The sequence below is a fragment of the Parambassis ranga genome, chromosome 7 (assembly GCF_900634625.1).
Source record: "Parambassis ranga chromosome 7, fParRan2.1, whole genome shotgun sequence".
NCBI classification, from domain to species: Eukaryota; Metazoa; Chordata; class Actinopteri; family Ambassidae; genus Parambassis; species Parambassis ranga.
Window position 1 is genome coordinate 21,422,324 of NC_041028.1, and position 288,358 is coordinate 21,710,681.

Genomic DNA, 288,358 nt, shown 5'->3' on the forward strand with positions numbered 1-288,358 from the left:
TGCAGTTAAAAATATCCACCCAGGATCCCAGAAGTGTTGCTGTATAAAGGTAGAATAGCGCTATATGGTCGGCGTCTTCTCTCACTCCTTCCCTCCTCGGACTGAAGCTTCACACGGACAGAACTTCTGCTCTTTTGTTTCATCTGAAGTGTACAGGAAACCATGAAACTTGTGCTCATCCAGTCAACGGGACTCCAGCTTGTGGTGGTCACAGTTCAGCCAGCATGCTTGCACCTAAACACGAGGATGATGGAGATAAATATATAGTGTACGCGGTGACCTCAGATCAGCATCACTCACTGGTGCTCCTTCAGCAGTTGGGTCATCTGTGTATGTTAGGTTGATACTTGCCAATCATTGTATGTGAATGTACAAATGTTTTTTTTTTATTTGTTTGTATGTTTGTTTGTCTTTTTGCAACAGGAATTGGCTCAGTTGAACTGAGCTCCATAGATATTTGCAGTAGCTCGTCATGTGAAGAACTCCATTCTGTCCATCCAGCTGCTTCCCAAGCATTATTCAACCTTTTTTACCAGAGTGTGTGTGTGTGTGTGTGTGCGGCTGTCAGTGCTGTTACTCCGCAGTCTATAACATACAGCGTGTGCAGCTGCAGTTGTATATCCGTGTGTCTGTGGGAGGAGTGTGTGAACTCTGCATGCATGCTGTCACACATCAGAAGCGTTGAAGGGTCCATCTTTGATTTTAATCAAGTGCCAATGATTCATACCTGCTTTTAGTTTAGGCCAGTTAATGGGAGATCTTACCCAACCACCACCTATGTCTTCACACAGATAATAACAAGTCGAGCATGGAGCCTAGCTCGACTTAAGTGCCAAAAGATTCTGGTGTTTCCAATCCTCCAGTAATGTGTCGCAGTCGGTTTATGCTTTACGTGGGGGGAAGCAAAGAAAACAAAATGAAGCTCTGATTACTGGAATGGTGAGATTTGATGGTACGAGACATCACTGAGGATGTGAAGATGAAAACACATAAACATGAATGATGTTTTATGTTGTGAGGATGCATCTCCTGACTTAAACCAAACGGTCTCAAAGCTGTGAAGGCTGATATCCAGGCTTCAGCTGGATGACGACAAACTGTAGATTCCATCCTCTGGATTTTTCAGTTTCTTCCAAGATATATATACGTTTGCTTGTTGTTTACATCAAGTACTTGAAAATAGGTTGTATTAAAAGTTTGTACAGTAATACTGAAACGTGTGTTGAGAGCATGGTAAAGGTGGGTTAAAGGTGCTTCTTTTCTCTGTGGCCTTAGATACCCACCTGCTTAGTGTTCCTGATCTTATTAGTCCTCGACTAGCGCGCAGTCCTTTCAGTGCTGCAGAGCCCAGCGGTGTGTCGGTGATACCTGGCCCTGGCTTTCAGCTGAGATAAAGTAAAAAGGAAAAGGTGAAGAGGGTACGGCCTGGCTCAGGCACAGCGCTCGGCTCCACTGAGCTGTTTGAAGAGAAGTGTCGAGAAATGAGGAGCGATGGAGAGGTAGAAAGAGAGAGAACCCCCTTTAGCTCTAGTTTCCTGCTCCAGCTTTGAAGCTGCTCTTTGATCTGAGCCAGTTGTGTGCACAGTGTGATCAGGAGAAAAAAAAAACATCAAACTAACAGGCAAGGAAAAATGTTGAGTGAGCTGATGATTGACGGCCTATTACTGTGTCTGGCCAGTGGGGGCAGCAGTGGGAAGGAGGAGATGTAATTTGTTCCCTCATCTGGAACAGAAAGCACCTTGTAACAGAAGCAGATTGCACACATGAAAGAGAAGAGAGGAGGTTTTTATTATCGTTAGGTTTCATGGAATCCTCTCTCAAGTGTCATAAACTGCAGTTCCTGAAATGCCCCATAGACGTCCATGATAAAAGTCCAACAGCAGAATGAAGCCTGAAGCCCGGCACGTCTTTTGGGTTTTATAGCGACTTTCCCAGCAATGACAAAGTTCTGTGCAGGGGTGAACTTTTATACATGCTTAGCTTAGAGTGTGTTTACTCTGACGGTGACTGCTAGCTGTGTCTGGACACCACATGCCACCTCAGCTCTAGCTCTTTTCTTGTATTAGAAGGTGGTGATCTGCTCCAACCCAACCACTATTACTGCTGTAAAATAATGTAAAAACAAAAGAAAAAGTGACATTTAACTGTACCCACAGTGGTCTGCAGTTCCACTAAATTACCAACAAGGTCTCTATTGTTTGTCTTTTGTGGATGCAGTGTGCTTCTGTACCTTCTTGCTCTTTGAAACATCTGTAGGTACAACGGTGCACACACACAGTTCACAACATGAAGCTTCTTCCTTTTGATTAAGGTGTCTTCCCGATTTCAGCGAATAGAATTGTATCCTCCTCATACCTCACATTGCTTGTATGGAGTAATGCTTTTTATCATTTGAACAGGACCTTTAAATGCCTTTTCCTTCACCGAGGAATAACATGTATGTTTATTAGAGTCCTTCCAACTCTTCCATGAGCTCCACTCGTGATGAAATCAGGCAGACAAATTAGTTCAAAATGGCTTTGATTTTTTTTGTCTCTCAGAGACCTTTTATATCAGGATGTCTGTATTTTTTGTCTTGTGTGAGTTTTTTTGCATGCGTTTCTTCCATGCTTTGGTTCTGCCCGGTATTCAATATCGATCCGCACCATTATTAGGCTAACAGCATTCTTCCCATTGTAAATGTCTTAAATCACAGCTTAATGCACCTTTTTTGTGAAAGAGATTTTTGTTTCGTGAATATTTGCTTGTTTCCATGCTGTACGCTCATTTCTGGGAACCTTTTTAACTCAGTTTGAAGTAAGTTTGTTTGTTTCCCATTTGACTGCCAGTTGTGTGAGATACGGAGAGAAGCTCATAAACACAACCTCGTTTCAGATGAAGCTGATTACTAATTGAAGATGCTTTGTGCACTTTCTGTTTTTCCTCCTCATTGAAACGTGCTGCCGGAGAGATGGTGTTGTGGTTCTGACTGGCACGTCATTCCTTACAAAGCATTTCATTAGCTGCTTTTTTTGTGTTTGCTTTCTGGCATCAGAAAGAGGAACTGAAATTCAGATCAATGTATTTATTACTCTCAAGATTATCACCAAGTATAAAATGAGTATCCTTCCATTTTAAACACGTTGTAAACAAACCCTTTGTAGACACTGGAGTTCTGTAAAATAGTTATTTACTGGCGATGATGATGATGACGATGACGATGATGATAATAATAATGGCTGTCTGTTCTTCTTGTTTTATAAAAGTGTTGTGAAAATTGTAAGAAACTTAAAGTATTTAAAAAGGTTGTTCTCTTGTTTTTTATTTGCTTTGGTTTTGTTATGATAATATATTATTGTGTACCTATTGTAAATATGAAGCACACCTATTTTGCAAGCCAAGGATTCACTTTGTACTGTTGTTATATATAAATAAACTTTGCTGGTTAAAAATTGCATAGACCCAAAATCTGGATTTGTGTCTATTTCTTTGTTTTTAAATAGAAAAGCTTTAGATTAGATTAGATTAGTGATTTCTCCGAACTACATTGCCCACAATGCATTGAGACTGTAAACAGGAAGTGAAAGGTTGCCCTGAACGTTCCTGGATGTTTAAGTCGATTTATGGACCTTTTTTATTCGCAGTGGACATCAAAGAGAACAACAGCTTCATAAAGTGTAAGTCTCACATGAAAATATGTGCAATGTATATTTAATATTTACAGAAGAGTAATGTTTTATTGCCGTGTTTCAATGATGGGCTAATTGAAATCACCTCATCATCTCAAAGCAGTTTGGAGGTGTGTGTTTTTACTTTTTACATTTAATGCTGCTTTGTACCTTCATTCTCACTGTGTGACAGCTTTCCTTACATCTAACATGTTAAAATTAAGCTACACATTGAAACTTATAACAAGCTAAGCTAACGAGTTAAGCTAACTAGCGAACACTCGTGATTCCAAGATGGCAGCGGCCTTGACCTGAGATGTTTTGTCCTGACCTGTGCACATCCTCCATTAATGTTCATATACAGTGTGTGATTCCTAGCAGAATGTTGGTGTCCCTGAGCCACATGATGGTGAGATAAAGACACAGCAGTCACTAAACATCAGGTGTCCTGTGCTGTAGGATGTAGTTAGATGTGTTGTTCGGGAAGCAGACGTTGGAGAACAGGATGGATGGAGAGCTGGTTGGCTGTGGTTGGTTTCAACACCCGAGGAAAAGCCACACATTAAATATAGTGTGGCTAGAGGATGTGAACACCTGATGTTTGTAACATGGACCTGTGTCTTACTGTTTATTTGCTCACAGGAATTAGCGGGCTCCTGTTTCTCTCTCCCTCTGCAGACCTCCTCTTTGGTTGATCTACAAGTGATGCCAGTTCTCCACCTTTCCTAATGTAGCATCTTAGACCATGTGTGCTCATTTGCCTCTCTCCCATCCTGCCTGGCAGCTGACAGAATAACCCACTGCTATAACGTTCTGAATTGTGGCCGTTTGTCTCCATGTGAGTCTGTTTGTTCAGACGGGGCTCGGCTTCTCTGCAGGGCTGCAATCACATTAGGTTGCTATTGGAGGTGTGGGTCGAAGTGTTGAAACGGCCCTGAGGTCAGTGATTGCTCACCGGATGACTGTGTGGAGCACCACTGAAGAAACCGCTGAGAATCTGTTTTGTTCTTCTGTTAAAAGAAGTGGATAAGTGAGTAGAGAGTGGGGCATGAAGGAGGTGTCCATGTGTCATGACCATAGAGTAAAAAAAGATGCTTTATTGTGGTCATTTATTCTTTAAAAGAAACCTGCTGCTTAGTTTCCTGGTGTGTGCAGTCAGTCGGTGTATATCTAGCAATATGTATTCCATATCTTGAATCCCTTGACTGTCCCCTCTCCTGTTTTTTCTCCAGGGAAGGTCTAATCCCTGCTGCTTCTAATCCTGTACTGCTGAGACCAATTCAAATCCATGCAGGACTTAACGCCCTGTAATGCCTTTACAAGTAGTTGCATAAAGCTGACATCCCATTCGTTCTGGGTAGGATTCTCAGCCTGGATTACAAGGCAAATTCTGAAATAATTAATGTGAGTTGGCAATAGAGGATGCCAGGGATGATTTTCAACTCTGTTTTCAAAGAATGGCCGGGTATTAATTTCACAATGAAGCAATCTGACACTTTGTCAGACCTCTGAGCTTCTCGTTGGGATTCTTGTTTCTTCCTGGTTGTGTTATTTATCATTTAAGATTTTGTCACAAGATACAAACAGTGCTCACGTTGATGAGGAGCGTATGCTGTACTGAAGCTTTAATACAAGAAAAAGGTGGAAGAATTTGGTCTGAGGGGGAAAATTGCAAACGAATGTGAGTCTAGGTGTCATAAGTGCTCAGCACAGGCTCTATTTATAGTCTGGCTTCCCGCTGTCGGAGCTGTCATTCTCGGTGTGCTCTGCAGCCCGTCTCACCTGCCACTTGCTAGCTGCTCTCTCATTAGAACTCCACAGCAAAACACAGGCTGGCCACGTGTGTAGGCGCGCTGCATGTTTCACAGGTCATTCAGCAGCATGTTATCCTGTTTACTGTGTGATTTGTACCTGTGTGTACAGTTTGCGTGGAACTGTGTGAAAGCGTGCACACAGCTGCACATCCAGCATCGCGCATGTTCATATGAGAATGGGAAACAGTAAAGTTATTAATTAGGTGTCTCACTTGTGCAGGGGCGTATAGAAACTTTCCCAATGACATTTGCTGACAAGGAGTTCTTCCACTTTTCTGCGAGCGTCCCATTTAGCCAGCGAATCTGACGATCAGCGTCTTTCTCTGGACGCCACTCGTCCCTGCTCCCTGATGGTAATGAGGCTCTCCCAGCAGGCCTGCTGACAGCCTCCTGTTGTGTGGCCTCTTCTCTTTTTAGCACTGCACAGCAAAAAACAAAGAGGTGGGTGTTCTGCGTCCATGCGACCCAATGCCCCCACCTCAGCCTGGTCCATCCTACTAACTGTGTTTCTAAAAAGTGCAGGTGTCAGTATTTTTCAAGTACGCAAATACATGGGGACATTAAAATAAAAGTGCACCCAGGAACAGGGTTGCGTTGTGAATATAAAGTCACGGAACATACATAATTTGATTTTGCCAGTGTGTGTCTGTGCAGCCCACGCACACACCTATGCATACGCACTGTGATGCTAACTGCTGCCCTGCTGATTCCAGGCTCAGGGTGCAGCTTGCCAAATCTCCCTAGCTGGAGCACTCGTTCGCATATGCAGATGTTAATTACCACTGGAGCTTGTATGGGCCAATCGGCAGGCTGCTGGAACAGCTTGTGCATTTCTCTTTCTCTCTCTCTCACCCCCCCTCACAGGTTGCCGTTTCCACGGTTACTCCCCTGGCTGATAATAAAGATAATCACCTCCGATTTCCTTCATGGCTCATTTTCTCCTGCTCGCTTCTGAAAGGCCAGAGCGCCGCTGTCTGATTTTCCACGCTGGGCTCTTATCAGCGTGCCAGGGCCGAGCATTGGGGCGGGGGGCCAAGTCGATGAACCACCTGCCACACACTCACCAGAGGGGACAGATTCGTTCAGTCAGGGTCTCAGATATGGTGGGGTAATGAGTGCGCGATCATCCATCCGGTATGGTGTAATTGTGGTTGGGATAGAAGCCTGGAAGAGAGCGGGGTCAGATCAGATGAGATCTGGTGACGGCTGTTATCACACAGGCTGACGGGGCCGATCACGGCCTGTGCTGTAAGAACGAAAGAAGGATTTCAAAAACCTTGTCCATTAACTCAATAGATGATATCCATCAGAGTGCTGTATTCTGAGCCTAAATGTGCTTAATCAGCATGTTTAACCTGACTTCTGTGATCTCAAGCAACATGTTTAAATTTTTAAAGTACTCCTAATCTCCTTTAGCCACCCTGTGTTGACAGTAAATGTGGCCTGCTGTTGGACTCCTGTATTGATGCCTCTCAAAGCGAGCCATCTGTTACACGACCATACAATACAAGCAATTCCCCGTCACTGTCTCTCCTTCTTTGGCACACCCCCTTTCTTTTCTTCTGTCTTTCTGTCTCCCTCTCCTCGTGCTCCCCTGAATCCATTGTCCGGATAGAAACGTGCCTGGGATAGCAAGGCCTTGCTTTCGGCGCACTTCTTTGAGAATTATTTAAGGCTTAGGAGTTTCTGTGAAATGAATATTTGATGTGGAGGACCTGAGCGTCTCCCGACGAGCCCAGAGCAACACTTCAGAGAACGACTAGGGTGAGGTGTATAGCTCCCTGCTTCAAAACACGCACACACACACACACACACCTCATCCATACCCCAAAAATACACCAGACAGTGTTTTGGTGAGGTATTGAAGGAAAAGATCTGGAGGACCTCTCATGCCTGCTCTCCTTTTTTGGCCATTTTGTTTCAGTTGTATTGAAGGTGCTTCACTGTTTGACTTATTTCCACATCCATGACTCAGTTTCTTATATTTTCCATGTATAAAACTTTTTCCCCTCTTTTTATGACATGATGTGTACTTGGAATGGAAACATGGCGTAAAATTGGGAAATGTAGTTTTTCTTTTTGCCACAAGAGTGCACAGTTGAGTTCATCAGAAGCACTGTCTGTGGTAGGGATGTGGTGCTTTTTAAAGCCTGGTCTTACAGTGCCATCTTGTGGTGTAAAATGTAAAATAAAGGACGAATATTTGCACACCTCTATTCAGTAATTCACTAACACTCTGTTCTATTTAAAAATACTGGGGCAAATCAGATCATTAATAAACGTTTCAAACAGCTGTTTCAGCACAGTTGTATTTAAACTTCATGTAGATTTTATAATGGAGCCCTCAGAGACCATAATATCAGTCAATATAACATTTTGGCACAAATGTTACAACTGGCTGAAATGAAGTTTTACTTTGACCATTACTGCCGACAGTTTGACTGATGTGAATGCACTCTTGAGATGAGTTGAACAGATACGTGTAATGAGAGCCATCTGGGCAGCCGGGGCTCTAATGAATTAATCCCGCAGACCTTATCTGGCCCCGTGCTCCCAGAACACACACGTCGTCTATTACATGCTTGCAGGATGCCATGCAAACATCAAGAGACGTACGGTAAAACTGAATAAGGGTGAAACCTGACATGGTTCTGTTCTGCATCTCTTTTCTGCTATATGACTGATAAATGATTGCTCAATAGAATTGCACAAACTGGAGTTATGGCTCTAAAGTGAAATATAGCCCGTGAAAAGCTTTTTGAAGTGTTAAATTCTTCCAGTGTCCTGTTTCTCTGCATCAATATGCTCAAAGAAATGGGATTTAGGGCTCCTGGGGTTATGATTTAGAATCTCTGAGACCCGAAGCACTCCCAACCTTCACAACCCTCTCAACCTTGAGCATAAATCACTTCAAGATGTCTACCGAGCCACCCAATCAGAGCCAATTAGGGCTAGTTACAGGCCTGTAGAGTTTGCCCTTTTTCGGAAAAAAAGAAGGAAAGAAAGGACATGAGGAAGCTAGGGACAGAAAGGAGACTGTAGAGAGACAGAAACAGAGTGTACAAGAGAGTGTACGAAGCAGTCGCTGAGAGGACAATGAGTTGCGTTATTAATCCTGTCCTCTGAGCTGGAGGCTTCCAAAAAAAGTGTTGCAACTGTTTCTATATTGTGGTTATGTGCGTCCAAGGATGCATGCTTGTCATGCTCATGAAGTATTTGTACATGCATGCTTCGCGCTTGGGGTTGGGTCAGCAGGGACCATGGGACTGATTTTATGAACAATAGGAGCCGGCTGCTTCCAGAGTGCTTTACAGAACATCTGTATGGGATCAAGGCTGCAGACAGAATGAAGGAGAGTTAAAGGTGGGAGGAGAAAGAAAGGCGTTGGACTCCAAACTGTGTTTTGGAAAGTACAACATACACAGACCTCTCAGTCAAAGTGAAGAGGTCATGTATATTCCAGTTCAATGAGTTAGAACTCTGCACGGTATTATCAAGCCTCACACATTCTCCACAATGTGTTCACAAGTTTTTTGTTTGTTTCCTAGAGCGTGATGTAATAACACAGAGAGGCGACGGCTCTGTTTCCTGTTTGTATCTCTGCCTCCAGCTGTCTGTTTTCCTCATGTCTCTGCTGTGAACATGACACAGTGACATCATGTTTTGTCCAGAGGACACTTAGATTTCATGTCTGTATGGTGAAGAAGGAAATTTATTTTGCATATAATGTGAGATTTAAGCAGCCTGATTATGCAGAACGCTCAGAAGTCAGTGATTTTGGTATTTATGTCTAGGATTGAGAAACCTCATCCAGTCATCTGTGATGCAGCTTTTAGGAAGACATGGTGTCCCCCGGCTGTCAGCATGTTGGTTCTTCGTCTTTTGAGGAGGATCCTGCAAGATTTCTGCAGCAGTGTGAACCCATCGAAGTGATTGCCTGATGTTGTTTTCTGCTGCTGGTGGAGGAGAAGGGTCCGACTGTTACAGGGGCCAAATACACTGATCTCTGATGCAGCTTCAGGAGAAAAGAAATGCTCTCCTCTAGCAGGACATTTAGCCAACACCCGCCCTGTTTAACTGATTTGTTATGGTCAGTTGTGGTTCTGACATCATTGTTGCTGTGGATCACTTTCTGGAAGGTTCAAGGATGCTTCAACAAAAAAGGCAGGATCTGAATACACCACAGCAGTCGTAAAATAAACGTGTTTCTGAATACATCCAGACGTTTCTTTCTGAATGTTCAGACCTTCATTGTTACTGAAGTGTTGGTTATTGTCTACCTATCGATCTACTCTCCAGAGGCCAAACGTTTGTGTCTGACCATATAACTGCCTTCATTATGTCTTCCTGTGTTGCTGTTTTCGCACAGCTCGCTCGGTGAGAACCTGCATTCTCTAGCTGCGCTGCCACTGCAATGAGGAAACACTTGGCCAGGTCTGTGTTGTTTCACACACCCTTATGAAAGGGACCATGGAAGGCCAAGCATCAAGACGGCACGGGTCACCCAGTTAAAGGTGAATATAAATATACTGTCATGTTTGTCTTCACGAGTTGGGGTTCATTGCTGGGTCTGGGTGCAAGCGACTGGCTGTTAGGATGTGAGTAGAATGGCAGGAAACAGAGGAGGAATTTATGGTGATAGATGGATCAGTGGTAGTATCGCACTGAGGACAGACTCTCCAGCAGAGAGTCCTAAACCACACCCCGGGTCTACAAGTGAAATGGAAAGCAGGAAAAGCCCCCCCCCCCGGCTCCCAGGAATGTTTGTTGACAGTTTAGCCTCCATCACAGATCCTATCTGATGCTTCCCTCTGAACGACCTCCTCATGACCTCTTCTAATAGCATAGATTAATCACACGATGTCCTCATTACATACACATTGTTTAAATAGCAGCATCCAAAACAAAGACCGACGTCAAAGAAATTCCACTGCCATTAACAGAGAAGGCAGCAAAACAAAGTCAAATCAAATAAGATTAGTGAGCCATCATGTTCATGATGTAAGCAAACATTTGAAGCAGATTGAAAACCACACTTAAGGATAGATGGGATTTAATTTATTCACCCACTTTTGTTTGGTTTTGTATTTGTAATTGAAGGCTGCAGAATACTGCAGACAAACAGGTCCCTGAGGACTCAAATGCTGTGCTAACATGTGATCCTCGTGATCACACACACACACACACACACACACACACACTCACAACACAAACATTCTTTGTAAACCAAAATAAGTCAAACAGAAAAGTCAAGGTTGTAGAAACATCAGGTTTAAACAATAAACATAATTAGTTCACACCAAGTTAAATACATGAATTACAAAGAAACTATGTGTTTAGTAAATGTAGGTGGTGCTGATGGAGCGGATCATCATCATATTTGTGCTTCATCATCAGGCATCATTCAGTCGATTGTTTTGAAACACTGTTGTTATAGAAGTCAGAATTACAGGCTGTATAAAAGCTTTGCAGCAGCTTCCTTTATATATTGGACCGAGTGAATCCTCCATGGACCATCCCATCTTTAGTACCAAGTCAGTTTTTGCAGCTGGTTAATGTCAGTGAACGTCCCTGCAGCACAAGACACAAAGGTGCACATTGTGGTGAAAAGTGTTGTTATTGTTTTCAGTGTGCATTGAGGATGTGATTTAAGCAGAGGGGTGCCTGTTCTCAGACCCCAGCCTGCTCTTGGCTGCATTCATGCCCATATGGTTGCATTGTTTGACAAGTGAAGTCTCCAGGCAGTCCTCAGAAAGCCAGCAGTGGGACTGCAGTGCTTCCAGATGTGGAACTCTCTGGAACCAACACATCTCAGTTTGTGTGTGAACATGCACTGCTAACAACACACCACACATTCGTATAGCAGTTTGACATTTTCTGCTGATGTGGTGTGATTACGAAACATGTGTGTGTATGTGTGTGTCTATGATGTCAGTGCATGTGTGTGTGTGTAACGGTACTGGAGCACAGGGCTTGCGAGCATGCACATGTGTATGTGCGGTTCAAGCGGTGACTCACCATTGGCTGTTAGTCATTTGTCCAGGGACACACAAAAGCTGCGGCCAAACGCCGTGTGTGACGCCATGTGCTTTTACAGGCCTCTCATCGACGCACTGTGTGTACACAGCATGTGGAAGGGAGGAGCGACACATCCTTGTTTACCAGGTGCATCTCCAGCAAACTACTTGAGCACAACTAACTTCCTTTCTCAACGGCTGCTCCAGATCTGTAGTCGCACAAACTTTGCGTTCACGTTGGAATTAACTATGAAGCTTTTGATAGGAGTTGACTGGATACAGTGTATATTTGTCCTTTGTTTACTAGATCACCTGAAATCTCTCACTGTTGTGCAAAACTTTTGTGAAAAAGTTTTACTCTTGTCACCATGAAATAAAGCTTAGGCTGATTGTGGTGCCTGCAACACATGTGCACACACAGGGACAAGGGAGGAAGCAGGCACTGGTGCCTTGGGGGAAATGGGTTAACAGGAGGCAGTTAGGAAAGGGGTGTGGAAAGAGCGAGAGGGAGTGAGGCCATATAAAGAGAAACAGAACACAAGCCAGACTTTATCCTTTCCGTCTGCCCTGTTCATTCAGACCTCACAGGAAAGCTCCGACTCCCCCGACCCTCACCCGCGCTTTCCACAGTTTCACACACACACGGTCCACGCTGAGCCTGAGCAGAAAGGATGGCTGCTTCCATGTGGAGAATGAATGGGCTCTGTAGGAGCATGGCTGGACTTCTGCTGATCTGCACTCTGCTGCTGAGCAGTGAGTACTCTTATTCTAATGAGTGATTATAGTGTTGGATCGCATCATGCATCCCCCGCTCCTTGTGTAGGTTTTTATTTTGTGTGTGTGTAATTGAAGAGTTTTGTGTTTGGAGTAGGGGGAGATTTAGTTCAGCTTACACACCAGTTGTAGGATTTGCTCTAATGTGACGTGGTTAGCAGCTGCAGACACAACGGTCTGCTCACTCGAGGGTCTCAACACCCATCTGGTTGCAGTGCATCTGGGTGGAGGCACTGTGTGTTTGAATGTGTGTGTACTGATTAACACTACACATATATTCTCCATGATATATCTTGATTATATTTAAAATACATCATGTACATGTGTGTCTGTGAGCTGCATGTGTGCCACATATGACCAAAGTGACCACATGTGAACACTTGTGAATTCAGCCCAGAGCAAAAAGACTTCACTCGGCTGTATTCCTCACAGATCTGGGAATGCTGTGCATGCCTGTGTGTGTGTGTGTGTGTGTGTGTGTGTGTGTGTGTGTGTGTGTGTGTGTGGACTCGCTGGACAGCGCACGCCAAATCAGTCTGAGGCCTGATGCTAATTGCTGGGTGATGTATGGCTTGGATGGTGTTGCTGCCTCGCCGGTTGTAAACCAGGACTAGTTGTAGTTTGGCGCAGAGTAACGACTTCTGCAGAGCCCCGTCTGTGGGCACAGAGGGCAGCGCGAATGTTCAGAGTGACCTTGAGAAGGCGAGGAGGAATATTCCAGTCTGATGGAAAGGGTTTGCTTTAGGCGGGGAAAAGATCATGTGATGGCAGAACATGTTCGTCGTCTGTGCAATAAAAGGGAATAGCTCGGCGCACAGTGCATCAGCAGCTTCACAGATGGTGATTAGATTTACATGGAAATCTAATTGCTCTGGACGCTCCCTGTCAGGTCATTTTTTTATTGATATTGCCCAACATCGGATCACTAATCACAAATTTTACCTTAAGTGACCCACATACAACTCCTTCAGTATCTCCCTGATAATCTAACACATCTTCATATTTGTAGTTTGTGCTGATACTTAAAGCCATTTAGTCTCATTATAGCTGGTGAAATTTAATTTAATTTGTTTTGTTTTAAGCTACTCCTAATTATGATAACAACTGTGGCCATCTTGCCCTTTTTTCCTCCTATTTGCATATTGCCTGCCGGCCACAGTTGATTTGTGCTTTACAAATAATACAGCCCTAATCTTCATTATGTCTCACCTCTGTTGTAGGTTTTAGCTTCTGAGTTCTACTTTAAGACTATCACAGGGGTGTTGTCTCAGCGCTTCACCACATCCAACAGCAGTCCTGCCATCACACAAAGCTGATACATTGTTGGCACTGTGGTCCAACTGGCGTAGCGGTGTGAGTTTGCAGAGGCAGGAACGGTCCTGTATGGCTCAGAAAAACAAAAATGGAAAATCTCCCACCCAAGGTTTCCATGAAAAGGCTATCAGAGGGCTACATCTTCCTGCACGCTTATGTGCTTACTGTTAAAAATATTTATTAAAAGAACACAGAGGCCACACCCATCCAACAGTATGCTGAGCAGGCTCCGCCCACCACGCTGTAGCCAGGGATGCTATACTAGCTCAACGCACAAATTAGCCACAGCTGCCAGCTAAACTCAGTTGTCCTGTGCAGCAGAATTCCAACACAATTTTAGGACGTATTTCATCAAAGACAAAGATGGTGCACGCCTCCAGCTGCAGAATTGATCCACATTTTTACTATTTCAAACTTTTATTTAGTTTTACAGTACTCCATAGGAGCAGCGGTGACACAGAATAACAACAACAACAACAACAACAACAACAACAACCCTCCCAGGGGCCAGATTTGTCAATAACTGACACTGTATAGTTGAAACATTTGGAAAGTAATTGCAGCTATAATTAACAACTGTATGGTCTTTAATTTCCACACATAGAAGCTGCAACTGTTCTGACCTGTTATCCCTGGAGGTTGAGTAATTATGGGCAAATCCTTCTGTATCGATTAACTCTCTGTGGCTATTTCAGTTTTTGTTCTTTATAGTTCGTGCTGCCTCCTCACCACCTCCAGCAGCCAAGTCACAAGAGACAATCTGTCGCCTCATTGACTTCTGTTCACAATAAAAGCCTATGTGGTTGCAGCGGTATATGGGTCAGAGGTCTGGCCCGGGATGACGTCAGCACTTCACTCAAAGACACAGACGGTTTTAATGGTTCACGCTTCATTATGGTCGTCGTGATCCACATAAAGGAGCGTCTTTGTCTAGCCGCTCTTTCCTGATAGACGCAGATTGTGCTCTGCTGCTCATCTCCTGCCTTGTTGTTCCAGAGGTTTAATCAATGCTTCATCAGATTTAGTGGTAGTGATATGGTGAGCCAGACGAAGGCAGATGAGTGTGGTGGCTGATCTGGAAACAGTGCAGAATGTGGCATGTGGTCATGATTTACAGCAGCTCCAACTTACAACTTCCTGACCGTTGAGGGTCTGCTGTTAACGGAACACATGATATGTTGGTTGTGGTGAAGGGTTTTTTCAGTCATAATGTTTTATGCTGGCATATGGTAAGCTGGAGCTACATTTGCTAAAAAGAACAAATAATATCTTGTAATGCTGCTTTTAGCCACAGCTAATGGATGAGGACATTCTTTTCTATCTGCCTGTTGTTGGGAAGCTATGTTGGAAGATCCAGGCACAGACATGACTTAATAGACTTTAGTTGACTTCCCATGTGGCACAATTATTTTTTGGATTTCTCTAAAGTCCTTTCCACTCCCTGTTTAGTTTTGCGTTGGTTATGTTGCGATGTATTGCTTGTATTGTAAAACTATTCAATGGTGTCAGGGGGAAAGGTATGTCACATTTTCCTTGGACTGCAGACGTTCTGAGGCAAACAACAGAAAACGTCGGGGTAAGTGGAGCAGAGACGGGATGCGAGCCTTTGAAGCAGTTGATTAATGAATGTTTTTGACTATGTTTATCAGAGCAAACATCCTCACCACATATAAGGAGGCCAATCATCTCAACCCTCTGGCAGATTTAGTTTATACCCCCGCTTCCCATGGCTGTCATTCAGTAAGTTATGCAGGCGTGCAAATATGTAGTGCTGAAATGGGCATGGACTGCAATGTTGGATGATGTCATTCAACGCCTCTTGGAGTATGCTATAAGCTGTCTCTCTCTCTCCCTCTCTCTCTCTCTCCCTCTCAAGATTTTGGGGGAAAACCCGAGCTTCGAATCTGGCCTGGACAGGAGGGAGTGGGGTGGAGGGGGACATCTTGTCTCGCTTATTTCAGCTTGTCATCTACAATGACTGTTTCTGTTTCAGGGCCTCTGGCAGAACAGAAAAACTGTTCGATTGTACCACATGAAACCAAGATGTTCACTCATGGTTGGGAGGTTCCAGATTTGGTGTGTGTGTGTGTGTGTGTGTGTGTGCGTGCAGGTGCCAAAGCCATCAGCAGGTATTTTTTTTGTCTATCACACATGTAAGTGACCACGACAACTCACACAGTCCTGAAGTCTGACTGAGAAAATGAGCTAAAATGGCAGACGAGCTCCTCTGCACACAAATAGTTTGTGTCTCGGACACCATGCCAATGTAAACATGGCAGAATATTGCCACTCTCTTTCTCATGGCCTTCAGCTATTGACCAGCATTCTTTCAGTCCCAAGTTGTGATGGTGAAGTTTGAGTCACGTCATCTGCTGGAGGGCGTGGGTCTTTTTATATAAGCCTTGGCAGATAGCGGTCTTATGTCAGGCAAGGGTGTGTGTGTGTGTGTGTGTGTGTGTGTGTCCACTTGTCATGGCGGAGCAGCCACGTGAGCTCGCAGAGTAATTAAACCTGGAGCCTGCGCTCTGTCGAGCTTCCAATTTACTTCCAGCCAAATCAGACTAAATCATTAAAACACTGTAGCAAACGCCGCCTGTCGTCGGCGCCCGCTCTGTTACCTCGTCTGTGAGCCCCCATCAGCACCATCACCATAATGATGTGTTTTCTCTTCATGAATTATCTTCATTTGAAGCCAGCTCTGTTCCAAAGAAAACATTTAAATGATAAGAAAACAAAACCTCCGTCGCCACGAACTGAATGATCATCCAGGAAAAAAAAAATCGTCTAGCAACAATATTTACCTTGTGAAACAGTCTTAATGAAAAGCAGAAGCTGTGCTAGCATTCAAATCTTCCTTTTCCAATTACTGCTGTTCTGCTGAGCTTATTGTTCCTTGTTCCCCTGGCACCCTGCTGCAATTTTACAGCTGTTGGGTTTTACCGGCACAAAAAAGAGGAAAAAAAAAATCACCTTCTGTTTCTCCTTCAGAAAAATGAGCGCAACAAACTCCTCGTGTCTCTGCTCAGATCAAGAAATAATTCCTCCAAAACTAAATCTGGGAAACACCCTTTGCTTCTTATGTCAGCGCCGTGAGTCTCCTCACACTGATGATGATGATGATGATGATGTCATGCCAAACACCAGTAGAAGGCAATAAAGCACATAATCCATGTTGGATAACCAGGTGGGGCTGGTCTTTAAGGAGGGGCGTGTAGTGTTCAGGGGAATAAAAGCTTTTAATGAGGCCTTTTCACTGCAGAGTAATGGCTCCTGGTAATTAACGTTCAGTAAACGGCATGTTAAAGGCAAACTTTATACATCCTGAACACCAGATTGTGCCTGTGTCTCAGTTTGGACTTTGGGTTCATATGTTTCTCTTCTGGTATAAGAAAACGTACAGTTCAGCAATATGTGGAATTATTTCTGTTATTTCCTGCTCTGGCTGCTTAACCTCCATCAATCAGACCCAGATTGCTTTTAACAGCCTCGCTGTCCACACGGTGCTTTAACACAGCAGCTGGAATCAGTCCATGGACATGTGCCGGTGCTGATTCTGTCAGAGAGAGGGGAGCAGCTCTCCTGAAGCAGCTGCTGCTCCCTCTGTCTAATCACCAAGAAAAGGGGCTGTTTGGGAAACACAGGTTTGAGTTTCACTGCCTCACTGAAGCTATTTTAATGAGAAAATTAGAGGGCGAATGAAAACACTGGTCGGGAGCTGCTGTCTGTCACGATGCTACCTTTTGTTTCTGGGGTTTCTTCCCTGAGATTTTTCTCAGGCTTGCTGTAAGAAAATAACTTTTCATCTGCCCCCCTTGGTGCAAAGGACAGATGCTAACACTTAGCACCGAGGTGATTGTAGCCCCACTCCTGGAGTGTGTTATCTGCAGTCCCCAGCATGTTTGCCTCTGCAGGTCCAAGAGGTCACTGCGTGCTGTGACAGCCACATCCTGTCATATGGGATGTATATTGATAACATTCCATGCTGGTTGTTCAACTATCTCATGTTTTGTTTAAAAGCAGCTGGGGCGTGGGCTCAATGGAAAAAGTCAACATTTGCCACTCGCCTGTGCAGAAACAAAAATAGTTCTCCCATTCACACGAGACCCGAGCTTTAGTATTTTCATTACAGCACAGCCACACTTCAGATGAACTGTTTTTAATTGGACAATATGCTCCTTAATCACACTATTGCCACTTGGCCAAGCGTGTGTGATAGTAAAAGCTTTTGCTTGCCATGTAGCAGGTGGGTTTCTTGTGAGATCAACTGCTCAAAGGCACAGTGTGCATGTTGTCGGTTGTTTTGTTGTCTTTAGAATGGGCTCTCTGTATGTTTGTCATAAAATACTTTTTGTGTGTGGGATGACATTTTGAAAGACAGCTTTTACTTGTACATTCTTTCTGAATTGTCAAACAGCTTGGAAGGCCTTTGGTTGAAACATGTGTTGCTGTGCAAAAACACTTCATGACTTTAAGCTGAAGTAGCATTTTCCTTATGGGGAAAGAGTGAGGGAAGACTTTGGGGTCTTCTGTGGACATCTGGATAAGTAATGGAAGGAGGGCGTGGCTCATTATGACATCCAAGGTGTTGTCTCTACGGTCTGGGTGGAGGTCAAATACAAGTCCCAAGCTCTAGGGCCGAGGCTTGTCTCCTTCTGCGTGATGTTACTGATTTCACAGTACAGCACATATGCAGGGAGGGGAAAGGCCCCCCAAGGAGACTTACTGCAGCTGCACCACTTGCTCTTCCCCCTCCTTTCTCTCGTCAGGCCTCCACCCTAGTCTCCCCAGGGAGGAAACAGGCCTCATCCTTAAATACCATAAGTAAAGGACTGCTGTCCTCTGCTCATACTCTCAGACTGCAGCCATTTAATCAGGTGTGACGGTGTTTGTTTTTTCTGCAATTTCCTCCTTCTTTAATAAAGTCTCAAATCACAGTGGCAGCACAGAGACAGTCATGGGAGATGAGTGAGTCGCACACATGACCAAATGGAGTAGATAGGGCCAAAATATATCATATCACACAGACATGCAGTCGGTTTACTGCATCTGCTGAAACACCAGGTACGATATGAAGACTAATAAATACAGACGAGCAAAAGAGCTGCAAAAATGTGAAGTCGATGTACAAAGAAGAATATAAAGATATATAAAGATATAAAGACGAACATTCAGAAATTCATACAGACAACTCTTCTCCTCCAACCCCTCCCTGTAATACAGCACTGCTACATGATGCTGAAGTCCATGTGTGTGCACCACCAGGCGTGGACATTAATGTTGCATTACATATGAACAGTTAACAACATATTGGCTAAAATGTGTGTGTCCTCTCTTGCTTTACCTTCAGTATTTTAGAGCTCCAGAGAAAGCTCCACTGTCTACCTTCTCTAGCTGAGCTGTGTTGATGGAATTATGTTGTTGTATCTGTTAGTTAGGAGGAGGAGGAGGAGGAGAGGGTTTAAAGGTAGGAGAACCAAATGTAAAAACACAGCTTCAGTATGTAAATTGATGATAAGACCTGGTCTCCTCCATCCACCTTATCATCTGGCTTCCCTGCTCCCTCCTGTGCTCTGTAGTCCCCGCTGCTAATCCTTTTCTCTATATAATCCAATACAGTCAGTTGTGAGATTCTTGACAGTCTTCCAGGGGATTATGGCTGCTTTATTTTTGGACCTGATAGCTAATAATTTTGCACAGTAGTTTATTTTAGAAGTTGCTTCACAGTTGGACCTGTTAGTAACACAATAACTGGTGGTCTTGTAAATCTTCAGAAATAAAACAAAGCACTTGCCAGGGGCTGCTAAATATGTCAGTGGGCATGGTGCTGTAAGGCATTCAAAGCATCTGCCAAACTGCATTTGTCATTTGTAGATAAAGTTTTTGCCTGGCCAACAAAAATATCCAGCCTCCCTGAAATGTCAGTCACCCTCATGGGCCCACAATGTGTCCGCTCTTTAACCTGTGATTTAGTTCGTCAAACACTGGAACACCCAACGCTTTAAGGAGGACAGCCTGGACAGGATATCCACTTGAAGGTAGCCCCGTCAGTAGGGAAGAGCAAGATTTTCTTTAACGGAGACGTTACGCAATCTGCAGCCTCAGCATTGTGCTCCATGCTCCATGAACCTAGCTCTGGAGGTTGAGTTTATGGAAGCAGAAGTGTTATGCTGTATGCCGGTGGGGGGTGAAGGCGAGGCCTGGATGGAAATACAGTGAGATTTTTCACACAGCTGTCCAAGATGTCTGCATCCACAGTGGTGGAGCGCTAATATATATAAATATAAGTACACACTGGCTGCTGTCAGTCAACACCTCCAGCTTAACTGCTTAGACAGTATAAATTCTGTATAAATATATATGATGCACTATACAGCTCGTTGTTATAATCAACAGTTAAAGGCTCCGTGTGCATGACCAAACTTTAGGATTTATGCTGCAATTTCAGACCATGTTCTGCCAGGAACACACTGCAGGAGGTGTGTACACACAGCCCTGGTTACAGGGTTGGGTAGATCAGAGGTGGGCCTGTGCCAGCTGGAAAAATGATGTAACACTACACTTTTTGTTTGAGCTGATAACGTTCCAAAAAATGAGTTTGGCACGTATTCCAGAGTGTGTTAAAAGTGGAGCATGTTTACAGGATCGCAAAAAAAACACACACTTAAACCTCTGAATCCAGTTTTCCTCTGATTGCAGCATGGTTTTGGTGAGATGTTGAAGTGTTTGTTCCATCTGAAGGAGTGTTTGTAAGTGATGGTGCAGGAGGAGTTGGATTGCTGTGCCAAAAGGGGATGATCACTGATACTGATGCACTTATATCTTCCATGGCTGTAGCAAGGTTAAAAGCTGTACTAGAAAGGAGTTCTCTGTGTTGAATGTAATAGAACTGAATAGGGCAGTGTAATAACATCCTTTCAGATAGGTCAGTACATGGATCTGTGTATTATCAAGGCTACGTGTGCAGTGGGAGGCCACAACCTTCTGACTGAGCTGCTGCAGACGGTGAGAATTAACCCATGTGTGGTTACTAATTAGTCAATGTCATCATTAGTCATCTTTGGGTTTTGCATGAGGTTTCAATCACCAGGACAAAGCTGTTCAACCTGACCTGACCTCATTCCCACAAAGAGCATGTGTTTTAAATTTCCTTCATTTTTACATAATGACAGTGGCATGAGGGGAATTTAATAACTAGAAAACTAATAGCAATTTTATCTTTCCGACACATACAGTGCATTCACCACAACAGATGTTGGGAGGGCCAGGTGCCCCTCCTTTGGGGTCACGCAGGCTGCATTCGAACAATGTCAGCAGATGGGAAGGAACAAGAAAAAACCTTTTATTTTAGCATGTTTACATATTATTTCAAGATGTTTATCCCCGGTGCAAAGCCAAGAATGTATGTATTGCATTCTAGATACAAAGATCAAGGTTTATTTCTTCCTGAATTGTTTATATTCGTGTTTAGGTTGGATTTTATTCATATTAATTGGTAGTACATTAGGGATGCCCTAAATTTGAGTTTTGCTGACACCATATGTCAACTTGATTGCCAATATAAATATGTGCACATATTCTTTCCATGATTACATATTTGGCTCAAAAAGTCTCAAGCTGCTGGTAACAAACTTCAGAAATGGTAACATTTCCTCCAAAAGACCCCAAATCATATATTTTTTCCCTCTTTGCAGGTGAGGTTATGTGTCAGGATGATGATGCAGCAGCAGCAGATCCCACAAGTGCACCAGCTGATGCAGGAGCTGATGCAGGAGCTGATGCAGGAGCTGATGCAGGAGCTGATGCAGGAGCTGATGCAGGAGCTGATGCTGCTGCTGCTGCTGATGCTGGCAGCCAAGATGGCACGGACGCAGCTGCATCTTCGGGTGCCACTGCTGCCCCAGATGCAAGTCTGGCTTCCACTGTCGGAGGCGGTGGTGACTCCGGTGATGCTTCTGTTGCTGCTGCAGACTCAGTCCCAGCCACCATCATAACTTTTGTGATGGGCCTCACCACAGTTGCCCCTGCTGTTGTAGTCGATAGCGGAAGTGCTGCAGTCACTGAGGCTCCTGCTGACCCCAAGAATCTTGTTGTGGTTAGTATCTGACTTTGCCATCTTCAAATGACATTGAACCATGTTTCTGCAGAGTATATGCCGTTATACTTATAATGGATTTTTCTAATTTGTCTTTCTGCTGGCTCACTATCGCCACAGCCTGAGGTGAAGTGTGTTGGAAAGGAGGACATCCCAGAAGATTCAGCTGTCAGAGCTGTTGTAGACACAAATGACTGTGTGAGTACCAGTTCATCCATCCTTTACAATGTGTGGATCCAGTGTTCGACGTCTTTAAATCATTCTGCATGTAACCACAGCCCTGCGTTACTCCCTGCTAACCACAGCCAGTATCAAGCTACAGACCGCTGAAGTATTTGTCATGTAACATTAAAGACCACAGCAAAATGAGAGGAGTTACCTTCTGGTGACACGTTCCTTTTAACAGAACCCTTATCTGGCCCCCTGTGCTTTCTGCCTGAAGGGAAGTGGCTGTGTGCCTCTTAGAGGAAGCAGATGAATGTGTTTTTAAGGGCTACAGTTGGAAATATGGCTCTGATAAAGGCAGATCTTTCTCAGACATTCCTCAGCCGCTGTAAATCTTTAGTCTGCATCCCTGGCGGGAGACAAATGAGGAGGAGGCCTGATGCTTCCTCTCCAGCTCAGGGGTCCTTAAGACAAACTGATGTGGGTTTTTTCAACAGAAACGAGGGAGACGACTGTTTGAGCCGCAACACTGAACTTAGTTTCAGTTGAGGACACTTAATAAAAAATACATTATATTTGGTAGAAGGGGGTGTGTTTGGTGACCCCCTGGCAAGCTGGGCTGCGGCAGTGTATGTAAACATCCTCCTTTGTACTCGCTTAATAAAATATCACCTAATTCAGAGAGTGCATGGGGGAAGGTTGCAAATTATTCGCCTCACAGCGAATGAAACATGTGACGTTCAAATGGAACTCATTGTACAGTATGTCCGTCCAGGTGCAGAGATGAAGCCACAGATCATATCCCAGTACCATACTTTCATTATTTGGGTCATTACTGTAACATCCACAGAGCCAAGACCATCTGCAGAAGTCATCAGTCCAACCCAACCTGAAACCAAACATGGAATCTGGTGCCAGAAGCCTCAGCCAGCTGATAATTAGCTCGGAATCCACACAGCAAAGGCGGTGAATGGCATGAAAGGCACACATAGAGGAACCGCTTGTATCAGTAGAGCAGACTTAATAACATAACGTTCTCAGGAACAATGGGAAATAGGAAATAGTGATCCCATTGCTTATGTTGTTCTTGCATTATTTCAAATCAAATTGTTTCTACAACCTTAAGCCTTCAGCTGTGGTTGCAGGAGTTCACATAAGGTGGAGCGAACCAGGAGCCAGGTCAATGTGTTCGTCCACAAGTGACAGATGAAGAACAGAATAAATTCCCTGGGACTGGTTTTCCTGTTTGGTTCAGCCCTCCTGAGCTGCTTGTGTCTTGCGTCAAAGATCTGAGTGTTACAGCGGAGCGTCCAGCTGCGGGGCCCACTCCCAGCTAACGGGAGGATTTAAGGTTTGCTCACAGTGATCCTCTGGGAATACTCAGATCTGTCTGGATCACATTACAGGAGAATGAAGAGTGTTCCCAAAGCCTATAGTTGTGCAAGAAGCTGATATCATAATTCATAGCTGAGGTGGGAAGCAGAAGGTGTGGTCAGTGCGTTTCCCACTCAGCTGTCTTTAAGGCACACAAAGGTCTTTGTGGAAAATTCACAAATACACATTAAGTTGTTGCTGTTGGCCCATTGGTTGTAAACAGGAAATGTCTTCAGGTTTCGTCCAGGTTTCAGGTCGTCCTTTATTTACCAGTCAGAAAATGTGTTTTCTAAAGTCTTAAAATGACCCTTGAAGTAGTTAAAGGTTTAAATATTCTGTCCATGAATCTTTCTTCTGCGCAGGAGGCAACAAAGCGCATCATTCAGGAGAACGCTGCGCCCTGGTGCGACAAGGAGAACTGTAATCTGGAAATCTTCCAAGATGGCAAAACAGTGTCTGTGGTCAGCAGCGATGGTGGGTACAGATGGTATTCAGTATAATATAACATGCACAGTTTAATATTTGTGATCCATAAATCTACAGTTTATTTAAAGCAGCGTGCAAGAAAGCAGAAGAGGCGCATGCTAGGCTGCTCTCCTGCCAACCCTGCTCTGCAACGCAGCTGCAAGGATTGTTGTGTTGGCCATTTAGTTCACTTACTACCTGTGACTGACAAGAAGTTAAAAATGACACATCTAACCTCAGTTAATATCTTCATAGCACAATACAAGACATCTCTTATTTTATATATATATATATATATATATTAACCTTATATGTCAGTAGTGCTGTGTGATAGTTCTAATACAGAACTTTGTTGTTTCTGCAGCATCCCACCATACTTTGGCTAATGCACTCAAGAGTGAGCACCTAAAAGACAAGGTAAGAGGTCCTCCAGAAGCTTTGAAACCCAGGAATGACCATTTATTCTGATTGTAATGCTGAACTGTTGCCACTGATGCTTCTTAGTATCTTAGTACAAAATAACTGCCTTGACCTACCCTTGGCTGTCCACATGCAGAATGACTGAGACGCCGCTCTTCATTTTTCCTCTGATTGAATTAACCAGCGGATTATCTTTTTGCATGGTTTCAAATACCCACACCCTTGATTTGACCTTTTCTCCTTCTAAACTTGTTTGTAGCTGGGTTTGACGAAGGTTGAGACGCCATCATCATCAGGTTCCTCTGTGTTTGTGGGAATACTGGTCACCGGTCTGCTGGCTGCCATTGCAATCGCTGTTGGTTACTTCAAATGTCAGCGCAAGCCTGGTGCCAAGGGAGTGAAGCTGGTGAGCAGAGTGTTAATGGATCTACATTATATTGAGTTTGGTAAATCCTTGATCTGGGCCACTTCCTGTAGGACCTGTAGGTCACGCTTCATCCTGACGGTCTTCTTCTTTTCCTGTGTTTCTCCTGTGTTTCTGCAGTCACAGCCGTCATTGTGGCTTCAATATCCATTTGAATAGATTTTCTTGGGTTCATGCTGTACAGCATTTAAAATCAAAAACAGCACTATTTGCTTTGGAATTGGCGTCTGCCAGTGTTTTAATTAGGGAATGTTGCTGGCCAGCCATCAGAGAGAATGCACAGAGAGAGAGTGCCTTATCCAGGGACCCACGCCCTGCTGCCTTTTTCATCCACTACCCAGACACAGCTGTTTCCCTCTGTGTAGCACTCACAGTATCACATGATAGACACCAAATAACAGGGTGTGTTTGTGTATGTGTGTAAATAAGTAACCCTTGAAAGGCTAGTGGATCTTAGCAACCAGGATACCTATTGCTTTATTGCTTTATTGGTTTATGAAAGAGCCCCATTAGTCACTGCCTCAGCGGCGACTACTCCTCCTGGGGTCCACCTACTATCCTAATAGTGTGTCTATAATGAGCAAGCGGCAGCCTTCGGGGCTCAAAGTGGAAGCCCATGCGGAAGTGTCAAAACTTGTAATTCACGCTGCAACAGCTGGGGGCTGGCTCCAAAAGCGAGTCATTTCCCATAGACTCCCATGTTAAAATGGCCGACTTCACAGCAGAAAAGAACATGTTTACAGCCTGGTACAAAAAACCACTCTGGTCTCAGATGATAGGTTCTCTTCTGGTGTCAATTGTAGGGGGGTGAATTTTTTTACAACTCACTCGTTTCAATTGTATTCGGACTTAAAATTACGCATAATTATGGGCGTTGCCGCTTGAGTGACAGACAGTTGACGTATCACAGCGTGAGTTTCCTGCTTCCACGATCGCCCGCCCCCCTAAACCCCGCTCGTGCCCCCCCTCTTTGTCCATATTCGGAGTTTTAGTTGACGTGACGCTGTCAACATGGCGGCGGTCATCAACGTCCTGGAACCTCCCACTGAGACTCAAAACGGCTCTTCAGAAACAAACGGGTGACGTCACGGAGGCTCTGTCCATAGTTTTTACTGTCAATGATAATGAGCTGTCTGTTTGTGTGTTTGCAGGCAGAGGAGGCAGTAGTAGATCAGGAGAATCAGGGGAACACTCTTGTGTCTGTGGCCCCTCTCAACCCCCCTCCTGAAACCACCGAGAAGCCCAGCGTCAATGGAGAGTCTCCTGAGGCGGTGAAGACAGAGTCTCCTCCTCCCACCAACGGCCACTCCACCACCAAGACAGCGGACACCGAGCTGTGAAACAGTCCAACAATAATTGCAGCCCAGGAAACCCCACAAACATACTCATCCACACACACAGACACACACACGCCTATGCAAACACACCTCCTTTTCTGAATCCACTCCTGCCCAGAGACCACTGCAAAAGTGGACATCAGGGACTAAAACCATCTCCTACATCCCCACTCCTGCTGTTACAGCCTCCATGCCTCCTCCTTCGGCTCTGTGCCTCAACAAACTTCAGGAAAACTGGTCTGACGATGACAGTAATGGCAAAGACGAATGACGCTGATGACGAAGGCTCAGTCCCTGGGTTGTTGACGGCAGCCAGGCTGGAGACGAAAGACAGGAGATGGGCAGTACTGGGTGTGAAGAGAGTGTATTTTAGCATTAATCATCACTGGCTCCCACCATGACTGCAGCCTCTGGAGTCACAGCCAGAGGACTCTCTGCTGTCATCTGGGTTAAACCCTCTGCTAGTAAATTAAACAAAGTAGTTCCTTAATGTAAAGCCATCTCAGACAGAGGAGCAATAAATCACACTGCCTTGAAATCTGTTTACAAAGTTCTCAGAGAGAAAATACATGGGGCTCTTATTTTGTACAACTGATTGAGTTATTGATTGTGTGTGGATGTGTGTGTGTGTTGCTATCAAATCTTGCATGTGTGTGTTAACAAACACTTGCATTTGTACTGTGCATGGACTGTATATATTCATACAGTGTTGGGAGGGAGAATGGGTTTTTACAGAACAAACAGAATATGCGCCCTTAAGTGTCATTTTCCATAGGGCTGGGCGATATTACTTAAAATCAATATCACGATTAATTGAAGCTTTTTTCTCGATTAATGAAGTATGAAAAGTTGGTTTTCGTTCTTGCCACCTCTGGAACACGAACAGCTTCCTCTGTTCTCTGGATATGTAACAAGCTCTACGAAGCACTTTTATTTGATTTTTACAGTAAGGGGACATCACAGAAAAGTACTAACCGGATTAATCGTCACGAGTAAAATTACGTCGGTTAGAGAGTCCAAATGCCGGTTTCGATATATTTTCGGTTAATTGCCCAGCCCTAATTTTCAATGTATTTTCATAAAAGTAATTTGAAGTGCCTTCAAGCTTTAGTGCTACCTAAATTGACTGAATAGTGATATTGTGTCTAGCAATAAGTATGTTAGCTAGACCAGCTTAGCTAACAATGCTAACAACTTTATCTGCAGTCTGCTAACCTTTAAATAAGCTGCATGAGAGAATAATAAAAAGTAATCCCTTTATTTAATCTATACGTTTTAAGAATATAAGTGTATTCTGATTACCGCCTACTTAAAATGTAACCATATACAAGTGAAATATATTCTGTTACTCCCCAACACTGTTCATGCATCTGCTTCTGCTTACTGTGTGTGTGTGTGTGTGATGGGTGAAAAGGTGACTGTCGCATGTAACATTAGCCATGAAAAAAAAATGAGTTGACAAAACGATGGTTCACAGAGTTGCAGTCGGTCCCTGCAGAGGGCGCTAACCACGAGGAATTCTCCAATCTGTGACCGATCACCATCCATTTGTGTTATTCATGTATACTGTATATGCTTGTTTTTATTCTGTGTACCAACACTTGCTTTGTTTATACTGTGTGCCAAAGGTTTTCAGCCGTTAGCTCATGTTAAATATATTCTTGTGGCAACTTTCATAATGTTTGATCTTGGCTGTATACCAAAAAAAAGAAATGTATTCAAGGCTGTCACATCCAGAGTGTTTCTTGTTTTTGTAAATAATTCAGACTCTTAATACCAAAGCAAAAAAAACCATAGAAATGTTTGATGTTGATTGTTCTTATGATCCATTACGTGTCTTACATTTCTAACATTCCAATGTGACTTCTACTAGCACCCGGTACATCGATTGGATTTAACATTTAAAATTTAATGCCAGGAATAAATACCTTTCTAAGAACCTCCATGTTTTCTGCATCATTTGTTTTTTTAAATGGAAAGAACCAGATGTTTAACTACAGACACATACCGCACGTACGTACGCACATACATCTGCTCTATTACACTGTAAATCCCATAAGGTCGCACAGCTGGTTTACATAAGCAGTAGTAATGACATCACTTCACTTCACACTGTTTTGTCTTTCGCAGGCTGGGTGTGGCGGCGAAAACATCCCCCAGCTGTCTCTGTCTAAATGACCGAAGACATGTCCATGAGTCAAAAGTCGGCCTCAAGTCCCCTCGTTATCCATCATCGTCTCCATATATATATGTATATATATAAATTCCCATCTGTTCCTCTCCACCGTGTGTGACAGTGTGACTTGTTTATTTCTCGTCCATTCACGCCCTGCTTTCATCACAAGATCAGGCCCCAGGAGAATTTCTATACCCCGCCTGTCCCTCTCTGTCCCTCTCCACACCCCACAAGGAAAACATTTCCTCAAGGCCATTAAGCAGCCGTGATGTCACAAAAGGCCACATAACGTACACAGAAGTATATACTGGGTCAGACGTGGTTGTCTACGAGAGCCTGGCCAACTGCTGCACACAGTGCACATTTCAAAGGTGTGAATCCCACAGGATGGCGATGTCGCTGTATGAATATGCACTCACAAACACATGCCACCCCTGTTATGTGCAACCTATCTGACCTGCTGAGGTCATGGCATTTTACACACAGTATCCAGTTTAAAGGACTCGACGAGGCTTCTACTCATATACTTATTCAACAGCTTCATCTGCTACAATAAATAATAAAAAACGTCGTTCTTCTTCTACTGCTAGAAAAACACCACAACTTAATTTAACTCCATAGCTCGAGGCCTGGACAAATCTGAATAAACACAAGTAACAGGTTAATAGAAACGTTTTGTTTGCTTACACCCATCAGCCCTGCACCCCTGCAGCATGGCTGCCTCAAATCAAGCTCTGTCACAGACGTCCCCAGGCTGCAGGCTGCTCCCCTCCCATCCTTCCATCTCCTCCACCGAGCCAAGAGTAGTGTATGTGCAGAAGAATCTGGGATTACGAACAAAACTCAGCTGGTTGTTTTTATTGTGGGGAGGCTCCCCCCTCTGCGTGGTTCCAGCTGCCAAATACGTCATGTTTTTTCCACTCTGTGCCAAAGCACACCCCTTCAAAACTCATTGATGGTAAGATAATATTGGGAGGAATGGAAGGGCGGAAGTAAAGGAGAACACACCAGGGACCGAGCAGAGCCCCTGAGGTCAAAAGGTGTGGTCTGCTTATTGAGCATGTAATGAAAACTGAAGACTGACAAATGTTGAGGTTCATGAAACGGTCACAACCGTAAACCTGCAACAGGCTTTTATTTCTCCTAAGGTTCCTCGATGAAAAGGCGATAAAGAATGTGGAATTCCTTCATCGTAGGAACATTGTGTGTGAAGGATCCTGGCTGAAACATCTTAGTCTCTGTTAGGAGGAATTCTTCACTTCAAGGAGGATGAACTAGAGATAACTGAAGCAGAAACCATTATTCTCCAGGCATCTCACTTAGTAATGGATTAGAACTGTAGTGAATTACTGCAGTTTCTTGGCCACGGTGAATAAATGTTTTTCTCTCTGTTTTAACATTCAGTACAGAAATAAAGAACAATACTGACTCCTTGTTTTAGTCTTTACTATTTCACAACGCAGAATAGGTTCCGACAGAATTTTCTGAGTCTTTAAAATGTTTTCGCAACTAAAAAAATGGTTTGCTCAAACCATAGAAGAAGAAAACAAAGATGGCGGCCGCCACACGTAGCATCGCACTTTGGAAAGCGGAGTAAACGTTTGTTTTCCGTGCTTACAACGTTCAGTCGGGTGATTTTAAGGAATCTACAAATGTTGTCTGAACACCAAGTGAAGGTAGGAGTTTTTAAATAACCTTTTGAGAAATTAATCGTGTTAAACCAGTACACGAAAAGCACAAACGGAGGCTAGCTGCTAGCTTGCTGCGCACCTGTACTAACCTTTAGCTGCTACACCTGCACCAAACATGCTAGCAGCTAGCATGTTTGGTGCAGGTGTAGCAGAGGCTCGTACCTGCTTATTGTTTTTGTTTATAATATATTGTTGCTTTAAATGTTGAATCCCAATAGATCCTCAGATTAAGGATATTGATTGGAAAACTGAACCAGAGGAAATTTGCTTCAAACTTGTAAATAGTCTGTTCCTTTTTAGGAGAACAGATGCATCATGGGAAATGTAGTACAGTATGTAGTTTTAGAGCTGGGGCTCATATTAGGGTCCTCTGTAAGACAAATATGGGGCCTCAGTGAATAATGTTCGCCGCTGAGGGAGCGACCAGACACGTGTAGCTGTCCTCCTAATCACATCTTCTTTACAGTGTTTTATTAAGCTGCATGTTCTTCTCATGTGGGTGGGTTGTACTTGTATTTAAACTAATTTTTGAATTCAAATCGAGTATTTCTATTAGGTTGTAAATGGACTAGAAGCAGAAAACTAAAATGTAGTCTCCATAGACACTTAGAAAACAAACAACAGTGGAAACTTGAATTGATATCCAGTCTGTTTCCTGCACATTTCTCCGTGCTGTCATTGTCTATTACCAACATCTGCTGTAGGAAACAATCTGGAAAGCATTGTCTCCTATTTCCAGTGATGCAACAGTCTACAGAAGGCACATTGCACGCTGTAATTGTAAATGTGCTAGCAGTGTAATTCACAAAATGTTGCATCAAACAAATGCAGGCATTCCAGCCATGCTTCATTCTGTCGTTTATCAGGTAATAAAAGGTCTGATGATATTCTCAGACTGAATTTGAACAAACATGTTTCCCAAACATGTTTCCCACCTAATGTTGTTTAACACATAAACGACAAGCCTCAGGTGACTTGCTGTACACCAGCTCCCACTACAAACTGTAGTGAAGCATGCAGAAGGAGGATCTGTGACTGTGCTATTGTTGGGTTAGGATGCCCCCTGCTGTGGCCTCAGGGTCCAGCTACAGAGTCAGTGTGAGAAAAAATAATTCAACTAAAGGCAAACAACTCATATCATTTCAGACATATCATGTGTTTTGACTAAATTTAAGTCTGTAAATTATTTTTCACAACTGCAACTAAACTCTTCACATAACTAGAGCTCGGTAGTTTAGCTCCACTGCTGAATGACAAACGTTATTTAATTCATTTCTGCAGAAACACCAAATATATAAATATAATATAAAGCCCGTCTGTCTTTGCTGTTATTTCTGGTGTGAAGTGGGCTAGAAAAGGCAGAGATGTGTTCCCCAAACTGTAAAATGTAGCTTTCTAATGGATGTAATATCTTAACTATATTATTATATAAGATAAAATAAGATCAGATCAGATAAGATAATCCTTTATTAGTCCCCCGCAGGGGGAATTCACAGTGTTACAGCAGCAACAGCACACGTAAGGAGACGAACAATATATAGAAAATAGATAAATAGAATGAACACAAGGTGAATGAATGCTTGATTAAATACCAGAATAAAGTACTAAACTGTTATTGCACATGATGATCTGGTATAGTAAAGACGACAGTTTACATTGTATACATAAGAGCTGTAAAAAATGAAGTTATTATTTCAAATTAGCCTGATATAATAGATGCAAATGTGCTTGTTTCCTTCAGGGTTTCCTGCTCTTTATTGCGTCATGAGCTCAGGACTACATGTCTACAGCCTTGCTGATGAGAATCCAGTTATTAAAGCTAATTGTGAGCCGTCACAGATCAAATCATTCACTGATAGAAACATTTACATGTTCAACATCAGGCTCAATGTGTGCTAATGTTACTTCTGCTATGAGCCCTGGGATTACCTGTAGACTGTGAACTGATTTAGGCTTCGTATGTTTCCCTAACGTAACATCAGCGCTCTCTTGAAACGAACCCGGAAGTTCCTCGAAGTGAACCTTCTCGCTGGGCTCGCGGCTCCTTCCGCTTTGCTCCTGTTTGTAAACATGCGTCAAAAGCACGTGATCCCCTCCACGTATTTAAGAGCGACGTCCAATCGGGAAACGGGGGTGTGCGCGAGTGGGCGTGGCCGGATCGTGTTGCTGTGAAAATGTCGATGGACCTGGGCTTTCATTAGGGCGGGGTGGGGGTGGGGGGACCACACCACCCTGTGTGGAACCATAACCTGGAGGTGGAGGAGCGGCCGTGACGGAGGTGTGATGGTGAAGTGACTGAAGAAGTGTTAGGTAAGAATAGAAGTCAGGTCTTCCAGGGGGGATGGTTTATTTACATCCACAGGCTGCTCCTGTGTGGATGTAGGTAAGAGTGCGCGCGCGTGTGTGTGTGTGTGTGTGTGTGTACGGACGCTGGGTTGTTGTGTTGATGTATAGCAACATGCTTTGTTTGTGTTTGTTCAGGTCCTCTTACAAATATCGTGTCTAATAAGTATTTAAAAATGCGTGAAAACAAAAGGCATCACCATTACGCACGGCTGTGATTTGAATGTTATCACGCAGTGCTCCGCTTCCAGCGTTGTTTCCCGGAAATAAGCGAAGTATTTGCTCGCAGCTGTTTCCTTACACAACGTGTCTGAGCGAGTTTTCTCCGGAGACAGTGAGAGGGCAGAGCGGAGCTGGGTGGGATGGAGAGGTGCTGCAGGAGGAGAGGATGTTGCGCACTTGAATTTACCTCAGGAGTGAGTGGTCCGTGCATCCATGCGGCACTGCGTAATGATTGGATTTATGAGCTAGATGCTTTTGTCTGTATGTATTTTAGAAGTTAGCACTGGGAAAGGAACGAGTTTATTTATATGCACACTGTGATAACAGATGTATGAGTTGGAACTTTAAATTAAAGTTGTAGAGTAAGGTAACATACTAAATGTTATGATTAGAAAACTACTCTTGTTTCCTTTTACTATTTTATTTTTTGGGATTTTGTTACAATTCTACTGGTAAGAAAGTCTCATGTTTGTCCATTTCTAACTGGACAGATTGTGTTTAAGCTGTGACGTGACTAAAAAAAAATATAAAATGATCCATTTTAATGGGACGTATGTAAGCTGAATTTATGTAACATTGTTTTTCTCTTGTTCTTTTCAAGAAGAATCGGTTGATTTCCAGAGATTTGGGCATTTCTGTTTCTTCTCAGAGGCTCATTTTTATTTTCTTTCTAAGTCTAAAATGTGTTTTGCCAGCGCAGCGACTGGGCTCCATCCATCCAGAGGTTTCTATGTCATACGCACTTTTTATTCCTGATGTAAACAAACCTCTCAGAAAGCAATTCTTCTCTTTAACACAGGATGGCGTATTTGTGCAGGCACACAGCAGAGCTTCTACTGAAGACAGAAAGTTGACCAGAGCAGAGAATGAGTCAGGTGTCCTGTTGGAAGTGTTTCTCACTACAAAGTCAGGATGAAACAGCAGTTTACATGTGAGAGGAGGAGCTGGCCAATGTGTGTTTTCATTGATTTCTGGTCCCTGCAAAATGTTCTGATATGAAGAATTATAATAATATTGATGTTGCTCTTTTCTTTCAGAGACAAATCCAGGCATTGACTTCAACTGTACATAAAAGGTAAGACCCAGTTCTTTTTTTGCTGCAGACACCATCAGGACGAGAAGTGCAGCAGTCCACTGTTGTTGCCTTCAGTTTTGGGTGTGGCCACTTGTTGGCAATTATTATACATACAAAGAAGTGATTATAAAGTATAGAATTCTTATTTAGTCTGTACAGATGTGAGGAGCTGCTGATGACATTTTAATTAATTCATTTTATTTAAAAAACACGTAAAGTGTTTTTTTTTTTTTTTTTTTTTGCACAAGCTGAAATGTATGTGTGGATCCTTTAGGATCTTCGGCCATTGTTCCCATTCCAGCCACACACAATATCAATGGAGCTGACTGGGAACCTTTCCAAGGGAGAGATTAAGGTTTAGGAAGTGGAACAGGGCATGGCTGATAGATGACATGGCTAAAATTAACACACTGCCCACTGGATGAGGAACATAAATAGCAGAAAGGAAGCACTTGGATGTGTCTCTAAAGCTGCAGCGTGCCTCTCTCAGCATAAACACAAACCACTCTCTCACTGTATGGATGAAGGATGACTGGTGCAATATGTTGCCACCATTAAAGATTTATAAAACACATGGCAACTTCGGTGGCAGAAATATTAAGCAAAGTATGCCAAAAACCTGCAGTCCCTCTAATGGCCACTGTGAGGAGTCAAACCCTTTAGCTCCCCATGTTGAATGCCCATTTTTACAGTAGAAATAAAGACGTTTACACAACCCTATGCACACTTTAAGTGACAGCATGTGTCAGTACTGCAGCTCGAAGGTTTCCTGTAGGTTGATATCATTCTGTCAGATACACACTGGCACCAGCATTCTTTTAGATTTCACCTGAAGTTTTACTTTTACCTGCACAATTCAAGACCAGCATTCACATAAAGACGTATATACAAAAATCCCTTGTAGCTTGTGGATGTTTTCACGACCACTAATCAGATCCAGATGGAAGAATTTGATACCATGTACAGAACTGCATTCTGATCTTCTTAGAAACTGTGTAGCACTCAGTACATGCTCATCTTCCCTAAGATGCACATGTTGTCTGAGGACGAGTTTATCCTAGAGAGGCAGACAGACCTCACTCCTCAGATCGATACCTGCAGCATCCAGTGTTCCGCAGAGCAAACAGGCTTCGACCCCTCAGACCTCTTACATTTCCCATACAGTTCCAGAGTGAAACTGATTCTTCTGCCATGCTCTCCTCTCTCGGTCCTGTAAGGTAAGAGCTGAGAGCTCCGTGTTGTTAGAGCCCCAGCTGGGAAGTGGGACGATGTACAGCCACATGAAATACTCCGTAAAAATCTAGACTTGTAACAGGAGGACAACTTAATATTTAAAAAATAAAAGAGCCTGAGGACCTAAGCTCTGTAAAGCTGTAAGGTTTAACAAGGTTGCATAAGGAATTTTCTGCAAACAAAGCCTAGATTTCTGATGTTAGGACGTGTGTGTTATCATATATCTTCCTAATAAATAGGTGTGGTGGTGCACTGACATACATAGAACGTTGTTTACCTTCTGTTAACTTGGACAAAGCTTTGGTTTTAGCTCAGACATAAAGGCGACTTTATGCTTGGGAAATGTAGACAGACCTAATAGACGCAGCCTTGTTGAGCACAGACAAGCTCATAAAAGAGACAAAACCAAGCTTGTTCCTCTTTTTGCCTGCAGGACGCTTTGTACAGTATGTTTGCATAGATTCAAACGTTACTTTCCCTGGGCGAATTACTGAGAAACTATTCAAACCTTGCATGTAAATTTAAGTACTTCTGTTTTTGCCTCAAATGTAATCATTCCAACTCATTTTCTTCTTTGTTCTGTCCTCTTTATCTTCCCACAGCCTCACGTGTCTTATTTACATTTCCGGTAAAGAGTCGTCTGATCAAGGTACGTGACCATTTAGATAAACTGTAACCCGAGTTCCTAAAATACACTCAGCTAATGTTTGACTGAACCAAAACAGACTATTTATAAGGCAGGAACACGGCTCTGTTAAAGATACAGCGACATCCCTGGATAGAATTGTTTCTGAATAGAAATGCTGCATCAGACTTGGTGTTTCCTTTAGGCCAGGGCAGTGAAACAGGAAGTTAGCGTCGTAGGCCTATTCATATTCTTCGATGGGGCTCGTATGGCCAATCACAGGACGCTTTTGTTTCTCGCTTTGCTTACATTCTGCAGCCTAAGTCACGTCATTAACGATGTAAAGCAGGCTATCACAGCAGTATTCCTTTGGTTTCATGTCCAGAGTTAAGTATTCAAAAGCCATCTGAGTGCTTATGCAACTGATACACATGCTGGTGATGTGCCTTTAAAACCAGTGGGTTGTCAGGTGATCGAGGAGGCTCAGTCAGCTCAGCCTCACAGACACAGGAGCCGGAGTGTGTGTCTAGCCGAGAGCAGAGAGGAAGAGCACCAGAGAGGAGGGCAGCCGAGAGGGAGAGACCCAATTATAAGGGGACATAGGGGAGAAATGGGGACACTGCAGCGTCAGAGTGGGAGACAGGGAGCCATGGTGGTAGGGTCCCTTTAACTGCAGCCTGCTCACGCTCACTCTCCTTCCGTGGCAGCTAGTGTGTGTCTGCTCTGGGCTCGATCAAGAAGCTGCGTTGTGTGTGGCCATAACAGTGGTATTAAAAAGCACAGAGAATTAAGTGCTGCGTCACACTCAGGAAGAGGAATAGCGTGATCATGCGCGCGTGTGCACAGCTGTGCGTGTGTGTGCGTGAGCGCGCACGTACATATGCATCTGTGTGTGGGGTCTCGCTCTGTTCCTGTGTGTATGTGTTAGTTTGAAGTAATAGCAGCAATAGGAGTGGTGCTGTTGCAACAAGATGAAAATAAAAGAGTGTTTGAGAGGCAAGCAGAAAGGAAAGAGAGACACAGAGAGGGAGGCAGAGCAAGTCAAAGAGAGAGGAGAGAGATTTTGGATTAGTTGCTACGTCACTTTTTCATGTCGGGAGAAACAGAAGCTGAGATAACAGAAGCCCAGAGTCATCGTCAGGCGTTTTCCACCTGGAGTGGACACAGTGGTTTCGGACAACCTTTGGTTTTCTCCTCCTCTTCCTCTTCCTCCTTGGTAGTTTTGATGTGCTCTGCCTGTCGCTGCTATATATATGTGTGTGTGTGTGTGTGCTGTGTAGTTCCTGTGAGCTGGTAGCGGAGTTTCAACATGGATGCTGAAGATGTGACACAGTTTCACTAGGTCCTGTTTTGATAGCATGGTAAGGGGGTGTGTTGGGCGGGCAAAGGAGCGTCAAAGGGGTTAACAGAAGAATGTTCTGGAGGGTTCTTAATAATACAGCGAAGCTCAGTCGGGCATGCTTTGCCAAGAATTACCGAGGTTTTGGAACATTGCTTTACCTGAAGGAAGATGGGTGCTGATAGATACATACCATCATGCATGGTGTCGAGATGAAATGTTAAAAGCATACCGGTGACCGCATGGATGTGTGCACAGGTGCAGCAAATCAGATGAAATCAGAGAATAAGCTGATGCGACATATGTGCGTGTGTTCAAACTGTTGACTGTTGGCCTACTTTTGTACATAAAGTTGGAAGGAAAGCATCCGGGAGACGCAGACATGTGTGTGAAGGCAGAGGCCGCTGGAGATCCACATGTATGTTGTTATCAGATAACAATCTGTGGCACCTTGTCATGTGATTTGTTTTCACCCTCCGGGGCCGCTGAGACTTGGCAAAACCCTTCCCAAGACACATTTGTCTCTGCGTAGTTAGGAGAGACAGAGATGGTGACGCAGTCATTTCTGGGCTGGACTTCTTTACTTAGCTTGTATCTCTCTCTGTTTATCTGTCGATCTTTGGAGGAGAAAGGGAACAACCGAAGGGGCTAAATGTCATGGCTCTGGATCAGAGAGAGAGAGAGAGGCAGTGGGAGGGGAGAGGCAGTGAGATTAAGGAAGGAGAAGTTGTTTACCTTGTTCTCTTGGTGACTCTGCTTTGGCTTCTGTCCAGTTCACATGCACTCGACTTCCTAAAGCTGCTGCATCACAGGCCATCGTGCCAAAAGCAGGATTCTCATTGGATGGGAGGAGCTCTGCCGGCTGCTACAGCAGTACTTTAGTACTAAAACAAGCAAGCAGCTGGAGTTCAACATCTGATCGGTTAAAGACACATTCAGAAACATTCTTCATATATGCACAAGCTGCGTGTGTGCATATATGGATCCACTGGATGTGAAAAGGCTGATGTGTGATTCAAACGCAGGCCCAAATGTTGGATCACAGTGTCATTGTGTAGCCCAGCTGCCGCTCATAATGCAGTGACGCAGGTATACATCTGATAATGTCCGTGGAGGTTTCCTCAGGCTGCAGTCAGGGCAGTTTCAGTGCTTTAATGGCAATATTACTAATTGTTCCTTGTTTCTGTACTTTTGATCAGACTGATGCTGAATCCGTGGTGCAAATGCTGACACACAATTTTAGAGACCAAAACAAAAATGCTGCTATTGATAGCTGTCGATGTAACATTCTATTTGAGCAAGCTAATTAAGATCTGCTCAGCAGCAGTAACACACACAGCAGCAGTAACACACACAGCAGTAACACACACAGCAGTAACACACACAGCAGTAACACACACAGCAGTAACACACACAGCAGTAACACACACAGCAGTAACACACACAGCAGTGCTCAGAACATTGCACATTTCTGTTAGACGTTTGCGTCTGACAACACGTTGTATTGGATGATAAAATATGTGTTTTTTAAGTCACTTCTAGGATCTTCCTACTCAGTTTTTTGGAAACTACTGTTTGCATTGTGTGTGTTCCCGTTCAGCCCTGAGTCAGTACAGACTGCTTTGCATCTCGTGCCTCACTGTGAGGGCGGCAAACCTCAGATGGGATGCATCTCTGGACCAGAGCAGTTTTCTCTTGTCTTTGTGGCTTGAAAACTTATAAAGGAAAAAAAAATACTACATTTGTGAGATGATGCAAGAGCATGTGTGGCTGCCCGTGGTCTGCATTGCAGCTCCTGCTTCCACAGTCAGCGTCTCTGGCTCTCCGGCTGTCTTCTAAATGTGCTGACGGTATAACACACTTTACACCATCGCTGCTTTTTTATTTCCCCTTTGTAGCTTTAAACGATAACGCCAGTGCTGTCTTGGTCACCTCGCCTCTATGGAGGTGGGTCAAACCTTGTGTATAATACATAGTTATTCAAACAGTACAGGAGAAGGCACAATGTTACACAACAAGAGACTGACACATGCTTTAGTAACGGGCAGGATCATGATACGAGCTGGTGTTTGCTCGGTGGATTTCCCTGCGGTGCTCCCCAGTGTGAATCTGTCGCTGACCACTCTGTAAAGGCCTCCTGTCCCTTTAAATCTTTTATAAGCATTACACAACAGGTCCAGTGGCACACAAGCAACAAACAACCCGAAAAAGAAAACTGACAGGGCTGGGTTGAGCCAGGCGAAGGAACCAGACACCTGCGGACAGACAGGGCCTCTGATCAGAGCGTCACTGTGGCTACCATGCAAACACACACACACAGACATGGCCTGACACTCCAAACAACACAAAAGTGAATAGAAAAGTGCTTGACTTGGTCCATGTGAAGCCTGATGAGGGACTCGTAAACGCTGTGGGGATTTTGTCCTTCCTGTGATTGTGAAAATCAAAGTAAATCACAGCTGATGTTATGAGGCAGGGCCCCGATGCGGCTTTAATCAGTCTGAAGGCAAGTTACATTTGTGGGAGTTGTCACTATAAACATGGAGGGAGGAATTACGGCAGACTGTGAGTGGGTGTGTGTTCTCGAAGCAGGACAAAGAATTGTCAGTGGTCCTTTCACCTGCATGCAAGGAGTAAAAGCAGCAGGGATATTAGGAATGCTTGGGTAGTTTTGTACTTTGTTGAAGCACTTGGCAACAAATCAGTGAACTGGCCAATACCTGTCCTCGCCCCACCCTCCCAGTGTGTTGTAGCTGTGTGTCTGCGTCATGACTCTTACTGCCAGCTATTGACTGCTGCTTTCCTTCTTTTCCCTTGTAGTGACTGGAGAGCGTCTCTGTCGTCCTCCTAATTCTACTGAGCAACGTGGAGAAGAGAAGTCATCGAGGTGAGCCTGTACGTTACAGACATGCAGACACCACGTATCTGTTCTCGTTTGGCCCCGCATACATCCACGGAGTACAGATCCAGTATCGGATCATTTGTGTGGGCGTGTTGGAAATAGACTGACAGAGAGGTGTCTGCTGCTTGCTCTGTGCTTTCTGAACCGGGCCTGTTAATCAAACTTTACTTTACGAAACCCTCCCAGAGTGCATCAGACGTACGGGTTCCTGGAGTCTCCAAGATGCTGGTGTGGACCCTCATCCTAGTCCAGACAAGGCATTTTCAAACTTACTATGACTTCCTATCTCTGAGTGTAAAGGAGAGATGAGACGTTGCTAAAAAAACATTAACTGATACTCAGTGCTCTCTTGAGTTAACTTTACCAAATTAAACCCATCGCAGACTTGTTGTGATTGAATTCCATGCATGTCAGTGTCAGGTCAGTGTCAGGTCAGTGTCATGTCAGTGTCATGTCAGTGTGGTTAATACACAACTCACATCAATGACTTTGATGAGCATTGCTGTATTCCTACCCTCTGATTTTAGTTGATCAGCTGTAGCTCCATATGAGAAGTGTGGCTGATACACTTGATTGCCCCCTGGTGGCTGGCAGCAGTATTAGTCATAAACACCATGTTAGAGCATACGTACCCAAATAAAAACTAAAAAAATGTTCAGATTTTTCGCAAAGATAGTTAACTCGTTAGCTATAGATAGGTAGTTCTTTCTGTTCCATGACATTTTGTATGTCATGTTTGAACTGTGGCTATGAAGAGTATGGAGAGCAAAATATTTTGGCTTCACTTTTTTCAACAGTGTGCAGAGCAGACTGTATTCACAGTCTATGGTGCTGATGGTGACTGTGCGTCATCTTCTAGGGCAGACCTGGGCAAAGTACGGCCCCTGGGGCCAGACTCGGCCCGCTTGCGCCTTCAATGCGGCCCGCATATTACATATTAACCAAAGGCAGCAAAAGTCAGGTGTTGAGCACGACATTACCAGTGACGTCTTCCCAACCCTCCATGTCTCCTCCACGCTGCTGTACAATCATCCCATCTACTTTCTAATGGGTTTCTTCTGTAAAAGTATCTTCACATCATCTGTGCTGCTGTGCGGGAGTGTGTTTCAACATACAACCAGCACACAGTCAGAGTAGACATGGACACACACAGTGAGGACAGAGGAGCGAGTGAGGTAGACACTGTGCCAGTGATCTCCAATTTATATCACTGTATGATTTATAAAAGAAAATGTGGCCCTTTGCTTTTCTTATGGAAGTCTATGTGGCCGTTTCAGGGTGTTTCTGCCACATTACAAAGAAGGAAATCATGAAGAATCATTTCTTGTTATAATCTAATGTGAACTGTTTTGTTTTATTTTGGACTATTAGACTAATATACATTTTTCTCTTTCCTGGTCCCTTCCAGATTTACTGCTTTTGACTCCACCCAAGGATGCTTCACTGGCTTTAAAGTGCCCCCCTTGGAAGCTGGTTTCAGATGGTGGCTTAGAGTATTGTCATCTATCTAGCACCATTTGAAATCAGTGTTCTTGGGGCGGGAACGTTTCACTGACCGGCACCAGGCCGCTATGAGAGGCGTCCACTAATAAGGAAGAAATGAGCTCCCTGATGCATCGCGCTGCAGCTTCGACACCTAAAGCCCTTTCCAAGGTTGACTGATTTCTTCTGGTGTTCAGAGTCTGCTTCTTTTTCTAGCACCATTTGAAATCGGTTACAGTGAAGGACAGTTCTCTGCTCGCCTTGAGGAGGAGTTTATCAGGTGAGACAAAGTGATTCATGTCGTTATGTTAGAGAGGATGTTCTTTAGAGGGTGGGGAAGCGGTTAGCACCGTCGCCTTACACCAAGAAGGTTCCAGATGGGGTTTGCACGTTCCTCCTGTGCCTGTGTCCTCTCCCCCCACTTGTTAGGTTAATTAGTGACTGTGTATCTTGCCTGTTTAGAAGCTGTAAGTTCTTTAGAACGTTAACAAATGTTTCGATGATGTCCACAAGGTGGCACTGTAACATGTTTGTAGTTGGTATTTCAATCATGTAGCTGTGGGCATCTTCAAAAAAAAAAAACTAAAAAACTTTAGGGCTAACTCCTGTACACCTGTGGCCACGACTACTTTCTTAGGCAGTCACATCTGCACACACACAATACAATGGTAAGTCTCCAATTGTCTGTCCCACAAACCTGTTTCCTGGAGAGAAGTTGGACATAAAACTGTGCCCCCTTTGAAACCCAGTACAGACATAAGTAAGCTGTCGAGCTTTAAACACTGTAGACACACGTTTGTGTTCCGTTATTTTATTTCTTTCATTAATTACAAAATGTAGCAATTCAAACACTTTTATGCCTCAAACTAAGAAGACACTTGGACAATTTCTTTCTCAAATAAATAAAAAAGCAAGACAGTTTATACACCTTTTATCTTTAAAGACACACAAAACCTCTGCGTGTCTACATCTTAAATCCTTTGTCCTGTTTGGCTCAATTTTGATTTACCAACGCTGAAACAGACGAAGTGTGACATGTCTACAGAACACGTTTGAGGTTATTATGCTATGAATTGTGGTGGTGCAGCTGTTTATCTAGTGAAAGTGTACAACAAAAAGTGGTTATTAAAAAGTTGATTATGTAAAGCAGGCTCACTTCATTTACAAACTCACTCAACAAACCAAACTAAAAAGTATTTAGCTTTCTGCATTAAGGCATTACATTTGTTTCATGTTTAGCTACTGAAATAGGAAACGTTGCACAGTTCTGGGCGTTTCCTCTACAGTGGTGTAAATGTCATGGCAACTGCAAATCAGTCCGTCATCGGCACATACAAAACTTTTTTCTGGTGACTGTTTCTGAAAAGGTAAAGCCTTTTTGCGTTACCTCCTAATTTACATTCCTTTGGATCTATTAGCAGTGTATAGCCAATGTTACAATACAAGGCAGAGGGACAGATCCTAAACTGTTTGACTTGTCATGATTAAATCATCGGGCTGAATAAAGGAGGTTTACTAACGAGCTTCCTGTTGTGTATTCTTTTTGGAGCCTGTCCTTCTCAAATGTATAAATCCGGGTGTGGTTATTTACGTTTCATTCTACAATGGTAAAAATACGTCCTGGTATCGTCACTCAATGAGCACAGTGCTCACACACCAAGCCAAGTCAAAGTAATTTGCAGTGACCTTTGTAGATTCACCAACAATAAAGGGTCCACTTTGTCATTAATCACAAACAAGGCTAACGAACAAAACTCTCCAATCAATTAAAAGAAAACTCGCCCACACACTCTTTAAGAGCTCTCTGTGCTACAGTGCAAAGTAAATGTGGAATTTGATAAACATAAGTCGTTCCTTCACAATTACCAGAATACAAACATTCATGGAATTATGGTAGGTTAGGAGTGCCAATCAAAGCTGTATATCATAATTAATTATCTGCCACTTCAAGCATTAAGCATTGAGATACATCTGCAGAAGTTCCTCAGTGCCAGACTGGCACCCGGAAACTTACTTCAGCCGTATATGTGGATGGCACATACATTCGAAGTCTGGTCCGAGGACAATCCTCTTCTCAAGCGGCCGGCTTTGCAGCTAGTAATGCTGGAGACACAGGACAGCTACGCTTGCTAATGGAAAAAAGAAGACATGATTAGCATTTGTTTAGACAAGGTGCAAAACCCACTGTTGACCTGTAAGAAAAGCTCTGGAGAAAAGTATCGCAGGAAGTCGTCCCAGCTGAAAGACAAGCAGCCAAACAAAGGGGGACGAGAAACCAGGCAGAAATGTTACATCATGGACCTGCAACACTATTTATCTCTCTATATATTTAAATAAAAACTAAAAGACAACAGGGACACTGACTTGTACGAATTGCTTCAAGGTGTTTTGTGGCAGGTTTCAATCCCAGACTCTGGTAAATTTGGGCTGTTAATGAGCCATTAGTGAGGTGAAGAAAGGAAGAAGCAAGGACCCACAGAAGGAACCCACATAAAAATCTGAGCTCTCCGCCTGTTGAACCCCAAACAAGTCCAGCATATTTTAGCTCTTTGATACCATGACATAGATTAAAAAAACAACCCACTGACACAGTCCAACATAATCTTAACAGCGTGCCTGCAGTTCCACACACTGTCGCTCATCGTTATCTGTTCACTTGACATATATGAGTTCACATGTTTGTCAGTCCATTTTCTTACTTACTCATCTAGGGGTAAATCCTCTTCAGGTTCTGTAGCATCAGTTTTGCCACCCTGAGAGCTGTAATCCAGTAATGACTAGTCAACATTGCTGCTTACGTATAGCAAGGCACACATAAAACTAAAGGGAAGGCCAGAAAGAAACCCAATCACACAGACCCACTCTGCATGCAGCACGCCGCAACACCCAGGATCTAAAGTGTGTGGTGGTGTGTGTGTGTTTGATAACTGAGAAAGTCACTGTTTTAATAAATATATGGCCTTTTTTATTATTTAAGCTGATAAAGTTTTATGGGTTTTGTCACCCAAATGGTGTAGTGTCATCATTTATGTCAACACTTATTTCCCAAACATGTCAGCCCTACTTCCTACTTTAAGACCTCATGATTTAGAAAAGTTTCAACCAAGGACTACAAAAAACAGAAGTACATCAGGGGTGTGACGGCCCAACAATGCTACGATCTGGTCTGTGTTCTAGTATTGGAGCCACAATTTAGTCCACTGTGGGGCTGAAGAACACATCCTCAGTCCCTCCAGGATTCCGCGGGTCTTTTCTGAGATCGTTACGGTTGCTGTGATCGTTAACGTTGCTGTGTTTTTAGATGCTTGTTGTGGTGAAGTTGTGGGGACGAGAGAAATGTTGCTAAAAATAGTCGTGATTTTAACTTCTAATTTATGATGCAAGCAAGAAAACAGCTGTTACTAACACCGTGATGTTTTGATCCACTTCCATACAGAGTGCTTCTCACGGCCTACTGCTGTTATTTTTGGGAGCAAATGACACATAACATGTCTGCTGCATCTTCTAAACGTAACAAAGGAAGCAAGGAGCTGTTGAGAGACTGGGCAGTGAGTGCGTGTGCACACGTACCTGCGATGGTGTTAGTGTGTGAGAGAGTGTGTGTGTGTGTGTGTATGAGACCAAGACTTCTAGTGTGTGTAACGAGGGTTGCGAAAACCTGGAGGGTCTGCATTATGATTATTTAAATAATATTATTAATAATAAATAACATTAAATGTTACCATTGAATTCACATTTGTCCGTCCGCTGACCAGAGTAAACTTAAAATACCCCAAACTGGCTGAACATCGACTGAAGCCAATCATCTTCAAAAAGAAGTTTAAACACTTGAACCAAAAACTTTTCTGTAAGACGGATCTCATTTAGATAATTTGCCCAAATTATGACCCCAATCTAATTATTGGCACTTAAAGCGATTAGTATTACACTGTATTATCCATAAGTTGCATCTGGATGGCCTCCATTGATGTTCATTTAAATAAGTGTGCCTCTGATGTACAGGACCTTAGAGGCTGTAGAAGAAGCCTCTACAGTCCTGTGTGGGAGAGTGCTTCAGGTGCTTACTGTTGCACTTATGACAACATTGGCACTGTAGCAAGGCTGCACGATTCCAGCTTAAATATAATCACACACAGATCTCCATGTGAAGATGAGATCAAGATTGAAAGAATCTGCCTCTAGACTGCTGGACCCAAAAGTAACACTGCAGATGATGACTCCTTGTACATTGTTGCCAGGGATGAAACCCCCCAAAATGGAGGAATGTGTGTTTTTTGTACCAGATTTCACACATTGTCGCTTTCAAGCAAGCGGGTTGCATGACTATCATTTTTTTTTAATTCCTGGTCCAATTGGTGAATTAATAATGTTTTGTTTTATGCTCGTGAGTCACAAGTGTAACTGATACAGCACGTGTGAGCATGTGACATAATCTGCAGGGAAACACATGAACATACATAAAAATCAATGTATGAATCGAAGTTTGTTTTGTTTTAATTAATCGTGCAGCCTTACATTGCACTGGAGAAAAATATTAACAAAGTCTTACAAGCACACAAAACGCCAGAAGAGAACAGTCACTGGATAGAAAGCTTGGAAAAAAACAAGTTAACACTGAGAATGTTACTAAGAAGAAAAGTCAGATCAAAACGTTCTGCGAACATAAGATGATAAGCCATGACAGGGACAAAGCTTTTTCAAGGGTTAGTTTGCAGAGCTCAATAAAACAACATATTACCCCTTCATTTTCTTGATGATTACAGCGACAGCAACAAGTCCCAATATTACTGCCACAGGTGCTTCAACAAGAAAAAATAAAGGTGTGAACACATGTAGTCCCATTAACTGCCTGAGACCCTGCACATTTACAAACGTTAGCATGGTAAGTGCAACAAAAACTAAATTATTATTTACACACAATAAGAGGGCAGTAAGGAGTGTTTGACTTCCACCTATCTGTTGAACAAAACGAGAACAACCCCCCCCTCTCTTTATATGTCTTATCTACACAAAGAATGAAAAGTTTAAACTTACCCAGAATGACTTTAAGCAAGAAACCTGTGCTGGAATCACCTGCACCACCTGTGAGTTGAAATAAAACACAATAAAGTAAAATCCATTCTTTTATCTAAGAACAGAAATGTGTGTGTCCGTTATGGTAGAACTTACTTTCTTTGTCATCTGTGCCGGAACCTGAAGCAGAGACGCACAGTTAAAAACAAACCTACACAAACCTACACACAAACCTACAAACCTACAAACCTACACACACACAAACAAACCTACAAACCTACACACACACACACAAACACACCTACACACACCTTCCACCTTCATGAGCAAGAATAGACAATGTAGTAATGTCCATGTCAGATCACTCCAGCACATTAAATACCATGCAGGTCAAGGTACTTCCCAGAAACAGACTAGGACTTTAAGGCTAACATTACATTACACCAAACATCAGCTGATAAAACTGCATGAACGCTGTGTTGTTTAAACAATGGACTGTGCATACATACAAACACAATAACTGAGCTCTGCCTTTATCAAAACACCTCTGATAGAACATCACAGCAACATGCTCTGTGTTAAGTGTGTGACGCACAGGCAGCAGACTTCATGTGAACAGATCAAGGCTGCAGATCGCCGATTGTATGAATCCCTATTTTATCTATACACTCTGGGGGGGGGGGGGGGGGGGGGGGGTTATATTGTTTGTAATAATTAACATGGACTGTACCTGTTGGTCTCTTTGAAGTACGAGGAGTGGTAGTAGTAGTAGTAGTAGTAGTAGTGGTAGGAGCAGCAGTAGGTGGTGGTGGCATTTCTGTAACAGCCCGAATGTTAATCGCTCAAGATGTGTAATTAAACTAATGTATCAATCATTTCTATTCAATAAAGTGCAGTTTTAATTATGATCGCATGTCATGCACGTGTATTTATTATGGTTTTCTATGAAATATTTTAGAATTTCAGGTAAACATAGCAAGAGTAAGAATATATTAGAGAAACGTAGAAAGGAGAGATGTAAAGACTCAAAGGCAAAGTTGTAAATTGTTACATGAAGCTGGCCAGCCAGCCGGTCACTACTCAAACAGTTCCATCTTAAGAGAGGACTGTTTGACTTCCAGTTCCACCCAGTACAGTCCTTTTCCTCTTTTTATATCTAAAACGTGGGGGGCCTAATGTGATGACTCATTTCAAATATTTGCAAAAAAAAATTGCCAATTGCTAATAACACCATGGATTTGCAGGTTTTTATAACAAAACTGACAACTGTCATTCACCACTACGGAGACACTGGATGTCTTCTGTTGATGCTAGTCTTGTTGTGGCTCTGCCTGCAAAGCGCTTTGTTTTTGTGACCGGCTGTATGTCAGTCCAATCAGCCGTCTGCACTCATTGATACTGCCCCATGAAAAAGCACCTCCAACCCACAGACTGACCCCCAGACTCATTCTTTGTGTACAATAGAAAAAACATCAGGATGGCTGATCTCCAGGCTTATCTTCACCCAACGTTTTTAGAACAGTTGATTTTCTCTTATGACTTACTTTCACATTTCGGAACTGCAGGTTCCCACGAGCTGTTTGCGCCGCAGGTAATAGTGGCCGATCCTTTCATAACATAATCACGTCTGCACTTGAACGTCATTGTAGCCTTGTAACCATGCGGAGGTCGAGATCCACTCAGCCAGTCAGCATTTTCAACTTCAACATCTGGACAGTTAACCTCTGCAGACAAAAAAATGGAAAATGCAAAATGCATCTGTCCAACCCTTAAAAGTATCTGAGCCTCTTAGTTACAACTGAGATGAGACTGGAAATTGGAAAGTAAATTACTTACTGACACATTTTGGAGGAGCAGGTTTGAATGTTCCATCTTCAGAACATGATATTGTTTTTAATCCAGAGAGGATATAATCCGGCATACAGGTGTATGAAACAGCTTCTGCATATCTATACACCTCATTGTCAGGCCTGAAGGAGCCATTTTCAATCTGAGGTGGTGGCTCACAACTGACCTCTGTGAAATAATAAAGACATCTGTTTAGAATCGTAGAATACTATTGAGTTTTAGATGTGTGGAAATGTGGACAAAGACAACAGACCTTCACATGTAGGTAACCTGCCCATCCATCCTTGGGCTCCACAGCGAATTTCTTTGTTACCAACCAGAGTGTGACTGATGTTTGGGGAAACATAATGGGTGACATTACTGTTAAAAGGCCTTAAATCTCTAAATATTGAGCAGTACTAACCCAGGATCACAAACGACCACAGCTTTTGCTCCAAAGTCAGATCCATCAGGGTATTCAATATGGCCATTGGAAATTTCTCCAGCAGGGCCACAGGGCCGCTCTGAAATAGGAAAAAAATGCCCTTAAAAATAATAACTGCCAAATGTGATCAGCTAACAGAGCGGTCATCAGATCTCTCTACAGTCTGTGTTAACATGTTTAATCTGTCATCATTCTAAATTAATAAATGAGCAGTTTAAAACACAATCTAAAGTTTGAATGGGTTCCTCCTCTATAGCTCTACCTTGGGTAGGAACTGACAGGTTTTTTCCCACAAAACGTCACTGCATCACTTTAAAGGTAGAATTCAGTGAATATACTCACTCTCGCATATCAGCTGCACAGGACTCCATGTGCCAGCGGTGCAAGTGATGTATATTGAGCCTGCTGCAGGCTGGTAGCCAACAACACAGGACAAAGAAACTCGGAGCCCGTCAGGGAATGTTTGTGAAAGAATGTAATCGTTATGCAAGTTCATGTTCGGCCCTAGAGCAGGTTTAGAACAGCTTTGAGCTATGAAAAAAAAATAGGAGAGAAAGTTAAGGTGAGCCACAGTGAGTATAGTAAATACATGTTAACCACAGGCCTACCATCAGCCTGTCTACTTACACAGTGACATGACACAGGATTAGCCACACTCACCTTTAGCTGTTACGACAAGGCCAAGAATGCCCAGGAGAAGGAAAACTGGGACCCCCATGGCAAAATCAGCTCAGCCCGACTGCAGCACTCTCTGCTGTAGACAAAAGCGACAAGGTATTAAAACTTTGCCAAGACGCTTGACACTACAGAGATCAACCTAATCCACCAATGTCCGTAAATCTAATGACGTAACCGTTTCCAAATTTATCTTCTAAAATAACCTAAGTGTGAAAAATGTTGTGTTAAAACCTGTTTACGGACTAATGTTTATATATAAACAGGCTTAAGTCATACGTCACGTACACCAAACATCACTTATCAATCTCTCTATATTAATAAGTAAAAGAGCGTGACACTTGCTAATGGAACTAGTCCCACGTGGTTGTTCTAAAACTTAACCCTCGGGCGTCATTGGGGACTTTGTTGTCCATTTGGGTCATTTTTGCCACCATTTTATCTGTGTTGGTGCATATGGCACAATTTTTTGTAACAAAGACTCTCTCTAGACACATTTTAGAATTCCAAATTAAACTTTTCAAATAGATCACCAGAACATGGTGAAAGAAATTTACTACCCTTTGTATCATTCGTGGACAAAAACGACAAAAGTTTGATTACTTGATGTCACAGTAATTTTTTTATGAAGAAAACTAAAAAAAGTGAGTTATATTCCACTAAACAAAAGTTAGGTTATTTTTAAATCTGTCATGGATAGGTCAAAGATTAGCCAAAACATTGAGTTTGATGCATTATTAGCTTTTGTGTAGCAGCAGTTTTAAAATTTACTACCCTTTTGTGTCATTCGGGGACAAAACGTCCACTTCCAAAAAACTGCTATAAAAACTTAACAGATTAATATTTTTTCTGCATAAATATGTTAAACAACTTCAGCCCTGAGTGACGCCTGAGGTTAATCAGCTGTGACATATGTTTGTTTGTTAAACTTCCGCCCTTGACATGAGCAGGCCCTCAGTCTTCCCTCTTCAAACACCAAACCGTAACAACGGGCAGAATCCCAATATTAACGTCTATTCAAAGCAGGACTAAGCCTAATGTAACGCTAGAATACCAAATGCGTTGAAGTGAGTTCACCTGACTGCTCGACTTCGGTGAAAATCTAAATATTTTGAAGATTTTTTTAAAGACGCCAAGCGTGGAAGTCGAAAGCTAGCTAACGATACGTTAGCCATTAGCAGCGAGTGTGTTTATGGCCCCGTCTCGTTAGAGGGGACGTTCATCGGGCCGTTTTGTTTAGAATTTGGTTGGTTTTAAAAGATAAGGTCGTTTAACTCACCGAACTTCTCAAATAAACGCGAAGAGCCGTTTCCGTAACGCTAAGCCAAGTTCCGTTCCTTCCGCCTGAGGACCGTGACTCCATCTGCGGGGAAGTGGGTGTGGTCACACGATGACGCATCATGGTGCCTTCCGGGGCGTCGTAAAGCCAAACTTTCCGCAACGTAACACCGGGGTTCTTATTACAAATCAGCAAAGTGCAGTGTATCTCATGAAGCTGAGTCACACGGTCCACCATTATTTAACGTCATAAACATATGTTAGTCCTAACAGTGAGGATAACTACATACGACGCAGAGCACATTGGGTTGAAGATGGAAAATCCGAGTTTTGTCTGTATGTAAAACTCAGCATAGAGCCGAGACCACAGGTCCAAAATCAGCCATGTGATTGATTGATTGATTGTTTGATTGATTGATCACAGACAGACAGATAGATTTGAGTAGTCTCAGACGCAGATCTGAACATTTTAAAGCTTTTCTTTCCCAGACAGGCTTGGCCCGTGCTCTGTAAACCATTCATGCTTTAACTACACAACTTCCTTTCATTTTATCGGTAACAATGCAATGAGCAAAGTTTATGTTAGACCCAACCCAGGCTTACTCAATGAGGAAATGAAGTAACAAATAAAAGGCCTTTGTAAGATCCCCCCCCCCCCCCAACCACCCACACACACACACACACACACGCACACACACACACACACACACACACACACACACACACACACATAATCAGATGTGAAAAGGAATTTTCATATTTCTAAAAAGCTGTAATAGCCATGGAAGTTAATTTAGTACAGTGTGAGGCATAAATGATTCAACATATTATACAACAAATACAGAATATAATAGAACATTAATTACAGGATAAACACTGTGTGCTAGCAGGCGAACTCTATTACTTGAAATGAAGTTATGCGTTTATACATGTATGAGACGTCTTGGTAAACACGCAGATCAAAGAAGCTTGGGTACAATAAAACAATACAGTCATTGTCACATGATGCTGATTATGAACTTCCAAAGAACTGGCACTGTAGGATACAGGTCACCGAGCCCGATGAGTCTTAAAAGCTTCATCTTCGCCTTCTTGACATATTTTTGTGTCTTTGTTTTGTACATTTAACAACTATGCATAAAAACATTGTCAAAAATATAAGAGCCCCCCAGCGGAGCAGCATATACCAGAACGGCACCCCGGTCCACGACCTGAAACACAAAGAGGTCGCAGGTTTTCAATAAAGTCCAATCTAACGTTAGTCTGTCAGGTTGGTGAGCAAACAACAAGCAGTCAAACCTGCTGAAGATCAGATGTGTTTGTGTGTCATTCGTTAGTAAAGACTGGTTGTGCGATTCAGGGTGGAATTCTGTGGGAGCTTGGCAGGAAGTCACAGGTGGAGCTGTGACTGTGGTGGTGCTCATTCTGTCCATGCAGTCGTAAAAGGGTTGGCCTGATGATTCACAGAGGTGACATTACAATGGCACTATTGTCAGATTAGGATTTCACCACAGCATAAAACAAAGCAGAGTCAACAGAAGCCCATGTTTATAATATTTATCTACTGTAAGGTTATACTGGAATATGGAATGTGGCCACTAGACGGCGCCAAAGTCAAGTTAAGTAGTAAAAGCTACATGCTGAATATATCCATTAAAATTATATCATTTTATATCATAATTTGAAGATAACAGAATAATAATGTTTTTTCTACTAAAATATAACAGTCTAACCCACTAATTCTAAAACACACTGCACAGTTTACCTCAATGGCAGAACCTGTGGGCATTATTATGCTAAGCTTGTGTAAGTTTCCACAGGCTGCACCACAGCCACACTTACAGGCTATTTCTATCAGAACATTTCTGAAAACCACACGTAATAAACCATGCGTCATAAAGGCACCATGTCCTACCCAAACCACACTCACCATCCACGGTGGGGACAGAAAGCACCCTAAAGCTCCCATGACACATGGAAGACACTGTTCATCACTACACGCCCAACCAGGATCAATGCATGTATTCCTGAAGGCATTTCAGAAGATATTCTACACTGGGTGATGAAAAAATTGCAACAATTATGGTGTTTTTTCAGTCCCTTACTGTGACTGTAAATTCTTCCATTCATCCCCATCCAACTGATGTATAGCTGGTTACAAACACACTCACAGAGCTGATGTACAATAGTGAATGTGCCTCTACAGGCCACTGGAGATGACTGCTCAGAGGTTTTTCTTCTGTTTTGTCTACCTGCTGAGGAGACTGTGGTCTTTTGGAGTGAAAGGGGCACTCCTGAAGACCTTCTATGACTCTGTGGTGGCATCAGTCATCCTGTACGGTGTGGTCTGCTGGAACAGCAGCGTCACTGAGAGGGAGAGGAAGAAGCTGGAGTCATCAGGAGGTCCAGCTCTGTCCTGGGCTGCTCTCTGGACTCAGTGCAGGAGGTGGGTGACAGGAGGGTCCTGACAAAACTGACCTCCATGCTGGACAATGAGTCCCACCCCCTGCAGGACGCCCTGTCAGCACTGCAGAGCAGCTTCAGTGGCAGACTGCTCCACCCTCGGTGTGTGGAGGAGAGATACAGAAGGTCTTTCCTTCAGACTGTAAAATAAACACTTATGTATACTGTTTCTTGTTTGATTCTATTCTATATTTTATTGGTAGTTTATTTTATCATGTATATATCTTTTCTAACCTATCTTTTGCTGTCTGTATCTGTTGTTGCAAAAACACAATTTCCCCATTGTGGGACTAATAAAGGTTTTCTTAATTCTTAATTCTTAATTTCACACAGGAAAAAAGATGGATGAACACTCTCTGATATCATAAACAGTGGAAGTGTGGCACCATCTTGGCAGCACCTGACTCTTAACTCATGGCCAGCCTCACAGTCGGCAAAGAGACGGAGCTGAGGAGAAGGTGGCCAGGTTAAATGTGCAGAACTTTAGGCTTTAATACAAATTCAACAAAAAAACGCTGCCACCCTCAAGCAGTTATTGTCATAAAATCCTTCAATTTAACATAAATGATACTTTTGGCCCCTGGTCACTGGACTAGTGACCTGTCCAGGGTGTACCCTGATAGCTGGGATAGGCTCCAGCCCCGTGACCCTGCACTGCAGGACAAAGCAGGTTCGGATGATGGATGGATGGATGGATATTTTTGGTTTTTGTGCTTTAGAGTCCCTTTAAACATTATAAACACAGGCTTCTTGCAGTGATGGTTCTAGAACACGTGTTCTTACCTTGAATATTAACAACATAGATGCAGCTGTCGCCTGCAGACAACAGAACCTGCACAGACAGGACGTCACTCTCCAGACTGCTCATGTCGTTACTGGCAACGCAGTAGTAATCACTCTTCTTTTCGACAGTGCGACAGTGCAGGTACAGGTCTGACGAGCTGTGAAGCAGGAAGGGCTCGCGGTGAGTGTGAGCCTGATACCAGGCGTACTGAACGCCTGTGCCCTTAGCACAACCACAGCGCACAGTCACTGGTTTCCCATCACATGTTGGTCGGTCCTCTAAAGAGCTCAGGGGCCAAAGTGCGGGTTTGGATACTGGAACTGGCAGAGAAGCAAATGTTTTTATTTAGCCACTTACTTGTGTTACTGATGTTGTGAGAAGAGAACCTTACCTTCAGTGATAACCACTTTGACTGATGTCATGATGTCGGCATAAATTTTGTCAATCCCAACCCAGTACACATCAGCATCATCAAGTCTTAGATTTGTCACTCTCACAAACAGCGCTCTTCTTCCGATCCTTTCGATGATGTGAGACCTTTGTGTGTTTCTCTTTATTTCTTCTGAATGCACCAAAATCTGACAAGTGTTTCTGGAGTCTCCTCTGCACCAGTACTTTTTACTGTAAAGGTAGCGGCTTGAGTCGTACTGGCAGGCGAGAATGAATTCACCTCCGACGTGTGCTGTGATCTCTGTCTTATCACACTGAAGCTGAAGGCTCACTGAAAGATAAATCAGAATGAAAGTGCATAGCTGCAGTAACCAGAACCCCCCAAGTTAAACTCTGGATAATAGAATTCATTGTTTGTATGTATCTAAGTTGCAAACACGTAACACAAACATTCAGATTTCCTTGAATTTGACCAAATTCTCGACAACAATATTTCAATTTTAGGTAAATTAATGTCAAAATTTTTCGCTGTTCTTGAATTTAACAAAAACGACACATGTCCAAAACAACAGGTTCCATTTTTACATATAGCTTAATGGTTAGTAACAAAGCATTACTGACTGATTAGCAGAGAAATCACAGATGTGCCCTGAAGCAGACAAAAGAAATGAAAGGAAACAAAATATTCAGCCAACTCACTGCGAAAAAGCAAAATCAGAAGCAGCACCTCCATTTTCATCTTAAAGGTAAAGATCTTAACACCCGTCAGCTCTCAGGAAGCTGCAGAGATGGACTGTGGTGGTGAAAGCTTCCTGCTGCCGCACTGCTGGTGAAATGAAAGCTATCGTTTGTTGCTATGAATGTCACCACTGACATATTCACAGTCCACAAAAAAAGCTATATTTATCCTATGTTTGTTGCCATGTAAGTGAAGAGGTTTCACATCACTAGGAATTTACCTTAGTGATTAGTGCGTACATAACAATTAACATGTAATAAGAAGCATGCATGGGTTAGAAATAATATAAGGTAAAAATAAAACAAGGTAAAAGTAAAACAATGTAGCCTGAGAATAAGGCTATGAAGGGACACATGTCATTTCAATCATGAGAGACTCAGCGAACTCAATGAGAAAGATTTAAGTACAAACGTTTTTGAATGTGCGTCCTAGACCCCGTCGTAAAAACCACATCCGAAAAAGGGGGGGGGGGTCGCTGATCAGAAAACCCCTCGGGGCCTAGACCTGGTGGTGGTGGAGAGCTAAAGGGCAGCAGATCGGAGGCCTGAACTGGCGTGGATCTGGTGGTGCTTGGGGTGGAGGAGGGTTGCCGGGGTCGATCAGAAGAAAGCTGAAGGAGAGATGAAGACTTTTAAATTTCTTGCTAAGCTGTGATTGGTCAGGAGCGGGACAGAAAGTGACAGCTGACTGGTGAGGCAGGTGCTCTCTATTACACATCCGGCTTAGTGAGCAGAAGAGAGAGGGAGAGCAGTGGAGTGAGGGATAGAAGGAGAGAGATTAGGGAAGCGGATAGGGATAAATCGTAATTGATGTGAAGCAGACACTTCCTGATTGAACTACATTACAGACATGCAATGAACAGAACACAACATGCCTGATGGTTGTAATGCACAACACAGACCCTGATACAACAGTGTTACAGGTACCACATGGATCGGGGAGGTGGTACAATTACATCCAGTGGGGACAACAGTGGTGCAGTGGTATAGCAGGGTTGTCTAGTAACCGGAAGGTTGGTGGTTCAATCCCAACTCCTCCCTAGTCACTGTTGTGTGTTCTTCACCCTAGCCTGTGGCGCGCCTTGCTAGTCATTGTATGACACTGCTTGGCAGCAGCCGTAATGAATCCCGTTTTAGCCCAGTAGTTGGTATCAAAACCACCCCTGCTGGTTAACCAATGCTATCGTCAGATTTCTGCGACATGGAGGCTGTTACGACTGCTTAGTTTGTGTAAATTAGGAATGAAATCAATGAAACAGAGTAAATAAATAAACATAGCATTAAATAAAAAAGTACAGCTCTATGAAATATATAAATGCTTATTTATGTACTTATTGCCACATCTATTTACGTCTGTATTTATTTATTAATTCATGTTTTTATACCAACTAAGCATGTTAGGTCTACTGAGGACTTTAATCAGGCTGTAGGTTTGCTACACAGCCACTAGATGTCACCACACTCCTGTTGTGTGTAGTGTGACCGAGATAATCACATGAAAGTTGATTTTCTCTTATGACTTACTTTCACATTTTGGAAGTGCAGGTTCCCACGAGCTGTTTGCGCCGCAGGTAATAGTGGGCGATCCTTTCATAACGAATCCATGTCTGCACTTGAACGTCATTGTAGCCTTGTAACCATGCGGAGGTGGAGATCCCCTCAGCCAGTCAGCATTTTCAACTTCAACATCAGGACATAAAAAAATGGAAAATGCATCTGTCCAACCCTTCTTAAAAGTATCTAAGCCTCTTAGTTACAACTGAGATGAGACTGGAAATTGGAAAGTAAATTACTTACTGACACATTTTGGAGGAGCAGGTTTGAATGTTCCATCTTCAGAACATGATATTGTTTTAATCCAGTGAGGATATAATCCGGCATACAGGTGTATGAAACAGCTTCTGCATATCTATACACCTCATTGTCAGGCCTGAGGTGGCTGCTGACAACTGACCTCTGTGAAATAATAAAGACATCTATTAGAAGTAGGGATGCACTGAATTTTCGGCCACTGAAAATTTTCGGCCACTGAAAATGACCCAATTTTCACACATGTACACGAATGATGGATGGATATTTTTGGCTTTTGTGCTTTAGAGTCCCTTTAAACATTATAAACACAGGCTTCTTGCAGTGATGGTTCTAGAACATGTGTTCTTACCTTGAATATTAACAGCATAGATGCAGCTGTCGCCTGCAGACAACAGAACCTGCACAGACAGGACGTCACTCTCCAGACTGCTCATGTCGTTACTGGCAAGATTCAAGATTCATGAAGTTTACAGTCAAATACACAGCAGAGGTTACACTGAGCAATGAAACTTACTTTGCGAGATCCCTTCACATGACTTTGTAAATAACTACACTAAGATAAAAGACAGCATAGTAAGAATAAATAAAAATAAGAATAAGCAATAAAAAAATAAGCAAAAAATTCTAATATGCAGTTCTATGTACAGAGGGTAACGTGCTATCAGTGTTTAAGGTGCATTGATTATATATTATTGTCAGAGGTAGGACATTTAGAATGTGCATTGTGGCAATGATGTTTACATGATAAATGTTCAGTGTTCAGCAGCCTGCGGATAGAAGCTGTTGTTTAGTCTGGTTGTCCTTGCTTTCACGCTCCTGAAGCGTCTGCTTCAGGAGCGTGGTTTCCCATCACATGTTGGTCTGTCCTCTAAAGCAGCGGTCCCCAACCTTTTTTGCACCACGGACCGGTATCATGTAAAACAACACTTTCACGGACCGGCACAGAAAATAAAATAAAATAAAAACAAAGTGCATAAAGAGACAACTTACTCTTATGCTTAATTAGTGGGAGCCTTTGAGCTTTCTCAGCAATGAGGGGGTCCCATCTGGGGATAATGGGAGACATGACACCCGAAGTGTGTTTCTTATGTCCAGTCCACTCCGTCATTTTGTTTTGGCCGTCATTAATTGCTTCAGTCGTTCTTGTTCATGTTTTCTTCCATGGCTTGTCTTTTAATGCAGGGTGCTCGGTCTCGCAGTTTTGAAGGCTTCGTTTCATTTGCGAGTCTGTCGCCACATATCACTCAGAGCGGACTTGGTGTGTGAGAATCACCTGTTGCAATAAATCCGTATTTTAAATAGGACTCCTGATATAGTCTTTTAAATGCGGGTTTCTTTTTCTTTGAAGGGGTAGGCTCCTCTTCTTCTGTCTCCTCGTTAGGCCTTTTCCCCTTTCCGAAGAAGCTCTCCAAAGACGTTTGTTTTTTATTTATTTTTGCTGCTTGTGGGCTTAATTTTGGGGTTCCGTATCCCGTGACCGAGACAAGCGTCTGGGCAGGTGCTTAAAGGCACAGGCGGATGGATCTGATCGATTTATAAATGAAACAGCTTTCAGACTCAGATAATGAATAATATATGTTTTGCTCAGTCTTTCTGTGCGGCATGGTACCAAATGACCCACGGACCGGTACCGGTCCCCGGCCCGGTGGTTGGGGACCACTGCTCTAAAGAGCTCAGGGGCCAAAGTGTGGGTTTGGATACCAGAACTGACAGAGAAGCAAATGTTTTTATTTAGCTACTTACTTGTGTTACTGTCACACCGAAGCTGAAGGCTCCCTGAAAGTTAATCAGAATGAAAGCGCATAGCTGCAGTAACCAGAAAAACCACAAGTTACACTCTGAATAATACAATTCATTGTTTCCATTGTATGTATCTAACTTGCAAAGATGTAACACAAACAGATCTAATGAGGTCAACAACTGTGTTCAGTAGCTTGGAGCCAGATGTTTTAAAGGTCGGGTAGCAGACTTCATTCTGATGCACTTTTTGTTAAATCAGTGTAACTTCTCTTTACAATCCGATAGCAACCGATTAGTTCGGCAGTTTCACATTAAAATGAAGAATATGAATCATCTGAAGCTATAAAACATAAAAACATCATCAATCCTCCGGGTGGACCCTGTAGGAGTATTGGCTGGTTGTCACTCTCTTCCTGCTCTGTGCACCAGAGAGGTACGTGCATGATGGCCGAAGTCACAGACCGCAGCTCGGCTTCAGGTGATGCGCATCCATGTGATTGGGAGGCGTGGCTTCAGGGTGAGCTCCGAGAGAAAGGGGCGTGTGTTTTCAAAATCTCCTACCCTACCTTTAAAACTGAAAGTCAAAGAGTGAACCACTGGATGGAAAAAGATGTAACAGCATGCCTTAAACCTGGTAAGAAGATTAGCATATCCATGCCTTAAGACAATAAATAGTAATCCCATCACCATGTCTGCTACACAGCCACTAGATGTCGCCACAGTCCTGTTGTGTGTAGTGTGACACCTGTTGAATGCAGCAGAGCATTGTAACTTTGTCAAAGTACACAGACAAGTGTGTGAGGCAGAATTGGCCACCACATGAACTACATTTCAGCTTTAATGATTAGTGGTTTATGTGTTTCTTGTTTCGTACTTTTATTAATATGACATGCAATGCATATAATAATAAAAAAGGGAAGTCTTGTGACTCACTGCCTATAGTTCCTTGAAAAGCAGGTCGTCCCTCTGCTCTTTAAACTGCTGTAAAAAAAAAACAGAAACACGGCTTGTTACTTATTAAATGATTAGTATGGACATAAAAGAAGAACTTCTAAGGAGCTGGGTGGTTTTCTGCAAACTGTCTACATCAGGATTTTCTAGAATTACAGCCAAAATCTCTCACATTTTTGTAACTCCTCCACTCTACTCGTGTGTGCCCTGAATGTCGTCCAACCGGCTCGACAGCCAGCGCTCTCACTTCAGCTGGGATCAGCTGTTTCTGCCTGTTTTTTTATGCTCAGATATGTGGCCCACTCTTTCTCTATGTGGGTGTTTCCCCTTGCAACACTTTAACTTTGCATTCAAACACCCGAGTGACTTTAGGACCCAGTGAGAGACACTTGAAGAGGCGCGGCAATATTTTTATTCTGACCACAGAACCTGTTAGCTCACTCTGCTTCCTCTAAGACAGTTCATATGTTCCCTCACTGTATAGTTCCTTCATGTGACAGTTGCAAAAGAGAAGTGCTCTGCGCAGCAGTGACAGGAGTGACAGGAGTGCCCCAGCCCCGAAGCCAAACTTTGGGTACTCCATGACCTGTGGACAAGGACCTTTGGGTCCTGACATGCCTGTGAAAGGTGTTCTGTCCCAGGCAGTATACAGCCAGCCATGGAGCAACAGGCATGGATACTAAGGAGCTTCTTGGAGCAGCTGGAGAGACAGGAGGCTGTGGACGATCAAGCAACAAATGGCATCGCTGGGGAGTTTGCGGTGAGTCCAAACTAATTCTCCCTTTGTGAGACTTTTAGGTGGTATACTAGGCAAAGTCTCAAATGGATCCGTAAAAATGACAGCAGGCACAACAAAAGCGAAAGTTACAAACTGTCACTTAAGTCATCATGTTGGGAGAACCACCAGCCTGGTGCAGTACTGACAGCCCCGATGCTTCCTCTTTGCACAGATGCTTGTCACCGACTGTGCATTTGACAAGGAAGACATGTAGGCAAATGCATTAAAATGTCTACTGACAAGCACATGGGCAGACACACACACACACACACACACACACACACACACACACACACACACTAAAGTCGATGTGATGACATCATTTGTGGGCTGCTGCCATAGTGACGAGTGACATGCCAGAGGCTGAAGACAGCACTGTGTATCTCGCACTGCCCCAACCTGCTAACACCCAAGCCACTGCAGAGGAAGGGGCTGTTGCATCACTTCCTTTCTTCCTTTGAGAACAAACTGCACTCTGTGGTGTCAGAGATGCAGATGGTCTGCATGGCTCTTGGACAGAGTCTTAAGAGCAGCCTCCGGAACAAACAGACCAGTGTCTTGACTAAAAGTCCAGTAAGCACTGACAGGGGCCATGAGCAAAACTAGAGTGTCAGACCTTCCGTCGGGTCAGCTCAGGATGGAAATCCTCTCAGTCTGAGTCACTTTCAAGTGAAATGAGTCATTAACATTATACTCAGTGTTGAAAGAGTGGATTAAAGATGCACTGCACTACAATCAGAATGCATAGAATACATGCATGTAACACATTTTCTTCTCCTAACCAGGAAAACAAAACTATGATTTACCAGTTCCACACAACTTTATGCTACATCTTTGTTGCCTTGAAACAATAATGACGGCAAAAAAATGCTGTTTTCTCACAGCTGGTTTATTGATCCCGGGGGAAACTCAAGCCTCCAGTAGCTCATACATTACAGTACATTTTACGTGTCAGTACTGAAGAGAATGAACTAAAATTAAAACGGACACATATGCAATGCAACCATTGTGAATAAAATACTAGCTTAACTTGCTAAACAAGCTAGCTTTGGTGTGAAGTGTGCTGACATGCTGATCTGCACTCATTTATTAGTATGGTGTGAAATTTCTCACATGTACTCTGTCACTACTAAACACTGAATAATTGCAATAAAACAGAACTCCAACTGTAAAATGAACAAATATGCATATGCATTACAAAGTTTGTTAATGTGTGTGACACAAACACCGCCTGACATTTAAAAGACTTGAAGGCAGTCGAGTCCTCTGTAGCAGGTCAACATTTTTGTCGTGTTTTTCAGAGGTTGAAAAGTCAGTCGACAAGATATCGCACGGACAAAACCTTTCCCGCCAAGACAGCAGAAAAGCAGGAAAACATCAAGAGGAACCGATACAAGGACATCGTCCCCTGTAAGCTTTGCTGTCGTTTGCTGCTTCGGCACCAGTTAACGATGATCTCTGAGTTTAGACAGAAACTAAACATCTCTGCATCACAAAGCTGAGGGTCTTACATGACTTTATTAATTATTATTCATTCTGGCTATGTTTTTTTTCCCTGTTCCAACTCATTATGGAGTCCTGTGTTGTCCTTTCTGTCCTTTCAGTTGACCACAGCAGAGTCAAGCTCTCTCTAACCACAGCCAAAACTGACACCGACTACATTAATGCCAGTTTCATTAAGGTGAACTAACATTTATATATCATATATATATCAATTAACCAACGTGGCTTTGTGCAAATGTTGCTAACCTCCTGATTATAACTGCTGTTGCCGCTGTTTACAGGGAGTGTCAGGCTCCAGAGCCTACATTGCTACCCAGGGGCCTCTGCCTTGCACAGTATTGGACTTTTTAAGGATGCTTTGGGAATACAACATAAAGGTAGGGCTACAAAAACAAGGAGTTTGGGCTAACTGCTTGGATCAGTGGCAAAAAAAAATGATAAAAGGAGCTCCTGCTGTCTTGTTTGACTCTAGGTTGTTGTGATGGCCTGTCGAGAATTTGAGATGGGAAAGGTAAAGCAGCCTCCATCGCTTGTATATGATCTATACATTTGTATTTTTATGTTAATCCAGTTCTTTAAATCTTTTCTTCTTGCTCTGTAGAAAAAGTGTGAGGTCTACTGGCCACAACAACAAACAAAGCCCTTTGTCTGCGAGCCTTTCAAAGTTTACTGTGTGAGTACTTTTTTTAATCGTACACCCACTTACACACTTTCTACTATCTATACAAAACACATGTCTTGCAACACTTGTAAAAAAAGGAACATCACCTTTTTTTATAGCAAGAATTAAGAATAAGAACCCGTGTTAATGATAAACTGTTGATACTTTTTCCATCAGGATTCAGAGGAAAATAAAGGAGACTATCTGTCAAGGACGTTAAGGGTGACTTATCGCAACGTAAGCAGTGTTTATACCAAGACTGTGAGAATAACTGTCAGAGCCATTCTCCTGAGATAAGGGAGAGATTATCAGCAGATGTTTTGTGGACCGCTTGGCATCTTTCAGAAAGGCTCCACTGTTTTAATGACAATGCCCTCACACACTTTAAATGGCAATGACACATTTGTAAACATTTGCAGGGTGTCCGGACTTTGAAGCAGCTGCACTATATGAACTGGCCAGACCACGGTGTACCAGATTCCATCCCTCCCATTCTGGAGATGCTGCAAGAGATGCGCTCCTATCAGGATCATGATGACATCCCCATCTGCATCCACTGCAGGTAAGTTATTTAAATGCAGTCTACACGCAGATGTAACAAATGTCAAATCAAATCAGCAGCAGGCTTACTTGTTTGGTTTCAACATCAGGCCGCAGAAAAAATGCTGATGTGGCTTTTATTGCTGTTACAGTCACACATGATTTGACACAGATTAATGTTTTGCAATCACACTGCTGTATAGTACAATTTTGCCCTGATGCCTTCCCCCTTTGTTAAGGCAGATACACACAGGATGCAAAGTGTGACCATTTGTTCATTTGTTCATGGATGTTCATTTGTAGTCTTTGTCTTAATGTGTAGTTCCAATGTTGTTGAACGGGAAGGCAGATTTTTTTTAAATACATTTCTTATGGAGTTCCACAGGGCTCTGTACTTGGTCCCTTTCTATTTTTACCTGTATATGCCTTAACTTTCCTGCATTATGATCGCAGAATGGTGGGCAGGAGAATTGAATGCAACTTTACAAGATAGATGACTAAAGACTTTCTGGAATGAACATAAAAAAACATGGTTATGGGGAAAATGAATGATGGATAAAGAGTGGTGTTTTTAAAGAGCCGTATGACTCTGACAAAACTGGGTTTAGTCACACTGACTGTAGACAAGGCAGCATTTTTTTTTGTTTGCAGAAGTTAGCATATAGCTTCCACTTTAGCATGCAGAGAAACCAGAATTATGATTTGGTCATTGTGAATCATTGTGAATTGCATTTTTATGTAAAGAGATTTTACCTATTTAAAGTAAAATCATCGTAACATCATTGTATTGTTTTATAGAATTAAAGTTTAAGTTTACTTTTTAGGGCATTTAAAGCATTTCCAAGCATGACAATCACCCTAACTATGGAGGGCTTTACACAGAATATTGTTATTATCGGTGTTATTAGAGGGATGTGGCTTCTTTTGTTACACTATCTGCAACAAAGCATCTGAATGTCTAACAGAAAAAAAGCAATTGTGGGAGCTTGTTGTTTGTGGGCAGCGTGTGCGTGCCCCCCTATCAGTCAGACCTTAAATGTTAGGCACCTCCCCTCCTTCTATTATACAGGAAATGTGTGTAGGCGGTTAGCCAACGACCAACTGAGTTGTGAAGTCTCTGTGGGCACTTCCCCTCTGTTTTTTCCTAATTGAAAACCCACTCTGAGCTTTTACTGAAAATCAACTGACAAAACACCAAAGCACACACTAGTCCAGGCTGCATGTCTGTGTTCTATGAAAGGAGGATGTGAGACGTGTGAATCGTAACGATAAAGACGACGCTTTCATTTGGTTCCCTGTTCTTGTTTGTATCGGAAACTACACAATACTTTGTTCATATATGGTAAGATTATAAAAACAAAACCCTAGGCACATATGACATTATACTGTAGTTATGTAAATGAATTGACTGTCAGTCAGCATTCCTACAGTGTTTTTGTTGAGACATATCTCTCTCTCTCTCTCTCTCTCTCTCTATATATATATATATATATATATATATATATATATATATATATCATTCACTTGACCTATATATTATTTATACTAACTGAAATGAAAGCAAGTATTAAAAAATGAACCGTGTGCCTACACCTGTCTGGTGTCTGAGGATGACGCCTCAGAAGTGGAATGTTGAGTCAGCGGCAGACTCGGCCTACAGTCACCGTTCACTGTGGGAAAGGTTCATACGATTATGTGACTTCTTGTCAAGAGCTACAGTGATTATGATTTTCCAAGTTGCTCTGACTATATTTAGACAATTGCATTGAGTCTTTTTTGTGATGGCATAAGCTTTGTTTGATACAGGTTGAAGCTTAGCTTAGTAATAATAATAATTATTTGTAATGCAAGTCTCAAAGTGCAACATAGTGAGGTTTACAGACAACATACAATATGTATGCACTTAAATTAGAATAAAAAGACGTTAACTGTAATAGATGGTAGATAAAATAAAAATAAAAAAATAAAAAACAGCGTTAAAAAAAGGCACAAAAACTACTCGGTTATGATTAGATAAAGATGATCTGTGAATTTTGGTTGCCGTGGTAACAAAGCCCCACCCCATTTACGATATAAATCCAAGGTAAAAACACAAAGCTGACAAACATTAGTGGCAAAGTGCTGCTAACTGTCCTTGTTAGGAGGAGGTAGGGTGGTGGTGGTGGTGGTGGTACAAACAGTGCAGGAGTCCGGGGTACATGTACCCCTGATACCACCGCTCTAAACACTGCAAGCTGTTTTTGGTTTAGTTGCTGTGAAGTTTCATTTTATTTGCAGTTGGCATTAGGAGTTAAAAACTACTGGTGAAGGTCAGGCATTAAAACCAGGTGAGGGGTTAGATGATACATGTTCCGTTTTTAAAAACTGAAATATCGACCATCATGTTGTTTTCCTGCTGAGGATAGGATGGATTTAAATAATTGAGAGGATGACAAATTACTATACTGCTCAATCTCTGGTTAAATGCAAGGCATTTAAAAACATTACTTGAATCTGATGCCATTTGGATTTGCCAGACGTCTGCATGGTGACATAAGCGTCATCTGCCTTTTGTTTCTCAGTGCTGGTTGTGGCAGAACTGGAGCCCTGTGTGTCATCGATTACACATGGAACCTTCTGAGGAAACAGGTACAATATCTGGTCCTAGCTTTTCCTGCACATCATTTTTCACATTGATTTAATAGCCTGTATTTGTGTGCTTATTTATAGATGATCACTCCAGACTTCAGTATCTATGATTTAGTTCAAGACATGAGAACCCAAAGACCATCTGTCGTTCAAACGAAGGTACACGAAGCATCACAACAAGCAGAGCCACATTTCAAGCGATTGTTGACGTCAGGTGCTTTCTGCTATCAAAGATCTTTTGATAATTTATGACACCTAACAGAGCAGGTGTGTGTGTGTGTGTGTGTGTGTTGCTCAATCTCAGGAACAATACGAGCTGGTGTACAGAACCATCAGGTTACTGTTTCTGAGATATCTGCAGTCCATGGAGGCACAGACCTGTGGAAATGAGGTGAGCTACTACACGCATGTGAAACGAAAAGCACAGCCATCAGCAGCACAAACAGCAGCTGTGGCAGAGTTTCATGTGGTTTCACCAACATTAATATAGAATGCAGTGACAAGATCACAGTGGAAAATCACAGAGAGCAGACTGGGTGGTTTGAAAGTGAGCTGAGAGCTGTGTGTGTGTGATGCTTTGTTGAGTCCTGTGCTCAACATGAATTCACTGTGATACATAAAATACAGCTGAAGCATAAAGTATTTACATGCAAATTGCACTCATAATGAAACCATGTTGCGACTCACACTCTTTTTTTATAATGGCCAGGTGACTGTAGATCAGGCTGCTATCTCACCTGCTAGCACTGAAAGTGAGCTGTCTTACCTGAATGAGGAGCTTGATCTGATGCCACACCTCCAGCACCTGCTTGATGAGGAGAGGGTGGCTCCATCACAGTACCACATCCCATTACCATCTGCTGCTGCAGAGCCTCTAATCGCCTTAAAGGCCTGGGAGGTGCAGTGGGACCAGCAACAATGGGATGCACTCCGGACTCCTCCTGATGCTCTGCTCACCGCCAGCGACCAGAACACGGGACGCGACACGCCACCTAATTTGGTGCTCAGCAGCCAGGAAGCCCCTGCAGCACAGGAGAGGATACAGGATGACACAGTGCTGCAGAACCCTCCACCAGCTATGGCAGAGGCCATTTGTCACATGGTGGAAGACCCCTATTTTGACTCTCCAGTTCATTCTCCTTCATCAGAGGAGGCACCCATAGATCCTCCTGAGGACACCGAACAATGGACACTGAGCCCCATCTTCAGCTCTCCCTCACTGTGTCTAAATGGACAGACTCTAGAAGCGAACTCTACTGTCTCAGGTAAACAATCATGTTTGTCCAGACTAACAGCACGGACATGAGTTTATTTGTATTGTTATTGTTATTGTTGCAGGTTGTAATGAAGTGCCTCCTCCACTACCTGAACGCACCCCTGAATCCTATGAGCTGGCGGAGGACGAAGGTCGGTGTAGATTAATATGAGCTATTCTAACATATTTAGTCCTCTTACGCCTGCTTGTATCCTTAAATGTTTTGTTTCTTAGAGCTTACAAACACCTGTGACATGTTAGCTGTTATCATCCAACCCAATGCTGCCGCTGAGGCTGTCATGGAGCTGGGAGGTAAGAATCACTGGATAATATACATATAATAATAATGTAAACATGGTGCTCTTAATACATGCTAAATGTCGATGTGCAGTATCTTTAGTAAACTATGATTCTTATTTTCATATTCCAAGGCGGCCCCCCTTCACCTGTCCCCCCACTTCCTGTGAGAACCCCAGAATCATTTGAGTTGGCTATTGATCAAGGTAACAACACATTTAAACAATTAAACAACAATAACTTGACTTGAACGATTAATCACAATCCTGATAACTCTTTAAGCTCCTGTTGAGGTCTCGCCGGCAGTGAACCTGAGTGTAATAGGAATGTCTTCAGAATGTAACTCAAAGCCAGCCGCTGCACCTCAGAGTGAGGCCAAACCTTTCATGAGGAGTAAGGTAACAATCACACCTCCTGACCGGCACATGTGTGACCTCCTGCAGGCCTAAGTTAGTGCCACGTTTCAAAGAAGCACAGCATGTGTATTAGCATAATACACACACAGCAGGTGCACAGTAGGCGAGTTAGTCTTGATAATGCGCACAACAAGGTCAAAATCTGGGTCAGTAGGTTCTAACTTGCCCTGTGGCCAATGAAAGCACAACACCAGAGCGTAGAGCAGCCATATTGTGTAAACCTGAACTGATTAACACCAAAACAGTACCTTAAATTTGACCAAGCCAAATTTGACCAACATTGAGTTTGTTTTAATCCAGGTTTATCATTGTGTGGCTTCAGTTAAAGATGGCGAACCTAAACACATGCTATTAGCATCCTAGCTAGCATCGATTCTGCTACAAACTCTACACACATATTGACATCATTTACATTCTAGAGAAAAAACAACACATATATCTACATTTATATTAATGTTTCAATGTGTTTATGCTGGTTTTTACCTGGTTGAGGGTCCAAACTGTCAAACAGGAAGTGGAGGGTTCCAAAACTCTGTAGTGGGGGGGGGGGGGGGGGGGGGGGGTGTTATCCGACCGTACCATGTTAGATGGAGAGCAGGGGGGAGATTCTGCACAACTGTCACATTAAAGCATTTTTTTTCTGTCTCTTAAGAGTCTGAAAGTCAAAACGACCTTTTCAGGTAAGATTATTTACAGTGTATATCATCATATTTTCACTAATTTGTAATGTTGAGCCAGTTATAATAATGTGCCATTTTATTAATAATAATAATGTTATTTTTGGTGATATTTTTTAGCACCAGTGACTGTTAATCCATCTTTAAATCGGATGTCAAACTTCTACCCGTACTGTCCTCTGGACCCGCCGATGCCTTCACAGCTTCCTCAAAGTACGATCACCAGGCTGTGTTGATGTTGTGGGAAATGTAAAGATGATCAAAATAACGTTAGATGTTTCAGATGTTCATCTATTAACTATTGTTTCTGATCATATTTGATTCCACAGCTGATGGCCATGTGACACCTCCCATTCCAGACAGAACCCCAGAATCCTTCGTCCTCCCCACAGAACAACGTGAGCTATTCATGGCCCATCATAGCCTATGAAACAGAAGTCGTCTGAACAAATTTCTATTTTGTGTGATTTGTTTTTTTTTTTTAGCTCATGAGAAAAACACGCTCGGCCCGCAGCCATCAGAAACAACACAACCCTCACTCAGGGTGGGGGTGTCATCTGAGTGGGCCGGCGCCACTCAGCCCAAGAAGTTCCTTGATGTAGTCATGAGCAGGAGCAAGGTAATGACCAATCTGAATCAAGCATGTTGTCCTGAAAACACACTCACAAATTCACTTTCTAAAGTTCAATCATCTTGAATTTTCCTCAGAGTGTTAAAGCTAAAAGTTCAAAACAAGGTAAGCCTTACTCTCCTGAATTATGATGCATAGACGTACAGTAGATGTATTGATTGTGATCAAATACTTTGTAAAGTTGTGTATTTGTTGAGCATAACGGTTACAGTAAAAAGGAAAGTACCTATTTTGACCACAGGGAGGCATCGTTGGCCAAAGCAGGAGTAGTTTGTATAGTGGATAAAATACTGTGTTGTGTTGACAGTTAATAATGGAAATGATTGTGTTAATGTTGAATCATTGTGTCTCTGCTGCAGAGCCCCTCACTGCGTTTCACCCGCTCACTCCCCCTTCTGTGGTCGGAGCTGAAGGAGGAAGTGGTGAGTTTGTTCAAAGGGCACATCACACCTCACAGTAGCCTCTCTCACTTGCACGGTTATTAATAAACACGTGTCATTGTTAGTGAGTCTACAACATTCTATCACATGAAAACTAATTAAATGTGACAGCCCAAGTTTCAAGTGTTATGAAATGATGTTTTTCTCTGTTTCTCTGATAAAACGGCACGAGTAGAGCAGACGGTGCCTTCAGTGAACGCGGAGCGAAATAAAGGAACTAAAGACAAAAGCAACGAGAAGGGGATGTCCAGAACCAAGGTAACCAAACACACACACTATGATGTAATACTGAACATTTGGAAGTATGGCTTGTTAAAATTCTTCTTTCTTTCCTTCTAGAGCCTGAAATTTTTTAATAAACGCAAGCAAAAACGTACGTAATGCTCCTTTAAGATAAATAAATCACAAACAAACATTTGCTGAAATCTCCAATAATGTGTTTTTTCAGCTAAAACTCCTCCTCCACCTCCTCCGTCTCAGCCCGGAGCCCCCCCCCTATCACGTAGCGCGCCATCTGTGTTCAAATTTGGTAAGCCGACCTATTAAAACGACCATTCTGATTCTACATGCAACTTTTATGACACCGTTTTGTTTTTATCTTCCACAGGATTTGGGAACCGCTTTGGAAAGCCAAAGGGCCCCAGAGCTCACCCAGAGACCTGGTTCTGAAGCACTCAGCCCTCCGTCTACACTTTATAAAGTGAAGCTATCCTTACTGCAGAGGCACGCTGCATTACAGAAGAGCTCGGACTGATGCATGACAAGTTTTTCCAGTAGACTTGAAGAAGCAGTGACGGCCGCCTCGCTGCCTCAGGGCCAATCAAAGGGAACAAGCAGGAAGTGGCTTGATTTAGACAGCCGCTCACAGCACAGACTTTGTGTCTGTAGTGAAAAGTTTGATGCTTCTTGTTTCAATGCTTGAAGCAGTGCTGTTAAACTTAGTGTACGACTGTAACCATCAGCGCGTGGCTTTCCACATAAAACAGGAGAACGGGTATATTGATATTATCGTTAGCAGTCAGTGTGTTTCAGTTATCCAGCTGCAGTTTGTAATGATTTCAGAGCATCGACAGTGGGCCTCTTCATGTACAATGAATGTAATGCATATGATGTAATCATAGTTCAGTGGTGTTACAGCACATACACTGGTTGCACACAAACTTATTTATTAAAACTACTGAAAGTGTCTGCATCTAACTGTTGGTTTTTTCTTGCTTGTGCAGAGCAGTGGCAGATGTTCTACTGCTGCTCTCAGTCTCAGTACAAACACGAGTGCTGCTGGAACACAGAGTGACATGACAGAACAAAAAGTGCTGCACCTGTCCGTTTATTTCTACTTTAGTAAGACAAAAAAAACAAAATCAACAGCCACTCGCTTCTGAACAGGATCTATTATGTATGAAAGGCATCGTGATGCAATACTCCAGGTGACATGCAAGTTTGTTTTTGTTTCATATAAATAAATAATTAAATAACACCATGGCTGCAAGCCCCCCCCCCCTTTTCCTTTTTTACTATTCTACTACTTCAACAAACGAACCTTGCAGCTTGCTTTCAATGAGGCTAACAATATACAGTACAAGGCACTAAGAAGTAGTCAGTGGTGGAGCATCACTTCCTTTACAGAGGACTACTTATAGAAGACAGACAAGATGAAGGCCTCTTCCGCTAACATCAACTGCAAAAGTAACAAAATGATCATGAAGGAGATCCCAGTCTGATAATACACAATGTCTCACAAGCTGAGAACCCACAGGCCTCCGCAACAGGCGTTTTTCCACTGCATGCGAACTTGTCACGGCAGGTGATTTAGTTTTGATATTGAAACCAAAGCCCCTCTATATAGAGCCTGATTCGTCCTGAGACTTTCCTGTTTCATAGGGACTTATAGAGTCTGGTTAAAGAATATTTGTTTGCAATATAGGTATTAAGTTCAAGTCACAATAAGAAAGATGTCGGTGGATATGGTGGAAAACATGGAGCAGATCAATAGCTGCATATTGATATCGTGCTTCAATAATTACGACTGATTACAACAGAAGAGTCCTCAGATCAGGCTGCAGATGGAGAATTTCTGCTCCTTTCCTATGAAACAGGGACGTCTGAGAGCTGCTGCTGTGACAAGGCAACGCTGTGAGAACAGACTATAACACTCAAAGACCTGAAACCAGAGTGACCTCCTACAGCGGTGCCTTCATTAACCGCCTGACGTTACCAGGTAAAATGAAAGGTGTGAATAACGAAATGAAGAACAGCTTTCACATTTCCCAACACAATCATATTTACAAACCAACTAATCCCACATGTGGAGCAAAGAACTTCCCTTGTCATTAATGAGGTTCTGCTGGAATTACACAATGATTTTAAATCATTGTGTTCATATGACGAGCTCAGTCATAAGAAAATAAATTAAAATATCAAAAACAGTCTCAACAGTAAGAACAGGGTGTCGTATAAAAATGACATTTCAATAACCAACTGCAACTTATAAAGCTGAAAGAAGGTGTTTGCAGTTCATTAAATTTCTAAATGTTGCCAAGTTTCAAAAGAAAAATGTTTCCTCTTTAAAGGAGCAGTTCGTGAAACGGTTGTAGGATGATGGACATTATGGAGACGTCTATCCACTACTGTGAACACACAGAGCAGCGTTCCTTAGACTGAAACGAGGTGACTCCACAGAGGGACGGTGTTAACTACACCTCTGCAGCTGTGCTCCCAATCTGTATAAACAGAGATGCAGCAGATCCTTTATCATCACGTCCATTTATTGTGCAGAAATCATTAGAGCGGGGTTAATGCAACAACTCTGATAGCAGAGCACATAACCCCAGTGTCTTCATATGCTTCTGCCTGCTGCAGTGTTGCTTCTCTTGGCCAGAGTATCAGGTGATGTTAAGGCCCTGGTCCCTGCAGCGTGCTGAGATCACAGAGCTTATCCATCACATCATTGCACAGCCTGAGGGCTGCATGATTTCTATATTATATGCTTGGATGTACACCTGAATGTGTATCAGAACGTTACACTGACTCATTAGCCCCTCTAGTGGTGTTACGCAATAGTACAGGTTAAGGAAAGACCCCACAATGTTTGGAGGGGGTGGTGGCCAGATTCACAACTGTGTGTGCATGATTATTTTACTGCTCCTGCTCTTAATCCAGTTGGAGCCAATGTGAGCAAGCAGACAGGAGAAGCTCTGTCCAGCTTACAAACATGGCAGCAGCCAGGCAACACAACTGGGGGCCAAACTGAATCCAGCAAAAGAAGACCAACTCCAGGTATTGTGGCATCAACGCAAGTGTCTTTATAATTATAACAGTCATACAAACTGCTCCTTTAAATTCAAAGAAACATTTAAATATAAAGTAATATTGTGGTGTAGAAATTCCAATAAGTGCTAAGCTCTTGATTTGAGTTGGTCGCAGAGTAATCGTGTTTTGTGTAAAGAATCCGTCCACCGTGCACTGGTGACAACTTTGTCAAAGACAAAACCTTCAGTGTAAATTAAAAAACTTACAGCAAACATGGCAACTTATAAAGTCAGTCTAAAAATAACAGCTTCTTTGCATCATACACACCTTTTCAATCAGATAGTGGAGAGTTCCAGTTTAGGTGCAGCTAGTATAAAATAACTAAATCTACTATACAGTCCCATTAAACAATATACTTTGGCTGAAAATAAAAACATCTGGGAACATTTGAATCAACATTTAAATATTAAAAAAGTGGAGAATAATTTAAGTTGAAGGCTTCCTGATTGACACTGATGTCAGCTTTAGTCTAAAATTCCTTTACATACCGCCTCCTGGTGGAGAGAACGAAAAGTTTCATTTGTGGAACTCTGTGGTGTGGCTGTGAGCTTTTGGCAGCGTGGACGCTTTTGACGGTGTACATGCCGAGTGGACCGGTTCTAAGAAAAGATGGGGATCGTCATATGCTGGGGGGATGTGAGCAGACTTGGTGGGCTGTGGAGGCGCAGGCTGTGGCTCCTGAGAAGGCGTTGCTGGCCTCTGGAACTCTGGCTCTGCAGTTTTGGCCACCCCTCCTTGGATGTTGTCCCCTGGCGGTCTTGCACAGGGGGTTATAGTGGCATCGGCCCTGGCAGGGGAGGAGAAGGAGACTCTGCCTGAGGTGGGGCTGAGGTCGCTGGGTCGCTGCTCCTCCTGGTACTGTTTGAGACGGATGTGCCAAGCGAGGCTGCAGACTGCGGACACCGTCTTGAATTGGTGGATGACGTTTCTTGGGATGAAGTAGATGTCGTCGTCACAGAGCTGGACACGGATGTAGCGAATGCCCTCCCTCCTCAGCTGGTTGAGCTTGGCATCATCCACCCACTGAACACACTGTACAGAGATACACAGATTATTAGTTTGATTGCCGTTGCTAGGCAATCAAAACTCTTGTTCTTCACCCTCTTTCTTCTTCTTTCTTATTCTTCTGTACGTTTTTTGGTGCAGCGTATCTTCAGCATACATTGACCGATTTCAGCCATTCAACTATCAACATGTTCATCTCACAGAGGACATTCTGGGTCAACTTCAAGTTGTTTTCAAAAAAATGATAGTTTTTCAAATATTAAGCAATTTCTGTGTCATTTTTAACATGGGAGTCTATGAGAGAGCCCTTCAACGAGGGTCATCTGCCAAATGTATCTCCTCCTACAAATTTCCATCTTAGTCTTAAAACGCTCATTAACTGCTGCTCTATCAAACATGTATTCAGAATTTTCTAATTCCTAATCGTTTCTGCACGCCAGGCTCTCAAAGTTGGAGTGGTTTTTGAGGTCTCCTCTGCTGTTACCATGGTGACAGGCTGACACACAGAGGCACACAAAGCTCTGAATTGCTCTGATTCTCCAGCAATTCAGAGCAATCCTTCACATCAGCGTTCAAAGCAACGCTTCAGCTGCAGCAATCAAACCTGTATTTTCTTCGGGAAATGCTTTTTTCTAGTTGTATCTTGTAGTTCAGTAATTGACATTTTTTCACAGCAGGACTCGGAGTGCGGAACATCAACCACAGGAACTAATGTGCTGCTGGTAGGCAGATCTTAACAGCCACGTAAAACATGTTAGGTTAGAAAAGACTGACAAGGGGGAAAGGTGTGCAGAATGAGTCTTCACCTTGGGAATCCTAAAGTACAATGGGAACATAAACACTGAACAGGCTGTAAACAATAGCATCACCTTGTTCTGGCCCTATAGTTCCTAGAAGAACACACCTCTAATAAGGTCTTGCAGGGTGGTTCCTCAACAAACTGCCTAGAAAACATCATATTTTTATATAAATACCTGAGACACTGGGGGCTCATACAGATCCAGCTGCAGCCTCTGGACAACTTCATTGAAATCCCCGGCATCGAAACACACCACATCTTTGGTTATACGTGGCCGGTTATTCCTGGTAATAACAAAAAAAACAAACAGAGTAAGCAGGTATCTCCAAACATTTCTCTGAGGTGATACCACCACAACATTAACATTAAAGCCATGCCAAAGCACACTCACCATTCTCCAAACTGCACTGCTTTTAGTACACCCACAGCCGCAGTGCTCTGCCAGTCAAAACTCTGGCCTACATGATCAGCATGGGCCTTTGTCCGGTCCTCAAATAACACCTCTCTGGGCTCACTGGCCCTCGGCAGGTAGTGTAGATTTTTTATCTCATTCATAGACCTTAGAAGGACAATAAGACAACACGTATAGTGATTATGTAATTCTTTGGTGTCATTGATTCCTTCACAGATGAGGTTGTACCTGCGTCGTTTGAAAGGAGACTTGGGCATGTCAGCAGTGGGTACCATTTGCTCTCCTGGTCGCACCCACATGATTGGCCCATCATCACTCTGAGAACGACACTCCATCTTCAGACTGGAGAGACTTCCCCACGGCAGGGTCATCTGATGACAGAGGTTCACAGTGAGTTTGTATCATTCTGTCACAGCCAAGCCATCAACTTCTGCAAGAACCTGTGATGCTGCACTTATTGTGTATAAAGTCATACAACATTCCTCTGACCTTAAGGAATGGTGACTCCTCGAGCATGTCCAAGAACTCTGGGAAATAGTCTCCAACTTCCTCATCCACAGCTCCCACCAGGCTGATCTGCCTCATGGGTCCAGCTCGATAAGTTCCTGAACAGTAAGTGCGACTCACCTGGCGAGAGGAGGAAGAGACAAGATGGTCAGTGTGAACAGTGAATAAGTCACACTAAGGAATGTCTCATGTGTGTCAGACACAAAACAGCGTGTGAGTCATTATTGTGTAGCTTTATTTATTCACATGAACTTACAGCTTCCAATGTGTGAGTAACAGCATGGAAATACACCAAGACTGTGATCATTGAACCCAAAAGGAGGAACAACGATGAATCTGCATCATAATCCTGGTACGTAAAAACTGCTCCAAGTAGAATTTGTTTTTAATCTGAAGCATCGTTTCTGCACAGCACCAGGACAAAAAAGTCGACCCCGCCGTGCTCCATTTAGAGGCTGAAGCAGGCTTCTGTCCTGATCCAGTAAAAGTGCAGCTGAGTCAACATGGTAAATTCAGCCCAAAACCTCAAAGCATTGCTTTGAGCTCTCCACAATGGAATGATCAAACAGAAAACTGCTTAGCTCTCCAGGCCTTCTACAACCTACCATCACACACCCCCCTCTGAAAAGGTGTGAGCTTGCATCGTCCCTTAAATCCCACTACGACCGAGAACAACAACAATTTCCCACTGAACAACAACACCTCCTTTTCCCAGCACTTACAGTGACTCCACACTACTGCCACACAGTTAAACAGTATGTTGTTGTCTGGACTCTCCCTATGATAATATATTGTCACCTACATCCGCTGGACCTTCAGAGCTCTACCAAACTGCAGTTGCATGTTGGTGCATGTTGCCAAACTCTTTCTAATGGGTTATGAAACCCAGACCTGTTTCCGGGACAAGGGTCTGATCTCAGAAGAGAAGATGAAGTAGGTTGGACATCTGAGACCGATGTCCATAGGATGCCTAACTTTGAGGTTTGCTTCCATTAAAACAAAATGTAGTGTTCCTGCCCTGTTATTGCATTCAGTTTGGACAAATGGTATTGCTGCCATTTGGTGCCAAATGGGTTAATGGCTGATTTTAGTGGTGAACAGTAGAAAATGTCAAATTTAACTATTTGTCTCAAAAATGAAACCCTTACATCAAGAAATGCATGGTTATATGTTGTTATAGCAATGATATTAAACAATGTAGTATTATAATAGGAGTAAATGGGAAGTGGAAAATACCATTTTAAACTGCTGCTACACAAAAACTAATAATGCATCAAACTCAATATTTTGGCTAATCTTTGACCTGTCCATGACAGATTTAAAAATAATGCCTCAGCCACCTAACTTTTGTTTTGTGGAAAATAACTCACTTTTTGAGTTTTCTTCATAAGAAAATACTGTGACATCAGGTAATCAAACTGGCATTTTTAAATTCCTCAAAATGATTTAATGTTTGGTAGTTTTGAGCAGGGCTGAAGTTGTTTAACATATTTATGCAGAAGAAAGCAGAAAAAAACATTAATCTGTTTTTATAGCAGTTTTTTGGAAGTGGACGTTTTTGTCCCTGAATGACACAAAAGGATAGTAAATTTCTTTCACCATGTTCTGGTGATGTATTTGAAAAATTTAAATTGGAATTCTAAAATGTGTCTAGAGAGAGTCTTTGTTACAAAAAATTGTGCCATATGCACCAACACAGATAAAATGGTGGCCAGGTAAAGAGGCAAAAATGACCCAAATGGACAAAAAAAGTCCCCAATGACGCCCGAGGGTTAAAACAAAATTTAGTGTTCCTGCCCTGTTATTGCATTCAGTTTGGACAAATGGTATTGCTCCCATGTGAACCACTGTGTGTGGACACTGGGCAAATGGACTGTTTGTAAAAGTATGGTACATCCCCTAGACGCTGGCCCAACATGGAAGAAGTGCAGTTGCAGAATAAACGTCAAAAGAATGCACAAGTCCGGTGGTGACTAGTTGTCTCTAAGCCCTTGTTGCTACCCTGACTCTAAAGGTCAACGTGGAGTGAAGAAGGGATCAATAATTACAAATGACTTCAAAATGAATCAGTAATAATCACCACAAGTCAAAGACAGATGTTTAGTTTAGGTGTTAATACTGTTTCCACATACCTGAGAGTGAAAGTTGGCAATAGTGGTAGTCTCGATGTCCTTCTTGCCCAGTATCTCCATTTTGACCGGTGTATTGGGGAAGTTAAAAGCAAAGTAGTCCAGAAAGTCTGGTAGGTACGTGGCTGCACCGTGCACCACTGTCAGGGCGTAAGTGGCCGCGCTGCTAGGCTTCTCAGCAAATGCCAACTCCAGGAACTCCTGGGCAAAGCACTCCATCTCAGCCGGACTAAGACAGGCTAACTCATCAGCGTAGGCGTGCAGAACTAACCCCCCGCCGTTGGCTTGCTTTTCCTCATGCATGAAGCGTCCGCACCAGGAGCCCGTCTGGAGGAAGGAGCTGCGGATGTAGTGGTCTTGATGGGAAATGAAGGGGACGTGCCCCAGTTTGAGAGCATGGAGGTAGGACGGGCGGCTGTCGACAGCAAGGTGGCGACCGCTTTCGTGCTTAACGCTGCCAAGCTCAGAGCGGACTGATGTTTTAAGATCCACGCCAAGTCCTGCACACACAGTCTGAACCGCTTTGCTGTGCATGTGTCGGACCTTCTTGACACTGTGCTCGTCCTCATGATGCTTCTTCTTCTTCTTCTTCTTTTTCAGCAGATACTCCTCCAGTGTGAGAGACTTGTTCTCATTGTGGGGCTCTACAAACACACAGATAAGTGTCAGAAAATCAATGAAGCCAGTGGGGAATGCTGTGGAAACACATTATTTACAACCTATATTTAATTGTAAACAGACGGCACCACAACAAATGAGCTAAACTGGCAACAGGTGACTGGAAACAGTACAGGAAAAAAAATCAGAATCTGTGTGGATTTCATCGTCTATAAAACTTTACATTAATAAAAGACTCAAGACAAATGTCTGTATGTTGGCATTTGAGGGACAAGGCTGTGACTAAACCCTGAACACATCATTTATGTGTATTTTTAATTTATGTTGGACTTAGGAAGCCCTTGTGCTCAAATGTCAGCCTCAATATCTATAATATCAGCACCTGACATCAGTGAAACATTAACGGAGAGATACACTGTGTGATCAAAAGTAAATGGACAGCTCGTGTAACTGGACAACGCTGCTATTAAATCTATAAATGACTGGTTGCATTATAGACTCATCAGTCAGTGGTTGATTAAGAAGACCCTGCCTGTCTTGACCTCATCAGCCTTCATCAGACTTCTTTACTTGGACTGCACAGGAAACAGTGTGGTGCCTGAGTGTCCACACCTTGTCCATGTGTTTTAGTGACATGTGATGCCATCTGGCCATGTCTTCTCAGGAGAGGCCTAATTTCAATAAGACATATTATTATTATTATTATTTATTTTAAGTATGGCTCAGCAGTATAAATGTCAGAGCGGCGGCCAATGTATTTATTTATTTAGGATTTTAACGTTTGTTTTCCTGATCTGTGAATCCATACAGTTTTACATGTGATGATGCATTCAAGGCCCGCACAGGATGCTCCTCATGCAGCTTTTAATGATGAAGACCATGATCACACCGCCGAGATGAGTGAAATTAGAACACGGTGCAGGTCCCTGCAGCTACACCCAGCTCCACCTTTGTATGAGCAGTAATATAAACATGAGCTCACCCTTCTTTTTCTTCAGCTCTCCGTGTTTGACGTTGGCCTCTGTGTTTTCCTTCTTCAGCCTCAGCTCCTTCTCCCTGTGCTTGTCCTTACATTCCTGGGGTTTGGCCTTGACCACTTTGAGAGGCGTGAAAGTGAAAAGCGCAGGTTGCTGTGAGGAAGAGGAGGAGGAACAAGAAGAAGATGATGATGATGAAGAGGATGGCACCGTTCGCTTCTGCTGCAGCTGCTCTGGTCCCTTCCTCGCTGGAGGAGGTGGAGGAGGAGGAGGAGGAGGAAAAGTCGGCTGTAAGTTCTTCGTGCCGTTGCTGAGGCCGTGGCTGTGGTGGCGGCTGTGCAGCACATGTTTGTCCGCGCTGAAGTTCTGCGTGTTTTGCTGCAGCTGGTGCGGCTGGTGGGTCCGGTGGTGGTGGTGGTGGTGCACGGCGTGTTGTTGTTGGTGGTGATGGTGGTGGTGGTGATGATGGAGCTTCACTTTCTTCGCGTCTTTCTCAGACCTCTCCCGTTTGTCAGTTAACGGCGAAAGCTCCCGCTTCTTCTTCTTCTTCTTCTCTTTCATGAACCTGTCGAGACGCTCTCTCACCTTTTCCTCTTCTACTTTCTCTCGGAACAAGTCCACTTGAGCTGCCATCTTTGCACGTACAGTTCATTTAAAGGGCTCTGGGCTCCCACTGCGCAGGTGCCCGACAATTTGTAGTCCTCTGACGGTTATTTTGGAGTCCGCTTGAATATTTTGAGCCTATTGCGCCTGCGTATCCTGCTGTACTGTGGGTATTGTAGTTTTTGGTGTCGCAAGGCTGCATGGGAGTTAGTGTTTGTACTGTACTGAATGCGTGCGGCTCTGCACGCACTCACCTCTGCTCAGCTGACGTAATGGTTGAATTTAAAAGCAGCCACTAGAGGGCAGTGCTGCAACTGTTTAGTACATTGTGAGCAGGGAAAATAAAGTTTTCCTGTGAAGAAAGGAATAATAGTAACAACAACAACATCATATATATTAAATAATAATAATTCTATTTTTAAAAATATTTCATTTCCCACTTGATTCATAAGAGAATAACCTCACCGCTGAAATACACTCCTGGTTACCGCAGCGCTACAATAACGTTACTATAGTAACGGACCTAACAAAGCCAGTGGCTGGAGAAGGTGACGTCAGTGCCATCCCACAAAGTCCAGCTCATGCTAAAGCCTTACCGTTCTGTCACATGGCCCCAGGAGATTAAATCAATTTAGAAAAGGAGGAAGCTGCTGTTTACCTTCAGTACAGTAGACGGTTTTATTTGCCTGACGACATGTTGTTGCCTTTTCTGCTCCCTCCCCACACACAGTGGACATGAGGAGATTCCAACAAAGACACGGAGAGGTAGAGTTGTTTTCAGCATTAACCCATATTGTAATGAGGCCAGGTTAGCGTAGAGTAAAATACATGTGATGCACCGTCAGGACACAGTGGCCATAAACACATCCACAAGGTTTGTTGTGAATTAAGCAGTTTTATAAGCAAGTAAAAATAAAGACATGCTTTTTTTGTAAGTTAGTATTTTTAGTGTTTCGGTGTCATCTGCGTTAAGCAGTGTGGTTCATGGCCCAACAGCTTTTTGAAACTCAGATGATGAGAACTGTGTTCAAACAAAATACGCTGATGTTATTTCAGTGACAATATAAATATTTTAAAGCTCATTTATATTAGTTAAAAAGTAATCTCTCTATCTCCATCTCTTGATATTTGAGGTTGGTACTGAGAGTGAGTCAGAGGCAGGGCCGTCATGTCGGGCCAGTGGAGGAAGTTCTATTGAGCTATTGAAACTCTATCCGGTGGGCATGAGGGAGATTTGCCAGTTTTTTGTCTCTGTAAATGAGAGAAGGCCTCAGACATGGAGGCTTTGTATCATCTGTTAGTGTAGTGCCACCGACAGACCTGTTGTTTCACTTTTAGTTTCTGTTTGTCACCGTGTTCTAAAATCAATGAGAGTTTGTTGAATCTGTCTCTGAATGGTCATTAAGTGTTTACATCTGTAGGTAAAATACTTTAACAACCTGCTAAAATCTACAGGAAATTACAACTACTTCATAGTATTATATTTCATAATATACTGATGTACCCACAGAAGGTGGCTGGGAGGGTCAACCTGCAGGCCCAGGAAATGGAGGGATGAATATCCAGACATTTAATCTGTCTTTCTGCAGCTTTCTCTGCATCATAAGTAGAAAAACTAATATTAGGTAATGATTTAATTATTTATCAGGGATGTAGAGCGTTCTTTGTCCGATTCAAGCTGACAGAAATGTTCAGAATCGATGAGATGTAACGGTCCATTCATATGTCACAGTCGTCCATTATGTACTCAGATCTTTTATTTGTTCCTCTCAGTCAATGTTAGACTCAGAGGTGAAACGACACAAGCTCTATTGACACAGCCGAACATTTGCAGTCCAGTGCTTCACACTTTTATTGTCATGATGTAACTTTTTTTTGAATTTCACACTGACCTTGAACAGGCTGCGAGTCAAAGGGAGATAAAACATAAAAGAAAATGTTCATTTTAAGCTTAAGCTCGTGCCAGGACTAAAAATGAACAAACCCGCAGCAGTCTTTGTTTGGGGGTTTCACAGGTGGGTGATAATATGATGACTTTAGGGGCCTAAACTGGAAGGAGGAGAGTTACATGCAGGTCAGCTCCATCTTGTGTGGTACTGTCAGGTTGTTGAACAGTGCAGGGCAGCAGCACACAGGCTGTGGTCAGCAGTGTGTTAGAGGAAGAAAAGCCTCGGCCTGCCTGCAGTCAGGCTTTGGTCTCAAGGTCTCATCGCTCAAGGATGTCCATGAGGACATGATCACAACATCACACTGTGGCCGTCAGGCCAGCTGAATTCAAATATGACAGAGAAAGCATGGAAGCCAATCACCGTCCGTCGACACACAGGAGGCCACAGACAAGGTCTAGGTGGCAGACTGGAAACTGTCCACGCACAAGAAACTTCAAATGAGCAAAGAGTCAGCATGCTGGATTCTGAAACTGGTTGGGCCAAGGTCTATGAGGAGTTTGTCCTTTAATAGGAGAACTCAACAGCCAACAAAGCCAAACAGGTGAGGGGTGCAGGTGACGACGCAGACTGAAGGCTGCTGGGAAGATCACACAGAGACAGGCGTCTGATACACTGACCTCTGAGACAACCAGGGGACAAATCAACAATATTATTGGGCAGCAGTGGCTCAGTGGTAGAGCAGGGTCGTCCAAATATCGGAAGGTTGGCGGTTCGATCCCAGCGCTGCCCTAGTCATTGTTGTGTGTCCTTGGGCAAGGCACACTGTGCACTCACTGGTGTATGAATGTGTATGAATGAATCAGCAGTGGTTGTCTCCGTCAGTCTCCCCCTGTGGCTACATCTGTAGTTTACCACTGCTCTGTGTGAATGAATAATGCGTCTTTGAGTGTTATTAAGCACAAGACATCCCACCAATGATTCAGCTACAGTCTCCTACTGTACACTCTCTTCTTTAGGATGATGCTCGCCACCTTCTACCAAGATGTTTACTTCACAACACCTGAATAATGTGTGTAAGTGCAGGGGTGGACTGTAGTGAAGAACAAAGTTCTAGCTTTTCCAAACACATGACTCGTACAGTTAGCACACTTCTCCATGAACGGATCCTCCCTCTCTGCCCCTTGACAAATCAACCCTGAATCACTCTGTTCTCCGTCTTATCACAGAAACGACGCCTCAGCCTACAACAGTCATATTTATGAGATATGGGACAGAATGGATGAAGCTCTTCACGGTACAATAGTTACAAAATCCCGTTGTCATGATTCACCTGCTGCTGTGACATTTTATGAGTATAGGATATGTGAATGTGATGAACTGAAGTGTTCACATTCAGGGAAAGATGCAGCAGAATGGATAAAAAAAATCTGTCCCTCAATGTGCTGTACCTGGAAAGCTCCACAGGGGGGCACTGCTGCACCACATTAGACCTAATATGCAGTAGAGTTGGCAGTATTTCTGTGATGTCTCAGTGTAGCTTGTATGACCTGGGTTTCATATCCTTTAATCACCATGTGTTCCAGGCTGACAATTAAAGAAATGTGGCATATTAATAACAAACTTTAGTTTCTAAGGGCAGAACTGCTGCAAAATGATTTGAATGCAAGTACTGCTGCTTGGAAGAATCTTTATACACACACACACACACACACAGATGGACATCTCCGCTGGATCACACCAAAGCACTTCCTTGTATTCTTTCAGATTTGCTGGATTTGAGGCTTAGAACGTTGTTTGTTCTCTTCCCTCTGCAGACAAGGTATGTCATGCCTGAAGTTGCCCAAACCATTGTCTTGGTTGTCTCCATATCCGGGCATAGGCAGACTTCTAAGTCTTCTCCAATATGAGTTGTCAGGCTATATTTGCTTATGTTACTCTGGGACACCAAACTCAATTCCACCGCCGTGTTTGATTTTGCATAATGAGAGGCTGCTGGCTGCTCACAGGATAATGTCTTTGACTGACAGCTATGAAGATGGGTGAATATATTTCACATCTTTTGATATATTCAAGAAGTGCAGGATATATTCTTAAAAGAAAAAACATGGCGAGCGAGGCGAGCCTTTGTGCTCCACTTGCACAGTCCTGCATGTGGTTTAAATATAGCAGACACCTGTCCTGGGCGATTACACACCACGTTCATTAAAAAATGCACTTTGAAACTTCTGCAAGAGTTGTGATGGCTCACGAGCTACGTCACGCACAGTGAAATGCTAGCACGCTCATGGTTAGCAGATGTAACTTTTAGCATGTAGCATGTTTGCATCAGTAGGTATTTGATCATAAACTGGAGCATCTGACCCGATGAAGGCACCAGATGAGGGGGTCAACAGAGTCAAAACTACACTGCTCAAGAAAATAAAGGGAAAATAAAATAACACCTCCCAGGTCTCAGTGAATGAAAGTTGAAAATCTTCATTCATTATATATAATGGAATATGTTGAGGACAAAATAACATAAAGATGATCAATGTAAATCAAACTTATTAACCCATGGCTGATCCACGTCTCCTGGTGTCCTGGCCTGTCTCCTGGTATCTCCTCCATGCTCTGGACACTGTGCTGACAGACACAGCTCTCATTGATGCTCATGCTACCTCTAGGGGTGAGAGCACTGACAAAATGCAAAAGTGATCAAACATCAGGCAGAAAGGATGAGAGCAGGTCTGTGGTCAGCAGCTGCAGAACCTCTGCTTTATAGGGCTGTCTTGATCACTGCCTCTCATTTCCACCTGTTGTCTGTTCCATTTGACCAACAGCAGCTGAACCTGATCCACAGTCAGTGTTGATCCAAACTGGACAGGCTGACTTCACAGGAGTGTGACTGACTTGGAGCTACACTGTGTTGTTTAAGTGTTCCCTTTATTTTTTTGAGCAGTGTACAATGTTGAATATTTGTCTCCCCCTTCTGGCAGCAACAGCAGTTTACACACAGTAACACAGAATAAATGCTAAGCTAAACTAGCTTTGGTCAAAAAAGAAAAAAATGAATATGTACCAGCAGCCTAATCTGATCCCATTAGATCTAGCTCTAGCTGGCTACACTGACATCAATTGTCCATGTTTTTTGTGTGAAATTGTCTTTTTAAAAAAAAAAATACGCACACACACACAACATTGTATAAGTCAGCATCAGGACACAGCACACAGTGCTACGGCCCTGTCACTGCCTCCTTTAAGTCAAGTGCTTCATGACATCACAAACGTCACCTCCATCCTGTTTTAACTTAGACACTGAAAAACAGTGTCATCCACATTCAACAATATTCTAATTAAATTCCAATTAAAAGCCATCATGAAACAAATTACTATCAATGTGCCTGTCATGGGAAAAAAAAGAAAAATGTGTCATGGTGCACAAACTAATACTTCACTACATGACGCGGTTACTAGCTGTAATGGGACGAGGCCTTAGTGGAATTTTTGAGAATGAAGAATGAAATAAAATGCTAGCTTGCTAACACAGCTTAGCATTAATGAGGCCTTTTTTGTTGGAGAGTGCTGAAAGAGGAGATCTTACATGAGCTTACAGGTCTAGGACAATAAGTTGATTTTCTCCTGCTTTGTTTGCAATTTACTAATTTGAACACTGAAGCCAGGACTTTCCAGAGCGGGCAGCGTAGTGTCTGATTCAGGGGAGTTTATCTGCAGATGCACTGACTGTGGGAACACACTGGGTTCCACAGATATTTATTAATGCTTCTTTTTTAATAAATACACAACACGAACTCATCCCAGTGTGTGTGGGAAAAGCGCTCGCCGTCAGACCTCCAGTTATACACTGTTTTCCTTTCTTGCTCTGAACAATGTATTCACAGAACATAAGTGTGACGAGCTGCTTCTCTAACACACACAGCACAAGATTAAAAGAGGTCGATGCCAGAGTTGGTTTTTGTTTCTGACATTTTTCTCTCTGTCAGCATACAGAAGGTTTCTTTTTAACAATGGCGTCTGTATCAGAGGAAGAAGATGGATGTTCTGATGGAGGAGGGCCCTAAAAATGTCAAGATAACTAATCAAAGCCAAGTATCAATATGCTGACCAAATGAAAACCGATGAGTATTATTTTAGAGGGATTAAAGTCATCATAGGTAACTGGATGGACTTTAAGGACGCTGCTCATCATCAGAGCTGAAAGATGAAGGAAGAAATCTCAAAACCATGTTTTTCCCATCATACACCCTGGTTCTTGCTACACTCTATTTCTGTTTTTTATGTATGTATTATGTACGTAATACTGAATTATCTAAGACTGAATTTGCACATTGAATTTATACAGAGATTACATGTAATCTAACAGAATCAGAAATGTCAGTCTCATTTCTGTATTCATGTTTAAGTCGGTAAAAAAGAATCCATTCTGTCTCGATGTTCCCTGGCTGTCAGCGCTGAAAGGTTTGGTTTAGGATTACAGTCAGAAACATTTTTAAATACTCGCTCTGCTGCTGCGTTCTTGCTGTGTGTGTGTGTGTGTGTGTGTGTATACGTCTGCGTGGAGAACATAGTGTGCTTGTAGGAAGCAAATTTATTTCTAAATTTCGCTTCTATCTCAAAGTGATCTTGGAAAGCAGAGATTTTCAAAGAGGTGAACTGAACTACAGGCGTAATTATCAGCTCTAATTAGTGTTGTATCTACCAGCACTAAATTATCTGCTGCACACTTCAACAGATTGTTAGAGAAAACAACACAAAGACAGTTCACGGCTGCGCTCCCCTTCTGATTTTCTAACAAAAAGAAAAAGGCATTTCAGATTACACTGAGGCTTTTTGAGGTCATGCTACCTCCAACCAACTGGTTCTTCCAGCTGATGATTGACTGGTTGGAGTGGTTCCACTGGGTGGACTGACAACAGAACAGTATCTTGGCGGCTATGTGCTGTCAGGGAAACTTCATGGCATTAAAGGTAGGGGAGGAGGTTTAGAAACCTCAGTGAGAGTCAGCCAGATTTAAAAAGTAAACACACGCCCCTTTCTCTCGGAGCTCACCCTGAAGCCACGCCTCCAACCACATGGACGAGCTGCGGTCTGTGACTTCGGCGATCATGCACGTACCTCTCTGGTGCACAGAGCAGGAAGAGAGTGACAACCAGCCAATACTCCTACAGGGTCCACCCGGAGGATTGGCTGATGTTTTTATGTTTTATAGCTTCAGATGATTCATATTCTTCGTTTTAATGAGAAACTGCCGAACTAATCGGTTGCTATCGGATTGTAAAGAGAAGTTACACTAATTTAACAAAAAGTGCATTAGAAGGAAACCTCCTACCCGACCTTTAAAACGATCAAAACTTAACCAAGCTGTCATTGGTAACAACAACATCATAACTCACCATCATCCCATAATGCATCGTTCATGTGTACTGGACAGCATGACCTCTTGGTGAGGTAGAGGCATGGTTTAAAACGCTCCAATCACTCTGAATGATAATTATGTGAGCACAGAATGTGTCCTCTGTGAAGTGAAAGGAACCTCAGAGCCGTGTGTTCGGGCCTGTTTTTTTCTGCTGGATATGGATTTCCATTACTCAGCATGCTCTGGAAGCAAAGGCGGGAGAGGAGAGAGGAGGTCCCTCAGGGCAGCGAATCAACCTCCGCCTACATTCCCTGCGCATAATTGAACAAATTAGCTATGAACAGCTGTTACCTGTTAAAATGACCCGCGTTCGTTTTATCACCGTGGACAAGAGGTCTGATAGCATCTGCATGCTACAGCTGTCAGCCGTTCTGATTAGGCTGCCGATTCCTCCTTTCAGTATATCATGACAAACATAATTACCTCAACATCTTTTTTTTATGGATTCTACAAATCGCCAGGCGCACACACGGAGCATGCCAAGCGTCCATCCATTACAGCCACGCTCGGCCGGTATAGCCGGTCCACTTGGCTGCTTGGACTTCGTGAAGCACAGGGAGCTCTTTAATGTTAAGTGAAAGCCTGGTGCTGTTTCACCTTTAAAAAAATAAGATCATAGATTATAATCCTTGTAGAAGAACCTCGTAGCCTGACCTTACAGCCTCACACCATTGACTCATCAGCGGTTCTACCTCTTACAAACTGGTGAAGCAGAGAGAGAGAGAGAGAGAACACTTCCTGTGACATGGTCCCTATTTCTAATCAAGCAGAGTGAGCCCAGGGTTAGAAACCTGGACAGTAATGGCCATATATAAAGTTTTGCCATTCATAAGGCTGCAGTTAAGTGGCTGTAAAAGAACAGTTAGAATCAGAAGAGTACAGGTTAATTGCCTTAAAGTGACTGAAAAAAAACCACCTGACCCGGTGGTGGATTTTAAACACAAGTGTGATGTTAGGTTGGAAAATGTTCATTCATTATCTCAATGGATTCAGAGAAAAAAAAGCAATATAATAGCAGAAGTCTTTTAGTTATTACATTGATAGCAACGGTCAAAGTTGTGTTCAAGTTCTGAGGGAATAAAGAAGAGAGAATTACCAAGGTAAAAGCTGCGCTGCTTTCAGCGTTTCTATCAGGTGGAAGGATTTGCTCGGTTGTTTGGATTTTATCGCCTCTGCTGTCTGTGAACGCTCTGGCAACTTTAAGCTTGTTGTTTTGGTGTTTACGGCCAGCAGGCATCAGCGGTTTGGTTCGCCCGCTGTTCACATCAGTGCTGCATCCAGGAGGCGGCTGCATGCTTAGCACCACACGGCAAGCCAGAAAAACATACTGACGTGCTCAGATGCAAATGGGGTTGAAGGTGTTTCAGCCTAAATATGCTTTAAGCAGGTGAGCTATGGGGACCAGTATTCATTGTACTCAGTGTTGGGAAGAATACTTTTAAAAAGTCTTCAGTTACAGAATACAGATTACATGCCCTCAAACCTAATGTAATGTGTTACATTCCTCAGTCTGAGTATCGTATTCTGAATACTTGGATTACTCACTGAGTGCAACAATCAGCCCCTGCTGACTACAGAGGACGCTATAAAACATTCAATAGAAAATGTCCAGACTGTTCCAGCTGACTGCATTCAGTGTTATTGGTTATTCTAGAGAAACAGAAACAGAACGTGAGGTTTTAAACAACGTAACCCAAAGTCATTTTACACACACAAAAAAAATAGTTGAATACGACCATGAAACACACTCATTTTACCAAAACCAGCTGACTGCAAGGGACACGTTCGTACTTAAATGTTTTGGACGGAGTTAGCTAGCAGCTAACAGCTAACTAGTTCACTCCTTCAAGTGACGCTCACAGTGTACCGGCATCATGACTGAGGAGCATTGAGCACGCAGCGCTCCATCCTCAGACTCTGACCCCCATCAGTCCGGCTGCTCTGTCCTCTCTGTCCTCTCTGTCCCCCGCTTCATGCAGCTTTCTGTCCAGTTTGCCGACATGAACCAAAAACTTTAGCTTTGATCAAAGATGTTGTATTGACGGTAAGAGCTCTCACTGACTATTCACCGTCATACACTCGTATATGCTCACACAGTGAGACCAGCGATAAGGAGTCAGACATCTGCCGTAAACAGGATCTTTGTTGTAAGAAGACGATGATTTTTATGTGACTCGTTTCATCTAGTAGAGTGAAAAAACACACCGTTGTGTAACCCACTGATTTTAGAAATGTAACTGTATTCAGATTACCACGTCTTTACACTGTAACTGTAATGGAATACAGTTACTATTTTTTTGTATTCTAATAACAACGGTACATGTAATCTGTTACTCCCCAACACTGACTGTACCATATGTCAAGATGCTTATTCCTGCTGTAGAGTTGAGCATTTGGACATGAAGGTCTGCGGGGACTGACTGGCTTTTAACGGGGGCTTTAAGGAGCTACTCAGAAGAAGAAGAAGAAGAAGAAGTGTGGCTGGAGTTTAAGAGACTGCTGCGTTATTTTTTAAAAGAAAAAAAAAATCTCAACTTTCTAATCAGAATCCCCAAGGAGCAGAACAACAGCAGCAGCATCACACACACCAGTGATTCGCTCTTTAAAATTAAACTTTCTCACAGCTGGATGAGCATTATAGTGCATATATTTGCACTAATGCTTATATCATTACAGGTTCCCCTGAGCTGGTTAAACTTTGCAGTAAATGAGGAAACGCATCCTGAATAAAGAAAAATTAAACTCCTCCTTCTTGATTATGTGACCCCCCCCCATCCATAAACACAACGGGAGCCATGTGTGAGGGTGATCTGTAGGCTCATAGAGAGAGGACTGGGAGCAGAGCCGGGTCTCATTTATACAGAATTTGGATTGAATATCTTTTGGACGATCGCTGACTTGGAAGCTTAGAGTGATTTCACAAACCACCACGAAGTTTTCTTAGAAGAGCTCAGTGGATACATGAAACAAGCCAAAGGAAGATCGAGACTCGATCAGTCAGGTCCCCCGTAAGGAAGACGGTAACCTCTCGAGACTCCTGGTTTGTGTGGAAATGTAGAAAATATGAAGACTGTAGGGGATTCGATCACAGAGCATTTCACACCAAGAAAACGTCAGGGGGTTTTTTCTCAGCCTGCCTACCGCACAATCCCTAATTCCCAATCCGGTATCTTCAGATTAATATTTCAGATTCCACTCATGGAAGCAAAGTGTTTATTGTTGCGCTCATAAATCAAACATGTCAGTCCACTTTTTGGTGAGGGTTTAATGGGAAATAAATTGCCTGGACATGGACTGTTTGTTCCCTTCCACATGAAGAAGTTTAAAGATTTGATCAGGGGGCTGCTGACCAGGCTGGTTAGAAGAGTTTAATGTGTTGTTTTCTACGATGATATCCAGGCTAATGCAGCCGCTCCATCGCGGCCATATTATGTGAAGCTCTGTGCAGGTGTAAGTAGGGACAGAGGGCCGGAGGGTGTTGACAGTGCGTGTGTGTGAGTGATAGAAAGCCACTCCGTGAATAGCTGTGGAGCGTAATGTGATTTGAATGTAAGAATGGAATCTCAATCTGATTTCAGGCAGTAGTATGGGCCCAGAGCTTCTCTCCGTTATCTCTGTCCCTGGCCAGCCGTAATGCGGTCAGCTGCAGCTGCTGTCTCCGGGGTGTGGTCTCACTGACACAGGAGGACACATTATCGCCTCCCAGCTCAGCATTCAGGACCCCTCTTTGAAATGACGCTCATCATATCAAAACTCCATACCTGCCAAGTTGTGGTGTAAATTCTATGGAAAGTTTCCTGATGGTGTGTGTGTGTGTGTGTGTGTGTGTTTTGTGGTTCTCTTGACTGTTTGAACTCACTCTCATTTCTCCTGAGATCCCACTCCTCCCCTAGAGCGCAGTTACTCTCCGAGAGGATTAGATGTGGAGTTCACTGCAGGGGCATCAGGCAATCTGCATACAATGCCCACCGTGGCTGTGAATAAATCAACATCGATGTAAGACAATAAAGCCAATGCGCTGTGGCTATTTGTTTATTCTTATTACGCAAAGCAGAGCACTTTGGCTCGTTCTGAGTAAACGCATTACTCGAAGAGGCTTCAGGACTCCAGCCTGCACACCCCGTGCCATCTCCCCGCGTGCTTCCCTGTCTGTGTCCAGAGGTGGTCCAATAGTCCACTAAAGCAGCCATTAGATGGATATCCAATCAGACTTAGGGCCATTCCCTTCCTGCTGCATTTTCTGAGAACGTCTGCTGCTGCGTCCTCAGGCCATCACAGAGGAAATGAAAGTCACTGATGGAGCATAGGAAGAAATGGTACGGATAGATAGATGACTGGTCTGACTGTGTCCACAGAGCCCCCCCAGAGAGAGGCAATAAGCACTGCTGCGTATACTCAATTTCTACTGAGGACATCAGGACTATAAAATAACACGTTTGGTTTCATGAAGTAAGCAAAAAAGTGTAAATAAAAGAAAGTTTGCCTTCTTTTTTTGGTAGAGCTATAGCAGCTTTACATAGTTTTTATTACAGCATTCACTCAGCTGTCATCACTTGTTTAACTCCAATGCATGATGATCAGTAGGTCCTTTAATGAGCATCGCTAGACAACAAAAAACAGAAATATTAGTTTGGGTAGAAAAACTTCAGAGCAAATTCTAAAATTTAAGGGCCACTAATGCAAGGTAAAAAAAAAGTTAATAGTACCAAAACTGGCATTTGATTTGACATCACCTGCCACTGGGCATCAGTAGGACGTGGGATAACCCTCCTAGAAACACCTGTGCAGATGGAGGACTTATGTACAATGATTACTGTTTGTGTTGCTATCAGTACTACATAACCCAGCAGCAACCTCCGGCTGACATCACAGAGGGTCCACCTATAGCTTTATTTACTAAGAAAATTTCCACTGGTCAATCACAAATCACGCTTGTTTTCAGTGCTTCTTCCACAGCACTGATTTCTTCACAGTAATTTGATAATGCACAGTCGATGCTGACATGTGGCTCTGAAGCACTGATGTGGGCTCTAACCTGAGGGGCTGGTAATCAGTGATTTCTGAGGCTGGTACCTCTGACGAACAGAGGAGACTCCAGGTCTTTTTCAGCCCCTGGTGGGGGTGGTCTTCAAGAGGTCCAGCTTTTACAGATCTCCGTATCTTTATGTAATGATGGACTGTTTCCTGATGGCCCCTCTCATGGATCTCTAACATAATAAAACACTTGATACAAGACTCTTCTACTCTACTTCGTGTTTACTTTTTTTTTTTGGTAAATGATGTATAGACTTTAAATTATGATGTCTAGAAAAGTAGAAGCCAAGTGTTTTCTGAAGATAAGTAGGGATGCTAAATCATCCATTATTATAATTAATGATGTCATTAGTGTAACTTTATGCTAGTGTACCTTATGGGTGATTTATGTCTGTTTTGATGAATGGTTGCAGAGTTCTTAACATGCACCACTTGCACCTGCATTGTTTCTTATGGCCAGAAGAGGGCGACTCCAGGGTCAGCATGGGAGTCTATGAAAAAAACGACTTCAATTGAATTTTATGGTGTAAAACACTAGTTCAGAGCCTTCTGTAATTCTGCGTGATGCTTTTATTTTGTAAATTCTGGACGCATTTTGAGCAATAAAGTAGGCTATGCATAGGCTGTGGACGTAGCATAATGTCTGTGAAGACCCTCCTTCACGGTCAAGTTATATCTAAGAGTTTCAATCAGACGGCACAGCACAGGAAAGCCAGTTCCTGAGACCAGGACTCAGCCATCCATCTAGACCTTGAAGACAGTGGACACTCCTATGAGGACAAAAATGTGCCACCAGTCCCGAGCTAGAGACAAAGACTTTGGGATGAGATGTCACCTCTCATCCTTTTACAACGCAGTCCCGTTCATGGGCCATGTGGGCCAGTGGGGGAAGTCACAGTGGCTGTGTCGTTTTTTCAGTCCAAACATTCATGCTTTCTGTGAAATCTCTCTGAAAAATAAAAGCCCCTTTCTAGACAATAAATGAGTCATATAACGAATTTTCAGCAGTGGCCTTGCATTTCTGTCCACAATGTGACAAAAACATCTCATCCTAGTACACGTTCATGTTAAGAAATACATTTGTTTTTCCTCCCTCAATACTTAGTGCCATTTAGCAAAAAAAAGGAAATATGCAGACTAATTTGTGAGTCTGGGAATGGTTCATTGTAACTTTCAGGGGACATTTACTGTTAATGCCAGTCACATAATAGGAGAGCATACAGCCGCCTCTCCTACATCTCCTCCCAAGGACAGGACTGTGACCAAAGGTGTTGCCAGATAGATTTTCAACATTTCTTCCATAGCCTTTTCAAATGTATCTTTTGATTTGATTATTAAATATATCTAACATAATGTGAAGTGGTACTTCATCTCTTCAAAAATGTTTTTTTTCATAGATTCCAGATAATATCCTGTTCTTATCCATGGGGTCTCCACTGCAGCTGCGCACGGTTCAAAGGTACTTAGCAGTGTGCATTAAAAACAACAAACAAACAAAATACATTATCCACAAACACAAGTTCAATATGCAGACACAATAAAAACCAATTACAAGCAATGTAGAAAAATGGCGGCTCCCTACCTCTAATGCTGTACTGAACTCTGATTAGAAATCCATTCTTCCATTATTGATGCCTTTTAGTCCACAAGTGTCCGCTGATCGAAATGTAGCAAACATATAAAAGTATTCCAAGTTGTAAAAGCTCTTACATGGCTTCTAATTCCACTGTCGGCCATCTTAGTGTTGATGTGTTTGGGTACGCTTGTTTTCTTTAGCTTCCTGCCTTCATGTGGTGGAGTCCCCACCATGGTTCTGTTTAGTTTCTACACCTGGACAGCCCTCGCAGTAGATCAAGCGCTCCCACCTGAAAGACCACTAGGCAATAACAAGAGCTCTCATTGGCTGTAAACCTGTCAATCATTCATGGTTGTAGCCAATCAGCTTTTCTTTTCAATGATGGTGACCTGGGCCATATTTGCATATTTAAGATGCAGCAGAGTGGTGTGGGTCCATCTCCTGGCAAGGATACACATGGAGTTTTCAGCCAAATCTGACATCATTAATATTTAATCTCTTTTTTTTCCCACATAGAATCCACAAGGAAAGCGTTGACCTGCTCAGCCTCACTAGTAAAGATGTTACAATAAGTTGCAGCGCAGATCGATACCAGCTGTGAACCACCCACACGTGTAAAATCCGCACAGGGTCAAACATTCTGCATGGGGCAATCCTGATAATTATGTGACTGTTACCTGAACTAATCTATTCTGACTCACCTGTCAGGATGTCAGATAAATCAGCCTGTGAACCCTGCAGCCGGGCCGGCGGGAGGTCAGGAGCAGCTTCTCCTGTTTGTCTTGTAGTATGAGGAGGAAGATTTGTGTGTCCTTGTGTTGGTGTGCAGCAGCGGGGCTTAGTCTGTCTGCGGGTGTGTGTTTGACGTGCTCTGACAGGTCAATCAATGAGGAGGCGATGCAGTCTGCTGTTGGTTCGTTGACCTGCTGCGCTAACAGAGAATAAAGAGGGGTCATCTCATCCCGCTCCTCGCTCCGCCATGACAGTCTCTACTGATTGTTGAATTCCTTTCATATTGTAAGTTACTGTTTTCACTGCAGGCGTGAATTAGATTAAAAGTTGAAATGTCAAAAGAGGGTGTTTCACTTAAAGGTACGATTTTTTTTGCTGAAGGAACTCGTGTTTTTGGCAATAAAATACAAACCATACATTTCCCTTATTTATGACATTCTCAATGCTTAAAAAGACTCAATCAAAAGCCCAGATTATTATCTTTTCATCTACAGAATATACTGAGCAGTATGCTCATTGTAGACATAAGCTTACCAAATTTATTTCTCGTTCTTGTTTCCTAGCAACACTGATCCAATAAACAGCTCATGAAACTTATTAAAAAATATTACATTTTTGGAACAAGTTTTTTTTCTTACTTCTCTTGTGCACTGAGGAACAGAGTTCATTGAAAGTTAAAGCAAAGACAAGTGTAACATGGACTTCTTAGCAAGTATCTTTTCTCTTTCAGATTTCCATGGTGACCACATTTGCAACACAAAAGTGAATTAAAGCTGCAGAGCACGAAAATGAAAGAAAGAAATGCACCTCTGCTTCAGCTGGGAAAGGCTTCTTCATTTCACCTTGGGACGACGTCTCTGTCTGGCACAGCTGACAAATGAACAGCCTTGATTGTGTTGATCATTTTAGGCGATGTTTGTTCATTGCTGGCACAAAAATCTAATTTAGAATATGAAACTCAATCATCAGCATATTAAAGCGGTGCAGACAGAAACACATCCTGATTTCTAATTCTCTTTGATTTCTGTTCAAACATGAGTTCCTGTAACAGAAAAAAACCCTTACCTTGTTACAGCACACCGCCAACATGACATGCATCTGTTCATGTCAAAGTATTGGAAATATTGAAATATTATTACAATTACCCAGCAAAATATATACTCGAGTAAAAGTAACAATCCAACTTAAGTAAAAGTCTTGAGTACTTACTTTTAAATGTACTTAAAGTAGTACAAGTAAAAGTACTCATGCACCAAATATATATGATTGATTTCCATTGCAAAGGATCTGATCAGGTTAAAATAATCAAAGAAATCATCTTAAAATTAAAACTGACAATGTGTAGTTAATGAACAATTTCAGTCCAGAAGCAGCTGTGGACAGGTCTGTGTGTCATGAGGCAGGCTGTGGGCATCAAGTGACCAGAGAGGCTGCTGATAACAAACAGGCATTCAGCATGTTTACTGTGTCAGTGTTCCTGCTTCAGATTAAAGGCAGGGTAGGAGATTTTGAAAACTCAGTGAGAGTCGGCCAGATTTGGAAAGTAAACACACGCCCCTTTCTCTCAGAGCTCAGCCCGAAGCCACGCCTCCCAATCACATGGATGAGCTGCGGTCTGTGACTTCGGCCATCATGCACGTACCTCTCTGGTGCGCAGAGCAGGAAGAGAGTGACAACCAGCCAATACTCCTACAGGGTCCACCCGGAGGATTGGCTGATGTTTTTATGTTTTATAGCTTCAGTTGATTCATATTCTTCGTTTTAATGCGGAACTGCTGAACTAATCGGTTGCTATCGGATTGTAAAGAGAAGTTAACACTAATTTAACAAAAAGTGCATCAGAATGAAATCTCCTACCCGACCTTTAATGTTATGATTCATGTTCATCAGACATTCATGGATAGACCTGTGTTAGCAGACAGCAGCTAACTAGTTAGCTCACTGAGCCAGAGCACCGGCATCATGACTGAGGCTCATTATAGAAACACAGCTGCAGCGTGACACCACCTCCATGCAGAGTCTGACCTCACATCAGTCCAGCACAGTGTTCATCACATGGAACAAGTAACTTTAAACACTGTAGAGTAGAAAGTACAGGTAACAGCTGCAGCATGTAATGGAGTAAAAGTATAAAGAATGCACTATTACCTTTACTTACGTACAGTAACAAAGTACAAATACTTTCCACCACTGGTAATAAAAAGCTACGTTATAACAATAATATTTTTAAAAGTTGCCTGACTGCCAGAAACACTTAAGTTAACAGTTTTAAAGTATTCCAGCACATTAGCACTAAGCAAAAATAACAGAAGTGTGAGGAAAGGCAGCGCTCGCAGGAATCAGCGGGTGACAAAGAACAGACAGGAGCCAGTGTTCTTACAAGGAGGGGAAGTTTTTATTTATAACACATGGTGCTGACAGGGAATCTCCAGCTCAGCGTCTATATTACAAGGTTGATCTGCAAGGCTGCGCATGTACTGTACGGTATTTAGAAACCAAGATTGCAGTGGCACTATAAACACACGCTTGAAACAACAGACTCTTTCCTTTTTTTTGTTTTTTTTTCATTGTTTTCTTACAAAATGGTACAAACAACAATACAAAATATTTGTGCTGTTGACAATTTACAAAAAAAGTCCTTTGACTCGATAACTGTGCAATTCTTTTTTCTGCATTTTTATTTTTTCCTCTCTCTCCTCCTCTTAGTACGTGAGTATGGTACACCAGAATCCCTCCTGGACCGGCAGCCTCTGTCATGCGGGCTGCAACACTTGTTGAACTGTTGTATGGTTACCGTAATAGAACTCATCTGTCCATTATTATAAAAAGACACATGCAAAAAAAGCTCCAATTGTACAGTTACACTTCGCCTAACTTGGTCTGTTTAGCTTCAAGCAAATTCTACATTATGTACACTTGGACTTGAATAGCAGTAGGAGAACTGGTATGAAGCACTGCTGCCACAACCTCCTTGTGTCACATGTGTGTGTGTGTGTGTCCAGGCAGTGTGTCCTGTAACTGACACCAGAGAAGCAGAGACAGAAGTTAGAGTCGGACTAGAGCAGTGCAATAGTTCTCATTTGCTAATTCTCCCCTCGTTTAAACGAGGGATGATCAATAAGACTTCGTTCCCCCTCTCGAGCTGCATTCTTGGGATAAGGTTTGACTGCTGATGATGTTGCTGCCATGTGTGATTGTGAGTCATTGTTAACATTCAGTTCCATATAATGGCATTGTGTTATGTATGACACAGTTGTACAGGTCGGATATCTTGTCTGAAGTGTGTGTATGTTGGCGGGTGGATCCTTGTTCTGATATAAAGTGAATGTTTGACTGCTGCTGAACTGGCTCGTATAATATTGAACACTCACGTATATACAGTAAGGCCTAGAGGAGTGAGTGTGTGCGCGAGTGCACGCTGTACAAGTTGAAGCGGAACGTTTGCGCCACGATGAAGCGAAAACTTCGGGAACAGCGACACGGTATGGCTGTAAGGTCGTCCGGAACCGTGCAGATTCTCTTAAAATGCACATGGCTTTCTGTGAAATATAATCTGCCAGGTATTTGTTTGTTTTTTTTAACAAAAAATAATAATTGTAAGCAACCAAATGTATAAAAAATGTTCTGTATATACAACAGTTATATGTCAGAAAGAATCCACAGATAGCAGAAAAGTTACAGCTGTGTTTATTCTGTGAGGATGTTCCGTCCTGAACCGTCTCTACAATCCAAGGTGCTGTTTACACCCGTCCAGCTATGGCGGTGCTATTTACACCTATGTGATCCACCATGCTGCTACCCTGTTGAGCCTTTTTTTTTAATTACACTTGATGTTCACTACCACATTCTCATCTCTTCAAAATTTGCAGCTAAAAATATCCATTTATCTCATCACAAGTCAATTTCCTCCCGCCCACTCTGAAAGTACTTTTTTTTTTTAAATTAAAGATTTTTTTAAATCTAGCCAGCAGGTGAGGAACAGTGAAAAAGCAGCAGGGAGAAAAGGGGAAGTACATATGGCAGATCCTTTTCATCACATATTCTGAAGAAGTTTTCATAATTAATCGAAGAACTGGTCAATCCACGCCGTGGAGCCACTGAATGGGGCACTCAGAAGATAAGGAATGATTAAACCTTTCTATCATCCACCAGCATCTCTCAGGCCCCTCTGTGTTTTGCATATTTAAATAATTTAATACATAGACTCTGTTTTCCTCCCCCTCCTCCTCCTCCACAGTTTTCTGCAGTTATAGTTTCCGTGGGCCTTGGAATATGATCACAAAAGCCCATGGGTAAGTGCTGCTTTTTCATTAAGTCACAACAAAACTGTCTTTCAGAGAAGTCTGTCTGGTAGAAAAGCGTCGTTACTGAGGCTTTAGTTTTACTTTTCTGCTTTGATAAAGTGCAGAACTTCACACAGACTTTTTTTTTCGTCTTTTTTTGGGAACCTCTTGAACTTGAAGCCAGAAAAATTTCAGGAAAAATTTTCAAATGGATGAAACTCTGCCTGAAGACACGACAGTCCCTGGCTGAGGTTCAATTCCCCCCTAGTTTCTAGTCACAGAGACCAAAGTTTGCATGTAAAAAGTTTGTGGAGAAACAACAGCGAAGCAACAAAAAGACACAAAAAGAGCTCAGATGTCTGCACTAACAGAGCTGTCTAGTGATTTCTGTTCCTTCATGTTTGTACAGTTTATAGTTCTCAATTACCTTTGGGTGCAGGAATACACATGCAAACCTTAAATGGTGGTGAAGGCAGAGTCTCCTTAAATAACCCTCATACACAGTAACATTACCTCAAACTGAGGTGCAAACACACACACGGCTCAAAACAAACACAGCTGCTTACCGAAGCCACGACAAATAAAGACACACAACGCATTTCATGTCCCATTATGTATGCTTGTGATTTCAGCAATCACATTCAAGTTGGCTGTGACCTATAGGAGCACAGATATGCCTGACTTGAAGAGTTAATGATTTGTCATAACTTACAGACACACTGTAGGCCTATGTACAGTACGTCTACATAAAGCGCCCTCGTGAGCCAGGCGCCGAACCTCCGAAACAAGCGCTGGCTGACTGATCTCCCGCAGCTACCGCGGCCCTGCAGGACGGGAGAAATGACAAAGGAGGTCTGAATTAAAGGGTCTTGGGAGGGGTGTGTGTGTGTGTGGGTGGGGGGAGGTGGGTGTGGGCATGTAAGCCCAGAAAATGGCAACCAATCCTGAGTTAACGGGAGTCTGCTAAAATACGCACCACTGAAGGCACTTTTTTAAACAACAGTGCTTCTGTTCTAAGTAATTCAAGTTCAAGAAAGAATAACCAGGGCCCTCCGTGCAGGGAGGACTTTCATATCTCTGTTCTCCTGTTTTTTTTCCCTTTTGTTTGCCTCAGACAAAGCAAGCAGCTCAACCTAAAGCTTCTTCAGAGAGGCAGGCAGGGGCTGACAGCGAGGGAAAAGTAAAAACCCTCAGGATCAGAGACCGGTGTGGAGCCGCATGGGTGGGGGGGGGGGGGGGGTCCTTACAAAATAATGATAACAAACAACACAAAGCTACACAAACTAAAGTGTAAACGAAATCTGACAAAGTAACTGAAACCTACAGCTGGTGAAAAATCTTGAATGAAACACAAACAGAAGGAAACACACACTAGAAGAAGCCTGGACACCAGAGCTTCCTGTTCAGTCTTAGACGGGCTTAGAGCAGGAGCCGGTTGAGAAGAGCACCCGGAACGGACTCGTGGCGCTGGTCCTCTGTGGTGGGTAATTTGATTGGTTGGTCGGTCAGTGTGAGCATGTCATTGTGTGTAGTAGACTCGTTTGTTTACGGGACAGAGCGTGGCAGGCCAGCTGACGGGGGAAGAAGTCGGGGATTGGAGGGACGAGGGTGTGTGTGTCTGTGTGTAGGTGTGTTTGTGTGTGTAACTGGACAAAATTTATTCTTCATCTCCTCCTCCGTACATGTCGGCAAGCTTCTTGAATCGGGGGCCCCAGTCGTTGAGGTAGTCATAGTCCTGGTCCCCCGTGCTGGAGGAGTTGAGGGAGCTGACAGAGCCGGCGGTGGAGCCGCTGCCTTCGTAGTCAAACACCAGCAAGGAGTCGTAGGGAGGGGCTGTGGGGTCATTGTCTGCCGCTCGGAGGCCCTGAGGAGGAAGAGAAGGGATCTGATGAAACAGTTCCTAGAAGGCAAATGCACTGGAGCCTACTCTCCTTAATTTAATCTGACCTACCCCCTTACAAGCTTAAAGTGGACATGTGTAGCATAAACGGCCATTTAAAAGGTCACTACAGGCTTCATAGTAAACTGATCAGTCAAAACTAAATAAACAAATATGGACAAACATTAACATTCATTTATTGCATGTCCCTTTGATTTCACAATGCTTCATTTATTTCTATTGCTAATATGCAAATGATGGGGGTGGGGTTATTTTTGATCAAAGCAGCTGTTAGGGCCATCTTGTCCTTGAAGTCTGACAGTAGCATTAAGCTAACCAGCAGTGACAGCTTGGACAATACCGAGCTAAAAGTGATACAAGGGAGGTCATGTTTGAACTGCTACCAGGGACTTGTGATTGTGATTGTCCAGTGTCATGTTTTGTCTCTTAAGTGTCCGTAGGCTAGCTTAGCTGAACAGAAAACCTTCCCCTGGAGGGGATGGATGCTGAGGTGCACTGTTGATTTGCCGCACCAACAAGTCCGACACGGCTCTCTCTGTTTGACTTTCCAGCCGACAAGATTGGATGTAGCAGCCAACCGACCTTCTGATCATCCTGACTGCTGCTATAGATACTTGCTACTGGTAATGTTGTTTTTAAGCAGCATTATCAACAAAGCATTGGTGCACTGCTGCGAAGTTGCTATCAGCGGCCTGTCCATCGTGGCTCTGTCCATGTTTGACCTTCCCTGGTTCCTTGCCTGTTGGGCAGATACGGTAACAGGTAAGTAGTGTGCTATTTTGTTCTGTTCTCAGCCAGGATGATGTCCTGATATCACAATATGGAAACCCTGTCTAGCACAAGAGGGAAGTCAAACATGGAGGGAGCCACGGCAGACTTGGTGAGCTTTAAAAACCTTTCATGCTTGTTTACATTTTGGTCGCTACAAATGCCAGCATTGCGGCAAAGAAGAGGGTTGTCTCGTTATAGACACTCACCACTTAAGAGACAAAGCACGAAAGTGGACAATCCTGACTAACTATAAACTTTATTACTGCATCCAGCAGCAGTACAAACATGACTTCCCCTGTATCGCTTTAAGCTTGGTAATCACTGTTGAACTGAAAGGACATGTTTTTCTGAAGATAGCCCCGCCCTCTCCATTTGTATATTAGGAACAAGCGGCAACCTTTGGGGCTCAAACTTGAAGTCCATGCGGAAGTGTAGTTCATGCCGCAACCACTGGGGGCTGGCTCTAAAAGCGAGTCATTTCCCATAGACTCCCATGTTAAAATGGCCGACTTCACAGCAGAAATGAACATGTTTACAGCCTGGTACAAAAAACCACTGTGGTCTCAGATGATAGGTTCTCTTCTAGTGTCATTTGTAGGGGGGGTGAATTTTTTTACAACTCACTCGTTTCAATTATATTCGGACTTAAAATTATGCATAATTATGGGCGTTGCCGCTTGAGTGACAGACGGTTGATGTATCACAGCGTGAGTTTCCTGCTTCCACGATCACCCGCCCCCCTAAACCCCGCTGGTGCCCCCCCTCTTTGTCCATATTTGGAGTTTTGGCGGACGTGACGCTACCAACATGGTGGCGGTCAGCACGTCCCGGAACCTCCCACCGAGCCTCAGAACGGCTCTTCAGATGTCACGGAAGCTCTGTCCATAGTTGTTACTGTCAATGATTAGGAATGGACACAAATGGAATGCAATAGATGGATATTTATTTCATAACCATGCATTTTGTGATTCACACACAGTCACTGTGCCTGCATAAATTAGAATGTATTGTATAAAAATAAAGACACATCTGTGCAATCAGACCTTATTCATTTGTATTTATAGTTTGATGTAGTCTGCTCACACCTACACACCTGTTTCAAAGAATGAGAAAGTGAGGTGCCATTGACCTTAATCTGAGGCAGGTGAAGAGAACGGACTGCATCCACTCCATGGAAATAACAAGAGACGCTACGTATAAAAACCTAAAAAGCCTCAACCCCTGTGGGTACAGTGCGTGGCAGAAACACCATGTGTTTGCCGTGTTTGTGTTTAACCAGACTGCTGGAGCGAGATCAGGTGAGTACATGATAGAGTAGAGTGTGTGTGTGTGTGTGTGTGTGTGTGAGAGAGAGAGTGAGAGAGTCAAGGCTGGATGGATCAAAGCTGAACAGCTGCCAGCACCTCTCGAGTGTGAACGTGCTGTCACGAGTCTGTCAATCAGCATTTTCTCGCATCAGTGTGCCAACGCCGGGGTTGTGTGCGTGACAATGTGTGTGTTTGTGTGTGTGTGAGTGAAGCTGGCAAAGTGATGGAAGCTGTAAAGTAAAACAAAACGTACAGTTTCCATCAGCGTGCTGGACTTTACATATTGAACAGCATCCAGAAATGACTAATCACATTAAATGTCAGATCGATGCAAAGTGGAAGTGAGAGGCCGGCCCACTGTGGGAGAAACAATCTAATGACTGTTGAGCCTCTGTGCGTGCAATATGTAATGTATGTATGTGTGTCTGCTGTAGGTGTGTGTTTGGTAAATTCACCTCATGGATGAAGTCCCCAATGTCTCCAGGGTGGGGCACCACAGGTCTGATGGGATACTGGGACTCGGGGATGATGGGGCGTTCGTCCACCCTGCGGACGCCGGGCGGCTTGCTGATGATGTGCTCCAAGGAGTCAGGCTGCTGCAGCTGGCTCAGGTCGTAGTCCTGCACAGTCACAGAGGTACGGATGTGTCAGAGAGGGACAAATGACAACAACACACGAGTGTATGTATGTGTGCATTTCTGGGGGGGGTTTCTCACTTGGTCTTCTTCTCCTCCTCCCTCTTCATCATACTTGAGGATGTTGTCTCTGACGTCATCCTCTGGGTCAATAAGCAGCTGCTTTGTCTGCCTCTCCTTCTCTCTGCGCTTGATCCACACCACAAACAACAGCACCATGCCTGCAATGACACACATAAGGCGCACCACGATCACAACAAAGAAAACAGGAAGTAAACAAGTCAAGGCCTGTGTCTCCCATCATGGCATGTTGGAGGAATAGATGTAAGTGTGGCCGATAATCCTTCACTTTGCGTGTCACTATTCACCATCCTACATCAGCGTGGGAGCACAAGCCAGCCTTGGAGGGTGTGTTTTCTGAACCACCATTCACACAACCTGTGACCTGCACCTTTATTCCACCTCACTGTGCTGTGTGAAACACACAGAGGTGCAGTTTGTTGTGCCTCTTTTGTGTCTCTGAGCCCACATCAGAGGTAACAGTAACAGAGGCGGGTTGTCCACTGTGTGAACTGATCCAATGAGGCACCGCTCTTATTACTCATACAGTGTCTTCGCTTTAAATCTGTGTGAACGAGCAAAAGAAGAGCAACAGTGGAATAAACAGAGTTGGTTCAGTGGGTCCTCTGTCTCAGAGCAGTTAATAACACACTAATCACACCAAGAGTCCAGTTCAAGTGCAGGTAATTCACCGGAGGTCTTTGTGTTAATGTGCTGCATCATCTTAATTATTTGGATTCGAACAAACAAACAAGTATTTACTCTGAGTCACTCCAAGTTTTCAGTTGTAAGATCATCTATACAACTTTTGAACAACGTTCTTACAGCTGCAGGTGAATTGATCTGCTTCACCGGGCTTTATGTCTGTATGGCGCAGCAGAGCAACAGACAGGCACTGACAAGGCTGATACCAGCAGATATTTACCCCACCAAGAAAAAGAAGATAAAAACCCTCCCTGTCCAGAGTTGTTGGGAGAGGATTCCAGCAGTGGAGACATTCATCTATAATGCAAACCGGTGTCCATGTTGGTGTATTACAGCCTGGTGAATGTTTAATGACTGTGCCCTGAACTGTGCTGTTTTTGAAAAAGAGGCAAATCCAAGCCAATCACAAGCAACTTTAACCTCTCGCACTCTAAACGTGTGGGTGTGTTCAGCTCCGACTCACTGAGCAGTATGATGATGCAGATGAGGATGGAGATGATGGCTCCCGTCCCCAGGCCAGCGGCTGCCACGGCGCCCAGAGTGGTGCAGTCTCCGTTTTCATCACAGGGGCACACTTTCACTTTGATGACCGACCTGTTGGACAATGGAGGATTCCCCGAGTCGGACACAATAATGGGGACTTCGTACACTCCAGGCTCCAAGTACACCTGGTACCGAAGACCCAGGCGTGCATAATCACCTGTGTAGAATGAGAAGAAAAGAGGTTATTCCTCAGGCCTGAATAAAGCTGTTACACACACCTTGTCTTTTGTGTGATATAATTCACAGTTAGAAGTTTGTACCTCATCTTTTAATTCTGTTTTTTGGGTAAAAATCGCTGTGCCATCATTTATTTAGCACAAATTAGGCCAACAAAATATTTAAAAAAACTGTACAATACCCCATTACTGCTCATCATCAGCCCTCGGTGAACTGATAAATCTTCCCTGGAGTGGACATCATGGCAAATTCTCCCAAAGGTCAATGTGCAATGCACAGAGACACAAAAAACCCAACTACATCTCAAAAGCCTACAGGCCTCACTGAGGAGGCCTCACTTGAGAGCACAATTAAAAGACAGAGACACGACTGAGGTTCACAAAACTGCACCTGAACAAACCACAACACTTGTGGAACAATGTCCCATGAACACACGAGACCAAAGTGGAGTTGTTTGGCCTTAACAAGTCTGAGGAAAACTAAAGCAGTCTACTGAGTCGACCATGAACTCCTCTGTATTCCAGAGTATTTTAGACGCCAATAAGAGAGACCATCTGTCTGAACGTTAAAGTTTAGTGGAAACTGGGTCATGCAATAGGACAGCAGCTAATCTACATCAGAAGGGCTGGAAAATAAAGGAATCAAGGTTTTGGAAAGTCCAGACCTCAACCCGACTGAAAAGTTGTGGCAGGACCTTAAGAGGTCTGTGCATGAGAAGATTTCCAAAAACCTGAACTAAAGCATCTTCAGGTTATCGCTGCTAAAGCTGGAGCGACAAGCTGTTGAATCATGGGGGGTACTTCGATTGTCCACATGAGTTTTCTTTGCTTCATTTTTTTGCTAAATAAATAATGGCACAGAAAAAGTTATGTATTGTTGCTTGTTTAACAGAGAAAAGAACAGCGAGGAAGACAACAACAATGTAAATGGTACATTACTTTATCCAGCTGTTTAATTCCACTTTTAACCTGAACCCCTCCTCACCGCTGAGCCGGGAAATCGTCCAGTTGCGTCGGATGCTGCTGGGGAAGTTGGGCAGCTCAAAGACAAAAGGTCCAGCGTTGGGGTCCGTGTCAGCGTCAGCGGCAGTGATGTTGACACCGTTTACGTTCTTGTTCATCCTTTCACAGATCTGAGACTCCCTGGGTATGAGCGCCGGGGGGTTGTCATTAATATCTATCAGATAGATCTGCAGTGTGCCTGTGCCGCTGGCTGGAGGAGAGCCTGGGAAGAGCAGGGAAGAGGGAAAATAATAATATTATGACGAGGGGAGAAGATGTGTACAGAGAATGGGACGATTGAGAGGGAAGAGAGAGGAGTTGGAGGCAGACAGAAGAGAGGGAAATAATAAGGAGGGTTTAAAAAGAGACAAAACATAAGAAAGACAAGAGGTGAAAGCAGCATTGTTCATTTACGATGAGGATAGTTGTGGTATAGATACAGTAGACCCGGGGGAGAATCTCCACTCTTTGACAGAAATACTTCTGACAGTTGTGCTTTCCAGTTCGTCTTTTAGCCTCACAGCCAAATCAAACCCATCACAGTTGATCCAGAGGCAGGCGCAGCACATCCAATCGCCTAGAGAGGGCTTAGGTACAATAATGATGACTCTAACACAATCAAACAAGTCCTTGTCTGTGTGTATTTACACAATATTACCAGAGTCATCTATGATTCTGGACATAACAGGACTTCTGCTCGCAGCATTAAGAAGGCATTTCTGAGAAAACAAAACATTATTATCACTGCACACAGTTCTCCAATGTTGCAGCTCACAAAAGCACATACAGTGTGTATTTATGTGTTAAGAGGAAATGTCCCAGTTTATACAGCATAATCAAGCATGTTTGACTCAGTCTCCCTGAAGCAGCTAAGGGCCTAAGCAGCGCCTATAATGCCAACATCTCACATGTATGTTATGTGAGTGTAAGTGGGTGTAAGTGTGTTATCTGTGGCTAAACCTCCACACCGTGAGTGTGCAGAAATCTGGTTTGATTCTTCTGTAGGTGGCCATTGCAAGCCACTACACTGTCAGCCCTGGACTGCAATAACATGCACTGGTGCGCACAGACTCACACTCACCTATCTGTGGACACAATACTAAAGGCACTGCATTGATTGAGCATTTATAGAGAATTGGGAATAAAAATAGACACTTTAAACACTCATGGAGTGAGACAACCCAAGAAGGCATGAATGTGTGTGTGCAGTATGACAATGAAACAGAAACAAATAAAAAAAGGTCTGCTTAGCTGTATAAAGCTCAGAGCTGTTTATTGAGTGAGTGTCAGGGGGTGACGACCCTTAGCTGCCTCCAATTACGAGCCATTTCCCTGCCATGCCCCACTGGCTGAGCCATCGCGTGGAATCAAGCGACCCTGGGGCCCATCTCTGGGATGAGATAAGGGCGGTGTAATTTACAGAGATTTATGCAAAGCTTACAGATCTGTCAATTAAAAGTGGCAACAGAGCAAGACATTTGCCACAAGAAGACAGGCACCAGACGTAAGCCCGCTGACAGTCTGAGCTGTGTCTGCCTGGTAATGCTATGATTAATAGTGTAGCTCACTCCATAATTCCACCCATTGATAAAGATGTTTCACAAGTTTACTGATGGATCTGGTGCTGGATATTTAGTGGCTGTCAAAAGTTACAGAAGGCTCTATAGACAACTTAAGGTATCAACCTCCCCCCAACCAGCTAGAGTAGGACTGAATCTGTATAGCCTTTAAGCTGGATATGTCCAGACCTATTTTCAAATCTGGCTATCACACACGTGTCCAGCACTCAATCCGGCTTAATCCAGCTTGTTAGTTGTCCTCCAAACCACTAGGTGGCGGCTTGTAATATCCAGATACGGCCCGAATCCCGCCCTAGCTGAATTAATTTCCCCAGTGTGAACGGGGTCCAAGATAAGATACCATAAAAATAGGCTAACCAACAAACTTATTTTTCCATTTCAGTGACATGTATTGCAATCTGTATCATACAAAGAGTGAATTTTATTTCAATGAAACATCCAATAAACAGTACATTAGAGTGCACTGGTGTTGTAAAGGATCAAAATAACAAGCCGTAATGCAGTGCTTTAACTTTAACAAAGCAACTAAACGAGCCTACCTACAAAGGAAATATAAAATTACAGGGTTGCTGTTGAACTAACTGCAGCTTTTAACTCTTGAAAATGTGCATGGCCTTGCCTCTAGTTTTAACACTTACTGGCAGAATGTAATAAACACATCCCACTCTCTACTTTAACGTGACTTTTCCTGGCATTTCATCATGCACCAAAGCATCAAACATAAACATCATCCAGCAGCTGTAACATCTGTGGCCTCCACTAAATGCTACAATCAAACACACACACACACACACACACATTGCCATTAAATGCATGTGTGCTTAACATTATGTACATACTTAACTATAAACACACACTTCCAAGCACAAGTACTTGCACACTCTCAGGCTTTTCCATTCTGCTGGTTTGTTAATCCCAGCCATGTATGGGGGACATGTGGAAGCAGCTTGCCACAGCTGATAGGAGAATTATGTGGGTTTTAACCAGCTAAATAAATAATTATGTTTGTGTAAATTCCTCAAAAGGATTTGTATTAACTCATCTTTTTTTTTCTTCTTTCTTTTTTGATGGCGGATGAGAGATGCGAGGCGTGGTGAAAAAGACTACCATATGCTCTTTGAAGAGCACATAAATATAAACAATACCACAGGTGTTTGAGTGGAAAATGTGTCGCAAGGGTCTGAAGCAGACTCAGATTTTGTTGAGGAGGGAGGATGATTTAAAAAAAAAGTACTTCTCAACATGCTGTCAGCACCTCTCCATGTCCCGTCCCACTATCCAAACTGTCTCATAGCACTTCTTACAATAATCCCTCTCATGTTGTGACGGCTGGCACTCCAGAAACACCCACGTAGTCTGACTGATGTACACACACACACACGTAACCTGGATGGCTGGAACCTCGTCCCAACTATCAGACAAACCTACAGTAGTGGTAACATGCCCGACTAACCGGGCGAGCTCAGGTGATGTGAAAATAAAAATAACAGGTTATTGAAGGGAATAAGCACCGTATAGGCCGGGAAATAACAGGGAAGTCCAAACAACGGGAGCGTGTCAGCCTCTAATCCAGCTGCCTCATCCACTCAGCAGGCTACACATGCCTGACAGTGTCAATCACTGCAATGTGGAAATGTGGAAAAACACACAGGCTCACATAAACACGCTGGGAATGAGTGCATTCATACATGCTAACACCTATAAATACACCAGTGTTTCAAAGCCAGCTCAACTTAAGGTAAACACACCAGAGCTCTGCACGTCACTGATAAGGCAAATTTGGGGGAAAAAAAAACATTCCCTTCTTTTTTTAACTTCACTTCCACTCAAGAAGGAAAGCAACTTATTTGTTTGCTGTGATTGGGCTCGGTTAAGCTAGAGTTTCAACTTCAGGCAGAACAAATAATATATGTCACAGAAATTGTGAGACGAGAGGATCCACAGTGTGACCAGTTGTGTGAATCCAGGATTTTTCTCTAACTCTTACCCAGCTGCCCTGCACTTGAAAGCTGTACGCCCTTATATCCCTCCAAATCCTCACAAATGTATCCATTTCTACTTACTATTTACTCTATTTTCTATTTATATAGAGATATACAGTATATATATGAGCAGCATATTTAAGAATCCAGGCACACTCGCAGCTCCAGACACTGTTAAATTACTTTAAAATTAGTGAGAGCAGGAATCGAGGCACCTTTAAGGATGCTTGAGATAAACGACTGGAAGTAAGGAAATTGTGCAAAGGTTTGATACACACAGAGAAATCTGCTAGAACAGCACCTTTTGATCAAACCTGCATCCGCCTTCCTGCTGTTGAAGACCAGCCAACATTCTGTTATAAATCATAACGAGTGTGAAGACGATAGGTTGGAAACACATTCACGGCAGAGGAGGTGGAATGATAAAATCTTAATAATCAAAAGCTTTCACGGCCAAACTGTGAAACACCTCCATTATTATTCAACGTGTCTTTGAGCAAATTCATTTCTATTTGTGCAGTCCTGAGGCCGTAAACATCAAAGAAAAGGACAGCGCACGATGAACTCTCACCGTTGTCCGTTGCCAGAAACGTGGCTTCATATATGTTGTTTTTGACGTAAACAGACTCGCGGTCAAGCATCGCCGTGGTAACGATCTGCCCGTTGGTTCTGTTGATGGACAGCCAGTCTGCAGGGTCGTTCAGCTTTGAATACCTAAAGACACACAAGGACAGATCGATGGAGAAGTTAGCGTTGGCGTTTCCATGTTTACAAGCAATTATACATTTCTTCTTGTGCCTGTGCATACATAGATTGTCTCCACGTACACACACAGGCAAAACCACAACAGCCTGACCTTCACACAGTTTAATTCTTCATTGACTTCTTCTCTGGAGCCTGCAGCCTACAGTCAATTTCACCTCATTTTTCACTTCTGTGTACCAGGCATTGAAGTCAATTACCTCCCTAGTTAAGCGCTGCTGCAACTGCTTGTGTATGAGTGAGTGTGTGTGTGTGTGTGTGCATTTTGTTTGCCTAAGCCAGAGAAGCTACACCGCCTGAGAGTGATACACATGCATGTTTTTAGTGCATGTATCTGTGTGTGGAGAGACAGAGAGGAGATAGGACCAGGAGGAACTGATCATCAAAGAGGAAAGTGGTAGCAGGTGGCCACACTCCCTCTGGGATTAAAGGGCAGGGAAGGAACAGGGGATCAGCTCCTGGATTGAATCCCAATCTCGTTCTGATCTAACTCTTCTTGTTCTGCAGGCTTTTGTCGCTTTCGGCTTGTTCCACACTTTCAGGTCTATCTGATCTCTCTGTCTTCTCGTGTTGTTTCACCTCATATCGCCGTGCTATCTGTATTCATGCATTTTCTGATTCCTCTCTGTATCTTCTCATCCTCGTCTCATTCTCTCTGTGATACAGAGTTCATCAACCGCCACCTCCCTCGGCTGCAATCGCGCTTTCGCATGAGGAACGTAATCCACGGGCATGTGACACTTTGGCCTTATACAACAAGGATTCTCTATCAATTTGATTTCATTTGCTGCATGTCGGTTTGGGCAAAAAGGCTGTGTTGTTGTGTGACTTACACTTCCAGCTTTTAAATCCCTCTAAACAGAAATGGATTTGACCCTAACCTTTCTTTTTATGTTTACTGAATGGCGGTTTTACTGTCAGCGCACAGCTCACTTGTGCTGCATGTATGTTTTTTTCTTGGAGGGATGGGTGGCAGTGAGTGAGGTGGGGAGTGTGATGTGTGGAGGGGGTGACTGTATAATCTCTCTCCTGCAGTGACGGAGGTGGGATTTTCCCAGCAGGCAGTGGGCATGATCCCAGGCGCAGTGCAGTGCAGGGAAGGGGGATCACAGAGATGACATTCCCACACTGAAGACAGTTTCACACAGGCTAGCCAAGCCCGTAGCTGCTAACTGGCGGACTGTGAAATCACCAGCAGGACTACAGCGAGTCCATCACAGTGGGAGGATGGGATGAAAGGCTGAGTGGGGGAAATGATCAGGAATGGGGAGGGGAGGGTAAGAAGCGGTGACATTTGGAAGTAGCAGCACGGCTGTATGATCTGATTTTAACATCCTCATTAAGACTTGATATTTACTGCTGTTCTGTGTCCAACAGCATTTCTCTTGGCTTTGTCCTACACAACTGATAAACGCTCTCTGGCTGTCTGGGGCGGGTAAACAAACCGATGCGAGAGAGAAAATCAAAGGCTCGGTTCTCCCCCAAAAAAAACTGGTGATATTGATCATAGTAAAGTTTTAGGAATAGCTGGTAATATTGGGAAACATTTTTATTTATACTTTCTTGCCAAGATCGATACCACATTACAGTGTGTCAGAGCGAAGCTAAAGTCAGCAGAGGCAGAACAAACCAGACTTTAAAGTTTAAAACTTCAGCCTAATAATACCTCAAAGGGTCGCTAATTACCAAGACGCATTGCTTTTTGGGTGTGAATGTGTGCCCTCTGATGATAAAAGTCATAACATAAAGGTTTCCACACAAAGCCCCGTGCTCACCGCCACACTTTAATTAAGTCTCTTTAACAGCCCTCACTGCAGATGTAATAAACCCTCGTATGAAGCAAATTAAATCTTGTTCATTTCCAACACAACGTACGGACATTCCACTGCGCCATTACTCCTGTTCTGCAGGACTAAAGTTAAGTTGGGAATGTGGTCGGCCTCACAAAGTCATTTCGCTTCAGTTTACCTGACAGCACTGAGCAAACAGTGGGCTGCTAGCCATTAGAATGATGCCTGCGAATGCACAGGCTGTGTTTTTGTTTACAAGTCCCAACAGTAAACAACATTACTGTGGGCAGCTGGCAGTCCCCATCACTAACTTTTTAATGAAGTGTTGTGCTGATTCTCGGTCTTCTTGGGAAGGTAAACAGCTCTTGTTTTCTGTGGTGCAATTTGGAAACATAAAATTGGATTTTAATGTTATACGGTGTGTTAATCTTCCATCCCGCGCCTTATTTCCAATCTTTTTTCTTTTTTTTTTCTGAGCTGTTCTCGACCAGAAGGGCTTCTCTCATTTGGGAGTATGGTCAGTGTGTGTGTGAGTACAGCTGGATGTGTGATTAGGGCTGGCAGGTTAGTGATCTTAGCAAGCAGCAGGGAGAGGTATGACATTTATTTTTCAAACCCCCAACCATGAGAATGAAAAATGCATGTCTCAAGCTTAGCCAAGGCGGTTTGGGTAATCATTTATGCCAGTGTGTCCAGTCCCGTGTCTCGACCTCACTGGTTGGGTGTCTGACAAGTGATGCATGATGCCTCACTCTCCTTCCCCTGCTGCTGCCCCCCCACCCACGCTCCTGTACACAATGCCTCGTTCCCAGCCCCCAACAGGACACTGTCAGTCCTCACCAGCTTTGATAAGCACCTGTCAGGTTCAAACCTTGACCCGGAGTCAGCTCACCATCCTTGCGCTCCTTTGCCTCTCTCTGTAGTCTCTCAGGTCTTTTCTTTTTTCACTTTACTTCTGACTTTTAAAGCTCCCTCTAAATCTCCTCCTTGTCTGTCTTTCCTTTATGTACCTCCACCACCACCATTTTTATGAAGACATACAGCTCTTTGTCATATGCAAAGACGTGCCATAAATTACATGCAGCACAAACCGTTGTGTCATATCCAGATCTCTCCCCCATGCATACAGACAGACGTGTCATGTGACAGGTTGACTGATAGGATCTGGAGGGACAGTATGTGCATTGAGATGAGAACAGGTGTACCAACTTCTAGGGTTTCAGTTCCTCAGCTGGCCACTAGAGGCTGGATCTGTTAATCCATGGGATCCCACTAATCCCTGCAACAAGTTCTGCATCTACACCACCTGCTCTACCCCGAGCTTATTTCGGTGGCTTGTATCACAGTCTTTTGGTCCTCCCTCAATGGGCAGAGTGAAGGCACCTTTTTATAGAAACGGTGTAAGGCAGTGGGATTTACACTGATCCTATCCAGATGGATCCAAATGAATGAAGTGTTGGGTTTGCCATCTCTACAGACTTCATTTCTCATGTGGTGAGAACAGAGATTTGTGTTTATATTGAGAAGATGGTGCCAGGCCGGGCCAAATAAATAAATAAATAAATAAAATCAATTCTAAGATGTACAGCACTGCAGGCTTGGCCAGGTCAAGAAAAAACAGAGAGGAAACCGATGATTTCAAAGGTAATTCAGCAGTGTGTGTGTGTGAGTGAGAGAGAGAGAGAGCCCAGCTGGTGACTTTGGCGTCTTCCTAAATTATAATGTACACCCAATTTACTCTCATTTGCTGTGAAATTAGCTGGGAAATTTGTTTAGATCTTGTCCCCAGAGAACATGGGAAGGAAGGAGGAGTAGGAGTGTGAGGTGGTAGGAAGGAGGTGGTATTAATGTCACACCGAACACACGTGGTATCAACTCAATTGTGCACTCCTCTGTGCCAGCTTAAGTAAAATATCACACTCATTCTGTGTGTAGTGGGCTCTGTGATGGTGTGATCATAATCTAAGGCATTTCACTGGCATCCTCAATACAGAGGAAGCTGTTCCTAATAGATAGACCTGCAGGTTTTTAAAAGGCCATAATGCAGCTGCTGCTGCTGTCAGGCCGACAGCAGGACTGAGGAAAGAAGGTCTGCTGGTCATTCAAAGGTTGGTTTACATTTTTTTAAATCCAGAGAGGCTTTGGGCAGAGAAAGAACACTGCAGGTGGACAGAGTGCTGTGTCAGGTGTTTGGACTCCAGCCAGCTGTTCTCCTCGCCTCCCCCCACCTCGCTCTGCTTCTTTGGTTCTCTCTCTCTCTCTCTCTCTCTCTCTGCTGTGTATATGTGTGTGTGTGCATGCTATGCATCCTACAGAATGCACACACTTCTGATTACCCCAGAAGCGATTGCTCCCTATTAACCTTCTTACCCTCCTTACTCAAGAGTTCTCTGCTGGCTCATAAACTTCACACTGTAAGACTTTGAGAGATGGGTGATGCCAAAATCCAGTCCACTTGTTGAACTTTGACCCCTAACTACTGAGGTGGAACCCATCCAAGAGGCTTTTTTAGTCCAGTGCTGATGTACATAGAGAGGTTTTCCTTCAGGCTTGTACTGTACTTACAGGACAGCTAGCTTTATAGCTAGCTTTATATATATATATATATATATATATATATATATATATATATATATATATATATATACACACTATACACACTGCCTGTCCAACCATAGACAAATGTTCCTATCTAAAGGTTTATGCACAAAACTCTCTCAGTACCTGATTATTTGCTGCATCTGAAGTCGGTCAGGATCAGAGGCTGAGAAGGTCGTCAGGCTGGTGCCAGCGGGGACGCCCTCCTCAAAGCGGATGTGTTTTGGGTTTGTGGGAAAGTAAGGAGGCTCGTTGACGTCCTGGACCGATATGGTGACCCCAGCTGTGGACTGGAGAGAGGACTGGATCCCACTGGCCAAGTGGGCCTGGTTGGACACCACCACCGTCAGCATGAAGGCACGGTTCATCTCAAAGTCTACTGGCTGGAGGGAGAAGGACAGAAGTGAACTGAGATTAGCCAGCTGTTGGCCTTTAGTCACACTCCTTGGACATAATTCTGGAGGCCATCGAATGCATTAACTGCAAACAAAAACATCTGAATGGTTGCTTACGATTATTAGAATTACTGCTATTATTATTGGTGCCATCATTACTTTTTATGGGCAAAACAAGCGATCAAAATATTGTAAAGACACTAATTAGAGTGTAAAACCCCCTTTTTTCTCCTTTCTAATATGTCAGGGGACCTTGCTGATGATAGAGGACTTGATAAATGAACAGATGTCATGTCAAGTGGTCCCTTGATGAGCACACACACACACACACACACACACAGATCAGGGCTGCGATTTCGACAGATGTTGTCATGGCGCTGCCTTTTGAGGGGGAATATACATGAAGATAAACACAATCAGGTTAAAGTGACAACAACAAGCGAGGAAATAATGCAGGAACAAATGCTGCCTGTAGATCCTGCTGGCATGTTTCTAAATAGTGAATGGTAATTACTGCTGCAAAGGGTGTGCCTCTGCTGTTTGATGGTGACGCTAACAGCTTTGAGCACATCTGTATGTTGCATAGCTTTGCCGTGATCAGTGGGCAGTCTGCGAGCAGAGCTCCGATATAAAAAAAACATAGTTAATCAGTGAGATTGGTTGACAAGGGCACGGGAGAGGAGGTGTTTGTGTGCACGCTGGTTGGAGTTTCAGTTTCGATGTACATGCATGTTTGTATAAGTAAATGTAAGCACGGTGGTGTGTGTTGGTGTGTGACCCCGTGGCGCACTTGGAAAGCATTTATAGGCTAAACACGCTCAAGGCTCTTTGATCTACAGCCTGTGGTATTCAGAGCACAGGGAGGTCTGGAGTATTGCTGTAGGCTAACTAAAACACATATACACAACCAGACACACACACCCTGAGGGAAGCCAGAGGGGTGAGAGGTCAATAACACGGCTTCCATCTTTTGCCCACGAGCCATTGCATTTTACCTCTTCTCTGTATCGCTTCACTCATTCCTCCCTTTTCCTTTTACCTAATTTGTTCCCCTGGACTCTGGCTTCACACCCCTTCATCTTCTCACCTCTGCCCTACCCCCGGTTTTTTTATGTGATCCGTGCTCTCATGGGTTTGCATTTCTCAATCCTCTGTCTTCGCCTGACTTCTCTCTCCTCCCCTCCTCTTCCCCTGTCATCTTCCCTGTTTATCATAAGCTGCGATTTACATATCTTAATGACTCATTCAACCCAAGCGGCTCTTATTTGAGTGTTTTTATGTGTGTTTGTTTGTCTGTCGGCTCTATTACCGTGCGGCAAAATGAGAACATGTCTCTCTAAACTCCCCAGAGAGGAGTGTGAATGTGTGACATGTTCTGGTTAGGACCTCACCCTCTGTTTACAGAGGAGCCTCGTGTCCCTTGTGGGAGAGTGACGCATACCTGGGTGTCAATGTGATTCGATGTGTCTGTCTACTTGCGGCCGCAGACGCCTCAGTAAAAAATAGGAACAACAAGGTGGCACCTTCTTATGGCTTCGTGACTTTACCTATCACGAGTTGCCTGATGTGTCTGCTCCCTTTTCCCAAAGCAAGCCGAAACCCCCTCTGTTTACTTGTTGAGACAGCCTATTGCTTGTTTCTTCCCAGGGGGTGTCCTGTCTCTTATTTTATGATTTCCTGATAACCTCCCATGGGTCTCTCTAGGCAAGTTTATGGCTACCCAGCTGCCTACTGAATTTTACATCAGGGAGAGAGAGAGGAATGGATTATAAAAAGCAGTCATCTAGAGATAATGAAGAGAAGCAAAATGCCAATGCTCATTGCTCAGGGTGCTGTGGGAATTATAGGAAGATGTTATTGATACATATTTTTTAATATTGTATGATGTGATATGCAAGAGTCGAAACACCCTTGAGTCCTTAAGGTCATACAGATAAACTAGTTATTTCTATTGAAGCAGGCACTCCCACTAATGCAAATCCAGAAGGCCGACAGCAGGACACACATTCAGTTCATATATACACACACTGAGGATATAAATCTTTCATTTTTTCCTGTTTTTTTTCCTATTTTTTCTCCTAAATGAGGAAAAAAAACTCTAGTGGACGACTTCCATGTGAGAGGTCGATCACTAACATAGCGAGCTGTTACAAGACACGGTTTTGTTGTTGGTGTCATTTACCACAGCAGCAGGAACATTATGAGTGTATAAAAAGCGTTGCCTTTGTAATTGAGAAATCAATACCTCATTTGCTACAGTGGTCTCACCAGCCATTGTGTTTAAGTCTGTGTGCAAGTGTATGAGCTGTTTCTGAAGGGCGCAGCAGCCTCCAATCCCTCATTTGGACGTAAAGGGGCATATGAAAGGCAAAGACCCCAGCATGTTCCCATTTAACTCTGTAGTCTATTATTACTTGCTCGCGCCTAAAACCCAGAGGGGACCTGACATATTCAACACAGAGGAAGAAATGACACCGTTCCTTCTACAGCGACCTCTGTAAAGTTAAGCATGTTGATGAAAAGCTGGTGTCTTACCTTCACCACAGTGACCATGCCGTCATTGCTGACGGGGTCAGTGCGGATGGTGAAGTGCCCCGATGGGTCTCCGCTGATGATTCTGTAGATGGCGTTCCAGTTAGGCGAGTGCGGCTGGTCGGCGTCTATAACTGTCAGGTTAGCCACCACAATGTCCACTCGGTTCTCCGGGACCTCACCTGAAAACTGCAAAGAAATGAAGTACCCTGTTAAACATTGCTTCGGACTTTCGGATACTTTGTCATTTTTTTTGCATTTGTTGCTATGGTAACTATGAAAAAAGATTTTATCTAGTAGAATGTTCCGTTCTGATCTTTTCCTACACCTAACCATGTACTTTAAGCGCCTTAAACATGCCTGCATTTGAGGATCATGAGCCATCCTCATTAGGAAAAACAAAAGTTCCTCAGGGGACACAAGTCTCCAAGGTAGGAGCATGGCCGCTAAGACATGTCAACGACTGCTGTTAAATCTGCCTGCATTTCTCTGCAGCGTGAGCTCAAGGCCACCGGCAGATCCTTCTTTCAGGCTTTCATGACATCTTTAATGAGCTTGCTTTTATTAACATTAAGCAGTAAACAAGCTGTTGCACACACATGCACACAAGGGTGGCGTTCCAGTTTCAAGGTTTTCTGCATTCGAAGCACCGTCCTAGATGAGCTGTAATATTTCATTCTTTTGAAAACTGAAGTGACAAAGAAGGAAGAGTGATGAACAGAAAGTGTGTGAGGGGGGGGGGGCAGTGGGGAGAGCTAAAACAGCTGCTTGAGTATATATATAAGTGGTTTTCAGTTGTCCCCGTGCTACACAGACACATGTGCTTTGTCCTGATAAGCCTGATGAAGAGTGAACTGCTGTCTGTCATGTGTCTGTTATGGTGGGGATTGATCAAAGCTGTACAGGCTCAGAGGATAAAGCCCACAAAGACTAACAGCTAACTACAGTGCTGATTCCATGGCAGCCCCATAAAACACAAGCTGACCCACAAGCTCCACCTACCAAAAAAATAACAACCCATCAGCTCTTCAGCAATCAACATGAGGTCACGCTCATGTCGGCTTGTCTTCACCTCATCTGGAGGCAACAGGCACGTAGGGCGGTACAGTCACTGTGTCACCATGGGTAATAGGCGTGGAAGAGCCGCTGAGCTGCTTATGTGAGTGTAGGATATCAAAGAGCAAAGCCACAGACCAAACACTCCAACAGACCATAATACCCTGCCTGGCAACCCTCGCATCACCCAGCAAACAGCCGACAGCAGCGGGGCAGATTAGGGAGCTGCGTCAGGAGAGCTGTTCAGAGACTCAATGACATTCTTAAGACAACAGACAAGTCCGGGTGGTCCTGATGCACTGCCTGCATTGGATAAGCAGGCAGGCTGTCGTATGTTAGTCTCAAAGTGAGTACGTCTGGGCTTGTGTGGGTTATTACTCGTGGTTTAGGGACTCCCCAATGACAATTCAATCAAATAAAGCGTCAGAAGTGGCTCTTAGGGTCGCAGAGCATCTTCTTTTTTCAGCACACAGTAACAACTGAGGGCAAATGTTAACCAGACCTGACGGTGAAGAGTCCACAGGAGTTCTGATGAGTTGAGATGTCTTGTTTCATTATCTCTTTATAGAGAAGAGGAATAGGAGGATCTATAACTGCCATCCAGGGCGCTCCATCTCACACTCAAAAGCAGTTTTTAAAACATCACAAAAGAAACTCTGTCGATATAATTAACAGAGCAAAAGGATTTTTATTGCTAAAGCTGTTAAGTGCACTCAAGTCTCAACCTCTGGGCCGTGGATAGTGTTCAGAAGTTTGACTCCACTTGGAAGTAGATCAATCACATCATCATCATTGACAAAATGGTGCACACTATGCTCCTTCTTTAACAGTACTGATGACAAAGAAACACAAGAAATTACTAATGTAGAACTTTCTGGATAATTAGAGAGTTCAGCTGCACCTAGATGCAACAAATGAGCCGTGTGACTCTGCCTCAGGCCACAAACTTATCAATTATTATAAATACTGCAGTCTTAGGTGCCTTAACTGCCAGAAAATACCTTTATGTGTATTTAAAGTCAAAAAACAAAAAAAAGCTGCTGATGTGGACATTTTCAAGGAGACAACAGTTTTTCTATGCGTCCTGTTACATCGAACTGTAAACTTTTCCCCTCTAAGCAGCAGATTCTCCCAGTTATCCACTGGATTCAGTGCAACTTAACGATTGTTCTGTCACTCCAAGACTTGCATTTTCAGTGATCTTTGACGTTTGTTGGAGAGAGATCACTTCAGTCTTTCTTGAAAAAAAAGACTCTTTATTTCACTTCATGATTTATTAGATGAATGCATCTTTGGCTGCTGATGGTTCCGTGCTGTGCTCTGCAGCTGGTGATTGTTTCAGCACTAAATTGTTGCATTTAGCAGAAGCACAGACTCTCTCTGATGAGGCACTTTTTCTCTCTGCGGTGCTGTATCCTGTCCTGAACTGCTGGACTAAAAGGGACGGAGGGGAAAGCTGTTTGATTGTGATTGGCACGGAGTGCAAGTTGGCTTTCTCACAACACTTGACAAAACACCTCTTGCCAACACTTCCCTTCCGTCACTATTTTCACAGTGGGGGGAGGAGAGAGAGGAGAAGTGACGGGGAACTTCATCATATGAACTCTGAAGGGAGGCAGGCCAAACAAGCTCTGCAGTGGATCATGCACACAGATGCCCTGATTGTAGGTATTTACATAAAACTAAGCCCATGCTATATGAGACCCCTGCAGTGATGTATGCATGAACAAACAAAACATATGAATATTTCCTATAATTGCACCTCATGTGTCTGTATCAGACACAATGAGTGTGCACGGCTCTGAATAAGCACCCAAAGCCTTCACATCTGTGCACATGCACCACCCCTTTGCCGCTTGAAAAATAGGCCAGCCTCTGATAGGCATGATGAAATATTAATCTTCAACATTAAAGACAAATTCCCCAAACTTTATATATCTGGGACGCATTGAAAGATCTATGGGTTTTATTGCAAACACTAAATATTTGCATAATGGCCTGCATTCTCCACAAAATGGCTTTTATGTTATCCCCCCCACCACTAAAACGGATGATTTATGGAGGGAGTGGGTAAAAGTGCGCTGCTCATCGCGGCTCCGAACCCTCCACTAAACTTTATCATCAATATCCATGATAGTATTAACTTCCCTCTGTGACGGTGATGGAAATGCACTTAAACACGGTGGAATACAGTTTGACAATATCAATCTGTTATTTCCCACTATCATCAATATGCTGCCATCAATAGAATCTTAATGCAGGAAGTGGGTGCCGACTCAGGAAAAGGCCCCTGATTTACAGCGGGGGTATGTCTACGCTTTATCACTGCTGCTGTGGAAAAAAGCGCCGGTGACTAAATAATCCTTCATCCTTTTTTCCTCTCCTCATCATTCTCTCATCACTTTTTCTTCTCTCCATTTTTCACCTCAGAGTCTACACGCACGCTCATCAGCCCCGGTACCTGTTACCTTTGTTTGCCTCCCTCTGCCCTCTGTCTGCATGTTTCCTGCTGTGTGTGTGATGTAGCGGCTCTTTGATGAGCTCTGTGCCCAACACATGCTTACTGCCAATGCTAACTCATCATCATAAGGGTCTTAATAGCCCCCAGGGCAAATGCTAATACTAACTCCTCTGCTACCACCTCAAAGAGCTGAGCGTACTGTACTGTACTGCTGATACCGCCTCAGCTGCTATTCCAGCAGTTGCAGAGCTAAGCACCTTATCTACCCAACAGGGCCGTGCTCTCATCACTACTGATACATTATTATCCCAATAGAACACTTGGCTCTCAGAATGCAGGCTTACTTGTTGTTCCTAGAGTATCCAAGAGTAAAATGGGAAGCAGAGCTTTTATCTGTTAGGCTCCATTCCAGTGGAACCAGCACTCAGGAGGCAGACACAGATTAGGTCTAAAAACTTTCCTTTTTGATAAAGCTTAGAGTCAGCACAAGCTCCGGTGACCCTGAAGCCTCTCTCACAGTAAAACCATGAACTAAGGCTGCTGTAACTTTGACTTGCTGCTGATTTTACTTCATTTTAAAAGCCTGGAGTTGTCTAGAAATGACAGAAACGATAATGCGGCCATCTTTGTTTACTTCCTGACAGGGTCTTATCAGCCACTAGATGTCCTTCTGTCCTATTTCAGACAAAAAGGGTGTTATAAGTTCAAAAATCTAAAAAATGCATGTTGTTTACCAACTATCTGCTACCTCACTTTAAAACAGCTTTATTATCCAAGGATACCCAGGAGAGGGTGGGTGGCAACAGGAAAGCAGCCCACAATGTGGATCTGACCTCACCTGACACGAAGGAGGAGGACGAAAAATACATTTAACAAAATTACTTCCTGCTGTCTTAGACCACAGACCGATCAATCTGCTGTATTTACCATGACCTGAAGTGACGTGTGTTCTGATCTGGTGCCTTATAAATGAAACTGAATTACCCTGACTTTCTTTTAATAAACTCCGCTCTTGACCATCTTGAGTTCTTTAAACAAATGCTCCTGTCTCTGCCACATCAAATGAAACTCAATTCCAAGCATGCAAATAATAACTCTACTCTTTTTCCTGCTTGCCAGCTCTCAGTGACTCTGCTGCCACCTCAGCTGTTCCAGCCAGACATCCGAACATTTAGCTGCACTGACAGAAACACTCAGACTGAGAGTGAGAAGAAGATCTTCCTGCATTTCATAATTCATTTAGTGATGATGTTGCACCAGTAGAGGTGCAATACATTACACACAGTGTGTTATTTTGGACTTTTAATATCTACCTCACTCGCTGTAATGACCTTGTGTAATGTTATCATCATTCTAAATATCTTGACAATCATTAACTATTTACTGGCTTCAGATTTCTTGCTGAAGAAAGTCAATGATCTGGATTTGTTATTCCTTGTGCGTGTGTGTTTGTGTGTGTGGTCATGCATTATTTCCCTTCCTTCTTTTTCTACCTCTCTACCAACTCACCGTTCTGGAGGTCAGCATGGGAGGGTTGTCGTTGATATCCTTGACAGTGATGATGGCAGTGGCTGTGTTGGAAAGGCCAAAGTTCAGGTTGCCCTCCATGTCGGTGGCCTGCACGATGATGGTATACTGAGACACTTTCTGTATGAAGAACGGAAGAAAAAGCTGGGTTACTCATCTAAAAAACAAACAAACAAACTTTTTTCTGAGTCTGTGACCCTGTGTTATGTTATGTTGCTGTCGGTGGTTCTCATTTGAAACACAGGATCAACAAAGGCTGCAGCCTCCTCACGGCGACTGTATGTCAGCCACAGAGGTAAAGACAGAGAACAATATATAGCACTAATACGAGAGGATGAGAAATGCAATTGCATCTTTTGAAATGACACAGAGTGGCTTCACTTATGCTGAAATATGCTTCTCTCGTTTGTGTTTTTTAACTCGGGGGCGTTTGTGTTCTTTTCGCCATGCAGCTCCCTTCCCGCCCTTTTCCTTTCCTCTCCCTCTCTCTTTGCGGCTTCCTCGAGTCTCTTCTTCTTCTGTCCCACGGTGCAGTTAATAGGCTGCAGGAAGGATGGAGCCCGGGAGCTGACTGTCTGGATAATGTCTCCCGTCACTGAGATTCCCAATTACATTCCCAGTGTCTCTCTCACCTGCTAATTACCGAGTAAATATCCCAATTAGGCCAGGACGCCACATCAGGAGGATTAGACAGCTCCTCTCAGTTCCTCTCATCTTGATGCTAGATGAGATGCTGAACTCCAACCTTGTACACACACTCTCATTAACACCCACACACACACACAAACACAAATGAACACGCACCTCTCTTTCTCCATATCTTGTGCTTGCTTGACTGTCCCATCAGCCTGTGTACAGCATGTACACAACACTCTCACTAATTAGACAAGGGAGTAATTATGTAGAGCCCCTCTGAACCTCTCAGCACTGCAACAACACCGCAGCATACCCAGCTTCCTCTGGAGGACTGAGGTCTGTTACTGTCAACAAGCTCTTAAAAGTCCACTGCAGACCAGTGGAAATCTTTAGAAGAGAATCGGTGTGGGAGTTTACAAAGAAGAGGAAGACGGCATTTCAAAAGTAAAGAACAGAGGAGAGGATAAGAGACAGCGGGGGATGCAACTGAGGTGTGCTAAAAATAGATGGTGTGGTTTTTTTTTTTTGTGGTACCTAACACCTTCAACACCCCAGTCCACGAACGGAAGGAGACGCAAAAACTTTCAAAGTTTCAAAGGCCCAAACTGCTGACTTAAAGTAGACCAGGGAGACACTGCAGGGAGAACTTTCTCTACAGAACAGAAGACTGTTTGTGCAAGGTTTGTGACTTGCTACTGTATCTGCTGTCTATGAATTCTATGATATGCTGCAGAAAGTGTGTGCAAACAGAATCCTGTGTGTGTGTGTGTGATGCACACGTGCGTGTTTTGTGTGCACAGACAGCATGTTTCAGTTTTAGACCTGGACTGAAGACATGCTGGGTGTTGAATTTTGTTAGCTGGCTGCAGTCTTCATGTGCAACTTTTTAAACCTGCAGAGACAGGCTGCGCCCGAAGTCCCCCACCTGCTCACTGCTCACTATAGGAGGAGTTGGTTGTAGGGGACTATGAAGTAAATTATAGACAGAATGAAAACAAACTCACACACACACTCACACACACACACACACACTGTGCGACACTACTCACATTATTTTCTCAGTGCCACAATTAAAACATGCTGCATTGCCACTGGCTTATTTCATTATGAGTGCATCTATATGTTAACCTCTGAAGCCTCCCCTCAGTCCTGTGGAGCCGGGGAACCAGAAGGGAGGCTCCCTCACTACTCAAAACATAAGCAGAATCAGACCTCGTCTTTTCTGAAGAACCTGCACAGGGAACATTACATTGACTCCTGTGATAACACGCAGGACAAACACATGTTATAATATTTAAGTGTTGAGTGGTGGGAGCTTCTTCCTACACTCAGGAGCTTGGATGAGCAGCGTGCTGACAAAGCATAGCAAAAAGAAGCAGTAGACGTTCAGCTGAGACGTTTTGGTCTGTGTTACCCCTCGTACCTCTCGCTGCCTCTGGCACCTCATGTCTCATCCTGCTATCCTGTCTCCATCATCACATCTTCTTCGCCAAATTCACACTCACTTCTTCCCTCCTTATTGTAACCCACCGTCTACCCGGCTCTGTTTTTGTGCAATCACTCCCTTCAGTTTCCTTTTTGTTCCCTCCATTGCCTGCATTTTATCGAGTGTAGATGTGATTATATGGGCTTTTGTGTTTGTCTGACAGGTGTCAAGGGCATTCTATCTCAGATATTCCCACTCTATCTTTATCACACACACACACACACACACACACACACACAGCACAACGTGAGGAGCCCACTGCAGCATGATGTGTTGTTAATAGGTCTGTCACTGGTGACACTTTGAGAGGATGATCTGTCTCTGAGATTTCTTTGCCGAGTTGTTACTGGCACGTCCGTGTCGCGAGAATAAACACATTTGGATCTTGTGACAACTTTTAGGGCTCCATAAACAAGGTGACCGCAGACAATTTACTGTAAAAAAAAAAAAAAGACGAGCTGGTGTGTCTGTGTGTGTCTGTGTGTGAAGGATGCAAATGGCTGTAGAACATTTGAAAGTCACATCTCAGTGTCATCAGAGTAAACAATGCTGTAAGAATGTGCTCTATAAGCAAAGATAAAGGTGTATCTTCAGGTCATCAGTAGTTTATTCAGACAGTGCGCACACCATGCAATCATAATGACGGAGCGCCATTGGTATTTATATGCTATATTTGGGATTATTTCAGTGAAACAAAAAAGAAATTAAACAAAGACCCACCTCACGGTCGAGACCAGGAGCCACTGTGACGATGTCCCCAGTCTCACTGTTGATGGTGAACATGTTAGGGATTGGGCTGTGGGGCGTCTGGGACAGGATTCGATAACGCACCATCCCATTAGCCGTGGTGTTGTCGTCTGCATCGAACGCAGACACGTGCATCACGAATGTTCCTAAAGGATAAAAAACAGTTTATTTTATTATAGCACCAAAACTGTGCAACTATTATCTATCTATTGATATTATGTAACTGATAACTACCACATGGAAATGGATTTCCTGATATCTAACACCGCTCATCGATGTTTTAGTGCTGCTAATTTTATTTCATTACATTGTTTGAAGACATTGTAGCTTCAGAGGTGAGAACAGCATTAAAAATGAAAGACTCCATTTACATTGTAATAGTTTTGCTGTTTGCAAACAAAGCATGCGAACATCTGACTGGTCATTGGGCAACAGCTGGAAAACAGATTCTTGTATGCAGCATGCAGATATCTGGTCGTAGCCTTCATGACTGAAGAATACTGAAAAGTGGATTCAAATAAAATAGAAAAGAACTTCTCGATTTTTTCCTCCCAGAGATGATTAATGGCTTGTTAGTGATCATTTTTTTTATAAATAAAGGTTGAAAAGGAGGAAGTAGCATCACTCTCAGCCGTCAATGATGTTGTGCAAAAAAGAGTGTGTGTGTGCTCAACATGGTGATGAAGACGCTCAGTCGTCAAGGTCATTTTCATTCAAAGAGCGAACCCTTTGAACTCCATGTGGAAGAGAGGATGTGGCTTCATCTCTTGACCCTTACTGTGCCGACTCTGTTTTCAAGGTGGCATATTTTTCCAACATGGAGGCCTCTATGGGCGGAGGCAGAGCTGCATGTCTATCTCTTTATACACTGCCTGTGGACATGACAATAATATATGTGCAATATTTATACGTCTTGTTGTAACTTTGAATGTGCTGTTGTGAACGAAGTGGGCTTTGTTTCAATAGTGATACAACGAGAGACTGTAGACACTTGTAGCTGTAGTTTGTAACACACTGTTTCAGAACATCAACTTGCCACGATAATTAGTGATGGCTACAGGTTTATGCCAACAGAAAATTGTTGAGCACCTGCTCTGTAAATACCAGCAGCAAAACCTAAGTGCAAACATATGGCTTATGCAAACATAATTATAATGAGTTTACATTTACAGGATGCTTTCAAACCTGTTCTATTAATAATCGCCGTGGCAACAAGCACAAGTAAGCACAAGCATAAAGTATGCAGGCACAGCCCTGTTGCAGAGAATAAGCCACTATCCTCCCATGAATGCACCACTTGTTTGCTTCCCCCGCCTCCACACTCTCATATAACTCTGTGGGATCACTGCCTGTCACCCAATCTCTCTATCTCCTTCCCCCCCTTGTTCTCCCTCTCCCGTAGCCGATTCTAATTGCCAGAGATAGTGATATCATGCCAGTGACAGCCCCTGTCCGAGGATAATTGTAACCGCAGCTCCCATTTCAAACTTCATTACGTTTCAAAGCAACATTTGTCAATGACTCGGCCAGAGGGAGCACTCTAAAGGCTTCGCAGTGAGACGAAGGGGGAAAAAAATCTGTTAGGATCAGAGGGAAGGAGCGGAAAAGAGAGAAATAGAGGACAGACTCATATTTGGGTTGAATCCAAGTGGAGTGAGTATCAGTTCTCCACCCATCGCGTTTTTTTTCAGGGGAGATGAAGGGATAGAGTGGAGATGAAGAATCACAATGTGTCACACTTCACCAGGGTAATTTCATTAAGCTGCACTCTTAGGGGGTTTAATGTGGACCCTTTGTACAGGCGTCCTAAGCTGTGCCTGACAGGATTAGGTCCCCATAATGACTCTTTAATTTGCAAACTAATTCAAGTCTGTAATTGGCCTTCCATTGAAACCACTGGAGCTCTAAATTCTAAAACTCTCTTTTTTTTACGATTATTGTTCAGCTGAATGTCATGAGTGCCACAGAGACTTGTGTGTGCTGTGTGGGGCAGGGCTGAGGGACAGAGGGGACAGCAGCATGGAGGAAATACAGAAATGGAAGAAAAGGAAGGGGACAAAAAGAAAAGGAGATGAGCATCTGGACGCCTCTTTAGATCACCTTTGGTGCGATAAACTCAGGCTCATCGGGCTCAAACTCACACAGGCGTGCACACAGAGAGCTCATCTCTGTGATTCTTCAGCTCTGAGGTTAGACATAAAATGACCCAGTGGTACTACAGTGGGGTACATTTAATCCTCAATCTCCTCTCCAGCCTGAGCACCCTCTTTGGTTTATGACCACTGCTGAACCAGGCTAAATGAAAAGCCACTGTCTGCTAAATCAAGGGGAATGGAAAATTCTCAGTGGCGTCAAAGATTGACTGGTGTAGTCATACTTTTAACGACACCAATCTCTCCTGATATATAGCGGCCGCTCTTCCTCCGTCCACACTTTCTCTAAATATGTCACCCCCCCCCCCCCCCCCCCCCCCGCCACAAATTTCTTGACTCTTTTTCATTGTTTCTTCCAGCTGCGATCCATCACCTGGTTTGGAGCCTTCATCCACGGAGCCGTTGTAGACCTGGTTTTTGAACTCGGGTCTGTTGTCGTTCATGTCGATGACGAAGATGTACAGATCGATGGGGTTCTCCACCTGGTTGCCGTTCATGTCCACGGCGTGGGCTCGCAGCTGGGAGACACAGAAACGGAAGAAAAGGAGTTCAGATTAGATTTCAGCACTGTCGTTATGGGAGTAAAGTGAACAAGCATCCGTGTGTTTATTAAGGATGAGTTTTGACTCTCCCCTCCCTTTTAAAATCTCCCTGCCCGGCAACCGATAATTCAGATGACAGATGATAAAAGCCGACAGAGCACAGAAGACATCAACACATCCAAATGACTCATCTTTAATGACTTCAGTGAGCTCACTCTTTTCAGGCGTTTTGCCTGTCAGGCCGCATCAAAACTGCCCGAGAAGAAAAAGCTAAGATGGAAACACAATCTAAAGCAACATTAAGTATGATAAGTATTGATTTTTGGTGACTTAATTATTTCTTAATTACTCATTAATCGTTTTGCAAGTTTCATTATAATGTGTTGGTTCAGGTTAATCAGCTTTTCCCTGCAAATGCTTAATAAGTTTGTTTAAGAGAATTGATCGTGTTTCCCCCGACTTCTTAACTCCTCCACACTTGTGCCCCAGAAGTTTTATCTCAAGAGAAACCAAACCAAACAAAAAACAAACATCTTCTTTGACTCTGAGCCAGCTCTGCTGTAAAAACAAATATTATAAAATCCAATATATCCAATCCATTTTCCGTGTGATGACCCATTGCCTTTGAACGAGCTCAGAGGAGGGATTCTACAGTCAACTGTAGAAAACATAGCGTGCGTATTTTTCAGCATTTGCACATATGAAACAGTACCGGGGACGTCAAAATGGCGACAAGCCTCCATTTTAGGGAAGAAGACGTAGTCTGAGTATACAGTGAAGTGGGTGGCTGTTGGACGGGTTTAAACCCTCATGCTTTGGAAGCTAAAGCTGTCAAAAAAAATGTGTTAAAATTTGCAGTTCCCCTCTCAGCCTCCAGGTGCTATGTCTACAAGTGAGCCAGTCCTAACAGACTCCTAAAATGTCCACCTTAGCAGAAAGACATGTTTACAGCCTGGTACAGAAACAGTTGTGGTCTCTATTGATAAGTTCCTTTTGTCCAGTGGTGTATATATGCGCTTGTTTCACTTATATTAGGACATAAAATTACACTAATTATGGGCGTGACCGCCGTGAGGGTGTTGACTCAGTCTTTGCTTCCTGCTTTGCGAGTGCCTGCTGGCCTCAGCTCCACCTCTTTGCCTGTATTTGGAGTGACGGTTGGAGCCTAGAGGCTCAAAACAGTCCTCAGAAATCTATGGATCCTGTCTCTGAGTGTTTCGTGTATGTAGCGAGAGCTGCGTCTCCTTGTACCTACAATCCTATGAAAGGCCACTTTTGTATACCTGTGGTGAGCTTTAAGATATCTGGAAAACCTGCTACAGCCTTTCTCTGGTTTTTGGCTTGTGCTTTATGTAATCCTGGATGGGCTGCACAGTGTTCAGATCAGGACCCTGTTTCTTCCTCTCCTTCCATCTGAAGACAGTTGTTCTGCAGCTCTGGCTGCATGTTTGGGATTATTGTTTTCCCTGCATGTTGTATCTGGGATAGAGACACCTCCCTGATGGTATTGTGTGATTGATAACAATCTACACATCTAAGAAGCCTATAAATAGCATCGGTTTTCTGTCAGGCTGCAGACCCTCAGGGTCCCCTCTTGGACAAAACAAAGGAAGAAAGAAAATAAATAAAAGATCTGACAGGAAGTGTGCACACCTCTAAAGCCAAGCTGAAAAAGAATCACTGATAAAGTCTGTTTTAGTTAAATCTTAACAACATATTCTTGCAGAGAAAGTGTCTTTTCGAATCATGTTCTTGCCTCTGACGTCTTATCTCTTCGCTTATTCCCCAGAAGTTTTTATCTCAACAAAAAAACAAAACAACAAACATCTCATTTTATTGGAAGCCGGCTCTGTTCTTAAAGCAAGGTGTCTGTTTCAGAATCACTGTGTCGGATCCTCGGCCAACATTCTGTCGGGTTTGGTTTGAAATAAAAAAATCTCCTCACTTCCCTCTGATACCACAAACACAGTCAGCCCCATCTGAAATTCGACTCAGCCGCGCTCGGATCAATGCCTTCACCAACTAGGATTTTGCACAAAGTTTGGACATGAAGTTATTGCTGGAATCAATACAGGCTGTCGTTACTGCTTTCAGTCTTATAAAGTCTGGAGGAAAGGAAAAAGCCCAGCGAATGAATGGAAATGAGAGCAGAGAGAGGAGCTGGATTATCAGGGAAATGTGGAGTTTAAATAAACCTTTGTGGTTTGTTTTCTCACTCGGAACATGAAGGTCAAACACAGAGAGGTGGCATTTTAAAATCAACTCCTCGGCTTCCTCCAAAGCTGTTTTGATTCACTTCACCTTACTTGGAAATGTTTATATCCCTGAACATGACTTATTCAGTGATATTCCTGTCAGCTGAAAGCACGGGGGATGTTTAGTTTATAACACAGTACAAAAAAAAAACTGAAACAATCTATATCCTCCTCATACAGACATAGGCTGCTAAATATTTATGATGCTAACGTCAGCAATCAATTCCAGGCAAAGGGCCGTCCACTTTATTTGACGGTGTAGATATGCATCAAAAGCAGAGCTGAAGGAAGTGTGACAAAGGTGAAAGGGTCAGGGAGAAAAATGAAAACACCCGAAGAACAGATAGGGAGGAAAGATGAAGTATTATAAGAGGAGCAGTTTTTTTCCATCATGTATGGAGAATTGAGGGAATGATGGTCTTTCCGTCTCAGCACGGCTGATAGGAAAACGCTACCTGGCCCACTGCAGGAGCACGAGAGCCAGATAAATGAAATAGCCTCCAGGCTCGTTGTGGCAGGAAATAGAATAAGTAGCATTCTCCATCGACTTCTCCTCCTCGGAGAGGTGAAGATCCTCTCCACTGCTCTCCTCTCCACCGTCTGCACCTTCACCGAAATTGCATCTTCAGGTCTCCGTGAGGTTAATTTGACTTTACTTTTTCCACTGCATTGTCTGATCTGTCCTGCACCCAATATCCGCGTGCTGCCATCGCACATCCCATCTCACTGTGCTGTAACAGGCCTAGGAGCCAGCACCCCCCCCCTTATCTTTACCCACACAACCACCCATCCCCTCCCCCCTTATCCCTCCATCCCACGTGAACCCACACCCTAATTCAATAACAGCAGGAGTCAGAGATTACCGCCATGTTTAAAGAAGGCAAAATGTAATTCTGGGCCCACATTAAAGTTATTATCTTGAAAGGCAGGAGGGAGAAAACAGACCATACCAGCGCTCTGCATTTGGCAAGAGGCAGCAGATAAGATAACAGCAGACCTAGAAGCTTCAAGGTTTTTTCCCCCTCATAAGAATGCATCTTGTTGCATGGCTGGTTTTGAATTTCAGAGTGCTCATTCTTTTGAAATAAAGAAAAGAACTAGAGCGTAACTTTGTTCTGTCCTTGCATGAAATATGAAGTAAACAAAAGAGAGACCACAAAGTCAAACGCTAACTTTGCATCTGCTGTCGATGCTCAATAACACGAAATCGCTCGGCTTTAAGAGCCAAAGTCTGTCGAAGGGGTTGCCATTGTTTTTGCGATTAGCCTCGAGATAGTGAAGCGGTCTTGTTGACCTGTGTTGTTTACATACAGTGCTGCTTCAAAGCTGCTCCAAAGTTTGTGAAGCAGTTAGAATTTGCACTTAAATATGACCCAAAACTTCAACAGCTGATATTTAAGTCCTGATGGTAAACAAATAAAACTGATATGTGGATATGTAGATATGTGTGTAAACCTCCAGGATCCAGGTCAAATCAGAATCCATGTGGTCAGAGGTGTTTTCAATCAATGGAAAATGTCAGTGAGTGCCCGGTGATATATAAAACTTCTTCTTCACAACATGTGTTTGTGGCAGTGTATAAACATCAAAGGACATTTCTGAGGACATCATACCAACAGCTGTTGCAGCTGGAAAAAGTTTGTGTACAAATGAAGAAATTCAAGTCCATTGTTGTCCTCTGCAGGAGTGATCTATCCACAAAGATTACTCCAAACACAGGGCGTGTGATAGGCTGCAAGGTTACGAAGGAAACCTGGGGTAACCTTAACAAAGCTGAAGGCCTCTCTCACACTGGCTAACGTTAGTGCTCATGAAACCACCATCAGGAGAATGGAGAACAACCATCAACAACCACGGTGCCAAAAACGAAGACGAAATGTACTGACACTTCCGTCAGCGAATAAAAACAGGACGAAATTATTGATGGAGACGAGATCCAGTCAGAGGAAATTTTTTTTGTGGAAGGGAGGGACGAATCAGAAAACGGCAGCAGAGAGCCAATCAGAAGTGATCTCTCTGCGTCGTAAGGACATTACGCACACATTTGACGTAACCCCGCGATGCTGGAAGAAGCCGTACTCATGAACGGTAACAGAAATGGGAGAAGAACAGACACACGGACACGTGTCAAGACAAACATGACGGTTTGCAAACCTGTGGAGCGGTAAGAACACCACAAACTTAAAGCGACATTTGCAGACGAGTCATCTTAACATCCGTTCAAAGGTGACAAAATCGATAAATTAATACGCTGCTGCTGACTGAATCCACGGCAGAAAAACTAGACTAAAAGTTAAAAAATGTTGATGACTAAAACGTGACTAAAATTAAATGACATTTTAGTCACAAGACTAAAATAAAAACTAAATCAAAAACTGCTGCCAAAATGAACACTGGGCTCGTGCATGGACAGCGTTACTTCCATGCTGGAGTGAGGGCAGATGCGACACCGTCTTGCCTACCCTTCAAAATCCAGCTTACAACACCTTACTTCATCCATTTGCTCACATACATCTTCACCTTGTCCCATCTGGTTCCCCACTGCACTTTGTATTCCACACTTTTCCTCTACAACAAACATGCACTTAACTTAGGAAGCCTTTAGTAAGCATCCCCCCGTCCCTTAACAAATCACCTCATTGATCGGAGCTCCTCTTGGGTATAAATCTTGCTCACCCCCCACGGAAGCGTTAGACTCACTTGGAGAGTAACTCAGAGTAGGTGCCCGTATAAATACAAAGACAGTGGCAGGTGCAGAGACAGAAAAAGCCAAAGACTGAAACTTAAATTGATGAACCCGGCGTTGCTGCTCACTACATCAGAGAGTTGTGGGTGTCTTTCCTGAGCAGCAGGAAGAGAAGTGGGGGAGACTAGCTCAAGCAGCGGTGCGACACGTTAGGACTGTTTTTAAATTTAAATGCACTTGCCAGATTTCTTGGTATGTTCACGTCTAGAACAGCAAACACTGCATAAAAGGTGACAGCAGAGGAGATGGAAGTTTCATTCAAATGAGAGATGATGGTATTTTGTCTGAAAGAGCACAAAAATATGGCTCACAAAAAAAAGTCATACTCGTATATGCACTGGTTAAACAGAAGGCATAGCAGGGCGGTATGCTCTGCTTTAGATACAGTGGTGGATATTTATATATACTTTTAATTTAAAAATATTTAAAACTGCAAACTGCTTGTGGCATCAGCTGCCTTGCTTAAGGGAACATTTAGCAGTGATGAAGATATCCGATGTTAAATTCCGCTTTCTGTCTCAGGACTGGAGGGCGCTCAGCTGCTCCAAAAACCAGCAGCGCCTCTTTCCTGAGGACCACATGTCCTCAGGAAATCCACATACCTTGTTGTAATCAGTTTGATGGAGGAAATATTTCTTACTAAACAACAAAGAAGCTCTAATATGATCAGCATTTAACAATTATCTAAAAAATGTCTGTATTCCATGAGACTTCATGTTGGGTTTTATCTTTCTTCGTGCGGTGCAGACACTCACATGGTAGGACGAGCGGTGTTCTCGGTCTAGAGGTTTGGTGACGAACATCTTTCCGAGCACGGGGTCTATATTGAAGACCTCGTTGGGTGGTTGATCCGCTCCCACCCCGGTGATGCTGTACCGGATCGAGATGTCCTGATCCTGGTCGGAACGAATCTGCAACACAGAGAGGAACACACTTTGAGTCTCACCCTGCATTTCAGTAGCTTCATGTCTGTATTTCTCTTTAGATAACTCGAGTCAAATGAAAGTTTCCACAGGCAGCCAAAGCCTCTCGGTGCAATATAGACTGCAAGGTGTTATGTATTATTTAAGGACCAGTTTGTGATATGCAGCCTTGGAGTTACATAATTTGTCTTCAAAAACTTGATATTGAATATTACTCACTGGAAACACACACACACACACACACACACACACAGAGTGGAGTTTTCATCACTTCAGAAGGACATTACATTGGCTCGTATTCATTTCCTGGAGGCTTAGTCCAACTATTCGCAATAGTTGCCCAACTCTAATCCTTCCTCAAACCACGCCATGATTGTTTTTACATCATGGAAACTAGCTCTGAAACTTGACTTATTTATTACAGATTTTTACGTCCACACAATGTGAGTAACACACACACACACACACACTTATGACAGTTGTAGCCTCTACATACTCAAGGATTCCATTAGTGCCCCCACTGGGAGCATGGCGCATGCTGTTGGGCTGTTGTAGGACAGCTTCAAAAGAAAAATGTGAATTCAGAGCAGGGAGAGAGAGGAAATCAACATCTATTTAGTGTTCCCTCTGACAGGCAGGTTAGCGATAAAGACTCGCAGCAGCCTCACCGGGACTTGTTGTGAACAAATAATGACAATTAGATAGGAGAGTGAAAATACGAGGCTGTAATCGTTGTGTAATTAGGGAATAGGCAACACAACAATAAACAAATTTTGCAGAGGCTAGGAGGGAAATATATCTCAAATCTAGTGTTGCACACAAAAAGAAAATGATTTTAATAACCAGGGGGCATGGGAGCAGGATGTTCTCCAAAAAAAAAAAAGAAATAGGCCTGGGTTTTTTGGTTCAGCTTTCCATGCCAGATAGGCAACTAATAGGTGCATTAAGTGCACTGCTAGCCCTGTGATTTGGACTGAAGTGCTGTGTAATTGGGACTCATTTGGAGGACTTATTCAATATAGTGCCCAAATAGAGTCCAAACCTCCAAGCATCCCATTTCTGTCCATTAACTACATGACAACCCATGAAATAAGCTGGTGTATCAAAATGACTCAATCATACACTTACTCTAGTATGCAGGCACATACTGTACACACACACACACACACACACACACACACCGGAATGGCCAACCTTTTTCTTCTAATCAATGACTATTTCAGTGGAGAGCCTGAGTGCACCACCAGAGTAAGACTGTCCAAAGTTGTCTCCATCTTTCACCACTCGAGGAACCAATTTAGCCACACTTTTGACACACCAGGAATTCAGGCCTGCTGAGAAAATAGCTGGAGAAACTAACAAGGACAAGGGAAGGACGCAGAGTGTTGAGCAGGTGTCAGCCTGACTTTTCCCACTGGTAAAAAAAAAAACCGTCACCATTAACGAATCTGCTATTAACATAATGTTCCTTTTCTCCTCCTCTTCATCAGGAATAACATCATCATCATCAGCAGCAGGTGGAGGTGTATCTTTCCAGTGTGATCAGGTATAGAAGGCAGGAGGAGCTGTCACAACACTAGTTCTGTTTGTGCATGTGTGCATGTTTGTGTGTTTTCTCTGTGGGGATTGGGGGGGGAGGAGAACGTCAGATTGCGTTACACATTTTTCAGTGAATTACTGCTGACAGCTGTGATAATTAATGAGCTGCAGGCATCGACTGACATTACTTCAAAGAAACTCCACCCCGGCTAAACGCCGACAAGCTAACAAATATCCAGCTAGCAGCTTAGCTGAACTCCTAATGTACAGTCAGGCCCGTTCTGTATAATGCAAAGCATAGAGGAGCTGCAGCACAGCAGCTCACCTGCACCTCTCCTGACGACTTAGAGAACACCAGCAATTATTACACATCTGACTCCTCACCCCATCCATCCCCCCTTTCTCCTCCCCTCTCCTCGTCCCTCTTCCTATGCCCTGCCTCTCTCTCTCTCTCTCTCATCGACACTCCTCCCTCTTTCCTCTCATCACACACTCACTCCCTCTCGCTTTGCTTCAGGTCTCTGTGGGGACAGAAGCCATGCATGAAAAATGAAATTACTTCAATCCGTTGGCTGTGGCGGTGGCGAATAAATCCTCACCAGTTAGGAAGTGATAGCTCTCAGTAATTCCATTTGGGTTTTCTCCGCCCCCCCTAATTTCCCACCCGTTTTCCAGCTCGCCCTGCTTTGTGGTGGATATGTGTGTGTTTTCACAGTCATTCCAGCCAATTAGCGCTCCCTCCCACAACGATCATGTAGGCGCTTTTTAAGACTCATGAGTGATGGCGCCAGAATCTTTGTCCTCCTCTGTTTCTACCAAAATATTTGTGCATGGTTGCATATGTACTTTCAAGCGTGCACACAGAAAGATGTTGTTTATGCCAACGAATGGAAATGTTTACATTCAAAGGTTGCAGTTTCTCCTGCGACCTCTCACACCGAACAAGTTAGACAACAAGCACAGTGACGATGAAGCGCTGCCGCCGCCATCGTTTCTGCTCCATGATTAATTATGAATGCAATAAATCCAATGTACATTAAGGGATGCAGTAATGGATGTGAAGAAAATGAATCAGCTAGCTGTTCTTGCATGTTATCAGTCTCCTCCTTTCATCACAGAATATTGTGACAGGCGGGATGTCGTTTCAATACCGAGCAGCACCCACTGTCATTCTGCCATTTTAACTTCAGAGAGGGAGGGAATGTGTTGAAAAAACCCCAGCGTGAGATGAACACGAAGAGCTTCTCATAACTGCATAAGTAATTTTTCTTCCTTTAATGAAGAGAGGGGAAACTCTCACTCTCTTTCTGTTGCTCCTTTTTTTTCCCCTCTTCTTGTGCTTCACACACATAAACACAATGTCTCTATTGGATAATAAATAACAAAGGATTCCATTTTCCAAAGTGCCAATAATAATCAAAAAACATGTTTCAGATTTGTCTCTTTCATTCTATCCTTTATTGTTAGTGTGAATCTATAGGAGAGAAAAAAAGGACTAAAGCCGCTCAGCTAAGAAAGATTGATAGCGACAGAGAGAGAGAGAGAGAGAGAGAGGGAGAGAGAGAGAGAGAGAGAGAGAGAGAGAGAGAGTCATGACTGTATCATCCGGTATCTGAAACCAGACACTGTCTAAATGACCTATTTGTCGACGGATCAAAGCAATTCCCTTCATTACTGACAACTTGTCTGCTTCTTAAGGAGATCTTATCAGTGAGCTTAGCTCCCTTCTGCCAGGCAAAAACTGAATCAAATGAGAAATTATCGTGCCACCGGGTCTTGGGGGAAAACGGGGAAGTGAAGATGAAGAGAGGGGGAATGAACTGCCATTCTACAGTCACAGTCACTGGGGTGCAAAGGAATTAACTCTCACTTAAAAATTTATGTTAACTAACAATTTAAAAAGTACCCAACTACTGCTGCGTAGTGAAGGCCTGTACATCGTTCTGACATACAGTATATAACAATAAAAGGAGTCTGAACAGACTCAAACATGGCGTCTTGTAACAGAGTGGCAGTGAGTTTCTTTTTGTGGTCAAGGTCTAATAGACCAGCTCCACAAATAAAACTACATGTTAGACGGACTACTTTATCCCACTCTCACTCACTTGTTGGTTAAACTGGGCCTCTTAACATGCAATAAGACTATGTGAGTTTTGTGAACCCGCTTGTCCTGTACAGGGTCACAGGAGGGCTGGAACCTGTCCCAGCTATCGACGGGCAAGAGGTGAGGAGCATAATAACATATGTTATCACTATTTTCAACAAGCATCCCTACATTCTTTTTTAGTTACCATGGTGACGAGTCTCATCCTGGGTGGGAGATTTGACCTGAGCTTGAGAAGAGTACGTAAATGTAAACCACATAAACACATCCTCAAACAACAAATTTGGTTAATAACAACATCCCCCAATGGCACATGGTTACATATATGGAAAAATATTCCCTTCTTCCGTCGCCATTTTTAAGCTGCTATGGTGATAGCCCTGCCCACAACAACAACAACATATATACATATATATATATATATATATATTATTGGCCTCTTGTTGCCTCTTCCTGGTGATAATAACATATGTTATCATTATTTTCAACAAGTATTCCCCCAATTCTTTTTTGATTACCATGGTGACGAGTCTCATCCTGGTGGGAGATTTGACCTGAGCTTGAGAAGAGTATTTATACTGTACATACATGTAATGCAACCACATAAACAACAAACAACACATTTGGTTGATAAGTACATCCCCCCAGATACGGCACATTTCACACTTTTTCCATCTTCTTCTTCTTCCTATTTTCAGCTGCTATGCTGATGAACCCTGCCCGAAACAACAACAGATATGAATATCGACCTCTTGTTGCCTGGTGATAATATCAACACTACAAAGATGTACAGGGTATTCCAGCATGTGTGATGACCTATTCAGTGGTATTGATTTCTATTTTTCTGATCAGTAAAGTTTTGTCTGTTACTTTAAGGTTTAAATTATTTGTATTTCTGTGTGAAAGTTTGGTGAAAATACCTGAAAGCGTCCTGAACTCAGCCTGGGTAAACTCACCCAGAGTTCAGACTCAGGTAATGGTGGATTTCAGTGGCCTATACAAAGGAGGAATACTGCTGAGCACTGCACTGTTGCATTTGTTTGCCTCAGCGTTCAAAACACACAACTCTCACTGTGGTAGTTCAGGAGAAGAGGCAGCATAAATAACGGAATGGGAGAGCCTTTGGGCTCCAGTATACAAAGTTGAAAATACTAATTCTCCACGTTAAGACGCTGATGATGATGATCTTCTGGTGGGTGGAGTAGCTTCACCCACCACCCAATTCAGCGATGCTCTTCCAAAATGATCAATACTACCGAATGCAGAATTGATGAGACAAGTTTAAACATTCATTTACCATCCACGATTTAAAATAAAAACTTTTAGGCAACTCTTCATTTTAGAAATCTGATGGAAGAGAAGTATTCGGTGCACTGTGCATGCAGCACTTCAGCAGTTTTATAATTAATAGTAACAGTAATGATACAAGTAGAGGAACTCAATTATTTAAATGGGTTGTTTTTGTTAGCTTCTACAGCTACCATGTTCATTAGCGGTGTCACAGAGGACTACATGCCCGATGGTAGTTTTGATTAGTGTCAGTGAAGAGAACCTAATAATGTGCTTCTTCTTCACCAACACACGACAAAAACATCCAAATATTGGGTAAGAGATTCACATAGACTGTACTGTAAACAGTTGTACACTGCACAATTAATGAGGTATAGATTCCAAAAAGCAATTTTTTATATATATTCTACATGCAGCTGGTCTCCACATGCCACCAGAAACATATAACTTCAACCAACATGGCACTTTCTGATTATATCCTTCAGAAAGTTGTGAGGAACCTGGGCATTATAGGTACTATAACCATTATAAGCCATGGCAATATATATTAAAATTGATCTTGTGCACATTTGAAATACAAATTAAGAGTGGAGATAATCCACAGGTTAGCATGTGCAAAGAGCTGGAATTACCATATGCACTGCTATAATGCTCGCGGGGCTACAGGAATAAAACTGAAGCAATTACCATAGATATTACACAAGAGTCTTTGTACTGTGGGTCCTTCAGGGAAAAACGGCTGTTCTGCTGTTCGATCACACAATCATCTGACATGTAACCTTGACGACACCCCGCTTTTTGTGAGGTGCTAGAAGCCACGAACAGAGGCTGTAAAGTCGGGATGCACTGAATTTTCGGCCACCGAAAATTTTTGGCCGAAAAGTTTTTTTGATGACGCTCCAGCATGTCTGAGGTGTTAAAGAGATCCGCTCCTCTAACACATCTGCAGCTGACGTTATTCTTTTAAACACAGCACTAAAGCGTCTTATAAGCAAAGAGGCGGACCATGGAGTGAAAATGTTAAAAAGTACACTCGTAGTCCGTCAGCACGCGTTCCTTGGATTCTCTGCACTTCCTCACGACGGTATTGATCCGCGTTATAAAGATCATACTTGGATGTGGGAATAAAGCAGCGCGCACGAGAAATGGTCCAGGCCGCGTGGATGGGTAGAAACGCTTGGAGAGGCCCTTGCTGTCTGATGTGTTCAGTCAGATCCTGCCTCAAAAAATCCTAGACAGGCTATACTGTTCTGATTTACTATATATGTGACATCAGATTTTTCTGCTGGACATTTTTTTAATTTGACAAAAGTTTATTTATGTACTGGCCCTATTTAAATACAATGTACATGAGTGGGGTCAAGCTAAGTTATTTTATTTTATATTGTGCATTGTTTGAATGTGCTAAATAAGTATTTATTCTTTGAAACATTAATATAATAATAAGTTGTGCATTTTCAATATCTTGATTTTAGTGAGGTTAGTACACAGTTATAGCCATAAATGCAAAGGTTCTAACTATTGACATAATAGGTTTTGTTTCTCTGTGTTTTCGGCCAAGAATTTTCACTTCGGTGCATCCCTTACTTTAAAGCCACTGGTTTAATCTTTAACAAAGCTGTTATAATACATAAAGTGTAAAAAAGTAACTGCAGCTGAAGGAACATGACATACAGCAGCAGATGCTCCATCAGATGTGGCTGACGGTGGTTTCAACGTGGGAACAGGGAGCGCCGATGTTTCCGTTCTGGGGATGGTGCAGACATAAACCACATTAACCACGATAATGCCTGTCTCAAAAACAATGCGAGTGAGACATTTCTCAAAATCCCTTTGCATTCAAGTTGAATAAAACCTTCCACTTCAAACACACTGAAAGAATAAAAAAAAGCTTGAATCGTCTCGCAGCTTTGTGCATTATATCGTCCAGACAGCTTCAAACGTCCAGACACTTCATGTGTTCAGATTAGAAAAAAGTCATTTTACTGAAGTTTTAAAAATAAGAAAAGTTGTACTAATTATATAAACATACTGATTAATTAACATGAAAAGCTAATTTGTTGTGTTTATGAAATGCTGCTTTTCTTCTGCTACTTCAAATAAAAAGGCATCCGAATCTACAGCCTGGGCATATCACACAAACATGAAGAGACACACACCAGAAGAAAAACAACACGCACAGGCCTGTCATCAGGTGTGCTGGAATGACACTGGTTCAGTGAGCAGTAGGACAGTAGGAACAGTCTGTCTCCTGCAGACAGCAAAGTCCCAGCAAAACCCCCGAAGAGCTGAAAGCCACAGCTCTAAATCCCGACAGAGACAGCTACTCCAAACACAAATGCTGATAGGAACAAAGAGGACTTCAACAGCAGGTCCATCAACAGGACAGCAAAGCCTAACAAGCACACAAGAAATACCGGTATTGGTCAACAGGTCACAAATGGACTGGTTAACTCTGAAGAAAAAGGAGCCTTTTGGACAGGGAGGTGGCAATGAATTTCACATATACACTCCATCTGTCAAATGCACTCGGGTGCAGGCTCAGAGATGAAAAGACACCTTGTGTGTTTTGCTGCGAGTCGGAAAAGTGTCTGAGCTTTCCTGTGGCCTTTTTAAAACACAGACTTTTGTTCACACTTTGATGTACAGCATTGTATGTCTTCAAAAGCCAGGGCAGGATTGATGTTGAGCATCTGAGTCTGAAGTCGGGATTTACAAAAATGTACTCACTGCCTTCAACATGAAACACAAACTGTTTATCATTTTGTAGTTATTAGTTGGCGAAGACTGACTGGAGTCTACCAGATGTTACTTTTAGACGGAGAGTCGGACGACTAATTAGTCCAGTTACGACTGGAAATGCTGTTTGTGTGTGAGATGGTCAGTCTTTCAGTTGGTCAACCACACAGAGCTGAGTGGTCTTATTTGATCAATTCTCCACACATGGATAAACAAGCCGAGGCTGGACTAATGCTGCCGTCAAGCCATAGTAACAAAAAACGGCACCACATCCTCATAAACTGACATCCACCAGCCAAAAGATGGCCGCATGGGCTGATATGATGGCTGAAGGATAACGAAGGACGTATACCTTGACTGGGATTTATGTCCCAAGTAATTCTGACTGTTTTTCTAAAAATACAAGATGATTTGGGCTGAACAAGTCCAGCATTAAACCCATTTTCTGAGACCAAACTAACACTTTTTGTCTACCATCGCTTTCAAAACACTTGATATGCACAATATCTGCAGCACGTCCTCATGACAAAACGCCACATTTAGACGACAATACATTCCTCAGATACACAGTGGCAATAATGCTGAATGGCCCAATTAGAACAAATATACACATTCCTTGATTTCATCCAATCATGGGGCTAATATAACAGTAAAAGTACATGTTAGCACAACACAGCTCTATTACCACCACTGCTTCATTTTCACCCGCTGTATGGTTTCCTCTTCACTTGTGGTTTAAGTTAGGAATTAAAAACTACTGGTTAAGACTAGCCATTAAAATGGGGTCGAGATTTATGACATTTAACACATTTCACGAGGGAACCGGCTCCTTTCTGCTGTTTCTAACCATTCTTGGTCACCATGCTAAGGGATCCTCTCCACATAAACACACAGAGATGAGGTACGTCGGCTTGGTGCCACCCTGGCCAAAGTATGCTAACCTTCTTATAATTATTATACTATCTTTTATTTTAGAGGCACCCACCCAGGTAAGTGCCACCACTTACCTGGGTGGGTGCCTCTAAATAAAAGATAGTATAATAATAAGCTACTAAAAAGCTAAATATATGACTGGTTAGGTATAAATCAACCAATCGTAAATTGTGGCCATGAGATGTCGATTAAATCACAGTTTTATTGTGTGTGACTATATTGATTCATTTAAAAATGAATGATTAGAGATAGAGCTGACATAGAAAGTTGTCTTTTTAACTTTACTGCCACACGGCGACCGGCGGCTGTGTACGGACAGGTTTATGTCATGCAATTCTCAGATTTATGGAGGGAGCAGAGAGGACGCAGGACCAAAAAGATGCAATTTCTGATTTATCTGGCTTAGCGGTCTATTCCAGTGTGTGAGAGAATGAAAGGCAGAGACAGTGTGTGCTTTTTGTGTCATCTGAATGATAGCTAGAAGTGACGCAGGTGAGATTATATAAAAAAACCTTCCTCCACATTAGTGAAAATAACATGCAGTAATAGAAGTTAAGCAGTGAATGACTTTTCCAATTATTGCAGTGTGACAGGAGTCTGGTCTTTAATAGTGTAGGCTTATGGCAAATTAGAGGTGCTATTCTCCCTGGAGGTAACAATGGAACGACTCGCCCTCCGCACTCCCTTCTTCCAGAGGGGGAGAATAAAAATAAGACAGGCATTGTGGTGGCAGACAAAGAGCGGCCGCACCCTTTAGCTTGGGCTTAGTGGGGTTAGAGAGTGAGAGCTGCCATCTTACTTTTACCCCTCCTCTTCTCTCTCTCTCTCTCTGTCACTCTTTTTCATTAGGAGATTGATTAAATTGTGAAATTGGGAGTATGATGGATGCATGAATGACTCCTCCAGTCACTCCCATAGGCTTTGACAAGGACAATATCAAGGACCTCCTGTTACTCCCTTTTCCCCCCTCGTCCCTTTATCCCCAGGAAACCCAATATGGGTAATTAGAGTAAAGAGTGTCGGAGACTTGCAGGAGAGAGAGAGGGAGAGAGAGAGACAGTGGATAACAGTGGCGCAAAATCTGCTGTGACTGCACTTTCTGCGGCCATCTCTGCCCCTCTTCAAACCCCCTAAAACATACACACTTTTGCTGTGTCCACTTTTCATATCCCTCATCTCCCTCCCACCCCTTCTTCTCCTTCTTCTTCTTACTTTCTAAATCCATCAGGCAGCAGTGGAGAGGAGAAATGCAGACTAGAGGAAAAAGAGGAGGGAAGAAAGAGTGAGAATAAGGGAGGGAAAATGGAAGTGGCTGTGAAGTCTCTGCATCAGCAGAACTGGAAGCAGAACGTGACCCCCCTTCTTGGCTGGAAACCTGGGGAGAGGACGAGCAGAGAAGCAACCAGGACTTGTATGATTGGAAGTCACGTCTGGCGGGATGGATCCATATCGAGAGGAGAACGGATTGAGTTTTCCCACCCTTGACCAGACATGTGACCTTTGTGGGATCAGGGGATCAGCTAGAGTAAATCTGCCGTGCATTGTGAGAAACGTTGCTCCGGAGATATCATGAAGTAAACAGTGGTCTATGGACACAGCTGTGGGTAGAAAGGTGTTCAGGTACAGGCGGGAGCAGTATGCACGTTTGATGCCGACTGGACGCCTGACAAAATGGGCTGCTCCCTGCCAAGCCGGCCCCTGCCAAGCACAGGCAGGAACTGAAGAGGGGGCTGGACCTCGCCATGCTGCTGCTGCTGCTGCTGCTGCTGCTGCTGCTGCTGCTGGGTGTTTGGAAAAGTTGCACATTCACATATTTGAACGCACGCAGACACAAAGACACAACCGGCCAGGCAAGCCACGCACACACATTACGGCGCAGCCTCTAAGTGTGTGTCAGAATGTTTCCTAGGATGTTCTGGCTCCCACTAACCAAGTGAGGGATTCTGCTTGGCAAACTCCACCACAGCAAGAGTCCAGCTGTCATTTTGACAAATGAACCTTGGAAGAGTGAGGAGGTGTGTGTGTGTCTGTGTGAGCCAGGTCTGTGTATTATTGCTGGAGCAGAAGGGCGTGTGTCACACGGATGACATACAGATGGCTGGTGTAGACTTTTTCAGAAGCAGCTGGCTTGTCAACTTTTTTGATTGATACAAATCAGAAAACGGATCAGATCCAGAAAAGGTCAGATTCTCCAAACTTTCTTTTGTTTCCTGCAGTTTAAACTTTGGAAAAAGCACCAACCACCGGAGCCACTTCACTTGACGCTGATCCCCTTTTTAAAGTGAAGCTGGCTGCACAGCTACTAGTACAAACATCCTTACATACAGCAGCGTTTTTGCTGCACGGCCTCGGATGAACCGTAGCACCGTCTCCCTGTATGCGGCGACGTGAGGTGCTGTGCATACAGCCCTGCATGGCTCACATCACGGCTTCATGAACAATGTGGGATGTTAAATCTTTTATAGAGTCTAAGGAGTAAATGTTCTTTTCTTTTTCGGAAATAAAAAGCAAATAAAAACGTATAAAGCACCATCAGGGAGCGCCGGCCAGAAAGACTCATAAGTGAGAAGCAATGAGAAACCTGCAAACTTTTTATCTGGTGCTAAACTGTTTATCTTAGGAGCCGTTTCATCTCCAGATGCTATAAAGCATTTCATTGCCACAGTGAGAAATTTTATTACAAACAGCGCTGATGTATGCCGGCTCGTAGCAGACCGTCGCATGTGTATGCAGTCGTCTTTTTTTTTTTCTTTTTGTAACCCAGCGAACAAAAACATGATCACCCCATGACAGTATCTATTATACTTCCCTGAAAAGATCCTGACTGAAGCCTTTCATTGTAAATGACAAAGTAAATAGGATCAGATTATTCTGGTGTAGGCCTCAATTTGGATTTCCCTCACATTTTACCTCCAGGAAAGAAAGAGCCAAAGAGGGAGAAATGGAAAAATACAAGCACATTAAGTGAGATTAGAATTTTACATAACATGACTTGCATCCAAAAGCACTTTACTTCAATTCGATATCATGCCCTAAGGTCTCCCCTCCTCACACAATTATTCTTTTCTTCCATTCCCTGTAAAAGCGGTTGCTTTGAGATGAATCCCATCTTATTTTGCTACATTAGTCTCTGAGGTGAACATGCAAATATTGCAGAGCACAGGTGAGGGAAGCAGCCCGGCCTCAGTAGGAAGACAACACTGGAAACGACACTGAAAAGTTGGGAATCTAACAGTGAAGTCCTGAGTAGTGTAATATTCTGCATCCACCCCTTTGACCTCACTGGTGGACTGTGTGAGGACTGTCATAAACACCTTATCAGGTTGCCTATCCGTCACATTACAGCAACGTTGGCACCATTTTAGCATCCAAGCTGCCGCAAGAAGTCTCACAACGTTCGTAAACTGTCTGCATTTATGAATCACTTTTCAACTAACCCAAGGTACTCAAAGCAATTTTCATGCACACAAGCACACACACAAATACAGCAGTGGTACAGGTTCAGGTTGTCTGGCATTGATTCATTTTAAAGATGGACACCTTAATGGCTTTTTAAAAGTGAGGCCAAATATCTTGATCGCCCCCGGTGGCTGGCTGCAGTATAAACCCTACCTATTGGGGGATGGAACGTAGACCCAACTAAAGAAATACTCTTAAATTAAAACGTATCCCTGCAAAGGCTCTGCTGAACCCTGTGTTGGACCCAGCTCTGTGTTACACTGTGCTGCTCAGGAACCCTGTGCATGTGATCCTTAAGTACGTCAAGTCAGCCTGACTTTCTGTATCTTCTAACCTGCCAGCCCGTCCTCTCTATATGACCGACCTTGCCTCTTATCACCTACAATTACCCCCCCACCCCCTCCTTCCCCCCAACACTTCATTACTGCTCCCTACCTCCCAGTGCCTCCTTCCGAATATCTTTCTTCCAATTTCACTGCACATTATTTTTTCATGTCTTTAGAGAAATGGAGATTCTTGGCTCTCCTTCATCCTCCTGATCCACAGGGTCGCTGAGGCCAACCTCCAGGGGACCAGACAGAGGCTGTTTGTTAAGCTGTTATTTATCTCCTTCATAAAGTCCTCCTCATCTCCTATTAAAGAGCCCAGAACTGTTGCCCTTGACTCACACATAACTCTTGTGTCTTTTGGTGAAATGATTTACTGTTTAATTTAACACCAACCGAACCCAGGAGGGAGCCCGCCTGGTGCTGCCTGATGTCATATCAGAGAGGGATTTGTGAACATGTGTGTGTTTATCTCTATGCCTGTGTGTGTGTGCCTCAGCTGTCTGTGCATGTATGATTGAGTGGGTGGCTGAGATGGGGCTTTTTTGTTGTTTGTTTTTTCACTGTAAAGCCTCAGTAGTAGCAGCTCTGTGTCCTGTTTTTTTTTTTTTGTGAAACGAGGCCACACCACCCTCGCTGAATATCCCTGATGAACATGTTTTCTGTGACTTCACACCACTAATTTGAAAATAATGAGATAATAAAGAGTGAAAATTACATTTCAGTCTCACTTCCCTGAACACAAGAGGAAACAAAGGCCAAACGCTGCTGACAAATGTATGAATGTAGTAACAATTTGTTATTCTAGTCAATAGCAGGAGATTGCAGAAGACTTCATTTCCTGGGGCTGATAAGTGTAATTACATTGATCTCACTAATTTGACTAGAGGAAAGGAAATGAAGTTCAAAAGGTGCATGCCAAAACAAGGCTACTGTACAAACGTATGTGTGTGGGAGAGGGGTTGTTAAGCAGAAACATGACTCAGAACTGAGTGTACAGAAAGAATCCAGCTTCTTATTTCATGATTGCCTTTGACCACCTCCTTGCATGAGACATTAGCGTACCCTCGGGGGCTCACCTCTCCTCTTAAATACCAAAGTCTCATGCTCTTCAGAAAAATGGTCAAATTGCTTTTATGGTCAAATGTTTCATTAATGATCTGACCTGTCAAAAAAGACAGGGGTGAAGCATGTTCTCCCATCACAAAGACTCCATTAGCAAAAGGAACAATGTAAAGCACTTTCAGCTTTCACTGGTTTTACTCACTGCCATCATAACTCAGGGCTGGTGATCCAGTTTCATCCCAGCTGTCAGAAGAACAGACTTTTTAAATAAATGAAGAGGCTTTTTATCTAAATTCCTCTATTTTACATTTGCATGTCCTGACTACAGACAGTCTATAGGGACAAAGCGTCCATGGTGTCTCCCTAAGGATTCTCAAGGGCTGTTCTGAGTCTCTGTGGGAGGCTCCGACTGTCGCCACGATGGCCCAACACAGATAGAGAGGTGGGTGTGAGTTGTCAGTCAAGGTGGCCCCACCCATTATACAAAGTGAGTTATCAATAGAAGCTACTTGTACTAGGCTGTAAACATGTTTATTTCTGCTGTAAATTGATCAACAGATATATTACTACTGATATTTAAGAACGGGGGGGGGGGTCAGAAATCAGGCATAATTTTGCTCATCGTGGAAAAAATGTTACATTTCTAAGTCACATTTGAAGAGGACGTGGAAATGGGACAGCCCTGTTATGTAGTCTTTAGATGAAGCATTCCAATGATGCAGACATAAATGCTAACATTTGCTAATTAGCAATAAAAACAACCAAAGAGGAGGAGGAGGTTATAAGCTAAATGTACTGGACTATGGGTTAGAGCAGGGGTGGGCAATTATTTTTTTGCGAGGGCCACATAGACTTCCATAAGAAAAGCAAAGGGCCACTTTTTTTTCATAAATCATAATATAAACTGGAGACCACTGGCACAGTATCCACCTTTATATATTATTATATTATATATAGTATCTTCCTTTATAAATATGCTCCTGTTACATTTTCATCATTGTCAGAATCTTTTGCTGTCATGTACTGGTCCCTCCTCTGTCCTCTCTGTGTGTGTCCATGTCTACTTCCTACTTTGCCGTAGAGTTTCTGTGTGCTTTACCGTACATTCAGCATTTTCACAGCATTTTTAAAGTGTACACAGCGCGACCGTGTCTCTACAAAAAGTAGATGGGATTATGCAGTACAGCAGCGTGGAAGAGACAAGGAGGGTTGGGAAGATGTTACTGGTTATGCCGTGCTCAACAGCTGACTTCTGCTGCCTTTGGTTAATATTGTGTGCAGAGTCCGCAGGCCGGGTGTGGCTCGCGGGCCTTGCTAACCCAGGTCTGGGTTAGAGGAATACAGCAGAAACATCCAGCCAATAACAGTGCACACAGAGCTTACTAAAGTCAACAAGCAAAACAAAAATCTATTCTAATATAACAAGTAGCTGATATAAGAGATATTTCAGTCTGAACCAAGGCAGTAGACAAATCAATAAACTGACTGTCAGACAGGGCGACCAGCAGACTGACATTTCCATCCAGCAGCATTTCTCCAGCGCCGTTAAAAGAAAACATCAAGCTGCATTTTCAGCCAAATGATCTGCAGTGTCACCAGAACGGTGGATGTTTGTACTGCGGGGAGAAAAAAAATCACAGATGGAGTTTGGAAAGGAAATACCTTGTGTGAATACTTCAAGAGGTGAAATCACACAGCAAGTTTTAAACAAACTGAAATGTGTTCCGGAGTGAATGAAACGCTGACATGGCTGTTTGCACTTTCCCCCAGAGTGAAGTGAGGTCTCTCCCTCTTCCTCCCACTTAAAACTCTGCAGGAGGTCCTCCCTTATCTAAAAGATGTTTATTGTTTCTTTCATTTCTTTCCTGCTTGATGGAGTTGATGGAGTTTATGCAGTGTGTGTGTGTGTCTGTGTTAGTGCAGCGCACAAGTCGATGTGTTGTTCAAGTTGTACACCCGCCAAGGACAAGGACCTCAGACAAAACACTGCACTCAAAGTGGGCTTAGATACATATACAGCCGTGCACACCGTGTACAGTACGACTGAATTCATCTGGCCACGTATTTGAATGTTTTCACAGGCTCCATTTATTCAGCCTGGTGTTTTCAACATTCACATAAAGCGTTCCATATGGGCGCCAATGCTGTTTCCTAGTGACCGAGCTCAGGATGGAACTGTGATCCTTAAATACTCACATCCTTGTGTTTCTTCATCCTGCGGTTTCTCTGGTGGACTAGGTACAAAAAAAAACAAAACATAAAAAATAAAAAGATGGAGTCCTGTTTTTTCTGGCTTTGCTTATTCTTCTCTTTGTTTGGGGATAAAGCAGAAATGCGACCAAACAAAACCCCAAACAATGAGCATATACAAAGGCAACAATGAGGCACATGCGCTTTACTGATCCTTTGTTTGCCGTCTGTGTAGGACAAGTCATTTCTTTTTGTGGCTGGGAATGTGTATGTTTGTGATTGAGAGAGAGTGTGTGTGTGTTTGTGAGAGAGCATATGTTTTAGCAGGAGGGGAGGGAGGAGAAGGATGAAGAGGGGCAAACTGGAGCGGTGCAGTGCTGGTGTTGGCCGGGTGGTGGGGTGGCAGACGCCAAGAAGGCGTCATTAGACTCAAGGGAAGAGGCCGCGAACAGCGCTTCTCCAGGAAATCTATCAGACCTAAACACAAACACAGACACAGACGTGCCTCTGATCCCGGTCTAGCCCCCCATCCCCTTCTCCTGCTCCCTTTTCCTCTTTCTTAATCATACCATCTTAGTCCCCCCACTGAAATCTGCTCTAGCTCGCTTGTTGCCTTTTGTTCCTCCTTTTCTCTCAGATTCTTTCCATTTTTGTTTTCGTCAGTCTTCCTGATGTTTTTGTTGTTGCCGTGTCTGTCAGTGAAGCGGAGCAGTCATTAATCACTGGTAAATGTACGCAGAGAAAGCAGACACCTCGGGGGGGAAGTTCTCTCATTCTGCTCGAAAAACGCTTCTCTCAACGCACTCCGCGGAGAGAGATGTGGAAAATGGAGCACAGGTGCTGCAGCGAGCACAATAAACACAACCAGATGCACAGCGACGCACACAGAACAAAAATCAGATACAAATGTTCTGTGCACTATTTAACATGCAGGCTCTGAAGCTGCTACCAGGAAATAAATGCCTACAACAAATTACTGACACAAATGACTTGTTGAAAAAACTGTGGAGCATAAAAGAAAATACTTTCCCGTCATATCAGTCACTGAAAGGTTTTAGACAAGTACCCATTTATTTGGCATATTGCTGCTGTTTCTCTCCATGGTGTCCCTGTCAATATAATGCCCTGTGATTATTGAGGGATGTAACCACAGTTTTATCGGAATATCTGGCTTCTTTGTCTCCAGGACAGCCGGCAGACAGAAAAAAAATTCTTCCAAAGAAATATTATCCAATAAAACAACAGTTCAGCTGAAATTGCAGTCCTCTTCACATCCCCGAGTCCTGCTCGCAAAACAAATGCTTTCCCTCTCAAAATAATATCCCTGCTAAACAAAACACCCCAAAACTTCCCTGGGCCAGAGGAGGTTCAGGAGGACAGACTGAGAGACAGAAAAAGACTGAAGACAAAGATGTCAATGAGGCAAAGGGTGACAGAGTCCTAATGCCACTCACACACTGCCTATGACATGCCTTCTCTTCTCTTATGCCTCTTCTCTTATTTTGGGCTGTCGCAGACGAAAGACGACCACCGTAGGAGAATCGTGGAGATATCTTTGGTCGTGGCTCTCAATCGGTGGTCATGTCGCACTGTGAGACAGGTTCCATGACGGCCGTTGTCAGCGTCTTGCGACCATAGATAAGCTGAGATAAAATTCTAGCGGTGTCAGAAATTTAGGATGATGAGTTGAAGGCCTGGTAACCACAGCATGCCGAGATGATTTCTACACCTATGACTTAATATTCAATCTGGCAACAAGGAGAAATAAGGGAGGCAGCTAACATGGTCTCCTAACAGATCTGTGTATATAGAGACACTGGATTAAAATCATCATTTCAACCAACTACTACGGTCAAAAAATCATGTTTCTTATCTAAATTGTTTCATCAGGTTTTTTTTTTTTTCATGGATGTTTGTTCCATTGAAAGGGGGGGGTTAAGGGATAGGGTGGGAGAATGGTGGGGTGGTAGGTGGCTACGTCGAGTCTTTATTTACCCGAGCAAAAGAAATCAATGCCTTTCTGCCGTAGGAGAAGTGTATGGATCAATGGAAGGTTTCAAAAAGCTCCAGTGAAAAATCAATGTCCCTTACATGTTATTGATGGCTGTTTGGCCACAGAAGAAAGAGAATGACAAAGAACACCTGTTTATTGTGAAAAATGACGCCGCTCACTCTTTGTTATGGTCTTTCTGGATGTCTTCCTCCCTGTGTTTTCACTGGAACAGCTTTCAGTTCCATTGCTCTCTTTGCCAGTCTACTGTTTTGTGTAAAAAGTTATGCGGCGCTCACGCCCATCTGTTGTACGGAAGCCCAGAAATGCTGTCTATTATCAGCAAAGACAGCATATCCAGTGACATTCCGTTTCACAAATGGGTGACACTACAGGCTGATAAGGTGTAATACTGAGCCACAGAGTCAGAACTTGCACACAACATATTGATGTACAGTGCAGAGTGTGGTGTTCTGAAGCAATTATTTCTGCACTGCTATTAATAAAATGCAGTCAATAACATCCCGCTGAGCTCTGACACTCTTGCTTTCAATGGGAGTACAGTTCTGCCAAGACTTTGCCTAAGCAGTCAACATTTCCCTCGAGCCATGTCAGGCTGCGAGCTCAGAGGCCAGTCAGCAGGGCCTCCGTCCTGACACCTGCCCGCTCCTGTGTCGCCCTGATCAAAGTGACAGTGCTGCACACCTGCGGAGATGCAGGTGAGGGCCGCTGTCACCCCACCTGTCCAACTGATGGCAACTTGGTCAGGGCAGGGAGAAAAGCGGTGGGGGATGGCGGGGGAAGGCCGCTGTCTGCGTGTCACTCAGGGCTGTGCTGGATGACAGAACAGCCCATTAGGAAAGGGACAGACTTCACAGGCCATTAGGGGAAGCATCACACACAGACACAGCACACAGAGCTGCACAAGTGAAGGAATGATTGGAATGGGAGTGCCATCTCTGCTTTTAAAACAATTCATTCAAAATGATCATTCAGATTAGGGGTGAGCATGAAACCATGTCCTGTCTTTGTGTGGATCTGGAAACTGGAGCGTGTTCTGACTGAAGTTAAGTAAACACATGCACAAAAAGCCTCAATCCTCAACACACGAAAAAAACAGGTTATTAAAAGTGGTCCAAACACATAAACAATAACTATAACAAAATCCTCCCCATGACATCCACCCCCGTCTCCTTGTTAAAATCACTAGTTCTCAGTATGGCCCCGTCTGCCCTGCAGTCATCATTAAAGAGAAAGACGGGAGCCACAGAGCCCAACAGAGGCATCAACACGCATCGCTTCTCCTCTGCTCCGAACGCTCAACCCTCAGCAATCCACCAGCCCCTGACGGACCTATTTACTGCACAAAGTGGATTGTGTTTGGCTGCACACCACACTTCCAAATGTTCCTTTGATACCCTCTCCATTCCTCCCTGCTTCAAACCCCCCCTCTCTTTCTCCCTCACTCTGACCAGCTTGTGGAAACAGCAGAACTGCCTGGCCAGTTTTATTGCATGTGCAGCACTACTGAGGGGCTCAGCAGGATCAGATGAGAATGCCACACTCTGCCAGGCTGATGGGACACACTCCAGCTGCAGAAGCACTCCAACTCCAAAACACAGGCTTACAAACTCTCTTCTCTTTGACTTGATGTTTTTTTCCCACTATATAAAAAAAAAAAAAGAAGAAGAAAAAAGTTTGCTTCAAGTAGCTCCCCAGGCTTTTCCCTGGGGACTGGATGAAACATGGTCCAAAAACAAAGAACAGAAACAAAAGGCAAAAAAAAAAATGCTTCTTTTGCACAATTTAAAACCCAAAAGAGATAAACTGTGAGAGTTTTGTAAACAGCGAGGAAAAGCTGATGGCTAGATATTCCAGATAAAGAGAGGAGGAAAGAAAGAGCACAGAATGAAGCAGCGCTCTCCTGGAATGTGTTTTTTTGATGAATGCACACAGCGAGCTTGGAATCTAGAGCGTTGCCATAAGAGAGACAAACCATGCGGTGTGTTGTGACAGAATCTCTGAATCTTAAGCACCCTGCTACTCGAGCCTTTGCACAACAGAAAACACAAACTTTTATTTATTCATGATTTCTGTCCTTCGACAAGCGTGAGGGCTCGACCTCCAACGTTCAGCATGCCCTGCTTATATATTAGCCTTATCAAAGCTCAATGCTAGGCAGAAATGTAATTTGATGTCAGTTGTTGTTGCAACATTTCAATTTCGAAGGCTCAGGGACACATATGAAAGATGATTTAATTAAACCAACATGTCCTCATTAGGATAGAATTTCTTCTTATATCTCACAGGAAGCCCGGAGTGAAGTTTGTGTTGTTATAAAGGAGTTATAAAGTAGTAATAAACCTCCAGCAAGCTCTCTGAAATGGTCTGATGAAGGAAAGAAAGGGTGCATGAAGGGAAAAAAATAATCATTAGTTTCACTGTGAACCCAACGGACGTCACACTGTGGGGGAGTTTAGCTGCTTAGCCGTTCTTGAGCTTGCTCTGTGTCTGAGGGGAAACCTTGTCAGGGTCAGCAGGCCTGTTTAAATACCTTAAGACTATAATTGCATCAAGGGAACACAGCACAATCATCTGCAAGGAGAACACACCGGCTATGCTAATGTATTTCTGTTCTTTATCACTACATTACCATTACACATGTCCCCAATCAGCGTTAGCTGAAGTGTCCTCAAGAAATCCCAGCTGCAACTTCAGGACAAATCATTGATGCGGCCAATCAAATCTGTCACTTACGCTGACGAGCATCTGAGGGAACGGTCCTCGAGAATTCTCAGCCACGTTGATTGGTGGGATCACCCAGTCCCTCTTCTGCCTCCGTAGACCCTTGGTGCTGTTGCGAGCGGATCCTGGAAACACGATGACGGGAGGTGGCGCCTCCTTCTTCTCTTTTCGCTCGGCCGCTTTCCCCTCTTCCTCTGTGACCTTTAAGAAGACACAAGGCTTTATTTAGACAGCCGTTATTAATTACAGTAACTGATGTTATGTCTGAGTGTTCTCAGCCTTAAAGCAGAAACTCACACAATAACATTTTTTCATATTTTTTCATTGTTCTAGTGAGGCATCAACATCATTTCCAGCAGCTCTGTGTAAGCCAGTCTGGAGATTGTCAGATGGTATATGTTCTATATAGGGTGGCAGGGTGCCTTGTTATTTCGTTTTTGGTGCGGTTACCAAGGTCAGTGGTCGGTAAAACTTAAACCTCAGATAGGAAGGCAGGGGAACAAATATGAATACTGACAACACTGCTCCCAATCCCTCTGCATGTACATGTGTATGTGCAACACTTGTAATTGTAGTGCTTTGTGTGACATGCTTATATTATTATTTTTTTTTTACCTACAGCATCTCTGCAGGAAATTGCAGTGTGTTGCTATGGAAACAAAGTGCACACAATGCATATCCTAGGGTATGCATTTGAGGCACCTAATGGATCTCGTGAACACGTATTCATTAGGTTAGTAGTCGTGGAGTCACTCATTCACTCACAGCAATCAAAGACAGCCTGCAGAAAAGAAGGATCATACTCAATACTTCATATTCAGTGAATGTTATAGGAAATGGTCAAATTCTTTTTTCTCTATTTTTTAATAACTTATTCTTTTGAAAAATTTTAGTTTGAAAAAAATTACTAATAATATGCAATAACGTGGACTCTGACCTGTCACTCAAAGCAGCCACGCCTTTCATTATATAGAAGTTTAGTGATTGAGATCACACACATGTAGCTATCTACAGACTAAAAACACGGTTGGTATCAGGCTGTAGCATGTGGTATGTCTGTTGCGCAGCAGGGTGGTTTCTAACAGCGGTGGCTCGTTTCTTGCTGCTTGGTTGCCAGATATGCACCAAATGAAGCAGGCATCTTAGCTGAGAAGCTTCTCTCTGATGAGCACCTCACACGTCCACATCACAAAAGCCTGGAGGACAAAATTAAGATTTTTAAAACCTATAATGTAAATCAACCATTTTTCGTATCCTCCGTTTTGCCTGAGAAAACCTGCTGGATATAAGCTCTGTAACTAATCCACACAAAGGCTAAAATTACCATAATATATAGTAAATAATGTATAATTTGTACCATCATGTGTCTGACCTAAGCAGGAGCAGCTTTGAATATAGACTTCCTGTATGTGTGCATATATGTGAGAGAGAACATAAATGTCAGACTCTGTCATTTACACAGTGTATAAAAAGCCTATTAACAGAGAGCGTGTCTGAGGTGGGATTTACAGCGTCTTTGGGCAGACTATGACAGCTGAGTCACAGACACACGTTTCAATCATGCAGCATGCCCCCATCGCACACTTCCTTCACACACACACACTCTCCCTGCAGCCCTGCAGGCAGAGAGAAATGGCCACCACAAACCTGTCTTTTTGAAAGATGCTCAATAAGGAAGTTGAAAGGAGCGCGTTTTCAATCTCCTCTAGAACATTAACTCAGTCAGGAGAGCTAAGTGCTAAGGCTATATGAAGCATATCACACCTTCTTTTTTTAAATTAACATGGACACACAGCAGTCTGAAGTGAATGTGCTAGAAAATACAGTATATGAGCTTTGATTGTGTGGCCCTGGGCTGCGGTACAGTTCAGTGTCAAGGTTACACAACTACCCCCATCTACAGGCTCCACTACTGCATGTGTAGTGTTCCTGTAAACATGCTTTATATCCTCATACAATGGTTCCATCACTGGAACAATCTGGACTTACTTACTACAGTAAGTTCACCAACAGATCTCAGGGTTACAAGCCAGTAAAACATGTCAAGAATTCAGTCACGAACATCATTGCTGAAGCCATGCATCAGCTGCACTCTGTCTCAATCACGTTCCCCTGAGCTATCCTGAGCTACCGCGGTTTCCCCCGCCACCTCCCTGCCCTCTTCTCACAGTGTTATTGTTTTTCCTCTGTCTCTCCTTCCAGTCAGTAGGTACTGACAGCTTGTCTCGGTAACTGTGATTCTTAAAGCACTGGGCTGTGTTAAGGTGATGGAGTACATAAAGCTTCACCTACCAAACTCTCCTACCAGGCTCCAATATAAAATCCCACTTCATGTCTTTGCTCCGAGCCCCAGAAGTTTTAGAAACAGGGCTCCCAACAACAATATTTTAGTTGAAAATACTTAAAAAAAGCTTAAAAAATAACTAAACATAATGTAATATTTGACCATCATCATTATGTAGATTCTGTAATGAGGAAGTGGAAGACTAGATAAATGTGTTTTTCTGTCATGTTTTAAATTTCTAGGCCAATATTCAGAATTGGTAAAGGCCATTTAATATTTATTTGACATCTTTGAAACATCATGTTCGGGTTTTCTGGTTGAAACTAGTCCCCAGATAATAAATGCAGTCACTTCAAAGTCAATTTATTTTGGGAAGAAGTAATTGCCACAAAACATTACAAAAGGCACAATACGAAATGAAATGAGAAAACATGGTACTGGTCTAACTATTTAATTATTTGACCAACTGAAAGGAAGCCATTAACATATTTGTCCATCAATTTATCCATTTTCTAAACCTGCTTTGTCCTATCGGTGTGCAAATGGGGCGGCACACCCCTGGATATATTAACATATTTGCCCACATCGTCCTTTGCTTCATCCATCCAATTGATTTTTGATTGTGTTTTTATCTTGTATGACATTTTTATTCACCGGGATTTAAAAAAAATATATATATAAGTTACATTTGCTATTACCAAGAGCCAAAATTGTCTGACTTTCAGTGTCAATCAATGTTGAGAAGGTGATCGGCTACAGCCTGCCATCTCTCCAAGACCTGTACATGTCCAGGTCTCTGAGGTGTGCAGGTCGGATCGCAGCTGACCCTTCTCACCCTGGACATGGACTCTTTGAGACACTCCCTTCAGGCAGGAGGTTACAGTCCATTCGGACCAGAACCTCACGCCGCAAGAACAGCTACTTCCCCTCTGCTGCTGGACTGCTGAACTGCAATTAATACACTGCTCTGCACTGTCACTTTAGCATAGTCACTGCACAATGATGACTATTTGCACTGTTTACTCCATCTTGCACTACTATGCACACCAGTACCACCTTACCGATCCATGTGGTACCTGTTACACTGTTTCATATCAGGGTCTATGTTTGCCATTACAACCACCATTCATGTCCTGCTCTGTTCATTGTATGTCTGTTTAGTATACGTTTGGTTTACATTGTTTACTTAACCTTATTTCATCGTCGTTTTATCTTATTTCATGTTAATTACTATAGGTTTTTATGTATGCACCAATCACTAAGGCAAATTCCTAGTAATGTGAATCCTCTTCACTTACATGGCAATAAACATGATTCTGATTCTGATTCTGATTCTGATGCAGTTCACCCCTCTGCCTCTAGGGGCTGGATCCAAAAGTGAGTCAATCCCCATAGACTCCCATGTTAAAATGGGCAACTTTCCAGCCTGGTTCAAAAGACAGTTTTGTCTCTTTTGATAAATGGCCTTTGTGTACAGAGGTGACTGCTTGGAGTACTTGCAGTTTGGCCAGACTGTGATGCGTCCAACATGGCGACTATAGGAGACTAAAAACTGCTTTTCAGAAACCTATGGGTGTCACAGACACTGTCCATAGATATATACTGATGCTTCCTCACATTCTGTGGATGACATTAATTCATTTTTAAACTAGATTTACTGTTGTTACTTATTCCTGCTGCTACTTTGAGACCTGAGCACAGCCCCTCGGAGAGCGGGTGGTGATGCAAGACAGAGCATGAGGATGAAAAGAATAAAAAAAAAACTACACTGAAAACCACTCACCAGGGATGACAGACAAAACGGCTTCATTACAGTTTGGGAAACTATGCAGGCAGAGAGTGGAGGATATGTGTCCATACAAAGAGTCTAAATGCATGCACATGTGTGTCTATCCGTGTGTGGATGCAGGGGTGTTGTGAAAGCCTTGTGAATTCAAAAGCATAAATATGTAAAGGTTCAATCATCATACATTTACATACAAAGAGGTTGGTGTAGTAAACACCTCTTTCAGGTTTCATTTCACATTATACTTCTGTGCAACGCGTAGCCTCACAGTTCCTCCTCAGCAGTTGACATTTGAGAATAAAAATAAAATACAACACAGGAGCAGGCTACAGTGTTGGAAGATGGCAATGGCTTCTGGCACATATTGAAAGTTGAAGGTCCTGTTCGATGCAGTCTATAAAAAGTGTTTTCTCTTTGTCTCACAATCTGTTTGTTCTTGCCTGGTCAAGGTCCCTCAGAGGGTTGGCTTGTTATCTGCCAGCAGAAACAATGCTTTCAAGGCTGACTTCATTAGATCGACGCGCAGGAAGAAGAAGAAGAAGAAGAAGAAGAAGAAGGAAAAAAAGCTTTTAAGGTTGCTTAAAAGAAAATGTGTCAAACAACCCTTTCATTTGGAGCCTACATGTGTTTTTGTGGGCGTGTCCAGGTGTGGAAGGACATGGGCTAAAGTGTCAACATGCAAGGGTTATGGTTCATACATTTTTTCTGCTGGTAAGAAAGAAAAGGAGCACAGGTCGTATCGTATTCTGTCACGAAATTAAAAGAAAGATCTGCTGCTCCAAAGGGCAGATCTTTAATCGACAACATGTCTGCAGTCAAAGAGGCTTAAATACATGTAAGATATCTCACTAAAATCTTAGTAAAAGGTCTTTTGTAAGGAGAAATGTTTAAGAAGAAAAAACATAGATGAGACTTAGTGCAGGTTAAAATCAACAAGTAGCTAACATGCATCTAAAAATCATCAAATCAAACAGTGGATGGGTAGAAAACTACACTAAGATAGAACTATGAGCCTAGAGCCAACATTTCTGGAATACTAAACAAATATAGTACATGTCTATTCATTCTGTCCTCTTATTACTTGAGTATGTCCCATTGTGAACACTAGGGGCAGTATATCCTGCAATGGGCAAAAAAGCACCAACACTCCTTCACTTGTAAGCAGCTTGTAGACGAAAGAGACCTGGCATCCAAACACATGTTGCCGTATTCTGTGTTTGCTGTTCTGTGTGACAAGTTCCCTGAAACATCGCACACCGTGCTTCTGTACTGAGTCCATATTCAAGAGACTCACCTCTGCCAAGTACAACATGCCTGTGTGCGCAAACAGGGTCTGTCAGCAAAGGGGAGGGGGGGGGGGGGGTGAGACAGATGTGAGCCCAGTCTGGACAAATGTATTCTTTTTCTTCAGAGAGAGGAAGGCTTAGTGGGGCTGACTGCAGGGGATGGTTGCCCCACATCCCACCAGTGTGGTGAGGGGAGAGGCAGAGGTGGAGCGAGACATGTTTGGGATGGATTGAGGGGGATGAGGAGAGGGGTTGTCAGAAGCAGATGTGACCCCCCCTCACCTCCCCCCTGCCTAAATAAGTCATGCTCCACATCCTTTTATCTACACATGCTAACAGGTACTAGTGAGTTCCCCCGAGGAGGAATGAAGAGAAAGATGGAGAGAAAAGAAGCAGAAGGCAGGATCGAGAAAGAACTGGGCCCATCACTGCTGCAAAAAGCTTAAGTGGGCTTTACTCTAGCCGTGGTGTAAGTCTGATCAAACCCTGCAGCTCCAGTTCACTCTTTCCTATTCACACTCTCTCTCTCTCTCACACACACACAGGAGGAAAGTACAGGAAGGTGATGAAATTGATGAAAAAAACAGGTTAAGCAGTAGATGTCTCTGCACTTATTGTAACTATTATGAAAGACGGAGGATAAGCAGCAGAAGCAAGCAGGAGTCAGATATCAGAATTCCTAACGACAGCTTCATAGATTCTAGAGATTTTAAGATTCTGCTTAATCCAACACAGAGAGAGGGCACGGATTCTCTGGCATGCAACTCAGCACGGATTAAACAGCTAGGCTCCAAACATAAGACACTTTACGCCCTGAACAAAGACACAACCACACATAGACCATACACAGCAAAAGAAAATTTAACGCAAAATTAGCATAATTCACACTTGATCCAACATAATCTCTCACAATAAAATAACATTCTCGCACACATGCCAGACCCACACGCTTACGCACACTAACGCTATGTGAGCAGGAGTCACTGAGTGTGAAATGGATGCGGCCCCCCGGCCCCCCCACCCCCAGCCCTGGTGCCATCAGCCTTAGCCAGCTGGCGGTGGTCCCAGCTCTTCCCCTCCACGCCCCTGCACGCTTTGATATCAGCCAGCCCCTGGCTACCCAGACATCTGGAAGTTATTATTCAACAGAGCACACCACAAAGCACCATTTCCATAATGAAACATCACATTTTTCTTTCAGCGCCCTGCTTTCTTCTGCCTCTGTCATACATGTGTGTTACAACTTGTAGCATATTCCTGACCTCTGACCACATCCAGCTCTTTGTTTGTCTGTCTGTCTGTCTACTCACGGCTCCTCTGGATCTCCATATTAGTCAACTCGCTGGACAATGAAGCAGAACAGTCATCTGGCTTTTACCATGCTGCACTTTTAGTACCGTGGCTCATTCCCTACCACACTGTGGAGTTAATCATTTGACTGAGTTACAGTGAAAATAGGGGCCGACCTTATACAGAGTCAGAACATTATATTTAATCTTTACACCCACTCCCATACATCCTCCACTGGCTGATGTTCCTCTCTCGACGTGTCTATATGAGCCCACAGCTGACTTTGTGCCATCTCTTCTGCTTTCTGGCCAACGACAGACAAAGCACAGCTATTTTTTTACAGGGATAAATGATATTAAATACTAGTCCAAAAAATTTAAATACTGAAAAACTAAATGTCAGCCAAACGTATGGGCTGACAAACAAGTGAGGGATGATGGCAACTTGCAGAAATCTATACAATGTTGGCTCTCCATCACATCCTGACTGATGCTCAGTGTTGCCTCCTCTTCATCCTGATGCCATGTTTTTGTTGTAGTTTCCAGTTTCCTGTTGTTGTGTCCTGTTTGTACTTCACTTCCTGTCCCCACGTATCCTGCTTTGATGTGATTTACCTGCATCTTGTTGTCTCTGCTTAATGTATTTAGCTTTTGTGTTCTCTCTCAGTTCTTTCCAGGTTATAGCATTAATTGTCTCACATTCCCATAAGTCCTGGTAGTTTATGTTCTGACTTCTTCATTGTGTTTATTGTGATTTATTATTATATGCTCTTTGGATACCTCTACTCTTGTTGTGTTTTTTTTTGACATTTTTACTTCAAATAAAACTTTAAAGGATTCCCTAGTATGTGCTAAGCTGTGTGTTTGGGTCCTGCTAACAACATAGCCTTACAGCTAACACTTCACCATGTTAATCAGCTTGCCGCTAACTGTATTTATCTGTTTGTATTGGGCAGACAGCATGAGTGTTAAGAGCTTTTTTTCACACAGACAGAAACATCAAATTATGAGCTGCAAAAAAAGAAAAACAAACAAAACAAAACAAGGAGCTGAAAGATGCTAATAATCAGTTAGTGAGTGTGTTCACACTTACAATCCTTCAGCCTAAATTATAGTTGGTTTCATCGGCCAGGAAGTGACAACTGGTCCCTATGTGAAACTAAATTTGCCAGCGAGTGTCACGGCGGATCTTTGTCATTACATCTTGTAAGTGACATGTTTGTCTCAGATTTAATCTAATCAGGAATTTGCTGGCCAAAAACCTGCCTGAGCTGTTGCAGTGAGTCAGTGTGCACAGGATCCTCATCATTGTGTGTTGTCATTGCCTAATCAGATTAACACTGGTGTTGATACTGACTATCAGATCTGGCCTTGTGCTTCTGCAGGCATGGGGACAGTTAAGCTGAGGCTGCTCAGTCCTCGCCTGACCTCTGACAGCTTTTAAATAGAGAAGGAAGAGCCAAAGACCCCCAGGGCATCCAAGGCACAGGATGTTTTCCAATAACAGCTTACGGCTGAGGGGAATCATACTCTCCCCCTGTGGCAGTGTGATTCTATCACTTTTAACTGTGTGCTACTGCTACTTCTTCTGCTCCAATCCCCACCGCCCTCCTCTCTCTCTCTCTGTCTCTAAAACCCTGAGGAGTTTTGACCTGATTCTAGACTCTTACTATCACCAGACCGCTGGAGAAAAATTTGATAGGAAGGAGAAACTCAACTGTGGCATCATAATTGAAAATTGAAGCATGATATTTCTGTATGACTGTGTTCATGTTTCACTAAATGTGAAACTCACCTCGTTTTCGTTTTGTTGAGGCGATGGTAGGTCAATCAGTGCCAGCTGGACCACGGTCTCCCAGACATTTGTGTGCGGACCGCTTGCTGTCAGTTTAAACTGGACCGGCTCATCCAGGCTGGCTCCCTCTCTCTGGGCAAAGATGAACCCATCTGTCCGTACGCTGAAGATGGGGTCGCTGCTGTGGAAAACCACAGCTTCATTCCCCATGCAGTCATCAAACTTCACTGCAGACAAAAGAATGGAAAAAGATATGAATATATTATTCATCAAAGCAACTGGGAGATGAAATCAGCACAAATGACGGCAGGTAGGAATGCAGCTGAAACTGCTGTTGTCACAGACATGCAAACACACAGTACACCTGCAGTGCACACATCTCAGTGGGAGGTAAATAGCAGAGTGACTACTCTTAAGAAAAATTGTATTGGTGTGCAGAGGTTGAAACTGGTGCGTCTCACTGTTTAGCCTCCATTAGCTATAAGGTTAAAGTGTCACAAAGTTTGGACTCCTGAGGATTGTCGTCTGCAGCTGCATGTGTGAAGAACTGCCAAGTGATGTTGTCTGCTGTTATTAAAGGAGCTTGAAAGTGGATTTTCTCACTGGGGCTGACAAAGACGAACATTAGGACATAGGCACAGTGATCTCATAGGTGCAATCTGAAGAGAAGTGAAGTGGCAGCATTTCTACATATATAGTATAGTAACATCCATAAATGCTTAAACTGTAGCCTTCTCGAATATTGGTTCCACTTGTTGCTGTGGCACTTAACGGTGCTACGCCTTTCTCCCGAGTGACAAATTCCATGCTTTTAGCTTTTAATCTGAAGGCCAAATCGCCGTGTTTTTTTTTGTCTTCCTCCAGTTATCTCTGGCAGCTGTACTCAGCTCTCAGCCACGAGGTCATCTGCCTTCAACATGAGTGCCACACAGGTCAGCTTGTGCTCCTCTTTCTCCACTTTACTTTGCATTTACACTGAAATAAACATTACAATCCGTCTGTTACATTTACTTTGAGGGGGATTTGAATGGATGCTTCGCTCCAGGTTTGTTACATTTTCACACAGTTTTTCAAAGGATGTCCTGACTCAGTGTCTGCCAATCCTGCTCCTATATTTGTACATTTTCTAGTGTACTCTTCAAATGCATTAAAATAAATATAGTGCATAAATGTGACGGGTGAACAGCTCTGCAGTGCATTCACACAAAAACCGGGCACCTCAGCTCCACCTCGCACAATGAAACCATAAGAAAACATATTCTAGGACTCTGATTCGCTGCTTTATCTGCTGCGATGCCCTTCTCTCTCTCACTTACTGAGCAGGGAAAGGAAGGACAGACATTTTATGTGTCATAAACTTCCCTCTTTATCAGCTGCATGATGGCTTAAGTAAAGCTGATCCTGATCAGTTTATATAGGTGCATCTAGTAGCGACCACTGCACTCTGTTCTGTCATTACATCTTGTGATTCGCCCATTGATTCCATTTGAGGAAGCTAAGAAAGTACATTACACAGTTTTACTATCTACATAAAAAAACTACTTTGACACATATCTTCTGTGATTCACTACACCAAAGTATTAAGCAGAGGTACCAAGCAGCGTGCACAAATTACTTAAGTGTTGCTAGAAACAGGAAGTCCTCCAGAGAGTTGCGTTGTCTTACTTTACGATGGCACCATATGCTTTCAGTATTGTCAGAGCACTCTCATGTTTGATCGCCAACAGTTGATAAGAAAATGAGTCATAGAAGACTGTCGCCCATGCTGCCTTCATCCCTGCCTCACAGCAGCTGCAGCCTGCCCTATGTGGGATTACAATGTCTAGACGACATATAGGAAACCCTCAGCTGTAAAGGCCTTTTGTATCCTCTCTCTCTGTCTCTCTCCACCACAGGATTCCATTACATAAAGTAAGCTGTGAGTAAATCTGCTCCTTCTTCTGTCTGGTTTTAAATACACCTGTGATCACATCAGTGCCCTCCTCACTTAAGGCCAGATGTCCAGACAGCCACTCAGATTTGAGTCAGAAGACAGCTCTTCAACAGCACTCTGTCCACTGAGTGAAGCAGGTGCTGCACAAGTGTCTTAGTCTAGACAGACGAAGACAGGACACGAGAGTTGGATTACATCCACACAAGAGGCAGAGAAGCCTCTCGCTGTTTATCAGATTGTTTTTGCAATGCTGAACATTTCTACCTCAAACAAACCCCCTAAAAAAAACTGCATTTTCTGTTTGTGTGATTCGCTTCTCTTTTTTGTTTAATCCAATCTCATTTCTTCTCTACCATTATTATTTTTTTTTTCAAGATTAGATTTGGAAGCTGGGGTGACAATAACAAACACACCACTTGGCAAACATGTGCCTGTGCAAATAGAATTTTGGAAGGCTGCCTGAATATATTAACAAGGACAAGTCAAAACTCAAACTCAAAACTGGCTTTATTGTATTTCTAAGTGCTTGACCCCCCCTCCCATACCCCCCCCCCACACACACACACAAAGAAAACAGAAAATAAAAAAGCAGCAGGTGGTCCGTTGCCCCTTCTCTGCCTGTCCTCCAATTATTGTCTGTTGTCTGTGAGTCAGGCACACAGCCAACGGTGCAGCAGTGCTGCAGTTGGTAGAAGCCTGGGAGAAAAAGTGATGGAGGATGGGTATCTTAACCAAAGAGCAAAAATAATAAAGTGCCTTTATTTTAATAATAAAAAAGAAAAAAATATATATGAAAGGATAATAAAGGAATCTAGGTAAAAATCTGATCATATCTGTGCTGGAACTACAGACATTCTGCAGTACTCGGGTGGCAACAAGATCCAAAAAAAAAAAAAAAGACGGTTCCCCGGCCCATCGTATCAGATATAGATAACAAACAGAAAGATGAATTATTAAAGGTGGATTATTAAAACTGGAGGATTATTAAAGCTATGTGTAAACCAGGAAATAAGGTTAGCTAAAGCTGTGATATCTCTTTCGGTGGTTTCATAGGCTCCATAGCAGACTATAAGAAATCTAAGACTTAATTCAGTTGTGTTCCTCATATTTAAACCAAAATGGCTCTCGCATAGCAAAATGGCACCAGAATTAACTTAAATTATTTTATATATATATTTTTTGATCTTTTGTTTAAACAAGAAGCCAACAAACACACACATATATGATTTAAATGCTCAATACATACTGCAGAGCTGCAACAATTAGTCAGTGAATGGAGGCTTTGAAGAAGTGTTTCTTCTGGTGTGTCCATAAAATGGCAGAATATATAATTTGATTAATCATGGACAATCGATCAGTAATGGGAACAGCTGCAGATCTAGTAGCCTGCAGCATTAAGACTTTTCCACCTTCAGCCCTGGAATCAGGCCAGCGACGTGCTACAGCTGCACATGGCGTCCATTTACTATTGCTAACAATGTGTATTTATGGGAACTATATGCACACAAACATAATGTGGTCATTTAAATATAAATGCTCCATGTTCTTGCCCCAAAGGGAGGGATGAAATGGCGAGTGTTTCTTTAGCTATGCTCATTAAGTTCATATTTTAATCTCCTGGTCACTACTGTAGTGAAGAAAGCGGCAGTGATGCAGATACATTCTTTCCTAACTCTTTGCCTGGCTGCTCACACATCACTTTGACAATCACTGGTAATTGACCTTTTTCTGATGTTTATGTGTGTGCCGGCACGTCTGGTCCAAAGTTACAATTTTTCACAATCCCTCTGTGGAAATCAGCAAAAGCCTAAACTGATAAGTCAATAAAAATGAGGCAGGAAGTTGTGTATATACAGTACTGTGGTTGTAAAACCAAGCCTGGTGTGTGTACAGGCATTTGTTTTTTTATGATTGTCTGCTTGTCTTTAGACTGACAAGCTAAACTGCACATAATAGTTGCACATAAAACAGAATGACAGGTTGCACTTAAGAGTACCCACAGGGTCTTGTTTTTGCACCAATTAAAGAAAAAGACAGTGTCAATTCCACTCCTCCATCAACTCACACACAAACAGCCCTTTTGTAGCTCCTCTTTCACACAGTCGGGTCGATACTACTATAAGAGAGATCATAAAAATCGGCCAACAACAAAGCAATAGAGCCCAACGGCACAGCGCAGCACATTAACAAGTGGTCTAAAGCAGCGGGCCCGCATTGTGCATTGATCTGGCAAATAAGACAGACACCCCAGTGTGCCAAACAGCCAGGCCAGCACTTCTACACTTTCTAGTCAATGTAAACAGTTGCCCCATTGACGTGTTACAAAATCTACCTTGCTGAGCGCCTTCCCACACAGAAAAACAACTTCCTAATCATGAATGTCCGGAAGACAGTAAAATTGTGCTTTGTGTGTGTGATGGGTGCTTGGATGACATCATCACAACCCCATCTTCATTTTTTTCCCCTCTCTCCACTTTTCTAATTAAAGTTCCCGTCTTCCTCTAACAAGACAAGGACAAGGAGGAGAGGAATGCTGCGAAGAGATGTGACCTTCTTGTGGTGTTCTCTGGACAGCCTGACAGGAAGTAGCTGACAAGTGTTGAAAGGGAAGTGAGAAAGGGATGGAGTCAGGGGAGAGAGAGGAAAGTGGAGGAGTATCAGAAAAAAGGTGTGAGGAGAGGGGGTGTGTGGGAGGGGCAGGGAGGGAGATGCATGAGAGGATGGAGAGCGTGTGGAGGTGGCAATCACAGAGAGAGTGAAGTGAATGAAAGAGGAAAAAAAAAAGGAAAAGCTCGTAGGCAGATTGCGGTTGCGGAAAGTGGATATCTCCTGAGGACTTTATAGCTGTATTCCTTTGAATTGTTCGGGGTGAATGCATCAGATGTCTCTCTGCTATGAAAAACGGTAAACAAACCACCGGATCGCTGCTACAATCAGGCTCATTGTGGACAGGAGAGGCCGAGGAATATGATGATGAGGAAGAGGAGGAGGAGGAGGTGAAGTGAGGACTGGGAGGTGAGGTGGTGGATGAGGCTTTCAGCTCGGTGAACTGGCTCTCTCGCACACATTCACATTGGAATGGATGGGATGCTCAGATGGCTGTTTAAACAGGTTAATTGGGCTGGCCTCCCGAGAGATCAGGACAGATGGATAGATGGATAGAACGAGAGAGGAGGGAAGGAGAGAGCAGAGGAGCGACAAAGGGAGAGCAACGGAGCTCAGAGGGATGGAAAGAGAGGGTGGGATGAAGAGATGGATGGTGAGAGACAAGTATGGCTGCTGATCACAGGCACCGTGGGGAGTATGCGGTCTAATCAGAGTGGAGTGGAGCTCTACAGTGGGCTGGGCCCTCAGTGACTGACTAAACAGAGCCAGGTCCACTGTCCACCACTGATAGACTGTGAAGACAGAACAAACTTGTGATAGAAGGCTGTGAAAAGCAGTGTTAGAAGCCCATCAGGGACGCTGGTTCATTGAAGCCAATCATGGAGAGTGGCTCAGCTCTTTATCCTTCCCAGAAACCTTCAAAAGGACGACAGCAGCAACTAACTCAGTGTACAAGCAAAAAGCTGCGAGGGAACACAAACTAAAACACAGAGTCATTTTAAACCTTGAATTGCCATCCAGAAATCATGCACACACATACATCAAGCCAAAATTTCCAACCTTCTCTTTATGAAAAGAAATGGAAGACGCACACGTAGCACAACAGAATCACAACACTAAGAGCTTCCTATCAGACAGAAAGGGATCAAAGCTAACCTGTATTAGTACAACTTTTCAAACCTGCCTCTGTTTGTCCATATGCACTTGGGACTGCACAGAATGAAGAGCACTTTGCCAACTACAAAGGCACACATTCAAAACACATTTTAACAGGGTGAGAATGTTTAACTCTTTAAAGATCCCGCAGGCAAAACAAAGGCTTTATTTGTTTGGGACGAGCAGGAAACCTCTTCCTTTCTTTACCCATTAGTAGGCGAATGTTGCCTGTGTATAGGAATGAGGATATTTTTGTATTAGCCCTTAAAAATATTGTCTATATGCCGGGCACTTCTTTAAAATGTCTGTTTTCCTAAGCCAGCTTCCCAGCTTTGCTTGCAGTGTACACCGCAGCAGACTGTGTACCATAAAATGAATGTGTTGTGTGTGTGTGTGTGTCCTGGATACGGATGGCCTGTGGTGTCTTATGTAAAATTAAGCGGCTTTACTCTGTGTTTTGTTTGGCTGAGCAGCGATACACTTTACTTCACCACTCCACTTTCTCGGAGTGAAAACCCAAACTGTCAGCATGAGATATTAGGCTGTAGATAGAGCTTGGCAACTTTTACGCCTCTGTTGGTTTGCTATTTGTTATTGCTGTTGTTTAACATTAAATTTTAACCTGATGAATGAAAGAAGGCTGATAGAAGGATGACATATACACTGATGTGTAAATCTGGGGGCATGCCTACATGCGCGGAGGTCGAGCGCCTCCTCGAAATAACTCATAATATTCATAAATAATCAATTAAGCACCAACTAAAAGCTGCAGGCTAATACAGAATGTGAAACATATCTTTGAATTAGAGTACAAAGTCAATTTTGTCATTTAAAAATCTGCTGTTGGGTCGGACATAACATGAAATGAATTCACTAGCCTACCTGCCCTATCTAGAATGGCCCTTACCAGAGCTGAGGCACTGCTGGATGGCTAACGAAGGGTCTGCTGCTGGTTGGTCTGACTGGTGCTAACAGGCTGGGCGATCTCAAAGCTGGAGGAGAAATGAAACTAGGTACACACTGCTGGCTGCCTGGTACGCAGTGAACTACTGAATAATTCTCTAAAGGAGTTTCTCCAATGCAGATTTTCTCTACACTACTGTTAGGACCAAAAAGCGTTTAGATAATGAATACAACCACACTGTCCCAAAAGATTAAGCTAACACATAAAGCTGTTATTTAGCAGCCTAACGTCCAGATTAATATATTAATTAATTTAAATATTGGCAAAGCAGAGGAGACTGAATGAAGCTGAGGTGAGTGGACAGCTGCACAGGCAATTTAAAATGGTGCCCTTTACCTTGCACGTACTTCAGTGCAGTGCAAGCTGAACATGATGTTGTGGTTGAGTCATCATTGCTACAGTAAATAAAAGGGGACTGTGGTGGTTGTAACACTATGATGTAGAGTTTAAGGCCAATATAATCCATAATTGTGCAATAGTTTGATGGTACATGTGCAGGACCTGAGAGCGCCTGCTCTGCTGTTTGCTGCCTAAGTAATGGTAGAATGTGTGCGTGCATCCATTCATTAATCAATGATGCACAAGGACAAATTCACATATTCATTGGGAGATCCAAAAGCAGCATAGACCACAAAGATATTGTTTTTTGACTAATCAACATCTCTCTAATGAATGATTAGTATTCATCCAAACAAGCACAGAAGGGCCTGATTGGCCTTCATCAATTCTCAGGCATCTCTCCCAGCAAGAAGAACTGAACTCATGCTCGAGCTGCTATCAGGACTCCAAACAATCACAGTGTGTAACTAAAAAATAAGAAAAAAATGAAGATGAAAAAACTACTGATACTGCTTTACATAAACATGACCATATCCTGTAGCTATAAAGATGTAGCCACATATCCCTATGATGAAAACCAAAGACTCCTGTTTGCTTCGTTCTGTAGTGTTTTCATTATCAAACATCCAATTCTCATTTTGTCTCATCTGCATTGTGTGCTTGTGGTGAGATATGAAAAGTGGAAGGCAGGTAGAGAGCGAGTGAGACGGCGAGGGAGGGAAACAGAGGAAAATCGAGTCTTTTGGCAATTAGGGCTAGCTTCAGTGGCGATAAGGAGAGAAGGCAGTGAGAGAGAGAGAGAGAGAGAGAGAGAGAGATCAGGCAGAATAAAGCCTCTCCCAGGAAGAGAAAAGCCCCTTTGTGTAAGAAAAACAGCATAAACTTATTCAACTTTCTTTGCAGCAGTGGATCTGTGGGTTTGGTTGTTGTGGACCACACATACACACACAGTCAAAAGGTATTTACACAGCAAACCGCAGATCATATCCCTACGCCGCTCTCGCTCGCCCGCTCACAGCAAGTCATTTGGCCTTTTACCCAGACTTTCTGTGGTTGTGGTTCAGAGCGTTCTAGGGATCGATTGCCTACAAATTCAATGATGGATCTGATACGTACAGTATAGGTTCACGTTCCCAGGAGCCTTGGCCTAGATTCTGTAGCACTATGTACTACCACTGCAGCACCTTAAGCCCTGCAGTGAAGAGATCTGATACAGTCTGACCGGCAGGACTTGACAAAGAAAGAGTGCAGCAGACTGAGTGGAGCATGTCTGTGGTGTCAGTCTCCAAGACTGCTCCTGAGATAGGGAGAGATGGTGGTGGTGCTACTGTAAGTTTGGATAAAGAATAAGGAGACAGGGGGGCGCTGTTGTCTGTGAACGTGTACAGCTTACCCTGGGAGTGACTGCTGCTGTCAGCAGTTTGCATCAAGTCAGGCTTTGTAAGGATTTGCTTTCATGCATTTTAATTGTGCAAACCTTGTCTGTTCAGTCCATGATCACCAAGATTCAGGCGCCATTTTTCTAGGACAACTATCTGAAGGTCATGTTGGTGTGTGTCCTTCCATATCTATCCCCAGGAGAAGCTCCCAATCCGCCACCAAAAGCTGCATCTCTTTATATTTTCAGTCACACAGGAAACAAGAGGACAAAATGCAGATACACCAGAATGAAAAAGGCAGCTTAGTACATAAAAAAAAGGGCTTCAAACTTTGCTTTTATTTCGCTGTTTGCCTGCAAGCATCAAATATACTTGTTGTAAAGGAAAAGAAATCATTTTCATATTGTTTTCTCAAGCTTCCCCAAGGAAGCAAACAGCACGAAATTGCTTTTCTCGACTGCTGGAAGAAATACAGGCTGTATTTCTTAAATCTAATCAACATCTCTCCATCAAAACTTTAAGAAAAGATTCTGTTTTCCAATTTTAGGGGTCAGAGCACAAAGCAAAGAACTCCCTCTAGCCTTTAAACCGTGGAAAAACACACATGTAATTACACAATTGGTATGGAGGATAAGGGACATGTTTTTTCAGTGCAGGAGTCTAGATCACTTCTTGTTGTGTTTTTTTTTCCCTTGAAAGATAGCCATCGGGCTGTGATCCCTGAAATCCAGGGGCTGATGGTGGACTGCGATGGCTGCACCATGCAATTAGTGGTTGTGAAGTTTCACTGAGATAGGAACTGAGCTGAAAGTTCAACAAATGGCCAAAGCTGAAACAGAACTCTAACAACAATTCTAATGCTGTCTGCAGAAACACAGACAGACGACAGCATTATGAGTCTGACTGTAACATTAGTAAAATGATGCAAAGCCTTATTCACACATTGACGACTGTTTATTTAATACGGCATCACTCTGAATCCATTTCAGGTTTTTAGGTTAGAGTTGGAACCAATTTTACTTTTTTGAAAAAGTCCAAAAAAAACCCCACATTTGGTCAGATCAGAAGAGATATGACACATGGTTATGCTAACAGAACAAATGATCGCATTGTTTGGCAAAAAAAACAACAAAAAAAAACAAAAAAAAACTACTGGTTAAGATTAGGCATTAAAAATCAGGTTATAGCTTAGTTAATGGTCATCTTACATAAAGGTAGGGTAGGAGATTTTGAAAACTCAGTGAGTCAGCCAGATTTCAAGTTTCTCGAGTTTCTCTCGGAGCTCACCCCGAAGCCACGCCTCCCAATCACATGGACGCGCATCACCTGAAGACGAGGGACTTCGGCCATCATGCACGTAGCTCTCTGGTGCGCAGAGCAGGAAGAGAGTGACAACCAGCCAATACTCTGCGCAGGGTCCACCCGGAGGATTGGCTGATGTTTTTAGTGTTTTATAGCTTCAGATGATTCGTATTTTTCGTTTTAATGAGAAACTGATCGGTTGCTATCGGATTGTAAAGAGAAGTTACACTAATTTAACAAAAAGTAGGGATGTCCCGATCAGGTTTTTTTGCCCTCGAGTCCGAGTCTGAGTCATTTGATTTTGAGTATCTGCCGATACCGAGTCCCGATCCGATACTTTCTATAAAGGCACTCATTGCGGCAAGACCTGTGTGTGTGTGTGTGTAGGCCTGTCACGATTTCTAAAGAACATTTAACACTGGAAAGGCCCCCAATCATCAACACTATTATTATTATTGTTATTATTAATGATATTAATATTATTATTATGAGTAGTGGTAGGCCTATTACCATGGCTTATCTGAGCATAGTCAATGGAGTTAAGTCAAACCAACCAGCACGTCATGAGCAACAGAGCAAAACAACACGCACTCTACCTGCTGCTGGGAGTGGGCTCACCTGTGCGCACATGTGTTTGTGTGCGCACGCGTTTGCGTGTGTGTATGCGCATCAGCGAATTTTAAAAACGCCACCATGTAGACAGAAACACATAAAATAGCAGAGATGGCACCAGAGGACTGGGCAAGAGGACTAGACTGGGTGGCGCTGCCGCGAGTGCCGCCAGTAAGAAGGCAGAGAACTTCACTCGTACAACGCGGACTCTCTCTGATGGCACGTTATTCATAAGCATGTTTAGTCTTGTGGTGAATTGTGTCGAAGTGTTGAACCAGTGTTGTGCAGCTTCACAGCTCTCTGTGTTGCTGTAACGTCCAAGCCCTGCAGCGCTGTGACGCACCGTGGCGACGCAGACAGCGAGCTGACCGTGGTCTGCTCAGAACATCCCGTAAACGTCACACAATGAGTTAAAAAAATAAGAACTACCTGTTGATTTGACACATTTTAAGACAGAAGCCGCGGGACATATTAAATCTGACGGCATATTAAATCCGACGACTTTGCACACTTTACGCTACGACGCACCGAGTGACGCCTTTTGTCATCCAGCCTCTTTGGTAGCGAGAGGGAGAGAGAGAGAGAGAGAGAGAGGAAAACAAACAAGCGTGCAAATGTAATTTATCACGGCCGAAAAACTTAGAGCCCATTTAAAGTTATCGTGCAATTAATTGATTTATTGTTTAGCGACAGGCCTGTGTGTGCGTGTGCCGCCACACTGGGAGATTTCACACACGCAGCACATCGAGGTCTCGAACCAGGACCTGTCGCACCAAAAGCAGCTGTCATACCCCTGCACAGAAGGTGTTAACTTTGACAGCCCTAAAAAATATCAGAGTCCTGATCGGGAGGTAATGTCCGATTCCGATCGAGTCTGAAATCACGTAATCGGGCCCGATTTCCGATCATGTGATCGGATCGGGACATCCCTAACAAAAAGTGCATCAGAATGATCAGAATCTCCTACCCTACCTTTAAACACATTTTACAAGGGAAACCTTTCCTCTTTGCAGGCGCCATTTTCAGCTAAATCTCCGCCCTCACGAACATGCTGCCAGAAAATGTGCACACATGTTCCGTTTTTCCGAAATATCAACCTCATGTTAACATTTACTGGTGAAGGACAGGCTGAAACAGTTGGTACTGTTGTGGATGGAAAGGATGCTTTCTGGAATTATTGGTAATGCAGATGCTGCTTTTAGGTAATATACAAAAAATCTGACTGATATTGAATTTTATTGATCATAACCAGGATTGTTCCTGTTCCGACACTGTTGTCTTGCTTAGCCCTCTTTGCAGAGGTGCCCAGCATCAGTGTTTGTGTCTCTCTACATGGCTGAATTAAAAGAGCTCTCCAATGATTTAGCATTAAGTTCTTCACACATTCTCAGACTCACAATGCAGTCTTTTGTAGAATCAAAGTATTTTCTCCTTTTTTCTGTTCGTTCTCCAACTAAAAGCCTACTACACACTCTTCAATTTAAAGACCAGCATTTAGTGATATCACTAAAGGTCATTGTTTTTTTCAGAATCTGGACAGAAACTGTCCTTTTTAAGGGGTTGGGATGACCTTTCTATACAACTTTATTTCAATTGAAAACTAAACAGTTCTATTTACATTAACCACGTTTTGTTGTTGCTTACTGTAAATCCATGCACAGAAACAGAAGTTGGATGTAAGCCTGTTCTGTATGCACAGCATCCACTGTAGCTACCTCCTGCTGACTTTGATGCAGGACATTAATATGAAAATAACAGAGCCAATGATTACATTGCACTGAGAGTAGTTAGGAAAAAATCTACATATATACTTGAAGGAATGTAATTCCTAGGACACAGTGTTGGTGCATGTGTGAGTGCATACAGGTCTGCATAAATGTGTGTTCAAACCTGTAAGCCCGAGTGTCATAAACGCTAAAGGAGACAGAGATAATTACTAACAACATCATCCTGAGGGCATCTGAGTTATTATGTGTGTGCGTACACCATGTTTTTCTATTATGCGGCGGCACTGAACCTTCTTGCGGCTTGAATGAACGGCCCGTTGGGTCTTAAAACTGTCAGCTAAATGTGTTTTAAAGCTGCTACACAATAACAAGGCAGAGCACAAAGGATGACCAAGCCAGGTGGTTTAGGTGTCTTTTTCTGTCGACTCTGTACAGACACACACACAGAGACACACACACACAGAGACACGCACAGACAGACACACACAGAGACACACACAGGTTGAACAGTCCAAATCTCTTCTGTGGGTGAAAGTGTGAAATACAGCACCGCTTTACTGCAGCTGTTGATAAGGTGTACAATGATATGCCGAGCCTGTCAGGTAACACCTATACACTGGAAAACACCCTTAAACTCTCCCTCCAACACACACACACACATACACCATGGAGAAAATCACAGAAGCTGAGGGCTGAAGGAGGCTGGCAGAGAAGGGCTCCCTGAGGTACAAACACAGACAGCAGTGTACCAGCCCACCCTCTTCCCCCCTCGCAAAAAACAAATGTTCCAGCATACACAAACAAACACATATGCTTTGGAAACAAATGCACATATATCATCTGTGTCAGAGATGTGGCGCTAACCTTCGTTGCAGCTGTCTGTTGTGCGATCGAGCAGGTTAAGAGCCTGGAGCATCTTTTTGGAGCAGCCATGTGCAGCATGTAGTGCGCTTCTGTGAGATGAAGCCAGTGTGTGTGTGTGTGTGTGTGTGTGTGTGTGTGTGTGTGTGTGTGTGTGTGTGTGTGTGTGTGTCTGAGCGCATTTCTATGAGAGATAAACAGGTATATATGCGCTCGTGCATCAGTGTGTGAGTTGAATGCGTATGTTTGTGCATGCATGTGTGGTCGGCTCCTGGTAAGTTTGGTGTGTGTGTGTGTGTGTGTGTGTGTGTGTGTGTGTGTGTGTGTACAGGGGACATAAATTAGCAGTGCTAGCAGGTTGCTCTGACAAGTCCTGTTAATGAGAACATCCTCCAGAGCCTTTTGGGCCGGGGAGAGAAACCAGAGGCCGTAATCATCTGTTCAGCCTGGAAGATGGCATGGAGAGACCTGCACAATTAGACCACCATCTGCAGGAGAGGTGCTAATGTATAGCTGAAACTATGAACAGTAGCAGGAAGAGGAAAATCACTCAGACTCCTGACCTTTGCTGCATCCCTGAGTAACGTTGTGTGCTCATTGCGGACATCTATGCACTCCTAATACTAAGAAAGCAAATGGCTCTCAGAAGTCAGAAAGCCTTGAGGCAAACATGCTTCAGTGATGTAAAGCATTGTTACAAAGTCAAAACTTGCCAGCGGCATGTTGTCCCCATAGGGCTGTGACAGCTCCATCTGAATTAAACATGTTATGACAAAGCTGTAATGTTCCATTGTAAGTCTATACTGCGCTCCAATTACAGTCCAACAATAGAGCATACATTACAGGCATTATAGGTCTCTCTGTTTGTCTTTATTTCTGTGTGTCTGTGCTCACAAACACACATTTGTGATAAATTGCCAATTTGGCTGCAGTGGACTCACCTGCACCTGGCTGCCGAATGAGGCAAAGCCAACTGGCTCCTCATGAGTTTGGAAAATCACAAACCAACACAAAGTATGGGAGTGGGTGTGGGGGGTTGGGTGTAGGGGGTTTAGAAATGCATGAGCTGCTTCACTGTGTAGCATTACCATGATTCATCTTCACAAAACTGCAAAAGCTTGTGATAATCGCTTTAGCTAATCCTTGCACGCTCTGGGCAAACAAGCATGGTGAGAGTGAAGGGGTGGTTCTTTAACCCTGGGGGAGGAAAGGAGGAAATGGGTGCTGGTGTTATAGTGGGTGAAACATGGTCAGGGTGAAGATGCATGTTTCTGTAACTGCACCTGTGTGTGAAGCACACCACCTGTATATGTCCAATTCATGTTTGAAGCAAAGCATGGACACTGGCCAGCGTCACTGATGTTTGGAGGATATGGGGGTCTGGCTGCTTTCTGTGTGTGTTTGTTTGTGTGTGGGTGAAAAGCATACTGCTGATTTTTATTTTATTTTTATTTTTTTGGTGATTTTGCCTTTGACAGTGCACAATAGAGATATACAGCAAATGTAGGGAGAGAGAAAGAGAGCAGGAGGAATGAAATGCATGAAAAGGCTGGGAGTCAAATCAGAGACATGCCTGTGTGTGTTTGCAAAGCTTCAGGATCTCAGTCTGTGCATCTCTAGCATCCTGGTCCAGGTATATCCATCATTATCCATCATTTCTTTGACACAGACATCGCTTCTCAATTCTCAACTCTCTCAGGTTGCAAAGCCTCACCTCTGCTGCTTCTATTCCTAGACGGAGGATGCCTTCAGTAGAGCGAAGGCACAAAGGTTTCTACCCAGACTGACACCTTCCTGGGATATGGCCTATAGACATGGCCACAGGATCACCTCATTAGCATCAGAAGGTGCTCTTCTAGCTGACAAGTGAGACTTCACTGCAGTGCTCTCACAAAATAATGAGCAAATATAACCTCTAATGGCTAAATATAGGTAACTGTGGTCCTGAGAGACCATGATGCAGAAACCGTACGCTGCGGCGGAAGGTGTCTGGGGCCTTTCAAACTTTTGTGTTGCGGTGTGGGCAAGAGGAGAGCACAAAGTAAACAAAAGACTTTAAGAGGAGGAAATGATGGTTGAACAGTGTTTGATGAGAGCTCTTAGCCTGTAGCTATAGTGCATTAGGCACAGATGAACCACAGCCAGCTCCCTCACTGTTAATGCGGAACACATTACAACTGCACAATGAGTTATGATTGCCATTAAAAAGCAAATGATTCAGACTTCACAGCTGGATTTAAAGGGCTGCGAACTGCTGCACCCTGTCCTCTCTCATTCCTGTCCACACGTATTCCCCTGACCCTATGGTGACAATCGCTCTACTAGATCTGCCTCTCTGAGTGTATCCACTTACATTTTAACAAGCATTTACACCTGTTTCTGTATTTGAATGGCTCTGTATGGAGGCATTGTGCTGTGAAGTGCATCATTACAGCAACTGTTCGAAATATAATTAATAGCTAACACTTCATATTAACTTTCAAAAACTTGTGCCCCTCTAACAACCCTTGTTTTTATTTAGCTACTTGATGAGCGTCCTTTCTCCTTGGAAACATCCCATGTCTTCTTCCCTTTCTGCCTCTTTCAGAGCTAGCATGAGATCTACAGTAATAATGGTAGCATGCATTTTGGTGCACCACAAGGGAGTACTAGATGAGGACTAGTGGGGAGGGGGAAGGGGAAGAAGTGGGAATGGGCAGAATCACAAATGAAGAGACCTCTCTTCCCATCGCTCTCTGTTTCTCGCCCACATGATCCATCTCTCCCTCTGGGGCCAGGAGGCTAGCTGTGAAATGAATGAGAGGCAAAGCGTGGGCAGGCGCTAACGCTAAGATAATGACGCCGTTTTGTCAGTCCTGGCCTGAAGCTCCATCTCTTGGCACATGAAAGAGGAGAGACGGCAGGACAGTATGACGGAAGGATATGCTCTGCGGTTTTAGCCTAACAGTAGCTACGGAGCGTGTGTTGCTCAAATCTGCAGGCGTCTCCCGTAGACAGGACAAAAACATTTGATCCGTGCAAACACGGCTAACAGGCTAAGAGAGCTTCACACTGTGTCAGGAGTGTCAGTGGTCAGAGACCTCAGCCGCTTCCCTCCAACTACACCACAGTCAGAGAAAGCTGTGAGCAATTACAGCAAAGAGGAAAACACCCCCCCTCCCAAAACATGTAATGAGAAGACGACGTGAGGCAGGAGATGATTTTTAATATGTGGACCCCAGCGGGCTGACTTTGACCGCCGTGGAGGAAAGAAAAAAAAACAAAAAAAACTGCATTTTGTTATTAGGCTGCGATTTGAACTGTGAAAAGTTAACCAAATGAAACCATCAAAGCAACGATTGGTACTAATTATCACTGCTGTTTAACATCAGACAAACAAACAAACAAACACTGCAAATATTAAATGTGTTCTCCACGGGTTAGATTGAGCCTCATTTATTTTAAGTCCTGCTGAAACGTGATTTGTGGCTGTGAACACCCATGCTGTGCATCAGATACCCAGCAGATGCTTAGTTACGACTACACCAGTAAAGAGAAGGCTTAATGGTACAGTCACGCAACCACCAGGAGGGGGGAGGGTCCAAAAACGATAAGCTGGAGAGAAAAATCATGAAGTACAAAGCTTTGAAAACAGATAATTAGATCTGTGACAACAGAGCACAATAACAGTGTCAGCGGGGTTGGAAATTGCCTGCATTGCATGAGATAATAGCACAATGCGTCTGGCTGATCGACATATATCATAACGACTGACTCACTCTTCATATCACATGAGCTGCTAATGTGAATGACAAAGTCGAGGCGAAGACAAAAGAAGTTTGTTTGTTTAATAAATCCCAGTTTGTGTTTTGGTGAATCTCCCTCAGTCACAAATGATCACTGGCTGAACAACAGCGCAGCGGAAGACAAAAGTCCTGTCAGTGCTTCATTAGGCTGCTCATTAGGAATCTGGCTCGTATATTCAAAGATTCACCACGGCCGACCATTTGAGTCAAAACCCAGTCATCTCTCTATCTCCTGCTTGCGAGGCTGAGGGCTCGGGGTCAGTAGGATCCATCATTATTAGTGCCGTTACATTTTCTCTCACTGGTTCGGATCTAATGACCTGATCCTGGGGTCAGACAGCCTCAGGCCCTGTCTGCACATCTACCGTCTCTTAACTAAGATACAACTCTGTCTTCATGCTGTAGACCACTTCTTTTCATTTTGTTACATGACCCCTTGCCTGCTGGCTCCTGACACTATCATTGGAACAGAACCATGTACTTGGACCATGACACTGTCAGCACTTCTTGTTGTCTGTTTTTTGTGATATGGCTCCATCATTTATTGAGGTGAAGTACCCAAATGACCTAAAAAAAATCTGAAAATGATTAAGAAGAATCCTACAATACTGTTGCCAGCATTGCTCAGAAGAGATCACAAAAAGGTGTCATTTACAAATGTCAGTGTGAGGCATTGTTAACGTGCTTGCATGCTGCATAGAAGGTGGCACTGCTGCCAGTACATGCCTTTTATCAGACCATTTGTCTTCTCCAGCCAGGCAAACAATCCATAGAGTAGTAGTAGTAGAGTAGAAGCTTTGCTTTATAATCCATATTTCACTCAACATTAAGAGTGTATGCAGTCAACAGGCATGTATGCTGAGAGTTTAGCCTTTTTTCCATCTACACTCACCCTGTATAACATTTAACATGAGTTTACGTTGCTTCACTAACTTGTGGAAAATTTCCTCATGTATTGCTTTTTTGTGCTTGTTTCATTCGACTCTTTCACATGACTTTGTTCAACCTTCAGGTGTAACCATAGCGATCATCATGTCAAGCAGCAACCTTTGAAAAAAGATTGAAACTGCAGTTTGATTACTGGCCACTAGAGGCTAGCTCCAAAAGTGTGCCAGTTCCCTCGGATGTTAAAATGTTCGACTTATGAGGATTACTGATTGTTTACTGTCTAATACAAAAATAATAATTTACCCTGCACACATAATTTCTCTATTAATGACAACTACAGCATCTTGTATCAGCTTTTGTAAGCAAAGCTCACCTTTTGTCCTTCCATCATGCCTCCTGTGTCTCTCCTGAGAACCGAACTGTTACAATAGACTGCAATCCTCTAAACTCCATGGGAAATATAAGCACCTTATCTCGGAGAAATATTCCTTCATTTAGTTCAAGGCGGTGGCAGCAAGCAGTGCCGAACACCTGCGATCATCTCTCCTATAGGTGTTAAATTGTAGTATGGCAAAAAGTTATATGATTCACATCATTTTCATACTCGTCAAAGCATTCAGCAACCCTGCCGAAGCCCTGAATGGAAACAAATCTATATTTGTAATAGTTTCTGCTCTCATTTATTGAAGTTTTCCCTTCCATTTGTCATGGATGAAAGGCAAGAGCATGATAATGAGTTGAATAGAGAGTAGTCATGCAAGTCTATTTATTTGTTTTCTTCCATTTTCCATCAGAACAGACAAGGGATGTTCTGGTACAGGGTTTAATCAAAAAATGTGAACACCATATATTTGAAGAAAAATCTGCTGAGCAGTAATGTTTTCTAGAAAAAAAGCAAAGAATGAACTGAATATAAGACGAGGAAGCAAACGTGGTAAAAGGAAGATAAAGAAATGTTATAGAAAGCGGTAAAATGAGTCGGTGTCGTGTCCTATAGATCCTGTAGGAGAAGGTGAAGAACAATAGCGGGAGGCAGGCGCTGGACAGGAAGTGCAGATGCAGTTAAGCGGCAGGGTTAAAGGTGAGGGAGGATTGTGGGTGATTAATGCCTCAAGGTATACACACACACACATACAAAATGGTAACTTATTTGTCTTCCCCTTTCACAGGTCCTAGACTGCAGTGAAACTGAATCCCTTTATTGAGCAGAAAATAAAAACAATGCAGCAGTGATTCTGAGCAGTGGAGCCGGGCCAGCAGTGGCCGGCACTTTCTGTGACTTCAACACTGATATAAAAGTTGAAGAGTTCTTTTCCCCCTACGGTCCATTCTAAATTAAATTGCATTGGAAAAACAAGCCTCTAATCACACTGAAATGGTTTTTCACACTTAAATGGTAATATTGAATAACACAATAATGAACTGCAGAGGGCTAATTTGTGTGCTCATTTGTTTTTTTCTGTCTTTTGCTAGCTTAATCTGCCTTTTCCCTTCACACTGGCTTAGAACAGTAGCGTGCACTTACAAAGACATAATGAGTGTATCTTGGTGCCATAATTACTGGGAGTATAACGCAAACTGTCGATACACTTCAAAGGCTGAGATTCCACGTACACACACACACACACACACAAGTGTAGAGACGTGAACAGAAGCACAAAGTGCCACAAAGTGTGAACGGCTTTCACACAGTCATTGATCTGTCCAGTCAGCTGCTTCACACCTGAAAGGAGGATGAAAACTGCACTTTTGTTTATGCTCCCTTAAAAATGGTGGGTTTGTGTGGGAGGAGGAGTGAAGAATGAAGTGATTTGTTCTTCAAGTATAAAGGTTGTTATGCTGCTATGTGGCTGAAGCGACGCATTCATGTGATGCCCTGTAGGAATCTGAAATTCAGGCTGCTGAATATTTGGTGTACAACCAGACTATTATGAAGCTGAAAAAAATGACAACATGATTCAAATTACTCACCGATGCTGCCTATTTTCTAAAGACTGCAGTCTCTAGAAGATCACACAATAATTTACCCTAACAGTGTATGGAGCAGAATCATCTCCATTCATTTCCTTCTGCTTATTAAGTAGGAAAACTCAGACCTGTCTCTATCCTGCCAGATCCTCCAGCTCATCAGGTGTTCCTAGGCCAGCTGAGAGATGCGATTCCTTCAACATGTCCTAAGACACCCAGGAGGCATCCTAACCAGATGCCCTAACCAACTCAAGCTTCTCCCTGATGACCACGTCCCTCACACTATCCTCAAAAGAGAGTGACCTTCAGGCAGTAACTACCATATATACCGGAGTATAAGTCGCACCAGCAAAAAATGCGCAATGAAGAAGAAAAAAACATATATAAGTTGCACCACCATGTTTTCAGCTTAACGTTGCCTCTTGAATTCCTCTTAACTTAAGAGGTGCGGCTGCAGGACATTGAGAGTGAGACACGCATTTTATCAAGTTCTCACGCGGAGAAATGATTAGCTTCACCGCACAGAAGTTATCCTGTAAGTGAGTCAAAGGCAGACTGCTGTGCACTCATATAGCTGTCTGGAATTAGCGACTTGTCGACCAATCAGAAAATAGAATTCCTTGTTGCCAGGTGAGGGCTGAGGCTCAGCTGCAAGCGCACGTTTAATGAATGTGCACGTCACCTATGCTCGGAATGCAAAGTGTGGACAAGCTGGAGGTGGAAGAAAACCGTCAGGAGAGGGACAGAACGATGTCAGGACACAAGGATAACTAATTGCATATGTTAATATATAAGTCACACCTGAGTATAAGTCGCATACCCAGTAAATGGATGAAAAAAAAAGTGTGACTTATAGTCCAGAAAATACAGTAATAGCCAATTTAGAGCATGTGATGGTGCATCCAAGTTACAGAAAAATGGAATGGGTTGATGTTTGGGTGAAGCAGCGACTACAGAGCATTTACTCCAAGGTGGTGTCTTTTTCCAACATGGCAGCACACAAGGTTTTTCACTATGGGTGGAAGCGAAGCTTATGGTGTAGACCAATCAGCATACTGCATAGATCTACACACAGATGTGTTGTGGTGTGGTGATGACAGCGTGGCAAACTTCCCTGATGGTCATATCAGGTTTTACAAAGATTTTGAATGGTTGTTTTAAGGGGAGGACATAAGTAGTCATTTCCCTTTACAATGTGACTGAAGAAAGGAAGAAAAAAAGTCCAGTCCTCCTGGATTCCCTGCGAGGGTTTGGAAACACACTGTGATTCAGAATAGAGCTGTCACTGACAAACCTGCTGGACACTTCTGCACACCAGGAATAGAACCAAACTCCTACCTCTGCTTCATACAAATAGCAACTGATGAATTAAGAATGAGCCCTGACAACGGTTCAAAAAAGCCATCTCTTGTAAAACTGAACTGCTGGAGGGGGCAAGAGGAGGGGAGGATGGTGTAAGGGGTTAGGGACTGGGTTGTTGGCACCGCTGAGGAAAAGAGAGACAAGGGGCAATAACCAGCTGTGTCTGTATAACATATTTTTCAGTGACATTGCTGGAAAATGAGTCTGCTTTCTCTTATGCCTGCTTATTCCCTGAGAAATGAGGCTGCAGTTAAAGAAAAAAAACACATGGAGTAAGTGGAAAAGCGCTGCTGCAGACAGGGGAAATGTGTGGTCTGCCAGTTGGTTACTGTGTGGAGAGTGTAATCAGAGGGAGGGTGAGGTGCTTCATTATTCAGAGTGAGAAGCTGGCTGGCAGAAAGACGCTGAGAGGTAAAGCAGATGATGGAAGAGCCTATGATTCCCCTACTCCCCTCTATCGCTGCCCCCAAGTCCACCCCAGTTAAACCCTGAATGTGGAGCTGAGCGACGAGGAGAGCGCAGCAGCAGGCGTGGGGCTACCCATCACTATCGCTATGGGGAACATGGTGCCGCATTTACTCTTAAATCAGAACATGGCAGGGGGTTGAGTGAGTTCACTGGTTTGTGAGTGTGTGTGTGTGTGTGTGTGATACAGTGCATGCATGGTTATACAAAATGTTTTCTGTCTATTTATCTGCAGTTATGTTCAGAATAACTATTTTTTTTCTAACTTCAAATAAGCCCGCATGCTAGGAGCTACTATTTTCTATTTTTTAAATTTAGTCCTTATCTGACTAACCCCCTTTTTAAGATGTACTTTTTTGGAAAGAAGACCGAATCGTGTCTTGTGTAAAGAAATATTTGTCATGATGTCATACCAAAAATCACCTGTACCATCTATCTGATCCCAGGGATGTGAGAGTGAGTTTTTTCTTCTTGGGCTGAACACATGGTGCTGAAATCACAGCAGTGTCAGAGGGCGTGATGGATTAGCATCATTCTTCTGCACTGGTCAAGGCTTGGTCTTGCCGCTGGTTGGTGGATGATCAGCCCTTTGGCCATATCCAGGTCCTTGTGCTGGATGAGGGGCTCTGCTAATGGGCAGCTTCTCGATTCTGACACATTTGCCCATTAATTTCTTAGAAGCGGCCATTTTTAGGATTGTGTGTTTGGGCTTACACATCATATTTCTTGGAGCTGTTAGATGACTTCACTGTGTCTATTACCATAAGCTTAAAGTTTGGATCATAACCTTGTTGCTAGTTCATTTGCCATCACGCAGTCCTCTTAATCCACATTAGCTGGTGGGGCACTTCAGTCCTGGGAGGCACAAGTTTTACGTATATTTGGTGCTACTGTTGCTGGTTTATATAAAACTCTAGACCCTGAATACAGACACCATCTATTTGAAGAAATATGGTAATATGTATTTGCTGTATATTGTTGTTGCTACTAACTTTTAATTTATACCTTCAAACACATGAAAGATATATCTGATCAATATCTGTAAAGATGTAAGATGGTTCACAGCATACAGCAGAGATTAATATCTCAGAATAGATAAAGGAAGTATCTCCTTTTATCTTCAAAAGCTAGGTGTTAAATACAGCCTGCTCTTCTCCATCTATATCATGTGAATAGAGATTAATTGCAGAGATGTGCTCTCATTCATTCCTGAATTGCCCTTGCACTGAATCTCAGGGAGTCAAAAGAATTACAGGCTCCAGTAGAACAATTAAGTCTGCCTCCTGTCCAGATAGTATCAGAGCTGCACACAGTAAACAAGCCCAGATAGGACCGAGCCCCAGGAACTGAAATGAATCACAGTCTAGGTCTGATACAGATGCTCCTCTCTCTTCCCCACACAGATAAAAACACCACATCCACCGTTTGATGCTTACACTCAGTCAAAGAGCTCAGACGGTCCGTTTTCAATCAGCCTCATGTTTTCTAAAAGGAAAGATCTCTGGATGATGTAAACTACTGTGTGTGTGTGTGGTGTTTAATGCATGTGTGGCATGTACAAAAGAACAGAGATGGGGATTGTGGGAAAATGTGCATCAGTGTGTGTGTGTGTGTCTGTCGTGAGCTTTTCCACTGTAGTGTATACACAAGCTGAACAAAGTACAAAGAGGGGAGATAGAGATGACACATGGGCAGACAGACAGAGCAGAGATAGGCTCTGTCAGCCCAGAGGTGGCTATCTGCTGCTTCATAAGTCTTCCTCGCTCTTCCCACCAGATTAACTGTCTGGCATCCTCAGCCCAGTTCTGAAAGTGACAAATGTCATTCTAAATAGTATGTGTGCCTTGTGATGGATTTGTGAGAGCTCATCTAGCCTGCCAAAAAGACGCTGGAAAGCATCAACAGCTGTTTTCCTTTTAGCAGCTGTGCTGTAGCATGTCTGTGATCTGACCCATCTTCAACTTGGCATGACCAAGCTGACAGAGGTCAACTACCTAGAGCAACAACAGCCAGAAAGACCTTTGCATTTGCCCCTTACTACTATGTTTTAACCCCTTCCACCCCATTTTTAAGGCATCAGCTTGAAAATGGCATGCCTAAAATAAATTGAGTATATCACAGCAACCAGAAGGTGTATTTGAATACTTTTGGTGCCATAATAAAGGAAACACCTGGGAGAGTCGCTCAGATGTGTAAGTATTAGTTTGTATGCCTCTGGCTCTTTGTAAATTAAGATGGCACAAAGCAAAAATGCAAAAAAAAATTCTTGTCTGAAGCAATCTAGTAATCTGTCTCAATCTGTAGCTAAGCTTGTGGACATTATCTCTGCCAAGTTTTTATTTCATTCTAATTAAGGGAAACAAAATTACAGAGGGTTTAGTCCAACCTCAAGAGGCTATGTGCGGCCATCTTGGAAATTTTTAAAGGTCTTATAATTTAATGAACCAAACTACATATTTTACTTTTAAGTCACTATTGGTGTTCATCACTTCTATTTACATCACTTTTTACTTGTATACATACATTATTACACATCTATAGGTTATAACACATGTATAAAGCAGATAGGCCACGCCCACTTATTGCTAAGCTAATACCTCGACATAGTCTGCCTTGCTTAAGGACACATCAACCAACAACCAACCTTTCGATTAAGAGAACCCTTTCTGCACCCTGAGCCACCATGACCGAGGGGTTAACAGGTACATACTCTGCTACAGTTTGTCGGTGGTATATAAGGAACATCGTGCAATTGTATCTGATATTTTGACAAAAATCCAGCATCGGTCAACCTCTATTTTCAACTGCTAATCATTTGTCTCCTTTTCTTTCTGTGCTGCACAGGAATTCATGAAAGCCAACTTGTTCTTTGAGGGTATAAAACAGAATTTTCTCTTTAATAAATGCAGAATGGGATCGAGTAATGCTGAGGATATGATGCAATTCAAGCTTCATTCTGCTTTTATTCTCTATACAGCCTGGACTTCCAAAACATGTCTGTATGTCTTTCTGGTTTGTGTTGCTTAGTCTGACCAGACTAGTATGTTCTGTCCCTGTTTGTAAAAAAGAAAAAAAAAAAAACCTTGTGGAGACCGGGATAATGTGCCGATTTGTAGGATTGAAATATAAAAAGCCTGCTGGCAAAATATTTAAAAGCTGCTCACATTTTCCCCACAGACATCTGGCAAAGTGAACACAGAGCGCACCACATCATGATATCAGCTCCGACATCAGCAGCATTCAAAACACCACTTCATGAATAGAGTAATGTTTCATCACTGTTGTGAAGGAGCACTATGTGTGCTACATAATGCTGCCTGCCTTGCCTACAGTGGTACAGGGAACAGGATGCAGTCGTAGACCTGTGAACTCTGTCATCCTTTATTGAAGATGACATGTACTTTTAGCACACATCGCTCCCAGGCTTTCTCTCCTGCACTGTTGGTTTTAAAGACACCGCTGGGAGCACTCACTGAAAAACAGGTAGCGCTACAGACACACATAAAACACAGGAGCTCATAGTCTTTGATTGTGCAACATAAAATACACTTGGATACAGATAACTGTATGCGCATACACACCGGCACACAGACAGACAGACACTCACGGTGATTTAAGTGTCTCTTGTGTCGTCCTTTTCTGTACAATAATCCTTGTTAGAGATGCAGGGGCGTCGTAATGACAGCCATAACCATTCTGGAGCAGTTAGTCTTAGTACCCCTTCAACCCCCAAGTCTTCTGGGAGAGCTACTTCACACACTGTTTTATTGCCTTCATGACCATTAGTATCTCCATTTTATTGCTGTCATCGTCACCATTTACCTGACAAACGCAGCTTCAGCAGGATTCTCGTTCCTCCGTAACCTTCTCTCTCTCTCTCTCTCTCACACACACACACACAGTGCGCATGCACATTCATTAAAACATTCTTCCAAAGATAATTGATTAAATGCACAATTTACTGCTAAAAATATTACTAAAAATATCTGTGTGGACATTTCATTAGTTTAATGTAGTTAAACTGTTTATTTGCCATGCTGGCCCTACACTGGAGGGCCTTTGACTGCCATTGTAATGTATTTCTATGGGAAAGCACTGTGATAGAAGACAGTGGTGCAGAAGTACAGCTTGGGTTATGTAGTGCTGAGATCAATACAGGCTGATCCTACTGTGCTGACAGGCCACTGCACATCCCTCCATGGACTCTTGTGTCTGCCCCCCTGGCCTGATAAATGCTGACACCCAGAAACCCAAAACTACAGTGATGGACAAGCATTTGTGTGTGTGTGTGTGTGTGTGAGGGAGGGAGAAAGATAGACGGGAACAAGAGAATCTCCAGGGCTCAGATATATCCTGGGATTGCTCTGTTGGTGTATGATGGCAGTGGTTTAGTCCAGTGTGGCTGTACGTCTTGGATGTCAGAGATATACTTTCCCACTCTGCAGCCACAACCCTTCATTGGAGCTGAGATCACTCTGAGAGACGGCACGCACACCGTAATCCACAAAACACCTCTGTCCCTGTGATTCCTAAAGCAGCAGGATTTCCTCTGATGCAGGTACATCTTGTGTTTTGCTGTCTGTTTGTGTGTGTGATACTCTGTGTGTGTGTGTGTGTGTGTAGCACTAAAATGCAATTACAGAGAGATTAGAGCAGAGAAGGTGCTGGCCAAAAGTGACAAACACACACATTCAAAGTGAAGATTAAATCAGAGAGAGGCAGGAGTCTGTATGTTGGCCCTCTGGTCCAAAATGGCCTGTTTTTATTGAATTCTTTGTGTATATCATTTGATCAACTTTGTCTTTATTTTTTTGTTGCTTCTGTTGGTCTAACCTCTTAAAATAGAGAATGTAAGATTGGTATCAACCTATACAGGACTTTCACTTTAAATTGGCCAGCAATCGTCTAAAATGTGTTTTATAAAAAAAACAAACAAAAAAACAAAAAAAAGCCACTTTCAAATGGGTAACTGTGTTAAACTGTGTTGTGACCGTGCTATGTGAAGATGTAAAGGTGGAGTCCTGGAGAACATACATGAAAAATGGGTTAATCAGCGAGAACAGCAAAGCCGTGGGTGGTAAAACCAAAACAGTGGGCTGAAAGATGCTAAAGGGGAATTTAGATCTGCATAAAACAGCCATGCTAAGCTATAAGAATCCCTTTCACACCACACAATCATTTGAGCGTTCAACTGTCAAAACAAAAATGCAAAGCTTAAATTTGCTTCAACACAATCTCTATGAAAGCAGCTCACCCACAGTGCTCCTCCGTATCTGCTAACATGCTGTAAATAATGACTGAGGAAGATGCAGAACATGACGTCCTAATCTGCATACTTGCTGATAGCATGAGATGCTGTAGGATGAGATGTCTTACTGTAACACAGGCGCAAAGACACCAGTGGTTTCATGGGCATCGGCAGCTATAACACAGCACAGGCTGCACAGGCTGCACCCCGTACTGCATGTGATTTTTCACGTATATGAAAGGTCAAACGGCTCCGGCAGCATATAGAGTTTACATCTTCTTCATGTCCACTTCACAACATTCAAAGAAAAAACAGCATATGCACTAATAGGTGATCTTCCTGCTGCCTGATCACACTTAAACAGGCGGTGTGTGCTGCCTGAGTATAAAAGCATGCCGTATTTAGGATAATAGATTCTCCATGTCGAAGGTGAATGTTCCGCCTCAAGCCATCCTCAGCAGAGGCACCACAAGATCCACGGGCCAGAGATTGGAAGTCTTGAAAGTTCAATGATAAAGCCTCTTTTAACAAGTTAGTTCAGCAGAGACCATCTGTTTCATACAAGCAACCTTCTGATCCTCGTATAGGATTTCAGAAAAATGTGCGCTAGTCAATGCCATATGCAAATGAATGTGAGAGCACAATTTCTTTATTAATTTATTTAGCAAACCAAAAGAAAATACTATTTTAGATACTAGATACTTGACATTGCTGAACAAATTTTGCTTCAAATCCTACAGACTTCTGACAGCTGATAATGACAATTCACCAGGTTTATAAATTCAATCTTTCCAAGCTGGAACTCTATATGGCAGCGACATTATACCTAGCGAGCTGTGGATTTGTCTCTCTTTTTGTTCTCACACTGTTCTCACATCTGTCAGTTGGTATTTTTCATCTTTAACATCCTCCATCTCAGCATCGCTTGTCTATCACCTGTCTGTAACACTCTTCTTACTAATTATATTTCCATCATTTCTACAGTTGGTGTTGTAAACAGCCATGTTTTTTTTCTTTTCCTGATCTGAAAAAGTCACTTCTGCCCACGAGTGATCTTAAGTTGAACCTAAACAGCGACAGAAAGAAATTTTTAATTAAGAAGCCAAATGACTGAAGATTAGACCGAGGCTATTATTATTACATGCCGTTCTAAATTGTGCCTTTTCAAATTTAATCTAGGAAAACATTCCTGGAGCAGATCTGGTTTTATTCGGTTTCTGAATTTATGATCATTTCTTTACATTTCTGCAATTCAAATAACACCTCTGCGGGCAATTCACCACAACAGAGCACGCAAGCTTCATGAGCTCAGCAAGTAATTGGACAGGGTACAGGTTGAGCACACAACATCAGAATGTGATTTTTTTTCTCTCATCCAAGCTGCAACATTGTTGTCTGGAGAGGGAGGTAGAATTAAGCTAATACAACTCTCTTCTCATCATCCTCTTCCTGCCTTGGCTTTGAAGAGACTGCTTTGTTCAGCTGTGTTATTACATTATCAGCTGACAGACAATTTGTTTGACAGTGCTACTAGAGAGAACTGTGATTTGTGGTACACTTTGCCTCTACCCCCCTTCCCTTTCCTTGGTTTCAATTAACAGTTTTGTGCTCCCTCACACACACAGTCTGTGCACTTTTTTTTTTGGGTCTGTCTCCTCAGTGAGTCAAGGACAGGCTATTAGGAATCCGCAGAGCCGGCAAGTTCACTCACACGTTAATTGCTTAAAAGAAGAAAAAAAAAAAAGTTAAAATGAAAGAAAGAGAAGAAAACGGGAACAAGTAGCCTTCCTCAGTGCTCTGCGTGCGCTCTGACTGGCAGCGTGCTTCTCACTAATATCATGTTTTGTCAATTTGATAACAACAGACGTTATCGGGAAGATTGTGTTGGCATCACTGCCATCTTTGTCGCCGCATGATCTGCTGTTTGTGATAGATACTGTATGCACATTGTCAGAGTTAGTATGCAGCGGAGAGTGGGAGACTGTTGTTAGCTCCCACTGGTTCTGACTGTGACTTTGTGCTTATGTGAAAACAGCATGTTACATACGTGTAAGCTTGAAACACGCAAATGTTATGTCACCAGGTGAGTCCCTAATTAAGGCAGAGAGCATGTCAGACGTTACAGTTGACCTATTCCCTCTCACACTGTCAGTGTAGCAACAAGACATCCATTACAGATATTTCCAGTGACGGGTGAGGCAGCTAAATGTCTGAGAAACATCCAGTATTACTTCCCACATCTCCTCCCTACTATTCCTTTAGCGTGATACTTTATTATGATTCCTGGCTGAATAAAAAACTGCTGTGTTAACACTTCATAGGTCTCAGCAATCCTCTTTTAGCTGCGATAGTGCGGAAACACACACATACATACATGGAAATACAAGCGCAGTGGCCTATACACTCTTGAATGACAGAGTTATACAGGCTTTGCATGAGAATACAGATAATGTAGTCAGATGGTGAGGAAAAGCGATGTCAAACAGACAAGCCTTCAAACGAGGCACTGAGGCTCCCTCTCTGCTCTCTGTGAATTGACAGCCTCTGGCCTGAGATTTAAGCAGCATCGGGATGTCAAACTCCACTATGTTTTGACACCCATTGCTGTCCTCAGCAGAAAGCGAGAGGCAAAAAAACAGCAGTGTGTGCCGTTGTAAACACAAAATTCACAGTCCATTTGTGATTTAGTTCCTATTGAATGCACAAACAGGCGGTGCAGGAAAAAAAGATGCACACACCCTTGAAAGTTCAGAGCAACACATCAGGTCCTTTACAGACAGTCACCACAATGCTGATCACATAACACTGGTAAATATTGATAATGTTATAACACACGCTGCTGAAGCATCGTCTGTCCTGGCAGCATGTGAGATAATCAGGACAGGCCAGCAAACAATGCTTCGAAATGCTGATTGTTTTGAAGTAGCAGATTGAGGAGACCTTCAGAAAGCTAGCGAACAACAGCACTTCAGCAAAAATGAGTGAAAAATCACATAACTACTAAATTCCACTGTATTTAACACTCTGTGGTGCCTGTCTCAAGTGCCAGATGCCAGATATTGTGAGGGCATTGCAGCTTTTTTTTTAAATATCACTTTTTTCCATAACAGACACCTATGTGTGAAAGCCTGAAAGTTATTTCTTTAACAGATAAATGAACCCAGCAATGTTACAGACTCCATGACTGAAAGCAGCTGGAGAGAAAGAAGTGTGAAGCATGAGTGTGTGTGTGTGATAGAGAGAGAGAGATAAAGAGTGAGAGAGACTGAGAGCAAATCTATTACTGATAGTGATTTGGTGCTTGCTGCAGAGGATGGGGAACAGAGGGGTCCATTCATGTGGCTCTTGTCCCAGTAGAAGAGATAAGAGAGTAGTGGAGCTCAACTAACTCTGTAATTACACTGCACACAAGTCTGTGGAGAGTTTTTCTTTTTTTTTTTTTCCTCTTTCTTGGTGCCAAGCACTCTATGTAACACACTCCAACAGACACGGCAAGGGTTAAAGGCCCTGGATTCTTAAGTAACGGCAAATATACTGTATCTCCACTGTTATTTGTAGTGTGTGTTTGTGTGTGTGTGTGTTTAGGAGGATGTGCGCTTCATCCACAGCGTGTCAGTCCTTTGGTTTCACCGCTCTATGTGAATATTTGTCTCTACTTGCTTCCTAGTATTGTCTCCAAGCAACCCTTTCTTCCCATCTACTGTCACACGAGTACTGACAGGAGGCAATTTTGTGATGTTATTTTGGTGATTTTATTTGCTCAGTAGGGCACCATGCCCCCAACCAACACTGACTCATTTCTACTTCTTTACAGTGTCCCCAGTGCAAAGCCCACCTGAGACATGGTAAAATCAGAGTAATGAAGTACGCAGCTCACTGGCAAAGGCATCAATCAGATGACAGCGGGAGGACAGACAACAAAGGAAAAGAGAGGTGGAGAAGCAGCACAGGATGAGAGAACGGGGAAAAAAAAGCTAAATCTCAAACGACGGATGAAATTGTAATGTGCAGCAACATGAGATGAAGAAAGCCCATGCCTGGTTAAGATAAAGTACGAGAACGTGAGCGATGAATGCACATGGCTGTGGAAAGGAAGAACAAGGCCGATAACTGGAGACCGGATATACCATTTATGGACAGCTTCTGGTTGGGCTCCCGTCTCTGACAGCTTATTAAAGTTTCATGCTAAAATGAGTCAATATTAGATATGACATTTTCAGGGTGAACTAGTCTGGGGCGGATATGGGAATAGGGCAAGGTTCTCGTTGCCATGGTCGCCAAATGACCAGCCCTGACCAGAGGCCACCCAGGAGGGAGGAAGCATGCATGCATGCCTCCTAATCTACAAATTAAGAAACCTGAAAAACACACACTGAACATCTTTAGGAAAAATGACCTAAAAAAACTGTTTTTGCTTCCAGGTGTTTGTCTTCCCTCTGAGTTTATAACATACCTGCAACATCAGACAGCAGCAGGATGCAGGAGGGGTTGCGCTCTTTCTCATACAGGGCACAACAGTGCTAATGTCATTAATTATAGAACAAATGACACTTTGTACTTTCCATTTCAGAAAGGTGAGCTGTCACACAGTCACAGCTTAGGAACTGAAGTGTAATCATTTGTTTCAGAGCAAGCGTCGCCTGGTCAGATCCTAAGCTTCATCACAGCTGTCAGGTTATTTATATGTATTCCTTTTTGGTTATGCTCTGAATTAACCGCTCATTCTACGATCCTGTCCTCATCTATGACTGTGAGTGAGCTGTGAGTAGCCATAGGAAGATTAATTGTGAATACAAGCATCCTAAATGAGTTTCCTCCACAGGGCTGCTGGACTCTACCTTAGAGAAAAGGTGAGGAGCGTGGTCATCTCTCCATGTGCTCCTCCACATCGAGAGGAGCTAATTAAGGTGCTTTGGGCATCTGCTTAGGATACCGCCTAGGAGCCTTCCTCTGTAAGGTAGTCTGAGCATGTCCACCCAGGAGGAGGCCCTGGGGCAGACCTAGGACACTGTGGAGGGATATCATCTCTTGCCTGGCCTGGGACAATCTCGGATGAGCTGGAGTAGATGGCTGGGGAGAGGGGAAGTCTATGGATGGATGGATATTTTAAAACCTTTGCAAAACATCATGTCAGGGTCCTCTGAGGAAGAATCCCACACTCCTTTGTGGAAATTCATAGACTTCTGATGTTGCCCTTCATACGTGTATTGCTCCAGCTGTCAGGTGAGTTTGGGCTATGTGTTTAGGTTTGTTGTTCAGGCACCCTGTTCTTCTGGGTTAGGTTGTGATAGACCAGATCCTCTACAGTATGTGGTCACTGTATCGCAAGCCATTCATATCACATTTCGCCAGTACTTAAAGCGGTGTTTTTACATCGTACCTGCAGAAAACGCCGTTTTCACATCGTGCGCCTAATATTGTAATGATCTCCGCCCCATAACTTGCTCAGCCACTAGTTCACTCTTCATCAGCCTATCAGCAGAGAAGGAGGACGGACCGCACTGATTCAGCACCGACCTCCTTTGCTGTCAGGTTATTTATATGTATCCCTTTTTGGTTATGCTGTGAATTAACCGCTCATTCTACGATTCTGTCCTCATCTATGACTGTGAGTGAGCTGTGAGTTAAACTGTGAAAACGCCATGCGGCGTACGACGTAAAAAACGCCGTTTTAAGTACTGGCGAAATGTGATATGAATGGCTTGCGATATCACTGTGCTCTGCTTCTTGGAAGTGTGGGATGATGTCGGACCGTCGTCATTTTGGGCTACACATCCAAACACGTCCCCGCCCCCCCCAAACAAAGCCTGAAATATCAGCCTCATGATACATGTTCCTGGTGAGGGGACGGGTCGCCTTTTTATGTTGCGCTGACACTGTTCTCCTATACCTTACATTTCCTACCCCTGACGTCTATGTCTGTACCTTATTGTTGCCTTTTGTCTTCTTTTGTAAAGGTACTGCCTTGATCATATGAAACACAAACACAAAGACACAAAGCGACTGGGATCAATCTGTTTTTTGAAATCCCCAATGTGAAGAGAAATCTGCAGTGAAAATAGTTGTTAAAAACATCCCCGGGTATTTTCTTTGAAAAACTGCTTAAAGCTTGAGCTTTACAAATGATAAAGCACAGTCTTATAAAAGACAGGGCAGGGCATAGAAAACAGTAAAAAAATGGAAGAAAAATTAACAATGCCTAACTTTTGTGAAGACAAATGTCATCTTTTGCTCTTTCTTTCCTGTCAAACCTTTAAAGGGGTCATCTGACAGGCCTAAAGCAGGCTGCACTGGAACCAGGCAGCTAACAATCACAAGCACCTAACCTTTCATTTCCTGGCTTCAAGCAGGAAATCAAAGCCACTGAACAAAAATGAGTCGGGAGGGGGTGATAGAGACAAGGTGCTTTAAAAAACCAGAGATAAGGGGAGTTAAAAGGGGGAGGAGAGAAGAGTTCAAGAGGGGTCTGAGGGATGTGATTGACAGTAAAAGATGGAGGTGACAGAGTGAGCGAGAGTGCTCTTTATTTCACTAGGTTTAAAAAGGGGTTACGGTGGAACAGCAGAGAAGCAGCAGGAGGCCTGAAAGAAGTGGTAGACCAATTAGTTGCAGCAGTTTAAAGTTCAATATCCTCTTTCTATTCCCCTTCTTCTGCCTCTTCTTCACTCGGGAAAAGAACTCGCACAATACAATGCACTGACGCACAATGCGCACGCTCAGGGCCTCTTGTTAAGCTTATATACAAGTGACTTTCAATAAGATAAGGCTGATTAGGGTCTGTTGCTGTAATCAAAGGATGGATGTATTTACATGCTCTGTCTTTCATGTGGTATTAGGACTAAACAGATATTAAACATGCCACATGCAAATGTATGCAAATTGTGACCGGTGGTGTGCTCTCATTGAAGCCACTGGCATGAACGTGTGCGGTGAGCAAGCACATCTTATTTCGCTCTTTATCCACTATCCACTCGACAAGCTTTGATCTGCCAATATCAATCTGCACAGCTGCCCACAGGGCGAGGGCCGAAGACTAAATCAGACGTACAGACTTCTTTTTCATCTCTTCTTGTTCAATCAGTATACATTTGGAGAAGTTTCTGAAAATAGCTAATGATAATAAGGTGAGTCAGTACTCTACGGCTTTAGCTGCTGCCCTGGTTTTTATGTTGGAGAGGAGGAGATAGTGTTAGGTTGTAATTTCACACCTTAACCTGCATTCCTGTCGTTTACTCTCACTACTGCTGCTGGGGAGCAAATGCAGACAGAAATATTTAATTTCCGAGGAAATGGCAAATGAAAGAAAAAAAGTGTGTGTGTGTGTGTGTGTGTGTGTGTGCTGGCGAAGAGGTGTGTGTGTGTATAATTTCCGCAGTGTGTTGACAAAAGGGGAACTGAGATGTTGGCATCTCTCCTCTTTAATGAGGATCTCTGGAGATGGCAGGTGCATGTTCAGCCATTCTTTTACAAGCTCAGCAACAAACAGGCCAGCGCTCTCCCTCCCACCGCTACACCACTGTCATTAGCAGAATCACATTAACAACACCAAACAAATAATATTGTTAATAAACACACACACACACATTTATATATCGCAGCAATCTAAAAAAAAAAAAAAAACACCTATAAGACCTATAAGTTAGCAGAGATTTACAGGTGACGGCTAACAAAGCTAACACATATTTATAGGACTTATAGCTGCATAATGTAGTAAAAAGAAAAGAAAAGATAAGTTTCCTTGAAGTGGTTTCGCTGCTCATCCAAGCAGCTTCATCAGTTCTAACCCACCAAACAGAACTGATGAAGCTGCTTGGATGAGCAGCGAAACGCCTTTAAGAAAACTCTACAAGTCCAGACGCCTTGCCTCAATCTTCTCTACTTATGATGACCTGGATGACTGAGAATCTTCATCAACAAAAAATAAGTTATGCAAATGTGTGCAAATGTTTTCTGTTAAAACATCGAGCGATGAAGGCTACCTTTGCTCTGATTGGTCAGTTTATTACAATCACTGCAGGCACCACCCATCCATAATGAAGGAGGGACATTTAATTAAAGTTACTGAATCCGAATGAATCTTTTATTTATTACTCTTAGAACTGACACAATCTAAACTAATTCCCACTCTAAGCACATCTACATATATTAAACACCCTTAAACATCAAATCTAAATATGATGACGACCGTAAAACCATAATTACATTTCCTGATGCGTTTGTGGAATGACCTTCCTAATGACTTCAGCCCAAGTCCACATAATCTTTTAAAAGCTACTTAAAAACAACAACAAATATTTATCTAATCATCCTTACTTAATAGTCCTTGACCCGCCTCTGAATGTTGTACTTTAAAGACTGGTACTTTAGTTAAGCTGCTGTCTTGTTTATGTATTTTTCCTGTTGATTTAATCTTTTCTTCTTTCATTTGGTTCTGAGAAAGTCACTTAATGTGCTCTGAAAATGGCTCTGCCAATAATGACCACAGTGATGATGATGATGACGACGATGATGATGATGATAATTCATGGCAGTTGTGGTGAAAGCAGTGCTAGTCATTAGAAAGCAGTATCATTAGGGGTGTTGTGATGCCTGCCTGCCTGTCACCACAGAGTTGGTTAAAGCAGGCATTTAGAGCCGTGCATCCCATAGTTACACAGTGTGACCGAGGCCCTCAGCTGACACCAATAGGTGAGCACTATTATTATGTTTACTCTTTCAGTAGTAGCAGGGGAAATCATCTGCTCTTCTATTTCACTGCCAATTTTCCTTCTCTCCCTGAGTTTTCCCTCGGTGGCTTAACTTTGTTCCTCAGACTATATATATATAAACAAATAAGTCTTATGAGATGCAGGCAGGTATTTAAAAGCCTATAACAACAAGCACATTTTAAAACTCCAATGGGAGACAAATCAGAGGTGGTGCACAGAGGACCTTCATCAGCTATTTTAAGTTTCACGGTTGAGGTAAGTTTGTTGCCCTTCTGCTAAAGCATTGGGCAGGATAATTACTTGCAGTGTTTTTCCTGAGGAGGTCTATGGATGGCAGCCATGCCTGCCTGAATAGATAACTGATAATCAGCCAATGGCAGCAGGTGAGAATAGTAGAAAAATCAAGCTGCCATTGCAGGTAGATTGATTTCTGATAGAGTCTTACTATGTCAACACTCTCCCAGACAACCAGGTGTGGTGTGAAAAATACTGTCAAGTCCACCATCCACTTCACTCGAGTGAGAAACACATAAAAGCAACGGGGAATAAAGCCAGAACAAGTTTGTCGTGCCATACGTGTTGTGTGTTAACCTGCTCACACAGCTGGAGCTACACTCACTGGGTGGTCATGTTGAGATGGAAGATCACACACACACACACACACTCAGACATAAACACACACCACTGCTACACCAACACTTCCAGCCTCCCACTCCCTGCAAGGGTTCTCAGCCAGGCAGTGAGTGGAGAGGGAGGGAGGGAGGGGAAGGGTTATGGTGGGTGTTCATCCCTTTGAATTCCAGGAGCAGCTGAAGTCTGTTTTTTTCCTCCTGTCATGGCTCACTTGGAGCTGCAGGAAGCTTTATTTACTGTAGATGACAAAACACTGGCGGCAAACTGCCCTAATTGCTTCACGGGCCTCCTCGAGCGACGTGATGCGTTCGTTCTGAACACTGATATCTCGCAGAATGAAATTAAGGCGGGGGGGGGGGGGGGGGGGGGGGGGAGCGTTGCCTGTGTCCACTTTTAAGGGGCAAACATCTGAATGTGTGCATGCACGGAGAAATGTGCTAGCACGTACACAGACAAAGCCCAGGGCACAGAGAGGTCTCTAATAGCCTGACTGAGTACCAGAGAGAGCTCAAGCACACCACGCAACAATAACACTCAGAGAGCGAGCGCGGCTCAGCACGGACTCAAGTTAACCGTGTTTTTGAATGCTTTATATTACATTAAAATATCATCTTTGTTGCACATAATGGTAATGCAGTGTGAAAACAATAGACCACAACACATTATACCAGTCCACTCACACTGCATAAACCCTGTTTTAATCAAGTTTAATTGTTGAGATTATGAGGACTTGTCTATGCTAATGCCTCTACAAATGTCAGAGCTGGAATGAGCAGTGTCCCTCAGGAGGGTTTCCTCATTCCTCCTCTGCTTTACATGCTAATCTGTGAGTCATCTGAAGACAAATATGATAATACCTAGTGGATTACTAAAAAACATTACCTGCCAAATCCAAATACCACATCCCGGGTGAAGGTTGCTATGAGTTTTTATGAGTAATAACGCCAACATATTTCCTGTGTTGTTTGAATCCATTTCTGAGTCAGTTGAGAGAAACTGGTTCGCATGTCAACATTTAGCCATTCACTTTCTATTTGCACAACCGCAAATTTAATACAGCAGCCCCTTCCTGTTTGAACACTCTCCTTCCAAACAGATAGGAACATCATCTGACAGGCTAATTAATAATGAAAACTTCACTCCACCCTGGAATTCTATCACCCCCCCAATAGGATTTCTATTAATGTTGATTGACCCTGGCTCACTCAGTGCCACTTTGGCACAGCTCACTGCAACTACTGTGCCTCCTTAGGTGCCAGCGCAGGTTAGCTGATACATGAATAATTCCCAATGGACATTAACTGTAAGAAGTAGGGCAGAGGATTCAGTGGTGTGCTCTTCTTCCCACCCTCGCTTTCAATCCCCTCATCAGCAGGCTGTTAATATTTAATTATACAAGCTTCATTTCACACTCTCCAGCTGAAACCATGAGGTGGAGATGGAGGTGCAGGCCGCCACTATGAAGGAAGCGATGAAAGAGAATACAGAGGGTTGGCTGAGGATACATGAATAACAAGAAGAAAAGAAGTGGAGCGTGGAGAAGGAAGTTGCCATTAAGTGCCATATTAATTTTACATTGAGTTGAGAAGTGGGTGGAGCCTTGTGAGGACCTGGTGACCCTGGTTCAGGGAAATTCATTCATATTTATGATATTAAATTCCCAGAGTTAGACAACCTCTAGAGTAATAGTTGTGGCATAAAACCTACACAGAGCCATAATGATGCATAAATATGACGCTGTTGCATTCTGTACAAACAGCCAGCAGCCTGGGTGGTCAGCCTACAGGTAGTGAAAACCTGAGACCAGCTGGGGTTGGGATTTCACTTTATCTTGATATCTTGAATCTTGATAACTCCTCTGGATTAAAATTACCCACCTCTGTCAAGAGTTGTTATTTTGAATCTAACTGTGTGGCAATGGTCAAGAGGTGCACATTTGTTGACTTCAGTCCAGCATAATAAGTCATCTTCTCACTTCATGCGACTACATATCCACCCCATAGATAAATATGGATGACATGACAGCTCCCCTAAAGTGAGGCCAAGACATCTTGATTGCTCCCTGGTGCCGGCTACAATATAGGTCATAAACCCTGCTTCCTGCATGGTAGTGGATGGGACACGGACCCAACCAAAAACTTGTTTTTTTAGCTGATTCTTATCAGGCTGCTCTGTGTTCAAATGATCATTCCTTTCATATGTTTGTATTGATCAACAGCCATGCTATGCAAAACGTTAAGGGATGGGTTTGCTAGATGTGGAAGAGGGTGGCAGCAACAATGTGGCTTCATCTACTGTGCAGACTCCAAGATTGCATATTTTTCCAATATAGCAGCAACTGTAAGCAAAATGGGCAGACTCTCATTGTCCATCTGTAAGTACAGCCAGTCATCCACCCATGTACCCATCAAGTTTCTATTTTCTTTATTCTCTCTCATATTTAAGGCATTTCAGACAAATAATTCTTCTGCTGTCCACTGCAGATACTACACATATAGTATAAACTACAGATACAGACCAGAAGTCAGAGTCAGACCAGAAAACCTTCTAATATTTCAACCATAATTCATTCTACTAACACTGGATAACTGGATGTTTGCATTCCTAAAATGTTACTCTGATCATTGTTGCAGTTTTTTTTGATGAGTGCTTTGGGCTTTTCACAGATTATCTGACAGAGAAAAGGACTTTAATGATACACAGACAAATTAGGCTGCTGTGTACATTAGGATTCCTCACACTGCCTCCACACTCTGTTTACATTTTATACTTGACTAGATTAGACTAAAGATCATCTGTCAAGTTCCACAAGCTAATGATGAGTGGACGCAACGCACTGCTGGAACTTTCCAGCAACGCGGAGGTGATATTTACAGTCTTAACAGAAATATATTCAAAGATTATGGCACGCCGATGTTAGAGTATTTAATGATGAAAATTCATCCTAATATTAGACCTTTGGGCAATTTTGCTTTTAACAAATCTTGTAGAAGTGAGATCTTGCAGATGAAGTGGTAGCGCATTAATAATGTATGACTGAGCCTTTTTATAGAGCACAGCCCTTGAGATTCATAATTCCATTCACATTAGGGCTTGGAAAAAAAGTTTAAGTTTTAATAAATAGGTATTAAAACTTTAACTGATATTAATAGCACCAATTAAAGGGCATACTGTGGAGTTATGCATCATTTCTGTACTGGTGGAGTGGAAACCCCACTCTGCAGAACCTCCTTTAGCTCTCTGTGTCTTTCACTCCCTTTTTCTTTTTCTCTAAATTACCAGGCCTGTGTTAATGGCTATGGTAGTCCACAGCATCGCACACAATGTGGCCAAGTAATGTTTTAGGAGCCACATTTAACCTTAAAGCTTGAACCACTTTGATTATGGTGATTATTTAACCCTAACCGAGTGCTTTTGTTGCCAAAACTGAACCAAGAAATTGAGTTTGTTCTATTTTATGTAAAATAATATTGGTTAACTAATATGTTTTGTGCGCTGGTCTAACGTAAGGATGTTTATGTGAAATCTTGGCCACCTTGACACACACACACATTCATGTCTGACATCACCACTGTCTCCAAATAAGAGATAATACACAGTATTGACACTCCAGTGCAGGCATCAGGCAGAAGTGTTCACATCTGCTCAAAACTTTTATAGCTGTCATAAATTTACAAAAAAAAATGTTCTGCCTGCTATAAATGTGTGAGACACAGCATTTTACACCACCTCATCACTCCATAATCAATTCAGTGAACATTACTACTACAAGATGAGAGCGCCTGACCATCCGTGGTTGTGATTGATGAGCAATTTTTCTTGTCTCCCACATCATCGTTCTCCCCCAGCATGCTAGGTCAAATGGTGTGTGTTAGTCAGCCAATAGTCATTCATTTCGGTTTATGAAGTGGAACCTGTGCTGGATGGTCATGCCATTAAACACATTAGCATGCACAGGTTTGCGCACAGGTACCATGCTGAGGTGTTTTAACCAAAGTTCTATTTCACAGGTGACTGAAAAATCTTGCATGCTAGTTACTGCTGTTTGTCTCCACTGGCTCCACATTGCATGCAACAAGCCTTTGACCATGTCCAGCACCAGCAGCAAAGGGGGCAATCTCTGTGGGATTTTTTTTTTCCTGTCCCTCTCTCTCCTTTGCTCTTTCCTCTGATGTACCTCTGTGCCCAGGGAAATTCGGTGGATGGGAGAAAAGAGAGTGTGTGTTTCCTTTGTTCTGCACTTCTGAACACAGGACTATAATTTTCTTGCTGGAGCCAAGAAAAAGGGGTTGACTTAAATAATGGCTTCTGTGTTCTAATTTGTGTAGGGATTAATCCTGCTGGTAGGTTGGCCTAATGTTGGCGTGTATTGTGGGTTGATCAGTGTGAGCAGTCAGAGAGGAATGAGATAGGGGAGAGGGGAATGAAAACAGAAAGGAAGAGAGGGGATGAGACAGAGAGAGAAATAAGTGAAGGAAGAGAGAGAGAGAGAGAGAGAGAGAGAGGGAGAGAGAGAGGTTCTGCTTCTTTGCTCCGGTGATTCCCAATGAAATTGATTCACATACCTCCAGAGATCTCCCACTGTCCCCTTTCTCCCCCATTGTCCCTCCTCTATTACATACCTGTCCACAGGATGAATGATCTACACATTACCCATGAGTACTGCTGACCGGTACACACATCAGTGACTCCCTGTGCTTATGGGACGTCACAGACACACTGAAGAGGCAGATGGAGAGACGGAAGAGGAGCAGGTAGATGGATAGAGGAAAGAGAAACCTGATAATAGAAACGAGCAAAGAGAGTGGAGAGGAATGCCACCAAATGATAGGGGCGAGAAGGAGTGGAGGTGCGATTAGGGCAGCAGATGGAGATGAGCAGGCAAAGGGAATAATGGAGGCAATGAGTTAGTGTATTAAGAGGAAGGCAGGGGAATGAAGGATGAAGTTAAAAAAAGATTAGGGATTCCTACGGCAAGAAATGAACATCAGATGGAGAATGAGGCTTTGGGGGAAGGGGCGAGGATCCTCCACCGAAGAGCTCGGGAGGGAGGCAATCAGGGCTGCGCTGGCTGTGGTTTCAACTGTGTAGTTCACCGCTGCTCTCCCAGGGGATAGGTGTCAGTCGTGTGTAGAAAGAGAGCAGCCACTTAAATGAATGGAGCTCTTTATCTGAGCCTGAACAGCGAGTTATTACCTACTGAGTAGACACTACGGAGCAGGCTCTATTTCCACAACAGTGATCCCCAGGGTGGGGGGGGTAGCAGGAGGCACAGGAGAGGGAGGGGTGGATAAGGAACGGGAAGTTCATATCTGGTGCCTTATTTTGTAACAGGGTACGACATCTCCGGCCTCCATGCTATCACAAAGCCCTCAAGCATGGTCAAGCATCACTGACGAAGAGAGCATTAGTATGGAAGGCTGCAGGAAAAGCACACAATAATAACACCCACTGGGAAGGCCTCAAACAGCGCTGGCTCTCTGCTACTCGTCTCTGCATTTCTATTAAGGAGAATGTTTTAAAAGTATTGAGGCAAGCATCCTCACAGCATGGGAAACTCCTCTTTTATAATCTTCCCATTTTTATCTGGAATAAGCTCATACAGAAATGAGGCTTTGGAGCGAGAATGGATTTTTTTTTTTTTGGGAGGTTATGACATATAACACCTAACTCCCAGCTAATCCAAAAACAGGCAAAGAGGTGCATTGTGCAGCTGAGGGTGTAGCATAGGTAGACAGCTGGAAACCTGTGACAGCAAACACCTTAATAATCAATGCAAAATTAAGCTGGTCATTTGAATATGGTCATCCATCTTTGGGGATAAATTTGTTGTTGGAGTCAGCCTCAAATGGCCGTTTGAGGGATTATAGTTTTTTGGCACTGTGTTTGCTTTATTTACAGCCCTGGAGGTTATTGAGTGTTACATTTATACTTGCATGACATATCCTCTAAAACGCCTGTGGAAAATGTCATCAACCTCCTCAGTTTAAAAAAAAAAAAAAACGGACTGGAAACAATAAACTGCCCTTAAGACTGGCATGTGTTGACCGGGTAATAAACTGACCTGGCCTTCTGCCCGGTGTGTGCTGAAATCCTGCCTCTTGTGACAGTGGATTAAGTGTGTGAAGGCAATAACAATGATTATTCGAATAATCTTTATGTATATATGTGCATTAATGCCAAAATATGCAATACAGTAAGCCGGGCAAAAAGACCAATTAAAACAAAGGAAACCAAAAGTATAATCAGTGAATTCATTAACATCCCTGCATGTACCTGTAATTGTCCCAGTGCACAGCTGAAGGAGGATGCTCGAGCCAGTCTAAACCCTCTGTTCTCCAGCTCTGTGGGCTCTAAGAGCAGCTCGGCTCCCCTGATGCTGCCTGATGGCTTTAATTGGTCTCCTCTGGCTAGGAGCAGAGCACAGGGATCCCTACACACACTAATGAAACGAGCTGCAACAAGAGTGATAAGACTCATACAGTGGAGCACAGATGTGCATGCTCACCTGTATGCACACACACTCACACACTGTTACTCACTGACACAAAGGTACAATACAGTATTTAATCCACCCAGGAAGCCCTCCAACTCATCTCACTGCATTAAGGCATAAATCCATATGCTTGAAATCCTGCCATATATATATATATATATATATATATATATATATATATATATATGGCATATATATATATATATATATATATATATATGGCATATATATATATATATATATGGCATATATATATATATATATATCTATATGGCATATATATATATATATATATATATATATATATATATATATATATATGGCATATATATATATATATATATATATATATATATGCCATATATATGGCATATATGCCATATATACATATATATAATATAAATGAATATATAGCTTTCCTAGCATCCTAGGATTTTGAAAATATAAGATATTCCCTTCAGGAAGTGCTTAATATCTATCAGAGAATAGCATTCACAGACATTTGCAGGAGTCCAAGCAGGTGTAACAGGAAAAAAAAAATATAAATCAGTGCCACACATTTTGAAACTGGATGCACACACACTAAGAAAAGACTGTTGCCTCTTTTGTTTTTGTCTTATCTGGTAATTTTCGAGGTAAACTCCACATGGAATTCCATCTGATGGACTGATAATCAATGCTTCAAAAGAAAAGTACTGATGTCCCTCATCATTTCATACTGCTGTGTGATGTCTATAAAATATATATAGAAACTTTTAGCTTTATCATAAGAAAAAGAAAATCTGTTTTCCACTGTTGATTCTCTGGAGTACGATTATAGATGTTATTATTATCATGGACAGATGCTGTTTGTACTGAGCAGTCCATCTCTAGAGCTTTGCTAGATGAGACAAAGAGCGCACCAAACAGAGAAAGAAAAGTATAAACTAGCAGTGGATGTAGTAGAATTGGAAGTAAAAGTACATGAACCTCTTCTTTATATAATGAGCATCACAAAGAGAGACAGTGACCACTCCCTGTCTTGCATTCCTTAAGGGGGCAATTGTAGCGCTGAGGACAAGGAATTGGAAAAAAACACAACACATACACACACAGCCACTCCCCATGGTCTATGAATCACAAACATACCTTGAAAAATGACATGGAAGACACGCAAGAAAAAGAAAACTGGAGGTAAATGGGAGTAAGCACCAATGTGCAAATAATACAGAATAATAAAATGAACTATACACCGGGAGCGTGATCCTCTTTAGCATGTGAGCTACGTGCGTTTACTGACGGAATGAGACCTCCAGTTTCCCATGTGTCTGAAGTGCAGCGAAACAAAGCTGACAGAGATGATCAATCCACAAACTCAACACATCCCAGTGCCAGCTGTCACTCTAATTGCCTCCTTCTACTGTCATCTTCAGCATCAATTCCATGCTAATGCTGCATGAGGTAATACCGGTTATGGGTCTGCAGAAGATTCTACCTCCTCTAATGAGCGGTGGATTTCCATACAGAGCACCGACCCTCCGCATGTGGAGTTAAGTTGGTGTAAAGTATGTATGCTTACACGGCATTGTGCCAATCTGGATTCTTAATGGGCTAAGCAGTGTTTACCTTTCAAAGACTTTCACATGAATTATTGATGGATGCGCGCTGATTTGTGCTTGGAATTAGCCTGGAATAATCCATCTGGGCTCACCTCCCTTTCTTGGTGCCATGTCTCTCTATCTCCAGGGTAAACAGGCTGACTGGAAACTCTTGTAGCAATGCACAATCATTTGTTATCCTGATTCTGCTGAGTGTAAAGTAGTTACTTAAAGTGCTATGTTTTTAAGCACAATGTGTGACCACTGGGATGGAGGTACACAATGAAGCTGTGCATTGGCAGTCCAAATCTGAATTCACCCTGTGCAATCATTTTTTTTTAAACTTAGCTTATATAGTAGACTCATTTTGATGATGTTATTTCATCTTTTTCCAAAGGGTAAAACATTTCAAGGGCATTAACTGACACATGTTTTTAACATGCAGTGGGTCTGTGGGTCTTCCACATGCCTTTGTGTGCGATTACATGGTTCAGACTCAATCGGAATCGGACGTTACCTCCTGATCAGGACTCGGATATATATGTATTGGGGCTGTCAACGTTAACGTGTTTCCGCAGATTACTCCAGCATAGTGCTGCACAGGATGGCTCTCTGGCTTGTAGTGTACGGGTGTGATTGTGTGGGTAAAACCTGTGGCAATGCGTTCTGTGCAGTTTGTGGAAGTACTACCTGTGCAAAGGGGCGGTCGATGCGGTAAGTGCTCTCGGCACACACACACACACACAGACTTTTGCACAATTCATTCTAGTAACATTTATATGCCCCGTGACAGCACGAAGGCGCAGGACCTCACAGGCAATGAGTGATCTGCCATTTGCCTTTGTTGGAGAATTCTAAAAGTATCGGATCGGGACTTGGTATCGGCAGATACTCAAGATCAAATGACTCAGACTCGGGGGCAAAAAAACCTGTTCAGGACATCCCTAGTTTTAGAACCATTAGCCACAACTGAAAGGCGTTACAGATATTCTTATTATTATAGATCTAAAAGTATCTATAAATAGTCCAAGCTGGGGGAGCATCTGACTGGTGTAAGAAGATCAGATTCTCCTCTATTGAGATATCATAACCCCCCCTCTTCTTAATTTTGATTGGGTAAGCAAAGAGTGACATTGTTTTACAAGAACTGTGGGGAAGTCTAAAAAGCTGACAGACACATGTAAACAATTTGTAAAACATGGATTTGAACACACTGTGACTGTGACTGTGGCATGTTATTAACTGGAGTATGAATGGCCACATATACAGGAATATTAGAAGGATATTCATGCCCGGCAGCCACGTGTGTGTTTTCTGGAATAAAAGCTGACCCCTGGCCTGCCACTACAATGAACTGACACCTCCCAAAGCCCGTCTTTGTTTGGTTTCAAAGCAGCAAGATGAATTCTAGGATGTTGGGAGAAAAGAATGTGAGGCCTGATTATTTGATGCTGCAAACACGCCTCGCACAACGTGACGCTTTATCACCCCCTCCTATCCTCGTCTCATTTTTTTTTTCCTCCATTGTCCTCTCTAATACAACCACATCTCATTGCAGTGGTTCAAAGGGAAGACGACAGCAACATAATGATATGCTTTAAAAGTGTGTCTGTGTAATGGATTCTACTGTAAAATAAATTCTCAACAGTCTGCGCTGTGAAAATGTGTAAAAAAAAAAAAAAAAAAAAATTAGAATAGTTTTCAGAGAAAGTCTGAGAGATGGTGGAGGAAAAAAGCTGAAGGAGGACACGGCTTCTACATTTGAGATTTCCCTCCCACTGCGCTTGTGTGAGTGATGCCAATTTGTCCAGACCCCGATTCATTTTCTTGGCCCTCTTTGGTGTCAGAAAAACGAATAGGCTTTGCATCTGAAGTTTGGTAATAAACTCTTGGATTAGATCCATCCCTCGGACAGAATGGACCAGTCTGAGCAAAGAATAAAGGCTCGTTTCCTCAGCAGTCTGTCAGAGGCAACTGGCTCTGCTATCCTGTTTGTGCACGCAGTTTTTTTTTAACCATTACAACCTACTTGTTTATTTTTGGAATGAGAATACCCATCTGCCATTGCTGCGGTGACATGCCTTTGAGCAGTTGACGTGGTTTTAGAGCACAGCACTGCAGAGGGAAAAAGCCTGCTTAATTAGTGTGACTGTTTAGTGGGGAGATGTGTTTATCTCATTATGGGCATCTGAATGAATATTCACACACATCCTGGCTTATAAATTTATATTAAAAAAAATTCAAGCGTGTGAGGCAGGGCAAAACTATTTCTAATGAAATCGAGTGTGCAGTTGCTGAGCTAGTTGGCTCAGTTTAATGGGAGTTTAATGTGCAATACAAAAAGCCTTCTCATAATTAATATCTATTGACAAGAAACCTGCGCACCTTAAAACAACAAGTCAACAGTTAATCTGGTCTATGACTTGAGACAAACTTCGCTAACACAGCCCAGCATCTAATAAGCTTGTGACAAAGCAGCACTGCCACTGACAAACATGCCACTTACACATTTACCCATGTGCCTCATAAACACTCACACACAGAGACACACTGCTGCTATACAGGCCACGCATGTCCATATCTAATGCTCCCTCTCTCACTCCATCTCTGCATTTATACTGACGCACATTTTATTCACTGTATATGTGCAGTGCAGTAAACCTCCAACTGCCCACATCAGCTCTTTGAGCTCAGCACTAAGGGAGTTCAGGGTGTTTGTTTACCAGTGTGGCTGCAGCCTCAGATTCGCAGTCTGCAGCTGAAAAGCATATGACGGAGAAGCTAAACAGACAGGTTATCGACCAATCCAATAAGGCTACACCACCATCAGTCTCTCCTTTTTTAGCTTTTGCCAATGAGTGTTAGCTGGTCCAATATTAACTCTGGTCACTTTCTTGTTTTTTGTGTGTTTGTTGCCTCCTGACTCTGCCAAATATCCACTCAGAGAGTAACAAGCTACATAGCTCCATTTTATAGTTAGCTGATAACTCCAGGTTGGAGAGCCTATAGTGACGTATTCCTGATGCATGATGTAGAGCAGGTTATGTGTAGATCTTCATACAGAGTACATAGTGCTGGTGCAGGTGATGCAGACCTGCTCAGGCTGTGGAGTAAGGGCCATTCACTTTAAAAGACAGAGGTGTGGGTGGTTGCTTCATGTTTCACTGGTGTGTATTGCTCACCAGTGTGTGAACTGGTGACTCACTGTGATTGTCAGCAGGTCTTTCTCAGGTTACTCAGGTGTCTGTGTACTGAACAGAGATTGATATACTCCGTCTTCCCCTCCCAGCCTCCTGCTCCCCGTCTGCCCTGTCTCTATCCTTCTGTTTCGCCCTGCTGAGCTAATCCAAGCCGGCCAAATCCCTCTGCCGAGCAGGCCTACATAGGAGTGGTCCTGCTGGGTGCAATATGCCACCCACTTCCCTGGCAATGCTGGCCCTGTAAGGCTTCAAGCCCAACTGTGGAGTCTCGTCAGTAAACAGACAAAGATGTATGAATCAGCTAAGTGACTCAGAGCAGGTAGTCCTGTGACAATAACATGTTGTTGAATCATGACAAAGAGTTATTTACTCCATGGGATTACTGCAGCTCTGTTCATGGGTGACATTACAGACAGGAACCAAAGTGACCATGCTAAATGTCTAGATACCTGCTGCCACACCATCAGATACAAACCCGAGCCACCTTTAAAATGAAGCTGCTTCAGCAAAGAGAGAAAACTTATGATAAGCTGCAGTCTATCTGCACATAGTCAATCACACTCAGCCTGTATGAATGGCCTGAAAACCCCATCCACCCATGCAATCAGTGCTCCACCCTGCTGAGCAGAACACAGAATATCAAATTAGGTTCATCCGTCAAGGGAACAAGGGGTTCTCCTATCTAATTGGCAGTCGAGGCATAGAACAGGGTTCTATAGGAATGAGTGGTGATACACTTACTTCCATCTCCATTCTTTTTCTTACACTTGTCGCTGCTTCTATCTGCCTGAGAAATGTTTCAATGCCCAGACGGTCTTAATGAGTGTAAGATGTGGGGGTCTGCTGAGGATCTCTTTGTGTGTTTTTGTCTTCTCTTTGGCTATCACTCACTTGGACATGTTGCAGGATCTAGCCTGGCAAACAAAGCACATTATCTTCTTCTTATGATACAATAATGAATCCATTGGTACAGAGATAAAAAAAAAAAAAAAAACTTTATACACAGGCGCCACTTTTCAACCACCTCCTCTTCCTCAGTTCAGTCCCAGCTATCTGGGGTGCCTGCCCTGAACCTACAGTGTCTTCTGTTGACATTTAAAATATATATATACTAGACCTTATTAGCCGAGAGAGATGCAATATAGGCAAGATCATGTCTGTAATGACCCACAGCTCCTGCCAAGCCCACACAACTGAATTTAAGACAAAGAAAGGTCAAAGTAATCACTGTCCTCTTCGCAGGGATCCATTGTAGCACAAGCAGAAGACAGCAGAACACAAACCACGGCATGTTCACCCAGTCGTCACAGCTACATGGGAAGCATTAACGCCTGTTGCATGCACTGCACATAGAGAGTTTATAATAGCTTAAACAGTTTAATATGTCATTTTAGTAGATTTGCACTTGCACTGAGATGGTAATATGACATCAAAGCACCATAACAGTACCATGGTTCTACCATTAGGGTCTGTGTGAAGCAACCAAACAACTGCCCAGCTATACTATAGTGTGCTTGTCTACAATCCAGAGCAAACATACTGTGTTTCTCCACAGAGCAATGCATAATTAATTGTACCGTAACACTAGCAGATCGTGGAGATTGAGAGAAACTTATAAAGTACAACAAAGCACCAGCTGTATAACCATATGATGAGTATGTGATAACAAAGCTTCTTAGATTCACGCTGCCATGGCAACAGAAACCAATTAAAACACAAATAATTACACAAATAATTAATCTGTCATTGAAAAATATAAACATACATGGTAAATCTATTATAGTGCTTAATTTAAAAAAGAAAATTATAGTACATATTATATATAGATTAATCTGTTTTACCACCACAAATTTAGAACAAGATTGTGGTTGCCTCGGTTACCAAGGTAACAACCACCTTTCTGCCATCCAATTCACAGGCTGAGAAGGTAACTTCTTGGTGTTTATGTCAGCAGAGCTTTTCCATTAAACTCGATCTATTGAACTATGACATTCATGTCTATGGCTGACAATCAAGTTTAACCTTCAGCTTCATAATGTGATGCTTTCAGACCCTGACACTGCAGCTGCTGGTGGTGCAGTTGGAATAAATAGATGATCCCAACTTATGTAGCTTTGTTGCGTACTGTAAACACAATCCTAAGATCATCGCAACTTAATGGTTAAAAAATATACATATTTAGTTGATCTGTTTATTCTAGTATAAGCAATAGGAGCTAGGTGTGACTGCTTTGTTTCAGGATTGCGAGGCTGCAAGTCCAGATCTTGGCAGAATTGGATCAGAAGTTTAAATGTAGGTTTTACAACAGCAGCACGTGACCTCAATTATCTCATCAACTGAACGCATCCATGTTCAAAGGTGGTCAGGGAGGATCATAGAGACAGAACGAGCTTTTAATTCGTGAAGCCTGGCAGGGTCTCTCTCACACCCTGTTATTTACATTCTTACTAGCACTCAGCTTAATTTTTATTATATCACCTCAGAGCAGCACAGCACACACTGATGTGGCTACAGAGCCAGAGCTGGTTTTTACGAGGCAGTTAAAAGCTGAGGAGCTCACAAGAGGATTCCTGCATTATCCCTATTAGTTACCAGTTTTTGAGCTCAATCGTCATTTCCAGATGCTAAGCTAACTTAACTTCTTTGGCTGAAAGTGCTTCTTTTATATATATAAGAAAAAAACTATGCTTTCAAGCAGTCACCCCCCCTCCCCAACACAACCCCACCCCCAAAGTACTTTTTAAGGAGGATTTACAAAACCGAGAGATACACAAGAGGCTTGGAGGCGCAGCTGCATTTTGGCAGAAATGCACATACATTAAATTCAAATCTGGTGTCTTAAGATTCTTCAGCTGAAGCTAAACAGGTGCTTTCACAAGAGGGAGAGAAATTACTGATGTGAGGACAGAATATATTTCCAATTTAGCAGTGGAAGGAAGTTGTTGAACAAAAGATAATGAAGGAGATTTAAAGATTTAGACAATAGGTAGGGAGGGTTTGAAAAGCAAAGAGAGAGAAAGAGAGAGAGACAGGGAGAGAGAGAGGGAGAGAGAGAGAGAGAGAGGGAGAGAGAGGGAGAGAGAGAGAGAGAGAGAGAGGGGAGATTTCCTTGTGTATCTGTAAGTTGACAGGTAAATTAGAATGTGTGGCTAATGGGGCAAAAAGCAGTCAAGCCCCTGTATGCACCCTTTCACTCTGACAAACAGGCAGCTTACTGACCCAACCACTGCCTCTGTCACTTCACTTTTTAGATTTCACATTTAAACACAACAACAAACAGTCTTTCACTGACCCACAGTTACTGACATTACCCACACACACACACAAGCGCACAATGAGCTGCCATGCGTGGGCAAAGAGAGTGAGCGGGATAAGTTAAATTAAGATTTTAAAATGAACTGGAGATGAAACTTGAAATGTTCAAAAAGGTTTTGAAATGTTGGCCTTTTGATTAATCTTCTATCAAGCTGTTTGAGCAGAAGTGAGAAGCAGTGAAAAATCATGGATCACAGTGTGCATCTTGAACAGAGCGTGTGGCGTTGTTTACAATCTGTTCATCAAGGCAAGGGGTAAATCTCTCTTATGCAGCTCACTTTTTTTCTCCACCTTCCTTCACATAGCGGGAATCAATAGCCAGATTGCTTGTTCCTCTGTATCTCTCTGTCATTTGTTTTTCATCCAATCACTTTGCTATGTATACCCTTGATGCCATGTTTGAGTCATAAATCAAGACCTTGCAAAGTGGGAGGACTGGGTGTGTATGCACCCGTGTGTGTCGGAGAATGTGCACACGCATAAATGTTTGTGGATCTTTGGAAGACAGACCACAGCTGGGTATTACCATATATCAGTGTGAATGTCTTCTCGTTGCGGGCGTCTGAATGTTTCATCTAATCATTAAATGCTGACAGGCTTCACAGAGTAGCTCCACTGATCCCCGCCAGAGGAACGCGGGGCCTGACTTCATTAGAACTGTTAGTACTAAGCTGCTTTACCCTCACTCACGCCTGGCTTAACCTGTGCAGTGATAAATGTTTAGAGGAGAGATCGGCAGATGGGAAGGAGGGGTGAAACAAAAGGAAAGGTGGTACAGATGCATTCAAAGAGAGAAAGGCAAAGGTGCTGAAGTCAGGTGCAGAGGATGGAGCAGTGAGAGATGGGAGGGGAATGGCAGGGCACAGAGCGTGTGAACCTGAAGTTTTCTGAGGCAGAGGGAGGGGCTGAAGCTCAAAGTGGTGTTTGAACTGAGAGGGATTTACACATGCAAAAAAGCAGGCAAAACAATCAATTAACTTGTCTTGCAATTAATCAATTACCACGCTGGTGCATCGACAGCCAGAGTGCTTAACAGAGACTCCAGCGTGACGCTCCTATGTGTTGAAGAATTAGCACTGACCTCCGTGCACATGTATGCATTCACACTCATGCACGGCCTCATTTATGCCTGCGCATACGCATCTAAGCACATAAAGATATGCACACACATCCTTGTTCTCAGCATATTTCTCCACAGCATTCATCTGCTTTACTCCAGCTTCACACACACACACCACCCCTCCCCTCTCAACACTCTTTTTTTCCTGCCAGCAGAGGTTTTTGGCTGGCTTAAGTACGCCTACAGGCCCCTGAGGGACAGCCCATGACGGATGGCACTGCGTGCGACTCCGATTCGATTCAGCCCATTTGATAAATTTATTGCTGGCATTTTGAAAATGAAATTAGAGGGACGTCTCCTGGAGACTGTTTTTCCAGCACAGGTGCCATAAATATACTTCATTTGGCAGCAGAGAGGGAGGAGGAGTGTAAGGGGGTGGAGAAGTGTTGGATAAAGAATGTCATGGCAGGGGGGGGCAGATAGCAGCGACGTTCCATAGAAAGTAGAGAAGCTAAAGAATAAGGTCAAATTATAATGAGGTCCTGTATTAATCATGATATTGGCGAGGAACAACAGTAAAGGTTATTCAAATCAAGCTTGAATCCTACTCGGACCTAAATATTGTGTTGCTGCCCCTTCAGTCTAACGTGCAGCGTAGCGCTGCACTCTTAACATCTCATATTAAATCCTGACAGATTGAGACTGCGGGTTGTTGACACTGCAAGTGAGCACAAATGTCCCGCTTTCTCCATCTTTCATGCTGCGAGGCGCGCAAACATTTATATGCATACACACACTTACATCTTCGAAGAGATGTGCACACACAACACATGGTTTATGTACATTATCTTTGCCTCAAGGCCCCATGGCTCTTCAGTACGGATGACTCTGTCAAAGCAACATTGCCATCTATAACTCAAGGTGTATGAATGAATACAGCAGGCTAGTTTTTTTTTTCCGATGGCAACCTCAATGTGTGGGACTGAGAGGCAGTGGATGTTTTTGTTTATGCTTCTGACTAAACAGATTTGAACTGGATGGAGTGGATGAGCCGGGGAAAGAAAGACACACACACACACACAAGAGTGAGAGAGAGAGAGAGACACGGACACACAACAAAAGTGAGCATTCATTCAGCCGTGGCCTTATTTATCTCCCTCTCATTCAGAAATGTACGCGAGTGCAGCTGTGGAGGGATGATGTACACCACGTCAGCCTCTGCTCCCCTTCAACATTCATCAGGCAGCGAGGCTCGGGCAACCGGCATCACTTACCTTTATAGGCCACTCTGACAGCATTGTACACCGCATAGTCATCACATACAAAGCTTCACAACAGTGTGTGTGTGTGTGTGTGTGTGTGTGTGTGTGTGTGTGTGTGTGTGTGTGTGTGTGTGAAGGGGGGGGGGGTCAGGGGATACTACTTGTCAACGAGATGTCTTCTGTCAATACCTTCTGCAGTTTATACAAGCAGCTTTAACAGCTTTGAATCTTTGAAAGGTAAAAACGTCTCCACAGACGCCCTCCTGCTGTGCAGGTTTTCCACATATACACATGCACATTACATCAGATCCAGGTGACAATGCAGGTAAATATTTTCAACTGCATTCTATTTAGATCTCAGAAAAAAAAGCTCGTACAAAACGACGACTGCGTCCTTATAAGCACAGTGGGGATTAAAAAAAAAAACAACAAAAAAGAGTTTCCACAGAATCAGCAGGGAGTTCTCCTGACTGATTGTCTGCTTCTGCTTTGCAATCAAAAGAGTGTGACACACCCTCTGCCATTACCGCATCTTCTCTAGGAAGAGCAGAGGGCTGGGACTGCCTGGTGCATACACCTGCAGGCTGCCACTCAGAACAAGACCCCCGGAGCTGTTTAGACAGTTTGACTGCCTGGCCCCATCATCTTATAAAATCAAAACAGCCTACGGGTACGTTCAGACCCCCGCTACACTTCCTCAAGGATCCACTATGCAAAGCAGCCGCTTCCACCCAAACCTCACATTAACATGTACACACCAAAGTGTGTGGAGGAGTCGAAACAGAGCAGTGATTAGTCTGAACATGAGACTCACAGAAAGCATTGCATAAACACAGACTGTGGGCTGTCTGTCATTGCAGGATAGCGGGATAATTCAGTCTTGGTGTCAGTGGGTGTGAGTGATTGACTTTGTAATCAAACAGATTGTTCTGTAACAAAAACACTGAAAGACTCAATTTCAAATCAACATCAACAAAACCATGAAATGTTTTTCGTCTCATTAGAGAAAATATGAACGCACATAGACACACACACACACATCTGAGAATGGGAATGCACAGGTGACTGACTGAACGCTGTCTTACCTTTTTGTGATGATACCGTGGTTCCTGTAGATAAAAGAGAGGAGACACAGAGGGATGTGTTAGGATCTGACAGGCTCCTGTAAAATGCAGGAGATAACAGTCATGACTGGCCATTTGTTGGGAAAGAAGGAAGCCACCCAAAAGGATTATCAGTAGCTTCCTTCACACAGGATTCGCGCTATAACGCAGATAAAAAGCTACCTATTTATGCTGCCTTTGCACTCTCACAGAGAACAAACATAGTCGGACTGATGCTGACCGCATTCTGATCACGTTTCACTGTTCTGTAGTTAGCCGTGGGACGTAGCATCAGCATCTAGTGCGGCATGTCCTGCTGAGTTTCGCCTCGCACCACTGTTGATGTAGCTCTGTGACTAAAGAACAACGTCTCACACACAAAAAGGTGGAATAAAGGTCCAACATGTTGGAGCAGACCGTGTGAAAAGGGTTGAAGGACGTTTTTTAAGGCGTGCTGGCCAATAACAAGTCTGAATAAAAGCAATGAAGCAATGTCTGTTCCTCAATATACACTGGAAGGGAAACTGTGCATGTTATACCATGGGGACAATGCAAGTGGACACATATGTTGTCTTGCGTGGACCTAAGAACAACTACGTGTTTGCACCACTGGCAGCTGCTCGTGCCTGCTCACTGAAGGCAGTATAATCCTGGCTTTCTGAATACACAAACCAAAAACATACAGTAGGTGTGCCGGAGCTACACACACACACAAATCCAACAGCAAATTTCCTCCACTTGACAATGAAAAGACCAGATGGAGGATAAAGAAAAGCATCTGAGCACACACATTGAAGTGAGACCTCAAGTGGAAAGATAAGAGTCTCCTGGCCAACTGAAATCCTTCATCTCTTATATAATTTGCCCTGAGTGAGCTTTCTAATAAATAAAAACAATGCCACTGAGGAAATCAAATCCTTCCAGTTAGCATTGTTGTCTTACAGAGACACTCCAAGCCCAAAAGAAGAGGATCAAAACATCTGCTGCTCAGACTGCGACATGTTTCTGTTTATACAATGCTTACAAGAAAAAAGAGACAAATACAGTAAATTTAGCTTACTGTTCTCATAAATGATTCACCAGAACAGTCCCAAGGTTTCCTTTTAATTTAACACACTTATCAAACTTGCAGGAACACAAGAACAAAAGTTTTTTGTTTCTTTTTTTGTACTTCAGTTAAAATCTTTCAGAACATTTCTTCTTCTGGCCATACGCCCAAAAAGCCCAAATGGCCACAGACATGGGACGGGAATAATTGAATCCGGATGGATTTGTGGTGTGCTGTGCCGAGGAAGTGATAATCCAAAGCTCTGCCTAATTGCCAGAGTAAGGACGGCGCCCATTGTGGAGGTGGCGTTGGTGTTTATTGAGGCAGTGTGCCGTGGGATTGGACGGAGCATTAGGGTTTTTGCACTTTTGTTTTGTGAGGTGTTACAGTGGATTTGAGCAAATATTGGTCCTCTGGTTATTACATGGTCTGATTGTCTGCTATGCAACTGTCCATAAGCTCTGCACGTCTACCCTAATCTGAGAGGAGGCTTCAAATAATTAGTTAGTGAAGCACTCTCACAGCCCAGTGCAGTCAACCTTATCACTAAAAGAAAATCCTTGGTCCATTTCCTTTTTCAGCCTAAAGGCTTACAAACTCTCACCACACTTAAGACCCTCACGTTGGCTGCATAGCCGATAAAATATTACCCAACATGTCACAACTAGTGCCCCAATCCTAATTTCATCATTTATTATGGAAAGGAAAGACTCCAGAATGACAAAAAGAAACAGTGTCTCCTCTAAGCAGGAGTTAGTTAGAGTCTGTTCTGTCAGTGCTGGCAAGGACGCGTAACTTTACATCATCATTTCATCACAGACTGTAAATAAGGCATGACAGGCATAAATCAAATGATCATCAGCAGAGTCTGCACTGGAAGCTGTGAGTTTTATGCGTTGTTCAGTGTTTGTGAACCAGCATCATAATGTCAAGCCACCGCAAATGTCACCGCATGTCTCAATGTAGCCGAAGATGAGGAGCTAAGACGTTATAATGAAAGCTAAGAGTGAGATGGTGCTCTAAGTACCCAGGAGAATGTGAGTCTGCTCATTAAAGGTCCAAAGGTTGAGTGTGAACTGATGAAAGCTTCTCACCCTCAATGATGGTGAAGCAGAAATGGTGGGGAGGGGAGCTTCAGCTCTAGCAGCTGGAATGCTGAATTTTTTATTTTTTACTAAGTATACAGTGGTGCCTGCAATAATTCAACTGATCTGATTAGCTACTTAATTATTGCTATTGTTCTTTTAGATGACTGCAAAAAAATATTATTTTCTAATGTGTTAAGGGAGGATGCCTTATGGGTCACTTGTGTGCATAATGTTGGATTCTTACATTTTATATTGCTATAGCAACCACAACAAGGATTGGACAGCAGCCTGTGCTAACGACGCCGGCTGGCTCGTTTATTTTATCCTTATATGTCGAACATTGGCTGCACAGTGTTAAGTTACTGCTCATCTGCAAAGCAAGTACAGCGTGTGGTTTTGAGGCACGAAACAAAGGCCCAGTTCACGACAACTACGGCCACGAGCCAGGTTGGCAGGAGAAGCTAGTCCTTTAAAACAAGAGGTTTCACCACTACGGTAGAGAGCCACGAGTCTGGGAAGAACAAAAGCTTGATAAATACTGGTAACATGTACCAACAGACACATTTAATGGCATACAAACAAAACAAAAACCCAAATTGTCTTATAGCAGAGAAGACAGACACAAGGTACGCAATGCATTTTAGCATTAAGATGACAGTGTGTAATCATAAATGAGACGAAGGACATGAGAGGATGCTTTGTAGAAAAGAGCTGGAAGAAAACAACCGTACAACTGTCCTGTGATTTAATTTAATACAACAAGCAGAAATTGAATTATCCTTTAATTAATTGCACTTACACAGAGTTAGCTGCACCGAACAGCATGGTGCACCCCTGTGTGTCAGTTTCTCTTTGTGTACACGGATATATTAGACAGAAAAAAAAAGCTTAAGTAAATGAGGGAATATGCTCTTTTAGCTGTGGATAATGATAAATAATAAACACACAGCAGATTACTCATAATAAAAGGGAAGCCCTTCCTCCCTTCTGCAGAAGTTGCTGGGTCGGAGCAGAGATACCACATAACACATAAATAACTCTGCTGTTTAGAAAGGCAAAGAAAGCCTCTGCCATTGATTACTGCATTTCTTCTCTGCTATCAGTGGCTTATATGGATTTTGAGGCTAATATGCAGTAAATATGTGAGCAGCATTTTTTTGTGCCCATGAACCCACATCAGCACTCCTGTGGTATTATGTAAAATAGGTCATGCATCAATACAGGTTTCCCACTAAGCACGGTGAATGATAGGCTGCCCGAAAAGCACGCCCCAGGACACCGAAAGCTACGTTTTAAGATAGGTTTCCAAAAAAAAATAAGGAAGTCAACAACTCCCAGCTGTTTTGCTGCACCTTTTCAGAGATGGAGCTGCTTGTTATCAAAGAGGCTGACTGAAGGAAGTCGCTTATTATTCATTTAGATAAACATGCACACCCTTTAATTACACTTTAATGTATTATAATTTATATCGTTTTAACAGGAAACTCGTGAAGTAAACATAGACTAAGCATTTTAGAGATCCTAATAGCTAATCAGACATGGCTACATAATATTTGTGAATATGTTTACAACATTCATCACCCATCAAAATGACATCTATTAACCCAGAGATTACTTTTTTTGATTCGATACACAGAGATGCAGTTGCTAAATTATACTTCGTGTCAGCCTGCATTTACTTTATTTCCACAGAAACAGGGAAGAAAGTTTTCTGCTTCAATTAGTGAATGCTCCAGCATATAAACACACACACACACACACACAAGACTGAATACGTGTATATGTACAAACACAGTGCCGGGTCATGATAACTTAGAAACTGGTGGAGACACTTGTGGTAGATGGGAGAAGATTGAAAGTCTCCTTTTCCTTCTATGGATGTTTGTATACAGCCTTCAGCATTAAAAGAGCCATTTGGGCCGTTTCCCACTGAATAAAGCACACTTGAAGCCACAAACCCCCAACTACTGATCTACACCTATCTGACCACTCAATTGAAGGTAATATTAATCTACATATAGGCCTAATATAGATGGATGTAGATAATATTTATCTGAACAAAAAATGCCACTTTATATGTTATTTTGATTTCAGTGTGCCATCATTCATTTCCTTCATGCCGTGGGCTACAGTAGTCAACCTGAATATGAAGCACGTTCAGGGTCCGATATAAAAATATGTAGGCCTATTTTCAGAATAACAGCTTGTGGAATTATTTCTTTCACCTGGTTAATGTGATTTCTGCTCTTGAACTTCACTGCACAGCGTATCGTATCCATTTCATCACATCCATCGAGCAGAGTGTCCGATAGCCGATGGCACCTGTGTCCGGTGTCACAGGTGCTGCGTACAGGACGCGGATTTTGACAAAATATTAAAAGTTTTAGTTTAATGTCACAAGAGCATCTCAATCTCCAAAGAAACAACTATTACTATGAAAAAACTAAATGAATAAAATAAAATACATTTAAATTAAACAGCCTTTATTCACATTATTATAATTATTTTACAAAAATGAGCTCGCCGCCTGGGAGTTTGCTCTCCTTTTGTCACCCAGGTTGTGGTTCCTGTGGTTATAATAGGAGCTACACTTCCTGTCTCAGCAGGGAGATCATTTCTGAAATAATCAAAGCAGGAGTTTCACTTCTGACCAGCTGAAGAATCTATTACAACTTCAGCATCATATCATGCCACTGCCTTTAAAAATGAGCAGTACATATTTGATTTTTTTCGCATTCTAATGCTCGCATGAAAAATAACACAAAAGTTACCAAACTGTGCAGAAAGTGCTGCGCTGTATAAGCTGACAAACACTTTGTGTGGCAGATGAGAGTCAGCGTCTGTTTTCTGTCAGCACTTTTCTGCAGTTTGGCACATTTTGTACCATCTGTCACGTGTGTGAAGATCAAAATATAGAACAGCACATGCAAGGTAAGCTTGAATTTGATTGAGAATGCTTTCTCTCTTTGTGACCAATGAGCTGGTTCATTCTATCCTTACTGCATGTCTAAATGATGAATTGGCATACCTGCACATGTCTAGATTGGAGTCATAAACATCATGTGATGGATGTGACTTTACCTAATGATAAAAGTGAGACCATCATCAGTAGTGACGGCTGCACCTTCAAAAATAAAATGTGTCTTCCTGCAAATTCGGCTGGATTTTCTCCTTCTTAGCTCTTTGCCCTTTTTTGCTAAAGTCATTTCTAATCGACATTTTCCGTTTGAATGATTCTAACACACACATGCTGTTCCTATTGGGTAATATCCTTCACATTCTGTATTTGAGAATTATGGGAAAACTACTGTATTTTCTTACTGCTGCTCTGAACTACTCAAAGTTCTTTGAGTTCACAGCTTCCCAGATGCTCCTGGGTCATAAAACTTGGCACACAAAAGACAATGAATATGAATAGGCAAAAAAATGGTTTCACAATTAGCATTAATTTCACACACTAAACCCACAGTTTTAGAGATATTGTTAGTTTAAACCAACCCACAGCAGACATTTTCCCTGTAATGAGGATAGCCCATTAGTAAGGCCCGCAGGTGAGTCTGTGAATGGGATGCCAGCGTTCTAGTACTGTATATGCTAAGTGCATGCTCAGGAATGGGGCTGTAATCCCTCACATGCACAATGACTGAATCAGACTGCTATCGGAAAGCCGTCTTCCACTGACCTCTTAAAGTTGCAGGCCTCTCTGGGAACGGCTTTAATTACAACCAGAAATTAGATTCGATTTTATTCCCACCAATGAAATGTAGGACCCTTAAATTTGCTTCATCATTATAATATGAAAACCACATCAGCACTACAAGGTGCAACTAGAGGCTATGTGGGATCGTAGCATAATTGTTGTCTGTGTGTGATTACATCTATGCATTCAGCCAAGCATGTATCTGCCTGCAGTAAAGTGCACAGACGAACAAACGCATCAGTCTTCAGGTGATTAACCACTATTGATATATTATCACTATAAATGTAATCAGGATTAATTCCAACACTGTAGCTGTTCATCTCTTAATCAAGCTCACTAGCACGCAGTGAAAGCTCATTAGTTAAAGTCACAAAGTATAGAAGGTCGAAGGTGATAGATGGTAACATCAGTGAGTTGTGACTATTGGCCTGGATGTTAATGATCGCGTGTGGAGTGGAAGGCAGTGTCTGAAATCACACACTGCACAGTGCAGAGCATGTTTACTTCATATACAGACGGGAACTCATGATCCCGTTTAAATGTATTCTCCAGGTCAAGACACATGCAACTTTAGGATTGCTGTCACACACACATAAGTGACACATTTGGTCAATAAAACACCGACAGAATATATGGACGTCTTGTCAGAAATGTGACATTGTGTTATGTTTATGTTATCGGAACACATGATTGTATTGCTGCTGCTGAGTGTGGAGCTGGGAGGGGACGGCGGTCGATTATACAATGCAGTGGACTCATAATCATAATTAGGCTGCATTAAGTTTGGCATTAAAAATGACTGGTTAAGCTTCGGCATGTGACATTGAACACACCTCTCCCATCATATGTTTGCCACCACCATAAACACAGAGAGATGCAGCAGGAGACATTCAGGCACATTTTCAAGGATTGATGTATTGACCACTTGTTATGGTTTCCTGTTGAGTACTGGCTGTGTAAGAGTGTGTCTAGGTTCTGAAACAGCTCTGTATGGTGCCAAAGATTATACGGCAAATTAGTCGATTGTATTTTTTTAACCCCAAACTACCAGGTGGGGTAGGTATAAATCACACACGATGGTTCCATATGTGGTACATTCAAGCTTTTTGTGCACCAGCAGTGTTCCATATTACACCCTGAACATCCGCAGAATGTCCAGCAGCACTGTTATTTTACCCGTGACAGCCAGTGATTGGAGGAAAGGGAGAGATGTCACCTATAGCAGAAAGCTCCAAATTAGAGTCCAGATGAAAAAGTCGGTGACACCCAAAGACCACCACCAGAGACAGCTTGTCACGGCCATTAATCATCACATTCAAACGTCTGGAAGAAGAACTTTAAGTTAAAGATTTTAAAGTTTGGGACAGATGGATCTTTACTGTCCTAAAATTGATATAAAACTAATCTGCACTGGCATTGCTTACAGGCTATAATGATGAGTGTACATGAGTAAGTCTATGCATTATGTTTTACCTCTGGTGTATAAAACACTTACATTCCATGACTGATTTCACTAATGCTTTAAAAGCACGTGCCTGTGCTTTTCTCCAGAGAAGAATACAAGGAGACAGAACACAATCCTGAGTTTTAATTAGCTGAGTGTAGCGCATGCTCATCTGCTACATGCTGCACAGGGAGAGCAGGGACTGCTGCCTTCTTGCTCATTATGTACTAATGAGTTGTCTATTAATGAAAATGGAAAGCATTTATTTTGTGAGCACAAAGGGTTCAGCTGGATTAATTACTGCACTACAGCAACAAAATGAAAACAGAAAGTGCAGCATCACTCTTGTGTGGCACATTACCCATTAACCAACTGTTATCACGGCCTGGCGAGCGTTGCTGCACGACACACAGTAGGAACAGAGAGTGTTCGCACAGGCCATTAAAAACTTCACGTGCACTTTTGACACGTTTCTGTGGATTTTCCTTTCATGTTTCTCCTCATATGGATTTATGTTATATATATATATATATATATATATATATATATATATAACATAAATCCATATGAGGAGAAACATGAAAGGAAAATTAAATAGAAAAATATATATACATGTCCAAACCATCCTGTCAGTGCAACATGGACACAAAAGCCTTCCTATGCACAATAGAAAATGATTCCTATGTAACTGTGTTCCAAAGCGTCTAACAGTGACTTAAAGAAATTGTATTTGAACTGTCGTCACAAGGTTTGTAGACTAAGGTTGGGCAATGCGTTAAAATGTTCCAACCTTACAGAAGACGTCAGTCACTGATTGGTTAAATTTAAGCACCTTTAAAGCACTTGTGCTGTCTCCTGTTTCCTCACAGGTAGGTGATTAAAGCTACAGAGCCAGAGGGAGGAAAAGGAATCTTTCCAAATGAAAACTGAAGTAAATGAAGCATTCCTGCTATGATAACATCATTTTACTGTGCTGCATTCCTTTTCAAATGGTGATCACACTCATTCTAATAGCCCACTAATAGGCTGATTTCCCACTGGGCTCTCCTTGGAGAGGTCAGGGTTATGGGGGAGTGTGTGGGCTCTGGCAGCCTCAGCAGATGGTTCTTGATCAGATATTAGAGACTGGGCAGCGAGGTCGTCTGGCCATGAGCATTCAGGCCCTGCCTGGGGGGATAACAAACCCCGCCTGAACTTCCAACTCCAGCAAAAAAAAAAGGTTCCAGCACCAAGTTCTGTGCCCTGGCCAGACTGCAGGGACACTGGAGCGCTGACAGACTGCTGTCCTTAAGCTCACTGACAGTCTGGGTGAAGCAAACATGTTGTCGTTTTCATTTTCCTCCTTAGAATTTGTTCTGGCCTATTTGAGCTGTACATGATTTGATGACAAATGCTTATGTAATTGCTACTGTTGTACGGGTTAAAATAATCACACAGATAAGCAAAATCCTGCTGAGCTGGATTTGAAGAAAAGCTGTCCTTTCATTCACATTACTCACTACCTATCCCTGTTGTCTGCTGAAAAGACGAAACAGTAAACAACAGCACTGCATTTAAAACATCAGCTGTGTTACATGATTGAAGGCACAAGGAGGATCGAGTCTTTTGTCATTAAAATTGAATATCTCTCTCAAAATGATACCATATGCAAGTGTTTTGTAAGAGAGGAAATAGGTATGAAATCCTACTTAGACAACTGTGAGTCATTCATTGGCGCGCCCATCCACAGCCTGCTTCATCTGTCTGTCTCTCCCCTCCTCCATCGACGGAGAAAGCAGGCCGAATAAACATGACAATCTGAGCTTTATTTATCCTTTCCCCCGTGACAGTGGCAGTCTAAAATGGCAGGGCTTCGGATATGACCTTCACTTAGAGTGGCTCTCCATCAGTCATCGCTGCCACCCACAAATCAGACAGTGGATCGAGAAGTAGTGGCACCTACAGCCCTCCCCCCTGTACTCTGCCATTTTTTAAAAAACCTCCCTCACAACAGTCCACAAGAGAATTCTCTTATTTTACTTTCCTGTCCCCTTTGATTTTTAACCCCCCACCCCCCACTCCCGCCCACCCCTTCTTATCCTGCCCTTGGCCTATCTTTGTTTGCCTTGTGCTTTCTCTCCATCACCTCTTCTTATTGTTCCCTCTCTGCGTGTGTTCTTGGCAGGTGGCTCGTAGAGAGCAACATTTGGCAGAGGGTTTAAATGTTTATGTGCAAATAAATACTAATAGATTGATGGTTTGCAACTGTATCTTGGGAGTGGAAAAATATGAAGACAGTATAGTCCTCTATAGACAGTATAGGCAGCAACCAGAACTAAGGAGTGATACATAATACATACAGGCAGGGCTGACGCATGAAACCATGAAACTAAATCAATGTTTCTTGATAAAACTACAGGGTATATGGTGGATAGTGATCAAAGTGCAGTACAGAACCAATCGTTTGACTGGAATAGTATGAAAGCTCGGTCAGGTTAGGTTGACGCAATGCATCCGTGCACACCAGCACATCACAACTAATTAGAAGGAAGTGAGAAAAACTCAAGCAACAGCGTTAACGAAGAAGACACCCAAACAGACACAGACCAGGATAGCTGAGAAGTAAGATCGGAGGAGTTCCATGCAAGGCAGAGCAAGTAGACTTGTTAGAAACAGGGAGCATCACCCTGTGTGAGCACGCCAAAGCCCACACATGGCCCACAGGACACACACAGAGCGCGCATGATGGTCCATCCATCCACCCATCTATGGATGAGAAGCACGCTGGCCTACTCCTGAGATGGAATTAAAGTCACATTTCTCCAACTGTTAACAATAGTTATCACTAAAACAAAAATACTGTGACAAGACACATCATATTTTAACTGCCACACATGACAACACACGAGATTCGATGCCAGGAAATTGAAATGACTCGTTCCTGAAAAGTGTTCGTTTCACCTCGGCTCTTGTCTACCAAATAAAAACAAACAGGCACTCGTACACAGACTCATTTTGTCAGGTCCACTAAACTAATGTCTGATTATGATACGCTACAAAATACTGGATCCTCTTCATCACTGTGAATCATGACGAGCAGTTAAGCTTGTCTGATTACAATACTCAAAAAGACACAAGAGCTCATTTTACATAATGTAAGTACAGCACCCCCAACACCATAAACCCTCATCCTGTCGATACGTTTAACAGCCCGTCCGCCATCACAGACATTATGTCCGCTCCACTTAATAACAGATATTCTGCAGCTGACACTGTTTAAAACTCAGCTTAACATCATGAAAAGAAATATTGACACGTGTTTCAAACTCAGCACAAACACGCTCAGAAAGACACACAGACACACACACCGAGACAACGCTTCAAACACGGCAGCGTGTTGTCATTTACTTTAACAATCAAAAACACAAAATCAGTTTTTATAACCTTGCTGTTCAATTTATGATCAGAAACTTGTCAAGGTCTTTCAAACATTTTGCTTTTAGTCCCATCTGTACTTATTTGCATACGCTGTTTGTTTTCAAAGGAAGGACGCAGCTACAGATGCTACTGTACAACAACAACAACGCACTCTTAAGCTTGTCAGTCATACATATCGGGGATTAAAAAAATAAAAGAGGGAGCAGTGTCAATCTCTGAAATCATTACAGCTGCAGCACATTAATTCAGTATTACTTTCTCCTGCTACAATAACTCATACAACATAATCATATGTGTGCAAAACTCTCAGTAACACAAAATAGATCCCAGAAAGTGTCTTGGTGGATTGTTGCATTCGTTAATAATTGTTTATTACATACCCCGACACGCACACGTTCATAACAAAATGTTCTTATTCCCTACCTTCCCTGTCAAAACTGAATAATGAAGACTTGGTTTAAAATGAGGCAGGCCTCAGGGTAGACTGTGCATCTCTGCTGTGTTCATCCAGTCAGAGCACAGCGTGTGGAGCTGTAAAACATCAGAAACTTTCTTTGGAACATTTAGAATTAAGTGTAAGGGTGAAACATAAACACGTTATTGAGGTGGAAAGGTTTTTTTTGGTCCTCCTGTCAAAAAAAAAAGAGGCCGCGCAAAAAGTAGGACAGTGCATTTGTACGTTTTTAAGGACAGTCGTTGGGTTTGCCAAGAAAATAAAGAAAAATAACCAAATAAATCCACTCCATAGAAAACATACAGAGGAAGGCACCATTACAAATTTTGATGATTCGATCAACCTAATAGATAAAATAAAAATTCATTAAATTCAATCCTGTTAATTGTCTAAAATAACAAATAAAAAACACACCTACACACATGACAAGACTGATGGAAGGAAAATCATTTAATAGGATTTGCAGTAAAACTTTCAATAGGATCAATTTGAACTGATGAAATGAATTAAAGGGAGCCAGAAGTAGAATAGATCCAAGTGCAAACACACTAAGAACCATTAGCTAATGATGGCTGTTTAATATATATAATATATGCAATATATAAATATATATATAGAGTCAGAGATGTGGAATAGACTCTAGACATGGAATGTTAAAGGCACTTAATGTTTCTCACCAGCATTGTGGTCCATGAGCCACTTGTGGATGCACTAAAACAAAACACAAGAGCCTCAGGCAGCCTCTACCTTGGTGTCTCATTCAGAACCGAGGACAGCTCCTCCTCACACGTATTGATGGCTGCAGTGTTTGAATTCATTTAGAAAATCATGATTTAGAATATTGATGTTAATTAAATCTCTGCAGCACCACAGGGACGTATCGCTGCATTCTTTTAGTCTTGCAGCACATCTATTAATATATTCACATTTTTACACAGACTGCTAATTACAGAGTTGTTGTCATTTTCCTCATGTGTAGCTGATACCACACATTACAGGATGGGTGTGTTCCATGTAAGTGAGTAAAAGCAGAATAAAGGCAGGTTTTTAGCATCATTATAGTGCAAGCTCAGTGTTAAAAGGGTCTTCATGCTCACACATCTATCTGTGATTAACCCGTTATCACCCTGCACAGTATGGCTGTGCAATTGAAAGAATCAATGGGCTGTATCTATTGAGGTAACTGTTTTATGTTATTGTTTTTTTTTTAATCTGACACAATAAACACATATTATGCACACATTGTGAAATAATGACTTTCAAGAAACAGCCAATTATTGACAATCAAGTCATTTTTAGTGGTCGGTCTGGTCAATTGATGCTCAAAAGCCTCGCCCTGTCCATAAATCATCTTCACAATTAACAAACTAAAAACAACACATCCCACACAGCAGAGGTACCAGCAATAAACAGAATACCTGTTTATTTAAACTTTAGTAGCAAAAGAAAAGACCAACAGACTGGGGATAAGCTGATATGGCAGCCAACAGGAGGAGATCACTACAGCTAGGAGGAGTGGAGAGTTTCTGCAGCAACATGGGGCGAAAAATAAAAAATAAAAATCTGCCTTTTGACTTGGTCACAGCGGAGGACTATCATCTTATCAGTGAAGCCTTAAATTGCCCACCGCGTGGAAACAATGGTCAGTCAGTCGGAAAGGAGCCAAACAAACAACAGCTCAACAGACATATATTAAGTGAATGAGTCCCCGTGAAGCTCAAATGTATTCGAAATCACTGCATGACTGGTGTTTTTTTTAAAATATCAATTAAATATTTTGCTTTCTCCCAAACTAGTGTGCATGCATGGTTGAAGAGGGAAGTATGACCACACATGATCACAGCATCTACTCTCTCTGCTGTCCTCTGCAGGGAGAACTGCAGCACTCCCATGGTGCCAAAGGATGAAAGAGAAGTATTGGGTGGAGACTGTGGGACAGTTAATAGCAATAAAACACTTTGAGGACAACAAAAAGACAGCGAGTTAAGAAAACCAAGACATATTTGCCCAGTGGAACGAAGAGAAAGATAAATGTGGAGCTGGCGACGAAGGGAGTGAAGTGGGACAGAGGAGCAATGTGGTGATGCGGGGCCAGCCGAGGGATCAGCACACTCTGTTACACTGTCACACCCAGCCGGCAACGCTGTCAATCACACACACAAACACACACACAAACACACACATACACAGGGCCTAAAAAATAGTACAAAATCACTAAGTACATTGTTGTGCAGAAACAGATGAATATGTATGCATTGATGCTAACCACGTACTGCGTAGGCAGGATAAATACAATAATAAGCTGATAGCCTTCAAGGTTTTCCGCTTTTCTTTTTTGTGCTCAATTCAAGGACTGGCAGTATATCAATGGATAACATGGCTCTTCTGAGCCTCACCAGCCACTGAGTAAAAAAGGTGAAATGAAGACATATGTTTACTGTTCGAGTCTCAACAGACGGAGCGCTTTCCTTTCATCAAAAGCTGAAGAAAACGGAGAATGAGAAACAGCGGAGGAGAGAGGTGAGAACATGATCTGTGTCTTTCAGGACGCTCTCGGATTTGTCTTGCAGTGATAAAAGTAGTCATTACTTAGGCCTGCTCTCTGCTCCCTTTCATGATTTATTGCATTGAACTTTAGTCCATCTGATGTTTTTGAGTCAGTGTTCGTCTCTGTGTGTGTGTGTGTGTGTGTGTGTGCATAGACGCACTGCCTGATAGAAGCACTCAAAACAAAAGTGGAGTTAGCTGTGTGTTACTGACACACACACATAGACTGAAGCAAATCATGTTAGTGACAGCGGTTGCATTACAATAGAATAATACACGATTTAAGATGGATTACTTCAACGGACCACTGAAACAACAGGGTGGACTGAGCTATGATTTCATCATATATCTAATATTTAAGGATTGATTGATGTTTCATTTCAACTAAATGACTGGCTCCAGATTGAATTCCTTAATAAGAGACTAGTTCTCTTTCAATGGATCTGACATTTTGCCTCATCTAAACTTTGCATCTGTGAACATAACAAATGACTGTGTTTACATTGAAGTGAAAATGATGCTGTGATATTTTAGCACTGAGCACAGGCTGTTAACTAGAGTTGTAAATATCAAGGGCACAGGTGCTGTTAGCCAAAACAAACCTGTTGTGTTTTTTGCAGCAGCTCTAGCTTGGGGCAGTTTTGCAGCCACTAAGGAGATGCATGCAAACATATTAGCTGTCTGCACAGCACACCCCTCTTTGGCACATATCCTTTACATAGCTAGCAAATGTGCTCACCTTTGGATCTGGACTAAAGCCAAAATATTCCAAGATTGAAGATTTTTTTTTAACTTTTTGTTTTACAGCCAACAGGTAAACACAAACACACAAAAAACACACTACTGTAGAGAGCTACATAGGCTTTTATACCCTCCTTAAAAAAGCCCAGCCTGCCCTGATTGGTCAGCTCCACAAGCCCAACAGGCACAGACCACTATTCCACATCAGCTCCTCTGGTATTCTTGTACCCAACAAAACGTCTAGATCCACATCATGCCCGCTAACAAGCCTGAAGATCAGGTTTACAATCATTGTCATGAGGGAGGGACACAAAAGTAGCATACTTCTATGCAGGATGAGCTATCCAAATTTCTGTAGATCTAAAAAATAATTTTGATAACAACATGAGCCAATCCACTCTGTCAAACTGCAAAAACTTTAAAAAGAAACTGTTTGCTGTGTGTCATGTTTGAGTGAAACTGAAGTTTACATCAACAAATCTCATAAAGCATACAAAAACATAAGCACAAGCCGCTAATGGAGCTTGGTTACACACTTTAATGTTTTCATCCCATTCATCAAGTACAATATTTAATGGCAAATTACAGTGACACCTGCACACTTCATGAACTCATCTCTGCACCAAAGCCAAAAAAAAAAAAATCTGTCCCCAACAAGTCTTCTGGGAACTCATATTTTATTCACAGGAATAAACCTGTTATCACACGCACGCACCAAACCATGCCAGCTTGTCCACAAGTACAGAGGCAAAGCTTTTAAGTAAATGGCAGTTGAGTCAACTAAAAATGGCAATGTTGAAAGTCAATTCAATAATAGCTGAAAGCCATTACAACATTGTCATTAACAAGGTTGCTGGAAATGCAATTAGACCCCCTCACATTGCTCACGGCGAAGAGCAGAGAGACGTTTCAATAATAAAAATAATAATGGAAAAAAAAAGCAGAGAAAAATGACAAAGGGGCCTGAAAGTATGATGCACCACAATAATTTACAAATAGACAGAAAAAAAACAACAAGAAACTGTAGAGGAAAAGTCCAAATCGACAGCTATTTATTGTACTCAGGTGCTGCTGGTAAAGCTAAATCCCTATTGCCTTCAAACCTGAACAAAGAAGCACAACAAACTCTTTCATTAGCCGCAACAACAAAACACCATCCCAAACCCGGAGCGGCAATAATCAATTTTAAATACACTGGACCAGAGACCGAAAAACAAGGAAATAAGAAAAAAAAATCACAGTCAAAGTTTCCTGGCTGCGGTATTACATGCAGCTTGTGCAATTAAAAGTATGAGAAAGAACACAGGAAGGCTGCGATGCCATGAGACTGCATTTGTTAGTGAAGGAGGATGAGGTCACGGCTAAATGAATGATAGGCATCACTGTCACGCAACAGACTTCCAGCAGGTCTCCTTGGAGACAAAGACCAGCTGTCTGTTCCCAACTCACCATCATCAAGGTCACCACTCTGCTTATGGAAAATAACTTTCTTACAGCTACTTCTAAAGGAGTAGTGTGTGACAATGACATTTCACTCCAACAATATCAAAAGTGATCTCTGTGGATGAGTTATTAACACTTTTTAAGACAGTTGTGCGATGTCCAGTGTTTCTACAGCTGTAGTGAATGTGACATGATTCCAGCTCATAGGGAGCATTCCTACCTTATTTGATCCGACTGTTGTTCTCTTGTGAGGGGAGGGGCAGTTGGCTGCTGTGGATGTACCCAGCGCAGCACTGAGGCAGCAGACGGGAGGGTAATGAGGAGGCAAATATGATTAAAACCATCTCCTCAGGCTGCCTTGGACCTGCCATTAAACCAGCGGACACTCCTTATGCCTAATCCATCACACTGCTTAGCTCCCACTGAGAGCGAGGAGAGAGACAACAACAAACTCAACCTCCAGTCTCCCATCCCTCCTTTCTAAAACATAACTAACACTCCAGGAGGCTCACGCATTATTAAAGATCTGCCACGGAAGCCCCTGGACATGAGTCTGCTGGTGCAGGGCTGGTGACGTCTTGGGTAAAAGCTGTGATATTATGGGTACAAATCCAAAGACGGGAGTAATAGTCTTTTGCTGGAGGACTTTATGTGGATCTACAGGGATGCACAATTTTACATTTTTTGGCATAGCAATCCAGATAGATTTGCATATTTTTTACACCTAATTGCAGAGAACACCAAGCCTTTCCTATTGTACTGAGTAATTAAACTTATAGTTTTGAAGGGCCGCTAATGCAGAGCAGCTATGATAGCAGTTTCTGACACTAACAACCTTCTCACTGCAGACACGCTTGTAGCTTCTCCCCCTTTGTTTTAAATAGTAAATCTATCTCTGTTATGGCTGATATTTCATACTTAGGACAATATCTGCAGATATTGATGTCCTGCCAACAGCATTGTGCATTCTGAATTTAGATAATTATAAACTGAAGTCCAAGACCCAAACTTGCTTTGACTGTTTTCTTAGGAAATATACATTTTTTGTGGATATTGGTGACAAAGACTTGACTTATCTCATCACCTCATTAAGACAGGATGTTTGGAAGCATCCTTTTACTGTACTCCTACAGTCAAGATGCTGAAACACCCCCATATAAATCCCCTTAGGACACAAGAACCATGGATTACAGCTGCAGAGAATCCACAGGCGGCTCACTGTTGAGCAGAAGATGTTGGATTGTTGTGCAAAGCCTGTAGGATAATTACCAGCAGGAAGCATAGCCTGTGAAAAAATAAGGCATCTCCTGCCCTAGGCCCTTTAAAATGTGCCCTGCAGACCAGCTGAAAGATGCTGATGCCTCTCTTTATGGAGGAAACAAGAGGCAGTTCCATTAAATGAATGACGACCCAAGGTTTGCACAATTTAAGTGCAACACTAGGAGAGCTGCCTGAATGTAACTGCAAATGGAAGTAGCCATAACCGCTAATGCTAGCTGTGTGTGTGTGTGAGAAAGTCTTACAGCCAAAGAAAGAAGATTTACAATACAGAGTTCAACTGATCAGCCTTCTCACAGCATCTATAAAAGCTCCATTAACAATCTCTTTAGAAACTGCTGGGTATGGTTAAAGCCTGCAGATCTGCTGAGAACTAGTGAGTGCAGTGTGAAAGCATGCAGAAAAAAATTCTACTTTCCCATGGGAAATCCTTACAGATATTTTTAAGATGTTTAGACCAATGCTTAATCACACAGGTTACATTTAGAGCAGCCATAAAGGTCACCCGATGGTCAACATTTAGTCTCTTTGTCTCTGTAACAACACTTTGATTCAATTTGTTGTCTGCCACTTGTCTTTTTTGTCTCAGTTGAAATAAAAATAGTTTCTTAACCAAAGCCACGTATTCTTTTTTCTCTCATCCTTGACCACACATTGAACCCAAACCATGTCTAAACTCTAATTCAAAACCTTTAAAGTCATGGGAAATATTTCTGAGATACAAAACAAAACGCATAGCAGAGCTGAAAAGTGCATCCATGTTTGCTCATGTGGGAATTCTGATCTAATAGAATGCAAAGACATCACATTTTTGGGGCCGAGGAGTCGGGCTGTCTCACGCCCTGAGCCAATACTATTCCAAGTCCTTACTGTGAGGGTCTAAAGCCACCAATCCGAACCAGTAAAATGTACCATGGGGTTGATATTTTAGTCCCTGAAAATGGAACACATGCATATTTCTGCAGCCACATCCATGTATTTATCGGGTGGGCGACAGCAGAAGAGAACGCTTTTCATCATACAATGTGTTATGAATGTTTCAAGGCAAAGAGTGATCCTAACCTTACATTTTTTAACACCTAATCTTACCCAGTGGTTCTTCATGCCAAGCTCCAACCACCAGTGCAAAGAAAATGCAAGAAAAAGCAAAACAGCCATTGGTGTTTACAGCAGCGATTTACTACCACCACCATCCCCAACTAGTGTCCAAACTTGGACTTCTACAGCTGTATCAGTCCGATGTTTGGATGATACTGGGCGGTATCTAGGAGATGTATTACTGAGCAAATGTGGTGCTTTTTCACGAGGTTGTGTTGATCTGAAGATAAGATCGGTGATATCTTTATGCATGCCGAGACAGATTTTGGGTAAATACAGATTTCAGTAATAGTCTTCTACAGTTTGGTGTCAGTTTTATGTTGACTGGTAGTCAGGGAATGGAAGACTTTACTGGAACCAGACCACCACGTTTGATCTGGTAATGATGAAGAGCCAAGGGTGTCACCTTTATCAGATGGGATCTCATGGAACAAGGTTCCCACTAAAAATATGTAGCCTGTTGTCCATGTGTGTTGCATTAGTGGGTGGGAAGCAGTTTAGCCGGGACACAGAGGAAGATGAGAACCAGATAACAACAAGACCTTAATGTTTTATGACACCCAAAGATGCTTTCATCTTCCCAGCCCTGACTCACAGACAACATAAACACTCACACACGTAACACAGAAGCATATGCGCTTGCTGGCACACACTCACCACACACACACACACTCACCACAAACACACACACACATACCAGCCGCCATTTACGATTTAATCATTTCAGTCAAGCATTGCATTGCTTGTCCAACCAAGCATATCTCTTCATCGCTTTTTCTATTTCCTTTCTTCACTTTTATGAAATTTCAATTTTATATGTGTGCTCACTACCGCTCTGTCTACTTTGGGGCAGCACTGTCTGTACTTCCTGATTCTGTTTCCATAGTGACTGCGACAGAACATTTCCCTGCAGTGATGGATTCTAAACTAAGGGAGCAGCCATGATGACACGCAGATCAACTCTGCTGACAGCAGTGATAACTTTCTCCTCCCGAGCCTCAGACTCTCTCACTCTGTGTACAATTTCTCCTTCCACACATCCATTCATTTACATGTAAACATTTGTAGCACTGATGGATGTACATCTAACACACTGAGCTGCACTGCATGTCAGCCTGTGGTAAAATATCTGGTTACAAAAATGAGTATAATCAGGAGGCTTTCTGGTGTGCTGTCAGAACTGCAGATGACAGGGAAATGGAGTAAAAAAAAATGCAACATGCACAGCAATAATTCTAATCCACAGCTTTTGCAAGAGAAGCAATAAATACCAGGAAGGATTTTTTAACATATACCTGTTCTGTTGGAATAGATTTATAGCTTAATACAGGGGCTGCTATGAGAAGTACTGACATTTGCATGCAGCACCTTTCTTCACCTACACCAGTAGACCCCTGCATGACCTATATGCTATTTGTTGCCAGCCTAATGAATTTGCCATTATTAATTATTTCTTGACAGCAAGAACAGGTACAGCACAACTGCATGCTGCAGGGCACTAATGGGAAGGCTCCTCTCCACCTCCCAGTGCCTGTTCTTTTTGAAGTGGTAATGGGTTTAAGGTGCGTGTAATTTCCTGCCGATAGCGGATGCGGGAGAAGGCCACACCTGGGCGCCCAGGATAAGGAAGTGGGACTCGGGGCTCTCCCAGCGGCACCGCTCGCTGTCCCCTCTATCGTGTGCCTGATAAAGGAGCAGGTGTGGCACTGAAGTAGGACACTGATAATACTCGCAGAAGGGGTGTCCTTTAAACCGTGACAAGATGAACTGCCCGAACACTGAAGCTGGGATATGTTGAGTTAAGAGTGGCTGGGTTGATTAGAGGAACCGGTGACTGTGGTTATATGGGGCGTATAAAGTGGAATCTTCTAAGGTTATGTGGAGCTACAAGTGATTTAAGGAAAGCATGCTGTATACGGAAAACTTGAATATTTCCTAAAAGCATAGAGCGAAGGTTAGGATCATACCTGGAATACCTGAGGTTTAGGGATCATATTTCCATCACTGTGACATCCTCAGAGACACAGCGATGCAGTGCCTTGACAGCTTGACACACCAAATTATAGACTGTTCACAAATTCACTACAACAGAGGAATAAAAATATGGGTTGCACTTTTTTGCAGAACATGTAGCAACAGATTCTTTGTTGGAGCACCAAGCCACATAGAGCTGCAGAAAGTGTGTGTTCAGGTGTATGTAGGTGGCTAGGAGGATGGATGGCAGCCTCTGTGTCCTCTAAAGTCTCCTGTTGTAGGCCAGCACTGAGTTCACCTTCATCTATCAGCGGCATCGCTTTGACCACTATAACTCATCTTCACCTACACAACAAGATATTGAGGGTGAAGGTAGAAAGAGAGAGAGAGAGGACAAAATGTGGTGAGGGAGGGACAGAGGAGCGGAGCACTGTTGAATCCAAGGCATGTTGGTTTTTGCATGGAACAGGCGTGCAGGTTGGAAGGAAAAAACAGACCTAGCTGATTCAGACACACCCTCAGTACAAAGAGTGTGTGTGTTAGAGGCTGGTTCTATTGGATTACCTGAGGACACACTGTCTGTCTTTATTGCAAAGGTCCTTGTCGATTAAAGTTGCTGATAAATTGATTATGCCTCAAGGCCACCTGCTGGGCGCCGTCTGGCAACAATCAGGCTCAATAGCTAATCAATATTGCATAAACTGGTTATCATAGCCTGTATTGACCTTATCAGTATATGAAGATAAAGATCAGAGCTCAAATATGGCCAACAATAACAGCAGGTCATGTCTGACCTGTGTCTCTGTATAAACGCCTAGACAAAACAGCTAAGGCTTTGCTAGTAATGTGAAGGTCTTTTGTCTGTGTGGATCAAATTTCAAGGATGAGAGGTCATCCATGTTTGATGGGGAGCAGCCTGGGATATATTGTGTTGATGCATGTGTGTGTGTGTGTGTCTTTCTGTCCAAGCAGGTGTTCCCCATCTCCTGAGGAGTGTTCTACATACAGTCACCTTGGGCTGTGTCTGTCCTGGTACTGAACACAGAGCACCGGGATGACCCGACTGGTCTGCTGAGGGATTCCAGCTCAGACTCGGGTGACAAAAAGATGCAGAAAGTGAATGACAAACACCGTGAGATGAGAACAGTGAAAAACAGCTAGTGAGAGCTGCAGAGGTGGACAGAGCAGGGAAGAATGAATGGGGGTGATTGATTATTTGGTGGTTGGTAGAAATGTAATCTAGTAAACTGGTATATTTAGTTTTCTGCAGTCTCCTCCTAAATCTACACAGCTAGGGCAGGCTTTGGATGTGTTCAAATCCACATTCCTGAATACCAGCCAGGTCCTTTTTTCGGGGGAATTCACTCCCTTAGCATCTGAGAAAATCCGAGCTCATTAGCATGCCAGCAGACCTGACCGCACTGGCTTTTTTTTGGGAGCCAGAGACTCTTCCACAGTTTGGACTGTTCTTTTGTCTTAGGTTGGAAGTGTTGGACCCAACTCACATCCATGGTTACAGATTTAGGTCAGTTCTTCCCCAACAAAGAGCACCTTTGATTTTGTTGCCACCATGTGGCAACCTTCTGGGCTGAGAAACGATGCTGCAGTTCCACCCATGGCCTCTGGGGGCTTACTTCAAATGGGAGTGAATTCCTGTAGACCTGACCTCCTCCAAGTTTAGAGCAGAAATAAACCTGTTTACAGCCTGGACATGACCACTTTGACTGACAGGCAGGTGCTGACTCACAATGCAAACTTCCTGCTTTACCTGCTCCACCCTTTTTGCCTGTATTGGGAGTTTAGGTTAACTATGACTTTGAATGAGGTCTAAAGAAAGGGAATAGACACCAACTACCTTACCTGACACCAGGAGCAAGCAATTATGCATGTACATTTAGATGGCATGCTTGTGTCTCTGTATAATAATGACTAATACAACCCCTCCTCTGCTATACTGCCAGAAAGTAGGAAATAAGAAATGCAGAGTGGACAGACAGAGAGATTGAAGCGTCTCTGTCCCTGTCTCCAACTTTTACCCTCCTCAGCAGATACTGTCAGATGAGAGCAGGGAGCAGGGCTGTGAGTGAAAACGGTTAGTGGAGCAGAAAGATGAACAGAGAAAGCAGGAGAGATGGAGTACACGCTGCAAAATGTCCATCTCAACGACTCATTTAGTTTCACATACATTTTTAAATCTGTCGCAAATCCTATTTTAATTAGGAGGAGCTGCACATCTCTGCCAAATGGCCTGTGATAATTCCACCTGCTTTTTCAATTGATTTCACATTTTGACTTCAGAAAACAAGTAAATCTAAAAAAATATGCACCTTAAAAAAAGCTGTGAGCTGTGTTCGAATCATATGTTAAAAAGTATTTTTCACTTCTGTTTTAAATAAAATGCAATTTATGCAGGGAGTCATGAGGGCAACAGCCTCCCAAAAATCAATATAAAAAAAAAGAAGAAAAAGAATGAAAGAGTGACAAATTGGGACAAGTGGGCCTACAAGAAACAGACAGAAAGAGCAAGGCATATCAGAGCAGAGGGGAATTGGTGGGGAGGAACGGGGCCCATTTTTATGTGGTGTGGGGATTAAGGGCATGACACCAATCCAAACAAAGCTAAAGACTAGAAACGGGAGTTAATGGAGCACAGACAGAAGGCGAGCTGCTGTTACACAGTTTCTCCAGAACACACAAACGTACATGTGCCACACAGCAGCTGCTGCTGGGTCACAGAAATGAGGAGAGGGAGAGAGAAGGTGAAGAGGGGGAAAAATGGAAACAACATGGTGGAAAGCATGTGCAAATACAAACAAAGCACGCAACAGTGACCTTGTGTGTGCAACCCCCCACGGCTTCAACATTATGATAGAAGGGGCGATGAAACGATAAGGCTGGACCCTGCGATATCCTCGCTCAAAGAGAAAGAGTTTTCTGATGATGTAGAGATACAGCAGTCGTCCGAAGGGGGAGCTGAGATATGTGTGTGGAGATAACAGGTGTACAGAGCAGATCACCTTCCCTTTATCGTGTCTCAGAAGGGTGAGAGATGAGAGTCTGAGTCTCTATGATGAGACTTATCGTCAGAGTATAAAGAATGGCAGTCCTATCTTGTGACATCCTCTGTTTTCTCCTCTTCCTCTTCACCATCTTCGCAAGAAAAGACACTACAACATTTTTATCTCACTGCATCGAACTAACAGAATCATCTTTTAGCAGGATGGCTGTGTAAGTGAATGAGTCTGCCAACTGTTTAGTGCATGTGTGCTATATTTTCTACAACACTTTAACCTCTCTCTCTACATTTCTACATAATTTAGTGCACCTCAGAAAAAGCAGTCCAGCTTCACTCTCCACTCTGAAATGACGGCTATAAAAGCAATGTCCTTTGCCTTGGGCAGAATTTAATGCCACACACTGTATGAGCCACTAGTAAACGCCCGAATTGTGCCATCCAGCAGAAACACAGTCTTCCTCTTCGCTGAAATGCAATACAAGGAAACTTGCTTTTTGTTATTCCATTCCCATTTCCATTAAAACTGACATTTCATCTAAACTGAACCCTCCAGGGGGAAACTAAGATGAAGCAATAAGAGCCCTGTGTGTGTGTGCATGTAGATTTGTGAGTCCTGCAACGCATGCCAGTGTGTATTTAGTCAGGATCTGTGCTAGATGGGAGAAGATGATGACCTGAATGTGTATGTAGGGAAATGTTTCGGTGTTTACGCCTCTGTGATATAATGTCTTTAAAAGGCATCACGAGTGCGGCTCTGAGCGCATGTAAGAGCCTGTGTCTGTGTGTGTGGCCTCAGGACTCACAATCCATCCTGTTCTTCCCCTGGATCAAGGGAAATGTCATTATTTGTAGCCATCACTGAGAAATCAATGCAATTATGTTTTCTGAGTCTCCACTTGGCTCTTGCCTATAATGCATAATTTGCAAAGTCATAAACAACATTAATGCATGCTCCCTCCAGAGCTCTCCTCTCTTAACCCTTGGTGGTGTGATACCCGTTGATTTAATTGTTGCTGCAGAGGCCTGTGAGCCCGTTCTGCCATTTTTTTTTTCTTCCTCAGTCTGATGATCTGACACTGTTGGTCTAGGAGAGAGGCTTTTGTGCTTTTATCCCACCACTGGAGGAATGAGTGACAGGAGTGGAAATGCAACAAATATAAACGTAGGCTCATACCCAGACATGCACACACACACACAAAGTACGTCAGAATGTGGGACTAGATGGTGAAGAGCTCTGCAGCTTTGAAACAACGAGACATGCTTCTGTTAGCTTCAAGCGAGTCAAACTCAATCTGTGGTTAATCCTCAAAAACAGCCTGCAGTTTGTTTGTTGCAGGCCACTGTGTACACCCATGATAGAGACATGCCTGCTCTGTAGTACACCTGAGGATTGGATCAGTGGAAGCTAATTTAAAAAAAAAACTAAAAGATTCAAACAGCGCCTATAAGCTCTGACTGTACAGCAACAGCAAACATGGCTACAGCCTGGTTTCAAACACATTAACATTATGCATAAAGACTTCACCCCTGTGATTGACACGTGGGTATGGTTACTGAACTGACTGCCTGAGCGTCCACCCACTTTTGGATAAACAGTAATTTATCATAAAAACCAATCAATACAAAAACTAATTCATGTCCCCATCCACTCATTCCACCCACAAGATTCTGATCTCAGAAAGTGACATTAACAAACAGTGTTAGTTGTAAACTGACCTTTGTAAACTCATAATAAACACATCCGAATAAGAACCTCCAATTTATGCAAAAAAGAGGTACGTAGGTGTATTTGTAAAAATAACCAAGAGATTTATGATATGGGATACAAAGTGTGAAACAGTGTGTCATACTGAATGTGCTTGATGCTGAAATACATATGTTGACCCAAATTAATCAGGTGGATCCAGTGGAGCAGATTCTCAAGACGCCAACACAGGAGGATTTAATTATATCCCTAATACCGTATGATTCTATGATAAAGTATTGCAAACATTTGCTGTGTGGCCTTTGCTGGGGTTATAAGCTTAAAGTCTGATTGATCTCTGTGTGTATGTACTGTAGTAGTGTTTTGGATTTCCTGTCTTCTGTTCACTGAACGTGAAATTACTGAAAGAAAACCTGCAATGGGTTTCTGCTTGAGTCAATGTTCACAGGACAAAGTGCAGCTTTGACAACCTTTCTCACAGGGCAGCCAATCACGGCACTCCAACTTCATTACATAAAAAAAGTGAAGATGAAAAGTACGGGTTGATTTGTTACATCCATCATGGCGCACGCTTTTGTATAATTCAAAAGAAAAGCTGGAAAACTTCCAAAAGCACTATTTGGAAAAAAAAAATTAATTATTTACAAGACACAATGGCACAACATGAATCAATAAATTATTTTAATGATTCCTAACATTAATTGTGGTATTTATGATGTCATACAGCCCATAATGAGACTTCATGCACAACTTCAGCACAGAACCATATCTCAACCTGAGCATCCTGCTATTTGTTCACGTCCTGTCCCGTCTCTGACACCCAGCAATTTTACAAGCTGGACTTTTGTGTCATTTTCGAGTACCAGATGCTGTCAAGCAGTCCACCAAAATGATCACCGGCTTCCCAAATCTATCTCTTGTCAGCGCATGTGACAAAAACAAATGGGAAAAGTCTACGGCAGAATCCTTGAACGTGGTACATGACTTTCCAAGGGCAGATGCCCCATGGCCAATAAGAAGCACACTGCACAGTGTACTTTCTACAAGCCAGGGTCAAGATGAAGTCCACGGGGTGCAACCTCGTCCTGCTCCCAACTCTAAGCTAGTTTCTTGACGTGTGCTCCGACGCCAGAATCCAGAATCTCAGTCAAAATACAGAATAGAACAGGGTTCACATACAGCACTGATCAATCATTCAGCAATACACATAAAAGTCCCATCAAGCAGTAATTCTCAGGGAATTTTGTGAATAAATTTAGCTAAAAGTATGTTCCATTTCAGCAGTACAAAGCCTCTCATTCATTTCATACAACATGGAGGTAAAGGAGACCTCCACTTTAGCAATATTACTTTTTATGGCTGCAACCATGCCTGTTTAAGAGCCTGTTTGTGATAGGAGGGGAGGGCTGATGTCCTGTCAGTGGAGTCAGGAATGGCCACAATATAACCTGGCAGAATAATTGCTCCATATTGTTTAGATCACCAGGATTTTTGTAGTCTAGTAAAAATGCATCTTGAATATATGAGTAGAAACAATTCTGCCCAAAAAAGACACGTTACCTTCTGCAGAGGAGGTAACTGAAGGCCTCGCTCACCATTTGAATGAAATCAGTTAGAACATGATATCATACATGAACTAGTAAAGCTAGTCACTCAGTCACACAGCTGAGAGAGCAGCAGCAGGTGATGTTTTACTCAGCCTCAGACACTGAATCATTTTAAAGGTACCCTTGTGATGAAGGTTCTAAAGAAGCTACACGACACAGAGGGGGGGCATCAAGTGGCTGTTCGTCTTTGTGTCGAAGCCACACATATTAACTATGACTGTGGCCAGGGCCGTCACATGACACCTAATTGTAGCAACAGCCCTGGAGGAAATGTTTGTCTGTCTGTCTCACCAGATGGGGAGCTAAATCAAGACGGCGGCCTGTCAGCAGCGGTGACGCACATGGTAAACAGCCGCAGGTTGTCGGTCAGTGTTACGGCCCAGTGCTGTGAATATTCCAAAGAAAGATTTAAATAAACAAGTTAAAAAAAACTGTATTACGGCGCATGGATATGTCATGTGTGAGATCATTCTGAATCTCTAACTTTGTCAGTTGGCCTCCATGAAGAAGATGATGTGAAGTGTCTCCAAAGGTTGGATCAGAACTGACTCACACAGAAGAGCGAGTGAGTAAACATGAGAGCAGAGGCCTAAGGTTCCGTATCTGTCAATATATTTCACTTTTTAGTTACATCCTGAACAAATCTGAAAAGCTAGAGAAACACACAACATCGTGTTTGGCCAGGTTGTAGTTCAACATATATATATTCAGTCCAGTCTAAGAGGAACGGTACATTCCTTGGCAGTATTGGTTTGTTCTTGGACCTCCCTGACTTTGGCTTCCATATAATATGAAAAAACCACCTAAACCCACTCTTCTATGCGCCTATATGGAAAGCCTAAGGCAAGGGGAGCAGCAGCAGCACAGCAGGCGTCAGTGACAACTGATATGACACTGATTCAGTCAGACACAGAGTAGAACAGAGGAGTTTGGGTGGAGGTGTCTTGTAGAAGCAGAGGAAGTAGAGGAAGGTTACGCAGGTTGATGGAGTTAAAATAAGGCTTCTCGTATATCTGATTTATCCAACCAGATGCAGAAAAGAAGGAAAGCCTGGGGCTGGCTTTGAAATCAGCCGACGAGCTGAGATGTTAAAGTTTGCCTGCCTGAACGAATGTTATGCTCAATTTAACTGATCAGTAAACTGATCATCTTTAATAATTACCCATCTAAAGTTTGCTTGCTGCCTACTTTGAAAAAAGGGAAAGACATTTGAAGATGTGATAAATGTATTGGCATATTTTTACAGATGAATCTATAATGTGCTTATCATGAGCTGTCTCCCTGTTGCAACAGTAGCTAGAAGCAGCAGGCATTTCAGATCAGATATTAGATTTACTAAAGCACAGGCAGTTATTTAAATGATTAATGTTCATAGAAATATTTCAACATTTTTAAGCACATGCTCTCTGGTAATGTCAAATTGCAAGAGCCTAGTGTTTGGTGGAATCGCTCCTCTCTGGGGGGGTGGTAGTGGTGGGCGGTGGGACTACTAAATGATTGATAAACATATTTTGTGTGGAGGCCTTTACAGTGAATAAATCTAAAATAGCCAACTCTCTCGAGTCATTGTTGTTGATAAGGATCCTCTTATTACCCCTGTGGAGGAAAGGGATTATTACAGACCACACTCTGACAGCATCCTGACTCTACTGTGTCTACTTTCAGTTTAATATCAAAATATTTTCCACGCGGTAATTGTTGCCGCCGTTTATGACACACTGGTTGATTGTGCTGCCATCACAGCGTTCTGGGATTTCAGTCACATCAAACATGTTGTGCATTAGCACAATTATTTCTTGATATGGAAATGAGTCTGTTGCTCTCACTAACTAAATGTTGTTGCAAATGTCTGTAATTAAGTCTGCACTGTAAATGGTGTACCACACTCATTAAAAAAAATGTAAAAGATTGTGGCTGATGATCTTATTTCCAACTCAAATCAACATCTAGCAGCCACTTATCGCGCCATTAAGATGACTTATTATGTTTCTGCCTCGTTATTCTGATGAAAGCTTTAATATCAACATTGTTTTTCACCTTAGAAATGATCTCATAGTATTTTAAAGACGAGAGGTCGACTGATGGATAAGAATGGAAAGACTGTGACGACAGCCGGGTGCTACTGCAGGTCAGGGTGCAGGTCGTCCTGTGACCTCATAATGGAGGGTAAATTAGTGGACTTGGTGGGGTCAACTAATTATGGATGACTCTGAGTAGCGTATTTTTGTCTTAATAATTCAACCTCTTTTGTAAATTATTCATTAAAAAACCTGCATGAAGCCACCCCGGTTTCAGCGTGAGGGCATAGCAAATACACAGGGGCATGCTTACACGGTGCTGAAGAGCAGATTTTACTGGGGGCTACAGCTAAAGTGAGTTCAAGGGTATTACAGCTCAAAGAAGAAATTAAACATACTTAATAAGAGGGTGAATCTTATCCAGTGTATCATCTTCAGTGTGATCTATTTCTGAAAGTCACTGAGATCAAAATAAGCAGAAATTGTGTATCGCCAAATTTGGATTAGTCACCCTTTATGCTTCATAAATAAAGCTGTTTATTTAAGAGCCACTCTTTAAACAACGACCTGCAATTTATCAACCTTAAAATGGCAAAGAGTTTCTTTGCCCGTTTCTTAAAAAGCAACAGTTGTCATTGAAACAAATGTCATGTTGGGCCAGCCACTGTTGTTTTTTTATGATGTGGACACCAAACATATGCAAATGCTGCAGCATTTCCAGAGAGTATTAGTAACATTAGGCATGTCAAGCAGCTTAGCGGGCCTCTAATACAGCTGCATGCAGTCACATTTAAAGACACAGAAGCGTACAAGATTACAACTTAGAAACAACCATGAAGGAGTTCAGACTTCAGAGGACGTTGCGGGGGCTTTAGGGCCGACATGGACATGGAGACTTTAATGAAGGAGAAGCTGTCTGCATCCAGGAGCAGAGCCTTCAGAGAGAGAGAGAGAGAGAGGCAGGGACGGGCCTTGTAGAAGGAGATGTGGAAGGACATGCAGGAGGCTGAGAAAAACTTATAATCTTGTGTCTTAACACACATGTTCTCTCTGTGACTGTCGTAGGCACGTCTGACTGAAGCTGTAAAGAACATCAGCTTAAAAGTGACGGATGAATCATTGATGGAACCAGCAAACCTCGCTTTTCTCAGAGGGGATATTGTGGCTCACATCCTGAACATTTATGCAGCTCTGGGTCCAGATGCAGTTTTTAAACAAAGCATTTTCTGTTATGTATAATTATGTGCCCTCTCAGTGCTGTCTAGTTCAATCAGTAAAACTTCGCTAGGGATGTTACACAAGCAGTAAGAGCTGCCTGTGTCACCGAATTCAAAGGAATAAACTGCCTGAATCTGTTCCACTTTGTGCATCTGCTCCCAGATCACCGTTTGGGTGAGTTCCAACACCTTTCCAACCCTGACAACAACAGCAACAACAGCAACTCATGGCACACGTGATGGAGACGACAAGAACAGAACAACCTCAGTGCCACATCTGAAACGTACCTCAGAAGTGCAAAGAGAATAATGAGTGCAAGCTACTTAAAATTCTAGCCTCACCGCACATAAAACATGATATGAACAGCGTCGGATTCTGTGGCGTCACCTTTATTTGACTGCACCGGCACACCCAGGCTTCCATATTTCGGGTTGCGAGTCACTCTCCCCTTCTCATTTTCTCCGACATATTGCCTGGGATAAGTAATGCAATCTCTGAAAAGGTTACGTCTCTAAAACAGGGCAATCATATTAAAAGCTAATGGATACACAAAATCAAGAGCTCATAGGTGATGATTAATCAACTGCTGAAATGCACTGCGTTTAAATCAGTTTAGAATGAATTAATCCCCAACCAGCCACTGTGCTTCTCCTCTGGGCAATTTAGTGAGAAAATACAATTATGGCCCATGAGTTACACCTCAGTGGTTCATCTCAGCTCCCGTGTTTCTCCTGTGTGCCACACCACGCCTGTATGACTGCATATCTGCCCTGCCACAGCCCAGCTCTGTGGTGGCATGATTAAAAAAAAAGAAGAAAATATAATTGTCAAATCTTATACTGGAACCTTTGAAGCAATGCATGTCCAGTAGTAAGCGTCTCTACACTCAATTCAGCAGATTAAACACCAAGTCATTTTCTGACTCAGCCTTTCATGTCCATATCTTAACTCAGGTCATGATAGTCCACACTGAGTGGGAGAAATGAAACTGTACTTCTAGAGGCCTGATCAAGTAAAAAAAAAAAAAAAAACAGACACGCTGGGTCTTATTTCATGTCGCTGTGGGCTCTGTTCTTGCCTAGTTTTTAGCATACACAGCACAGATTGAAGGCTCGGGGTATTCTCTGAGTTCCCTTATTCCTAATCTGACTTGAATAAGCTCTTGCAATTTAAAGCGGCATACTTCCATACTCTCCCTATTACTCACTCTGCCACTGGACTAGATAGGCCTTACTGCAGAGTGGGTCGACATGTGTGAAGTTTCGCCCCAGGACATGCTCAGTGCAGTCTGGATTCTACCCGCTTTGTGACAATATGCATGTGTACTTATGTGCATACTGTATTTGTACATGACCACAAAGTTGCAAGGCTGAAATTGTTGGTGCACTGCAGGGAAGAGAGGCATTTCTACATAAATCCTGTTACTATAAATCCTTATGGCGGATGCCTACATCAGTACTACAGTGGCCAGTAAAGATTATGTGACTCAAGTGTGTAAATTAAACTTAAAATGGTGATAAATAAGAGCCAGTCGATCTTTTTTTTTCCTCCCCCCAGTCGTCCTCATGTGACAAACATGCCAGTGATGATAAAAGAGGTAAATATGTAAATGAATTATTTTATATGAGTCATATATTTAAAATCAAAACAGATGACAGGAAAAGGAATAAAGTTACAAATAAAGTGCTCAGAGAGAATGGAATTCTGCCAAGGCTGCAAACATCTTTGACTCAAGGATGTATTAAAAACATTCTGAATGCATAATGAGAGCAGCTGGGCTGTAACAGTCATTTACATGGAAGCCATTGCTTTCCCAGCATAAACAGTGAAAACATGGAAGGATGGAAACATCAGTGTAATCAGACTACATGTACAGTTTGCTATCAGATAATGCTTCAGAAACAACATACGACCTGGATGAACGGGTGTCTTCACAGACGGAATGTGACCTGCAGAATCTTTCAATGATGAAATAATAAATAAATAAATACATGACTTAGTGAAATACTGCAGCTGTCCTTGTGTGATTGGTATTAGGTTAAAGTTTTGGATCATGTTTATGCAGAAATAGAGAAAATTCAAATTATTCAATCAGCACTGTAAATGTCTTGATTTCTGCTGGTGGCTCTGTAAACAGCCACCCTGGTTAACAGCACTTTGGGTTAAAAATATATATTTTTAAGGTATTAATTTCCATTAACTATCATTAAAGTTGAAGATTTCCAGCCACATTTTTTTTTTTTTTTCCAAACTTGATTTGAATTTTTATTCACATCTGAGCCAAACAGTATTACATTATTCCTCTTGAAAGTGAGGACGGCTTTAATGTTTTCCAGAAGTGGGGCCCTGACATGATTTGTTAAACAACGAATGGCAGCCAGACAGGGCCGCCTGGCATTCTCACACACTCCACAAAAGTCTGAAATTTAAATGAACGTCTGCACTTCAGTGAATCACCTCTCAGCTCCCTCTTTATGTTTCTTCGCACATCTTCCTCCCGCTCGTTCCTTTCATCACCCTAACAAACTAACAGGATGTGTCATGCTGTATTTTTTAAAGCTGAACAGGGCAGTGCTGGACTCCCGCACAACTCTTATGTTTGTGTGTTTAAATTGCACTTACTGTACAGTATAGTGGCTGCTGCATGTTTATAAATGTGTTTTCTGGGAGAAGGTGCTTGAGAGTGTGCACTCATTCTGTCATTCTAGCTCCTGTTCTCTCAGATGCCCACAGAGAGAAGCAAATCCACTCAGAGAAACAAATAGTCCCCCTGTTGTGAGTGTGAGGCGGCCATAAAGAGAAAGGGCCGAGTAAAAACACAACAAAACAAGAGGTACAGGTCTTTGAGAATTTGAGAGTTCAATTTAATTCTCTCTCGTCATCAATCTGTCTGTGCCTCTACACCTGAACCGCCTCTCTCTTGTGCCTCCCGCCCTCATTTGCATGCCTTTTCATGGGAACACATCCCCACATCTGACAGTGGAAATGAATTTTGGTGTTGCTGAATACACTTATAACAGTGAATTCTACAGTGAATTGCTGAGGAAGGATCTTGCCTTGGAATCCATTTATCCTTAAAAAAAACCCATAACTCGGCTCCAGCTTGCTATGAAACACACACATAATAGCATGCAATGTTGAGTTAAGGGGTTTCTGCTTTGGCTTACAGTCCTGGCCCCGCTGCTGTTATTACTGTGGTCAGTCCCTTTGTACTCGGATCCATATTCAAATATTGGGGATTTATGGGTATTGATGTTTTTTAACCTCTTTCTGCTGACATGTCAGAATTCAGAATAGTATTCCTGGATAATGGCAAAGTGGTGATGCCGAGAAATATTTTATGGATACTGTTTGAATGCCACACTCAGAAAACCACCAGCGCAGCACAAGAGACAAAAGGCGGAGGAGTAAAGTACTGAAAGGCAAGCGGTCGGGCAGAAAACAGGAAGACAAAGAGAGTGAGAAAGATTGAGCAGATTAAGGGTGCATTGCTGTGTCTGAGCTTTATAGGCATATAAGCTTGATTCATGCAAATCAATGTGGTTGTCAGCATCTGTGACAGGGCCACAATGGTCCTTTTATGCTAGCTAACGCTCAGCGCTCTTCTTGATCGCTACAGGGCAACAATTATTGAACATATCCAGCCAATATGTCATGTCTCTGGTTACAGAGACTGTCAAACCCTACGTTTAAAAGACAGTGTCCCAATGATGCTGGAATATCAAACAAAAACAGAGCTTTTCTTCAGCGTGCACACATACTGCTTTCCCTCCCATTGAATCCCATTTTCAATTCCATTCTGTCAGCTCTCTGAGCATGGCTAAACACCAGCAAATGAATTCGGTGGGTGGTGATGTGTGTCGGGTACTGCATGTAATAATGCATATTAAAATTCCATAATTGGAGTCTAATTAGAGAGGTAATAAAGTCTACTCCAACTCTAATGCAGTCATCTCTGAGCAAAGTAAGCACAAGTCTAACTTTTCTCCCTGTGAGGGACCAGAAGTCAGACAGGTGCTTTCGCCGTGCTGCCATGGCGACAACAGCTCATCCTAGATCAAATTTTACTTTGAGTGTTTCTTTGCTAGAGGTTTAAAAAATAAAAAAAAGACTCCCAGCATCATGAGGAGAGACTGCAGCCATCAAGAGACCTGGCAGCAGCTGATGTCAAATGACCTCAGGTAACAAAGAAGCCTATCTGCCAGTCCTGGATGACTATAAACTACCAAACTACCAACATGAACTCAACATGAAAAAGCAGACATAATTTATTTGAATGTGTCACAATCAGTCATAAAAGCCAGGATGATCACAGGCCACCCAGGTGGTCCTGAGGAAGTGGTTTTGCTGTCTTTTAAATGCATCATTAGCAGTAACACCAGGCTCACAGAAGCTCCATCTTTGTGTGGGGAAAAAAAAAAGCGAGATGTTCTCCATCCCAAACAAATGTGAAACTAATGGAGTGACGCTGGCAGTATCCCGCCTGTGTGCGGACTGTACACCTCATATACTACTCAGCTCTGTTTCATTCTGTCAGCAGTAAAACGCTCACACCTTCTGCACCGTGTCCCAGATTTGGACAATTTGCATAAACTGCCACCTTAAATTATTCACAGCTGCTTTCTTGGCTTTTCTGACTAATTATATTTTGAACACTTGGGTTTTTCTGTCTTAGACAATGAGCGGGTCCTAAGGCAAGATACTGCATACACTCTCAAACATAACATTTACAACATTCACACTGCTGCAGATCATCTGACTTGTGACAATTTAAATTTAACATTAAGGGTTGTTTTGGTCTGTAGTGTGCAAAGCTTCCTGACCCTGCCCAATCTGAGGTGGGCATGTAAGGGCCTCAGCAGACCTGTGTAAAAGGCATGGTGAACCATTTAGCAAGGATGTTTCTGAGGGGATTGCTTTGCCTTTTTTGGAGCCAGCCATAAGGTTTTAGAGCGTCTAATGTTCATTTTCCATTTTTGAAGCTGCCCATTGGAGCAGGTCCATCCAGGTAACTGATAACCACTGTTGGGAAGAAATACAGATTACATGCCCTAAAACGTAAATTGTAATGTAATGTGTTACATTACTCAGTCTGAGTATCGTATTCTGAATACTTGGATTACTCACTGAATTGCATTTTAAGTGATAGAGTGCAACAATCAGCCCCTGCTGACTACAAAGGACGCTATAAAACATTCAATAGAAAATGTCCAGATACTTCCAGCTGACTGCATTCAGTGTTATTGGTTATTCTAGAGAAACAGAAACAGAACGTAAGGTTTTAAACAACGTAACCCAAAGTCATTTTACACACAAGAAAATAGTTGAATACGTCCATGAAACAGACTCATTTTACCAAAACCAGCTGACTGCAAGGGACACGTTCGTACTTAAATGTTTTGGACGGAGTTAGCTAGCAGCTAACAGCTAACAGTTCACTCCTTCAAGTGACACTAACAGTGTACCGGCATCATGGCTGAGGAGCATTGAGCAAGCAGCGCTCCATCCTCAGACTCTGACCCCCATCAGTCTGGCTGCTCTGTCCTCTCTGTCCTCTCTGTCCCCCGCTTCATGCAGCTTTCTGTCCAGTTTGCCGACATGAACCAAAAACTTTAGCTTTGATCAAAGATGTTGTATTGACGGTAAGAGCTCTCACTCCAATGACTATTCACCGTCATACACACATATATGCCCACACAATGAGAAAAGCGATAAGGAGTCAGACATCTGCCGTAAACAGGATCTTTGTTGTAAGAAGACGATGATTTTTTACTTGACTCGTTTCATCCAGCAGAGTGAAAAAACATGTGAAAGTACCGTTGTGTACCACCTCTCTCTGAATGTTGAACCTGCTTCTCCACTGGACTTTGTGTATAGTTGTTGTGACCACATTCTTTAGCATTCAGAGTCAGAAACACCCCCTTGAATATTCAGACATTTAGCCCAGCACTGAGGGAAGCCAGCTTTTTGAAAACACTGAGAAAGAGGAGGGCTTTAGGTGCAAAGGTAAATCAGCAGAGATCAAAAATTCTTCTCATGATATCACACTATTACTATTTTGTTACAATAACAGTAATACTGAGCAGATAGAGACTCTCCACCTACAGACCAGAGTAGTGGATGCTTCTACCTGTATGCAAAGCCTGCTAACAGGGCAGCTGCACTTTCTCTTTCTCTTAATAGTCCTGCATCAGGTCTTAATTAACACAAGTGCAATTTAAGTAACTCCACAGCGGCTGTGCTCATTTACATCTGTGTTCATAAACACATGTGGCACTGCAGAAGGTTGTGCCTCTGAAGGTAATTTGCAGGAAAGGTTTAATAAATCAAACCAGGCGTCGGACTTATATTTCATGCCTCTGATATCTAACGATCTACCACAAACACACGTGCCTTTGCAGCTGCACACACACACATTGTAGCTGGCAACGTGACACCTTGTGTTTTCTCTTGAGCTTTTCCTCCCCACTCACTGATTTTCTCATTATGGACTAATCTGAGTTCAATGGTTGAATTGGACAGAACTTGACAATCCCTTAATTACTATCAGGTCCTCCTTATCCCTCCGAGCTAATGCTTACATTAGAAATCTTTAAGTATCACGTCCTTCCTTCCTGCCTGTTCTGTCCCTGCTCCCTGTGTAAGACTGTGTTACTTTACATTGCATTCCATAATGTATAGATACTGATGTGTCAGCAACAAATCTACCGCTGAAGGTCATTAGTCATCATCTCCTGGAAGCCACAGATAAACTCTGCCAGGGAGATAATCACACCGTAGTTTCACATGTGTAGAACATTTAACCACACATACTACACAACTGCGATGTATGTATGTATATGTGTATGTATGTTTTTTACACATTACCGGAAAGCCCTTAAACTAATCCGGAGTCTAATAAATAATTGAAATATGTCCACAACCGCAGACAGCAGTTCTGCATGTTTCCAACTTTGTTTTCTAACTCCTAATGACAAGCTGTCCTGGAATTCTTCACACAGATATCCTTTCTGAATAAGAAATAAAAAAACCAAAGACATCTTTCTGTCATTTTTAGGGCAACATCTTCATTATAAAAGAAAAATAAAACTTTAAGAAAGATAGACATAAAAACACTTCAGGATGTTTATTCTTCATCTTCTCTCTCTAGTCATGTTAACCCAGGGAGCTGTTTTTGCTGAATAACTATTTCCACATTAACATATTCTATTGCATATCGCTTCCTTGCTTTGTTATGCAGGAGCCAATCTCCTGTATTAAATATTAAACTTAAGTGGCAGGCAAGGGGAGATGTGTCACCTTTCAAACTGTAGAGACTCATGGAAAAAATAAAACACAAGCCATATTTAATGCATCTCCAATCTATATAAATATTGGAGCAGAATAAAGGGCAGTTAGAAGAGGTGTGAGCGAAAGCGGAGCGTGAAATCACCTTCATAAATCATACTGTTTACCATTGATGACATATCTCATTCATCAGTCTGAATCTATCAGTTGATGTAAAATATGTCTGGGCCTGATGATGAATCTGCTGATGTCTGAGGCAACAATAACCTTGTGTAACTCAGTATGAGTGAGTGTGTAATGTTTGTGGACAAAGCTGCTGAGTGCAGGTGGTTCCAGCATTCTGTTCTGAGTGCATCTTTACACTCAACCCCAATGTGATGCCATCTGTAACAGCAACAACTCACAAACACACTGAGTGAAGCTATGCATGTTCTATCAAAGCTGGACAATCCTTTTATTTGTTTTTATTAAACTCAAGCTGCACACATCCTCCACCCAGCAGCCCCTCCGTTACCCTGTGTCACAACAGAGGTGAGAAAATGCTGGATTTGTGTCTCTTCACATCCTGGCAGAGGCTGAGGACATAAGCTGTGACTATTGGTAACAGCGGCAGATGGATGAGTAGTAACAAGTAATGAACGACAAACCTTCCGGCCCTCTGCTGCTCACGTGATCATGGCCAGTGTGTCTGCGGCAGTTTTTAAAGAAGCAGGCGAAGGTACAGGGACAAAAAGCCGACCAATGAACCAACCATAGCAGGCAGCGTTCACACACCAAGCAATGACATAAAATAACTGATCAAATCAATGATAAATTACAATAAGTTTTATCAAACGAGGCCAGCAAGGAAGCAGCACTGGTGTTTTAAACATTGCACACACTTTTAGGTGGCTGAATCACATTCTGATGCTGATCCTGAACAGCTTGAACAGCTTGGCAACGCAGCTGATGTTACACTTTGTCATTATTTACTCCTGAGCCAAACCCTCAGCACTGCCAGTTATCTCTCTTTGACACACACAGACATCAGTGAGAGAGGAGGAGGCTTTCTGGTCATATTAAACCTGACAGCATGAAATCACCTTCAGTGGTCACATACACACCATAATGGTCTTATATTCCATATAAGCAATTAAAGGTGTTCAGAAATAAAGAGTGAATTTGAGCAGCAGTCGAAGTTGACTTACATTAGCAAGGTGTTAAACTGCTGCTGAGAAACCCTAACCTATTGACTCTTTCACTGTCTGATTGCTACAAGTGTACAGTGCTCTGCTGCCTCACGCAAAAAACACGATGGTGAGAAATAAAACGTACGTTGTAATGCCTCTAGTTCCACAGCTAATGACTCTGCTGCATGTGGTTACTCCGGGGAGTCTTTCTAACCTTTACTCCTCCCTAAATAATAGCTCTAACACCAGCTAGATTCAACTCTGTAATCTAAATATAATTGGAAGGGGAGCACCACTTCCTTAGCGGGGAATATGAGCCTTTATACGTAGTCTTCAAATTAAAAGCTCCCTGCTGCATATCTGATCAGGATCGCCTCAAATACGGCGTGAGCTCACAAAGCTCTGATAGTATCTGTGGAGTCGTGTCACTTCAGGCTGCTGTGGATAGGCGTACTTTCTACTTTAATATGCATCTTGGACTTTATATTATAACATTATTATATATAGCTTTTTATATTTGCATGTAATATTAAATTGCATGACTGCTATACAAACCGAATACAGATTTCTCTCATAGACTTCACCTCATAACACCAGCTTCCTCCCACTATTGTGTGTGTGTGTGGGTTTCGCTTCTATGATTGGATCTTATAAATCATTTATTGCACCAACCACCTCCATAATGCCATGAAGGAGTGTACGTGGTTTGTTGAGGTAGGTGGTACGTGTCATACTAACATCCACATGAATGCCCACACCCAAGGTTTCCTAGCAGAACATTGCCCAGAGCATCACTCTGCCTCAGGCAGCCTGAAGCCTTCCCACAGGGAGCATCTCGCAGCCATTCCTTACCCAGGTAAACAACGCTGGTTCACTGCTAGTCCTTCCCTGCATCACTGCATAATGGAGATGCTCTGACCTAGTCGTCCAGCCATCAGCTCGTCAAAGCCAATAAGATCCTTATAAGTGCCATTTTCCTTTTACTTTCAACCCAGCAGCTAAGAACCGACTGCTCATTTCTTCATCCCACCACTTGATGGGCACCTTTGTAACAAGGTCATCAATAGTATTAACTTTGCATGTCATTGCTTTTAATATCAAGGCTGATCAGTGTGTACGATACATGCAATCATCAGTCTGAGTGGATAGAATACAGAACCAAATATATTTTATGCCGCTCCAGAGGTGTTACGAATGACACGCCGAGTGTCAAAAAATCAATTTTAAGCGTTTTATCTTTGTCAAAACAAAACCAGCTGAAATGTCAGTTTCTCCTGCAGAATAGTTGTCATACCAGCACAGCTCCCACCACGCACTGGGAGTGTGAGGAGCAGACTGGAAACAAAGGTGATAGGAATGTGTACATGAATACCAAAGACTACCTATAACTCTACAACTATCGAAAGGCCTTCAGATCATAACAACTGCTGTCGTTTCGCTGGCGTACACCACAACACTGAGCGTGTTTTCACACTGCACTGCATCTTCATTCCAGATAATCTCACACACATATACATGGCCCCTGAAAACAAGGCGAACTCTCTCAGTATCTAACCACTTTCATCCAGTTCCCCCCTCGGTTCTGAATCAATGGCTGTCATTGCTTTACACTGTTGTTAGCGATGACATTTGCTGACCCTCACTTCCTCATGTTGTTTCTTCGGCAGTTTACACATTTAAGAGACTGAAAGATTGAGATAAGAAAAACACAGAAACACAGAGACCGAAATAAAAGGTCATGGAGACATGAATGTCTTACCTGATTTCCAGAAAGGCACCAAGATGGAGGAAAGACATGTAAAAACAGAAAAACAACTGTTAAAAGCAGAAATATATGGTCAGAAGATCCAGTTTAATTTGTCTTCTCTAAAAGCTGCATTGGCAACTGAACATTGGCAACAGATCAGGCCCTGTGTTTTTAGTTTTATCCATTTTCTGTCTTGCACTTACTTTATTCCTTTTTTGTTACAGTCACGAGCACACACACACACTTATAAGTAAGTTACTGGCAATAGTATCACACTTCTCAAATATTCTTTAACAGATAACACTCTACAGAGGCTCGCCTCCAAAACCATCCCCGTGTCCCCTGGCACAAACAGCCATGCACCACAACAGCATAAAGCCCTGCTGTGAATAATTTATAATCAGTGATCGTAAAACTCCAGCACTGTGTCTGTGTGTGTGTGTGTTGTTACTTTCTATCATCACAGATTTTTTTATTTTTTTTGGGTTGCCCCATTAGCTGGCAGTGGACACATTGTGATTTACATTGCGCAGCCATGCAGCACTATACTCAAGCCCGGACAGCGGGGCTAATGGAGGCACACACGGAGCTTTTATTAGCTGTGAAATCCAATGGCATCAAATATTAAACACTTCATTATGGAGCACTGCTTGTCTTGTTCCACAGAACAGCCACTTAAACCTACAACAGCCAGGAGAAAATAAAGAGAATAGGAATACATGATGGCAGCTGTAATTACTGGAAATCTATTTCATAAGATGTGTTTGTCATGGGTGTGTATGGACATTATGTGTGTGTGTGTGTGTGCATATGCGCACACATTTGTGTTGGGCTTTCTTTCCGATAAGTGTGTCTGCCTGCAACACACGTAATGTTGTTTATTAATAATTAATCCGGGTATATCAAAATAACAGTAGTTGTCTCAGTGGACGGAGCGGAGAGTGTGTTTAAAACAATGAAATGTTCCCATTACATCATGACATCATGGCCAGCTGAAGCCTGACGCAGCCGATTACAAGTGGTGGGGAGGAACAGGACATGTTGCACTGCCTCGGCCAAGCGGTGATCTGTGGCTTTGTAGGAAGTGATGTAATCAATGTTTTATGATGATGTCAACAAAAAATAAAGCAATGGTGGCAGACAGCTGAGATCAGATGATGCCAGGCAATCACCGTCCATTCAGCATGAATATGACCGTATCTTATCTCTGGGATTGTTTACCTAGTAAAACTACATTTAGGTATAATTAAGCTTGGTTCTCAGGCTACAGTTACAATCTGTAACAACAACTAAGGGATTTCACTAAGGATTAGCTGTCTGCATTATTTACATTTTTCATAGTTTATATTTTTGTTTACCTTGAACCCTTCAGAATCTGACAGATGCAGTGTGCTCTGCTCCTCCGGTGAATGTCTCATCACAGTGAGTTGCTTCACATATCAAATAACACTACAGCACCTGGCCTTTCTGAAGATGCTGTTTTGTTTTGATTTAGTTTTCTACCTTCAAACTGTGGAAACTCAAAGGTCAAAGCAAAACTGGCTTTTTATCATCACAGTGACTCAAACTCTACCTTATTGTGAAGGCTCAAAAATTCCATGTTTTTCCCCATACCAGTCAATGTTATCACAATATAAATACTGATAAAATGTGATCATTTCTGTCGAGCTTGATGCTGTGAAGGTGTCAGGATATTATGGAGTTATGTATTTATTTATTCTGTCTGAAGCTAAACATGACAAGGAATGGGTTTTATCTGGTTAAATAATAATAAAAAAAGTGTCTCAATTTAAAGCGGTTTCTTTGTAGCTACTGTAGCAGCAGTTGCAATGATAACTTCATCGATTATCCCTAGTATGTCCAGTGTACTCTGCTTTTCGAATTTCCATCGGGATCAATATAGTATCTATCTATCTATCTATCTATCTATCTATCTATCTATCTATCTATCTATCTATCTATCTATCTATCTTCCTGTTGGTCTTTAAGGAGCCAATACACAGCAAAGTCCTACGACTCTTCCATCTTCTCATCTTTTGAGGCATGGGTTGTGTCTGTTGGCGTCTTCTCCGGCAGCCTTTTTACAACTTTTAAGTGTTTGTTGACATTTGTTGTCATCGTTATCCCGCTGCGTCTCCTACCAGTAACCCGGCTGCGACCTCTCAGTGCTGTCTGAGTCAACCTAACCTGATGTATCTCTGTTCTAGTCACATGATTGCTCTAGTGCGGTGTTACTGTCTTAGCACTCAGCCCTGTTTTTACAGCATATCGTTTAATATTAGGATGTAAAACAATGTTGAAGTTTGTTTTTTTTTTATACATGTTGCTCACATTGAGTAATCCAACACAATACCTGACATTTAATTGGCTTCTGTCATCTATATTGATCTATGAAGCCAACCCTCCCAACACTCAGTGGTACTGAAGAGGAGTGCAGACGACTGAGACTGGAAAAGACAGAGAGCAGCAGAGAGAGCGTAATGCAGACCGAAAGGAAGAGGAGGAAAAAGAATGGACGGACAGCTAAAGAATGAGACGGGGAATTGGAGAAGAACCAACAGGCAGTCGTCAGAGCGTTTGAGTGACAGCTTCACCGATGACCTCTGAATGATTTATCCCTGGACATGCTTCTGTCTATCAGAGCATCAGAGGCCATTAACATCAGAGGACGCAGCGAGTGGGGGACGGAGTGGAGCCTTGGCTCGTCTGTCATCTCTGAAAAGATGACCCTCAGGACGCAAAGCTACCAAAGCTCTTACGTCCTCCTGCAAGCAGGCATTCCTCAGAGGAACAGTTACTGATAGTTTCAGGTCCTTTCTTTTTTCCTTTTACTTTTTCATAAAAAAGATCAAACCTTTGCAATGAAGAACTTTAATCAATTGTAATCTTCTCTACCTTGACCGTTGTATCATAGAGACTAAGGAGAGGTATTTGACTTTAAAAAGCACAGGCGCTCACTGCCGACTCCCAGCTGTGATTGATATTCATAGCGGTTTCTTTGTAGCAGCTCTTATTTGTCTGCTACAGCAGGGGTTAAAGCCCACTTGTGAAAAAAAAAGAAGTACAAAGAGTTTTAACTCACTCACACCGAGAGGGAGCTGGTATGCAATTACCATGGTTGTTTTATTCATTAATGGACTTTATTTTATTGAAAATTATTTTTACTCCAGTAATCGCTCTGGCCTTTAGGCCCAGCAAAACGCAGCAAGCTGTGCCAAGATTGAGATCGCAACCCCGGCAGCTTTGGAGCCGACCTCTGAAAGCCCACTTTTCAGGAAACGTACAAAAGGAAAAAAAAAGTAATAAAAAAAAACAGCCAAAGTGGTAGCTCTGCTGTTTATGCCACAGAACAGACCACAGAACAGAATTGCTCATACATTTTCACCAACCAAATTCACTGCTAACACACCATTAAAACAGTAATAGGATAACAGCAATTAAGCCCTGGGCAATGGGAGGAATGGGAGCCACTAGAGATATCAATGATCAGAGGGGGGAAGAACAGAGGTACAGATGGGGAATGCAAAACGACAGACGAATAAATGAGGACGCCAAAAACATTAAGAGTAATAAAGCGTACGGCATGATGTTGTGTTGTCCCAGAGTGTTAAGCAATCCCTGCGGTGAAGGTGAGACACAGGGGCGGTGGAAGTGAAAGACAGGGATAAGCAGGAGAAGTAAGCGTTTAGGATTCAATTAGCCCTGCCTCTCCTCGTTAGAGCAGGCCAGGGCTGACAGCTGCAGGGGAAGGCAGGGAGGAGACAGCCACATACATCCTCTCTCTCTCTGCTGTGGCAGGTGACACCGCAGCCACTTGTGGGATTATCAGGTGGAAAACAGTAGACAAAATCTACAGAGGCTTGTTTACAAGTCTCAGCATCACTGGCTGAATTTGTCTCTGCCAAAATGAATGCAGCTCTCTAAAGCTCAGACCCAGGGTTTACCATATCGACCACCACGGTCGCATAAAAGTTATCTCACTGCTCAGCATGCCAAGTTCTTTGCCCACAATCAAATCAGCATCAGCGATTAGAACCTAGTTCCTGCTTCAGGAGGAGATACCCGAGCTTGAGTGTGGACAAAAGGAAAAAGAAGAGTCGAATTACTGAATCCAAACTCACTTCTAGTTTTACACTTAATTGGTAAAATGAGCTACAGACAACAAGGCCTGGTATGAGGAGGCAGTGGATTATGATGCTGTACCTCAGTGAATAATTTGGAAAGGGCCAATAATGAAGTCATAAACAGGATCCGTCCTCTGCCCTCAGACCAGTAAGGAGCGAGCAGCGATGGGAACCATTGATTTTTTTTTTTTCCATGGCTCTGGATGTTCCGTGGATCTCGTCTGCAGACTGCCAAATACATGCATCAATACAGACGTGTTCGGCTTAGCCAATGGCACCCTTCAAAAGGCAGCAGTGGGCAGAGGAGGAAGAGGAGGAGGAGGAGGAGGAGGAGGAGGAGGAGGGAGCCTGTTTGTGTCCAGGGGTCATCTTACAAGACGTTACTTGCCCTGGTTTGATGAGAAACTCTGTGTCTCCGGACTGACGAGGACAAGTGTGTGTGTGTGTGGCTACAGATGTGTTGAAAAGGCCAGTGTGAGCATCTAAAAGTTGCTCTTTCCTGCTGAGGGAAGATAACCGACGGAGGGTTTTCTATTCAAAGCATTCAAATGTGAACAAAACGGCAGCTACAACAAATGTTCCAAACACAGACAACCCCACAACGAAATGTATAGTTTTCAATCACTTTGCAAGTTTTCATACGTTTGAATTAAAAACAAAAGGTTTCTAATTATGAGTCCGATAAGTAGCTGCAACTTGTAGCCAGCACTGGAGAACGCATGCTGATCGATGATCATTGAAAGCATTCACATGTAATAAATTGTGTCATTTCATCACTCGGGTCCTTGTCAATGGAACAGCCTACCAAGAGGAGAAGCTAATGTGGACATTCTTAAAAACAAACCCCAGACTTTCATTGTGTGCTTCACTTGATCATAGTTTATCTATGTTACGGTTTACCTCATGACATTAATATTCATTATTTGACTATGCATGGGATTATCTGTTCAACACTATTTTAGGTTTTAACAGCAATTGATAAATTGATATTAGTGTTTGACTTGATGGTTTTATTCCCATTCCCCCAGTGTGTCCTCATCCAACAAAACCATGAAATTTAGATTCATAAAAATATATTGTCAGGAGAATAATGGCAACAATAGAGGGAGGAGCGACTATAAAATGGCAAATACTGCATGGGAATGTTGGAAAGTCCTCTGAACGACAGACAGAGAACACTAAACCATAATCTAAAGCAAATATTAGTGGCACAATCAACACACAATCAAAATGTATTCAGAAATGTGTCCTTGGAAACAATTAATTCGATTTTGATTAGCTATAATTGAGACTGGCTTGAATATGACTATTTTCTTAGTCAACTATTAATCAAGTGCGCGGCTTCCTGTGCCAGAGGTGAGCAATTTGTGTGTGTGTAGATGGCTTTAGTGTCACCAGCTGTGCCAATGACAGACTGGACATCTTCCATTAGATCTCCAATAAAGCTCAACCAGGTAAGAGCGTGCTGCTTAATCAACCCTGTCACCACACACAACAGCAGCACTGTTTATGTTTTCAATTAGGCTTCTCCCTCACCCAGCCCTGTGTGTGTGTCTGTGAACCAATCACTTGTACAGTTTGCTACGCACGACACTCAGCAGGTAATCATGGGACTGTCAGTGACATGCCATGTGTGATGGGCATCCACCATTAATATTTATGGTGCTCTGAATCAGCCCCACACTGAGCACTGTGACAGCAATCACCCCACATTTTTTTTTTAATATCTCCATCCAGATCAATTCTGATTAGCATTTCAAGCGCTTACAGGAGCCACACAGTCTGCTGAACTTCTCCTTGTTCTGAAAGATAAATAGAGACAGAGCGAGGGAGGCAGAAGAGCAAAACACAGCTGACCGAGTCAAAACCAAAATTAAAAGCTTTCCATCCAACGACCAAAGGGGAGGGGGTAAAAAAAAAAATAAAAAAATGGATGTGACAGTGCTGGGACTACAAATATGAATAAAAGCAATCCAGAAAACAATGAAAAAAAAAATATTCAGCCACTGAAGCAGTCTCTCGGTGAGCCACGTTCCAGCAGGAGACCCAGATGTAAAGCCAAGACAAAGGCACCTGGGTAGGAATTTGCATGTCTTTATTGTCGATATGGGAAGTGACATTTTCTGGCATTAGAGGTAGGCTTTGGAGTCTCCTGTAAGACTGGTCTCCTCTCTCTACTACTGTGGTGGTGCCATTTTATAAACCTCAGAGTGGGCTGAGCTTCTTTTGTCTTCTCCAGAAGACAAACCAATCTGTTTATCTCCAAATCCAGAGGGAGCGAAGGCGTTTGTTTCCACAGATCGAAATAATACGCAGGGGAGGATAGTAACCTTCTGAACAAGTGAATGGGTGGGAAGAGGCGGAATGTGTGTCAATGTGTGTGTGTTTATGTGTAAGAGAAAGCCTCTGCTGGCCTTGAGGCGCCCCCACAGATGTTTATTTGTAGTGACAGCAAGGTTTGTTCTCTCCGTGTTCCTATTTATCACACTGAGCTGATTGTATGGCTGTGGCCAGATCCCACAGAGAAGACACAATCACCGCCACGACAGATATGCATGAGTAAGCAATACGGCTCTATGAATCTGCAGACATAATCTATCAGCTCGGATCAGCAGTCCTCGCTGAGAATACGAATATAAGCAAAGAGGGGACGGCGGGCTACGTGCTGCATATGGAACGCTGGCTTCTTTTTTTTATTATTAATACTTTATGAGGGACACATTGACACATCGAAAGGGCTGAAGGATCGTAAACATTCAATGAGGCTTAATTGAGGAAAAGCCATCCGATGATAGACACTAGCTGGCATTCTAGAAAAAAAAAGGGAAGAACAGGCGGGACGGAGCGAGTGGGGGGGGCTCCTTTGGGGAACAAAATGCTCTTTGCGGCTTTAGTGAAAATAATGACTCACCAAATGGAGCACTTTAAGGAAATTCACACTCAACTCTCCTGGCTCCCTTTCTTTTCCATTCTCTCTCTTCTCTGCTTCCCTCTCGCTCTTTGCCTCACTTACATTGTCTCCTCGCCTCCCATGAGGAATATCACAAGGCTCCCAAAAAGCACAAAGACACTCTCATCGCTTCCCCTGCTAACATATAAATGCGTGCACACCTCCACACACACACACAAAATAAAGGTATGTGGTATGCACCTGCAAATCCCCCGTGTGAATCTTGACCTTTTCACATGAGCCATGTTTCCCATAAATATCTTCTTTTGTGTGCTTCCTTTTCAATGTGTCTATAAGTGTGCTTGTCTCAGTCTATATGTGTGTGTCTGTCTGCACACGCGTGTGTGCGTCTCTATCTCTGTGTTTCACTGCAGAGTTGACCTTTCCATCCCTGGTTTGTCCCAGATTAGAACTGACACCGCCCTCTGCTACAGACCAAACTGATACACATACTGACACCAGCACACACACACACACAGCAATCGTTGTGAGGACACAGTCCCCGCTCCAGCCCCTTATTACCCCATAACCCCACCCATCACAACAAGGGCTGAACCCTGAGCCAAACACCTGCATGCACACACATCTCCAAAATGCCACCTATTAAGGAGCACTTTAAAAACTTGATTAAAAGTGCTTTTTGACATTCTATGATGCCTCCTAAAACATTTAAAGGGGATGGATAAGCTTAATGCTGCCATCAGCATACTGATAGCTTATCATAGCAAGCAAGGAACCGAATTAGGCTACTGTGACTTTAATAATCTTACAGGAAAAGCTAGAAAACTGTGCAACATTCTGTATTTTCATCTAATGAATGAATGAACATGAAGCTTCTGCTGCTGCTGCAAATATGGACACTTGGCTTCCGGTGACCATAAACAAACAACTTTGACTGCCCGGCTAGCAGATGTTGTTTTTGGCATGGCTAAAAACATTTAAAAGCACCGATGTGAAAATCTACACAGAGATAGTTGTAATAAGGAAAGCTAATAAGCCAATAAAACCAAAAATCTGGAACAGAGTTATCTGTGTGCACTGGACTTGCTGACCCATGAGGATGAGGATCAATGTGGTGTTGGTGGTGGACACGTTTGTGTCTCAGTGGGAGAGACAGACCAGAGAATAAAGCTCAGACCGAGCTGAGCAACACTCCATTTCACTGATCGCTGAACAGCGTCTCAGCCTTTGCCGCAGGGAGATAAGCTCACTTACCTGGCCTGAATGTGTGTTTCTGTCTGAGTGTGCACGAGCATCCACATATCTATCGCTTAGCATCCCTGGCTGAGCCAGTTGTGTAACAAGCCTTTTTTTTCTGTGTGCATTAATGTGTACACGTGTGTACAGTGCCAGAGAGCTGAACGCAGCCTGTGTGTTTCTGTCTGCAACAACTGTAGCTCGCTTGGACGACGGGTTTGGAGCCTGGTCATTTAACCTGAGCACTGACCCTCATCCTTCACTGCTCCACTGACAGGACAGGGGACAAAGAAGTCAAAACCTCTGCATGGCATGAAGAGCAGGGCGCAGCCCGGCCCGGGTGACCATCAGAGAGGTGTGTGTGTGTGTGTGTGTGTTTTTACATGCATGCTTTTAGTATAAACACACAGACGGGGAATAATGATGAAGAGGCATTTCTGACGGAATTCTGCTTGCACAGACACACCTGAGTCCCTTTCATCTCAGACACATGAGCTGGCCATTTTACTGCTGACCTTGACTACACGCATCAAAAAAATGTCCCTTTCTTTTAGTTTCTGTTCATATAAAGTTTCATACAAGGACAAAATGGCACAGCAGTTGAATTATCAGTTTAAGAAAACACACTATTTTTATTGCCTCAATTTGGAAACTACAGAGATAGGCAAGTAATACTTCAACATTTTGGATTTTTGTAAAGGACTGTGAGCAAAATGTGGCTGGGAATTTTATAATATAGGTTGCTGTATAGCCCCAGGTCAACTACAAAGTCCAGTATACTACAGTTCAAAAGAATACAGGATGAAAGAATCCCCCAAAAAACAGGTAATACTGAGCCTTTTTGAGAGTATTCATCCACTGCAGGAGCTACAACACTGATAAGCAGCACTCACAACCCCCAAACATGTGCTGCCTGGCTGGAACAGTCATGTGTGAATGGTGTGAACTTTGTTTGATCCCATTTGTGGTGCAAAAAATGCACGGTGCACAGGATTTTGATTTCCAGGCTTCTTCACATCAAAAATATGTAACCTCTGACCATATCTGACCAGATATAGTACATGAACATCAGCTGTGTAGTGCAATTTATTTCTGAATTTGTCAAATACATGTTGGCTTTTCTGTGCCAAAGCACGCTCTTTCTTTCTTACTACACCAAGTGAACCAACCTAATATCGGCCTGGCGAGCTCTGGTTGCTATTCAGAAGCTTTTATCCCAGCATGCACGGGATGAAAGGCCAGAAAACACCACGAGAGGTTTCAGGTTTATTGCAGAGACAAACATTTACCCTCAGACTGACGGTTAAATATGTATTTGAACTGAATATCTTTGCACCATCTTGGTAGCCATGGGCGTCTGATGTAACCACTGGGATTGCTTGAAAACCTCACACATAAAAAGAAAGACCTACAGGATGATGATAATCATGTATTCAACAGTATTTTCCACAACAGAGGAGCAGTGACACATCCTACTGTAGGAAGCAGAAACAGAAATCAATGAATATTTAATATGCATGAAAATGACGCAATCTAGATTGAGACATGAGTCTTGGAAAAGGACAGGGAGAGATCTAGAGGTTCGGCAAAGTGCCTGAAGAGTTAATATTTTGTGACCTCCTACTGTCACCCTGTGAGCAGATGCCGAGAATAAAACTGGGTTATTGTGAATATCTGGATCCATAGGAAGGCGATATTAAAGCAGCCGCCTTTGGTGCATGCTCGAGAAAGAAAGAGACGAGAGGACAGAGGGGATACAAACGGTTTCCATCTGCCTTAAGAAGTTAAAACACTGATACTGAACCAATCCCACAGGCCAGATGATTTACTGAGCCGTGATCGTAAAAACAGAAAGGAAATGTCTGGCTCTTATCCCATTCACTACGTCTTTATTTCTCATTGTAGAATCTAATATCGCTTCAACTTAAATCCCACTGAGCTTGGCTAATGACTGCTTAGTATCGCTGTGTCAGGACACCATGAACACAAAAAGCATGGATTAAAAAAAAAACAGAAGGAAGGAAAATGGTGTGACTGATGAGGAGCTCTTATAAACATGCTGATTCAGTCATCTGCACGCGCCGGGAAGCACTTCCTTTGGGAACGAGGGGTCAAACACATTAGCTCCCTGCATTGAGTGAGCACAGTGCTTTTAGAGAACTGCTAGTGCTAGCTTGTCAGGGATGCATCACCTCCGCCTTCTCTGTGACGTCTCTCAGGACAGAATGACGAAACTCCAGAGAGCATGTTTGAAGAAAACGCCCCTAAAGCCACTCCAACCTTCATTAAAAACAAAATCATGCATTTTCTTTTTCATGCACAGCACTACATGTCCGGAAATAGGTAAACAAAGCATGTAGGAAACAATAATAAGTGTGTTCCACAGGGTGTAAAATGTGCCTTTTTAATTAGCTTTGTGTAACCACATGTGTCTTTGGCACTGGGATATTTAGAGTTAATAAACTTTTCATATTACTTTTATGTTTCATGCATTTTTTAGAAATCCCTGCAGCCTCTATCAAAGGCCTGGAGGTCTTACTAATCAGAGCCCAGCTTTTTATGAACATATCAATATTCATAGAAAAAAAATAACACTGTGGATTAACACAACACAAGTGCCTGCTGATACGCAGTGATTTTAATGGTCTGATGTGTAATAAATGGAAAAAAGATTAAGTTGCATGTTAACGCGTCCTTTAGGAGCATGCAGGACTCACACAGTCCCTGTGTAATTAGGTCTTGGACAAACAGACATGCATGCAAAATACCTAGTTTAGACCTCCATGGTCTTATTTATTATATTTTTAAAGATCAGAAATAGATTTGTTTTAAAAAAGTGCACAGATAAAAGCCAGCTGGTACATGGCTTCACATCTGCAGCACTTTCTCAGAGTTATTATAGCAACTGAAGCCGGATGCTCAAATGTAATTATTCTCTGCAAGAACAGATTTGAGATCATTAAGCATAAGGAACACCTGAGAATAATTAAAATACAGTTTCTGTTCCACTGCCAACATTTTTTTTCTACAGTACTGTGCTGTGTGTGAGTCAGAACAGTCCTGTGTCACACCTGTTGCAGTTCATAAGAGTGTCGTCACTCCAGGTGTCTCCTGTTTCCAGGTGGCTAGCTACCGTATGTTATAGTGAATTAAACACATCACATCAACAGGATGGAAGGACTATCGGGTTTGAAGGGGTGAAGCCGCAGTCAGGAGTGGACACTAGTGATCCAGCTGTCTGAGGACATCACAGCATCTTATCCTGGAACCCCAGCAGCAGCAGGAGCAGGTGAATTAGCAGACCTTTCCGACTCATCTGAGCTGAAACTGATCATTGACGTCAGTAGCTGTCTTATTGATGTGGCAGGACACCCCCACATGTATGTTGTTTCTATTTTTATTGCACTAAATGTAAAAAAATATAAGGTCTTTAAGGCATTTTGTTTTTTAAAGTGTCTTTGAATCTCTGTAGGATAAATGAATTTCTCACAGTTCTTCGGTAATGGAGACATTATTTCTCTGTAATGGAAAGGTTCCCCTGTCAGTCAAACATGCCCACATCCAATAAATCAGAAATTAACAGGGACCACAGTGTGTAATTCACTCTGCAGCAGCACGCTGCCGCTCTGAGGCCTCCAGCAGGGCATCAAACTGTGTCATTCGAGTAAACATCCCTTTGCCACAGCCAAGTGAGACAAGATCCCCTGGGTATATATATATATATATATATATATATATATATAGATCCAATTCATTATGTCTCATTAAAATGTGTCATTATATAAAAACTGACATTTGTAGTGATACATAAAATCAAAGCTAGATTGGATATCGCTTTCATTGCATCTCTGGAGACACTGAGTGTAAAGAAAGGATCATCAGCTCTGTGCATCTCTTTATTTTCCACACGTGCATCTATCTAGCCTGTGCATATGTAGGTGGATAAAGGATGAAGGGCAAACCATTAGAAGGATTCAGAATAATTAATATTTTCATCACTGCATCTGTGAGCGCACTAAAAAAAAAAAAATCTGGCAGGCTCAGATGAGGTCACGGTGCTGAACTTCATGTCACTTTCCATTTCCCATATAACAGGTCTGTGGGCAATGTTATCACAAAGCCTCTAGAGCTCAAATGAACTTGTATAATCAGCTGGCCAAAGTGATTTTGGAAATTGCCTTTTATTATTAGAAACACTCTATTACATCCTGATATAAATACATTAACTGTATAAAAGGTGCTACTGTTGCGCCGTTCCCCTCCTCTTTGAGGCAGAGCCTCCACAAAACTAGCATGCGTGCAAAATGTATTGGATATGGCGTTGACACCCGATGCCTTGGCTGGGTTGGTGGCTAAATGAAAAGGTATGAAATTAAACAAATTAATTCTCCTCTTTGACTGGCTGACAGCTTTGGTGGCTGTCACTGCCGCTTAATGTGATGCTGGGAGGAGGATGAGGGGAGGCCTGTGGTGGAAAAAGCCAAGCCTGAACGTCAACTGTCAAGCCCGGAACATGATGCTCAGCGGGCCTGAGGGATACCAGCAGTGCAAAGATGGCTGAAGAGGAAACGGGGATGATAGAAAAGACTGAAAGATGAGCGAAACGGGGATGATGACACAAAAAAAAAGAGACACAAAGAATGACAGGAAGTGTGGCTGGAGGTACCTGAAGGAGGAAAGGTGGGGATATCGCGCTTTCAAAGTGGTGAAGGAGTTGAAATTTATTGCAAATAACTGCTCCTGATGCTCCGCCGTTTCAATTTCACACAACACAATTCCGCAGCTTTGGAGCAAATGTGTCCCTGTCAGCATCACTTAGGCTTCCGCTGCTCTCTGCCTCACACCTCTGCTCCTCCCTCTGCCTTCTCCTCATTCACCCTCACCTTTTGCTCCTCCGTCTCTCTCAGCCCTCTCACCTTATTCCTCCTATCTCTTTTTAATGTTCTTTTTAAATGGTCACACCAGTACAGACAGACAGAGATGGAGAGAGGTGGGAAATGGGCAATGAATGAGCAAGGAGAGAGACAATAGAAAAAAACAGGAGGAGGGCATGAGGGGGCAGACAGAAAGTTAACTTTATGAAAAAGGATTTTGTTAAGAAATTTATTTTGGCTCGGAGAGAGAAAAAAAAAAACAGTAAAAGCAGAGGGGGTGGGTGCATCTTGATTGTACCAGACAATGTAAAAAAAACAGCGTTGAAGCACAAATGAGATGTGCGGGAACCAGAGGAAGCCTTTTTAAAGCTTTGGTAATAAAAGACTCACTGTTCATTAGTGGGCTGACACCAAACTGTCCTTTATTCAGGGCTCTGACACAGGACACTCGCTGCAGCTCGCTTCCTACACCCTCACCACAGTGGGTGAGGCAGGTTAAAGGGATACGGGGATAAAGAGATGCAAGTAGGGTTAAAAAGAATATTATTCATTTGGGCCATGTTGTGAATAATTTATCTCCAGGGTTAGGAGCAGCTCTGGATCCATAATGAGGCAGAGGCCACTGTGTGAAAGACTTTCATCTCGCACCGGCTAAAGACCCCTTATCCTTGCATTAAAATCACCAAATAAAATCACCCGTGCATATTGTATCTCCACACAAACATCGACGGAGAGCTTAACTGTAAGCTGTAACTATCAAAATCAGAGCTTTTTTGGCAACAGTTATCTTCACAGGAAGAATGAGAATCAGCAGCAGTCGCCCCACATGCTGCATCACAGCTGGATTAGTTCTGTATGCTTCAGCAGCAGCAGCTGAGTGGCAGGAAGAATCAGTCAGGGAATCAGCCTGAGAGACGAGTGCTGAGGCGAAGAGGAGCAGCAAAGACAAGGAGGCAGAGAAAGAGCAAAAAAAAAGAAAAAAGGGGGAGCTCCTCTCAGTCTGCAGCCGTTTGATAAGAGTTATTATTTCATTATCTCTTCGTGGGCCTGGTCCTGAGCTGGCATACACGTGCACAAACACACACCAATGCATACATACATACAGTACACACTCAGAAAAGCTAGAGAGAGGGAGAGAATACAGATTAAGGACATTTTAATGAAGGGCATATGGAAAACAGGCCACAGAGCCCTGCAAGTTGTTCCAGCTTCCACTGCTTCACACACAGCAACACATGTTTCTGCAGCCCTGACAGGGAGGTGGCTACATCTGCCTGGATGTTGTAGAAGTTGCATTTTCTGCTTTCCTAAGCAATCTCTGCTGAAGAGATGGGCCAAGGACCAACTGTCAGAGCAACGTTAGTTTGATGTCCCTTTGATGTAGGCGTGATGGACGAGATGGTTTTTAGTTATAGCAGTTGACTAACCATGACAGTCCACACTGTTCTCTTCTGTTATCTTAGCTTAGTCGACTAGTTTAGGAGGACCTGGATGTTGTTCAAAGCGTGCTGGACTACTTAATGTACCATATCCTCAGTGGGATGTTTGTCCCCATTAGAGATGTATTTGTCCTGCTGTCTGGCACGGTGCCGAGCAAAAGCTGCAGACTTCTTTCCTTAAAGCTCCGAACCACCGTCACAATCAAGCTTGGAACACACTCCACCCCTCCTCCACAAAAACTCAGTGTAAAGTGTAAGTTTTGATAATTGCATTTTGAGTTCCACAGCCACCTTTAACCCACCAATAATATGATTGAATTGAACTTCTCTGTGAATTCTGGAATCGTTTGCATGGATTTTGTTCCAAACAGAAAAAAGATGAGGTCACAGAAGGGACACGTCAACATCATGAGAGTCACCTGCAGCTGACAGACCAGGGCCAGGCGAGGACAGCACTCCTGACATGTTCAGGGCATGTCAAAACATGAGCATGACAACAGATGTGTACTTACGGATGCACATTAAGGATATGCATTGACAAGTAAGAGCAACACACACACACGCAAGTGCACACACAAAAATTGCAAAGGCCTGCAGCACTTTTCAAACACACAGCGGAAACGTTTCCCTTCCAAGAGCGTACGCGTTCTCCACTTCCCACACTTCCATTACAGCAAGATGTGAGGAGGGACGGAGGAAAAACCCACTCTGTAAATCAGACATTCTTTCCTCTCAGACTTTCCTCTGAAACGGAGTCAGTGACCGATGAAGATGCACAGCTGTACGGCTGTTTACATTTACACAGATAAATGTGACGGCCTGTCAAAACAACAGGGCGCACTGTTCACAGTAAGTGTGGCTCAGGTTATAAAACATGATCAGAGGAAGCCATGTTCTTTTCAGTTTTTCAGTTTTTAATGATTTAAAGCTACACAATTGCCTGGTTTAGGATGGCTGCTGACGTCAGCGCTGTCCAACCTTTGGACCAGCTTTTGGAGAGCTGTGTTGCTGGCTGGTTTTTGGCACTGCCACCACATGGATGGTAATGGGCTACAAGAATACAGAGAACTAAAATGTCCTGAATGACTGGCAGTTGATTTTCTGAATCGTGTCATGATTGTTGGATGGATCGACAAGAAGAAGCAATCCCAGATCAGGGGCTGGACACGGGGTGGACTTGAGCACATGTAAAAGTGAGTGGGCACTTATAAAGACTGGCACGTTTAAATAACAGGAAAAGAGCACATTTGAGAGTAGGCTGTACGTGCGATACAGTAATGGCTTTGACATTTTTGCAACTCCAATTTTATGTAGCTCCACAAAGTGCCAGGTACGAAGGGGTGACGAGCTGAGGAGACAGAGGGCGAAGCTGTAATTGCTTCCCCTCAGACGACTACAGCATAATTATGACTCATTTTTACAACTAATTATAAAAATACTCAGAAGATGAAGAGTATTTGTTAATTTTATATATATATATATATATATATATATATATATATGCTTTGCCATCCTTTCTCTCCTGAGTGACCCCTGCCTGAATCCCTGGGGTAGGTGGAGCCCAGAGAGTGAGGCAGAAGGAGAATGGTGGGTTGTTGGTGCTTGGCAGGAACCATGTGGCAATGCTCAGCCCTTCATACTTCATTAGTGTCTCCTGTTTGTTCCCTTGGCTTTTCCGCCCCCCCTTCCTGTCCCATTCCACCACCCTCCTGACCTCATTTATCGCCACAGCCTCCCGAGGAACTCGCTCTACCTCAGGGGTGTCAAACAAAAGGAAAACCGTGTGAGCGTGTGCCACCGGGCCGACACTGCACACCTGAGCTTGGCAGCAGCAATACACAGTGGTGAGTCCTATACATGTGGTTTCACCTTAATTATGAGTGTCTTATGAGTCTCACATGAGTCTCTTGAGTCAGAAGCATGTATGTCCTTTTTTTTACCTGTGTCAGTAAAGCCTGAAATGTCTCTCTGAAGCCATCCAATCCAGGCACTCCACCTGACAAAGAAGGCAGCTCTATTGCTTACACACACCTATAAATAAACCAGGAGAAGGATGAATGAGTGGTTGTGCATGGCAGACCGGCCTCTATGACCCTTTCACCACTCGTCCACTCTCTCTTTTCATCTGCAGACCTCCAGTTTCTCGTTCTTTCTCTCCAACGACCTCATCCCTCGCTCCCGTTTCATAGAAAGCCCTTGACTAACCAGAGCTGTGCAGCTGGCTTAGTCAGATCCAGAAATACAGACACAGCTGAGAGAGTAGCAGGTTGTTCTGGGATCACAGGATTACATACCTAATTGGTAAATGACACATAAAAAAACACTTTCTATATAAAATGGAAGTAGCATTGACCCACTGCCATTTCCATTCCACACTTAATTCCACAGATAAACAAGTTCTTTAGGCCAAAAAGGAAATGCATCTTCACTAGGAGCATTATGTATCCATGTACGCGTGGAAATCACATTTACACCAGCAACCTGGGCAGACGTTCATCTGCTATCTCACACTGATTGGATCTAATGTAACAGTTTTCCTGACCTACCGGAGCTTGAAAGGCTGATAATTGAATGAATTTACCTGCTGCTCTCTCTCTACACAGGAGACAAAGGGACCTATTTTCTCACATAGAAGTAATAGCACAGTTGGAGCATCTGCTGTACAAAAAAAAAACACATCACAAGATCCACTGTTACTAAACTGTAAGTCTATTATTGGTGCTTATACACAAAAGCCAAAACAATAATAGTGTGGTTTGTATGAAGCAGAGGGCTGAGAGAAGGAGGCACAAAAAACACATGATGAGACAGGAAGTGATGACAAAATCACAATCTGGACAAGCCTCTTGTTCTTGGGCAATTGGACAGATCTTGTTTATAACAATCAACTATATAATAAACACATACATGACAATTAAACTGGCCTTATTACAACACTGTGCAACTCTGTGTTTCAGGTAGGAAAACACCAGGGCTGTAATCAACCAAGGAAAGTCTTGGTCGACTGAAACCCTCAAATTAGGACTAAAAATCAATAATATATAAATATATTTCTGAAAAATATACCCTCATCTAGTGATATCAGCACAAAACCTGTGGAGGAATATTTAGACAATAGTTTTTGTCATGTTTTAATATTTACATCATGTCGCTCTGCACATGGCCTGCGACGCTGAACATAGGAGCTCAGCTTCGCTGAATGACGCTTGGATGATGGCTTAACATCCAGCCTGGTCTAGGTATGTCTGAAGCATGCTGCCGCTGCTGCCAGTGGGTGCGCCTACAAATTTATTAGACTAAAACATTGAACTACGTCAATGTTCATATGCTTAAAACGGACGGGGCAGCCGGTTTGTAGTCCAGAGTTTCAGAATTTTGGTCGAGCCAGAACACATACGACGACTGATAAATCGACCAGTGGACTGGGAGATTACAGCCCTAGAAAACACAAAGAAGTAAAAGACAAAGACAACTTATTGAAGTTATGGGGCGGTTTATCTGTGGACATGGTTGTTTCCAATAAATACTGGGCGTGTTTCCATGTAAAGCAGGTAAATAAATACACATGATGCAGTTCTACTGCAACAAGTATTCCACTGAGCTGCTTTAAGCCATGTTCTGTGGTCACCTTCTGGTTACTGGTGCTGAAAAGCCTCATCTATTCATAACTTGAATAAATATCTCCACCTATCTCCACCTTGTCTCTGTTGCTAATTTATCTGTTCATATCATCTGTTACCACAGTGAACCACTCTGAGTGACAGGTGGATGCTGTCTCAGATTCAGGTCCACCTCTTGCCTGCTTTTGGAATAGATGGGAGTTAGTCAGACTCTACCCAAAGATGGAAACTTCCCAAGCACTCAAAACCCCCTCTTCAGAAAACATATGGGTGATGTCATGTAAGGTTCATCCATCTTTATTTACAGTGTATGGTTTTATGCTCACAGCTGCCCTTGTTTCTTGCAACCATGGGAAGAAGCTGAAGATACTCAAAGAGCAGAAAACAATCCCACCGCTTGTCCCTGTGCCCCAGGAGAGAGAGCGGTCATATTGTTTTTTTTATCATTTCCACACAGTGGAAAACATTTCCCACGGTCCCTCAAGAAAAACTCAACACCCACAAGGTAATTACAATGTGGGGAAAAGCATGGTCAAATGAAAACAAATGCTCGCTTGCTATGTAAGGTGACTTTCACCAGGGATACATCACGCAGGCTGGGACTATAAAACCCTTAGAATTATTCAATACAAGGCAGCTTTTAACAGCTAGTACCTACACTGTGGGACCAAAGCCAAGGTCTTGTCAGTGCGATAGATCTGTGATTACTGTATAAAGCAGACCAAGGAGGCTTTGCCCACGAGAAAAACAAAAGCAGAGATGGAGGGAAGATCAAGGATGAAAGCAATAATAGAGCAGAGAGAGAGAGAGAAAGCACAGAAAGGAGGGACAAACACGAAGGCGAACAGATTGAAAGTGTCAGCGCCCCACTTTACAGCAGATGGGGATTTCACAATGCACAGCTCTGCTCTTGTTCTCTATTTACTATTCTTCCACTTAGGCTTAGCAAGAAGCAACTCTTTAGTGAGACTGTCATGGCTCTTGTCTAAACACATTCATATTCTGCTGCACAAACCACAAACAAGTTCAGTGCAATAATGTGAATTTGTCATCAGCAGTGGATGGTTACTTGTGTCAATAAGAATAAATAACAACAAACACAAAGGCACAAAGTATTCTCATCAAGCAAAGAAACCAGAGGCACTGCAGTGTAACTAGGCTGAAGCACACACACACACACACACACACACCCTGCTGCCTCCATCCTCAAGGATTGCTCTGGGTTCACATGTAGAGCACCCAGCTCGGTAATGAGCAAGAAAACTAATATTTGGAGTGCATTAATATTGTTGATCTGAGGTGGCGCTGAGGCTAAGCACAGCAGCCAGCATTTGTTTGTAAAATATGCTGGTGTTTGTGCAGTGGAAGTGCGGCGGCAGCGGCCGGGCCGAGAGCATCACTCAGCCATACGCCGGGCAGCTGAACCCTACAGATCCGCTCGTACGCACTTAACAGCAATCCATCCTCAGCCTTTCATTACTCCTACTGTACTGTGTGTAGATGCCTGCAGTGTCTCACACATACATTACAAGCAAACACAAAGGCTCATTCACAGGGAAGGGAAATGAAATTGAACCCATTTGCATTTCTGAGGCATTGCCTCTAAATCTACTTCCACTTTCTTGGTCTGTGACAGTGTTGAAATGAACTCCAATAATCAAAGTATTTACCAATTATGGGAAAATATTTACAGTTTTATTAAAAACGACTGCTCTATGTGAACACAAAAGCATAATTTGACTATTTTCCAGGTACAATATTAGACTGTCTAATTAGTTTTTCATGGTTTATCATGATAACTCTGCTCTTGATGAGCTTCGTGTTACGAGCTGAAGCAGTGTCTACATTTGTCTTTTCTTTCTTGTGTGTATTCTTGTGTCCAACATGTCCTCAGAAAAACACTACCTATCGATAATACACCCCCCCACTTGTGACACATGGTTACATATTATGCTAGATGGACAAAATGGAACATATTCCCCAACATCATCCGATCATGGGACTGATAAAGCTAGCGGAGCCTGTGGTAGCTGGTTAACGGAGTGTGTGGTGGACTTAAGACTCAGACCGGTTTATGCATGTTTGGGGTTTGGTTTTAAAAAAACTACAAGTTAAACAACATGGTAAAGAAGCAGGTTTAGATTATAGTTTGTCTGAAAACCCTTCCCTGCCATCACCATTTTCAGCTACTATGGCGATGCCCCCATGTGGTGACACATCTCGGGCAAATTCAAATATTCTACTTGTATTAATTAGCATAACTTCGTAAACACTTGTTTTTTTTTTTTTCAAATGGCTTAAAAATGAAAAAACTTCTTTCTGTATCTTAGAATGAGAATCACAGTGGGACTGTGGCTGACTGGGGTTAGTATTTCAGGGCTTTCCTACGGTCTGGGGGAGGATTTGGAAAGCTTTGAAGTACAGTGGTTTCTTTGCTGTAACAGAGCAGTGGAGGAGCTGATACACTGTGGGGACTTTGGCCTGAGGACACGTGAAGGAATCCAGAAGGGTACATGGGGTGTCACTTCCACTTATTCCTGGCTCCAGCAGTCTGGTTTGTTATGTGAATCTACTCAGCAGACAGAGGGGGGGGCAGTTTTGCAGTGTTTAATCACAGCTATTACTCGTTTGCCTGAAGATTGAATGTGTGCGACTCAATTGTAACGATGTGACACAATTTCAAACGATGCTTTCTCTTCTAACAGAAGTCCGGTAATGACCTGCTGATCCCATTGTCTCCTTGTCTCCATCACTACTGTGTCACTGAGGCCAGTGCCAGGTCACGCACACACAGATTTGTCTTGTGTCTGCGCCAAAGCAAAGGTGACAGGGGTGACACCATAACAAGGATGACTCACCCCTTCAAGCTGGGTATAAAAACATCAACCATTTGCATTTGCCAGCCTTGGACTAATTTGTTTTGACTGGAGAAATTAAAAAAAAAAAAAAAAAATAACTGTAATTGCCTCTTGTTTTTTTCCACCTACTTGCTGTGTCCGATTCTTTCTTTTTCGTCCTCACTGTAGTACATCCAGATCCTGGTGGACAGTGTGTGTCTCTATTAATAGCTGTTATTTTAGCTCTCCTACCTCACTGCACTGGCTGATTAAAAACTAAATGAACGCTCTAATGAAGCTGCTATCTCTCTGGTCACCAAAATTTCCCCAGCGTGCTAAAGAGGCCAAATGCAGTCCATTCCCTAACCTCTATCAACCCCCTCCACACACACACACACATATGCATTCATATGCCAGAGAGCCCAATATCTCACCAGAGGCATCCTGGCAACGGCTTCCACACAGAGTGTATCTTTAGCACAGCAGTGTCAAGCTGCATCAGGGCCTGGTGCAGGCATTAGCACATGTGGCTAAGCGGGGAGGCTGCAGATTGAATTACGACTCTGCCTCATGTGGGCAGAATGAGCAGAAACACATGTGTAGCTGTCGCTGATTTAATGAGCACATTAAGCACATCAGCACACTCACCATAAAGCGTCTGCACAGACATCTGCATGTTGTCGGAATAAGGTATCCTCTTACTGGATGCAAAAGAAACCGCTGCAGCTCTGCGAGATGTCAGCTTAAGGTCAGGATTTCTGGAAAAGCACTAGATCATCGTCTCAGAAAAAAAAAAGTTCCTTATTCTCACAAACGCATACACTTTTCAGCATAAAAATACTTATACTAAGCTACATTTGTGGATCTAAGAACGCTTTTTTTGTCATTTCAGCCAGATTTCGAGCAGTTAAAGCTTAACTGAAGTATTTCTCATGGCCTACAGACAGATGAGATTGGGTCAGATACTGTAAAAAGACAGTTTTCTACTAGTACGTGCATTGGATTAGTGCTATTTCCAACCAAACGCTGCAAAACTGCACAACCGAACTCCCTCTAAGATCCAAAATGAACAAACAAAACAGCAGGGACAGGAGACAAAGAGAACAGTTAGCGCAATCGCATCTCAGCTAGCTGGCTTCAGTTGGTCCAAATCAATAGTTATTTACTCCCTCCAACTGGCTTGGGACAAAAGGAGAAAGTGTGTGAGTGAGAGAGGGGGAATGTGGAAGTAAAAGAGAGATGCTGAGTCCCAAGGCAATCAATTCCAGTTGTAAAAAAACAGGGCCTTAGTCCATTGCTGCAAGGAAATGAGAAAATATCTGAACTAAAAAAGCAACTAATAAATGTCAAATCATGTGTTCTTTTATAATCACTCCATCCATCTTTCTCTATGCTGCATGCGCTGTACGGTGTATGTGAACAGCCTGGTAGAAGCCACTGGTCTCTGGACCTGGATGATGCTGCCCAGTGATCGGCAGCTTCTGCAGAGGAAATGCCAGTGTTGTGTCCTGGAGTGGGAGGATGAATGGGGAGGGGGAGATAATCTAAAGGTGTGTGGGTATGAGTGTGTGTATGTGTGCTTCTATCCACACACATGTGCCAGTGTGATTGTAAGCTCAAAAAGCCGTGCGAAGAAGTGTGCTGGAGAGGCAAAGGCTTCTACAAATGAAGGACTGTACTGGCAAGCCTGGACTGAGAGGGACTGAGATGGCAAGGGCAAGGAGATAAGAGAGCCACAGCAAACAGCAAGTCAGAACAAGTAATGGAAAAAGGAGGGGTTGAAAAGAGTGACAGACTGAGAGATGTAACAGGGTGGGCATGAATACCTGGGACACTCTGAAAGAAAAAGCAGCCTCTCTAGCCTTGTACAGTCTGAGAGCTGTGCAGCTTGAACCGCCGTTGCTCTGTCCTGCTCGGCTCTAAAGGCTGAGACGGCGACAGCACAGACAGACATTAGAGGTCACATCTCATCCTACGACACCAGCCCTGTAATTGAATCTGAATTAAAACCAGTTCTCAAATAATCCATCCCCCAGATCATCGCTGAGGGTGTTACAACCAGAGCCGGAGCTCTGCGCTGTACAGTACATTAAAACCCCTTCATTACCATGAATAAATCGCCTAACAAGATATGAAGTGCCACTCCACATTGGGTTCTCCTCTGCACAAGGAGAGCCCAATGTACCCTGGGAGACGGAGCGAAAAGGGGGGAGGAAGAAAAGAGGGGCACATCAAGAGAGGAAGAGAGAAGCAAGATAGTCCAATCACTGTCAGCAACCATGAATTATACATGAGTCGTAGTTTTAACGCTGTCTACTCACTCCCCCCGCTTTGTCACTATTAAATATTCACACCAACATCTTTGTAGGCCATTGTTAATTACTCATCACAACAACAAAAGGTCTCAGCCGGAAATTGCCAATGCCAACCTCTATTAGAAAGTATATGAAGCTTACAGAGAGCACTATCAGATCCAATGGGTGGCAGCATGTCTTTCTCTCGCTGGCATAGACTGTGTGGATTTTTTTTTTGTGCTAGTAGCAAAGTCACGACACAGCAGATCTGCTAAACATTCCTCTTATTCATGTGGTTTAAAAATGTCCAATAACCCCCCTCCCCAACTTGATTTTAACACACACCTTCCCATTTGACCCTAAACTGTTGCACTGATGTGCTTGGCAGGTGTGGAAGTACTGTTGGCAGAAAAACGTTCAATCAGGTCGTGAACGTTCAGGAAGAAAGGATGGAAGAGTGTTTGAGAAGGAAGTAACAACCATCACGTTCACTACTGGACCTGTTGGCCTGATGCAAACCAGTATATTTATATGTGTTGTCATATTTAATATGGTGGTATTTGATTTAAAAAAAAATACAGAAATTCAGAGAGCAAATGTCAAAAGGCATTACAAAGTTGTGGGGAAAACATTATTGTTTATTAAGCATATATATTTCATATCATGAGCAGCAGCCTTTCAGTATATTTATAGTGTTACTTATTATTGTAAAAAAAAAATGCTCCTGGCAAACTGTACTGAAGCTGATGGCAGGATGGAAACAGAAAAGGCCATGCAGGCAGCAATCTACTGCTATAATAGTGTTCATGTTTACTCTAATACAGTTTACCAAGGGCGTCTCAATCAGTCACATATGATGTGATATTAAAATTAAATATTGACAGTATGTTATTAAGACATTAACTCACTTGTGCTCAGTTATGTCTTTTGTGATCTCTTTGTGATAATAAAGCATAAAGATTTGTCTCCATGTGAAATGAGAGTGACTGACCCCCCCTCCAAAAAAAAAAAATATACAAAAAGTGAGTGAGCAGGGAATGTGGAGCAATAGCTCCTACAAACAGGGGGAAAACATCAATTTATCCACCTTTACCTCCATCATCCTACACATTTTTCCATGAAACTTATCACAGTGTGGACTCCTCTGACTGCTCTGCAGGGCAGCATAGTGTAGACTGGTTATATCTAGTAACTAGTTTTCCATCACAGAGAAGAGGCTTTTCCTCCTTTAACCTATCTGGCATCAAATAGGAGACTCAGTGTCCTGACAACAACCTCTGAAAACCCCCCACAATGGAGAGAACAAAGTGAGCAGGCCCCCAGAAGCTGAAATTTACACCCTGAGCTACTGTAAGCATCAACACACAGCAAGCTGGAGCTGTGGCTTTACTCTGCTGGTCAGAATAACAAGGCTGCAGGGACGAAGTGCATCATGGAATGTGTCTTAAAATGTGCAGTCTGTATCGTGTTACACTAAGTGCCACAAGTGCATCCAGCCATGTAAATGTGGATTTGCACGACTGTATGGGAATATTTAATAGTGCATGGCGTGGTTCAATTGCTTCCAGTCAGACATTGACTAAAGTCAGAGAAAATGTGTGTGTGTGTCTATCGAGGGTGGCAGCAGTAGGGGGGCTGGGGTGGGGGATAGATGGTGTAAACACGCCAGCCTACATGGATTGGGCTAATATCCAGTTTGTTCTCTCTCGCCTCAGCTCCACAGTGGCTGCAACGCAATTTCTTCCAATTGACCTCCCTGCCACCGGCACAATCACTCTCCACCGGAGACACAACGGCCCCAGAATACGGAGCAGCCAGCAGCGCTGGCCTGAAGCAGGAAGAGCCGGCGCTGAGAGGAGGTGGGGACTGAACCCACCACGAGGCGGAAATGAGATGAATTAGAAAGCGAGAAGGAGGAGGCACAGAGAGGTGAAGGAGTGAATTTATTCTGTGGTGTAGTGGCAGTGACAAAGCACAAGCATTTAGAGATCAGCTAAGGAGGAAATTAGAAGCATTACAGCCAGCCCTGGTTGTTTCTGTGTTTGACTTTTACTTGTTTCTGTCCGAACGGCATTAATGAAACTGAAGAACTATACACAAGCTGATAAAAACAGCACAGCTTGGTGGAAAACTTATAGGTGAATGATACAGGCATTATGACAATAATAAGAGAAACGGATGTGTTTGCTATATAAACATCTTTAAGTAACACTGCAATAACACAAACATGAGGGAATCGCCAAAAGGCCAGGAAGTAGATTTATGAGAGCAATAGCCCAGCCAAAGGCTAAAAGGCTTTATAACGGCAAAGGATTTCCAATAAAAGTGAGGTTGGAGCCCTCTAAGAGCAGCACTCTCAAGTAATAGGATTAGTAGAAGTCAAGAGCACGGCCATCTTAACTCTTTCCGCTGCAGAAATCGCTGAGAAGCATCTCTGCCACAGCCAATACAGCTGTGCTGATGGTGCAAGAAAACTCCCGATTCTGCTCCACGACGCCATGCTCCGGCTCTTTGAACTCCAACGCACGCCCCACACAGGTACACATGTTGTCAATGATGCCAAACAACAGGAAGCAACAGCTCAGGTTTTGCCTGAATCACGTCCAGTTGGAGAGACCAAGGAGGAACTGATGGACCAGAGTTCGAGAGATTCACAGAGATTGCTGAAAATGAGTAACATGTGGAGTAATGAACGGATAGCTTCCGGCTTATCTCTCATTCTCACTCCATTCAACGCAAACTGCTGACTCCACCATGTTTCCCCCAGCTGACAATGCTCCCCACACCCCAACCCAACATTTCCACCTTGCCAGTGGCAACTCTCTGGGACCTGTTCTTACCTTCTTTTTTAAATGTTGAACGAAATTAGCGCAATGCATCAGTGAGTTCATTTTTCCCACTGAAAATCACTTGGTAATCTTTTCTGCACATAAAAGAGCGGCAGTGGGGCACCTGAAGGTCGGACACATCTCTCCTCGCTCATCATGCAGTTCCTCTTTTCAAATAGGAGTGAAATCATTGATTTTTTTTTCGTCCACCTGCTTCTGTTGCATCCCTCTCTGCAGACTTATTCCTGTGTTCTTTATCTCTTTGCCTCTGTCTCTATGTGCTGCTCAGCTGAATTTGTAAGAGGAAGTGTGTCTGGCTCTCCATTAAACTCAGTGAGCAAGCAGATGGATGCAGGACATCCTCACTGTACCAGTGATTATGTAGAAAATGAGTGTGGAAGCATCCATTTGTGCACACAGGTATGTTTGCCCACACATGCCACCGTGCATACACATGAGTCACGCTGCTGTTTTCTCCTATCTTTGTCCCATGGGTAAGCTTAAGTGTAGCCAGCTTCCTTTACCCACAATGCCAGCAGGCATCTGTGCACCCCCCCCCCACCCCACCCCCAAGGATTGGATGGGTCCTGCAGTTCCTAGATCTGGCTTTCTAAATCTCCATGCAGTCTCTGTGTACCACTGCAAACGAGCACACCCGCTTCGCTCTTTGGGAGAATTCACATGGCTGACAGCTCTCAGTTTCTTTCCCCCTACAGAGACGAACTCCACTGCGGAAGTGGTAACCACCGCTGGGAAACGAGCTGCAGGAGGAAAGAGCAAAGAGTGATAGAATTGCGCAGAGATTTAATTCACCTCCGAGGAGATGGCAGCTTAATGTATATAAATGCACTGTATGGAGAGGAATGAGGGAGGAAAGGCAGCTGCTGCATGGGGGATCATCGTGGCCGTCTCAAAGCTAAGCAGTGAAGACATAATACAAGTTAATTCAATATATTACTACCCTAGCATAAATGGGTAGCTCCAAAGCTCGAGATGGCACGCTCTAGCTGCGGCTGCTGCAGGGGTCACAAAGAGCTGATTTCTTATGACAGAAAGAAAATAAAATGATGAAAAGAAAACCGTTCAATCGTTGCTTTGTTAGAGCTATTATTTAGAAGCTCAGAAGAATGGCTGTGCTGAACACAAACCCAGGGGCTTTGAGATTAAGAAGGGAAACTCCAAGGTCATGTGTACCTTATGTCATGTGTGATCATATTTTAGTTCAGTCCTACAGCAAAATTAAACAAATACAGGGCATAAGGAGCCACATGAATTACACACAGAATGTATTTACCTCAAATTCTTGGCATAAATTGAAGGCGATCATCTGTTATTTTCATCATAAAAAATGTCTCTTAGCATCGAAGGCCATGTTTTTGGCTGCAGCGGTCCAGTGGAAGGGGCTTTGCCTCTCTTTAAAGCTTTCTATAATTCATCATAATATTTATTTATTTTATCTCTGTGTATACAGTACATACTAAATAGCTAAGCATCTGTTCTCCAAAGACATTAAAGAATTCTGCAGAGAGGATCAACAGCAACACTTAGACCGGCCTGGTGGTTTTGTCAGTCTGCCCAGTCAGTCACTGCAATGTGATGCCCAGACAGAGCTCACCGCCAACAGTCTACCCTGACCACCGACTGCAGCCAACATCCCTACTGGCCTTTTTCCTCCCCTCGCCATACACATGGAGTCATGGTATCATACATATGATGTGGAGAGCTAGCCACCGTCCCCGGCTACGGGCTCCTACAGTGTCAGATCCCGGGCATTCTATCACACTCTCTGGGGCTGGCCTTCAGTCCAGCCTCACACACTGACACTTTGTTCACCATCACACTCGGCCAGGACGTGCCAAGAAAACAAAACCAAGACTGTTCAGTCACTGCTCACCCAATGTGCAAACAGACACACTTATGTAGGAACAAATATATATGCTGATGCACACACACAAATATCCCCCCCTATGTAGACTACCCAGCTGGAAGAACACTGTGTCAGCTTTTGCTCGGTGGGAGAGGGAAGCAAAAAGATAGACGGAGGCAGAAGGAGAGAAAATAAGCTCCAATAAAGTACTGAATATGTAGGAGAGAATTCATGAGGCAGCATGAAAGATGCACAGCGACATGAAGGAATATAAAGAACAAGAGTAGAGTGAGAGCTCAGGAAATAGACAGAGCGACAGATGAGCGGAGAAGAAGAAGAAGAAAAGTGGGAAAGCTGTACAAAAAAAAAAAGCAGAGCGGCGGTCTTTGCCGGTCCGTTTGGCATTCTTCTCGCTGTCCTGTCTGTGTCTTGTCCAGCTTCTTGACTGCAGCACAGCCTTTCTCTCACATAGCCTTCTGAACCAGGCTCCAACATTTTCTTCCACTTCCTCTTACTTCATTTTTACTCTCCCTGTCTCTCAGCCTTTTAACCCCATAATACCACCACAGCTCTTCAGTGTGTCACTGTCCAACGAGACGTCTCACACGGGGGAAAGTTTCCACATCCCCTCCCTCCTCTTTATCTTCAACAGTTTCCTAAAAGCTGGATTACAAGGATAGATCCATTTGCATGTAATGCAATATATGCAAACATGCCTAATGCTATTGGCTTTGCTAAATGCTAATCGTGAATAAACATCACAGTACTCCCGTCCTCCCATTATCTCTCAATCCCACCGTAGCCCCATCCAACAACAACTAATGAAGTAGGGAAAGAACATTCGAGCGCTATTAAAGGCATGGGGTGAGTTTAATTAAACAATGCTAATGAGCAACTAATTAAAAGCTTTCCGATCAAAACAAGCCAGTAATTACCTGGAGCAGAGATGGATAATGAGCACACTACAATCACTGGCAGACAGGCAAACCCATGGAGACCTGAGCAGATCAATTCCCTCAGTATTAATGACCGCTCTCTCTTTCTCTGTCTTCCCTCCTTTCTATGTCTCTCTCTGCTCCAACTCTTTCAATATGTCAGACCATACAGAGAATGAGTGAAGGCTGACATGAAGCCTAGAAAGAAGCTCTTGAGGAAATACTGTAGCTCGAGTGTTGACAGAAACATCAAACATGCTTTTTATGCCAATGTCACTTCACCCGCCGTCTCTCTCTCCCTCACTCACTTCCTCCATCTATTGATCCTAATCTCCTTCTCTTCTCTAGTGGTTTCACTGGTCTCAGATTCTTCTCTCTGAATGGCAATTAGCTGTGAGAAGGGAACCTCTCAGGAGTAATTCTCACTGGTGACGCAACGGTCTTCTCTTTCTGGTCATACTGACAGGTAGTAGGTGGCTGTGTGCCTCTGCTGGCATTTAAGGAAAATCCAGGATTTGGCTGACAAGTCCCAGTGTCTCAAATCATGCTCTTCTGTACTCACACTTGCTATTTTAAGAGCACATTTTGGCTATGGTGGAGGAAGCTGCAATTGTTGCAGTTGGAAATGTTCTATAAAGTTGTTTTTTTTTTCACAACACAGTGCTGTCACATAGAAGCCGTGCACCCTGTAAAGCAACATTTAAATGGCATTTAAATCATGGGCGCACCTTGCATTCGAAACAACACACTATCAAAATTCATGCATTGCCAAATGTCGAGAAGTGATCTTGCCTCTACTGGAACTACTTTTCCACAAAGCATGCTTTGGATGTGGGTAAAATGCTAAACAACACCACTGCCGGGGAAAAGAACATAATTTCCAACAACAACTTCTAAGTACTTAATCACCTGTTGATGCTTCACTTTATGTTTTATCGACCATCCACCTGGCTGCAGCTCCATGCAGTGCTCACACAGCCCACCCTTCTATAGGACAGATGGCGTTTCAGCCACACAAAAAGGCTGCAAAATTATAATTAACCCATCTTTGCATTTTTCTTTTGGCATTTATTAACCATCTGCTCATATGAATGGACAATTTTCATTTAATTTTTCAGCTGTAATGCTGAACATTTAACTCTTTGGTCCAGGTACTGGAAGAATAATTTCAGAGTGTGCTGTTAAAGAAGCATGTGAAGTCAGGAAGAACCACTGCTTGGTAGCATCGATTTTATTTTATCGAAACCAGAAAAATTATGAACTATGTTCACCACAAGACATACTGAAACCATGGAAATACCACAACAAGTAAACTTGGCATGCGTTATGCTACATCCCATCTGAGGCCAGTTTAAGAGGGAGGAAGACAGAATGAATGTCAGGTGAAAGGAGCCGCAGAGCGACGAAAGACGGGCAATGATATGAGAGTAAAATCCTACTGACAGACAAAGAGGCCTGTTTTATAAGACAGGAAGACAGGAGACAGAGCTGAAAAGAAGAAAAGAGCAAGATGGGAAGACAAAAGAGCAGGGAAGCGATCAGAATGCAGTTGGACACAGAAATATGATGAATGGCCATAAAGAATAAGACAGGACATGTGGGATATGCACAGATAGAGCCAGCGACGGGGGAGAAAGAGAGATAAATAGATGGATAGATAGCAATGCCCTCTCTTAAATTGTTCCTCCTTTCATCCTCCCTTTACAAGTGAAACAATTCTCAGAAATGGCTCCGTCAATGGGGAACTGTCAGCTTCATCTCAGCTTTTGAACACAAATCACAACTACGACTTATAAACAGGGACAGGTGTGTACTTAAGAATAATTGTCATGCAATGATGCTATGTTATTTACAAATGGTGACATATAGACAGCATTAATGCAAAGACTCAGTCCATCATACAGTGAGGGCATGACCTCTGTTACACACATAGAGGTAATGCTAGCAGGAGTAATGGTGTTGTTGATGTACTTTATGCAATTAGCCATGACCTATACACTGCAGAGTTTACCCCCCATGGGTGCACTGCACTCCGGATGTGTGACTAGTTAATGTGGTTGGCAGTTAAAAGCACCACCTGCTGAGGCGGCTACACCTCAGCCAATAAATAGTCCACCTGTATATATATATATTTGAGCCTGAGCATTTATTAAAAAAAAAGGAAGGAAAAAAGGAACATAAACTATATGATCTCAAAGTTGCATTAAAAGTTCATTACTGTTGGCGAAGCAAAAGCTTTGTTATCAGAAACATTAGCAATTCAAAACAATTCATGCATACTCCAGTATAGCTATAAGTACAGCTTTATAATCTTCTCTATTGTTCAAGCTGTGCAGCCAGAGAGCCTGAGTGGCATGCAAATCAGTCTGTTAATACTGTGGCCTTCTGTACTGTAGCCTGATGAGTGTCACTGATGAAGCCCAGATGATCAAATCATACAGTGAAGCATATGAATCTCAAATGCAATGCTAATCAGATGGAAAGGAGTGCATTAAAAGATGCATCATATTATAGTCAAAAAATGTGTTCCTGGTGTCAGAGCCTCACAGACAGTGACCTCCAAACAGAGAGACAAATCTTGAAGTTCTGGAGCTTAATGCCCGCAGCTGATAGAAGGAGTCATTATTACTCCAGCATAGAAATGTGTGAAGGTCATATTCACAGTTCTTTCAATGAATGTCGTGAAAAAAATGCACAAAAATGAGTACGAGGTTAAGGTTAAATCAGTGCACACAAAACCAAGAAAGTTTGGCTTGTCTGAGGGGTGCTAGCAAGAACAGGAATGCATCAGCTAATATCAGCATTAACCAATCAGATTTGAGCAGGAGTTGGTTGTAGAGTAATGATCTGGGTGGAGAGCAAACATGGCCGAACAGCCTGTCATCAGTTAAGTTGCTAACTGAACATCCATTCTGTGTTATCCGGATCTTAGCTGACAACAAATGGTCGACGTTATCAGACGACAGCTAACATTCTGAGACTGCGAAACTATTTTTTGGTTACCATGGCGACCTGCTCCAACTTACGACACCATTGTTCGCACCTTAACAATTCAAAGATTACTTTGGGATCTCTGGTTCTTACTTGTGTCATTATAAGGGTATACAGACCGGGTTATCCACATTTTCCATTACCACGTTTTTCCCCAGTAGCCTCCACATCATTATTATTATGTGTAGAAAATTCTGCTGATAGA

The 288,358-nt window shown here is 42.9% G+C and overlaps 7 protein-coding genes across 13 annotated transcripts in view; 3 read left to right on the forward strand and 4 right to left on the reverse strand.

Annotated features, from left to right (window-relative positions):
- plxna2 (plexin A2) overlaps nucleotides 1-3,378 on the forward strand; it is a 106,743-nt gene extending 103,365 nt beyond the window's left edge. The window contains 1 exon segment of the mRNA XM_028409518.1: nucleotides 1-3,378. This exon segment is cut by the window's left edge and continues 638 nt beyond it. The gene's annotated coding sequence lies outside the window, so the exon portion shown is untranslated.
- An 8,637-nt stretch (nucleotides 3,379-12,015) lies between these two features.
- On the forward strand, nucleotides 12,016-27,783 carry cd34 (CD34 molecule). Of its 2 annotated transcripts, XM_028410998.1 has the most exons (8): nucleotides 12,016-12,231; nucleotides 21,258-21,366; nucleotides 21,400-21,658; nucleotides 21,779-21,856; nucleotides 23,560-23,671; nucleotides 24,027-24,079; nucleotides 24,342-24,488; nucleotides 25,658-27,783. In XM_028410998.1, exons 1-8 carry the CDS (start codon nucleotides 12,150-12,152, stop codon nucleotides 25,844-25,846), a joined length of 1,029 nt encoding a protein of 342 aa, XP_028266799.1. In that variant the 5' UTR covers nucleotides 12,016-12,149; the 3' UTR covers nucleotides 25,847-27,783. The 2 variants fall into 2 exon arrangements, with proteins under 2 accessions (XP_028266799.1, XP_028266798.1); XM_028410997.1 differs by having other exon boundaries at nucleotides 21,258-21,658.
- A 13,943-nt stretch (nucleotides 27,784-41,726) lies between these two features.
- On the reverse strand, nucleotides 41,727-50,279 carry LOC114438414 (membrane cofactor protein-like). 5 transcript variants are annotated; one of them, XM_028409738.1, is made up of 13 exons: nucleotides 50,171-50,279; nucleotides 48,877-48,970; nucleotides 48,559-48,747; nucleotides 48,196-48,295; nucleotides 48,046-48,119; nucleotides 47,781-47,960; nucleotides 47,489-47,668; nucleotides 46,675-46,761; nucleotides 46,101-46,124; nucleotides 45,966-46,013; nucleotides 45,670-45,730; nucleotides 43,635-43,691; nucleotides 41,727-43,060 (listed from the first exon to the last, which is right to left on the reverse strand). In XM_028409738.1, the coding sequence occupies exons 2-13, from the start codon at nucleotides 48,932-48,934 to the stop codon at nucleotides 43,006-43,008; spliced, it is 1,113 nt and encodes a 370-aa protein (XP_028265539.1). In that variant the 5' UTR covers nucleotides 48,935-48,970; nucleotides 50,171-50,279; the 3' UTR covers nucleotides 41,727-43,005. The 5 variants fall into 5 exon arrangements, with proteins under 5 accessions (XP_028265539.1, XP_028265540.1, XP_028265543.1 ...); XM_028409739.1 differs by having other exon boundaries at nucleotides 48,877-48,967; nucleotides 50,171-50,276; XM_028409742.1 differs by lacking the exon at nucleotides 46,675-46,761.
- Nucleotides 50,280-51,039: 760 nt separating this feature from the next.
- LOC114438415 (uncharacterized) lies at nucleotides 51,040-54,630 on the reverse strand. The gene is made up of 5 exons (XM_028409744.1): nucleotides 54,506-54,630; nucleotides 53,808-54,137; nucleotides 53,416-53,736; nucleotides 51,469-51,622; nucleotides 51,040-51,380 (listed from the first exon to the last, which is right to left on the reverse strand). Exons 1-5 carry the CDS (start codon nucleotides 54,543-54,545, stop codon nucleotides 51,248-51,250), a joined length of 978 nt encoding a protein of 325 aa, XP_028265545.1. The 5' UTR covers nucleotides 54,546-54,630; the 3' UTR covers nucleotides 51,040-51,247.
- A 4,861-nt stretch (nucleotides 54,631-59,491) lies between these two features.
- Nucleotides 59,492-70,350, forward strand: ptpn22 (protein tyrosine phosphatase non-receptor type 22). 2 transcript variants are annotated; one of them, XM_028410052.1, is made up of 26 exons: nucleotides 59,492-59,807; nucleotides 61,127-61,235; nucleotides 61,430-61,506; nucleotides 61,610-61,705; nucleotides 61,801-61,839; nucleotides 61,930-62,001; nucleotides 62,167-62,226; nucleotides 62,409-62,551; nucleotides 65,091-65,157; nucleotides 65,239-65,316; nucleotides 65,462-65,548; nucleotides 65,867-66,422; nucleotides 66,496-66,564; nucleotides 66,647-66,724; nucleotides 66,844-66,915; nucleotides 66,992-67,107; nucleotides 67,778-67,805; nucleotides 67,923-68,015; nucleotides 68,132-68,200; nucleotides 68,288-68,421; nucleotides 68,511-68,538; nucleotides 68,793-68,855; nucleotides 69,040-69,131; nucleotides 69,213-69,246; nucleotides 69,322-69,402; nucleotides 69,481-70,350. In XM_028410052.1, the coding sequence occupies exons 1-26, from the start codon at nucleotides 59,706-59,708 to the stop codon at nucleotides 69,540-69,542; spliced, it is 2,505 nt and encodes an 834-aa protein (XP_028265853.1). In that variant the 5' UTR covers nucleotides 59,492-59,705; the 3' UTR covers nucleotides 69,543-70,350. The 2 variants fall into 2 exon arrangements, with proteins under 2 accessions (XP_028265853.1, XP_028265854.1); XM_028410053.1 differs by having other exon boundaries at nucleotides 69,049-69,131.
- rsbn1 (round spermatid basic protein 1) lies at nucleotides 70,192-80,402 on the reverse strand. Its single transcript, XM_028409519.1, is given in 8 exon segments — nucleotides 70,192-73,214; nucleotides 74,162-74,270; nucleotides 74,378-74,545; nucleotides 74,627-74,769; nucleotides 74,888-75,025; nucleotides 77,038-77,678; nucleotides 78,635-79,332; nucleotides 80,374-80,402. Coding segments are annotated over 8 exon segments (2,442 nt in total). The 3' UTR covers nucleotides 70,192-72,698.
- Nucleotides 80,403-99,017: 18,615 nt separating this feature from the next.
- LOC114438345 (cadherin-4-like) lies at nucleotides 99,018-216,203 on the reverse strand. Its single transcript, XM_028409608.1, has 15 exons — nucleotides 216,181-216,203; nucleotides 162,250-162,476; nucleotides 153,822-154,010; nucleotides 133,262-133,417; nucleotides 127,337-127,481; nucleotides 124,784-124,956; nucleotides 121,924-122,061; nucleotides 116,901-117,086; nucleotides 114,097-114,353; nucleotides 109,392-109,534; nucleotides 105,242-105,481; nucleotides 104,001-104,237; nucleotides 102,854-102,993; nucleotides 102,593-102,757; nucleotides 99,018-100,023 (listed from the first exon to the last, which is right to left on the reverse strand). Exons 2-15 carry the CDS (start codon nucleotides 162,457-162,459, stop codon nucleotides 99,817-99,819), a joined length of 2,586 nt encoding a protein of 861 aa, XP_028265409.1. The 5' UTR covers nucleotides 162,460-162,476; nucleotides 216,181-216,203; the 3' UTR covers nucleotides 99,018-99,816.
- Nucleotides 216,204-288,358: the final 72,155 nt, after the last annotated feature.

Bases quoted from the DNA above. Each gene is read 5' to 3' on its own strand.
- cd34 (XM_028410997.1), top strand. From the start codon at position 12,150: ATGGCTGCTTCCATGTGGAGAATGAATGGGCTCTGTAGGAGCATGGCT. The intron at 12,232-21,257 runs GTGAGTACTCTT...CCCTCTTTGCAG, and splicing joins CTGCACTCTGCTGCTGAGCA to GTGAGGTTATGTGTCAGGAT. The intron at 24,080-24,341 runs GTAAGAGGTCCT...ACTTGTTTGTAG, and splicing joins GTGAGCACCTAAAAGACAAG to CTGGGTTTGACGAAGGTTGA.
- LOC114438414 (XM_028409738.1), bottom strand. From the start codon at position 48,934: ATGGGGGTCCCAGTTTTCCTTCTCCTGGGCATTCTTGGCCTTGTCGTA. The intron at 48,296-48,558 runs GTGAGTATATTC...TTCCTATTTCAG, and splicing joins TGTGCAGCTGATATGCGAGA to AGCGGCCCTGTGGCCCTGCT. The intron at 47,961-48,045 runs GTCTGTTGTCTT...ATTATTTCACAG, and splicing joins CAGGTTACCTACATGTGAAG to AGGTCAGTTGTGAGCCACCA.
- LOC114438415 (XM_028409744.1), bottom strand. From the start codon at position 54,545: ATGAAAATGGAGGTGCTGCTTCTGATTTTGCTTTTTCGCA. The intron at 53,737-53,807 runs GTAAGGTTCTCT...CTTCTCTGCCAG, and splicing joins CAAAGTGGTTATCACTGAAG to TTCCAGTATCCAAACCCGCA. The intron at 51,623-53,415 runs GTAAGAACACGT...GTGAATCATCAG, and splicing joins CTATGTTGTTAATATTCAAG to GCCAACCCTTTTACGACTGC.
- ptpn22 (XM_028410052.1), top strand. From the start codon at position 59,706: ATGGAGCAACAGGCATGGATACTAAGGAGCTTCTTGGAGCAGCTGGAG. The intron at 67,108-67,777 runs GTAACAATCACA...CTGTCTCTTAAG, and splicing joins AACCTTTCATGAGGAGTAAG to AGTCTGAAAGTCAAAACGAC. The intron at 69,247-69,321 runs GTACGTAATGCT...GTGTTTTTTCAG, and splicing joins TAATAAACGCAAGCAAAAAC to CTAAAACTCCTCCTCCACCT.
- LOC114438345 (XM_028409608.1), bottom strand. From the start codon at position 162,459: ATGGGGAATGAAGCTGTGGTTTTCCACAGCAGCGACCCCATCTTCAGC. The intron at 117,087-121,923 runs GTGAGTTGGTAG...ATTTCTTTGCAG, and splicing joins CCATGCTGACCTCCAGAACG to TTTTCAGGTGAGGTCCCGGA. The intron at 109,535-114,096 runs GTACTGAGAGAG...GTGTGTCTTTAG, and splicing joins CAGATGCAGCAAATAATCAG to GTATTCAAAGCTGAACGACC.